This window comes from Psittacula echo, assembly GCF_963264785.1.
Source record: "Psittacula echo genome assembly, chromosome: 1".
In the NCBI taxonomy this organism is placed as follows: domain Eukaryota; kingdom Metazoa; phylum Chordata; class Aves; order Psittaciformes; family Psittacidae; genus Psittacula; species Psittacula echo.
In genome coordinates this window covers 30,624,869-30,913,226 of record NC_137735.1, presented here as the reverse complement: position 1 = coordinate 30,913,226, position 288,358 = coordinate 30,624,869, and the positions used below count along the sequence as shown (strand labels likewise).

Below are 288,358 nucleotides of genomic sequence, written 5' to 3'. Positions count from 1 at the left end.
GGCACAGAGGCTGAATTGTCACAACAGCAACAGAGACATCTGTTGTCCTCAAGCACCCCAAGCACTAGGAAGATGTAGGCATAGCTTAAAGGGTTCAAAAGGTACCTAAGTGAAGACAATGATGAAAAAATAACAGATAAGGAATTAAAAAAAAAAATAGGAAAAAGAGAATTATGTGTATATGATACCATTTGTTTGTGCACAATTAAAAATTTAAAGTGCCCATAATCCCTTAAATCAATCATTGTAATGAGGTTTGCTATGATGATTTGAAGTACTAAGGGTTTGGGGTGGGAGGAGCCCACTTTTATCTTCATCTGTCAGAGGTAGAAGTATGAAAATAGCCTGGAAGTATCAACACAAACAGAGATTTAAGATTAAAAATAAGAAATACATTTTTGTAGTAATCTGAGGTGACACTGCTATATTTGTTGTTTGGCTGTATCTGAATAGAAAAGAGGAGGGATGAAGTGGAGAGTCTGGAAGGAAATGGTCAGAAAGAACTAAAATTGAATTATAAACAGAAATTAAATAAACAGAAACAGTGGAGCCCTTGATTGAGTCAAGCAAAGGGGACAAAAGGGACTGTGCAATCACATTCATCTGAATACAGAATGTTAAATATATTTACTACTACAGTAGCAAATCAAGAGATTTAAGGTTAAAAATTATAAATACATACATATTTGAGGTAATCTGAGGTGACACTGCTATATTTGTTGTGTCTAGTAATCAAGTATCTAGTAGTTCACTCAAGGCAGACTTCAAAATTTATCTAAATATCAAGGATACAGGTACTCTGGTACATTCTCCTACAGTATGCTCATATACATACCTGATGCATCAAAGGGGAGTCTCAGAGCAATCCTTTCATTACTCTGGATAATACACTTTAGTTACTATATACAAATAACAACAGCAATTCATTAGGAGCCATTAACTGCTGAAAATATGCACTTTTTTGTGCCTTAATACTTATTTAATCCCACCATACAACCCTTTCCACATGCAAAGCTTGTACTAGTGAACTATATTGGTAGAAGAGGTAACTACGTAAACCAAACGTAACCTCAGATTGTGGACATAGCTGAGCAAGGTCAAACCAACTACAGCAAATTGAAGCACTAAGCAAGAATAAAGGAATCAAAATGGAAATGCTGCAATGAAGTGATGGAGATATAAAGGAAGGAAAAATTATTATCCCTAATCAATCTTCCTCTAGGCATATGCCTAGCATTGGAAGTGTACAGGAAAGAGTATTGAACTCCAAGGGTGGGGAAAAGGTGCATTCCCTCTGCGCATGAAGTGAGACAACAGGAAGGTATCACTTAGACCCTCCGGACAGTAAAAGCAGTCAAAACAGGGACCTCTGCATACCCTAAGAATATCCAACCGTGCTGACTATGGTTTCTCTGCTATGATTGCTTCCATCTTTGTCATTGCCCTTCATTGCTCTGTATACTTCCTATCTGTGCTCTTTTTCCTTAGTCTTTCTCAATGCTGTATCGGATTTAATTCATTCCTTTCTCATAAAGATGATTCCATATCCCCCTGAGATTACATTTTTGACCACTCTGTTGTCCAGACTGTGCTCATACTGCTTTCCCATAATCTAAATACTATTAGGTTGCATATACCATACTACTGCACATATATTAATACTCATCTTGATAGAGCTTAATTACTACTAGGTCCTTATAATTACAATAAACATATCAGTACAATAAGTGATCACTGTAATTGTACAAACACAATAATCACTGCAAATGTAAAAATACTTTTAGCACAGCATAGATATAACCTCACCAGACAATTGCATAATTCTAATTACATTCTTTTTTCTTTTCTAATTGTTACAGAAATCCCCAAAAAGTGCTTCCATGTTTTCTTACACCACAAAGGTTAATCATGGATAACTGCAAATATATCAGGAGCAGGAAATGTGGCTCTGTAGCAATTAATTCTGCTGACCATCCTGCTTTTCTGTCATCAACAGGGCATAAAGTACTGACATGGTTAAAAACTACATTTCATCACCTTTATTTACCTAATTCAAATAATTGCATTTATGGCTGGGTTGACTGTGGTTGTCTAAAATAAAAACATATTCCCTGGTTTCATAGTAAATCACTATGCTTACCTGCTCTGCACGTGGTCTAACTTACTGAGCAAATAGCAATAACAGTCTTCTCAGGTTTAACATTCATTAAGAAATTCCCAAGACACAGAGTTTCCAGTGGCTAATGTATTTATTAACTAATCTGAAAGCACAGAAGTTCTGTAGGAAATAGTATTTTAGTCCAAGTAGGACTTATCTTCTGTTGGATACTAAAGAATAGGTTCCGTGTATGGACAAAGAATTGATTACAGAGAAGTACCTAAGTATGGTTTTGACCAGCAGACTGGAAGATGAAATCACAGGTAGCTGCTGGAATTAATATACTGTAAAAATAAGAAACACTGAACTCACTAAAGAAATGTACAATTGTATATATTTAACACCGACGTATCTGATTTTCCTGGAGTACTGAAGTAGACACAAATCCTGTCAAAGTGCTGAGAAAGAAAATGGGTAGACCAGTAGATTCAACAGTGTCGGTACTAATACAGCCCAACAGTGATATGAATTCAGTCTGATGGAGACATGACACAGCAGAGAGGACACAGGATCAGAGCCATTATTTCTATTCAGAATCTACCCAGATGGTTCAGTAACAGTATTCTGGTAGACCATACACAGCTTTTCTCTCAACATTTTAAACTCTGCACATAAGTAACCTGTATACAGTTACATACCAGAAAAGAAAAAAGTCTGCTTGAGTATTTATAGCTTCCATTACTCAGCTGTGCTTTTAAAATTCCTACACCATAAGCTTGGAAGAAAGTAAAAAAATGATACATCTGCCTTTCTAATACAAATATTTTCATGTATTAAAAGAAAAAAAGCCAACAAAATCTCATTTATCAAAGACTGCAATTGAACTAGTCCTTTAAGAATAAGTCTGTTCAGTTGTACCCTTTTTATTGCAATTGTCCATTTGGATTACAGTCTGTGATAGTAATACGGCAACAGCTTTTGTTTCGCCAGTTCAGACTGACAATGATACTAGTAAATTAAATTGTAAAAAACCAGGGCATCTTTTTCTTGTGTAATCAAGATTTCCTTGTATGTCACTTAAACCTAGATGAGCAGCTTTGGAGCAATCCCAGCCCACTGCAGTCAGAAGCAGGCTTGTTATCAGCATAACTGAAGTGAGAATATTGCCCACTTGTCAGACAAGAAATAAAAGAACGCATTTGCCTTTTACCTTGTAACAGTCAGATCTTGCAGTCTGGACACTGCTGAGAGTTTGAGCGTGCAAGGACAACTGGGTTTTATTTCCTTATTTATTCATTCATTTACGATAAACTTTTCAATGGTATGAACACTTCTCTGTGCACATTAACTATGTCTATAAGCTATGAAAGACTGGGATCACATGGATTCTTCTGGAAATTACATTTTGTTTAAAATGGGCCTCATCAAACTGAAACCAATCAAGAGAGACATTCACCATGCTCTCAGTGAGGTAAGCTGGCTTCTTATGAGATGATAAAGCTGTTAGAGACCTGCGCAGCCTCCATAAATAGATGGGAGACTGTGTATGGGAATAAAAGCTTGCTGTGCAGACCTCACATTTGTGACCTCAGCTGACTGATCCCCACTCTAGAAAAATTAAGTTACACAGTGGTTATACATCCGAAGAGGAAAACTGAATATTTTTGGGAAAAAAACCAAACACAACCGTTTACCAAACCTCCCCTCACCTTCTCCAAGGAATTTGTAATAATACAATCCAAACTTCTATGTAACATGACTTAATAGCATCAGCTCAAAACAAGAGAAAATCCAATAGAGAAATAAATAATCATGAAAAGCATCCCTGGTCAAGAATTCAGGAATCTCAAACCAAAAAATGCATTGAAAGTCTACAAGCAAAAAAGCTGTTCAAAGTACCAAAGTGGCTTTGAGGTGACACCTCTTACTCATACAGATGACAGAGTAGGAAGTTTTCACTGAAGCCTGAAACATAGACTCAGCCTCTGTTTCAAAGAGCATGGACAACTTTCCTTTCTTAGTTTACCCCAAGTTTCATTAGTATCCTTGACTACACAGTGAATACTTCACAGACAGACTGCAAAAGTACAGGTAACAGAATTATAGATTCATAGAATGGTTCCTTCTCCCACTTAACTGAACCCAGCTGTCAGTTTAGATAAATAATATTTTATAAATATTTTAAGAGATATGCAATACAGTGTCTGCATACTGGGGTTCAGGGGCGAACTTTCAGTATTGGGTATAGGATGGTAATCAACTACATCCTTTCTAAATACAGCCCAAATTCTAGCATCCGTATAGCCAATTGGCCAATATGATGTATGGCCAATTAGCCAATACACCAATTCCACTGCCATATCTAAGTTTCTTAACCTTTCTTGCATATCTAAGCAACTGAGCTTTCTTCTAAAATCCTCAAGCTCTTCCAGAAATTCCCAGCAACTGAGGCAGGCATCACCCGTCCGACACAAGCATGTTGCAGATGAGGTATGGAGCTCCAATATGCCAGCATCAGTATTTTTGCACTATGCTTTTAAAACTGGAGCTTTAGGATGCAGCAGAAGCAGCCCCCTCAGCCATGAGCAGCTGGACCCAGCTAGGCAGAGTATATTGCCAGTTTTCTGAAGTATGGCTTAGACACAGCGTCTGTGAACCACAGCTCCAGGCTGCATTGAATTTTATATTTAGAGCTGAATATTTCATAAGTCTCAGATGCATGGTTCTTTGACCACACTTCTATTTGCAAAAGGCAGTGGGAAGTGCAAGTGGTACAGACCAAGGAAGGATAAAGTACCGGGATCCCAAACTATGAGGAAGACAAAAATGATTGCTCTACAGGCATCACTCCAGTAAATAAATCTATAATAGAATCCATTATCTTGTGGCAATTACTCCTAGGCAGCTACATCTAAAAATAGTCAACATCATCAGGGCTTTCTACTGAAGAACCCCAAATCCATATACTTACACAGCATAGACTGGAAAAGTTTGGAATTCCACTCCTGTTGCTTTGTTTTCAGTTATTTGCTCAATAATAGAGCAGACATCATGTGGGTCTCTAAAAGTGCTGTAGCAAAAGGGTTGATCTCTGAGGTGAATCTATGCAGCTCCATTAAAGTTCATGAAATCACATCAGCTGAAGATGTGCCCTACACTAACCCCACTGACTGTAAATAAAGCCTCAAAATGAAGTAACTCCATGCTAACAAGGCAGTTAGCCTGTTCTAGCCCTGCTTCTGTTGATATAAATGAAAGCTTCGGAATCTTCAGAAGCCAGGTGCACTTTATCAACAGCACGCGTAACTTCACATCCCAAGCCTCCACTGAAAGGGGTGAGATTATGTGAGTGTAAAGAACTTTGTGAGGGCAACTGCTATAATCCTGTACAGCTGGATGATGATGAGGCACCATTTTTAGCAAGATTTATGGTTTTCTCGACAGGGAACGAGAAAGCTTTTTAAGCAATCGATTATCATATTGGTCTCAAAAGATTCATTTAAACTGCAGAAGACAGGAATTTCTATTTTGTATACAAACTTGTACCCTCTTCCTATCTACGTTATTTAACACACTATGTAATATACATTCTTATGTCAGTGAATGAGGAAAGCAAATACGACAGCTGAGCAGATATGCACTGGATTTTTATTAATTTTATCATAGCCTCCCAGCCTTATCAAAAAGATATATATATATATCTCAAATATCTGATCTTCTGTAACCTTTACATAATACTGATACTCTCACAAATCCCTCTTGACTTCTATATATACACATAACCAATGAAAAAACAACAGCAAATGAAATTAAGATAAAGTATTTGTGAGAGCTAACACATAAAACCTAACTTGCACCTGAGAAATTAAATTCTTTTTAAAACAAAAGTCCAAAATACTGTTCAAAATCTGTTCTGTCATTTGCTCCCATATACAAATCTCAGATGACAGAACGTGCAGAGCTTGGTTTTTTCCCATTAACAACTCTACTCCAAGCTAAGTAGCACTGGGACCATGCTTGCTCCCATCTCTGCAGCATGCACTCTAGCAGTATACAGTCAAGTATGTTTTCAAATGTACCTGTGTCTCTATTTACAGGACTTCAAAAACAGGGAGTAATGTGACACATTTTCAGTGTCTGAGGAACAAAGCCTAAACCTTCTACTGAGAGGATACTTCTCATAAAATATGCCCTGATCCTTGTCTTATAAAAAAGGTTTTATTTCTCAGTAGAAAAGTATATTTAAAACCACAATTATTTGCAAAAAGCAATATAAAACTCTCCAGTTTTAACCTCATAAAAGTTTAACAAAACATAAATATTGTTTACCACTTACATTCCTTGCATTAGATAGTTAAACAGGTAGAGAGATCACTTAGAAATGAATGACACATGGCAAGTACATGAGATTCAAAATCCATGTCAGACTGCACGATCACAGAAACACAAGGAGCAGCTTAAAACCCTCAGTCACTGGATTCTGCTTTGTTCCCTTTACAGCTATGTTCCTCTTTTCTCTGCAATAATGCACCAGTTTCCATGGTCATAGCAGGAAGAAAGTATCTGAAGCTCAGGCACACTCTCTTCTACCAGAGAACACAACTCCCCTTCCCGAAAAACATGATAGTAACGCATGAAGGCTTTTGTATCCAACGTGGCATCATTTTGGTCCCCAACAGACACTGCTGAATCCAAAGCAGAGTCAGTGGAGTCAGTTGTTGAAGTTCTCTTGAAAGACTTGCTCGCATTAGACTTACCAGCATCATCTTTATTACAACCACAGCTGTAGTCCCTGTCTTCCACTGGGCCATTTATACATGAAGCTTCTTCACTCTTGATCTGAGCCATACTTTGGTGTCCTCCATTTAAACTTAAGTCGCTCAGTGCACCTGTGGCTGGTGACCACTGTGGTTTTTTGAGAGACAGGCTTTCCACAAACACATCATCATCATCTAAACTTTGTTCTTTTAACAGTGCCCCATGGTGACCTAAATCCAAACTGCAATGTCGCGAATGCTGAGTGGGTACAGTACTGTTTGCCCAATCTCCTTCATTCTTCGGAGGCTTCATTTTGTCAGCTTGCTTTCTCAGGGCTGATTCATCAAGGGATGTAGAGAAAAACCATGAGCGGAAAGATCTTCCTAGAGCACTGTAAAATCTGTTTTCTTCTTCAGAAATTTTCAGGCAGCAGGCTCTGGACAAGCAATGGTTCATATTGTGGGAATGTTTTGAGTCAGTTTCTGGCTGGAGATTGGTTTGGTAGCTGCAATCAGAGATGACTAGTTGTGCAGGATGTATATCTTGGCTCTTTACAGCATGCACAAACTCACCCTTATCTCCAGATTGATTTGATTCTGAAAAATGCCGTGAGCACAAGGCCTTGTTCCATGGAACAAGTACGTCTTGTTTCTCAAAGCGACGATTCTTTTGTTCCATAGCCCAAACGTAGATCATCATCTGGCCTCCGGGTATCAATACCCTTGCCATTTCCTTTATTGCTTTGCTTCTTCTTTGTTTAGTTGAGAAATGATGGATCACTATGAAAAAGGAAAGGCATTATGTACTGAATATTAGTAAGGAGATAGCATTTTTGTCTTCAACCTGTTCTATGTGTTCAGTCATTTTAGTTGCCATATTCCAAAAACCACTCACTGCAAGTCATCAACAGTGCTGAATTCACTGGTACCACAGTGGTACCTCAGAAGGCTCTTTTTTACATTTACGTACAATGGATAAAACCAGGAAAATCCTGAAGGAAATTCATCTAATACCAAAACAGGGATTCAAGAAGCATCACGCATAGATATATATGATGGAGGTTTTGGTTTCTCTGCATTGCCCATAAAATTTCGTAGCATGGCTTGCTTTCATTTAAATGCCTGGCCTTTAGGTGAGTTATGTAATATTCAGTTCGACTTTAGTTTTTGGGACACATTTCAGACTTACCATACTGAAAACAGAAAATCTTTCCACCATGTAACAAATACAGCAAAATGTAGTATCATTAAAAAGATACCTGTATGTTTGTATCAGTGCACTTTCTAAAGAGCTAGTGAGAAAAATGAAACAGAAATATTTTCCACTGCTTTAATTTTATATAAAAGTTATTGCCTTTATAGATTGCTTTGGAGGAAAAAAGAAGTATCTCAGTCTGAGAATGATGATTTTTTGTTACATTATGTTATTATAAATAATTATCAAATTCAAAATAAAACTATTGATCATTATTTTTTAATTTTCTTTCCAGGATATTTTCCATAATTTCCAATTTCACTGCAATGTGAAATGAAGCTACATTTCAATATTTCTACAGTTTCTATCTTACTATTTACCTAAAGGGACCTATTTTAACAGCCAGAGAATAGCTAAGACATCTGTTTTCTCTCAGAAACATTAACTTGTACTCAGGTCACGTTGCTCATATCATTCTATATGTGATTAGTACTATATTTGATTCAATCAATAGCATAAAGAAGACCGATTACATAATTTGTTTCAAGTGGACTTGGAGCCAGCCAATTCCACATGCAAAACATTCAATCTACCCATATAAAAAGATACAATAATGATATGAGTTCTTAGCTGAAGACATCTCCATACCATCAGAAAAATTAGATTATCTTTATATGTGCTGCTTGATAGTAGCCAATTCTACTTGTAGAAATAATGTTATTTCAACACTGCAGTTATGAAAGTGTGTCCAACTAGCCCTGTCTTTATTCAAAACAATGATGAAATTACCAAGGGGAAAAAAAATATATTTTTCACTACAAGCCAAGAAAAGCATTCTTGGCAGTTGATATTAACTAGGCCCTCACAAGCAGCTGAGAACACAAGATAGCAAACTCTGAGAAAAGTTCCCCAGTCTATATGGTCAGTGTTCTTCTCCAGTTACCCATGACTCTTGTTAGTATTTTATTGAACCAGATAGGGAGAAAAGAACTGATATTTTCTCTCATGCGGGAGCTAGGCCATACACCACCATAGAAGCTCCTGGAAAATAACACCAAAACTGACAGAGACAGCATAACCATGTAAGCTTAGTTCACCAGAAAGTAAGTGCCAATCAACCAACAGTATCTGTGCAAGCTCTAAGCAATTAATTTAATGGGTTAAATATTTTTCATGGATAAAATTATATAATCTGGTGGTCCTGCAGAAATTCAAACCCTTTATACAGGATTATAGCAGTAAAGCCAAGAAGAGTATTTGACTATGTACATCAATACTTGCTATTCTCTGGAATGGGATGAAAAACACTCATTTAGAATTAGATAAACACAAGCATACCATGTCTCTATTCAAGAGGAATTAAAATCCACTATTGTTAATGAACAGATATACCATGTGAATTCCTAATTTTGTCAGGCCTATAGCTAGTATAAACACTAGGTAGGTACACTATACTTCAAAGTCAGATGATCTGATAGCACTGAAATTATGTTTGAAGACCTGAAATGTTGACAGGGCTTGCCGGTTAACTAGCCAACATGAAAGCAAAGTACTGTAGATACTGCTTGCACATTAGTCACCCTTGCTTTCACCTTCCATATGTGAAAATACATTTGAAAATACATTTCTATCATATTACAAGTAGTTTGTTTATTGCTACCAGTAACTATCATGCTTTATATTTTTGCTGATACAGTGAAACAGCCTGAAAGAAGTTCAAGCAAGTGTAGAGCTAAAAATGTAGACTGCAACTGGGTACTCTTAACTATTCCTCATAAACTCTTTTCCAGTTTATACTTCTCAAATTACGAGTAGTATTTACAAAAAGAGAGGTCAGAGGAGTTAAGATGCTGAGATGCCTCACTCATTTTAGACAACAGGCACTTGTATATGGCTCTAAGTCTTATTTCAATACTACTCTACGAGAAATTTGAATTCATAGCATAATAGCTAACTTGAGCTTCAAGTTCTGCTATAGAGAAAGCAAGTTTTCATTTCAATGCATTTGCTGGTCAAAATAGATCCTAAGGAGGAACCAAGAGTTCATCTCAACCACCTAATCTGTTTAAACTTTGGCCATGTTTACATAAGTTTTTACTTGTTTAAAATGCATGCTGGAAGGAAATCTTTTCTCAACAGGGTGAACAAGACCACATATAAACAAATAAATGATGCACATACTTCCCTGGTCAACAGCACCTCTGTGCAATGGAACTAATTCTTTTGTTTTTCATGTTTACTACATTCATTTCAGTAATATCTGCTGTGTTTCGAAGGGAATTGTTTCCAAACAAATTTAACCGAACACGTGGAAAGAAAAGGATCCCTAAAAAAATTCTCATTTGCTGTGGGCCAGCATGCGCGTGTGTTTTCTTACCGCCAATGGAAATGACTGCATTGAAGCACTGGTCCCTGAAGGGAAGGTTAAGGTTGTCACACACCAGAACTTCTTCACCTTTCTTCCTTGCAATTTCTACCAATGGCCCACAGTAATCACAGCCGAGATTATACACCTGACTGTTAACACTGAGATACTTTCCAGTTCCACAACCTAAAGAAAAGAATGATAGATCAGAAGTCATATGTTCCAAACATTTGCTATCCCTCCCAAAACAGTGAAAATAATGGGAAGGCTTTCCTAATTCTAAGGTTTCCTGGAAAACAAAATGAGGCCTTGCTCCTACTAGCCTAATTGCTGCAGGGCTCATCTGGACTGTCTGAAACTATATGTTCACATGATAAGGAGCATAACAGTACCAACATCACCAACAAAAATACTCATTACACTGTGTAATGTAGCCCTGTGCATTATCAGGTTACATGTATTCTTTGGGGAATAAGGGTAAGTGTAGGTGGGAGGAGGAAGGAGTGGTGCTTTGCAGCCATTATTGCATGTCTTAGAGCAAAAAACAACCATGCTTGCTTCATACTGAGCCTTTGTATCTCCTGGTATCCTGGAACCCTGACCACACCACCCAAGTCTCGGAAGGCAGATGCAGGGACTGTGAGAATTAAGACCCTGGGCCCACTCTAGGAGAGGATCTGGTTCGAGACCATCTGAAAAACCTGAACGTGCACAAATCCATAGGACCTGACGAAATCCATCCGCGGGTCCTGAAGGAGCTGGAGAATGAAGTTGCTAAGCCACTGGCCATCGTATTTGAAAAATCATGGCAGTCAGGTGAAGTTCCCGACGACTGGAAAAAGGGAAAAATAACCCCCATTTTCTAGAAGGGGAAAATGGATGACCCAGGGAATTACAGACCAGTCAGTCTCACCTCTGTGCCTGGCAAAATCTTGGAGCAGATTCTCCTGCAAGGCATGCTAAGGCACATGAAAAACAAGAAGGTGGTTGGTGACAGCCAGCATGGCTTCACTAAGGGGAAATCCTGCCTGACCAATTTGGTGGCCTTCTATGATGGGGCTACGGAACTGATGGACAGGGGCAGAGCAGTTGACTTCATCTTCCTGGACTTGTGCAAAGCATTCGACACTGTCCCACACAACATCCTTGTCTCTAAATTGGAGAGACATCAATTTGATGGGTGGACCACTCGCTGGATAAAGAACTGGCTGGATGGCCGCACGCAAAGAGTTGTGGTCAATGGCTCAATGTCCGGCTGGAGCCCGGTAACAAGTGGTGTCCCTCAGGGATGGGTGTTGGGACCGGTCTTGTTCAACATCTTTGTTGATGACATGGACAGTGGGATTGAGCGCGCCCTCAGCAAGTTTGCCGATGACACCAAGCTGTGTGGTTCGGTTGATACGCCGGAGGGAAGGGATGCCATCCAGAGGGACCTTGACACGCTTGTGAGGTGGGCTGATGCCAACCTCATGACGTTTAACCATGCCAAGTGCAAGGTCCTACACCTGGGTCGGAGCAATCCCAGGCACAGCTACAGGTTGGGCAGAGAAGAGATTCAGAGCAACCCGGCAGAGAAGGACTTGGGGGTGTTGGTCAATGAGAAAATGAACATGAGCCAGCAGTGTGCGCTCGCAGCCCAGAAAGCCAACCGTATCCTGGGCTGCATCAAGAGGAGCGTGACCAGCAGGTCAAAGGAGGTGATCCTGCCCCTCTACTCTGCTCTCGTGAGACCTCACTTGGAGTATTGTGCGCGGTTCTGGTGTCCTCAACATCAAAAGGACATGGAACTATTGGAACAAGTCCAGAGGAGGGCCACGAGGATGATCAGGGGAGTGGAGCACCTCCCGTACGAAGACAGGCTGAGAAAGTTGGGGCTGCTCAGCCTGGAGAAGAGAAGGCTGCGTGGAGACCTCATAGCAGCCTCCCAGTATCTGAAGTGGGGCTATAGGGATGCTGGGAACAGACTCTTCACTAGGGACTGTAGTGACAGGACAAGGGGTAATGGGTTAAAACTTAAACAGGGGAAGTTTAGACTGGATATAAGGAAGAAATTCTTTACAGAGAGGGTGGTGAGGCACTGGAATGGGTTGCCCAGGGAAGTTGTGAATGCTCCATCCCTGGCGGTGTTCAAGGCCAGGTTGGACGAAGCCTTGGGTGACATGGTTTAGTGTGAGGAGTCCCTGCCCATGGCAGGGGGGTTGGAACTAGATGCTCTTAAGATCCTTTCCAACCCTAACTATTCTATGATTCTATGATCCTGTTTCCAACAACGAGCATAAATGGGCACCCAGGAAGTAGTAAGAGCAGGGTAATAAGCATTATGACCCTTTTCATCAATACCCTTCCAGCTTCCAGCTACTTTCTATTCAGGAAATTTCCTGAAGTGCATTTTGTCCATTTAGTGACCTGCAATAGATCTCTCTTCCAAGTCCTTCTGCAGCCTTTGCTAAACTCCACACAGCACATCTCTAGTGCATCTCATTTCTCCTCAAGTCCTAAATCACAGCTTTCACTGGCACAAGTCAGAGAGGAGAAATTTAACTTCAGATAGAGACTTGAAAATAACTGTGAATCATAAACATTCCTGCCATGTTGCAGGCATGTCCTCTTTCTGTCTTGGTGCCAATGTATTATAATGCATGTAAATGTAATTAACACTTCCAGAATGTCTTCCACCCAAAAGTATGTCTTCTCAAGGACTGTGCTGTACTAAATTGAAATCTTTCAGAGTGTCCTTTAATACCACATGTATAACAGGCGGGTTTCAAAATTAGATTAGGAAACATTCACTGCAGTTATGGGTCAGCAGTGAAGGATAATTTCTGAAGGTTGACAGTCAAGCAACGGGGTAGCAGCTTGGCAAAGAGAACCATCTCAGTACTGGCAATTCAGTTTAAAGGCCTGGAGTTATCTTTAGAAACATCACTGCTTCTTGCAGCACTGCTGCTCTTGCTGATGTTAATGTGCACCATTATCTAGAAAGACAGCACAGGAACTGCTGGAGAACAGCACAACACTTCAGTGGTGAAAAAAGAGCATATTTCTGAAGCATAAAGCAAGCACTACTCTTTGAAGTAACACTTGAGAAAAATGGAATAGATTTTTATTGTTAATGCAGTTCAAGGAATATATGCAATAAAACATGAACCTCTCCACATTAGAAACAGTAAGTTTTTAAGTTAGTATAACGTCTTATTGGTTACTGTGTTTGCAGAAGAAACACATTTAGGCAAATGTACATTAATTTAAAAGACTCAATTGTTTAATACATGGCTTTTGTTGGAGTGTTTTTTAGTCACAGTGAGGTTTTTGGAAGTAAAGGGTTCTCTCTGGAATGAAGCTGAATAGTGACAACACTCCCAGAACTCTAAAAATCTACATTCCCTTTTAAATGAGTCATCAGGAGGGTGGATTCCTTCATGAAGCTGCTAACAATGGCCATGCTATTGTCATTTATTTTGATGAATGAACAATAATAAGGCAATTAGATAAAATGATATTTTAATAAAAGGTGGCATTAAACAGATAATGAAATTATCAATTGAAGATCTCATTTTGAAAAATTTAGTGCCACTAGGCCAAAATATATATCAAAAATACACACAATAGTTAGATTCCTGTATATCTTATTAAACCTCATAAAAAGAGGCACTTTGTGTGCCTTGACGGGAATATTCTTATTGTCAGCTGTAAGCATCTACCCATGCATTTAAATTATTTCAGCTGAAAACGTAACAGAGTGATCTTAAGCTTTCAACAACCACTGTGATACCTGCTGATAAAGCCCCAAAGAACTTCAGCTAAGCTTCAGATGACTTCTGTTGTGATGATAAAAAACTTTGGCTGAGAAATAACCACGTTAAGCTGATTGTTGAATGAGTGTATACCACAGGATATTATTACTGAAAATGGTGCAGACATATAAAAGAAGATAAACATTCAAAATAACAGCAATCAAGTATTTGGAGGGTACTGCTCAACAGCAGCACAGCTATATATTATCTTTTGATTATGGCCTACAACATCTTCAAATAATGTTTTTCTCTTCTAGAATAAGGCAGATGAATAATTTATTGTGTACATCTATTACACGTTGCTGTATAAAAGCGTTTTATTAGTCTAAACAGAGAGGAAAATCTAATGGTGCAAAGGAGCATCTGTTTTGTAATGATGGGCTGTATAGAACTGAAGTCATAACACAAAGCAAACACAATAGAAGCTGGACTCCTCTAAATTTTATGTAGGTGCAACAGAAAATCAAGGTATAAATTGAACATGTAGGGAAGAAACCACCATAGCAAGAAAGTGAGGTTTTGGTGTCTGTACTCAGGGTCATAGGGAGATTCTAAGATCACAGGGTTTTTTTTCAATAGCAATCACATCAGAAGATTTCTCTTAAGATAAAGTCTTGAGAGGAAGAGTTTCAGAACAAATGAAAAGCAATAAATTGCAGACCAGCAGTACTTAAACCAAGAGATCTAAAGAAACCAAAATATGAAATAATTGAGCTATTAACACTGTTTTTTAAAAAGGGCTCCAGGGGAATGACAGAGCACTAAGCCTGTGGCAAAACTGATAGATTAAAGCTTAGCTCAACAAAAATAAGGCAGAAAATGTATTTACTGGCTATCTGGTACACTATCAAAGAAATAAAACAAGTGGTATATGTCATTTAATATGGGCTTATAAACAATACAGAAAAATCTTTAAACCAAATATAAATGAGTTTTAAAAACAGTTGCTCTGAAGGATACATATGGCAAACTGATAAAGCTTATAAAGACTCTTTCACACCACCTCAAAGAAAAGCTTACCTATATCAGCAACGAGACTGCCAGGCTTCTGCTCCAGCAGGAAGTTTCGAACACGAGGCCATGCTTTGCTCTGCAGATCATTAAAGTAGGCGGCTGTATTTTCATACACGCTATGCACGTGCTGCTTTTCTAGTTGAGTAGCCTCATGTTCCATCCTGAAAACATAATGAAGAAAGATTATGTACAACAAAAAGCAAACTGTTGTAGAGTAGCCTTTACATTCAATAGGCATGCATCATTCAGGACATTGTAAGTTTACAATCATAAAATCACAGCCATCATATTTATAAAATGGGCTTTACTCAAAGGATATGATTTTACTTCATGAAAGTCAATAAAAAAATGGAAAGTATCATCTTGCCTGAGGAGCATTATATAACTACATGTCCCTATACAATAATATGCACATACCTAAATAAGTTCACCAATGTGGTAAAAGTTTATGTGGTGCAAAACAGAGACTGTATTCAGCAGAAGTGCAGAACGATTGAAAATAGGACATTAAGAACAGACTTTCCAGTTGTACCTAAGGTAAGTAGGCAAACTATTATTAGCATGTTATGTGAAATACAACCTGGACCCTGAAAACAAAGCCCCTAAATCACGCACAAATCATTTGTGGTTTATGTATCCTCTAGAAGTGATGAGTTGGTTGAAATTTTTCAGCAACAAAACCATGATTTCCCTGCTCCCACTCCACTTCATTTCTTAGTGAAGTATTTTAGTTTAGTGATTCCTTTGAAAAGTGTTACCTTCTTTGACTTTTAATATTACTCACACAGAGCGGATGCAGACACTGAATCCCTTTATACAGAACCTTAGGTCTTCCTTAAGATTTCCATTCATCCAAGAACCAGCCAGGTCAGGCTGATGGAGGTAGATGGAGGCTGACTTAAAGCATTAAGGCATTTTTCAAACTAATTCAAACTGCCTGTTTATTCCTCCCCCTTATTAAACCAGAACGTATTTCATTGTCCAAGTACTCAGTAGATATTAAAGCCTGTTTCCAAACTTCTACCAAGAAACTAAGCAATACATACCAAGATGAAGCTATAAAAGTGACTCCTTTGTCTGCGTTTGAAAATGTCAGAAGCACAGACTTAAACATACAAGTTCTTCTTTTGCTTTCCTTGAGTTTGAAATATACATTTTGGAATCAAAATAAAAAAGTTTCTTTCTGTCATTTTTACTGTTTAAATAAGTTATCATGAGAAAAGTTTTAAAATATTATGCATAGTAACAAATCATCCGAGCTCCTCAAAACACCTGTACCACAACCACAGTCTTTTTAATTTATAAAATGGGAGATACTTTCAGTGACTGAACAAAATTACTGTACTTCAAGTTAAGCGTGTGTGAGTGCTTACAAGAATAGCATGTAAGACTTGATCCATTTCACTGGTTTTATATACTCTGCTATGTAAGAGGTTGGGCCAAATTGTTACAACTGTCACAGTCTACTCTGATTATAGTATCTATGAATATTTCTGTTCAAAACATTTATGTTCAATGTTTTCACAGTCCTTTCTTTTTTTCTTACATGACCCACAATTTTCTTTAATGATGCATTACCTCACCGTGTACTAGCTGAATATATCTATATAAAATTCAGTAGCAGTATAGTAAATTCCTAGTAGGCACATTTTCAGTGTCATCTTGAAGAGTAGAAAACTACAACAGACTGAACTACAGAAGTTGACAGTACTGAAACACAGGCTTGAAATGATATTACATGTGCCAGAAGTTATTCAATCAGAACTTTTTCTCAGAATGCCATTTCAAGTTCTGTTGTCAGAAATAGGATGGGTTACTTCCAATAATTTCAAGCAATGATTCCCATAAGTTAAAAGCCCATTCTTTTTTTCTTATTTGATCCTTACACAAAACAAATTGGGTGTTTCATGTCTCCAGCTATCTTTCTTCTCTGCCTCAAAACATACTCTATTTAGTTGTTCAGCTGCCTAGAAATCCTCTAAGTACAAATTCCAAAGACTAACAATCATTTATTTTGCTTTGTCAACTGATAAACTCTTTGCTTTAGTTTATATTTCATGTTTGGTTACTACGTGGTTCAGTGTTTCCAAGTGTTTTTATCCTTCCACCTGAAGCTCTTTGTTCAATCGTTTTAGTTCTTTAAAAAAAAGAAAAAGAGAATGCTACGGGAATTTCAGTTTATACCAGCTACAGAAGTAGCTGTTTGAAGTGAATGCTAGTTCGAATATTTTAAATAAACACAAAAGCCAACTTGGGCTTGACACAGAACATGGTAAGGATTTTCCCATTGACACAATGTTTTATTAGACTTTCCCTAAAATGTCTTTATTGAGTTCCAACGTAGGCTGAAATTTGGCTTAGTTTCCTACTGAATCTCAAGACCATTAAGTTTCTCCTTGAATTTTCTCATTCACTGGAACTGGTACTGCGTCTTCTGCTATGCAGGACGTGCTGGAGACTCCCATGTATTACAACACTACATTAAAGGTTATTGTTTTTAGAAACACTTAAACATTGTCAAGATGTTTGGTTATACTCTTAGAACAGTATTTTACTAAAATACAAATTATTTAACCTTTCATTAGAACTTCTATTCCAGCTGTTTCTATTTTGTAGACTGATTAAGTCACATGATGAAATTAGATTTGTCAATATGACTTTCCAGTCAAGATCCATAACACCACCAGGTTTTACTTTGCAGCACAGCAGGGAAATGTCCTAGTAACAAATCTTTTCATTTCAATGTTTACAAAAGGCAAGAGACCTGTGGAATCTGACCAGACCTGCAGCTGTACCAGTTTCAGTCAAGTCTAACATCACTGAAAACACAGAATGTCATCAGACACTTAGAACTAGGTAACTTCACAAGCCAAACTCAATACCTCAATTTCTCTTTATCAACAAATATAACCATTACAACTTCTTTGCCTTGAAAGTACCATACAGTGTCTCTGTCGCACACAACTTGTAGAAAACATTCAGTTCATCCAACTTCTGGATTATAACCTCCAGGATAATCACAAAGTCTGTTTTGCAAAGGAGGAAATGAAAATCCAAGATGTCCCACAGCTTCAGCATCTGCTCCAGTTCTCATTACCTGGAAGCTGTCCCATAAGAGCTCCAATAAGCAAAGAGAAGAGCAGAAGACGTTTATTATGGACACGCTCTCCACATGCTCAGTTCTTATTTTTTTGTGTGCTTACGTTCCTGTCAAGAGCTCCTGCAGAGACTAGGAGCAGTGCCGGAAGTGTGCAGCAAATTGGCACCCAGCTGCTCAGTCACTTTGCAGCAAGTCTTGACAAGTCCCCAAAATGTGTGTGCAGCGTAAGAAATGTCAGCCTCCTGCAAACAAGCAGTTTGGATATCAAATGAAGAGCTGGATTCTCTTCCATTTCAGTGCTTCCTGGTCATCTAGGTTTCTATCGTGAGGCTGCAACAGGCTCTTGTTGCAGCTGATACATGAAGTGAGAAAACTGGATGAAAGCTGTGTAGTTTCTGCAGAACTGGCAGGCAAATGGATCACCAGTCCATCACACCTAACTGTGGTATATGAACAAAACTGTTTGAAACCATTGACACTTTCCTACATCATCATTTTTATTCTTTGATTTGCTTTTTGGGGTTTTGACTTTGTTTTTGTTTTAAAGCAAAATTAAAAAAACCCTAAAATATTACAGCTTTCCAGAGGTAAAAGGAATCGTACAAACATAGGATATGTATCTCGCTAAAAATTCCCTGACTTCAAGTTAACCTAGTTTCTTCCTTTTCCATTACCGTTTTGAAACTTTTTAGATAATTAACTTTTCAAGGATACTGCTTTTAAGGAGAGTCGTGTTGCTTGGATGTTTTCTATCACTGCTGAAATAATAACTACATTTAACCATGTGACCTTGAAATGACAACAGCCAAAAATTAATAAACCAACATTTAAAACATTTTAAAAAATCGGAATTATTTTTGGGGGTGTTAAGACTTTTTTGTTTGCTTTTGAAATTGTCTGAATTCTGACTGTGACTGACTGCATTAAATACCTTATGCTCAAGCAGACAAAACAGTCACTGGCTCCCTGACACAAAGTGCACCTTGACACTGAAGGGCAGGAGGTAATGTTCAGTCCAAAGACTCTGCCTCTATGACAGCCTACCTACAGCTTTCCACACCTTCCTGCAGTTCTTCTGAATCCCTTGCAGCCCTCCTTATCTACCACAAGTCACCTTCTCTCATCCATGCAAGACTTTTATGTCTTCTTCTGCTTCCCTTTGCATGTGCTACATCACCACCACTATTTTAATTTCATATACAATACTGTGAAGTCTTGACCTGGCTCAGGTTCAGTTCCTTCTTCCCTCTATTTCCAGCCCAGTCACAATACCTGGAACATACTCAAAGCTTTTTGCTCAATGCCCTCTTCAAGTACCCTGTGATTTTTCACAGTAGTTATCAAATCCTGCATTGCTCCTATTTGTCTTCAAATCATAGAATCATAGAATAGTTAGGGTTGGAAAGGACCTTAAGATCATCTTGTTCCAACCCCCCTGCCATGGGCAGGGACTCCTCACACTAAACCATGTCACCCAAGGCCTCATCCAACCTGGCCTTGAACACCGCCAAGGATGGAGCATTCACAACCTCCCTGGGCAACCCATTCCAGTGCCTCACCACCCTCTCAGTAAAGAATTTCTTCCTTAGATCCAATCTAAACTTCCCCTGTTTAAGTTTGAACCCGTTACCCCTTGTCCTGTCACTACAGTCCCTAGTGAAGAGTCTGTTCCCAGCATCCCTATAGCCTCACTTCAGATACTGGGAGGCTGCTATGAGGTCTCCGTGCAGCCTTCTCTTCTCCAGGCTGAGCAGCCCCAACTTTCTCAGCCTATCTTCATATGGGAGGTGCTCCAGTCCCCTGATCATCCTCGTGGCCCTCCTCTGGACTTGTTCCAACAGTTCCATGTCCTTTTGATGTTGAGGACACCAGAACTGCACACAATACTCCAAGTGAGGTCTCACAAGAGCAGAGTAGAGGGGCAGGATCACCTCCTTCAACCTGCTGGTCACGCTCCTCTTGATGCAGCCCAGGATACGGTTGGTTTCTGGGCTGCAAGCGCACACTGCTGGCTCATGTTCATTTTCTCATCGACCAACACCCCCAAGTCCTTCTCTGCCGGGTTGCTCTGAATCTCTTCTCTGCCCAACCTGTAGCTGTGCCTGGGATTGCTCCGACCCAGTTGTAAGACCTTGCACTTGGCATGGTTAAACGTCATGAGGTTGGCATCAGCCCACTTCACAAGCGTGTCGAGGTTCCTCTGGATGGCATCCCTTCCCTCCTTAGGAAGCTGATTTCATCAATCTCAGATTAACCAGTCTTATAGGCACAGTAGTTTTACCTGTGGGCAACAGGTAAAGTCCCTGGTCTCATGGTATTCTAGTAAATAAATTAGGGACCGCTGGTTTACATGACATTGTAGTAGGAGCTGGTAGCATCTGGAAGAGAGTGTTTAGCGTGTAGTTACCAACAATTCACTATCATACTGTAAGGACACCCCTGGCAAATCTGTTCAGGAGTCTGTTTTGAATGCTCCTCCGTGATTTATTTACGTGATGGATTAAAGTGTAGCATTACATCTGCAGGCAGACCAAACTGACAAGGGTTCAAATGCACTGGATAATGGTATTAGAATTCAAGTGTTTTAACAGATTGAAAAAGACAACAGCAAAGTGTTACATTTAGATATGAATAACTAACTGCACAAATGAAGACTGAAGGAGGCAGGATGGGATGACTGCAAGCAATTCTGAGGAAGTATATCTGGGTGCTGTAACATTTGACAGATTTAACACCATACATGCTATGGTGTTATGGTGCATTTTGCAATATACAGTTGCAAAAAAAGATGAAAACCAGCAAACAGAAATAGGGCAGACACTTGCAAGTTACATAAAATTGTTCTCCCACAGTCAGCACTGCTGATGTATCAGTTTATGTCCAATTTCAAGCAAGAATATTACAGAAGAGAACAAAAATTATCAGAGATCATTGTAAATCTCTAACAGACCAGAAACCAAGTAAACCTCTGGGAAAGATGATGCTGCAAATCATTTGTACAGAACATCATACAAGGAGGGCTGCTGCAAAGTGAGAGGGAGTAATCTTTTACAAAATGAAGGGTAGACAAACAATAGTGGGCTTGAACTACAGCAAGGAAGACACAGGTGAGGTACTTTAAGAACAAGAAGGACAGAAAAGCACTGCAAATGACTGTGAACTGGGTAGGTCATGGAGCCTCCATCAATGAGGTCTTAAAAACATTAGTTCATTAAGCACCTGCAGGAAATATGCTGATGCAGTTAATGCAGCTTCAGGGGAGCGAGATGATGCCTCGACATCTAGCCTTGTGATTGTGTGTGTCTATGAAGTACAAAACTTCAGTTTTTCAAGTTATAAGCAGTACCTGAGTGACCTGCTGTAGCAAAACAAAAATGAAAGGCTGAAAGGCTGCTTCACAATGTTTATTACTCTTTAACACAGGAGCTGTTTCTATAGCTAAATTATTACAGATATTGAACTAATTTCCTCACCACTTTCAGCAGGTTTTTTGTTTCCTAAGAGCCCTGCATCAGTACTGCAAAGTCCCCGGCCATGCTAAGCCACTTATAAGCTTTAAATGTAGCTGTTTTCCCTCCTTGGTCACTGTACCTCTCAAACACTTAGAGTTATCTTGCCTTTTCTCCTTATTTACCAGCAGTTAACCAAGCATTAAATATTTAGCATTTTTCAGCCTCCCTGATGAATCAATCTAGGTGGTGTTTTACATGTATTGTTGTCATTCTCTGTATCCTCTCCATATGTCTGTGTTCGTCATGCCAAACCATATTCATAGGAATATTTGATTCCTTAATGTCATTCTTACAGTTCTGGAATTACAGGTTTCTAAATTCCTTCTGTTTCCTCACACTCTGGATTTGCATTTAGAGTTCTATTTCCAGATGGATTAGTTTTAATTTATGCAGTATAAATCTCTTTTTTTTCCTGCCCATAGAGCTCATCACTGTTGGTACTTTGATTGTACTTGATGCTATATACAGACCTTTCTCAATTAAAACAAGTTACAAAATGACTTAAGTAAGACATTCAATTACTCAAAAATACATCTTCTGCTGAAACTTAATATCTTAGTACCAGAAAGATAAGCAGCACATTATCAAACAGGATCCCAAACTAAGGTTGTCATTGGTTACCTTTGATCCCAAGATTAAGTACAAAATATTGCACAATGAATTACAGCAATTACAGAACTACAAAGTGGATTCTCTTGATACCTTTTATAAACTACTCTTGATTATCACATTTATTATTACTGAACACATAATTTCTATCTTAAAATATTCATATGCAAACATAGTCAGTATTCAGTATACACGTCAAATGCAGTTTGCGAAGAACAGGTCTTGTGACAGACATTATTAGGTATTAAGTTAACCTCAGTAGATGACCATCAGAACGACTGCAAAGACAGTATTACAACTTTATTGTCCTGCATAAGTGAAAAATCTGACTTATTAGCTTTTTTTTTTTTTTTTTTTTGCAACTGTTAGTCATACAAAGTCATGTACTTCTATTTGCTTTCTTGAGAAAGGTGTCTTATGAGTCTCTGAGGTGAGTGTTCAAAGACAAAGGTAGTTTTAAGTACTATCTAATAGTAACTGGATGCTTACACAGCTGACAAAAGCATCTGAATATACAACAATAATCCTATCAGGATTTAGAGTTAGACTTAGACGTAGAAAAATACCATTATGTTGTTACTAAAGGGTTGAGGTGTAACCCTCCATAGAGTGTCTGGCCACTGTCACAGATCCAGGTTCTTCAAGTTGCAGCTGTAGTAAACTGAGTAGTGTGAAGGCTTAGTGTCCCTCTAGTTCAAAATGCCTAGAAGAGATCCTTCATTTCCACAAACCACCAGAGTTTCACTGAAAGATTGTTTCATTTTAAATGCTTTACAGTATGAGCGATACCTCTTCATATAGCTTGATATTTCTAAGCCCTTCATTTTAAGGCAAAGAAAGGCCTTTAAACAAAGCAATTTTTCCCACTCAACATGGAAATGAAAAGCTCCATGAGGGAGCTGAAATTTCACATACACACCACTAAAGCTCTCCATCTGGAAGATATTTTAATACTTTAATGGCCTTCTTACATTTTTTTTTTTTCCCAAATCAGTATTTTTCAGGAAATAATTTTACGATGGGGAAAAAGAGTTGATACCTGCAGAAATCAATACCTAGAGCAAGAACAGAAATACTTCCTTAAAAAAACTTTGGTCCACAAGTAATTAATTTCTCTGAAATTATGACATGCAGATCTGAATATAAAGTTCTCCTCAAAATGGAATATTCTTCAACAGCAAAACACAACCCAGAATATGCAGTACTTCTGGTCCAACTGTGTTATCATTAAACTTTTTTAAGGAGAAAAAATCAGGCAGGACTCTGTGTCACATTGAGTTTTAGTCAATTCCATAAAGCCTGGCTATGACACAAATATTTATCTTATTTTTCAAAAGTTAGAGTTGTTTTTTTTTTCCCCGTGACTCAGTTGATATTTCTGTCTCTGTGATGAAGGTACGCACAGAACTTCTGAGGAACCCGTGACTGCTGTTCTAAACAAAAAGAGTTAATTTTTAATTTTTAAATTATTTCTAAATCACTTCATAAGCATATAAAAGTCCAAAGTATTTTTTCAATCTCTTTAATCTTTACAAATTACGGACATGGGCAGCCCTCAAACCATGATTATCTGCCATACAGGATTATGCTGTATCTATTATTACCTATAAACTTGCCCATGTATATCCTGGTACTGCAAAGACATGGACATCCAAGCACTGTAAATCATCTTACTGACCTCAGGTAGCCTATTAATAATAACTAAAGACAGGAATTTGCACGTAACTTTTTTCAGGATAGAGCCCTATGCTGTTTGTACCATCCCATATTCTGATTCATGCATCCAGAATGGATGGCAGAATACCTGCAAATCTGAGTGTTTGGTTATCCCTTGATGCAAGGCTGATTTCAAATTTGCTTTATAACTTTGGGTGTGGGTTTATCGTTGTTTTACCTTAGAAATGCAGAAAATCATTAAGTTACTTGTATTTTTTCTTCTCACCAAGTTTAGTTTAGCATTATATACATATATGTCTGAAAATGCTTTATGCCTTTGAAGACCTCCTCGCTAGAGGTGATACTAAAATGCACAGCCACAGTTACCTACCTGTATCTAGTTCACTCGAAATGCACATCTCCGTAAGTTAAAAAATATCAGCACCGCTGAAACAGCTCAGCATGCAATTCATTACAAACACACAATGGGAGAAGGCAAGTGGTAAATAAAAATGCAGTGGTTCAAAGACACGCTCTATAAATAGCATATATAACTGAAATAAATACATTGATATACTAAACTGAAAACAAATTACAAAAATGAAAACAAATCCCCGCAGGGTCCATTATGAGGCATTAAGAAGTCCTCAGAGGACCTTTGCTATTGCTCATGGACAGAGCGCTGCATGTTTTCCTTATCCATTTCTCGAGTTGCAGGCTCAAAATCAAAAACTCCAGAAGCATGCTTCACCCGAACAACTATATCAGCAGAGAATGTCATCCTGTGCTCTACATCAACCCAGCACTGCTGCTGAAGTAATTCTGCTCCTTTCCTTGCAAGAGGAAAGGAGCGGGTGACCCCCCTGAGCTTCGCTGCTCCCACAGATGCTCAGTGGGAATGAAAATCCCTTTACAAACACTGATTAAGCAGTGAACACTCTGCAACACTGAGGGCTCTGTGCGGATTTACAAATGCAATTTCGAATCTTACAGGCAAGAAAAAAATAATATATATATATATATATATATATATTATTAACTGCTATGGCTTTGGATTGCTCCAGATCATTGCTTAGGACTGTTTGCCAACGCACAGCACGTGCTTCATCTTGAATTAATCAGGCGACCACAGAGAAACTTATTATTTCTGTCGCAAATTCTCCCCATGCCTCTTAAAAGCTCCCCTCCCCAACCGCTATGCCAAATTCACCGCCAGCATCCCTGATAGCTCCCGGCTCTGCGAGCCGTCGCTCCGTTCAATTAGAACGGGAGAAGGGGAAGGGGGTGGGTAAATATTAGTTAAATCTCGAAATCCTTCCGTCCCGGGGTGGGTCAGGGTCTCCCGGGCTCGGCGGGCAGCGTTTTTAAGAGGATCATCTCAATTTACAACAAACTGCCGCCGTCAGCCCGGTTTTTTCCGGGGGGGGGCGAGGGGGTTATGCCTTTTATTTTCTCTCCCCCATCCCCGTTGCTATTACCCCTGAGGCCAGAGCAGCGATAATGGGTGGGTTATCCTCTTCGCATCCTCCCGTATAGCCCGGGCACCGCCGTTCCCTCCCTGCCCCGGTCCTTACCTGCACCCGCGGGGCGGCGGCGGCGGCTGCATCCCGCCGTGGAGGCGGCGCTTGGCCGCGCCGGGCCGGGCCGGGCTTCGGGGGTGGCCCCCGGCGGACGGGCGCGGGGAGGGCGTCCGCCCTCCCCGCGCCCCTCCGCCGGGGGCCACCCCCCGGGCTGCGGGTCCCGACCCCCGCAGGCAAGAGGAGGAGGCGGGGATAAAGGGCCGGGTGATCGATTCCCCGTTTAACTCTTCTCCTTGAGGTCTCGTCTCAATCCCTTGGGCGCCTTCCGCGAGGAGATGAGAAGGGAGGGTAGTGCTGACGGAGATGGTGTTGGGATGCTCTGTTAAGGGGGAGCAGCAGGGTCCCCGAGGTTCTCTAGACGGAGGTTGATGGGAGCCAGGCTGTCTCTGCCTGTGATAAAAGCGGCCAAGGTGGATTAGCCCTTTTTAATTAGCCCATTTAATTGTTAAACTCAACGCTGACCTTTGTGACTAGGTGCTGTCTGCAAGGCTTCCCATCACGAGAGTGCTGAGAGTGAATTAATTCTCTCCTCTCCCCCCCCCCCCCCCCCCCAAGCATTGATTCCTATTAAAGCAGTGTAAAAATGGCAGATTGATTCTATTACTTTCACATATTCATTTATTATACAGGTACATAGAACCCAGCTATGTGCCAGGATCCAATACTAACAGCACTATAAACACAGGCTAGAGATAGCCATGTCCCAAGGCCTTTTTGAATTATGTATAAAAGATTACAGATAGAGAAGGAAGCAATGAAACATGAGCCAGTATGACAAGCAGTGAACCGGGCACAGCATCGCACAAAGTACTGAACTATGTACTGTTATACATAGTCTTTTGCTAAAATCAGCTTTGAAGGTACCTGGAGACAGCAGTATGGGGAAATAGTGGGAACGTGACTGTGTATTGATGGTATTTTCAAAACTGCCAAATGACTCAGAAACATGCATCCCTTTTATTTTGACAATCCCACCTGAACTAAGCTAATATATATATGTATATATATGTGTGTATATATATATGTATATATATATAAGCCCAATAGCATGACATGGAAAAATCATACGAACAAGCTGAGAAAACCAGCACTGATAACATGAGTCTAATTTTCTATTAAATCTATCAAGTCATGGAGTACTAATGAAGCTCTTTGTCTTCATCATGAAGGTATTTAACAGTCAGGGCTGTTGGCTAAATAATAATTAACCTTCTACACTCCTGCAAAGAGCTTTGACTGATGTACAAGACAGACATACATACTTCCACATATGTCTGCTGATTTAATTCTGTAATGTAGTGTCAGCTGAACTGACTGGTGCAGACAAATCAGTGCCTGTCATTCCCAGATTCTCTCAGATACCTTTTTTGCAAGGTGCCATTGTATTTGCCTCATTCTCCATTCAGGTACCCAGCTGATTTCAGCAAAAGGCTACACATAACTGTTCATAGTTTAGCACCTGCAGTAACTTTGTACCCAAGTACGAAAAATTCCTCAAGTGTGAATACAACTCCATCCATGTTACTTGCTGACATAATTATTGACTTGTTTCAAAAGCTCTTCAGTTTCAAACAACTGCCTCAAATTTAACCTTCTCAGAAAAAGATGCCGATGTAGGCTCCCCTGTGGTCAATTCTAACAGCCTTTCCCTTTACAACCTAATCTTTTCTGGAGGCTCTTTAAAATCATTATCTACCAATCCTATAGATTCTCTGGCAGACTTGCTGCTTCTGATGCATTTGAAACAGATGATAGCCATATAGCTTAATGCATGCTAGGAAATAACCCACAGGTATTGAGGTCTCAGCATGGTATACACATTTGGGCAGAATGAAAATAGAATACGTTTTTCTTCAAAGTACTATGCATCTACAACTACATAATAAACTGCAGTCCATAACAAACCCTCCTCCCTACACAATTAAAAGATCTCATGAAAATGCTGGGGTTTTTAATACATTAAAAAGGATTTAAGTCACTAAATTGAATGACCAAAGGTTGAGAAATCCAGAAGGCTACTCATGAAACCTCAATTCAGACATCTTGTGAATGTGTGCATTGCAACCCTATACTTAATGATGAGCTTGTCTGCAGAACACCAGGCTCCATCTGCAACATTTGAAATTATGTAGTGGCAAGCATATGAGACTGGCTAATTACGTCTTGTCCCATGTTCCTATCCATTTATTCCTCTACTTTCTAGACTCTTTCCTGTTCATTCCTTATCATCTCTCACGTGGAAATTTCTCTTTCCCTGGTCTGTCTGAGACTCTTACCCTTACATAATGACCTTAGCAGGGAATCAGGCAAAGACTTTTACCACAGGAGTGCAGAGATGGCTAATTACTCCTTCAAAGGTTATTTGTGATTTTTCATCGAAGGTGAGCAAAAATGAAGAGAAGGAAAACAAAGACAGGAAGAAAGAGATTGAAAAACAAGGAAACAAAAGTTTCCAGGTTGAAACAGAAGGGAAACAAGGAACTGAGGTCAGTCTTCATGATATCATAGAGCTTCCTTCTTACAAAGGATCAGCTCTCAAATTACAAGCTTTTCAGAGAGAGAGCTGTAGGTGAAAGCAAAAGGAAAGTATTAAGTTGCCTGATGTCTTGGAGGGGAAGGCTCATATGGTATCTATAAGTAATGCTGCACTGTCTCAATAGGCATTCTGGAAAATTGATGATTGTTTTTTAAATTTGTAGCAAAACCTCTACTTCTCTTGGAAGAAGGCCTCACCAGTCAGAGCCATTGTTTCCTCTCTATGCTAGGTATTACAAAGAATAAACACTTTTCAGCAGCTTATTGTCTATGGAGACACTTGAGAGGTACTCATGAGCTAATAACCTACATCTTTGGTTGGTGAATTTGGTCTTCACATAGCATTGTAATGTTACCTCAACCTGTAATGTTGTTTTAAAAAGTCTTCCAGCAGAACTAACAAGAACTGGAACGGGTGGTGGTTGTGGCATTATCAGTAAGTTAGCATTATTATAGTGGACTAAAAGCAGTACCTTCACTTCATGGCAAATTTTAGACCTGAAGGAGGCTAAAGCAATACCTATTCAATTTTATTTTTCTTTTTTCTGGAACATGAAAATCCAAAGAAAATTTGAGCTATAAAAACATACTATTTCCTAAACAAAGTAGGGTCTCAGAAGGTTTAAGTTCCCCTGTGAAATTCAGTATAAGCATATTCTGTTTGCTAGTCAACCTCAGTATCGCAAAACTTGCAGTTTCAAAACAAGTGCCTAAAAATGGCAGTTGCTCTCCTGACTGCTTCAGAGACTGACCCTTTCCCACACACTTTCTTTGCAACCAGTGGCACTAGAAACTTGGTTTCTTAAATAAAACTCAGACTTTCTGCTTCTTATTTGCTTCCAGGAGTTTTAATCAACCAAACTGTGATAATACTGTGTCATGAGCCATGCTGCAGGGTATAATGGATTTGCCTTGAATGAGAAAAGAAAGAAGAACTAATTTATTGAAAGTAAGGCAAGTCACAGTAAAATTAAACACTCATGACGTGGGGGACATAACTGTGCAGATAGTTTTTCACATAGGCTTAGTATGCAGGCAAGCTCATGTCATGGATGATTTTTAATGTGTGGCCTTTATAACCTACCATGTTTAGCTGCTGTGAGGATTAGCTAGTTAAGATTTGTAAAGTGCTTTGAAGATTATAAGGCATTAAGTTGCATAAGTGCTAAGCACTATTATTTAATACTTAAGTATTGTAACCAAGCTTTACAGGACAACTCATGTTCGCCTCACTAGTATGAGTCTTTGTGATTTCAATATAGCTGTTGCAAGAGGTAAAGCAGGCACAACTGACCACAAGAGAGTGGAATTCCTTTCTTGTTTCACTATCAGAGACTAAAGTAGGATATAACTGTAATGGTGTTGCAGAAAATATAACTGAAAAACAATTATTATGAAATGCAATAGTAGATTTAAGAAATCCACATACAAATGTAGGGCTCTTTAAGGTGCCAGCTCTGCCATCCTTACTTAACCTATGTCCCACCTTACCCAAGTAGACCCACTGATGCTTCTCCAAGAGGTACAACTCTAGACCCCAAATCCATAGCTGGACTAAATGCATCCAATGACATCAGCTGAAAATGTTGTCAAGTGACCGTAAGGATAAGTTAAATCTGCACACTTGTAAGTTGTATTTCATACATATTTTAGCTTTGACTTAAGTCAATTAAAGTTATTTAAGTCAAAATTTTGGAATAAAGATGAACACAGAGAGGTTGTTATCTATATTGATCAGATTGGGAACATCTTTTTTTAATGCAGCTGCTTTGACAAGTCCCATTTTGGTATCAACTCTTTTCTCCCTTGTTTTGCAACATCAGTTTTCAGAAGCAGAAGCAGTTGTTGGTTTTGGTTTTTTTTTGTGGTAGTGAAGGGACAGAGCATTTGTTAATAAAGTAACAATGCCACACAGAAACAACACGACATAATTTTGTGCCTACATTAGAAACGGAGGAATACAAGTGATTTGGGACTGCTGACATCCACGCACTGCAAACATTAGGGAGGCGTATTATTGTACCCTGAGCTGCATCCCAGCTTCCTGAAGCCATAAGACCCTATTTGGCATTCAGGGAAGGAGAGGTGGATTTATTTATCTTACAAGGACTAATTATTATTCAATGGCAGTCCCTTTGCAGGACAAAGCACTCAGGTAGTACTAAAATTTCTTGCCTCTGCAATAGTGCTGCAGATATTTCACAAGGACAAGCTGTCCAAGTATATGCATTTCTTCTCTGTGGCTAAGAATAAAGATTATTTTCCTATAGTGTTTTGACATTTTCATCTGAATTGAAACATATAATAAAAATGTACTTCATTGAATAACTCCAGTATGAGCTGAAATTCAGCTTTAGAAACAAGTAAAGGTAAAAAAGGGCAAACAGAGAATGAATAGTGCATTTGTATAATAAACACAGACGCTTGTCCGTTCCTGGGTCAAGGAAGCTGCAGGCCTCTAATGCTCCTAATTCTCTTTGGAAAGCATAAATTTTGCTTCCTTTAACAGATTACTAACCATCATCGTGTCACAAGAAATCATATTATTTGTCTCAAAACACACACAAAGTCCATGAAAAAGCCAGAACTCAACTGCGTTTTCCAGACACTGATCCCTGCCCCAGACTGGCAAATTTGACTCTACACACTCTGTTAACGGAGTCTTACCAGTCTTTGTACAGCTATCCCAGGAGATACGGGAAACTGGAGGTAGAATACTTCATTCCGACTCAGCTGTTTAAGCTCAAAAGTATTCAGGAAGAGATTTAGGGCTTCTTTGTTCTCATCAGGTTTTACAGGTTTTCTAATCATTTATCTGAGGCTCCACTCACCTCCATGGTTGCTCCCCCACCTCAGTGTCACAGCTAAAGCAAGAAAAGCAACTCAGCTGTAACGTTCTTTTCTTTTGTCTTTTCAGGAACCTTTTTCTTGGATTTCCTTACTGCCTTCTGTTTTGTTTTGAGTCTTAAATCATACAATGGCAGCTACTCATTATTCATTTTACATTCAAATTATGGGTTACTTTAGGCTGTTGTTCATACCAACAGTAAACTACCTGACCTGCGTTAGTGTCAATGCTTATTTTGGCAGAAGTGAAATTGTGTTTCTGAAAGGGCAGATATTTACTAGGTGCATTACAAATCTAGTTAGAATTTGAAATAAAAAATACAGCTGGGTCTTCTGATGTTTGAGTTACTGAGCTTGAAAGATACAATGGTGCTATCAATTTTCACGTGCTGTGCAGACCATGACACACACAGTTTGGAAATAGGTGTATGTGGCTCAGTTTTCATGTGATTTTTAGTATTGAGCAGACTGAAACACTAAAGATAGACCCATCAACAAATGTCTTTGAATGTTGCTTAAAACCAATGTCTGGTGTACAGAACAGAAAGAAACACAATAAGTGAGCATCCCATCAGTCCCTCCATGCAATGGATCACACACCACTAAAAGGTACTGCATACATGTCATGCTGGCAGTAGCTGCATACAGCTACACAGTGGATAGTATTAAAATATGGCATGTCCACTGCCTCCCCGTATTCACAGTGGACCAGGATCCATTACAAGAAGACAACCCTCTGTGCATCTTTTTTCACCTTTTTCTTTCTTCAGATGGCAGATGAGTTCAGAATATGCTGGGCCTTAAATACTGCCTTTCTCTGCTGAACTATCTACCAGAAGTATTGTGAGTATGTCAGACTTTTGATGCCCTGAGATCCCAGTAGAAACCATTTTCCTGAGGTTGTAGAGTCCTCCACCTTTTCTCCTTATTCCCTGGGGCTCTTATTCTTCCTGTACATACCCACATCCTGTGACTGTCAGGACAAAATAAACCAAAGTACTCATCTCGATCCAATGCATTGGGCTCTGTTTTCTCATCCATCAACCTATTTTATAGTGGGGAGGGAGGTGCATGGCAGGGAGAATAAGTCTTCTAATCACCAAGGAGCAGAAATCATATGAAATGCACTCTAGTTAGACCCTCTTGTCCAAGCTGCATCAGAGCTAGGAAAAGAGTTTTGTGTTAGCTGCATATGTGTACAGCACAAACGTCTATCTCAAATAGACAAAAAAGATCTGTCTTGGCAAGAAAAGCTGCTAACATCAAGGAGTCTGAATTTGAGTTCTTAATATTTCTAACCTTATTCCCATGGTATTCCTCCTGCACAGCCAATCCAGTGAAATTCTGAAAGTGTTTCTTCTGCTCCTTTGTATTTAAAGAAGGACTGATGGAAGGGAGGTCTTTTGGAAGTGGTTCTTAGAGATGGTTCATAGATTTAGTTATATTCCAGGACCTTTTTTCTGTTCCTTTACCTTTACCTATATTTAAGTTAAAGTAACAGAGTGAAATGTCTCAGGTTTCATTGCAAATATCAAAGTAATTTTCTCTCCTTTCTTTGCACATCTGATTCAGTTTTATGAGAAGATATTGGGGGGCAGAACAAAATAATGAAGAGAATCTTACTAAAAATAAATCTAAGCAAAGAGCATGTGTTGAGGAGTTGCAGAGTCCTCTCAGTCCGGAATAAGAGACTTAGTCAAAAATGTGCCACCACCATAACAATTAATCTAAAATTAAGTAGGAGCTTATAAAGATCTGGGGAAAACTCCTGTTATTGTTATAGGTCCCCCAGGAGGGTGGATGGGATGGGAAAATCCCTATCCGTGTATATCACCTTCTCACCAAAAGCCTCTTCCTCAACTACTTCTGCATCCTCCTACGAGCAAGAAGAAACTCAGATCCAGCAATGCAAAAGGAAACGGAAGTGAGTGTTGAAGAACAATGATGTGATGGTCTAAAGAGCCCACTTAAAGGATCTTTCTCAAAGGCCATCTCTAACTTCAAATAATATGCTGCTCACAAGAGAGGGTCTCCAGCCAATGATGTGATAGCTGTCTGATTAAGAGATCAGAAAGCCTGCAAAATTTGGCTTCAGGGGGTAGAAGAACAGACTGTATATCATGTCATACCCAAAATCTACTCTCCTAAATCCCCATCCCTCCTGTGCTGCATTTCCTCCCTAGCCCACAGAATTGCAGGCGTGCATGTATATGAAAGCACCCTTAGGCTACGCTCTGGATAAGAATTAAGTCAATTATTAGGTCTAAGGAATCTTAATCACTTTTTATATCTGAAACTTACTCCAGGAAGGAGAAAAAATTGGGAGAAAACCCTGACAAGCTGCTGAACTGCTATTCCAGAGCCTTGCAGTTTGAGACTACTCGAGTTTCATGTAGAAAAGCCCCGCTAGGAAATCTCTCTTCTTCATGGCAGGCAACAGCTGCCTCACAGCCTTCCCTCCCAAGAAGACCTATGCTGAACAGGGAGGCTCACTGCATTCACAGGGACAGTAAGTACTGAGTTGTTATCCTGCTGGCTACAGGTTTCTTGGGTGGTGGTTTTAGTACTGGGAAAGGGAGATCTGGAACTGACTGGATTTTGAAGGGAGTTGTCTGTAATTTCCAGCTGGGTCTTAATCACAGGTTTACACTTACTTGGTGACAACACTTTACTTCCTTTTTAGAACAAATCATCCTCATAATTTCATTTTTCATCTTGAAAATACACCTTCTTTACTTTCCTAGAGCTGTAGGTTCCCTTGTATCTCTGTAGTGAGATCCTAATGCCAGTAAGATCACCTAAACCGCACAACAGAACTTTAATAGACTTTAAATAGTTGGTCATTTTAGGCTTACCCATACAGCTCATTTCCCAGAGACTTCCAGATTTCTCCTTTGGAAGCACGCAACACTACCAGTGGGGAGGAGAAGTTAACATGTTTCTCTATTGATGTCAGTTGGAGCTGTTAGACCTTGAAAGAGTGATCACTGGCAGAATGGCAGGAAAAACACTAAAGATGTGGTTAAAATGTAGTCCCCCAAAAATCTTTAAACCAAAAAGATGTGTAAAATCTTCTTCTTGAGCACTAGTACACTTTAAGTTAGCATCTCCACGTTTTGACAGGAATTGCAACAAAGATCTGAAGGGAAATGTCTGACTTGTACCAGGGAAGGACAGAAGTTAGAGGACTGAGGTATGCTATGTACAGTGGGTTGAGCCCAAGCCCCCATTTTTTTAATCCTTGCCAATATAGATGTAGACCTAGGTCCTGTTCACCTGAAAAGAATCCTATGCCCTGCTATCATGGGCAGTGGCTCTGATACAGCTGTAGCTCAGGCACACCCACCCCTCACAACCCAAAGCTGTGTGAGACATGCTATAAAGGAGATTTTTCTTTCCAGACCCAATGGAAGCCACTGAGACAACTGCTAACAGCCTGAACAAGAAGTGACAAGCTCTGAAAGCTGCTCACTCATGAAAAGCAGAGTTAGTTGAAAACCAGGAGGAACAAATGGAGGTGGATTAAAGCTATTGCTATATGCCTAAGAGAACAGAGTGTTGAGAAGAACGTTCCCACTCTACTTTCCTATTTTCGACAGATAGAAAATGTGTTCCTGCTTGTATAACATTATGATAGCGTATCATTCACAACCCTTACAGCTATCTCATGACTATCTTCACACTGCAATGCAGCCTTCACATTCTCTGGATATGCTTACACAGTAAGTTGTTTTGCTTCTATCAGTTCAACCACTATCTATTACACTTGTCACATAGCTGTGCACTACTTCTGTGTCCACAGTGCAGATTTTTAGGGCTTTATAAGCACATCCCTGCACTTACACTTGGACAACACAAACAATTCCCCTAAATCAGACAAATGGGTGCTGCCGAGCCATCTGTTTGAAGATATGTTTAGTTACATAAACTGAGTTACAAGTATTTCTTCATGGACGAAGATATCTCAGTTTAGATGGCTACAGGGAGGGGCCCATGCACTTGAAACATCCCCACAAGGCTGGAAAATACAGTGCATCAACTGTAGAAGACTTGTGCCTTTCTCCAGCAGTTTGTGGAGGCCTGTCAGGATCCCCTAGGTCATCACAAATGGCACTGACGTCTATATGACCACTGAATTGATCCCTAGTATCTTCATTTGAGTGAATATCTAAGATACCTTTAGTCAATATGAGATCTACTAAGACCTATTCAGCTATAGTTCAGACAGGAGTTCAGGACTCTTGTGAGAAAGTGGTTCTTTTGTGGAGGAAAATCATGTGAACAAACCCCTCCAGAACTCTTGCTGGTGTGCATTCAGGACATACAATTGTCAAGGTAAAAGGATCACCCTAAGGTGCATACAAACTGTACGTTCTGCTATGTATAGGCCTAGCTCAAAATGACTGACTGGCTGGTCCCAATGAAGGCAGCGTACATTTCTGAGGTGCCTGTACACAGGGAAACAGGTTTCTGTGTTACACCTCCATGCCCCAGAAGACTGTTTTAACTTCTGTGTTACTTGTGAGGATTCTCAGGGCTCTGCAGAGCAATGGTTATCTGTTCATCTACTCTGAGCAGGAGAGATGGCAAGTTTTGACAGAATTTGCTTCACTTGGAGGAAAGTAATTGGTCAGAAACACAAACTACTTGTTGGACAGTGGCAGGCCTCTTCATGCAACACTCTCCACTCTTAGTGACCATTATCCTGATAGGACATCCCTGATCCTTTGAGAGCAGACTATATTCTCAGTCCAAGGCTGCCACTAGGACAATGAAAGATAAGGAAAGACAAGGACAAGATTTTCAGCCATGAAGAGGCTCTTCTAATCAACACTGCAGCATTAATAACATCTTCATAAGGAAAGCCACAGCTAGCACATTTTGATTTTTGCCGTTGGGAAGTTTTGTCCATCTGGCCCCATTTAGTCAGTAATATGCCACAATTGTGCTGCTTCACTGATTACCCCTGCTTCCACAAAGTAAATGTAAGTGCAAGTGTTCATATCTAGCTAAGCCTCCTGTCAGAGAAAACAAGGCTTCATGGAGAGAAAGGCAGCATCAAAATAGCACAAGGTCATCAGCCAAGAGGAGAACTGTCATTCCTGTGACAACCAGATCACCTTCCCTCAGAACTAAGGTGCAGTATCTGATGCCTTCATCTACCTTCAGCTGCTTCTTAGACAAGCAGCCCTTCCTTAGCAGGAGATGCCTCAAATCAGCATGCGACCAAGGAAAAGCCATGATATAAAACTGTACTACAGAACTGGGTGCATTCCTTTCTACTTATGCATATACTTGTGATGATTATGCTCACTTCTACAACAAGGAGTAACTCTATCATCTGGAGTCAGGTACACAATTTGTTTAAATATCTTTGAATATTTGATATTTCGTACAAAGTCTGTCAAAGAACTTGTGAAATATAAACATTTACATCACACATATCAGTTACTGCTTTCTCTCTCTTGTGTGAGAAGGGTTTATTTGTAAATATTTTTATTTTCCTTTATCTGTGTTCTTTCAAAACTCTAACACCTCTACATTAGAAGACACTCTCCCTAGAATTTAAAATTTAAATACAACAGAGACATTATAACTCTTTGAGTTTTTCTTCAGCCCACACAAATTCTCAAGCCTAATATTTAAAGAACTGTTCCTTCTGGCAACATTGAAGCATTTCAGTTTATTAGCCTTCTCATTCCAAGAATTTCAGAGAAGTGATTTTAGCAAATTAAATCCCATGAGCACACATCAAAAGATATTTGATTTGTCATCTTGGTAAAAGTTTTAAATGATAAACACAGAATTCTGTTTACTTCCATTGTCAATAATTTTAATTTGTTAAGAATTTAAGAGAATATTAGCGGACTCTTTCCTTAGCAATTTATTTGCCAATATTTTGTTGCTAAACAAAAGTAGGACCTTCTCTGATGGATTCATCTCTGTTAACTTAGTACCTAAAGCCACCTATCTAAGCAGGTGTACAGAAGATACTGAGATGGCAGAGTTATTGAATGCCTTCTTTGTCTCAGTCTACTCTGCTGGAGGCAGTCCTGAAGAGCCCTGTACTCCTGAGACCTCAGATGAAGTTAGGTCACTGGAGCGGTTTGCCTTAGTCCATGAGGAATGGGTTAGGGACCAGTTGAGCAATCTGGACATCCATAAATCCATGGGTCCAGATGGGATGCACCCGCGGGTGCTGAGGGAACTGGCGGAAGTCATTGCTAGACCACTCTCCATCATCTTTACCAAGTCTTGGAAAACGGGAGAGGTGCCTGAGGACTGGAGGAAAGCAAATGTCACTCCAGTCTTCAAAAAGGGCAAGAAGGAGGACCCGGGTAACTATAGACCGGTCAGCCTCACCTCCATCCCTGGGAAAGTGATGGAGCACCTTATCCTTGGTGCCATCTTAAGGCATGTCAAGGATAAGAGGGTTATGAGGGGCAGTCAACATGGCTTTACCAAGGGGAAGTCATGCTTGACCAACCTCATAGCCTTTTATGAGGAAATAACATTGTGGATGGATGATGGCAGAGCGGTGGACGTGGTCTACCTTGACTTCAGCAAAGCATTTGACACAGTCTCCCACAGCATCCTCATAGCTAAATTGAGGAAGTGTGGCCTGGATGATCAGGTAGTGAGATGGACTGCGAACTGGCTGAAGGACAGAAGCCAGAGAGTTGCAGTCTATGGGGCGGAGTCCAGTTGGAGGCCTGTATCTAGTGGAGTGCCTCAAGGGTCAGTACTAGGACCAGTATTATTTAATATATTCATCAATGATTTAGATGAGGGAATTGAGTGTACTGTCAGCAAGTTTGCTGATGACACTAAGCTGGGAGGAGTGGCTGACACGCCAGAAGGCTGTGCTGCCATCCAGCGGGACCTGGACAGGCTGGAGAGTGGGGCAGGGAGTAACTTGATGAAATATAACAAGGGGAAGTGTAGAGTCCTGCATCTGGGCAGGAACAACCCCAGGTTCCAATATAGGTTGGGGAACGACCTGTTAGAAAGTAGTGTAGGGGAGAGGGACCTGGGGGTCCTAGTGGATGGCAGGATGACCATGAGCCAACACTGTGCCCTTGTGGCCAAGAAGGCCAATGGCATCCTGGGGTGTATTAGAAGGGGGGTGGTCAGTAGGTCGAGAGAGGTCCTCCTCCCCCTCTACTCTGCCCTGGTGAGACCGCATCTGGAATATTGTGTCCATTTCTGGGCCCCTCAGTTCAAGAAGGACAGGGACCTGCTGGAGAGAGTCCAGCGCAGGGCGACAAAGATGATTAAGGGAGTGGAGCATCTCCCTTATGAGGAAAGGCTGAGGGAGCTGGGTCTCTATAGTTTGGAGGAGACTGCGGGGGGACCTTATTAGTGTATATAAATATATAAAGGGGGAGTGTCATGAGGATGGAGCCAGGCTCTTCTCAATGGCAAACAATGATAAGTCAAGGGGTAATGGGTATAAACTGGAACACAAGAGGTTCCACTTAAACTTGAGAAGAAACTTCTTCTCAGTGAGGGTGACAGAACATTGGAACAGGCTGCCCAGGGAGGTTGTGGAGTCTCCTTCTCTGGAGACATTCAAAACCCGCCTGGACACATTCCTGTGTAACCTTATCTAGGTGTTCCTGCTCTGGCAGGGGGATTGGACTAGATGATCTTTTGAGGTCCCTTCCAATCTCTAACATACTGTGATACTGTGATACTGTGTGATACCTACCTAATAGTCCAGACTCCCATACGTATAGCAGAGATTCAGACAGCTCCACAAAGCAGTTTGTCCCACTCTAACAAAGGTGGGATGACTTGCCTTCCAGGAGTGCCTCATACTGTCTGCTAAAAGGCTAATTCAACAAACTAAATCAGAGCGCATACTTAATGTTTAGATGACTATGGTTAATGAAGAGGTATATAGCCCCAACAAAGCTATGTGATCCGACTAAAAGATGAGTAAGGGCAAGACTAGCATTTTATTCTTCCCAAACCAGAAACATAGCAAAGAGCAAACGCAGAGTCAGATTTCACTATCACCACTCACATTCAGTAGTGCTTTCTTGTTGAGTAAGTTGTTACTGGGCACCAATCCAAACCTGCCTAAAGAAATTTAATGTAAGTTAAGCAAAATCAGGCTGTTTGACACTGAATATATATTACTGACATATTCTGTCTTTGAATGATTAAAGGGAGAGACCAAGGTGTTTACCCAAGAACCAATTAAAATTAGACTCTTTGTCAATGACAATTGGCTGTGTAATGTATCCGATGATCTGGACACAAGTCCCAAGTCTCCCTCGCTCTGTATAGTGCTATATATCTGCCTGATTACAAGCCTGAAGAAGCGCTTCAGCTAGTTCAGATACTTAAATTTTAAATCTAATGTCCACATGAATTTTTAACATGCTAGGAATACCTGGGGTTCATAAATCAGTTCCAATAACGCATGAAGGCACTCTTTGCCATCTCTGCCTGATTTGTCCCTCAGATCAACAAAAATCCTTTCAGAACTTTGAGATCTACTAAAACACATGCTTTTGCAAAATATGCCTCTTTAGAGACCCAGAAGAGGTGGCTCTGATCTATAGGAAAATCTTACATTCTACCCAAAAAAGAAGGTGAAGTGGAACATACGTACTTTTTAAGAAGGACCATCTGAAAAAAGAAAATATAATAACCATAAAGTCTAGACAGAGGTTGTTCTCCTTGACCATAAGAATGCCACTTTCTGGCCTAAAGAACAGGCTTTGCTGTCACTACTTGTTGATGTGGCAAGTTTAGCCTATTTTTCTGTTAGAAAGGAAAGAATGTGGCAAACAAATTTTTCTCTTTGTGAACAACAGAAACATGGGGAAATATCACATTCTTTGGTCATTATTGTTCAAAGCAGTTTAATCAGAAAAATCAGTCACCAACAAAGCTATCTACAGATGCATGAGTAATTTCATTGTAGACAGCTATGTTCACCAAGCATAAAGGCATCAGTGACAAAGAAAGAAACAAGAGAAGCAGTGTGTGAGTTTTCCCATCTTCTAGCTGGTTCCCACATTTCTGTAAGAGTTTTCAGCAATATTTGTGGAAGAAGCAACAACTTCAGTTGTAGCTGCAGGTAAAAATGCCTATTTTTAGGGTCTGACAGAACAGTTCTAACTTCCCCTCCCTCTGATGTTTTCTGAGGGACAACCTTTTGTCCTACAGTTTTAGGCTGCTTTTTCAACCCTTGCTTCCTACCACAAAAGTGCAAGGTTGCATTTTCAGGAATGGCCATTGTTCTTGGAATCCAAGTCATTTGTTTTCGACTTGGCCAGTCAATATAGCTACAAATCCCTAAAGGCCCTGCCATCATTATCTAACCTCTTCGTTCACCATCTTGAGCAGAATTGCGACAGACAGGGTTTAATTTACTTACCACACTCATAGGTAGACTGCATTCAGCCAGCATAAGCTGGCTCACTTAAATCCTCGTCTAGGTAACTTTACAGTGAAGCTCAGGGGACAGTACAGACATAAGCACAAAACTTTCTTTTCAGCACTCTGTGTCAGAGGAGAGCATTGAAAACCAGCTTTACTGAATCCCTGAACATGAAGCTAAACTTTTGAAACAGAGGGATTAGGCTTTTCCAGGAAACTGACTGTGGATAAAGAGCCAAATAGTTCAGATTTGGAAATCTAAATCCTAAGGAAAGGTAGATTTTTTTCCCACACAACCCATTATTCACATCTTCCAGAAGCTAGCTGAGGACAAGAATCATGTGTTATCTTCTATGAATGCCATCCTTATGTGCTTAAATCTCTCCATACAGATGAGCTCTGGCAGATGCCAAACTGCTACTTGTATGAGACAGATGAATGTTTGAAACAGCGGAGCTTTCAATGACGAGCACTACAACACCTACATCTGCCTCAAAGAAGCAACCCCTCTGTATTCTGAGCCAAAGTCCCTTTGTTAAGGGACGCTGCCTTCTCTCTTGATTTCACACTGTTCTCTGCCAGAGTATTAGACTAAATTTCCTGTCTTGCCCCATTATGAAAGCTTCCTCTTAAAGCTAACTTTAGCATCTTAGCAAAAGATACATCTTTTTATAACTGGTATCAAGCAACTAGAGTTTTACACTTCAGTTTCATTTTATTGCTTCTATAAAAGTACCTGAAAGAGTTAATAAGATATAAATATTTTAAATAAAATACGAGACATTAATCATCTGCCTTATTTTATGATAGAAATTATGCAACTAATTACAATGGAAAATTAGCCACCAATGTATCTGAGTCATTCTCCACGATGTTATCAAAGTTAGTAACAGCCTTACTGGGACTGTCCAGGGAATAAGAAATGCTCATTATATTGTCTGGCTCTGACTGGTCTGATAGTACTTTACAAAAATAAAAACCTATTGTATGTAGTCTATTTAAATCTAACATAATTGGGCTGCACGAACAAAAGTTTAGAAAAACGCTAGTGTGGGATTAGCTATTAAAAGAATCTTGGAAGCTAATTCAAACAGAGAATAATCTTTAACAAATATGCACTTGATTTGTTTTTTCAAGCTCTTCTGATTGATTTGGCATGCAGGGGAGTACAGAATTATAACCACTGTAAAGAAGCTGTCTTGAGCAGAAACTGACATTCCTGACAAATTGGTTTGCCTTTTTTTCCTTTTAATGTCCAACAGATTTGAAGATAAATATATAATGAAAGTCCTTAGACCTTTTTATGAGACTAGCCTGGAACTGATGGTCTAATAGGATTCATTTTTTCTTAAACAGAAGAAGAAATCAGATCTTATACGCCATCTGCCATTCAAGCCAATATTTTCTTTGCCCAGACTCAACCAAAGCAGACAGAATTCCTAATCTAATTTTCCTTGATATCTTCCCAGATGCGCACACAGCATTTTTCACAGGAGAGAAGCAGCAAAGAAGATTTTAATTGCAGTATGCTATGGTTTACATGTAAGCAATGAGCAGGACAGCCTTTTTTTAAAATACCCAAAAACTTCTTGATCTAAAGTGTGACAATTACTAGATAGATGCAGCAGCTGTTTCTGAAATTGAGGAAAGGGTCTCAACAGGTCACACCCCTAAAATCCTCTGGAATTGAGACAGTTTGAGAACAAAGAGGTAAAGAAGTTTATAAATACAGGGAGTAATGAGGATGCTGCAGCTAACTCCTGGAAAACTGAATGCTACATGGAGCTAGGTCTCAGTATCTACACCGTACCTCATGTATGAGCTATGTTTCTGTTTCCTGGCAGCTGAGGATCTGCTGGAATCCTTCTAGTGTTGGAGACCACACAGGCTCTTTTAAACATACAATAAGCACCAAATTTACATATTGTATTCAAATTTTTAAAAAAGTCATAGAAAGAAAGGTGTCAGTTCGGCCGTGTCTGCGGCAATAAAGTTCTTGAGAGTATTACAATGCTTTTTACAATATTTCATTCTATTCTCTGTGCACTATTTTAAGAAATTCTATGGTTCTCTCTCATTGGACATTATCTGGGAATTACTATCGGGTTCTTATCAAAGGTTTTTGTAACATATCCTAGAAATTTATTGAAAGCCCTGAAAGAAACTTCAGCAGTGCTCAAACTAAGCAGCAAGGCAAATACATAACAGCAAAATGTTACAGAGCCTCAGTGCTCATCTAGTACTTCATCTGCACCTTCTCTAGTCTCCAAAAATGTAAGCAAACACAATGACAATTGCGTCTCAACAGCATCTAATGCCATTAAATATCACCAACTAAAGCCATGAGAAGAAAAGGTCTCTCACACAACCTCTTACACAGAAGCCAACCGAGCTCTCTCAGACTTAATATATTGTTAAAAAGAACATCGCTTAAAAAGAACAAACACATTTATACTAAAATATTTTACTTACAAAAAACTATCTTCTATCTTGATCCACAACCAATATAACCAGAAAACCCTTTCCCTCAGTTGCTGTAGAATTATTGCCTCCTTAATTATCTTTTGCTTCTGATCTACATAGGAAATTGCCTGGGTAGCTTCAGGAGTTCAGGAGGTAGGAGAGATGTGCACGAGTAATGTACAAAGCCAGTGCTGCAGTCACATGGGCATCACTGCTTTGCAGTTCCCAGCACACTGACTGAGGCCATAAGGCTACTTCAAGCCTATTCTGTGCATTAACACATCACTGTCTAAGCTCAAAAGCGAAGTATACAAAAAATAGTCATCGCCTTTCCTTTCAAGGGTACAAGACCACCACTTTGTTCTCATTCCTCTTTGAGCTTCAGAGTTGTCGCTGTTGAACACTCTTTGGCAGATCTACAAGGGCCAGCACTGAACTCCAGCTGCTTCCATGTTGGAGCTGGGTTGAGCTCATTCAAAGATGCCTGTGAGTCTCTGTGCTACACCTCCCACCTTGAGAATACATTTGACCAGCAAGGAGCCAGCTAGCATCCAGCTGGGCCTCACAGCTCAGGCTCTGCTCCAATGCAAAGCATCTGTTCTGCTCCAGATGAGCGTCCCTCAAAGCAGAACAGCTGTACTCCTGTGACAGTCATCTCAAGTGCTTGCACAGATACACTGCAAATCAACTCACTAGTGAATAACAGAGGCAAACACAACACATCATTTCATCCCAGCTCCCTATTGTCCCATGTTTCTGACGTATACATCCTTTTAAAAACAACTGGCCTCAGGCTAACTTATGGGATTTAGGTCCCAATTCAGGTTGCGTCTAGACTCACTATACACAAATAGTAGAGTCTGTGGCCTCTCTCAGAAATGTGCTTGTCACAAAACGCCTGTTTCCTCCCACAGATCCAAGAAAAGCCTCCCAGCCAAAGTGAAGGAACTCACAAATTAAAATGAAATACTGTATCAGGCTTCAGAATGCCTTCATTGAAGAAGTGGGCAGGAGGCAGCAGATTCCTTCCCTCTGTTTCTCCAACATGTCACACTACATGTGTGGCTTATAAGGATGCTGGGAACAGACTCTTCATTAGGGACTGTAGTGACAGGACAAGGGGTAACGGGTTCAAACTTAAACAGGGGAAGTTTAGATTGGATATAAGGAAGAAATTCTTTACTGAGAGGGTGGTGAGGCACTGGAATGGGTTGCCCAGGGAGGCTGTGAATGTTCCATCCTTGGCGGTGTTCAAGGCCAGGTTGGATGAGGCCTTGGGTGGCATGGTTTAGTGTGGGGTGTCCCTGCCCATGTCAGGGGGGTTGGAACTGGAGGATCTTAAGGTCCTTTCCAACCCTAACTATTCTATGATTCTATGTGGATAAATGTACTGCAATCCTACAGTATGGACACAAGGCCACATTTAGTGATCAGAGGAAAATATTATATTCCAAAGTCAAAACACACCAGTAAATATTCTTGCACATTTTTGTATTTCAAAGCATAAGGAAGGCACAGAACTAAGTTTTGAAAGTCTAGATTTACTCTCTGCTCCTCTTCAAACCCCCTGAAGTCGTAACTACCAACACCGGAGAAATAACTACCAATGTTAAAGGACTAAAAAGTTTCAGTCATGATCTTAGCTACAACTGTTGAATGATAGTCACTCTTCAAGTGAAGCAGTTCATGTGCACAAAGATTTTCATGTGTATACGATTTGCAGTCACAATTTGTTGTGTGAGACATCCTAGTGCACAACCATCTCCTGTTCAAATCCTTTTAGCAGTTGTGTGAACAGCTGTTAGTATGATCAGAGGACAATTACTTCCTGAGTTATTTTCAGTGCTCTGCAAAACAGAAATGCCATTACAAGAAGATAGTAAAGACATTGTGAAAATGAATTATTAGACCTAGAGTTGCAGGTGATACACACTGAGAAACATTTGAATGTATTTCTAGTGTGCATCATGATTACTGCTGCCTTCCTGGGGAAAAATGGTGATTCTTGCAGCATGATTATAACAACAAGACTCTTAAAGTTATTGGCTTTTCCATTACTGTGGTTCTCCCACACAAGTTTTGAAAATACCCAGGGTTCTACTCAGTAATATAAAATTCCCTTTAGATGGCAATCTTCAAGAGATTTCAAGGGAAGATGGGCATTTTTTTGAAGTCTGTGCGTACAGATATGAAAAATGTTTTTCCTCATAGCCTTCCCTTAGCTGTGCTGCTTGATTTCAGGGCTCAGTGCTGTTATTATCAACTAAATTGCACGTTGTATCTACTTTAATAAAAACAACTAAATCTTCTGGAATGGAGATATTCAAACATCTCTAAATTATCTAAGCTCTTTGTTCTCATTATACTCACATGGCTCCCTTAGGCCCCTAAATACTGAGAAGAAATAAGGACTAATATCTAATATTCCCGTGACTTGATCCTGCACATACAGCCCCTGTGTCCCTACCTATCCCTCTGTAAACCAGAGAGAACTGCATTGAGAACTGTGGGGCTAGGATATAACCTCCCACTGCTTCTGTTGCATCTGTGAAGTTAATTAAGGATCTACCTTCTAATAAAGACGTCTATATATCTGATCTACAGACATTTTGCCTTTGTCATAATATCTAATGCAATTTACACAAATACATTTTTTGAGCTGTAGATGAATAAATGTTGGTGTTGTTGACCTGCTGCCACTTTAAAACACCCAGATTTCCATGATAAAAAAATGTCAAGAGAGTTATCCACTGCACACCAGCTTTATATACTGCAGCTGACAGCACATTAATAGTCTTCAGTTCCTCTACTAGCAAAATTATGCAGTTATTTTCATGGATGTACATAAGAATCTTCAATAATCATCATAAATTCTTGATGATATCCATAAATACATAAATCATCAAGTAGAATCCGGAGTAAAGTACAAGGTTCACAAACAGGTTAAAGAATTGAGTTCATTTTTAATGGACTTTCAAGGAGACTTCACAGAAATGTAATAAAAAGAATACTTCCAAACACTGTAAATACAGACAATAAATGCCACTTTAAATTGAAGGATCAGTCATTCCTATTGTAGCTCCTTGGCTGGAATAAAACTGGTAGTTCCATAACCAAGCTGAAATACGGGGATCAGGACTTGCCCAACACTTGTCAGGTTTACAAAAATTCTCTATATCAGCTTACCTTTGGGTCAAATTATTCTGAGATTGCACAAATCTGACAGAGGGTCAACAATATTTCTAAATGTGTTTTGAAAAACAACACTGGAAAGTGTACCAAATATAAATAGGCATTGTAGATTACTTTAGCTTGGAAGTTTGGCATTATCTGGCAAAAGCGAACTGTATCTTCCATGTATCCAGCCCTGCTTATGAGGCAGAGTAAGCAGCCTTCTGTGGAAGCCAAAGACAAGCTGATTTATCTGTTAATTTCTCTACCCGTACTTTGCAAAGACCAAATTATTTTACCCAGATAAACTGTGACTGGTACAAGACTGAAAATCAGCAGGAGAAATGGCTTTAAATACATTGATATGTGAAAAAAATACCCATTATTATTGCTACTTAACACATTAACCATAATGATATACTATGTAATGCTAACAAGTCATTGCACGTTATCTATCATCTTCTTGTTTAATATGCAATTTTTATGTCACACGGATGCAAAGAAATAAACAAGCAGTGATAATCTCTCATTTCATCCTAGCTGAGGAAGACTTGGTTCACTTGTTTAAGACACTGCAGCTAGTGACATTTATTTTCTTCTGACAGGTCAAGATCCAACTAATTCTTCACATTACTGTAAATATATTGGATAATACTTGAACAAAATTGCTGTCAATTGGAAATCTAAATCCAGACAAGTCAAAGAATTAAAAGCCAGCGTATCATAAAGAAATCCCTTCTACAAAGATTCATTACTGTTCTACTGGGAATTTTGGTTGATCAGAAAGTCCTGAAACTATCCTTTTCCGTTTGCAAAACTACTCTCATGCCCCATGCTAAGCTGGGGTGACTCAGATATTACTAATAAAGTTGGTACAAATTCTTGAGTTTCCATATTATTTCGAATAACTTTACATAGCTTTTCATTAGAACTCCACATGCTAACAGTAATTTCTTCTTTTATTTTAGATTATCACGCAGAATTAGAGTGCAGTAGAGAATTATGCACTTCTAAATCCCAGTACCAGCAACTTGTTTTATATTCTGAGCTCATTCTGGCATATACTTTCCATTGCAGGTTTTCTGAGGGGTCCTCTATGCCTAGGGATAAGTAACTTTTAAATATTTAATTTTCAGTACTTAATGAATGAGATCCTGCCTGCACCACAGTAAAATGTAAAATTATTTTGACTTTAAAAGAGACAGATTTTAGCCCAACATAGAAGGCATGGCATATAATTCCTCCCTGGTATAATTAGAAAACAGAAATATAACCTCCAATAATAATTAGGGAACACTTAAAGTTAATTTGGTCTCACTAATATGCTTCTGTATGTGAATTTATCATTTAAAATAAACACCATAAATAATACTAGTTCTGAACATTCCATTTTTTTTTAAGTTCTACTGCAGTTTCCAAAAAAGTGAGTGAGAAAAAGAGAGGAAAAAGGCTCAAAATGACTATGGATGTAACACCCACAAGGGAAGGTAAGACCAAATAACTCTAACGCTTAGATGCCTTAAAGTAATTTCAAAGCGAAGAGAAAATTATGCCCTATTAGGTTTATTTAACATTGTGAAAATGGTATAAAATATACCAAAAAAACCACAGGGAGATTTGCCCTTGGCATCACAACCACAAAACATGTTCAGCCTGTAAGAACTGTAACAGTTGGAAAGATAATGAAGACACAAGAGTGGAAAGGAAAAAGCTGAAAAACTGAGTGGGGGAGGTTTCACTAGTATCTATTTTACATCAGAACATCATGGGTATTTTGTTACAGCATTGCAAGTCCTGGGCTTCCGTTCAAGTCTGACAGTTGACCAGAGCTGAGCTAGCCAAGAGACCACATTGGCAACCTTGGATTAGACCGTTTCAAAAAGAGCACAATTTATAACACCATTTACCATGTGATTTCCCTTTCTCAACTTAAAAGCCCACCCTTCTAAAAACAGACAAGCTCAATTTCAAAACGAAATCATTTGCAAGTTGCCTTTAAGTACACCATTAACTCCTGTTCTAACATAAGAGTTTCACGTCAGCTTAGCTGCTGCTTCTATTAGCTCTCCTACATAAATTATCTCTCTTCTGGAAGAACAAGGACAATAAATGCTTGTATATTCAATGACGATTTTCCTTTAACTTTCATAGTGGGGAGGCTCTGCAACTGAAGTTAGAGAAACTGGGTTTAGTTTGATTTGGGACTCTTAAGTCTTCTAAAAACCTCCTGGACTTCCAACTCTTGTGTAAGCAGTCACACAACATGTCTACCAAGATTAAAACAGAGCTCCCAAGCAATGCTTGTTGGTAGGCGCTGTAACTCTAATACTGCAAACACTCTGGCTGGATGGTTGAGGTAAAACAATACATCTGTCTTGGCCCCAAAGTGGTTATGCTCAGATTCTTCACACCACAAAAAATGTTGGAGAGTAATCACGTTTTATTCTCTGTAAGTTGTAGTCCACCTTCATAATTGGATTTCACACACACACCACCCCCCAAAGAGTATGGACATGTTCAAACAGGAAATAATTCAGGACAGTCCTATGCCCTGTTTCATCCAGCAGATCAAATGACATCATTACAGTAACTTTATTACTATCTATCCAACTCCATCTATTCCAATAAAGCTGTCAGTTCAGCTGCTGTAGCAATCTTTGTCTTGAACTGGTAATTTCTAGGCTAAGAGCCTCAGCTGGAGTAAGGCATTTTAATAACAGAATTCACAAATTTATTCTTTTTCATGTAGGAGTAACAACAGTGGCTACAGTAGTTCGGAAATCAGAAGCTGAAAAATCACAAGTCTTTTTGTCCTGGGTTCAGTTATTTTTCTCCTTCCTCGTAGCTGGTACAGTGCTGTATTTCAGCTTTAGTCTGAGAGCAGAGCTGATAACGCACCAATGTTTTAGTTTTACATTCTCTCCCCTTTTTATTTCCCTTCTCATTATCATTATTAGTAGCAGTTTTATATTATACTTCAGTTACTGGACTGTTCTGATCTCAACCCATGGGATTTATATTCTTTTGATTCTCCTCCTCATCCTACGGGGAGTGGGGAAAGAAGTTGGGGGAGTGAGCGAGCAGCTGTGTGATGCTGTGTTACCTGCTGGGCTTAAACCACAACACTATTAAAAATATAAATTTAATGTTTTCTTATTTATTTTAATGCATTTGAAACACAAGATTCACCTCAGAACAGAAGCTTAAATAACTGCATAGCATTTAATGTCCAAAGTTGCCACGTGGCATAATCTGCAAAGATATGTTAACTATTTATGAAAAATAACATTTTTAAGAGGGAAAATGTATTCAAACTTCAAGATTTTGAAGTTAAATGGATATTTTAGACTATACATGAAAATTATGATATATAGACACAACTGTACTTTCCCACTTTTAATAGAACCTCATATATATGAGGTTTTGAGGTTATGAATATAACCTCACTATGAACTTGCCTTTAGCATCCTGTCAGATAGCTTTCATCCTTTCTGGATGTGTGGATCACTGTAATTTTTCAGCTGAAGCACAAATACCTTTAAAAATCTTCTATGACATAGTGTTCAGAGAACACCTGAAGCAATCTGATCACACCCCTCTGGACATCACAGGCTAAATTCCGTCTTCTTCTCTAACAAGCCCTATTACTTGTGATACACTAAATCTCCTACCTCATAAAGCATCCAGTTTGTTGCAATAGTTTATCATCCACACCAGTAAAAATCTGATATTACATCTGATTGTAGGTTTGCTTGGGTTTCATTCTCAGATATTAGCTTTGTGGTGCTATTTTTTTAGACTGAAAGAGCATATTACTACCTGATGATATTTTCCTGGAACTTCTGTGCCATAATCAAATCACCTTTCAGTTATTTCATAGTCGTTAATGACACCATTGTAAGACATTATCTCTAATTTTTAAATGCTTGTTTCAGTTCTTCTCAGGGGCCTCACTATATTTTCTTTGTAAACACTATAATTCCATTAACAGTTTACAATTATTTTACCAGTCAGGTAGACTTCTTCACTTTACTTGATATTTCTCAGGTACTGCAGGAGTCCCTAGCAATAATAGCAAACATTTGTGGCAAACAAACAAAACAATGTATATGCAGTTGATACTGTTAGGACAGACTTAGGTGATCAAATCCAGGTCTCAGTCACCTAAGTCCACCAAGCGCAGTCCAATTGACGGGACCTTTTTCTCTCGTTTTCCCTCTATTTTCCTACATTTGTTCCTTTCCAGCCCACCTTGTCACTCCTTTCTCTTGCCTTCAGTTCCTCCTCCAGGCAACCCCTAGGAAGTGTGCCAGTCCTGCAACTATCCTAAAACATACATTTTACTCAGTCCCTGAATTCACTCTCCCTATTCCCCACAGCAAGTCCCATACCCTTTTAGGCAATTGCTCTGTTCAATTTAAGTGGCTTTCTAGGAAGAGAGGTTTTGATTGATTCCTCTGCACAGGCTTCAGGCCAGGGTCAATGGGATATCACTTTCCTTTGATGGTCTCTAGGAATAAGCTGATGCAGGATGCTCTTTTCCACTGATCAGTGCAGCAGGATTCCCCCACCCATCATTGTTCCTCCATTCTTTACTGGGTTTTCCTGTTTGATTACCCTTTAGTCAGACATCCTAAAAATTCCTATTAGTAAATGACAGATGCCACAATTATCACTGCATTTTGAGTACTTGTCATGAAGATATTTTTCAAGTTTGCTCCCTTTTGGTCCAATGACTTCCAAGGTCACTGATTTTCTGTCAAATTGGCCCACTCCTTTTGTTGTTTTGGTTGGGTCTTTTTCCACAGAAACTCTACAAAATTTCCCATCAGAAGAACACAGCAACAGCTGGAATTAAAAAAAAAAAAAAAAAAACAGCTTAGAAAATAACATTTTGATTCACAAGTCACAATGGATCCATTTCTGCCCACATAACAGGCTGGAAAGAGAGTATGAAATTATATACTGTGAATAAATTCAAGAAAGCTTTTCTTTTGAACAAAAAAAAAAGGTATCAAGATAGACTAGTAAGACTGGGCAAAATAGCTTTGAATGGACATACTCTGAGAGGTATTTTTTAAAATATACAGTTTTGTCACAATGTAGAAAAGCAGGAATAGCATGAAAGGCAGACTACGCTTTAGCTCTGTTGCCCCACGCTTTCATCAAACTTTAAGAAAATGGGGTAAGGCTGAATTATAAACTGTCTTTTGCTAAGAGCATTACTATGTAAAATTTAAAATATGGAGTGCAGATAAGCATGAGAAGACATTAGTCTCTGTTCTTCTACAAAGATTGTAGGTAATTAAATAATGTCCATTCCAATTCCATTTCAAAAGGTACATTTTCCCCGTTCCACTACTCTTGACATTCCTTGTTTCCTACTCTCTACCTTTTAAACCCTTCTTCAGTTTCTATTTAACATTCTTTTTGCCTTTTTTTTTTTCCCCCAGCACCATCTATTCCCATTATCCTCACATTCTTTCCTTCTCCCATCTCCTTCTCCTACACTGCATAGCTAAATATAGCCAGAGCAAGCAAGGACCTTCCCCTCCCATACATCAAATAATTGTGGCAAGGCTTGATTCCATGAAATGTCATGCAATACATGGCAAGACAACTGTAAAAATAATAAAAAACAATCACTGATACCCATATCCAAGTGCCTGTTGACATGCTCCCATTGCCCTTCCAAATAGTCTCTTCAAAAGTCACTTTCTGAAGCACTTGTATTCTTTGCTTAGAGTTGGGGTTTAGCAGAGCAAAAAGGTTTTCAAGGTTATGCTGAGCGCTGCATGGAAGCTTCTTCAATGATCGACACATTTTCAGTTCAGACCAACCCCTATGATTATTTGTCCCATCTCCACATAGGAAAGCTCAAACTTCCATGATTTTGTGAGTGCTTTCTGTCTCAAACCCTTCTCTTATGTGTATTCCCCACAAGTGAAAACTTTGAGTTTTAATACATAAGGATTCAGTTTTGCAGCTAGTCTGAAGAGAAATGCTTTCTGCATTGCACTAGTTGGCACTGGTGTCAGAGATACAGCTCCTTGTGTTCCTTACTTTTACATTGCTCTGCTGACATTTGCATTCCGAGGTGTCAGCAGTTTTGTTTATAGACTTTAATAGCATCAGTAAATGTTTAGCATCCCAAAAGCCTTTAGCTACCATGTCCCACATGGTGAAATTAATGCCAAAAAGCTGAAGACTTGTCTTGAATTTGTCCTTGTAACATTTCATTGGTCTCCCTCTTGTTTTAAGGCCATGAAAAATACAATTTCGGAAATCTGTCATTTGACATATGTACAAGCACAGTTAGCAGATGGCCTAACCCAGATGAACCTAGGAGTTCATCTGCTGGAGCATTAATTTTAGGCTAAGTATTTAACAGCACCCTAAGATTTTACTGTTCAGGATTTTATTCTGCCAGCAACAGACAATACAGCAGCACACTTTGTTTATTCTCAGTAAGATGGAAAGGTAAATCCTTTTAAAAGGCAAGCTTCTGGCTACAGAGCATTAGATTTTACTCTGATCTAGAATGATGGCATTACTTGCCTGGAGGGCATTACCTTCCAAAATTAACTTATCGTCTCCTGGCAACCAAACTGCTTTCGCTAGAGTGCCAAAAAGCCTTCTGCAGTGACCTGACAGAGTAGGCGATGCTAATATTCTTTATTTCCATCTTGAGTTAAGGCCAGTGGAAATACTGTAATTACTTCCCCTTTTCTTTTTCTCCTTGCAAGAGAAATTGCTAAGTGTTACACAGTTTTTACTGGTTTGTAACAGAGGAAGATCTCTTCCTTCCCTGGCTCTGTATCAAATAATGTGATGTAATATTTCTAATTGTATGTATTCATAACTGTATTAAGCTTGTCATCACCTGCTACAACACAGGATGATCCTTGCCACTTCTGTGCCACTTGCCTTCAAACTTTCAGGTGAAGTTCCCGACGACTGGAAGAAGGGAAATATAACCCCCATTTTCAAGAAGGGGAAAATGGATGACCCAGGGAATTACAGACCAGTCAGTCTCACCTCTGTGCCTGGCAAACTCTTGGAGCAGATTCTCCTGGAAGGCATGCTAAGGCACATGAAAAACAAGGAGGTGCTTGGTGACAGCCAGCATGGCTTCACTAAGGGGAAATCCTGCCTGACCAATTTGGTGGCCTTCTATGGTGGGGCTACGGAACTGATGGACAGGGGCAGAGCAGTTGACGTCATCTACCTGGACTTGTGCAAAGCGTTCAACACTGTCCCACATGACATCCTTGTCTCTAAATTGGAGAGACATCAATTTGATGGGTGGACCACTCGGTGGATAAAGAACTGGCTGGATGGCCGCACGCAAAGAGTTGTGGTCAATGGCTCAATGTCCGGCTGGAGATCGGTAACGAGTGGTGTCCCTCAGGGATGGGTGTTGGGACTGGTCTTGTTCAACATCTTTGTTGGTGACATGGACAGTGGGATTGAGTGCGCCCTCAGCAAGTTTGCTGATGACACCAAGCTGTGTGGTTCGGTTGATACGCCGGAGGGAAGGGATGCCATCCAGAGGGACCTCGACACGCTTGTGAGGTGGGCTGATGCCAACCTCATGAAGTTCAACCAAGCCAAGTGCAAGGTCCTACACCTTGGTCGGAGCAATCCCAGGCACAGCTACAGGTTGGGCAGAGAAGAGATTCAGAGCAGCCCGGCAGAGAAGGACTTGGGGGTGTTGGTCGATGAAAAAATGAACATGAGGCGGCTTCAGTGTGCGCTCGCAGCCCAGAAAGCCAACCGTATCCTGGGCTGCATCAAGAGGAGCGTGACCAGCAGGTCAAAGGAGGTGATCGTGCCCCTCTACTCTGCTCTCGTGAGACCTCACTTGGAGTATTGTGTGCAGTTCTGGTGTCCTCAACATAAAAAGGACATGGAACTGTTGGAACAAGTCCAGAGGAGGGCCACGAGGATGATCAGGGGACTGGAGCACCTCCCGTATGAAGACAGGCTGAGAAAGTTGGGGCTGTTCAGCCTGGAGAAGAGAAGGCTGCGTGGAGACCTCATAGCAGCCTTCCAGTATCTGAAGGGGGCCTACAAGGATGCTGGGGAGGGACTCTTCACTAGGGACTGTAGTGACAGGACAAGGGGTAACGGGTTCAAACTTAAACAGGGGAAGTTTAGATTGGATCTAAGGAAGAAATTCTTTACGGAGAGGGTGGTGAGGCACTGGAATGGGTTGCCCAGGGAGGTTGTGAATGCTCCATCCTTGGAGGAGTTCAAGGCCAGGTTGGATGAGGCCTTGGGTGACATGGTTTAGTGTGGGGTGTCCCTGCCCATGGCAGGGGGTTTGGAACTAGATGCTCTTAAGGTCCTTTCCAACCCTAACGATTCTATGATTCTATACGTGTCCAGGTTTTCTTTATTCAGTAGCCCCAGATGTTGATGTCACCAAACTGTTCCGAATCTTCAATCTACCAGTAAGAAAGTGCATCAGACCTCTCATAGACCTGGAAGGCCAGATAAAGCTAATGATGGTCGCAGGCAGGTGAGCCCAGGGGAGACGGAGGAGGGCAGAAAGAGAGAAGCAGCTTCCATGCTGGTGCTCTTGAGAATGCTTTTGGAACATAGCTGGATTTTTAGTTGGTCATTTGTATAACCCTCTGTGCTGGGTTCTCCTAACCAGTAACAACTGCAGCATTAAGTAGACAAAGGATATCAAAGTCTTTCTGTTGCTGTACAAAGTCTTAGAGAACAGACCAAACTGATGAATATGTCAGTACCGTTTAGTTACATAATTTTGTTTCATTGCCAAGAGTGACTTTTTAATAATCTCAAAGGCCTGCACCTTGAATATTTTTCTTGTGCTAGTAAAAAGGAGAGAATTACAGAAGCTTTTCTACAACAAAAACTTAAAACATGCACACACACAAAATGCACAAAACCCTAACAAGCCAATACATTAATATATCCTCGACAAGAGCCAGATTTTCCGGAGCTGAGCAAGCAGTTACACAATTTTCTGAGACCAGCTCTGTAGAGCTCATACCCTGAGGCTATGCCATATATCACAGCAGCCAGAGATAAGGTGCCACAGATCAGAATAAAATTCTCACCATTAGTATTAAACTTTTCTCTATATGGAAATAGCAGTAGCTCCAAAGGCTGATTTAATAGCTGTTCACACTTTCCAACAATGCTATTAATATAGAAGACATTAAATCCTATTGCTAAGTAACTGTATGTACATCAGCTGAAAACATAACGCCTCTGTATTAGAGAAGATAAACATCAAAATATGTATCAGAATGTGACAGAGCTAAACATAGGATTAACAAATATTTTCCATAAAGGAAAAGCTACTGGCCCAGAAGACCACTATAACTTCTCATCACGAGTTCATTATCAAAATCCAATCTCTATTGCTGAGCTTCCTTTGCTTTCACAGTAAGCAAATGAACTGACAAAACACATGCAGAACCTGAGGATCTTAGAAAGCCCAATTCTTTTCAGGGTCTATATACCGCCTATAAACTTCAGCATCTCTGAAAATATTAGTTTGCAACATGAATAGGAAATTGCAGTCTTGCTAAACTTGATGAATTTCCCAGTACACAAATCCATGGGACCTGACGGAATCCATCCATGGGTCCTGAAGGAGCTGGCGAATGAAGCTGCTAAGCCACTGGCCATTATATTTGAAAAATCATGGCAGTCAGGTGAAGTTCCCGACGACTGGAAGAAGGGAAATATAACCCCCATTTTCAAGAAGGGGAAAATGGATGACCCAGGGAATTACAGACCAGTCAGTCTCACCTCTGTGCCTGGCAAAATCTTGGAGCAGATTCTCCTGCAAGGCATGCTAAGGCACATGAAAAACAAGGAGGTGGTTGGTGACAGCCAGCATGGCTTCACTAAGGGGAAATCCTGCCTGACCAATTTGGTGGCCTTCTATGGTGGGGCTACGGAACTGATGGGCAGGGGCAGAGCAGTTGACGTCATCTACCTGGACTTGTGCAAAGCGTTTGACACTGTCCCACACAACATCCTTGTCTCTAAATTGGAGAGACATCAATTTGATGGGTGGACCACTCGGTGGATAAAGAACTGGCTGGATGGCCGCACGCAAAGAGTTGTGGTCAATGGCTCAATGTCCGGCTGGAGATCAGTAACGAGTGGTGTCCCTCAGGGATTGGTGTTGGGACCGGTCTTGTTCAACATCTTTGTCGGTGACATGGACAGTGGGATTGAGCGCGCCCTCAGCAAGTTTGCCGATGACACCAAGCTGTGTGGTTCAGTTGACACGCCGGAGGGAAGGGATGCCATCCAGAGGGACCTCGACACGCTTGTGAGGTGAGCTGATGCCAACCTGATGAAGTTTAACCATGCCAAGTGCAAGGTCCTACACCTTGGTCGGAGCAATCCCAGGCACAGCTACAGGTTGGGCAGAGAAGAGATTCAGAGCAGCCCGGCAGAGAAGGACTTGGGGGTGTTGGTCGATGAAAAAATGAACATGAGCCAGCAGTGTGCGCTTGCAGCCCAGAAAGCCAACCGTATCCTGGGCTGCATCAAGAGGAGCGTGACCAGCAGGTCAAAGGAGGTGATCGTGCCCCTCTACTCTGCTCTCGTGAGACCTCACTTGGAGTATTGTGTGCAGTTCTGGTGTCCTCAACATAAAAAGGACATGGAACTGTTGGAACAAGTCCAGAGGAGGGCCACAAGGATGATCAGGGGACTGGAGCACCTCCCGTACGAAGACAGGCTGAGAAAGTTGGGGCTGTTCAGCCTGGAGAAGAGAAGGCTGCATGGAGACCTCATAGCAGCCTTCCAGTATCTGAAGGGGGCCTACAAGGATGCTGGGGAGGGACTCTTCACTAGGGACTGTAGTGACAGGACAAGGGGTAACGGGTTCAAACTTAAACAGGGGAAGTTTAGATTGGATCTAAGGAAGAAGTTCTTTACGGAGAGGGTGGTGAGGCACTGGAATGGGTTGCCCAGGGAGGTTGTGAATGCTCCATCCTTGGCGGTGTTCAAGGCCAGGTTGGATGAGGCCTTGGGTGACATGGTTTAGTGTGGGGTGTCCCTGCCCATGTCAGGGGGGTTGGAACTAGATGATCTTAAGGTCCTTTCCAACCCTAACTATTCTATGATTCTATGAATCCAATTTGGAGCACTAAGGGCAGCTTCAAGGATCAGTTCACACATAGAAAATGTGAAGCCTTACTATTATATTTACTTTATCAATGCCATCATTAAGTACAATCAAGAACATTTATAAGGAATGGCCATTCTCTGTCTCCTGTGAGGGAAAGTCAGTAGTTCAGCAGCCAGATCATGCTGACCTAGAAAAGCCAGTAAAAAAAAAAAGTTATTGAGAGAGTTACTGCTGAGTACAACTGAAAATATGGCATACTTCTCGGTGCATTGTTCACCTGACTGTGAACTGTGCTGCAAGATGTAGCTTCTGCTGCACTGCTGCCTGAGGTTGTCTTCTTCCGCCAGGGACACCTGCCAACACGTCATGTACCATTACCATCATGCAGTATGGGGGATACAGTGAAATCCCCCAGGCTGGCATGGCCAGAACGTGTTCATATCACAGAGCCCATCCATGCCAATGAGCTGTCTCAGTCTGCCTGTGCTCAGGTAATACAACATAAGGTGAGTCTGGGCTCAGGCACAGGCTGAGGACCTGCTTTTAAAATACAGTATAGAAACAGCATGTGCTTTATTTCCCACAAAGTTAGATGAGCTCATAAAAAACTGTTTGTCTTTGCTACATGTCAGTTTCCCCAAATTCACTTCAATTTGCAAAACTGCCACTCAGAGAAAGATTAATCACTCGAGCACCAAATCTTTGGAAAGCCACATGAAGCCATTTAAAAGACAAGCTGTTCTAAGTTTTTATTAGTAGTTAAAAGTGAATCTGGAGAGATGAACACTACAACCATTCATTACCTGCAGTTGTCAAGGAAACAGCTGCTTTAGGATTAATGCCCAAACAATAGTTTGTATTTCATCACAAACACTACAAACATTACATGTGTTAGTCAGCTGGCTACTTGCCAGTTCTTTCTCTCTCATTGCTCGTGGTGCTAATAGTTACTCTATTGGCTTTTCAAGAGCAGTACAGTACTAGCCCCAAATCAGGAAGGATTTTTTTAATTGCATCTTTATATAGTATTTAATTCTTTATCCTTCAGCAGGCACATAACTATTGCCAATTCACCTCTTGATTCCTCATCCAGACTGGTTCATTTCTCTTCCAAGAGAAATAAATTACCTCTCCAATTTATTTCTGTGAAAACACATTTGCTTCTCTCTACCTTGAGAAGTTTCAGTGAACTTCTTCTGTATTCCCTAACATGTCATTTTATTTTTTATTATTATTATTTTTTACATTGTATATCCCTAAAAGAGGGCATTAGATCTCTTAAAGCAGGACAGATTTTCCCCAAGAAAGGATTTCTGGCACGAAGAAATTAAACTTGCTTTTAGGATTTTCCAAGCATCCTACAGGCCATAGCCCTGAAGGCTGAACAGAGGTTTAGAGGAAATTGCCTTGGAAACAATGCACTCATTTCTGTATAAATATTAAAAGAACACCTCTGGTTCACAGACTTTGGAGTGCATAATAGAAAATCATTCATCAGACATACTGGCAGTTGGTGTGAACTCTGCTGAAAAAATAGCAGGCTCTAGGGACTTGGGTGCATTTGTTCTAGGCATCTGAAAATATACTGGTTTTCTTCTCTTCATTTTATTTGTCTCCTGCAAGGATCTTCTATTAGTCTTGAACAGCACTGTCATTTTGTGCCTTAAAAATTGTCAGTGCTAATCAGTGATGCAATCCATCATCCCTGTGACCTTGCTTGTTGTTACACTGCCTCAAAAGAACTCACTAGACTTGATCTATATATGTTATCATTCAATATCAGCCCCACAGTAAAGAAACACCATTTTTTTTCTGAGAATACAGGCATGAGAAATACACTAATTTTCTAAGCCAAAACAAAAGGTGTTAAAGGAGTGGTTTTGACAAGAAAATTCCAATCATAGGAAACATCAAACTTGGCACATACAGTATTTCTTCCTCTTCTAGGCAAGTGTCATGCAATAATTGCTCCTTTCAACACCCAGCTGAGAAAAGTATGTGTTCAGGAGATTCAGACATTTACTCGTACTGTCATTCCACACTTGGGCCATCTTGTGTAAGCTGAAATACTGCATTCACCTGGCAGTTACTGGCTCTGGTTTGGAGTAAAAAAATCCTATTACTAATGTCAGGTCTCTAGTGCAAGGCCTTCCATTGAATACTTGAAAATAATTCATGTAATCCCCTAAAACAATCATAGCAAAAGTTCGGCCATCACATGTATACTTAAGATATAAAACAGTGCTCTGAGAGCTCCTTCTGTTTTCCCTCTCTTTTATGAATGGAAACAAAAGCTGAAACTGCAAGAATACCTTTTTTTTTTTAATCTAATTGCTCAGATGAGCTCTAATAGATTGGACAGAGCTCATTTCTCTTTCCGGCTACTCGGGCTTAGCAACCATCCTTTTGACATGAATTTATGTAAGAGAAGGCAACAATTACATTGTCCCTAATATGCATAAAACTAATTAATCTCTTTTATCATTAATCATATTAATGTGATGCCTGAAACATCAGCTTGAAAGGATGATGCTTATCTCTGAGGACATAAACCCTTGTTTGCAAACAGTAAGTAAATCTTAGTGACAAACTGACAATTTCCTCAAAATCACACCAGATTCTTCTGAATTAAACCTGAGGATATGACATCAATACTTCTAATGGTTAGAGCTATTCCAAAAGATAATTAACGATCTTCTCTTCCACATTTTTTACATTTGATGTTAATGAACAAATCTCAAGGAAGCTCATTAGATCAGAAAGCACACTGGATTCATTTCATACAACAGAAAGAATGTGGGACCTTTTAGCTGTCCTAAAGGTCAATCTGCTTGGGAAGTTAACCTTCATAGCCCAGCTCACCATTCTGTTGTACCTCTTCCATGTAAGTTAACTCAGAATACACTGAACAGCCATGGCATTTTTAGTGATTTATTCTCAGAGTTAACACTTTCAATTATTTACTCTCAGAGCTAATATTGTTTCAATAGAACACAAACCGTGAATATAAGAGTATTGCAACATCCAAGCTAGTCTGCTGTGCTGAGGTATGTGCAGGCTTATGATCTTGGCCTCTGAATTTAGCAAGAAACAACTCATTTACTACCTTACAAACCACTATAAGAGGCAGTTTAGATTTTCAAGACAGCCTTCATGGCTAAACAAATATTCAGATACTGCCATTATGAGTCCTGCCTAAACATCTAGTTAAATAATATTTAATTCCTTTTATACTAGCTTACCATGAAGAGAACATTTTTCTTCATTTCTCGCATTAGAAATAACATCCTCATGCTCACAGCTGTGTTATCTGGAGCTCTGAGGAGAAAAAAGCAGCCAATTCCTTATCATCAAATTTACATGACTTCTGAATAGGCCTCTGGGTGATGCATTTAACAAAACAAGGACAAGAAGTTTTATTATAATTCTTCATGGGACATTGCTCATAAAGCTAGTTGAAATGAATCAAGTACTGAGATGAGCTACATTGCACAAGCCAATGCACCTTTAAAACTAGAAAACAGATGCCTAGACATAAATTTGGTCTACACTGTATTAGCTTGCTGTCACTGAACTGGTCTATCTAAGCCTGGAAGTTTCTTCCTATTGAATAAGTACAGTAATTTCACAAGATACAACTATCACAGAAAAGCAGTTATGCTGACACTGAGCACAGTCACATATAATTGAAAGGAAAATAGAGAGTAGATGTGAGGAAACAAGGGCTGTGCAATCATGTCACCTAAAAGTGCTAACAAGTAGCTGATCTTTCTCAGCAATCCAGGCCTGTCTACAGTACCACATATTTACACGGCATTCTTCAACTGATTACATTTTCTCTTTCCAAAAGGAATAGTCAAAGGTTGGGGAAAAAAATGGATTGCTTTGAAAAAAGAAACAGAATAATAGCTACCGAAGACATAATCCCTGGACAAGTGGTGCTCCAAGTGGAATTTGAGAGCAAAGACTGGAGAGCAAAGACTTGGAAAGGAAGTTGGAGAAAAAATCTTATAAGGATTAAAGACAGCATACCAGGAGATATAAACCCAATATCATTAAAAAAGGAGATGGAATAAGCTGACCAGCTGTGAGGAAATTCAGCCCTATGTGATTACTCTGATGAGGGTGGGAATGATGCCTGCACCACAGAACATGCCTTCATCTGACTCCAGCATCTGCCCAGCCTGCTGACAGATTCCCAGTTTAAATCCCTGCACAAATAATTGTAACCTCACTTTTTCTGCACTATAAGGACATCCCACGGTCTTTTGCACTGCAGTGCTTAAGTGTCTTACCTGGTAAGTTAAGTCAGTAATATGTCTGGAAAAAGTGGCAAGAAGATTGTTGGGAGATTTACAGACTTTTAGGTAAGATAAGCATGTTTCAGCCTGAGCTAACAAACTGCTTTGTAAAGCCCAGCTGGAGTCTTTTAAATAATACTGTATTTTAATGTAGACATGATCTTAAAAATGGGGGACACTCACAGAATCAACAGCTTGTGACAGTAAGGACACAGAATAACATGCATATTCAACAATATTTGATTAACTGTTAGTTTTAGACAATCTTTTAACCATTATTATTTATTATCATTAGCTTTTCATAATAGGCATTTGCTTCCTTTTCCTGATCTTTATGAATGCTGTGCTGTTCATCTCAAAATGAATTTTCTATCACAGTGCCTATGATCTTAGAGATTTCCTGTAACTACAGAAGAAGAAACTAAGCACACAGGATGAGATCCTAACAGCACTGTATTTGGTTGCTCGTTTCAGAGGAAGGACAACATTTTGCCTTTGTCTGACAGTTCCTAAAATGCTAGATACAGCCTTAAAGATCAGACAGTGAATGACAACTCTGAATCTACCTGCTATTAAGCCCCCCATGAGTTAGTTGAGTCCATCTTTAGCTGCCAGCTGAATGCTGGACAACGCCTATAGTATGCAAGCAGGGACCTCATGCAAACCTTAAAGAATCTATGTAGGTCAGTCCTGGTAAGCAATCTGAAATTTCTTGCTACATGTATCACCCTGGCCATTCTGAGCTTATGATTCTTTCTCAAAGAACTATGATTACATACTTTTTGCTTATACTGAGAATGATTTTTATATAAAGCCATGTTAAATCTCTAAACTGGAAGAGGAAGTAGTAAGAAAAAATAAATTTTACTTGGTTATTATTATGGAAATCACAGTCTTCTGACTTTCTCTTCCCTATAACCAGAACTAGGCAGACTATTACCATTTCTAACCCCAAGAGAAATTTTACCACTATGACAGCAAAATAATGCTGAAGTGTCTGAAAAAACATTGTGATTCCATACATCAAGGATTACTTCGTTCTGAAATGTGAACCCCCTGAAGGACTGTATGTTTGGAGTTTGCAGGTCACTGGTGATGGAAAAGATGAATAGAAGTGAGGTGATGGAAAAGATGAATAGAAGTGACATTAGACACCAACACAGTTCTACCAAGTTACTATTCAATACATTATCAGAAGAATCCAGACTGTAAACTAGTAACTTGCTGTTGTTAAAACCCTAACCTACAAAAGCAAAACAAATTTTATAAGCTTAATAACATCTTGCTACTGCTGTTTCTAACTTTATAGCAATAATGGCCTTTTGCATGATAAGTAAACACTAACTGACACTAATGACATTTTTAAATGTCCTTGCTGATACTCCTGACAATCTTGTAGGCTATTGCTCCCTAATACATTAGATTACCATAGAAGCGAAAGGGTCCAGTCAAGATCAAGAGCCCTTTTGTGCTGGGCACAGAGCAAATAAGCCTGTTCTGAAGAATGTACAAGCTAAAAATGAGAGATGCTTGATGAGTGTTGACAAAAGAAAGGTATAACCCAATGTTTACAAATTATTACTGCTACATTAAAAGACTGCAAAATACATCTGCTCCTTCAGCCATCATGCGTTAAAACAGAACATTTGAAAATCAGTTTCTTTTTTGTCCTATGTAATATTGGTTCATTTGTTTTTCTTCATTTTGATCAAAAAAGATAAATGGTTTAATCTCATTCTTGGTTTAGCATAATGCTATTCTGTCTAAAGAACTACAGCAGAAAAATGAATTTATTTAAGACATTTTCATCAAAAATAAAGAGCACACTGTGAAAATATTTAAACACACAAAAGTGCAATAAGCCCAAGCTGAGTCAGGCCTCTCTGAGCCAAGACAGGGCTCTGTATAACGCTGCTAATCATCCCAGCAAAGTACAGGGAACTGGTAAGTCAAGATGGGCTTTCATGTAACTTAACTAACCCTGCACAAACATATTTGGCATTGTGGCAAGATAAGGACTAACCAAATGGCTGGTAGCAAGCGTGAGTCCTCAGTATATCTACAAAACCACAGAGCAAATGCTGAACTAATGGTGCAGTTAAGACAGCTGTGCATGAGGGCAGAGGGATGGTGTAATGGAATTAGCACTGCAGGGCAAGTGCTGCAGGAAGAGGACACAGTGATGAGGCATCTTTAGACTGAACTGACTCAAGAGAATTACTGAATAATCTCTCTGACAATATACAGTACAGAAAGCCACAGGTCATGGAACATTGAGGGGCCTTCAAGTTAAGACAACTTACAGACTACCAAGGTAGGATCAGCAGAAGAGGAGCAGAAGATCCCAGCATCTAAGAATCAATGCTTACAGAGATGAAGAGCCACCCAGGCCCTCTCAACATTCCGAGTGGGACTTCCTGGGGACTCGTGTGTCAGGAGTATAGGCTCTGAGGGCCAAGAGAGGGGTATTGAGGACCTCAGTGGACTGGGGCAGCTCAGGAATTTGCTGCCCTAACTGTAACACTGTGCTGCTCATGGCTCAAAGACTAATGCTGCTAGTTTGTTACAGCTACGCACTGCTGTTTTCCTAGTTATTTCATAAATTGTTAGTTATCCAATGTCACTACCATAGTTCTTTCACATTTTTTCTCCCTTAAGTATTGTACAGTTAAGTATTGCTAAAACAGCTGCATCTGCTACTGCCATGCTTGAGTTCTCATAGTTACACATTACAGTCTACATAAGCTGTTAAAAATCATTCAGATATATATAGCACATAGTCACAGCTTCCTTTCTTGCTGGATATCACTGCTGCATGCTCCTGTTCCACTCCAGTAACAAGAAACCACTCAGTGGGTGAAAGAATACGGTGCACTAGTGCATGTAATGAAGTTTTCAACTATACTGTGTGGACCATTGAGATAAGTCTAGAAGAGATGGCGTTCTAGATGGAGGCATTTATGAATGCAGATCATCAATACCACACATGTATGGGTCCTGGAAGGCACATGCATATAGGGATTGGTGCATGGACGGGAAGCTGCCAGGAGGGACAGGAACCAGCTGACCCTAGGGAGGTGCTTGGGCGGCAAATATAAGGAATTGTAACTGCACAATGAATCGTTGATGACCCGCATTCCGTGAATGCTCTATGTCTCAGCCCTAGTTCGGAGGGAACTAGTGCTTCCGTCCCTCACCACACGAGTAGCGAGAAACTACACATGCACATTAAGAATGAGACACACTTGAATGAATACCAGGTGGGTGCTCTCAGGAAAACTGAAGATATTCACGTGACTAATACATTTGGGAAGCTGGGGAACTTGGCCTTAAAAGCATTGAGAAGGCTATATCCCTACAGAACAAGGTAGTTGCACAACTCATTTACCAGAAATAAATTCCATTCCAGTAAGTTTTCACCAGAGCAAACAGTCGTGAAAACCGTTTTGCTAAAAAGAAGTTGTATTTTCATTTTCATGAAGGCCAGTCTTCCCTTATTTTCATGGACTTGCTTGTCCAGCATTCCTATTTTAGCATCAGTTAATTCCCATTTATTATCCTGCCAGTTATCTCAGACAGCTGCTTTTCCCTACACTCTATATGGTATGTGCCAACGCTGATAAAAAGGCAGCACGTGTGCGGAGGAAGGAGCAGAAGAATACAGGAATATTTCTGACGTCTGAAACTGCTAATGAGACTAACAAATAGCGTAGTTTATGTAGGCAGCTTAGTGAAGCAGACTTTTCTATAAACACCTGGTTTGGATCCAACCATGGCTAAGAGCAACTAGAAGTTACTGTCACCCAATGACTTCTGTAATCCAGATATGACAAGGCACTGAGTTCAGATTAATTATTTCCAAAGTGTGAGGATCCCATCCACGCAGAATGCTGCCACACTAGCATCACTGGCCCCTTTTTAATCGCCTTGGAAAAGAGCTAGGAAAAGCATCAGAAATAGGTTCTGAAGTCTATGTTGACTGACACAAGAGAGCTGAGACATGAAAAAGGGGTGAAAAAATTGACAGGATTCTAGCTCCTGGAACTATCATTCTTTCAGGTCATTTCGCTGAATTGAACATGAGCCTTAGTGTCCATTGTGTGTTTCATTTTGCGTGTTAAATACATTTTTCTGTGAAAATTCCTGGTATTCCATTTGTACCGGGCTGACACAAAATCTGTATTCTGCACTCATAAAAAATCTGCTCATTTCTGAGAAAGTCCTATTAAACTCAGAGACAATAACAGTTCAAAATTACTCACAGCTCAAGGCTCTCATGTAGCCTTACTATTTCATAAATATGGAATAGTTGCTTGTTTCTATAACTGATTAAAGAATGTTACATGGATCTCAGGAAGATGGAGAGCTAATATATAAGCTAATCAGGAATTTTCCTTTGGAAGAATTGTCCCATATTATCAAAGGTTACTTGCATCATTGCAAAGAAATTCTGCTTTAGAAACAAAAAGAATTATTCACATTTTCATTGTGGGTTAAATTTTAAAATTTTTAGAACTTTCTAGGTTTGTCCCTCTTCACAATGACAAAATTCTGCAAAGTTCCTACATTTGCCATAATACAGAAAATTTACATTTGGCCTGATAAATAAAAATGAAAATAACTTTGCTGAATTCTTGGTTTCGGTTGGGGGGATCTTGGAGTTTGGGTTTTGGCTTTTTTTAGAAACCGCAGTCTTTGTGGGATACCAGTTCCAGAAAGTGGGAATTGATGAGATTAAATACAAAGCAGATTCTTCTCATCTTTTTCAGTTGAATAACTCCAATAGCTAGTAAGTCTTAATTCAGATACAATTTTCAAAGACACAACTATTGCTTTGAGCACAATCAAAATATGCTACCTTAGTATTACTCAACTTTATTATATAAAAGAAATATTATCTGCATACAGACAGTAATAAACAATGCACCCATAGAGATCTGAACGACTGACATAAGAATTAAGTTTGTGACATTGAAACTATAGAATGATAAAACAAAAATCACCAACGAAGTGGCAAAATTAGTCTCTGTTAATCTAAAATTAGATAATATTACTCTCTGTAGAGCTGCTTTTCTGCCCAAACTCATTTTTGTGAACTCACATGAACAGAGCTGTGCAGCTCATCTAACAATGAAACACGACAAATTCAGCCCTATTTCCCCATTCTGTTTATCCAATCTCTTGTTTATGGACACCCTGAGCCCTGAAACGGGTAGACTGTGGTATTATGTATCCAAGGGAAAAACACATCTGCAGGTCTCAGACCTTGGCTGCATTTTGGTTCTGTTGTAAAGCTACTTCTTTCTTCAGTTATTATGCTTGATACCAGAAATATATTACAAAAGTATATATACCTTTGCAAGAATTTTAACCAAGATAATGATATAGAAGTATGAAAGGGGACTTCTGTCATTGAATGCAGATGACAACTAAGTATAAATGATTATTTGAAAATATGATATCTGGGTAATTAGTTCTGTGCTTTTTATTAAGCCTGAGGAAACTGATCTATCCTGCAGCTTGTCAGAACCAAGGAATACTGATATGAGCATTTCTGCTCACTTAAACAGAGCAAATGAATAAACATGTGAAGGGAAGGAACTGAGCTGAAGAAAATGATGCATTATTCATGCAGCTAACACCACTTATTCACGTGCAGTATAAATTGAAACCTGAGGTGCAAATCTAGGACACTGAGAAGATTTTCAAACATGCTGAGTTATATTTAAATTCAATCTGTGCCAGAAATTCTGAGTTCATTTCATGTTTTCACATCAGCACAGAAGCATTTCACACTGTAAAATTTCCTTTCACTGGCTACACTTTGGGAAGCATAAATTATGAATGTAGCAGGTTTTGTGCATGAATGGTAAAACATGCCAGTTGGGTTTAACTTGAGACATGTAGTAGATGTGAAAGTAAGTGAAATGTATAGCGCTGGTGACTGGTTTAATTCCATCTGACATGCTCCTGCAGAAAAATATTTTAATCAAAACAAAACTAAAAAATGAGCAATTTCTCCAAGTGAGAAAAAAGAAGGTTATATTTGCAATTCTATTTTCTGCAATGACATATTCATGTAACAACATTTCTGATATGGGATGTTAACTCAAAACGGAGAAGAGACGACAATTTCTAGAACATGTTACCTGGGTTTTCGTAATCCATGTTGTTCTAATCTCTCAGCAATTCTTATTTTCAAAATATGGAAATCATGCTGAACTCCTACACTGAGCCTACTGGCATTTGCAAAGTGGAATATTTTCTTTTCTGTTTTCAGACAATCAGGCCTCTATAACAATAATTTCCCAAACATACCTAAAAACTTCATCCCCTAACTTCACTGAGTCTTAATTACACAAGGGAACACATGGCTGGAAAAAATAAAGATAACAGAAGAGTCTTGAAAGAAGTTTCATTCAGTGGCAGAATCTTGAGCTACAAATGAAGGAATTTCACCTCTCTAAATATACCTCTTTCTAGCCCTGTTATATTTTCTTATCTGAACATTAAGACTGTTTACAGGTAGAGGTGAGTTCTTATAGCACATATGACAGTACACCTCTTGTTTCAGCTACTGTCTACTGGCAGAACTACAAAATAATTTTTAAAAATGCAAGCAGTTCAGCCATTTCACCTTATTTCAAGCCTATGGAACAGCAGGACTATGTATGTAAGAAAGAAATCTGAAATATCAATTCTTTTCCTTACTCTAAATGTATCACAGTTTGCAATCAACCTCACAGGCTTTTGCTCATTCCAGGACACGTGTGCATAACACAGTGGAGCAGAGACGCCCAGGTAGTTTAGATGCAGCATGAGGTACTTCAGCATAACACTGTACCTGGGCTGTTTGCTGTTAACACAAACTATCACTATTTCTGTAAGAAGAGGGAGAATATGTATTGTATGGTGTGTTTTTTCCTCTGAACAAGTCAACTGAGCTTTATGTAATTGCCATTAGGAAATGGTCCTGCCTACAAAAAATCTGCAGACAGATCCAAAAGGACTATTATCAGACCATAAACTCTTCTTTAGAGATTTCCCAGTCCTTAGAGAGGAAAGCAGCTATAGCTGAGAAGTTATTTACTAGTACACTGTCCTTCAGACGACTGAACAAGAACTCTGAGAGAGCATGAATGAGACTGGAGCTCCTGAGTCTGGAAAGGATGCAAAACCTGCTCTCCAGAGGACTTGGTACATGGTGTTGGTTACTGTTCGTCTCCCAGAGAGTGTTAGGCAAAAGGTCTGAGTCTGAAAACATGCTCTAGTTCCAGAATAGTGAAGTAGGCAATAGCCATATTTAATTTACAGTGGATTACAGTCACTCACCATTGGAGTGATGTGAATAGGCAATTCTGAATTCCTCTTTTACAGACAATGCTTACACAACTGAGACCCATTTCTGAACCTATTTCAGATATGAAAGGATGTGGTGAAAATATCATGCCATGTTTTACTTTCTAAACAACTCCTTCAACTAATTTAGCCTGGCCAAAGTCCACATCAGCAAATAACATACTAGTTGATCCAAGGCTTAAGGCTTTACAGCTTCCTCACCTCCAAAGAAAAGCACATACTGTGGTAATATGATTACAGAACTTCCAGCAGCTCACACAGCGCTCAGACAAGCACATTATTGGCAGCAGCTGCTCAAACATGTAACTCACCACACTGTGCTCACCATATCCCAGCAACTGGAGGAGTGAGAAATTATGTCAATGAAATCAGCCTTTTCTGAAAACCTGCACAGTCTGCTTCCATATCAGCCCAACTACTCGCTGAGCAATTAAAGTTGCCAGCTTGACAAACTATTTAAAGGTTACTTAAATCTATCAAGGTTATTTGATCATTGAAAAGAAAATATTTTAATAGTCTGGATATTACCAAGTTACTACTTAAACCACTAACCTGCCAAATGACTAGGCATTTCACTAAGTTATCATCCAACCTAAAACAGTTGAAGATTACAGCTGTAAAATGCTAAGATTAGGCTTTTATGATAATTATTCTGATACAATTTAATTATTTATATAGATATAAGTCTACTGAACATACAGTCCAACAAAACTGAAGAGAACAAAATCTAACAATGCAGAGGCCTAGCAGCTTCTCTTGGGGAGTTCTCTCTAAAGCCCTTTGTGTTTGTTTTGCTTGATTTGGTATCTTTCTCACCTTCCTGCCTTAGAAGATATTTATACTTGTTGGCCTGCTGTCCCAGGATTAAAATCTAAAGCATCTCATGATTATATAGATAGATTACACAATAAAAAATAAATGTACTAGAATAGATTAGTAATAATATCAAAACTCATTTGGTAGAGAACCACCTAGAACAAAAAAAAAGGTGGCCATAAAAATGGACCAAGTTACCAGAAAAACTGTGGGTTAAGTTGGTAGGAAAGTATTTTGATTACCACAGCCTTTTAAACAAACAGCTATATGAAAATACTCATTATGAATACACAGATTATTACGTTAGTAAATTCCAGATATAGCACATTAATTTGCCATTTACTACATCAGCTAAGTCTAATCTACATCAGTTGCCTTCTAGTCTGGGCTTTACACATCCCCAAATAAGAGGGAAAATATAAAATCACCATTTGTGCCTTTTTCTTCATAGGTTTCTACCATAGACACAGGGTAGCAAAGCAAATACTTGAAAACTCTCATATTCTTCTACTTTTGCACATTCCTATTTTGTAATCACAATGCATGTATAGCTATATAATTTCTTAATCCTGATTTTCAATTCTACCAGTAAGACACTGGCATATTCCATTGTTATTTGAAATCTTGATCTAAGTTTTGATGCAGCTTCCTTACTAAACTGATTTTCAATTAGAAAAAGCTGTTTATCAGTTATTTCTCAAAAACAGTGATGGAATTTATCCTGTGAGATCTTTATGTAGAACCAATATAGTTCCAAGTAAGTCAACATAGCTGCTCATTAATATCGTCTGAAGATTCGCCCCTTACGTCAGTTGCAAAAGTTCAGTAGATCTCAACTTACACCTATTCATTGCTCATGGCCCTTACATGTCCCAGCTGCCATGATTCTACTGGACCAGCACAGCAAGTTTTCGTGCATAACAATCACCTATGCCATTCCTCAATCAGCTCACCACTACAGAGATGCAAGAATAATGGCTGCAATACAACAGTTGCATTGAGAGTTTCAATGGCTACCAAGCTACATAGCTAGATCTGTCAGATTATTTGGAAACTTCAAACCAGTCTTGAAGGTATTTCTGATGCCAAATGAACCCTCAAATTACAATGGGGTGAAAGATATGAAAGTAAAGGGGGAAAAAAAAAAAATCAAATTAGAAATCTCTCCCTCTTTCCTCTATTTCCAAGTCTAAAAAAAAAGGCAATTAGATTAGTTCAATCAAAATTTTAAACAGAATTTCATCACATCTTCTGAGTCTCAGCTATTTTTCATTATAATTAAAACAAAACACTTTTCAAAACATCAATATTGTAATGAAACTGAAAAACAAGTCAATGAAACAACTCAGCAGAATCATCCTCTTTCAGAAAAAGCCTTTGGTTCTTGTGAATTAATATTATCTGATGATAAAGCATTTGACATAGAATTCTATTCGACAGGAATTTTCTATTAACACAGTTTTGCCACTGGGGATGAAAATCTGGAATGATGGGAATGCAAACAGAAAATCTTCTAAGATGCCTTGTAAGATACCATGGGGATCAGTTGCTTTCTAATTGTCAGGTGATGATATTCCACTTGTTGTTTTAAATGTGGGCACTTACGAACCACTTAAACATTTAGGCCTAAGATCCTCTGTTTATCTAGAAAAAGAACTAGCCACCAGTATTGTACACTGGCTAGATACACTGAGTGCATCCAACATTATCAACACTCTTCTGCTTCAGCAAATTACTTTATTAAATTTTCCTGGCAAGAGTATTCTCTATATGAAAAATGAATGTACTTGATGCACTTCCAAACTGTTAGCTAGCTGACACGTTCTTTGTGTTTCTCTAAAAGATAGACAGTGTGGATCTTGAGGTCGAAAAACTAGCAGAATTTCTCACTAGGCTGTCTTTGTTGAGTAAAACATTTCCACAGATGGTTTCGGAGCCTGAACGCATCACTGGTTTGCCATATGAAGACATGCAGTTGGCCTATGTGGCTTGGAGGAGAGGAAAAGGTACAAGTCCCCTATTGAAAACATATGACAGTTAACGAATCCTCAGCACTATGACATTTTTCATAAAATACTGTGCAAGTATTTCCAAGTTTCAAGTCCATTGGCAGTATTTCACTCAGAGTCTCTCTGGGGGCTCCTGCTTCTCTTTCAGTGTAATAGCAATAAAAAGATTGAGGAGGTGTGCTGATGAACTAATGCAAAAATGCCAAAATGGCCACAAGACATGCCTGTGCTTCACTAGACTGAGGTGCTGCCATCTTCTCATGATATAGGCAAAGGTAAATTCTAACTTGAAATACTAGTTGGAAGTCTGGAGATTTAAATTTCATTTAATCAGAATTTGAAAGCATGTAAACACAAATCTCTCAACTCATTCTGACCGTCTACAACAAGGAAACTGCACAGCAGCAGCTTTAACAATCTTTGTCAATGCGATTATCTAAGTTGAAGCTGAAAGTTCAAACCTTGAAAATTGTGAGCAGGCTAATCAGGTAAATCAGTCAGAACAGAAGGCTTTAGTGGAATAATTTTCAGTTAATCATGTATACTCTTGTACATTACACGGACATCCAAAGTAATTACAGCCTAATGGTTCAGGATTCTGACTTCTCTGAGAACGTCAGTTCTAGCATAGCTCTCCTTTAGAGATGGTAGGTCTAAAAGTAACAAAGAAAGCAATCTTTCTTTTGGTATATCTAATTGGTATATCTATTATTTACAACCGGAGAAAACAGGTAATCAACAAAGACAAATTTATATATGCCTAGATAAATTGACTTAAGAGTAGATTGACTACAAAGATGTACAAACTGTATCACACCTACCGAAACTAATTTCAGGAACCTGAAGTGACAGCTTCCTTTTCTGGATTTTTGAAAACAAGATCTAATAATTAGTCTGAGATCCAATCAGTTACAAAGACCCCCTAAAAACAGAACTGATCAACACTTTAAAGTCAGGGACTTTGGTATTTCAAAGGCATTTCAAAATCTGACCTCATTCAATTCAGAGCAAATCGGAGTACTCTCATTATTTCCTATGAAATACAATTAAAATGCTGTGTTAGAGTTGATTTTTCCATGATTATATTAATTTTATTCTATTCCAGGTGCATGCTATATATGTTATTGGATGTCGTCAAAGCATAACATGATTTACAGAATCAGAATCAATAAGGTTGGAAAAGACCTTAAATATCAAGTCCAACCATTACCCCAGCACTGCCAAGTCCACCACTAAATCATATCCGTGAGGGCCTCATCTACTCATATTTTGAACATTTCCAGGAACTGTGATCCCACCACTTCCCTTGGCAGCCTGTTCCACTGCCTGATCACTCCCTTGGTGAAGAAGTTTTTCCTAATGTCCAATCTAAACCTCCCCTGGTGCGGCTTGAGGCCATTTCCTCTTGTCCTATCGCTTGTTACCTTGGAGAAGAGATCAATACCCACCCCACTACAACTTCCTTTCAGGTAGTTGAAGAGAGCGATAAGGTCCCCCGAGCCTTCTCTTCTCCAAACTGAAACACCGCCAGCTCCCTCAGCTGTTCCTCATCAGACTTGTGCTCCAGACCCTTCACCAGCTCTGCTGCCCTTCTCTGGACCCGCTCCAGCACCTCAATGTCTTTCTTGCTGTGAGAGGCTCAGAACTGAACACAGTATTAGAGGTACAGCCTCACCAGTGCCCAGTGCAGGGGGATGATCACTGCCCTGGGAAGTCAGGGAATTCAGTTTGCCATAGTACATCACGACATAACAAATAGTCCAGTATTCTCTATGTTTTATATATTGTTTTCATATATCTTTTTTATATATATTTTTGCTGCTTTGTTTATAATGGAACATCTCATTTCTAAAATCAGGGCTGCCTTTCCTTTCAAGAACTCTGGCTTGGTATGAGTTTTGGGACTCCTACAAATCAAATTTATCAGTTCCTGGAGTTGAATAAACTCAGCAGCAGTTTGCAGAATTAGATGCTCAGCGTAACTGTATCAAAAGACCGGTGACAAATTCATCCTTCAGGCCAGGCAGTTCACAGGCCAGCAGCTCAGTAACCTTGCTCTAAACCAAACTGGTTTTTATTCATGCTGCAGTGAGGCAGTGTGGTACTTTGATGCAAAAATGTATTGTTTTACATTCAGGGTCTAACAATATTATGAAGAAAACAAGCCTTTGATCTTTCTGACTATTCCCTGGACACATTTTTATTTGAATATTCTAGTCTTCATAAAATTATCTTTCACTTTGTCAGATGTTCTATATTAATCATTCCTTGTATGCACATCTAAAGAAAAGACTAAAGATATTTCTCACAGCTGAAATATATGCATAATGGATAACCAGAGGTACACAGAATTAATTTATGTCCTCAAATGACACAATCTCTCAGCTCTTCCCAAGATCTTGATCCCTGCAATACTCATACTGCACGCATCTGGGTTCTACTTAGGTTCTCTTTTGGAGCAAACCGACCAGTTCCTCTACCTTAGGTGCAGTCCAGAGGTAATTTTTTCCAAGGACTTCAACCTAAATGTAGTACAGACAAGATGACACCAGGGCTGGGTCTTTCCTCCTTTCATAGTCCCCAGTACTATTTCAATAGACTCATGGCTCAGTAGACCAGTACTCTCAAACATGCCTACTATTCTTGCTGCGGTGGGTTGACCCTGGCTGGAGACACGGTGCCCACCAGTGCCAATCTGTCACTCCTCTTCTCAGCTGGACAGGGGAGACAATATAACGAAAGGCCTGTCACTCCAGCAGCCCCAACACAACCCTTATATGACTGCAGACATTTTTCAGCAGGAAAAATACAAACTAAAAACTTATGCTTTAAACTTACAGGACACCAGACATAGCCAGTGACAGCCAGGGTTAAATATTACACATGGATATAGATAGTCCTGTCTAACAGAAACAACCATTAACATACTTCACGATTTTTGGCTTGCAAGACAAGGGGTTTCTTCCAGAGATACTAGCCTTTACTCACCTGTTATCATGCTATCTATTCAAAACCATCTCTGATATGAAGAGGTTGATCTTGCAGGTACAGTTGGAAAGCAGAGACACTACTCTGACAGATCAGAGTTTGAACAGTGGCTACTGGGAAATAGCTCATTTTCTGCAAAAGGCAATGATAATTCTAACATTAACAGAGAGGAATGTGTCTTGTATAGAAGGCAGGTTATATTAAATATTATTAAAATAAGGGGGAATAGGGGGTGTCTGGATATATTTTCAATGAGAGGGAGGTAGAAAAACAAGAACAAAATTCTAGAAATATAAAGAAAATTACTTCAAAATGCATCCAGACTGTAATACCATGCTAAAAGCATTCCTGCCTCGTTTCTGCTGCCCCCAGCTGCTCGTTCCTGTCTGCATTTTTGTTATGTGCACAGCGTGGTTTCAAAAACACACCTGAAGAGGGTGGGCAATTGTACAGAAGGGCAAGAACCTTTGAAAGGGCTTTTCTGCAAACAATTACCCTGTAAAACTGATCTGACAGGATTACCATAAGAAATTACTTTAAGTGTTGACTGTAATTCTTGAAGTCCTAAAAAAAAAAATTATCTTCTTGTAAGGAAAGAGCTATGTTGTGGGGCTTTTTTTTTTGTATTTTTAATTCTTTGTCAATAAATGGGAGGACTGTCCTTAAGACACACGATTTCATGCTCTTCCTGACAGGAAATCTGCCTGGACCTGAATTTTGCTTGAAAATAAGGTAACAACTGATACTGTCTGATGCATAAACTTTATTTTCTTGCTTTTGCAAATCCACATATAATATATAAAGGAACTTCATTTGCCTCACAGCATAGTGTATTTTATGAATTAGAACCTATACCTAAATACACTTCAGCTATAAGAGATGATCTTCAACATGTCATTAGTGCAAAAGCAGTTCTGTATCATCTTTAATGAATAGCTTTGTTGATTACAGTTTTCAGTATACTCTGTAAAATAACTTCATACAGAGCATAATCAGCAAACCTATACATAAAAAAAAATAAATACAAAGGCTTCTTTTATGACTAATTTCAAAGAGAATAAGAGGAGCAGCTCTGTAATTTCTATGTCCATATTACCTACATACATACTCCTGAGCTGGTTCAGTTCTATGTAACCATGCCAAAAATAGAAGCAGACATCTGAGCTGAAGCTATATTTGTAATTCCAGAACTGGAAAAACTATATAACTCTGGTTTAAGTGCAACACAGCAATTATTCACAGCCACAGTATATGTGTGAGCTTGGCTGTCAGCAAGTGCCTAACGAGGAGAAGGTAGATGAAATCCACAAGGTTCCTCCTTCTTTTAGTGCCCCTTGTCACAGATTCCTGACAGGATGGGTAAATATAATGGTAACTTTATTCCTAACAATGCTAGCATTAATAGGCCTTTGTATAAATATCCCAGAAAGAGCTGAATGGAAATGAACAGTAAAGTATATCAAGAAAAGTGTTTAACTAAAAAAAGGATTGTTCCTTGCACTATCAGAAATTGTTTATAATTGGAACAGGAAATAATTGTGTGCTAATAGCATTCGTGTTCCTGTTACAAGAGGTTTTGTATTTCAGTGGAAAACCAATATAATCCACAATAAACAAACATGTTTGCTTTATCGCATACTATATTCCATTGGATATATTTGAGTAGTTGATTGGCTTAAACTCACTGTGCCCCAACCGAACATGTACTTCCAAATAGCCTTCAAGATGGAGAGCTACCTAGTGCCAAATTAGGTTGGTTACAGCACAAGCAGTGGGTAAACAAATTAAGGTAATTACTGATGAAATATCATCTTTGCTAGGAAATCATTCTGCAGAAAGACAGACTGCTCCAGGAGTGTTTTGGTAGTGGTTCTGATCTAGCAGAGAAAACCTTCTTTTGCTCATGTGAATTTCGGTCAATGTTAAAAAGTTGCTGTTGATATTTCTAGTTTTTACGACTCTGAAGGAGAATGTTTGGGATGTCGCATATCCCTTGAATATATACACAAAGATGGGCCACCCACAGTAACTCTGAAATCCTAAAAATGGCCTGCAGCACTGAATTGCTTGCAGTCACTGAAGCTCCGAAATACTGGCTGGATTCCAAAGCAGTTCAAGTGCCAGAAGACCAAGTGGAATTACTTTCAGAGTATATTTAAACTCACAAAGCATTTACAGAATTTCTACTTTTTCACCAACAGCACGTCACCTCCCCTGTAACGCAACAGCTAAAAGTATAGATCTGATGCAGTATGTGACCTAATCGGCTGAAAATCTAATTTACTAAAAAATGCATTTACTGACAAAACAAAACCCAAGCAATAAATGAGAAAAGCCCACAGCAGGTTAGATCCTTTCTACATCTAATATGAAAAAGCTGAAGAATGGCAAAGCATGAAACAAAATATTGTTCTCTGTGACCATCAAAGCAGCCTGAAAATTCTGAAACTGCTGTAGTGGTCAAGCCACTTCCAAACGCTGTGTAGCAGCAACCCGATCAGGAGTTAACCTGTTCCTGTCACGACAACTTTACTGAGCTCTGAAACAACACAGCAAATAAAACATTTAAAGGAGATTTAAGAAAAACAGTAGAAAACAATAAAACTTGCAACTATTGATATGCGGTATTCTGCTGGTTGAGTTCTTCTGAAGTTTATGCTGGATACCAGATGCACCTACAAGTGCATGCTATTTTGGGCAGTAATACATTTGTCAGTGATAGGATGGAGAAGAGTCAGTGTTTTCATGCTATCTTAAAGACCTACATGATTTCATAGCTAAAAAAAGTGGTATAAATCAATCAGAAAGTCAGGAAAACAAAAGAAAAATCCTTGGAAAATTGTAACCTGGTAATATTTCTATCTTATGCAAAGCTCTTAAATAATTTTAGACAAATAACTGTGGATAAACTACGCTTGTAATTTACAATGTACTTAGACTAAACTGTAATGCTACTAATAAAACTGAAATGTGTACTAGCTGAAAGATAATCAATGAGATACATCTCATAAATCAATTGAAGTTTTACCAGAAAGGCACTTGTGTTTTACAGGATCCCGTAATCATATGTGGATTGACCTGTAAATTAATTTAAATTTTCTCAGAAATACTCTGTTGGATTCCCAGAAGCAATATTCCAAGCCTACAACGAGCACGCTCTCAAATGAAAAAAACTAATCTGGATGTGTATGGAGGTTTCTAGAGCCTGTTCAGAATACTGTAATGCCCTGAGGATTTCATGTAAAACAAGGCAAACATTTCAGTTATCCATCAGTGAACATCTGGAAAGTAGGTAGGAAGGACTACAAACAAGTTATAAATTGTTATGTGGACTAGCACTGCTACTACTATTTCCAAGGAAACTTATGAGGCTGGATAAAGGATATTAGAGACAAGGGCAGGACAAGAAGGGAAAGAATATCAGACTACCCCATGCAACTGCTCTTGCTGTATTCTATTTATTTTTACATGCCTTTTGGCAAGCTTATTTTTACCCACTAGAGAAGTTTGATTATGAAATGCCAACATTCCAACTTCAAATTCGGTTTACGCATGCATGGAATGATAAAGCATTATTCCTTACAAAGCTGTGAATAGTAGTCCCTGTAAGTGCTACTGAAATAACAGGGAGAATATAAAACAGCAAATAGATGCATTTCAGAATAAGGACAATGTTTATTCCCTGATTTCAACAGATTGGGCTGTATAAGCATTACCATTATATTTGCTAAATCAAGGATAATTTGATATTCAGGGAAATGTGAAGCTTGTCTTAAGATTCAAATTTCAGGAATCACATGCATCTGAAATTTCAGCTCCAAGTGAATTCCGGCTGCTCTTTTTAATAAAGGGTGTAACAAATAGAAACTCAGTGTCCTACTTTTAAGTACTGGCCAGATATTAAGACAGAAATGACTCTGTGTGGTTTTGTCTAGCTCTGTCTGGAACAGAGCTTGCTCATGCTAGAAGACCAAAAGGTTCACGAAAGCAGCATATCCATTTCAGGTACACAGAGACTGGAAGAAGGAAAAATACATCACATTCCATATTTCAGATATATCTTTATTATTAGATGAGCGCCAACACAAAATAAATTATATAACTGATTTCTGTGGTGTGCAATTCATGGAAAATATACATAGTCTTTATTCATGTTTGTCTCAGGACTTATGGCATGGTCTTCTTAATTCGGAGCTGAAGGAAACCCCTAGTCTTATGAAAAATCAATTTTCAACAACTCAACAGCTCTAATCCGGACGTGTCACAGGTATATACCCAAAATAAAAAGTGACCATTTAGGTATGTGGGAAAGGCATAATTTGAAATCTTGGTTCAACCATACTTTATCTTAAGCATAGTCAGTGTTATTTGGATCAAAACTGCGGAGCAGTACCTTCTTATTCACTGTCATGATACATACTTAATACTGACATGTATATATTTGTCATAAATATGATTTTATAATGATTTCTAACAGAGTTTCAACCAGTGAAAGTACTAATGATACCTCATTGCTCCTGGAAAACAATACTAGTGTATCAGCACTGCAGTGTGGTTAGAAAGGCTGTCTCTTGTCTGCAGACAAAGAAATGATTCAAATACCTAGCCTACGAGGCTTAGAAGATGAGGATAGCAGCACAGTGTCCTGCGTGGATAACAGCTTCTGGCAGTGACCAAATGTAATTTCTGACAGTGAACAAATTCCTGTAAAGAGCTGTAAAGTTCCTTTGCCAAAATTTGGCCTTGAACTAGAACATAATGTTGTTATGGGTCAAAAAAGCTTCCACAGGTAGGGAATACACAAGAAATATATAGGGAATATAAATGTCCATTTGTCTTCTATTACCAATTCATTCTTCAGTCTGCCACTAAAGTTATCACTATCTCAGTTCTGCTCAATAATAACATTTATTTCACCACTCTCTGAAACAGACCTGTGAAATTTTCCTAAATTTAAAAAACAGAAAAGTAGTATAAGGTATGTAGGGTAAAATCCCCATCATAAAATTGATTTTTTTTTTTTCTTATCACAAAACTTTAGCAGACAGAGCAATCAAGTAAACTGCTATTGCAGCAGAATAAACAGCTGGGGTGGTAATTGCCAGCAAGGAGGTGATAATATATACAGCTAGGAGGAGGCCAGGTTGGTATCTGGATCAGCCACCAGGAAAATCATTTGTAAAACTAGAGTCTCAGACTGACAGAAACCAACCAAACAACAAAGACCAGTCATTGAAAAGAAGAATACAAAACAAAAACAGAAAAACAAGATCACAGAGTGACAAAACTGTCAGTATCCCAAAACTCTTAAAAGTCACTCTTGTGAGTCTAGATTTGCTGCTTATACTGAAGTATATTACTAACAAGAAAAAAACAACACACCTATTTCTTGTCCTTGTTGCCACCAGTGTGTTTTTCCCAAGGATGTGTAATGTTATGGAATAATCTACCACTGAGAAGGTAAAGCTCAAGTGAAAGAATGACTTAAGAGTTAATCCATCCACTGTATTAATAGGAAATAATTTTCTCAGTGTCTGATAATACAGTCTATGGATTGGCTAAAGAAAAGAGAATGAAAGAAAGAAGCTGGAAAGGCTCTTCCCTCTCTCTCCCAGTATATGACCGCAGTAAGCATCAAACTGCTCCTCTGTCAGAGGGAGATGATGCCCCTGCTCTTGTTAGCCTGTTCAAGACCTATAACTTCGGCAGGGCCAGAAAGGACATCGCAGCCATCCCCTGGGCCTCTTCTGATTTGCAGCATCATTCAGCACCACACCGTGGGAGAAATGCAACACTGCATCTTTCTACCGGCAAACTAAAGCATACAACTATTAACTCGTATTTCATTCGTTTACAATTCTCTTTTTCTGATTTCCTTGTAAGTGCTTTCTTCCACTGCTCTTTATAAACAACCAACCAAAACATACATACACACACCTATATTTATTCAACATATATTGATTCAAAACACTCTCCTTACCAATCCCTGTCCTCCAACCACAGCTCCTGTTATCTGCACCCTGTGATTTGCAAGAACCCCCATACCCAGAACCATATCCAGAAATATGGGGGGCACTTTCATTGTCTTTTTCCCTCTGTGGGCACAGCCGGGTGTGACACACACTCCAAGGTGCAATAATGAGAGGACCAGGAGGCTGCCAAGCCCTCCCATGCCCCTTCCCATCACCCCTCTACACCAGCTCGATCAGAGTAGGACATGCTGTAAAGCTGTATAAGAAGCTCTACTCATGTCAGTAACACTTGGTGTGCCTATAAAAGAACAAACTTTCATACTGAGATGTAACAGGCTACCACACCCAGAACCTGATTATTTATTTTGGAGAGTAGCAAGTCATCTCTCACCCCACTTCCGTCTTGAATTCTCCTACTCATATGCTGAGAAGATTTTAAACTCTCCTTGTCTGTGACACAGTGAAAATGGCACCAGAAAGATCTTTTCAGTAGAAATAGAAAATGTTATTTCCATTTAATGAAAAAAATCAATAATTTTCCCAGTATCCTTCATCTCTACTTTAGCTAGCTTAGAAATGAAGATAAAATAGGGTAACCTCAAACTTACACTGAGCTCCTTAACGAAAAAAATAGGATTCACTCAAAGATATCTATGCTGGATTCCATTGTCATTTTCCTCCTTATTAGATCAAAGCTTCACAGAAAACAGTCACTCTGCAAGTAATTAGATTTCCCAATCTTTACTTGTATAGAAATATTCCTTCCTGGTTTCCAGAAAAATCTACCATTCATCTTCATGCTTGTCTCCTCCTGCAACAACTCGTATAACAAGAAACTGCTGGATGCTTGTAACATAAGCCCATGTCTGGGGTAGAGCATATGACTGAGAAATTTGAGACAGACACTGAGACTGAAAAATCTGAGACAGTTGAAACATTTACTGCACTAATGAGAAGAAAGCTTAAGGTTGCAAATCAAAGCTTGGCATTAATAATTACAGTATCTAATACGTCATATTGTGTAGTCTGTATCCTAGCTTTTTAAAAAGCAATACCTTAGAATGGGTTAGAATATCAAGCACTAAAGAGCTACAGATCTCACCTACATTCTTAGGTTAATAGATGTGCATCTTAGTACTAAACCACAGACATCCTAATAAAACATTCTAAAGAGCAATTAAGGCCTAAAATGTTTCTAAGTGACACTGTGCTGCAGTGGGGCCAGCGCCCAGTCAAACCTTGCTCTGTCTACAAACAATGGGAGATCCTGCCAGAACACATGATACCAGTGTGGTTTCCCAATACTTTCACTGGAGAGGTTCAAAACACGTTGACCTTCAGAACATGCTTTCAAGCTCACCTGTTTGCTCTGCAGTTTAGAGGGACTGAGGCATCTGGGTAAATTGGAGGGGAGAAGAAGGTCTCTGTAACAGCTCAACCAACCTTCTCAGGTCTCACTGGTATTGTTTTGCTCTGAGGTAGACTAACTGCTGTCTAAACAAATATTAACTGACAGTTTTTCTATACAGACAAGTGGTATTTTATATTTTTACGTAACTAAAACAGACAGATTCCAAAAAGAAGCTTTTTGCAAATGAAGTATCACTAGCCCTAATATATACTACTCTCAAAAATGCAGTTATTGCAGCAACAAAAGGAACAAAACCATAAGAAAATATAAACAGAAAATACCGATCTAAACACTTACAAGAGCTAGATTAATTAGGCAGTTGTCAGACAAGACTGAGGACGTTAAACAGTCCCATCACTCTTCAGACAAATAATACCTATTTCCTGCACAATTCCAGAAAACACCACTTGCATCTTAATCATTTGGGTTTGCCTCAAGTCTTGAAAACACTTATCACAATATCCTGCACCTGGGTTGGAGCAATCCCAGGCACAGCTATAGGTCAGGTGGAGAAGAGATTCAGAGCAGCTCGGCAGAGAAGGACTTGGGGGTGTTGGTTGATGAGAAAATGAACATGAGCTGGCTGCAGTGTGCGCTCGCAGCCCAGAAAGCCAACCGTATCCTGGGCTGCATCAAGAGGAGCGTGACCACCAGGTCGAAGGAGGTGATCCTGCCCCTCTACTCTGCCCTGATGAGACCCCACCTGCAGTACTGCGTTCAGCTCTGGGGCCCCCAACATAAGAGGGACGTGGACCTGTTCAGTGAGTCTAGAAGAGGCCACAAGATGCTCAGAGGGCTGGAGCAACTCTCCTGTGAAAACAGCCTGAGAGAGCTGGGCTTGTTCAGCCTGAGGAAGTAAAGGCTCTGGGGAGACCTCATAACAGTCTTCCAGTACCTTAATAGAGCCTGCATGAAACCTTGAGAGGGACTTCTTACAAGGGCAGGTAGCGACAGGACAAGGGGGAATGGCTTTAAACTGACAGAGGAAGATTTAGATTAGATATTAGAAAGAATTTCTTTACTGTGAGGGTGGTGAGGCACTGGCAGAGGTTGCCCAGAGAAGCTGTGTCTGTCCCACCCTGGCAGTGTTCAAGGCCAAGCTGGACAGGGCTTTGAGCAACCTGGTCTAGTGGAAAGTGTCCCTACCCATGGCGGGGGGTTCAAACTACATGATCTCTAAGGTCATTTCCAACCCAAACTGCTCTGTGCTTCTATGATCACAGTCCACCCCGTTAATCAAAAGCAGACGCTGAGACCGGACCTCCATCCCGACGGTACTGACCAGTGCCTGTGAGCAGCTATGGGCCCCGTGAAGGCGGCGATCGGCCGGGGGGGGCCAGCGAGCGGGTATCCCCATCCCTGCGCCAGAGGGTGGCAGCACCTGCCCGGCCAGCGGGGACAGGCAGCCTCGCGAGCGGCACTGACGGACTGCCGTCCATCCTTAACACCTAGTGAGGTCCATTTGCGGCCTCCCTCCTTCCCTTTGATGATACCCTTTCTTTGCAGTTCCGACAGGAAATGCGTAATATGCGTGAGCGTGCAGACTGATCCACTGAAAGCTTTAATGGTTTTTTCCTCACCTGACAAGACTAACCTTGAAATCATCAGGCACGACCATAAAATACTCATACGTTGGGTACCACTAAGTCACATTTTCAATTTCAAGGCAACACCTTCTGAGAAAAGGACGCAGCTCCACAAAATGTGTTGTAATTTGCTCTGCAAACAAAACACACTGAAATCAGGACTTCACCAGAAATGGAGCTAGAATCACAGAGAGCACAGGCTCCAGGGCAGCTGCAGCGACATACAGAATTCTTAGGAGGTTAAATAAATCCAGGAGCCATTATTTTTAAATCAAAAGGTATTAGTTAAATCCATACTGTATCTTGTTTCAGGATAGATACATAAAAAGCACAAAATTAAGCATTCTGTTGTTCAAATTCCAGAAAGCACCTACATAAAAAATATATATTCACTTTCAATTCATACTGACTTTGAAACAGACACAAAACATGTAATTTGTACACATTTCTAAGCATTTATAAGCCTTTAATCACTGTCAAACTAAACCACCTCAACAGCAACTTTTCTTTTGTCCTTCAAACCTGTCTTGGCCCTTCTTATAAATATCTCAATTGCTGAATCTAAAACTGATGTTATTTTCAATGTGTGATTAAAGCTCTTTTCTTATATATGAACTACAAATTCATTCCAACAGACTAAAAATTTGAGCAATTGTATAAAAAACTTGAATTGTAAGTTAGTTGGACGCCGAATTGTACACTGAAGCCACAGGCAAGACCCCTACTGCCAAGTTCAGCAAAACAATGAAAAGCCCAAAGCCCAAGCTCCCTTCGTCACACGTGGCACATTTATCTCCTTCTGTCTTACCTATTGATCCTCTTCTCAAACACTGCTTTGACTCATTCCCCTAATTCTTAACCAAGCCTTCCCAGTCAAACGAGGCTACAGGTACTCTAGAAAGCAAATCTTAATTGAAGCCCTCAGAACAGAAATGGGGCTCATACACACATATAAAAAAGCCACAAACCTTTACAGACTTACCCTGGCCACAGGGCTAATAGGCAAGCAAAAGAACCAGCCAGGTCCAGGCTTTTTACTTTAAACACAGATAAGGTCCTAAATTCCAGTAGTGAAAGACTATGGGAGCATGATACAGCAGGGTTAGCGGACCAGGCAGGAATTTGACAGCAGATCCAAGTGAATGCAATGAGGATAGAAAAGTTGAACCCAGCACGTTTCTGGGCCTGAAGGCACTCATCTTTTGGAGAAGCCTGAGAAGAAGTAGAGGGCTACTTGCTTTAGCTATCCTTTGGACACTTTGTGTTGGGAGACAAGTGAAGAAATACTCACCCTTCCACCTGCCTGCTGTACATGTCCTGAAGGAGCAGGCTCAATTCCACAGGATGCCATGCTAGGATTGCACGCTTTGATCTCAGGAATCCTAACAACAGAAGCTGCAAAGACACTAGAGACTTCTGGCATAAGAAAATCTGCTGCTTGCAGTCTGTGGGATTTCCTGTGGGACACCTGCATCCCCACCTTTTTCTCAGCTACCAGATGTATAGGGATGTTAAATTAGCTTCTGCTTCTAAACCTGTCTGCAGGCCTCCCCTTGCCTCCTCCATCTCTGTTCCACCAAACTGCTGAGATGAAAACATCCTTCTGTCCCACTGCTTGGTGCTCACCAATGACTATGAAGAGTCTGAAATAAGCTCAGTTGCTAAAAAGAGAGTGAGAACAAAACTGTAATGAAGCACCAAACAGGACTGTGTGTTCTTTCTCCTCCATATTGAACAGTCACTTTCAAATCCAGCATCGCTGGACTGCCAATGGACCCTTGCAACCAGGTGGAGAACTCATCCACAGCTTCCACGGCATCTATGCATGCAGCAGAAGACATGGAGGGAGAGAGACCCAGGTCATAGGGAACATACATTTTAGTGGAGGAAAAACTTCTCTAAAAGAGGAGACCAGAACCACGATAAATAATGACAACAATCACTCACACAGCTTTTAATTTTGGGAAGAAATAAAGGGCTTAAATTTTCATCAGCCTCACTAGAGCAATTTAATGAGAAACTGATTTTAGTTTTGAAGATGGGCCTTTCTTTGCATGCAGCAGAAATATAACACATTGTTATAGTACCATTAAAATAGCACAGAATTTTTTAATATTTCATTGCTAATTGCTATTAAAAATATAATTACTTCCATGCTGTAAAAGCTTAATCTGGCACTGATTTAATGACTTGTTTTCACTGTTTTTCAACGCCTACATAACAAGGAGCTCTGTGATTATGCCAATTTCACCAAATCTTTTGTAGACTATTTTTCCAAATCAAAATCTTAACATCCACTGTTAATAATTTTCTGATTACCTACTATATTCATTTCACAGTAATAAAACTGCCAATTGTTCCAGATATCACATGGAAACAGCTCTGACTTGTAAACAGCTCTGACCTGTAAACAGAGTGTCAGCAGTGGAAAAAAAACCCAAGACTTATTTGCCTATTACACTCTGAACAGAAATTGTTCCATCTTCTCTGTACTTGTTGTCATAGTTTTAATCTGCTGATAACTCTGCAGATTGTCTGTTAACAAAGATAAACCATAAACATGTGTTAAAATGAAAATCAATTCAACTGTTTACATTAGAAAAGTAACCCACTTGATTTGATCCTTTAGTTGCAGTACACCAAATCTGCACAGGGCCTTACAGGTCTACAAATATCTAATTAAACATAGTAACTAATTAAACACTAACAACTGAAAAGGGCGGGGAAACGAACCAGAAATTCCTGAGTGATAGTAATGAGTTCATCTGAAATGTAGTAGTGATGAGAAGGATTTGGCTGGAAGTTAATCATGTCTTTGTTTTTGACACACAAAGAAATGAAAATGCATATGCGACGGAATGGACACTACTGGTCCAAATACGCTGCTCTCGAGAAGATCATAGATGTTGGTGACCATCTATGTAAAATCATTGATGTTCGAAGTCATTTTAATCAAACGGAGTAAAAATTCCAGTTTGGTTGAACTGCAGCCTTTTTAATTATTTTTTAATACAAATTTCTAATTCTTACAGTTCTGGCTTCTATGGATAAAAACAGGACTACCAAATTGTTAATCCACATATCCCTGTACATAATAGTACTGCCAGATGCATTATATTCTCAAAAAAGAATTATCAATGGGGTCGGGGGGGGAGGGAAAGAAGGACACAGCACAGCTGTATATGATATTTAGGATACACAGAAAATCCTCACCTTGGCCTTTTCTATCTCAATCACCGCAAGCGTAACGACAGCTAGCACTATAGCAATTTGGGACTACATTTTGAAACACTCCTGACACTGGGCCACAGCTCATTTTCACATACTCATCCAGTGGTTTTGAGACACACTGTCTAGTATTTGCACGTGAAGAGAAGGACAGCAGGATACAGAGGAAGTGCAAGAGCAGAGGGAAATAATTAACTGGTAAATCTCCTTTCTGGGACAATCTCAAGGAAAGATTTGATGGGGTTTTTTGCCCAGTTTGATGGCAGCTTCTGGGAAACCTTCATTCAAAGGAAACATTTTTAACTGGTTAATAGTAAAGATTTTAATTTTAAAATTTATGTGTTTAAAGATTAAGAATGCCATTTCATAAGATCTATCATACCTCACATTTCTATTGCTTTGTATTTGTGGTATGTAGGTCTTTGTCTCAAAGTTCTTCACTGGGATTCAACAGAGATTCTCCTGCAAATCTCTGTCACAAGTAAGAAGTGTTCTTATTCCCACAGTTAGCATTTCTGTCTTCTCTTCATAAAAGGCTCTCCTTCTCAGGAGTCTCTGATAAATTTCATGGATGACAATCCCTTTCTTCAGGGCACAAACACTAAACAAAGGAGAGCTCAGTCTTCTTGTTTTGACTTCCACCCAAACACATGTCTATAAATGACAGTGGTATGATAACCAAGGATCAAAAAACAGACAGCTCTTGTCATACTTTCCTGTACCATATGAGAGCATCACAGCAGTCTCTGCATCATAACCTTGAAAACATATTCAGATTTTTTGCTAGCAGTGATTTAAAAGGAATATTTAACTATGATTTAATGTATTTTAACAAGTTTTTTTCTTAAATACTACACCATGCATTCTTGAAGGAGTATCTGCTAAACTATGATAGAGAGTAACTATGACAATATGGGAGCATGTGGAGCTTCCAAAAAGATTTGGCAGTCCAAAAAAGTTTGCCAATTTTGAGGGCTCTTCACAATGCTTGGCAGAATACAGGCTTGTAAAATCCATCTGACCTCTTCCTTATGACAAGCATTACGAAAGATTCATGTGGCTTAGGATCGATCCTGTTTGCAATACATTGTGCAGTAGCATCAGATAAAGCAACGCATGACCTTGAAGCAAGCCTCATGATTCACTTCTGCACTGTAGGAGAATATTTAACCTTTCCATGCGATTGGACATAAATGACTGCATAATGGTGGATCATCTCTACCAACCTCTTCAGTTGCTAATACGTAAAACTCCAGGTTCTGCAGACAGCTGTGGACTAAGAGTTTGCAGAAAATCAAATCTATCAAACAGCTTCTTCCATATCTATCAGCAGAACTGAACTCCTAGTCACCTAAGAGTTTATTTTTCTCCTAAGTGCTCTGCCACAGAGACTGACATCCTCTGTCATATCCAAAAAGTGATTTGAACCTTTGGCAGACTTATGAACTTATGGAATCAGTGCTGGAAACTCCTAAACATGGATGAGGTTTGGACTCTGGACAGAAAGACACATCCATCACTGGAAATGTCCTACTAGAGACAAATTTATATCCCTCTGAATGCGTCCTGAGAGCATACCCCCTCCCTGAGGCTTGGCTGCCTGGGCTCACGGCCAGCTGAGAGATAGTGCAGTTGAAGGAGGTCCCTCTCCTATGCACAGAGCCCTTCAGATAGCTCCCCAGCTGTGGGGAGGCCTCTGCCAGGGCTGACTCCCCTTTCCCATGCAAGCTGCTTTTAAACTGAACCACAACCACTTGTCTCCCATGTGAGCTGTGGATCCCGCTGCACCGCAGACATGACTGGCTGACAAACTGATCACAAAGTTATGCAGGATGCCAACTTTCTAAGAAGACCTAAGCCCAGCTATGAAGCCTGGGTTTATAGTTGAGTGAATGATACACGTTCAAGCTGCTCTTCTACAGCAAAAAAAAAAAAAAAGAAAATAGGATGTGTGGTTTCTTGGCTGAAGTGAAACCCAACAGCCAGCTTTTGTGGGACTTGAACTGCAAACAAATATTGGTGAAGTAAGATATTTGTACAAAAACAGTGATTTAGCATTTTGTAACTTGGAACATATTACCAACTCCATAAATAATGCTCTTCTGAGGCTGTAACACTGTGCTGAAGAAAAATTACTATAGCAGTCCACTGTGAATCCAAAATGCTTTTTCAAATCAACATTCAAATCCTTTCCATACCTAGAAAGCACATTTTGGCCAGCCATTTCAGGGCTAGTTGGGTTTTTTGAGGGTTTTGTTTGATTTCTTTGAAGACTTCAAATCTCTCAATACTTTGGCATATCGCAGGTCAGCCACAATCCCCTTCCCTATGCTTACACACACCAGCCCCACTCTCCTTACACACCAGGCTTGTTGCTCCCATCTGAGGAATACCTCCACCCTGAGTCATGGGAAAAGGGAAGAGCCCCAGCAATACAACACAGTCAGAGGAGTACCATTAAGGTCATCATAATTTTCAGTCGCCATCTCATTCTGTGGGGAAAAAAAAGTATCTACAGCTGCACTTTGAGAGAGAATGGAAGCTCCGACAGATTTATTTATTCTGCCTGTGTTGATACCAGGAGAACCTACAAGGTGTCATTCTTTTCTGTCTCAGAGGCTCAGTATGCTTGGGGAAAAGCAACACATCCAGCTTCTTTGATAAATGTTTCTGGGGTTATAAGGGACCAAAGAGGTTCAGAGGAACAGGCAAACAATAAGATGTTTCGTTCTTACCAAGTAACACTCAGAACCAGGTGTCTTGCTTGAGAATACCCAGAAGGTGCAGTTTTCCACAGTTACACTGGTTGGTGGTCTTGAGAAGCAGTTACAAAAATTGCCTATATGGAAAAGACCCTATATCCAATGAACGAAGGAGGCTGACTGGCAGGGGGTGAAGGTTTTTGCCAGAATGCAAGTGTTCCTGGTGTCCTGGGTTCAGCAGTAGCAGTCATTTTTCTCCTTCTTAGTAGCTGGTGCGGTGATGTGGTTTTGACTTTCGGCCTGGGAACAGCACTGATAATACCGATGTTTTTAGTTGCTGCTCAGTAATGTTTACCCTGACCAAGGACTTTCTGAGTCTCATGCTCTGCCAGGGAGGAGGGGGAAGCCGGGAGGAAGCACAGACAGGACACCTGACCCAAATTAACCAAAGAGGTATTCCATACCACAGCACGTCATGTCCACTATATGAACTGGGGGCAGTTACCCGTAAGTGTTAGATCACTGCTCGGGTCGGGCTGGGTATCAGTCGGCGGGTGGTGAGCGGTTGTATTCTCCTCCCTTGTTATTTCCCTTATCATTATTATTATTGGTGGTAGCAGTAGTGGGTTTGTGTTATAACTTGGTTACTGGACTGCTCTTATCTCAACCCATGGGAGTTACATTCTTTCAGTTCTCCTCCCATCCCTCCGGGAGCGGGGGGAGGAAGTGGGGGAAATCAGCGAACAGCTGTGTGGTACTGAATTACCAGCTGGGCTTAAACCAGGACACCTGGTCATATTACTACAGGAAACATCATCTTTTCTTTCATCAGGCGATTTTTTTAATAATTCAACTTATTTTCTCAGCTATTCTTGAAGTTTGATAGTCAAGTGAAACCATGCCCCTGATCTCCTGCATAATGCTTTTCAATTACACACTGATGTGATTTTTCAAATTTGAATTATTTTTAAATAAGAAAGATCATCAAAAGTCTTCAGCGAAATTATTTTCTTTTTTGCATGTGGGAAGGAGCTGCCTGAACTCTGTTAGGAGAATTGCGTCTTCAGTTAATACTGCCAAACTAAATACTATATTATTTGCTATGTTCATATGTAAAACAGATTTTTGAACACGTTAATAGTCACAAGGTTAGCAGGCTAGAAAATGTCTATTTTGATGCAAAATATCTATAAAGCATCTCAGCATCTTAAAAGAAGATTATGCTGGTTTTCGAACCTTCCATCAAGCGGAACATGCGGGGTGTTCAAAACAGCTTTCCAGTACATCCAAGTTTACCTTACTATTGAAGGGTTAATACTTTAGAGCAAGAATTTCATAAGTTTTATTCATGGTAAGACTCTTAATGGCAGGGGGCTGTATAATAAAATTTAAAATGGACCATCCCCATAGCCCTGGTTAACTCTTGAAGAAGCATTGCTGCATTTTTTGTTGTCATAAAGACTAGGAAGAAGCTAGGAAGCAGCTAAGGCAAGGAAGGTGTATGTCCATCTCAGGATGACATTTCTTGTCAGATACAGTGCTTCTGCTTCTGACATTCACAGCTCTTGCCCCATGAGGAACCACACAAAGGCCCAGCACTATTTTGCTTCTGTCCTGACACTGACCATAGTTAAAAGCTTAAAGAAATTCTGTTTCAAGAGCCCCTGCTCGGTAGGTAAACTAAAAATAAGATCCTCAGATTATTATCTTTTGCAGATAAAACTCCTAAAAGGTCATTTTCTATGCCATAAAAGAGGCTATACAGCATAATTTCTCAATGATCCTTGAATTAACATTGTTGCGGTATCTCCAAATGTGCTTCCTGAAGATAAAATTTCCTCTTTTACCAGGTTTATAATCTAAGTTTTATAAAATGTACAACTTCCTATTAAAAACTGATAAAAAGTAGTAATTAAAGCCTATCACCATCCTTTAAAAACATTATCAAGAAAATATGCAGAATATTAATATATACAGCACAAAGCTGGTTAGACAGCAACTCAAAAAATCCCAAAAACCAAAAAAGACCCAAACACTTTTATCCATTAGATAACTATGATCCCTTTTAACCTATATTAAGATTTACCTGTTGTCTCAAGTAACCAGAAACAGCTGAAAGGGTAACTAACGGTGCTATTACTGTGCAAGTTGTCGTATAGCTTGAGTTTAGATATAGAAATATCTTTTTCTCCTCCTCCCAGACTCACTTTATTCTCTGATTCTATTAGCAAGTCAACTTTTGCACTTGTTGGTGTGTGGAAAAGATTATATGCATAAGCCAATTAGAGGATTGGAAGCGCTTTCCTCCTGTAAGCTAGAAAACTAGTTTACTCGTGGTGAATGAGCTAATTGAGTACTAGCAAGGTGGCGAGCTTTTTATATACCAGCAGTGACAGCTAGAATAGTCAGGCAGAGAACCTAATCTATTACATAAGCATTACACAAGGACATTAATTAGCTTTTTCAATGCCAAATTTAATTCAGATATGCTCTAGATTGCATTATATCACATCCTGTGTTAGCAGTTAATATGCAAGACATAACTGACACAGGTTACGTGTTAAGTGCTGATGCGAAAGAAAGCGTATTTCTGAAGAAGCTGTCAAGGTACTAAAACCTAACACTAGTTTGTAAGGAGGTCAAAAAGAGGCTATAAATATTGGACCTCATTAACTCTTTATTGGTGTAAGTATTCACTCAAACATTTCAAAAACAATAAATACTGTGTTAAAAATTGATGAAATCTTGAAAGATCATGAGATCTAGTTGAGATTGGAGCTTACTGTCAGAGATCAGCTGGTGTATCAAGCCCACACTTAGCCCCTGCCTGAAGTGAATCTTCCTCTGATACGTCACTAATATATTAACAAGTAGCTCTTATACAAATGTTCCCCCTTAACCTCTGCTAAATCCTGCTTATCCCTGGAACATGTCCCTGATGACAAGGTTGAGCAGCTGGATAACTTATGCATCTGTTTGCCATTTAAATAGAAATGTTCTCAAAGAAATACTCAAACAGTAAGTCAAACTGCTCTTGCTAGGCATGTTTTTCTGAAGTCTATGGGATAAAATCGTAACTCTATCAAGTGTCAAAGGCAGGGCTCCCCTGACAAAAACCAGCATGGCCATGGCAGATAGGTAGATTGAAAGGCAGATTAAAAAGAGAGAGCAGAAGCAGCCTCCAAACATATCAAACATACTCCAAGCAGTATCAATGAAATGGACACGTTTTCCACCATCTGCACATTGGCTTTGCAAGGTCCTAGTTCCTCCAGAGTTCTACTGAACAAATTGTTTAGTCAGGCATTAGAATAGACCAAAAATCTGGGATGGGAGCGGGAATGGTAACTGGACTCTCTGTTTGCCTTTTTTCCTTTCTGTTATATGTGATTTCATTCCAAGCTGTTCACCAATCAGGATTCCAAAGAAAAAATATATACATTAATTGTAAAGAAGGCATTGCCCAGGGTGAACATTAGAGAGTGTTAATGAGGAAAAAATTCTCTTGTATTCATTCTAACTGCAGTAAATTGAGTCTCTAATCTTCATCTGGTGTTAGAATCAGATCAGATAAAGATCTAAGATCCAAAAGACTTTCTAGCTAAAAGAAATAGGAGAAAAAACCAGGCAAGCCAGAGCTTCCAATTTAGCTATAACAACCCTGGGACTTAAACAATAATAGAAGCACAACAGGCCTAAAAGCAAAGAAAGGTCAAAGAAATAGCACTGTAGTGAGTCAAGGATGCAACCAGCTGTGAACATACGCATGTTGTTAATGCCAGACTCAAAAGTAAGCATCAGTCTGATTCTTTGAAGAGTGACACCACTTCTGCCAAAGGCAGCACCAACAGAAATGGCCACATGTTAGCCAACCTCTCTTGAGTGATTATCACGCTGAATAAGCAGATCCTAGGGATTACATCTGGCTAAGATCAACAGCAAGAGACAAAGGAATACCCTGATATATATAATGGGGTGTGCATGAGAGGGCATAATCTATTACGGAAGTCTTACAGCTGCTTACATAAAATTTCAATAAAAAGGTAATTATCACACCACACCACACTGTTATTTTGGAGAAGGCACGATCTCACTCGCAGAGCAAAATAAAGGTGAATCAGCAAATAATTTTAGAAGAGCCATCCACAGTCTAATCCCGCACTGTGAGGATGGGTAGACGAAAAAAGTATTAACGGAAACAAGACAGCATATGGGGCTGAGATCTAACGAATTATTAGAAAAATTCCCAAACGATCTAGTACACTGGAGATAATTAGTAACATGGTTCTCCAAAGTCACTATATAAAGAAACACTATCTTCCGAGGATGCCCAGATACAAGAGGAAAAGTATTGCCGAACATCTACAAACAGTACCTTCCAAAACCAGTACAAAGACAAAGGCATCCGGAAAGGAGACTGTAACACGAAGAACAGAAATAGAAGAGCAACAAAATAATCCCAATCTTATTTCAAACAGAGACAGCTAATGGTTTTGTCCAGCAAATGACACGCCACGCCAGAAATGCGCTTGAAAAAGCAAGGGTACACCGCAGTGTACTTATGTAAGCATCCCACAGAAGCTGCTTTTCAGGAACAAGTCTCAAAATGTACACTGCATTTTCCTTCAGCCTCAAGGGGTGATCAGCAAGAGCTATGTCTCTTGGGAAAATATAACTAAATGCCAGAACAAAACTGATCGCAGCACTGTGAGATCAGGATCTTTCCACAGGAAAATAAAAGCACCAATACTTCCAAGCCAAAGCAGATAATGAAACTGCTGACTATATCCATTAAGTTTGAAATTGAAAATCTGGATGTTCTACAGTTAGAAGAGAACATTGTATCTCAAGAGATCCACATATACTGTGCTTTACCTGGATGTCAGACAGCCAAAACACTAAGCACTATTACAAGGAGAGAATCATTGGGGATAACTCTTAAACCAGTAGGAAATTTCCAAAAAATTACTCTTTCCAAATTTCCAAAATTACTCTTAGGTTTGCAGGCAACAGAGGAAGAACAGCAGCAACACCTTTTGTCCTGTCAGCACAAAACAATGATTCTTTCTTTTCTCTTTCCTACTGCTAGAATGAAAATAGAAACTAGCCACATGGAACAGACATACTTAAAAGGTAAATTAAATCAGGGGTATGCAAGTGTAGCAGTAGTCACAACAGCAAACTGGTAAATTCTGGATGGTGTTGAATCAAAGATAGCTATGCTATCACATAGGCTTCCAGAAACAGCAATCAATGCCTGCACATTATGCCAGTCCTGAATTTAATAAATATATAAATAATTTAAATAAAGCACAATTTCAGCTGATTCCTCACACTACAAACTTCATGTATTTTCTAGTTAGAAAGTGTTGAGTAGCATATGCCTTAACAACACTCTTCAAAACAGCACAGAGCAGCACTAAGCACAAATAGAAAACGCAGTTAAACCAAACTTATACATGTTTCAGGCATTTTCTGGTAGGCACTGAATTTCATACGGGGATTGACCTTACACTACCAGTCACTCTGCCATATTCAAACACCCAGGTGACTCATAACATGAGATAAACCATTTTCATAACAGATGAGCTTTCAACTCTCAGTTATTTATGTTTCAAAAGAACCTTATTGGTGCTGATAAACTCTCTACATCCATGACTGCAGTCACTTTGCAAGAAGTCAAATACAAATGAGTTGTTCATAGACGGCATAATAAATGCACTAATATTATTTTCATACTACAGGAAAACACTTACAAAAAAATCCCAAAATTAGAACAGAATAAGACATAAACTAGAGCAAAACAAGGCAGGACAAAGGTAATGATCAGAACAGGATAAACAAATTTCAGAATCAGTTCTGAAAATACATGGGCCAGTTCCCTGACCAAATTCTAAACTGCAAGGAGGGACCTAAATACAAGAAAAAAGTGAGAAAGAATTCCTAATTCTCTGACAAGAGTCAGTGTAATGAATTCTTACCAGCATTCTCTCAGGGAGGCCATGGTAAGAAGTAAACATGTATTTTCTATCTGGCTGCAGTAATTGGGCTTTCAACACTACTGACGATGAGGTGTTAATAATGAAACTCATTTTTTTCTAGTCTTCTACTGCAGGAGCAAAATGCTTTTGACAGGCATCTTCAATTTTTCTCTTGGACCTTTGATTTTACACATGCCACATTAAATTACACGACTTCTCTGAGTACATTCAGTAGATACAAACAATAAAACAAACCAGGATTATTTATAAAGCCTCAGATTTTCATTTTGCCAGATTTCATTTCCATATAGATTCCTGTGTGATTTCCCCACATCAAAAAAACAGAAGAAATACTGACATTTGAGGGAAAGACTGAAATAAAAACCCAACAGTGTCCGAATAGTAGCAGTGACTGTCATCCTTGATTAACAAGCAAATTAAAATTAGCTATCAGAATATGCATCGCTTTGAGGCATCTTCAGACAGATTTCCAACTTCTCCCTCTGTGTGTCATGACTAGTTTGATAGGCAACATCTCACCTGCCCACACAAAACCACCAGTATGTCCTCCAGATCCACTCCTGGAAAGGTGATATCCAAGTGAAGGGAATTGGTCTCACACATTCCTGCTGATCTATTCACGATCTTGAAAAGCCAAAATAGAAGTAAATAATTTTGAAGGACAAAGTTTTATGCAATCTACCCAAACCTTGTAAGCCACGGGTTTTGTACTACTCTTCAGGGCTTCATTATGTTTTCATAAAAAACAAACAAACAGGCATTAACTGGGAATGTTTTCCATTTTTTTCCATCAAGTCAATTGTGATATAGCATTGCTTTAATAGGAGAAGACTGCATGAAAACAGGAAATACAGACAATCTTGCATTCATTGCAAACACCATGTTTTGTCCACACATCCCAAACTCTCCCCTCAGTCTCTCCAAGCCTGGTTGTCTGCAATGCTCTACAGGATTTCTACTCACTCCTCTTCCATGCCTCTTCCCATTCACTAGGGGCAAGGTAAACTTCAATTTAACCCCCAGGAGATAACTAAGAGACATTTTGGAAAATCCAGGATCTAGAGATTTCAGATTTAGGTATGAATAGAACATCTTTCCTACCAGATCTAGTATCTGAGCTCTGCATCCACAGGCAAACAACAAAGCAGTAATTTATATCAATGGGAAGGTGATGGCGAAAATCATCCTGAAAACCATTTCCAAACACAGGTGATTTGGATCAGTCAGATGGGCTTGCTATGGGGAAATAATGCTTTACCAACCTGATAACCTTCTACAATGAGGTGACTAGCCTCTTAGATGAGTGGAGAGCAGCTGATGCTGTTTACCTGAACTTCAGTAAGGCTGACTCTAGAACATCCTCACAGAAAAGATGACAAATTAAAGGCTAGATAATTATACAGTGAGATAGACTGAAAATTGACTGAATGGCCATGCTTAGAGGGTGGTGCTCCTGATCACCATCACCTAGCGACAGAGTGCACCTCATCAAGTTCACAAATGATACAAAACTGGGAGGAGCTGCTGAAACACATGGTTGGGCTACCTGTGGATCTTGACAAGCTGGAGAACCGGGTCAAGAAGAATCTAATGAAGTTTAATAAGGGGAAATGCAAAGTCCTGAAAAGGAATTTGGAGAAGAATAAACTCAAGACACCATAAACACTAGGGGCCAACCTGCTGGAAAGTAGCTCTGCAGAGAAGGGCCTTGGGGTCTTGGTGGACAAACTGAACATGGTGCAATGCACCTTTACAGCAAAGAAGGTCAACACCATCTTGGGCTGTATTATGAAGAGCACTGCCCACAGGTTAAAGGAAGTGACACTTCCCCTCTAGTCAGCTCAGCTCTGGTGAGGCCCAAACACGCTGTGGAATCTCCATCCATGAAGATACTCAGGATTTGATGGCCACTGTCCTGGGCAGCTGGTTCTAGCTGACCCTACTTGAGCACAAGGTTTGGTCTACATGATCTCAAGAGTTTCCTTCCAAACTAAATGATTCTGTGATTCTCTTGACATCCATTAAGACTGGAAACAGGTTTTCACAAGTGCAAGGCAATGCACTCCCTAGTACAAGGGGACTGGTTGCCAGAACAGAGACTTTGCAATCTGCACATCTGAAATAGAGACATGAACAAATAAGTAAAGTTGATGAGACAAGGATATCCTAAAAGCAGAATTTGTTCATCAGAAGTATTCAGATAAACTCTAGGGATATTGTCCCCGTTTATATGAAAAGGAGATTGGTAAAGACATGCTTTGGAGAGCTGTATTACAGTCCCTATAGTGGATGATTATGTAAGTTGTATACTGTACTACTGCATTTTTAATAGGGAACAGACTGTCACCACCATCTTTTTAGGCAGCAGTCTACAATCTCCAGGCAAGATAAAATCTGCTGTTTCCACCAAGTTTCTGCAGGCATTATGGAGCAAGCTGACTTGGAAATTGCTGCCTAGTGCCTAGCGGAAGGTAATTCTTACAGCTTGCTTCACAGGTCTGGTAGGAAGACAGTTGAAACTTGGGAGGAGCCAGAAGCTGATAATGCACTGATTGGTGTTATCTTGTCTCTTGGCTTTATGCTTACGCCTAGTCATCAAGGCAGCAGGGTTTAAAATACCCAACTTCTTTTCCAAGCCTTTGAGAACTATGACTTTGATACTGTCATTTTTGCCAAGACTGAAAAAACAGACAAATCTTGATATTTTAACTCCAAAATGCTATTTCTACGTAATCTAGAATATGAATTTCTAAAATGCCAGCCATTATGTGTTGTGCAAGTCTTATCCCATATTTCATAGAATTTAAGGAATTTTGCACCCAGTAAGCAGATAAACTGGTATTTACCTGTACAGGCAAGCTTTACAGCACAGCATCTAATATATGATAAGCTTATACCCTAGATTATCACTTATAATTTAAGTAAACAAATAATTACTTCCAGAATATTGCAATACTTGTCTGATCAGTCTTCATCTGCTGCTTTATCAACAGCGACGAAAAAATTAGCCAACAACCGTCATTACTTGTGGATGTTTAGGAGGAGGTTAATTTCAACCAGTCAAAATGAATTTCATAATTCATGCATTTAGAGATGTGAAGGAATCCTGACACTTCTAAAATGATGTGCATGGGAAAGGTAGGAGATTGCACATGCAAGTGATGAGGTGCTCCCTTCCTACACAAAAATGGAGCTGAAAAGATGAAGATTTTGTAAGTGGATTAGGAAAGCTGTTGATTCCTCTCCCATCTGCTCTGTTTGTAGATTTTACAGTGCCTTGTTGTTACAGCAATAAATCAGGATGACCATTTAGCCTACTTACCTTCTCTCTCAAGGAGACATCCTTGTTAACCATCTCTACACAGGCCAGAACAGAGCAAAAGGACATTATAGCACAGTATCAGCATAAGGGTTGAATGATTTAATACAAACTGTGTAGTCTGGCAGGAACTTCCAGTATCAAGACATATTATTCACTTTCAGCATGGCAGAGAACATACTACTCTGTTCTCAAACACTCATTTAACTTTATCATGGAATGCCTATATCAGAACAAGCTGTCAACCACAGTTTCAAAACCACAGCACCCACAAAGTGATGTAACATGAATTACACTTTGACTTCAGATTCATAATATACAAGAAGTCTCTTTACATTCTCTGCTTTTAAGCAACAAAATATTTTAGGTCATGACAGTTCTCTACATACACAAAACATGCTAGAACAAACAGTATGCCAAGTGCTCTGCAACATGCTACTCCATACTGTGACATGTTACCTACTAAGAAATAGGCTATAATGACAAAATACATGTTGTAAAATGGTGATGAGAGATGACAAGAAAAATGAGGTGAGAGAAGGATTTTATTCATAATTACTTTCACTTGAAAAAGTACAAAGATATCAACAAAGGTTGCAGTGTCACTAACTCCCCCATTTATTATTTAATTCACTCCCAAGTCCATTCATGTTTTACCCCTCAGCCCAAAGGAAACATTAGTAAAAAAGCCATTAGAAGGAAATCAACAATCCCTAAAACCACATGACTGGCTGCTAGGGAAAGAGCATAGTGGCACAAGACAGACAGTGGCACCTTGACAAGTTTTAAATATTGTATTTGGAGGTCATGGTTTTGCTTTCTGATGATTTCTTTACCTTTGCTTTCAAACTAACTTCTTGAGGTTCATCATTAAGAAACTCTGTTCAACATGGAATTCACAATCATAAAACCTCAGGCCTTCCACACACCGGTAAGGTAAGATAAGATGATGCCATTGAGAAATCCTTTACCACACGTAACTGCCACTACACTTAGTGCTTTATATGTAATGTGAAAAAAAAGGAATGTTTATGAATTGAGCAGAAACAGTTCAGCAGAGCTAGGTTATTTCTGGTAGGGTCAATTAAACTTCATGAGCATCTTTGCTGCCACAGCTGGAGCACTTCAGATCATAAACTGCTTCATTTCAAGCTAATTTAGATACTACATACTACATTGCATTCTGGCATAAGTTATAAAGCACATAATAATAAGCCATACACCCTCAGCCTATGCAGAGTACTTAGTGAAAATGCCAGTAATTAGTTACTATAGATACAGAAAGCGAACCATTTCCACATGTGAAAAGTGCTCAAATCACAGCCCACAGCAGTAAGGTTGTAATATGGCTCACCTAAGAGAGATTCTATAGGGGCATGATTAAAATGGTGAAAATCACACTCAGCATTAGCACAGGCTAATCCAACAAAAATATATCCTCCCAGCGGAACCACTGCATTCCATTCCTTCACAGTGTCTGATGGATGTTAGTGTTGCATGAACACTAAGAACTTACCACAACTAAACCCATCCCCACCATTCCTTCTTTTTCTTCTGTTGGTGACTGATTCAGATCAGTCAGCCATCTGCTTGAACTGAATGTTGCATAACGACATAGCACTACCTTGGGTTATTTCTTTGTAAAGGGCATCTACGTCCTTGGCCACTATACAATGGGGTGCTAGAACACTGCCCGGTCAGGACTCCTGTTATGGTTCTGTACAGCCCTGGGTGCTTTTACACTGTGTTTTTACATCACGTCCCCCCTGTATCACATTAGGAAGGATTTCACAGACAGTATCACAAAATACAAAGCTAATTTTACAGCTCTATCACCTCTTGTGGTTTTTGCACCTAATTTCCCTACACTTTTTCTAATGAGGGAAGTGTGTGTCCTACAAACTATGCCAAGGAACTCTTCTTTAGAAAGAGCCCACAGTGTACCCAAACTGTGCTGAATGTTTCTTATGCCCAGGCAAGATAGCTATATTTAAAGAATGTGACAACTGCTTAATGTTGTAAGCATCAGTACAGGCCAACCTTGACTGGAAAGCAAAGGCATTCTATGTCTGTAATATTTAACTCTCTGGTTATGAGCTTAGTCAGCAGGGCCACCAGATTTGAACATTCTAACTTTAAAAAACAAAAAGGAACATCTAATTGCTGCTGAGAAGGCAGCAGGTATCACACCTAAACAGGGCATGCAAATGAAAGCTATTACTATTCCTCACCAATTGTTAAGTTCCAAGTGAACTCAGTATTTCATTGTAAAAGACAGTAATAATGAACTCCCTCAGGTTAAAATGTAAAATAAATGGGAGTATATCAGAGTATATTGTAATTTAGAATTTTTTTTCCCTAAACTACACAGTAACTCCTGATTTTTCATTCATCTTTCCCTCTTTAAAGTTATATAAAGCCTCTTCATAAATTGTTTTGTGATTGCGTTTATTCTGTCTGTTGAAGAAATTGCCTAGTCATTAATAGACGGGTTTTTTGAGGTAACATTGACAAAATTGCATTTGACATTAGACAGCAACTGTAAATCTGAACCACAATATGAAAGCAAAGGGAATTGCAGATATGGGGAGTATGAATAGGGTGGACAAATAATTAGTAATTAGGATAATAAAATTATCTTAAAGGACCCAGATCATTTAACTGTCAGTGAAACTGATTGCATTTATCGTATTATCAGATATCACTATCAATGAAATTAGATGACCATTTCTTATAAACCAGACATAGCATCAACGAACTATTGAATGTGTACATGGATCTTAAAATATATATTAAAAAGTTTTGCTAGATAGATCAGCGTATACTAAAATAATCTGTAAATAGTTCTTAAAATTGATACTAAAAAGTTATGCCAGTGCTGTGCCTGCCAGAGTGTTCTAAGTGTCTTCTGTAATAGGCAAGTTTAATTTATTAGTGTAGCATGCCCTGAGGGGAGAAAAAATATTTCCAACAAAGAGAAAACATCTGCAAAGACACTTACACAGGCATGTGATAAACAGACCCATGTGCTCATCAAGTTAAAAAAGAATAACATTGTTTTCTGATGAATTAACAAAGCTACCATGTATCATAAATTAATCTGAATTTCAAGGTTTCTCTATTTATGTATTTGTTTTGGTTTACTTTTGTATATCAAACTTCTCAGGGCTGTAACGCAATTCACTATTCATGTCTGAAAGTAGTCAGCCACATTTTTAATCTCCAGCACAAGTAAACTCAGCTTCGTTTTAACAGGTAGACTTTCTTCTGTGTAGCACTTCTTAATCAAAGGTCACAGAGGTTATCGTGAGGATAATCTAGGCAGTCAGAGGACTGAAGAGCAACAAATTGCTTTTTTTTTTTAAGAATTTTCTTATGTAAGAAAGATGGCTGAGATCCAGCTCTCCTACTCTGAAAACTCCTCTGAGTCAACAACACGGTAGACATTTTGGAGAACTTACAATGAACTAAAAGCACGTATTCTTACTGCTGCCTTTTCATGCATTACAAAAAGTTTCTGTTTTGAAAAAAATTTTCACCAAAATTTACTTCAGAAAAAGACTTGCAAGACCACAGTAACTAATGAAATATGCTTTTCCCTTTGACTTTCCTTGACATCAACTACGCTGCCAGAAGGCAACTGGCTAAGCAACAACTAGCAGGGTCATACATGCTTGCAGAGATAACATTTTGGATTCCAGGCAGGAAGATAACTAGGAGAATTCAATAAAAATAAGGTAGGTAATTCTTAGTCTGAAGAACAAGAAAAAATGTCATACATGTTTGGACTTCTGCTAAGGAAACCAATTGCAACTCTCATCCTGGGACATTTAAAGCTCAAAAGCTGAACTCCAACTCAATGCAGAGCACAGCCTTGCATGGCAGAGAGAGGGACTGCAGGGCCTGACGAAGACCTGTTCCATCCTCCATGACTGTATAGCAGAGTTACTGGGTGTGAGCTCCCACTCATCTCCCAGGTTTAATGACGAATCAGAATGAACTGTTACAAAATCACTAGTCCTTTTAGATGCATTCCTTCTTCTGCTGTATTTTAGCCTTGGTGAATGCAGATCACTCAACAGGAAAGTAAGATATGGTTTGTGGGACAAGTATCTTCTACAAGATCACCTGATAGAGTTGGGAAAAAAAGACAAATTTAGGGTATGCAATTATTTGTTCAGGTTTGAAAGAATAAATCAAGATTTGTACAAACTGATCCCAGTTTACTTTATTTCTTTTTAAAAACTGGACAATTTGAAAGAAAAATGTGATTCCCTGGTGGCAAGGGAAAGCCAATGAGGTAATTAACAGGGCAAAGAATGACACAAAGAAACACCGGAAAGATTAGTTTCTTGTTAAAGATAAGCAAAGAAATGATATGGAAATGACCAAAGATCTTTAAAAAAATTAAACACATTTAAATAACCATCATGGAATTCAAATGTCACGAGACACAAAAAAAAAAATTATTACCACTTCCAAGAAAATACCAGGAGAAATAATTTTCCTGGTACTTCCATTACAGATGAAAGAGTGATATATTAACACTGAAGAACTGAACAATAACCAAGCCCTAAAACCACTCAGTAAATCATTTAACAGAGTTTGGCAGATAGTATCAGGAAATGCTTAAAAAAAGTCTCTCCCCTTCAAGATGCAAATCACTCCATTATGAGGCTGAGATATCAAAACATTCTTTGTGTTAGCTTTATTTGTTATAAAGGTGAAACATTCCAAATTTTATTAAATTTCAAGTGGTTCAATTTTTTTGTACGTTTTAAATTTACATCTTGTAATCTTGTTTCCTTATTATGAAAGAGTTGAGCACATACCCAACTAAAGGAGCCGGCATGTAAATCTCAGGTGCAGCAGAAAATGACATAAGTAATTCATTATGTAATCTCCAATTCTCTACTCAATCAGTGTGATATTTCTACTGAAATAGTATTTAAAACCTGTATTCTTCAGATGAGCCAGAGATTCTTGTCCTAACAACTTCTGTAAGTTTTAATGAGGTTTTGGAGAGTAGAGATGTTTTTCTATGACTTTTTTCTTTTCCACAGAGCTTCACCCCATTGGTGAAGCCATTGGTCCATTACTAATATTATTCCACTGAAATCACATTATCATGGCATAAACAGGGGCTGTCAGAAATTGTGGAATTGCACAGAGGCTTTGAGAAATCTGTGAGTAGGCTTTATTGTATGGGAAGACAGACTGCACAAAGAAACACCATTCAATGAGCCAAAATTTAAGATCTTAAAGTTGCTACATCTGAGCTAGTGAATGTTTTTTTAGCATACAGATCTCAATGCTTTGCTAATATGAAAACCTTCTCTGAAAAAAAGAAAAAAAAGAAGTTTGGTTTATAAAGATTAGGTATTGATTAAATGAGTTCTTACTACAAGTATAGAATACATATTCATATTACTTAAATAGACTGTAAACCAATAATGTTATTTTCCTTAGTGAAACCAGATTAGATATATTGTTGTGTTTCTAAAAAGCACTAGAGAATACCTCACCATCTCAATTCTTCTCTTTATTCTCTTCCAATTCTGCACTGAAATGCTCTTGCATGCCATCTTCCTATTTGCCATCATTCTTTGTTATACATTTTCAGCTTGTAACTCTCTCTGTAACTGAGTCAACTGTTGTCGATATATACTTACTAATTTGACAGTGATGGACACAGCTGCATTTTATAAGCTCCTGGAAAGCTGTGAAGTTTTGATGACCCTATCATTTCTCACAAGCCTACGCTTATTTTGCCATTAGTTTTCTAACCAGAACTTGCTGGATATCCAAATTTGTGCTTTGTAGTTTGCATGCGATATGTGCTGGAGTAGACAGTATTTGTGTGGTGAAAACAGTTCACTTATTTGGCACAAAAATGTATGATAATGCCAGAAAAAACATACAGATGGCAGTTGGATTGTCTACGCATGGGTTCATGTTCTATAGTCTATCTCTCAAGTAAAGTTTTCTTTTTGGTTTTCCTGATGATTCATTTGATAATGCCTGGTGAACAACTACAGTGCTAAAAGCCTAGTGGGGACAGAGAATACAGCCTGACAGGCATTCCAGGACTTCTCTGATGTCCAGATTTGCACTTTCAATAAAAACTAACGTATTTCCAAATACATTTCTGCCTATTCTGACTTCATTGAGATCTCTGAGACATCTTTCATTCTGTTGTCATCTAGAAACAGTTTAAGCTTCTGTTTGAACATCAAAAATTTCTTTAGAAAGAAGGATCATTCAGAAGACATTTCTTGAGCTTGCTGCATCTACTCTGTTGCTTTGTGTATGTTCAGTATGTGATCACAAAAATCTGCAAGACTGACTGACAGAATGACAAATTCTACCTAATTAGTACTTACCAGATTTTAGCCAGTCATCTTCAGCACTTTAAGCGATGTTCTAGCAACATAAGATCTTGTTTTTCTAAGTCTAAATACATGAAGATTTGCATGAGTCAAAGAGAATTATTCAATGGTATTATGCCTCTCACCAAGTTTAAAGATATTTCAAGCCTGAAGTGAAAAAGTAATGTGATATAAACTGCACGAAAACTAATCAGATAAAAAAGAGTGGATGTGCAAGAAAAATAACAGAATGGAACACAATTTGCATTCTGGGCTCAATCTTGGGGAAAAAAAACCCAACAAAACAACTCAGCTTTTGAAAGATTATTACACATGAAAAAACCTACCAACCACCACAAATAAATGACTTAAGATGGGCTCACTTCAGAAGCAGCTCATTACTGCCTATTGCCATTTAGGCCAAATGGGAGCAAAATTTTAAAAAAACCTCTAACTTAACAATATTTTCTCCCAGTTAGTCCCAACTAGTTTTTCTCCATGAAACAAAACCAGTAAGGAACAAATTATTTCAGTACACTGCCATTCAACAAATAGATAATGCACCTACCACCCCCCCACACTGTTTGAATATCAGATATACACAAAGACAATACATTTGCGATGGTTAAGACAGAAACTGATTAAGATAAATTGAGCCACATACAGTGGCTTGCCGTACACACTACAGCAGATATGCAAGAAAGGCAGGAATAAAATCCAGTTCTTGCAAGCCCCTGTTTTAACCACACATTAGGAATTCCCTGCAGTAAACAAATTTATTTAGATACAGACTTTTTTTCTCAAAAAAAAAAAAAAAAAAAAAAAAAACCAAGAGGAAACGGCCTCAAGTTATGCTGGGGGAAGTTTAGAACGGATATTAGGAAAAAGTTCTTCATTGAGAGGGTGGTCAGGCATTGGAACAGGCTGCCCAGAGAAGTGATGGAATCACTGTCCCTGGAAGTGTACAAAAACCGTGCAGACGAGGCCCTTAGTGACATGGCTTAGCGGTGGTCTTGGCAGTCCTGGACTGGTGTTTGGACTTGGTGATCTTAAAGGTGTTTTCCAACCTAGATGATTCTGTGATTCTGTGAAATGTGAACAGAAGTTTCCTATACAAGTTTTAGAAATACTTGGCTAGACACCAAACGCTGCCCTTACATAAGGCCACATAATCACCTGACACTTGTAACTGCCTCACTGATTTTCCAAGAATTTTAATCCTCTTTTCCTGAAACTATCCCTTTAGTGGGAAAATTTGTTTATTCCATTACTTAAATGCTTGCTTTAGAAAACAATCTCATTTATCAAACAGGAGAATAGTTTCCACTCTAAAACATCAGAAGTCTAAGAGATTTTTTTGCACAGCAAAGCACAAAGTGTGGCTTGTCATATAAAAGGGCCCATTCCTCAACTGTGCACTCCCAGGCTGCTTCTACACATTTAAAAACCTTTCTATAGAAAAAAATAAGCTTCCCAGCTCTTCTTTCCTGTGAGATGATCATGCCAGCAAGTAAAGCTTATAGCTGATGCACAGCAATTATGAGACTGTGCAAAGAGCAAGCTGTTTGATGGTTGGAGGCAGAAGTAACCTGAACTTCCTACTATCACAGATTTTGGTTTTATAGAATATTTGAATATATTAACTGATCAATTCACTCTCATTGCTGTCAGACACGTCAGTTTATACGTCAGATGAAAATGTAATGGATTAAATCCTAGCTCCGTGAAGTCAATGAAAGTTTTAACTACAGACTTCAAAGAAACCAAAATCTATCTCATTATTACTCAAAATGTTTCTCACTAGTGACTATACAACTGGAGCTATTCATTAACAATGATTCTGGTGTCTGGTTTTTTGCATGTGTAATTTACACTTACATTCTTTGTAATAATTAAAGGTCCCTAAAGTGACAACAGAATGTATTAGGAAGTTTCTGAACCACTAATTGTGGGAAGCCAGAACAATACCCCAGGGAATTACCACTTCACTTGAAAAAGGATTACTGCATACTTTCCTTACAACAGAATAACAGAGACTGTATGGGACCACAGGAGGTATTTGGTCTATCCTCAGCTCAAAGGAGGGTAAAGTAGAGCAGGTTGCTCAGGCCATATCCACTCAGGTTTTTTATGTTTCCAAGGATGAAGACTCCACAAATTCTCTGGGCAACCTGCTCCAGAGTTTGACCACCTCGCAGTAAAAATATTTTGTCTTATTTTTAAGTGTTTCAGTTCGTGCCCACTGCCTCTTGCTCTGTCACTTCTTTGCAGTGGTGTCACCTTGTAGTTGTACACATACTGGGGGAACATTTGGAAATACCCACTGTTGCAAAACCACCAGCGTAACTCCACTTCAGCTGTACAAAAGATCACTCAAAACTTCATTCACTGTCAATCACTACTGTGTCAAAGCAAATTTAAATTCCCATCATACTCCTACATAAGCACTTCCTACTATTACTCCTGCAAGCAGTTTTTCCCTAAGAAACAGATCGGTCTTATAACACTTCTATGCTGTTTGAGGTTCCAGAAACCAGAAAGGGCCTGTCGTATAAAAGGGGTGGAGGGTGGGTGATGAAATGAGCCGTGCCTAAAAAGTCAAAGCAAATTCTCAGAAAACAAGTTTTACTTCTGTAGTGCCATGATTCATAAAGTAGGAGGAAAAGGAGAGCATGAAATTAATGGCTGGGAAGAGCCACTGCCAACTCTGTAGGAACTACCATTCTGTGATTTCCAGCTCTTTCCTTCCTTAATGTCAGCAAAACAGCAAGAGGAAGGGACCATAGACTGCATACAGTGCTGCATCTCTGCCAGAAATGGAACAATGACTGCTCCCAGCAGCCTGACACCCTTGGTATCCAACTCCTTTGCCTATGCCCAAAGACAGACTTCAGTGGTAATTTCTGTAGTGCAAAACCAACTGGTAGTTTATGGCTACGCTGGGCATTCACTGATCTAAGCACTTGTGTAGGTACAACTGTTAACGTAAGAAGGGAGCAAAAGAAACAGAACAGCACACAGGGAGCCCAACTGCTACCCTGACCCATTCTGCTGTGGCACAACGCAACTGGTGGCCACCAAAGGATGGAGTATGACAAAAGTCAGTCTCTTAAAAACAAGTATAACTGCAGGAATACTTTTCTGTGTGAACATAAGGGAACCCATATTTTTGCCCAATGCCTGAAACACCCACAATCTCTAATATGAATGAAGCTTTGGTGACCCAGAACTCAGCTGCCTTCTGTGGGGATTATGCAGATCAAGCATGGAAACCGTTCTGTGGTACTCATGAAACTCAAACTCCAACAAAAAAAAACCCAAACAAAAACAACCAACCAAAACCAATAATAATTAAAGTTGCAGTTATTTATTAAAATTCTGTATTGAAACAGTTATGCATAATGGAATTAAAACAGTTTAAAAATGAATCTGTTACTTCCTCTTACTAAAAAATAGTTTATTGTTTTTGTTGTTTCCAATAACTACACTGTTCAGCTGAAAACTGGATCTCTTCAATAAAAAAAGAAGAAGTTTTTAAGACTTTGCTACCAAACTTCTACTTCTAAATAATTATTTGAAAGGTTGGCAACAATCTCTATTTTTGTCTTTATCTTCACTTTCCTAAAAGTGAAGCTCTTTTACATCTATTGCTTCTGAGATGTATTATGTATCACGGAAAGTAATTAGAAAATTGTTTAAAATCTTAGATCATTAGTTTTGTGCAAATAGAGCTGACTTCAGTTTCTTACTTGAAAGATTTTTTGACAAATAAGGCAGTTAACTGCCAATTTTCTAATGGGAAAACAAAACATAATTTCAAACTGGTATTTTGGCTTCTCCATCTCATCTGAAACACTGTTCCCAACTAGTTTATTAAATGCTTAATGTATCCCTCCAACTCAGCACATTTAATAAGTTAAGCAGGAACTGAAATTTCTATTCCTTCCAAAAGCCAAGTCTACAGGAAAACAACATTAGAATCATAGAATTAACTGGGTTGTTTAGAAATGTAGCCTTTCTAAAACAGGACCTGCACAACACACCACACACCAATCTCACACGTGATAAACTACTGAAGATTCTGGAAGGCAGAAAAGCACACTGTACCACTTCTACAGAGAGAAGTACAAGCAGGGGAAATGTACTGTTTCAATTTTATTTTACATTTAATAGCACTTACTACTCTCAATTTAAAACTCTACTTAATTTTTATGTCCTAAAGCACCAAGACTTACAGAAGTTAATGCAAACTGTTTTTAAAAAGCTTGTAAATGCTTTGCTCACAGGTACACACAGATATTTTCATCTATATATTTTAATGACAGGAGAACTATAGAAATGAAGTATGCAGTGGAAACAATAGCCGAATCTAAGGTAAAGCCCAATATTCTGAAAACCGAATTTTTCAAAAAATACAGCTGACTATAACACACAAGACAGTGACATTGCACAAGTGCTTATTTAAAAACAATAACCAATAGGCACTGTTATTTCTTACGTAAAACACCTTAAAATGACTATTTTAAAGCAAGACTTCTTAAAACAGTCATTCTGGGGAGAAACTGTTATTTGCAGTAAGAATGAATAAAAGCATTATGTCTTTCTATTGAGATCTACAGAAAGGTAGTCATTGTCTCAAAATGAGCAGTACCAAGACAGAAGATTTACGTTAGATATACTGACACATTATCTTTCATATTCTTCTGTTTGGGGCAGCAAAGGAAGGATCAGAGGTTCCTTTCAGTTACCACTGTGATCCCAAAACACTGTGGACACAGAGAAATCAGAGCTATAGTACAATCTGAACACAACCTGTATTTTGCTTTAAGTGACAACAGAAAGTAGCTGCATTCATGAATTGCCTGCATTACACCACCTGGAAATAGGCAGGCTCGTGCGAAGAGAGACAGCTCAGTTCCATTAGTGTGAATATAATCAGAGCTTCGCAGTTTGCAGGAAAATATAAATGAACTACCTTCCCTTTTGCTTCCACTTCTTTCCCAATAATTACTGACTCCATCTAAATTTCCCTCTTCAAATACCTGACATTTCTCTTAGAGTGTAAGCCTTTCTCAAAGAGAAAGCCATCTGGATAAATTAGACTACAGGCAGCCACCATCTTTGCTCACATTTCATCATTCTTGACATGTGGACTCCGATCCACTGTAAACGGTCAGCACATAGCTTATTAGGAAACCTTCCATTCTGATGTATTGTTTACTTAACTGTAACAGTTTACTTAGCTACTCTGCCTAAGATATGAATCAGCCCTACAATTGGTATAACCTGCTTTTAAGCCTGGAATCAATTACTGACCATTAGTTTTGTTAATGTTGTTGCAGAACTCCAGAATTATGGAAGTCTGTTACCCGCTGGCATTAGCACTGTAAACAGCAGAGTATGCCATTCACCATTTCTATCAAGGCAATCCAGGTACCAAAAAAAGCACCTTGCAGAGTAATCTGGGGTTTTTTAAATGTTTAAATACAATAAAGAAAAACATGTTGCACTTACTTTCTATTTCTACAATAAATAATAAATATTTACATCTAGTCTACACAGTTAACTTTTGGCTTAGATTTATGGCCAGATATCAGGGTGTTAAAGCAGTACCAACAGGAGGCTGAAGTATTACAGGAATGATGAAACCTGACACAGTGACACCAAACTTCCACAGCTGAGCGCCCCAGGACTCAAACCAAGTAGTCTGTTACAAGAAGCGTCTGCAATGCATCACAAAGGAAAACAAAGACAACAGCTTGCTAGGTTTTCAGCTCTTCAGAGAAGTACAGACACGAACTGTGTGTAAAATGGGGCTGATCTACCAGTACCAGCTCAGCAAAAATGCACGCCAGCACACCCCTGAAAACCAGCAGGATAAGTTGTTCACTTAAAGAATTGTGATTGTATTGATAGAAGGTAGAAATATGAAAATAAATAGAATACATTATGTCATTAAAAAAATACTCTCATAAGCATGAGCTTATCACAGTCTTTGAGCTCTTGTGAAACCCTTCTTGGACAATCAGGAGTTGAGGTACAAAATCATCAAAAAAGATGCTTAAAATGTAATGCTTGTATGTAGTATGAAAAGGACAGAATCCATTTGGGATGGGCTACTTGACACAGAGCCACCTATGAGAAAAGTGTGATGAGCCTAGTCTCATATGACTGAAACTTAGTACCACTGCATGGACAAATTATGCCCAATATATGTTGGAGGCACAAAATAATGTTTTATTGTTTTTTTTTCAAGAACAGAAGTGAAATTAAATGAGGTGGTTTATTGTCTCAATATAGATCGTTAGCGGACAACAGCCAAAGACCAGATACTAATTTATCTTGTATAAATATGGTGAAGGAGAAAGACAGGTAGGAGAAAGACTGAAACACTAAGTGTTCTTTAAGCAATCAGGCTGAAATGAAGAATTTAAGAGCATTCACTTCTCTCCTGCATTCCATGCTCCACTGAAAAAAATACCCCCAAATTCAATCCTGTCACCTGCTGTCTTTTGCCTAAGTGGTACACATTTCCTGCAGTATGCCTTTAAGAAAAGGTTGGAAAGATATGGCTGCGATATCCCAGCCTACAACACACAATGTGATGTTACAAATGTTCAAGAAGGAAACTGGACATAAATAATACCAAACAAGTACGAGCCAAAGTAGAAAGGAGTGGGAACTGTAACATTCACCTTGTTGCCAAGAGATAAATCATTGCCAATTAGGCTATTTAATTAAATAAATGTTTTCTGCCACCTTGGGAAAATTTAAAGTAGTCACTTTTTCCTCAGGTCAGACTTTCTTCACGTAACACTACATTTACACATTCATAATCTTTGAAGAAAATTCATATATTGTCTGTTCTCACTGATGGGAAATAATTGCCTAGCACTCTAAAATCTCTGAAGGATGGATGCTCATTAGATAAGAAACAGATACACATGAAAACTCTATGGAACTCTATGAATGAGAAATACTTAAGACAAGGAGCTGTTGCTCCTCTGATCCTAAAAAGTCAATCTAAGAAGAATAAGTAAAACCAAATTTTTAGCTATTGAATTTTTCAAGACTAGCAACTTTATCACTAACTAGCTGGAAACTCAGTGATTTATCTAGTACTAGTAGCACTGACATAAACTGCCTGGTTATATGCAAAGGTACCTGACAAGCAGTCAACAGCATGATACCCCACTCCAGCCTGAAGTCCAGTCCAGTAGTAATAAATCTTTCTTTTTTCTTCACTTACCACTATAAGCAGGTCGTGAAGTCTTTTCTCATTTCTATGTGTTTCTTAAAATGTATTTTTATTGACTAAAACTCTAAATTTAATTCCACTTTTATTACTGACTACACAGAAAATAAAGTAGGTTTTTTCCAAAAGGCTAGATATTAAGCATAATAAGCTTTGTTTCTTCCCTTCTCCACTGGTATAAGATTTGGGTTTACAACACATGCAGACTTTTAATGCAAATATGATGTAATGACTGTTTCTCCCTTTTCTTAAATTTTATAAGAGTGAACAGCAATAGTTATTACAAATTTTAAAAGAACTCTATATGGCAAAATATATTCAAAACTAAACATCTCAATATAATTTATATCAGAAGATGATCATAAGTAGATGCAAAACATCCAACTTGATAGCAAGTAATATAATAATCAGCAAGCATATTAGAAAATATTAGTGAATATAAAACAGATACCAAAATAAATTGTTCTTTAAACTTCAACCAAGAACAGAGAACACATGTCAATCATTATCTTTTACTTTTGCTATACATTCCTTTAAAAATAGTCAGCTTGTTCTTTAATGTGAATACATTAACACCCAGGAAAAAAAATAATTAGTATATGCAACACAACTGTTAGCCACCAACTTTCAGCTGAAGGAAAATATCCTGATAAACTGAAAAAAACACTGACTGACTTGCCTTTTTTTCCCCTTTTTTAGTGACTAGCTTTCATTGAAAAAAAAAAAAGTCCTCATTTAATTAAAGTCTTTTTAGCACTTCTTTAGCTGCTATTCTGCTTTTTGTTCATTATTCAGTTACAGTTCTGCACTAAAAGTTTTAACTTCAAGAATAAATGATTATTCAGAGCTATCTCTCTACATTTTATATTTCACACTGTAAGTGCATTATTATTTGAATAATTACAACATATATTAATAGGAGCAAATATCCCACTGAATATTTAGCTATTTTTATAAATCTGTAGATTATATGTGACTCTCCTACCAGGCAATAATGGCAGAAGGAAGGAGTCCAATCAGTCCAAAGGTTCTCTTCCTAAAGAAAAGACAAATACGACTCATGTCATATCCAGAGCTAAATTACTTTTTTAAACTGGAGAAATTTAAAATAAAACCTTTTAGAAGGTTGTTTAAAACTTTTTAAGTTTGTTGCTCTGCACACGTAGAAACATTCAGCTGTATCTTTTGGAATGAACAACTACATGTCATCATACATGGGAAAAGAAAAAATACAGTGAACATGAAAACAGGGAAGTAAGTGACTACACTTATTGGTGTTCCCACGATAGTGAAAGTATTTCCACAACTTCAAAGTATAATTGCCAGATTTACCGGACCCCACTTATTAATGGCAGTTGATATCAATATCCATACAAACATACCCATATGTATTCAAACATGCCAATACTGTAAAAACCATGTATCATTTTAGAAGGGAATACATTCAAACCTGGTACAAGCAAACGAACAAGTTAACTGGACACCTAAAATTATGTGACTGCAAACTGGTTTTCAGTTTTCCGTTTTCCTTTCCCAACAAAGAATCCAGAAACCCACATGATATACACACATATGCTATACAGTACGTACGAAGAAGTTTGGTACTGCCCTGAGGCATCATGGTTGCCTAATGCTAGTCTGCAAAAAATGCAGCAGTGTTATTGCCAGCTCCTTAGAAACTTAACTCAGGCCAAGACACAGACAACACAGGTGCTTACAATTCACAGCCCGGAGTTCTTTCTTAACTGTAGGATCCAACTGCCACTCTGTTGCAAAAACATAGAGCAGGGCTTGCCATACTCTGTTAAATCACTGCCAGGATAACAGAAGGTAGCGAGAAAACAAATGCCTCCCATATAGCAGCCCATTGTTGCTGTGTATCCCCATTAAACAAAAAAGATTCAAGTCAACATATGGCAGAAAAGTGATCCTACCCTGCAAGAAACTGGGCTACTGGAAATAATGACAGCTCTGCTCCATTCCTGTTGAAGTTGTACTACCAAAGCAAAGAATTCTGTAGTCTGTAGGAACAGAAGCAACGTGAGATTTATCCCAAGAAATAGGGCATTTAGTAGGGAGTGACACATCCTCATCTCTAATTCATGCTCCCAAGACAATTTAAATTCATGCAGTCATTCTTTAAGATGGATTACTTGGAGGAAGGAGATGCCTTTGAACATTTTTAGAGAGAACAAAACTGAATCTTCCAACTCTTGTATCAGTAACCTAACAGACAGGTTGTTAAATAAAAGGTTACTCAATGCCCTCATCCTTTACATTAAAAGCAAGCAGCCAAATTCAGATTCTCTGAATATGTCTGCTTGCTGTGCCCTTAGAATCCTGAGAGAACAGAGCCCTTCAACACTTAAGCTGAGAATTGTAAATAGCTGAATGGGAAATAGATGCTAAACTGCTCTAGCATAGAACATGCACAGAAAGCACTTCTGAATGTGCACAGAAGTAAAATCCTAGACACTGTATAGATAGAAAGTAAAATCAAGGAAGAGCCTTCTCATTTTAGGCATCTCCTGCATTAGGCAGCAGCTGTACAAGATTTCTTGGATCGCATTTTTTGCCTTAGAGACCTGAATTCTCCCTAAATCCTGCTTTAGGTACTTAAGTCCTTTATTGGATCTAGCCAATAAACTCTCCCTCTCTGTCTTGTCTTTACCTGGTTAAGTATTTTAGATCCTATTATGTTTTGCCTCCCTTTTTATTTTTAATGAGATACTTATCTTTACATGTAGTTAACTGTTTATCCTATGTGTGGTTGTTTGGTGGAGGCTTTTATACTCACCAGTGCATACATAATTACTAAGCGTAATTAAATAACTTACTAAGGAACTTATTTCAAAAGTACTGAAAACCCACTGCTCAAATTTTCTCAAAGGGAATTAAGATTCATTAAAACCCATACTGCTGTGCTGTACAGAAATGCCAGAGAAAGTGGCAGCAGCCTAGCCCTGTTCAGCTCACACTAACCAACTACCAAGCCCAAGCTGCAAATGCAGCTTTGTGGCCTCTTGTCCCTAAAAAAAACTAGTCCTCAAAGCCAACTTCTGCCCAACACTGTTGCACAAAGGTTAGCATTTGTTTTCCTGCAGCAATGCTGAGTGGTTTTCCATTTAAAAGTCTGCCTGCCAGAACTATCTCACTGAAGCCCCAAAAGTCCACTTAGCAACAAAGAACAAACTAAAACAAAACAAAACCAAGTTGGTTCTGAGCATTCATTAATTCCTAGCCAGGGCTGAAGTGACTCAAACATCAGCAGCTAAGGCCTTCAAAAGCCATTGAGGAATTGGGGTTTTTTTAAAGCATGTGACTCTTATTTGCCTAATCTAATGTTTCGGCATTTTATTTTGCCTTTGCTACACATACCTTGGCAAAAAGTGACAACAGCTGGCTAGCTAGCTACCTTTAAAGAAATAAAGGGGAAACAGCCAGAAAGCTATTACCACACTTATCTTAGATTATAACTACCTTTGTTGGGCTAACCACTTTTTCTTGGGATATATACCAAGACCGCAAAAAAGGGGTACACCTCCAGATTTCCAGAACATAGGTATTAATTTTAGGTCCACCACCTGCCGCTGCCTTTGCTTTAGCAGAGGTCAGTTTTGCTTCATTCTGTTTACACTCCTGTCAATTTCTGAAGCCCTTAACTCAGCATAATTGCACATATGGTCAAGTACCAACTTAAACCACTATTTTAAGTGTTCAAGGCCAGACTGGACATGGCTTCAAGTAACCTGGTCTAGGGAAATGCACCCCTGTTTGCGGCAGGAGGGTGGAGTTAGATGATTTACAAGGTCTCTTACAACCCAAACCATTCTATGATTCTATTATTTTATTATCATGTTTAATGGAGTTGCACACTCTACTTGTACAAGGAATTGCTTATAGAAACATCTGAGCAACAGCTTACAAACTGTAAGAAAGCAATGTACTTCTACCTCACTGTACTGAAAGAATAGTACGTTGTAGGTATCTTTCCGAATGAGGATGACCAAGACTTACATCAGCAGTTGTAGGGGAACGGAAAAGACAATCCCTGAAATGTTCTTGGAATGGCCCATGTAAAAAGCACAATGTCATGGTTTAATTTTGGTTTAAAGTATCATTTCTCTTACCCTACACGAGGAAAAAAAACAAACCCAAAACCAAAAATCCCCCAATTTTTGTGTGCATGCTATTTTTAATGGAGTGGTGGTGGAGCCATGTGTGTTATCTAATCTAGTAATAAGTCGCATGTCTCTCTTTTCCTCTCTTACATAACTATCACATCCTATCAGTAACTCAGTGAAAGATTAGAAAATCAAGTTTTTTCTTGTTCAGTTTAATATGCCAAAGGTGAAATAATACAACAAAAGCAAAGCTTTAAGAATCAACTGTAGCTTAAAGATGTAAGAATGACCACACTGGGTAAGACTAAAGTCCAACTCAGTCCACTACCCTGTTTCCAACCGAGACAAAAATGAAAGTGTAGAGAATAAGGATGAGATGAATGATCAGATTTTCCCCAACATAATCTCCTAGATTCCAGAAATCTATGTCTCGGGGATTTAATGACACAAAAGTGATTTTATGTAATGGATTCTTTTCTGAATTCTCTGGAATCTCTGCATTCTCCTCCTGAACCCACCCATAGTATGCCAGGCTCCAAAATTACTTGATATCAAGAGGATTCCCTCTATTCTTGCAGCATACTGCTGACATGCACTTTAAGATGAAATTTGAAGCCTGTTTCTTTAATCTAATTAACTTCAACAACTTTCTACAACCACAAAGAACAAACTTAGGCAAAAATAAATCTTTTTTCTATCTAAACCTGAAAAATTTTCTTTTTCCCTTGTCGCATGGAAGACCTGAGTGTCCAGGAGAGACTTAAGACAATAAGGGTGACTATGAATATAGAGAACAGCATGTATCACAAGCATCAGGAGACAGAGAGGGGTTACTGTGACAGTAAGTACTGCTAGCAGAAAGCGCAAGCTCTGAAGAAATGGACTAAGATTTCTACAACTGGTGGGAGCAGTGTAAGATGTCAGGCTCCCTATTCATCTATTCATCCATCCTACTCCAACTCCCTTTCACTGTTTTCAGTTGTCTTGAAGAGAAAGATGATGGGAAAAAACTCTTCTGATCCAAGCCCCCAAGGTTGGTAATGCCATGAGTACTTTGTTTCCATACATGGGGAATTATGAAAAGTAGCTGACAAAATTGCTGGAATTGTCAGTATAAATGCTAATGTATGAACTTGCAAAGGAATCATTGGAAGTGGCAACAGTGGAAAGAAAGAGGTTTTCATTTCTTCTTGATCTAAATTGCTCCTGCAGAGGACAACCTTAGAATCCTAACTCCAGCGTTTGAACGAAGTTCCACAAGCCCTTGAACTTTGTCCTGTTTTATTTTCCTTCTCTATTTCCATAGGTAATCTAATCTAAAAGGCATAGTAAACTCCCGCTCCCTTTAATGACGGTCCACAGTACTTCTTTCAGTTTTACTTCTATCTAAATTCCCTGCTTATCTCCCTACACTTTGTGAAGGGTCAACTCACACCTGACACGTCTGAAACAAAATTCATAACCCACTAAAACCATTCATAATAATTCAAAGCACTTTACCTCATCCTGCTGCCATTCAAGTTCACACTACAGGCATTTCTTACTTTGATCTTTCCTTAGTCTGTCACTTCTTAACTCACCTCATTTTTCGAAATTAATTACCTTTCCCATCCATGTTTAAAACATACCCATGTTCTCTCACATATTTCAATCATTGTAACACCTTTTTTCTTTGACGTTAGGAACATGAAAGACAACGGAAAGGCAAAAGATGCAGTATAGGGTGACTGAGTTCAGGCAAACCACCTGGACATAAATCCAGACAGCATCTTCAGAATCATCCTCCAGCCTGTTGTATGTGAAATACAGCCGAAGACAAATCCTTCCTTTCATAAGGCCATAAATTAATTTCCCTGACGTGTAAGCTTTGCCTGGAAGGTTTTAGAGGAATATTTAGAGGAACTGGTATATTTACCTGAGATTTCTGGATTTATGACATCTTCTAACTTAAAAAAAAAAAAAAAAAAAAAAAAAACACCAAAAAAAACCACTTATGCAAAAGACTTTACGCTTTCATTTAAGCTGACATACATCTGGAAACCCTAAACGTTTCCCTACCAAAATGCACTGTACTATTTTAGGTCCAATAGGTCTGGTACTTCCCCAGAAGCGCTGGATCTGCTATTTTACACTAGCGGAAAAGTGTTTACTGCACCAACCGGCTGTAACGGCAGATGCACACGGGTTTGCAGAATGAAAACCGGACTCCATCCCACGGGGACGCTACACAAAGTGCTGGAAACGGTAGAGACGAGGAATAAATACACAAATCCTACAGACAACGAGCTTTTGCCTCGTCTTGTAACTTTCACCTTATCGCGTCCTCCATTAAAACTCTTTAACAGAGAAAGACAAGGAGCCAGCCCAAGCGGCCGGAGTGCGAGCACCAGCCGCTGGGAGAGAGAGAACATGCGTCCACGTACGGGCTGCCCCGCAGGACCGGCCAACAGCTCCTCCGGTGCCGCGCAGCTACAGCCCCCCCCCCCCCCCAGTGACCCGCTGGAGACCCGCAACCCCGCCCTGGCGGCTCCACCCCTCCGCGCCCGGCTGCTTCCCCCGCTTCCTGCCCGCCCCCCAGCCCCAGCAGCGCCGCTGACTCCCGACCCTCGCGGCCGCCCTCACCAGAGCGGCGCCGCTCCCGGGAGCCACCCCGGACTCCGCAGGCCCGTCCCTCTGCCCCGCAACCAACCACCCGCCCCCCCCGCCCGCCTTCCCCCGCCGGCCTCGCTGCTCCCTCCCACTCCGCCGAGCCTCGGGGCGGGAACGGCCGCAGTGGGCACGGCACCCCCCAGGCTTCCTAGACTTCCCTTACGGACCCGCCCCTCCTCACCCCACGTGACTCGCTCCCCGGCCGCCCGGCGCCAACCCCGCCCCAGTACGGCGCGCGCGTGGAGCGGTGTTTTGTAACCTCCCTCCATGTTGCGGCCCCGCCTCCCCCCCCGGGGCCGCCGCCCGCAGCCAATGGGCAGCCCGCGCGGCGGTCAGCTGACGCGGCGTTTTATGTAAGCCTAAGGCTGAGGGCGCGCGGCGGAGAGGTTTGAAAGGGGGGCCGCGCGCTGCCGCCTTACTCGCGGGGCGGGGGGACCGTGACTCCGGGACGCGCGCGCGGGGGCGTGCACGTGACCCCCCCACCCCTCTTCCCTCCCCTCACGGGGGTGCTGTGCTTCCTCCTCCTCTTTCCCCCGCCCCGCGCCGTCAGTGCCTCAGCGCGGACCCGAGCCCGGCGGCCGAAGCAGCAGCGCCACACCCCCTCGCCGGAGCCGGCCAGCCGATGGCGTTCTCTCCCGTGGCCGTGGGCTCGGAGATGTCGCCGGAGCCAGCCGGTAGTGGGGCCCCAGGAGAGGAGGCGGATGGAGCGCGAGAGTTGCTGTTGCCGCCGCGACTGGGCGAGAGGCTGGTGCCCGGGAGCCGTCTGAAGGAAGTGGTGGGCGCGTCGCTGGCGCCCCTGTGCCTCGGGCCCCTCGCCGGACCCCAGCGCCTCGGGACCCTCGTGGAGTGCTTGGTGCTGAACTACCGCCTGCGGCAGGGGCTGGGCTGGGGAAGGGGCCACGGGGCCGCAGCGGAGAGCGGGATCGCGGCCGAGGGGCCGCTGCGCTGCTGCGGCTGCGGCAGGTTCCTGAGCGAGCCGGTCACCGTCCCGTGCGGGCACACCTACTGCCGCCGCTGTCTCCGGAGGGAGCTGCGGGCCCGCTGCCGCCGCTGCCGGGACTGGCTGCTGCCGGCGGGGGGCACCAGCACGGCCGCGGCCCCGCTGCGGACCAGCGTCGTCCTCAACCGGCTCGCGGAGAAGTGGTTCCCGGGCGAGTGCGAGAGAGCGAGGACCGGACGCCGGCTGGAGGAGCTGCTGTTCCAGGGCCGCTTCCGAGAGGCCCTGGGCGCCGCCAGTCAGGCCCTACGAGCAGGTAAGGCTTGTGTGGAGCAGGCTCATCCTCTGCCCGTCCCGCGAGCTCCCGTCCCGTTCCCCGCCCCAGCTCCGGCAGGACCGTGGTGAGGCACGGCTGGCTCGGGGGGTCGCAAAGTGTGGTGGGGTTAGGCGGGTGTGTGTTTGCTTCATGCCCTTCAGCCCCTCTCTCCTGCTGAGGCTGTCCGTGATCGAAATGGACTATAAAGAACATCCGAAGTTTCCTCGAGTTTGAGAGGATTTAAGGGACTTCCCTCCGTAGTCTGGCGGAGTGGAGAAGGGACCGATGGTAGGACGCGAGGCTGTTCGGAGTTCAACTGAGCGTCAAGCCTGGTAGTGGGGTATGCTTCAGAGGTGTTGGAGGAACGTGCAACACAGGTTCTTCTTTTTCTAGTATCCCCTCCCGCATGCTTTCGTGAGACTTGTTTTCAGAAGAGTTTGCGGGCTTTGTTTTGTCTTGTGTTTAGTAATCGCTGCGCACAGACAAGAGAAATTCTCTTGCTGTATTTAACCTTGTTTCCTGAGAGAGACCTATTTTCAGTCTTAAGTGTCACCAAGACAATTCCCAGCAGGCCGGGCCCAGTTGCATAAGCAGACAGGCACGGAGGGGGACAGGTTGTGTAATGGCAGTGACATCATGGGTGGGTGTGGTTGGAGTTTTATAATATAGCCTTGAGAGGGTGCAAAGGCGGGAGGTAGAGCCACGCTTTTGGACCGACCTGTATCAGGCGCAAGGCTTATGCCTGGTACCGTGAGCGCTTGAGATACAGCCTGGTTTTCAGAGTTTAGGCTTTGTAGAGGGAATCAAATTTATATGTTTGATACACCTAGGTGGATCCAGTGACACATTCCTTTGTTGTTTGTATTTGACAATGGAATGTAACACCTGGTGACCTGTAAGGCTCCGTTTGCGTTTGTATAATTTTGCTTCTGTTCAGAAACTTGGGAATTAATATTTTCACAGATTAAGTGTATTACTTTTGTGCAGTTTTCTGCAGCGGGGAGAGAAACAAAAGCTTGCATAAGTCTAATCCTTCCGATCTGTTCTGGGGAGATACGTTAGAACTAGTTCCATAATAAACTGGTTTTAGTGTAGGTGGGATTAAATCTTAGATACGTTTTATAAGCCTTTTGGCAACCTATTTTGAAGAGGCTCAGTTGTGGCCTTCAATTCTATGTCGTTTGCCAAGGCGTTTACACAGTGTAGGATATGGGGTGGATGTGACCTGAGAAAGTGGCTGCTCTGTTTCAAACCTGGGAAGTGAAAGAAGCAGTTGTGTGTCCTGAAGTACAGCATTGACTCATACAGGTCACAAAGAAATGGAGTCAAAACTCAGTGGCCTTTAGGGTACAAACTGATGAATCCATTCTTGATCACAGATGTTTGCAGAGGTCCTGTTTCACATTTCAGGATTGCTTTGAAAGAATAAAAGATAAAATTAATTCTTCTGTGGAATTAGCAATACCATTTGGATAGCTATAGAGAAAGGATTTTGATTTTTTTTTTTAAGCTACTTCTGAAATTTTTAAAATTAAATTTGAAATTAAACTTTAAAATGGCTTTAAAATTTGAAAATAGTGACCAGATATGATGTTTATCCAAAATTTTATTACTCAGATTCAGTATATGTGCTAGAATTAAGTGGTAGCAGCTCAGTTTAAGATCCTTTGTACAACTATTTCGTCTGTCTCCAGTCCTGAGAACTATCAATATTCAAAGTATTCTGGTAAAGATACTAAAGAACTTAGTGAATCAGAATGCAGACATACATTAAATGTGAATTTAGAGCTGTAAGCTTACAATTATAAACAACTCACAATCAAGTGATTTCAGACCAGAGGAGCACTAATTAGTACCTGGTGGTATACTTTATATCTTCCTCCAGAACCTGAATCTTGAAAACATTTAGAGGTGGAAAAGCCGTAGCATAAGAAATGTATTCATGTTTAAAATAATTCATGTTCTGTTTCAGTGTTTTCTCAGTGTTCATCTCTGTTTCTTTATAATGCAAATAGTTAACAATGTAAATCTGATGTCCTAAATAAGACATTGGCACGAAGCCTCTACTGAAATGGCATCTTTTTATAACTTGCTTACATTTCTTGAAACATCTGAAAGGGAAGTATTTGTATGGTGCAAAAGTGACTTTTGAAAAGCGTGAGGAATGTTAACATTCATATGGTTAATATATTCCTTCCAGAGGTTGAAATAAAATAGTTCAGTTAAATGAAGTCCATTTGATTAAAATACAAGTGCAGCTTGTCTTTAATCAAGTATCCTGAAACACACAGCTAATACACTTGAGTTTGGTCTGAATCACAGACTCGTTCCTACTGGAGTGGGTCTCTGGAGGTCTGTTGACCAATCAGTCTCCTTGTTGAAGCAGAATAAGCGTTGAATTCAGAGCAGTTTGCCTAAGCTTTTGTGCTGCTGGATTATGAAAACCTATAAGAATGAAGATTCCACAGCCTCTCTGAGCAACCTGCTCAAAGATTAATTATCCTCATAGTGAAAAATTTTCTCCTGATTTCAAGTCTGAGTTACCCTTTATAACACTGTCTCTTCTTGTTCTCCTGTGCACTAGAGTCTTCCAGGTAGCCTCCTCTTGGATTGTGAAAGGCTGTTAGGTTCTCCCAAGGTATTTGGAAATAGTTTTCCACTAAACAAGCCCAGTTCTCGTAGCCTCTTCTCATGGGTTGTGTGTTCCAACCCCTGATTCTTGGGGTGACCCTATAGTACATTATTAGCAAATACTGTGTCCTAAAGTTTCTCTGCATTATGATGTGCATTTATTTTGAAGAATTTGATATTTTATAATCAATCATCTAAAAAGCATGCAGGATCAGAGCAGAGATGGTCCATTTATTGGTATGCTTGTGTTGGCAGTAGCCTGAAGCAGATGGTATTGGAGTAATATAAAAAAGAATGCATATTGAGTGGGGTTTTGTGTGTACACCTTTGTATACTTCCCTATTACTGTGATAATACCTTGTACACACAATTTTGCACTTACAGTACTTGGTGTCTTATTAAAATAATTTGGTTTTGTGTATGCTATAAGTGAGTGATTTCTGTATTTACAATATATTGGGTTACCAAATGTAAAATTTGAGCACAAATTGTGTTCCTGCTCTGCTTAGTCTCTTGTCTAAGGATTTGAAATAGTTTTGCATCTTCCCTTTAGGTGGCAAATATGTGCTGAAACATTGTAAAATTATGTTTACACAATTGTACAGCCTAGAAATTAAATTATGGTTACCAAATTTGACATACAAATTTAGATAGAATCATAGAGTTGTTTAGGTTGGAAAATACCTTTAAGGTCATGGAGTCCAACTGTTAACCTAGCACTGCAAAGCCCACCACTAAACTATGTTCCAGGGTGCCACATATATGTCTCTTAAATACCTCCAGGTGACTCAGCCACTTCCTTGGGCAGCCTGTTCCAATGGTTGACAGCCCTTTCTGGGAAGTTTTTCCTAATATCCAATCTAAACCTCCCCTAGTGCAACTTGAGACCATTTCCACACGTTTTGTGCTTGGGAGAAGAGACCAACCCCCACCTCACTACAACCTGAATTCAGGTAGTTGTAGAGAGCAGTAAGGTCTCTCCTGAGCCTCCTTTTCTTCAGGATAAGCAATCCCAGTCCCCTCAGCTGTTCCGCATCAGACTTGTGCTCCAGACCCTTCACTGTCTTTGTTGCCTTTTTCTGATGTGCTCCAGCACCTCAATGTCTCTTGTAGTGAGGGGCCCAGCGCTGAACACAGGATTCGAGATGTGGCCTCACCAGTCCCTAGTACAGGGGGATGATCACTGCCCTGCCTGCTGGCTAGGCTATTGCTGATACAGGCCAGGATGTTGTTGGCCTTCTTGGCCACCTGGGCACAAGCTGGCTCCTGTTCAGCAGCTGTTGACCAACACCCCCAGGTCTTTTTCTGCTGAGCAGCCTTCCAGCCACTCTTCCCCAAGACTGTAGCATTGCATGGGGTTATTTTAAGCCAAATGTAGGACCCTGCACTTTGCCTTGTTGAACCTGATACAGCTGGCCTTGGACCATATATCCAGCCTGTCCGGATCTGTCTGTAGAGCCTTCCTGTCCTCAAGCAGATCAACTCTCCTGCCCAGCTTGGTGTTGTCTGCAAACTTACTGAGGGTGCATTTGATCCCCTCATCCAGCTCATTCATAAGAATATTAAACAGAGCTGGCCCCCATAATGAGCCCTAGGCAGCACCACTTGTGACTGGCCACCTTTGTCCTTGCAAATATTTAGATCTAATTTGTTACGTGTATTGATCATTGATTGGCAGTGTTTTGTGTGTGTTCAGCAGCAGAGGTGGGGTCCCACCCAACTCCTTGGTTTAGCTGTTTTGTACTAGTTAAATTGGAATCATGCTTTTCTGTTTTAAAAAGAAATAGACAAAATGTCCACCTGCTGTAAAGTTTAACTCACATTTTTATCTTCAAGCTACTTCTCACCTCCCCCCCCCCCAAAAAAAAGAGGCTTGGAGTTCCTCAGGTTATGCTATACACTTGAAAGTCTGAAAAAGAGGAGCTCCCTCTGATAATGTGCAAATAGGTAGCCTATCAGAGAAAAAAAACCCACGCTTAACTGCTACTTCTGAAGGAAAGAATTTGGTTTGATACTAGCTCTGCTGGATGCCAAAGAGTCAAATACAACAGCAAAAATGGTATGAAGCATTTGATCTGAGCTCTCACCTTACCAGGGCACCAGGCTACAGCACTCAGAAAACACAAAGCCACAGGAAAGCAGGCTTCAGCATTGTTCTGCTTGCAGAATTAGTATTTAAGTCAGAGAAAGACAGTTTCCCAGACTTCTGCTAATACATTTTATTATGTCTAAAATAAAGTATAATAAACTGAACAAACTGGGTTTGGGAATATTTGTATTTGAAGGGAAACTGTCGACTCGAAAGACAGACAACCCAAATTGGAAAAGCTTTAGTTTCAGCTGTGAAATCTTCTGTGAGTTTTGATTTTCTTAGGTCTTTCTTTTTCATTAAGGTCTTTTTATAATGTAGCATTGTGGATCTAAATACAAAGCAGTATGTTGGAATATGTGAGAACATTGACCAGCCTGGCTTTTAAATCTAAGACAAGCCGATGTTGAGAATTATGAAAATTTAAACTAGACATTTAGAATAGACTAAGATAGAATATCAAGTGGAAATGATCCCCTCCCAAGAAAACCTTATTGAAACAAACTTAAAGAGCTACTTAATTTTAGTATTGTTTGTAGTAGACCAATGTTTGATTTACTCAGTGAAAAAACACAGGTGTATTTAAAAAAAACTAAATCAAGAACAAATCAGTGTGCTGGTATTTTTTCCAAGCAACAACTACTATTGTGTTATGAGAAGCATAATTTTAGTGGCACGGAGATGGTGTGTTTCGCATTTAGAAGCTGCTTTACTAAAAGTGCAAAATGTTGTATGTTGGACATGAGAATTTTACTTGAACGCATACTAATGTTTTCCCATTGCTAAAGTTCCACTAGTACGCTTACAACAGGGCTGCCAGCTGATGTTAAAGGCTTTCTGATGTTGGCTGTCTCTTCTCATACCACATAGTGATAAAGCCTACTTCTGGTACTTAGCAGAGGGGTACCATTGCACAAGCGGCATCTGTATTTTCAACCATAGTTGAAAGGGTTTGGGCATTATAAAAGCAAATGACAGTCTACAGGAAAACTTGAACTTTTGAAAGCAAACTTTGTAATGTTTTGACTTTTTAATATAAATACAGTGATTTCCCAGATTTCTGTGGCTTTGAACAGGTATAAAGCTAAAGTCTACATAGTCTTCAAATTTTGTTGTCACAGCAGTATTGAGCAGTACTTTATTCTGTCAGCCTCAGTGCTGGATCTTTTAAAATATTTTTCTCGTTGATACAAGATACATTAGAGGGTGTAAAATTCAGTCTTTAGCTTGAAAGACATGACTCCAGAATTACTGCCACCTTTATTACTGAAAGGGGATGGGAAAGAAAGGGGGTGGGAAAGAATGCGCTCCGTTAATTTTGAAGATATTGTACAAAAAAGTGTGATTGTGACATATCAGTATGAAAGCATATCTGATTTAAAATTACAAATTTCTGAATTTAGAGTGTTACTTAATTTTTCTCTTCAGACTCCAGTGACTTGATGTTAAGAATTTACAGAGCTGAGTCATATGTTGGCCTCCAAGAACATAAAACAGCCATAGAAGATCTGAATTTTGTTATTTCTAAAATGCCAAATTGGCCAGAGGTAAGCTGATATGAACTCTTCGTTTATCAGTATCTGGTTTTATCTGTAAAATTAATTAATTCTAAATTATATTTGCATCAGGTTAAGAAGCTAGATCAGCTACCTTAAATGCTATCTTGTAAGACATGCAAAATGCTAACAGGTATCTTAAAATCATTCCATAAATGAGCCATAAACCTGGCTACTGATGAGTACGACAGGTTAGACTCGATGACTATACTTGGAGTTGGAATAGTTTATGGTGTTGTAACCTGTAACTGCTAGGGTTTGGGGTTTGTTTGTTAATTTTTATTAAATAAGTACACTCTGCTGGTGCAGCTTGGAAAGTTTTTCTTCAAAAAGCCCAAAGAAACTCAGTGGGAACTGAACTTTGTAAGTAGTGCAGGCAGCTGGGGAGTCAGTGGCCTTCAGAATTGTGAGGTACTGCATATTGCAGTGCTGTCTGAACTTAGTAGAGCAGGAGCAGCTAGATCTTGCCACACAAGGGGAGATGAATGCTGCTGTCTTGGTATCTCGTGTGTTCTGCATCCTACTTTGTGCCTCTCAGTGTTGGTAGTATTGTCTGCCTTTTTCTTTATGTTTGGAAAGAAACCTCACTTTGCTTAACTGAACTTGGTTTGATGGATTCCTGTAACAGTTCTTAGAGGATAAGGAAAGTTGGAAAACAAACTGTCTGTAAGAGGAATTTGTTTTCTTTCAGAGGAAATAGTATACAGATTTTTTTTTTCCTGGCTGTGTTCAAAAATAAAATCTAATTGGAGGAAGCAATTCCAAAAGTGCTTTTTTCTGTGCTAAGAATATAAATTAAGATATATGTAAGGGATGCATGGTTGTGTAACGTGTGGATTGTTTTGTTTGTAGTCACCCTTCTTCCAAGCTAGAACCATAAAGCTTTTAATGAAACAGAGGGCAAAAAGTGGTATCCTGTAAGATGTTGTAAGAGGTCATGTAATACTTTGCATTTTGTGTCCCTCTTCTTCCCCTCCAAGGGCTCACAGAAGGGGAAAGGTAAGGCCTTTTGTGATTCAGCTGAAACTAGTCGGGATTTTAACCCTTGATGTAAGCCAAAACAAGTTAACTGTAAGAAGACAGAACACCAGCCTATCCCATGACTATTTTCAAGCTCTGTAGGGGATGTATGTTAGGCAAGGCATAGAGATCATCCACACTGTGCACAGCTGAAGTTTGTTGGAAAGCTACATTATTATTGTCATGGAGGATTCTGATTCTACCTGTGTTGTAATGGCTGTAAGATGAATATTGCAGTTCTGCATACTCTTTTGAAATGTCTTCATGGTATGTGTTTTTCAGGTCTACTTCTGGAAAGCAAAAGTGCTGCAAGACTCTGGCTTTGTAGGTGATGCCTTACAGCTGTTTCTACAGTGCTTAGCTCTTGATGAGGACTTTCTTCCAGCCAAGCTAGAAGTGGAAAGGGTAATTTTATTTATGACACTGGATTGCAGTCTCTAACTTGATTCCTTCATAAAGCTCCCATTGTAGTAGACTTTGAGCATCTAAAACTCTTCAGTACATAAAAAGAAGTTTCAAGTGGCAGATAAGTTCCTTTCAAGATATATCATACAACATTGAAGAGATAGTCCTAATGTACACATTTAACATGTCCATCTTAACAGTACGTATGCTTTTGAAATTACTAAATTAAAATCTAGAGAAACTGAAAAGTGGGCAAGTTTAATATTTTAAGTTGAACTTTCATGCCCGAAGCACAACAGTTTTTCTTTGATAATAAAAATTTATGTTGAAAGAGCTGCCTGATACTGAGCTGATAATGTCTAACTCTATTTGAAGAGCTCACTCACTTGTAATCGAAAAGATTTCTAGATAAATTTCTTCTTAGTTGTATAGATATGTAGGCTTCTGCTCATTCTTAGCTTAAATAAAGCTTTATTTATAAAGATACTGTCATGTAAAGTAACTTCTTGTGTATGCAATTTTACAATAAAGCTATATCTAGATCCTTTTTCATTGTTATGAACATTTAGCTGTTTGTTTTCTAGACATTGTGTGATGTCCTGTCACCAGAAAAGTTACGAGAGAGTCTGAAGGAACCTGCTTGGAATTTACCACATATTCGAAATAAACCTTTTATACTTGGTTCTGAGGTGACTGAGTCTTCTGGCAACTTAGAGCTTTGTCCTGAACAGGTAACCAGAACTATAGGATAACTTTTAAGCTGATACACAAACATCAGATGTTCTGATACTCTTTATTTGTTATCCTAAATGCTGACTTTCTGTAACTGGCTAAATTGGAAGAAAGAATTGTGGTCTGGGCATAATGTATTTTTATTTGGAGTATTAGACTCCTTATTCCAGTGAACTACTTATTAGAAAGTACTGAGATTTGATATTAGAGACTTGAAAATCAAAAAAAATACAGGTTTTGTTCTCTTTGAAGCAGATGATTTTTTTTAAATTGTTAATGCTAAGCAATTTTGAGTATTGCGTTGACTTACCAATGTCTTCTAATTAACTAATGAACTAACTGAGGGTATCAGTTTGGCTTCTATATCTTTTCATGTTCACATCTTGCATAGTCAGGTTTGTGTTACTCTCTAAGTACAGTTCAGTTCATCTTTCCATTATAGAGTTTAGGAGGATCAGATGTGCTGGAGCCTGTCAGTGGAAGCTTAAATCGTGCACAGTCTGCCCATGCTCTTAAGGAAGATGGCTTAAAGAGAGTGTCTTCTGAGCCCCTTCTTTCTGGTCAAGAAAAAGGTGCTTTTTTAAAAAGAAAGCTCTCCCTCTCAGAACAGGATACAGTTGTATGTGAAGATGGAAGAAACAAGCACAAAAAGCAAGGAGGTAAACAGTCACTTACTTTGAAATTCAAAGAATTTACTGTGATGTACCCTTCTTTGAAAGAATATTTTATATTGCTTTTCCTTAGAAAGTACAAAAAGGGACTTGACATTGGCTTTTGGAACAATTCCAGAGGATTTGATTGATGTATCAGATTTTGAGTGCTCTCTATGTATGAGGTAAGATTTTCTTCTCTTTTCAGTATTTCTGTGATAGATGCTTGGCCACATACCTATTACTCATATAAACTGAGGTACTCACAAGTTGTGATGAGTTCTGACACCCGTCAATAATTTTCAGTCTCTGTATCCCTGAAGTTAAATGTATATTTAAATGTGTCACTTGCTATAATTCTGTATAATACAGCATGATTTTAATCAAGTTGCCTTTTAAATTAAACTTGGTATTGTTAATTGTTAACCTTAAAAGGGTAGGGGGATTTGCGGTTAAATGGGTTAAGGGTTTTTTTTCAGTCAGTAAAACTATTTAACTTATTTTGGGAAAGCTAATGCTTTAAAGTATTGCATGTGAACCTCATATTTGTCTAGGAGATACAGATACTCCAGAATGTTAGTCTACTTAAATGTAGCTGATGCATTTGAAAGCTCTTATTGAGTTGTCTTGTTTTTCAGAATAAATACCTTAAAACTTCTGGTGTATACTAAACTGTCTATAGTTATGTTACTACTAGGTAATACTGCTAATAAATCAACTTAGCTCCTCAAAGAATCACTTAATTTTACGCATTCTGAATCTCTATGTAGTGAGACCAAAATCTTTGTACAGTGGGATGTTTGGAGTGTTGAAACATGTCCAGATTCATCAGAAAAAAAAAAAAAAGAAGAGTGGTGCAGTGCCAAATGGAAATAAACCGCAGTATAGGGGGAAAAGTAGAATAAGGAGACATGGCGTTAATTTTCCTCTGCTTTGTTCTGATCCATAAGTAGTTGTAAAAATTGAAGAGGTTGATCAGTGACTTTTTAAGCAAAATACACACTTGCCATGGGATTTAACTTATAATACCTTTGTTTCAGGCTATTGTTTGAGCCAGTGACAACCCCTTGTGGACATACTTTTTGCAAAGGTTGCTTGCAGCGGTGTTTAGATCATTCTCCTCAGTGTCCGCTCTGTAAGGAGAGTTTGAAAGAGGTACTGTTTCTGAGTAAAGCTCACAAGTACAAATACTGTATCATTTAAAAGGCTGTTTCACGTAAACCGAAGAACTTGGGTTCACTTGGATTATGGATAGCTACTAACAAGGAAAAACTTGAGACAGACTTTGTCAATAAAAGTTGATTAGGTTTGCACCAGGGTCTTAGATGTGTTGTGTTTCTGTTACCATCCACTTTATTGGTGTAATTAAATCCTGAGTGTTTGTAAACTTTGGTAACTATTCAGCAAAACCTCTCTGTTATTTTTATACACTTTCCTTATTATATGTCTGTATAGCCTAGGAAATCAGTTCTGTCTCCTGAAAAGCATAGAAATACAAACTGGGTTAGACACTTGAGTTGTCAGATGCTAAGAACTAAAATGAAGAATCTCATTTTCAAATATTAGAGGACCATTAGGCGCTAAGTAATAAAATAAAAGAACTTCAGAGCTGTAAGCTTTCACGGGTTTAATTCATGGCATGTTTTATATATCATGGTTTTAAATAAAAGCTTAATTTTCTCAAGCCTTTTAATATATATGAAAAGAAATATTAATATATTTTTTAAATACTTACAGTACCTTGCAAGTAGAAAATACAGCATCACAGAGCTGCTGGAGGAATTAATAATGAAATACTTATCTGATGAATTATATGAGAGAAAAAGAATTCATGCTGAAGAAACCGCTGAACACTCAAAGTAAGCCTTGCTGTCTTTTATCTAGGAAACCTGAGAGATTAGTATGGAAATCCTTTTTAGAAGTGTTTTATCATTTTTGTGGTTATTGATAATGGCATATTATGGATGCAAGAAGTACAAAGACATGCTAATTTTGTGTCTTAAATGTGTGTTTCAGAAAATTAACAGTTTCTTAACTACTGTGGAAATAAAAAGAATATCACACTGATGGTAGCAATGTGAAGCTGTCCACAAAATATGCTTGCCTTTCTGTTTCTTTTCCTTTGTGCACTGTTGTGGAGCTTCAGTTTTAGCTTTGCTGCTGTTAATGGAATTGTCCTCTTCAGTTGGCTACTGAGTCTCAATTTCTTTCAAAGCAGTTTGTGATAGACGTTAGTTGCATAAAGATAGATGAGGTGAAAAGAAATTGTTGGGATTTTTTTGTAATCTTGGTGTTTATCTGTAGCAGGGTTCTTCAGGTATACAAAGCATCAGGTACTGTAGACATGAATATTGGAAAACTATTTAAAACTACAGCTCAGATGCAATTTATGTAGCAGAAAGCATGGATTTAGAATTATGTTTTGTAGTCTGAAAGGTATTGAAATTAAATACTTGCTAATGTTTTAATGGCAGCGTGTTTGTGTCAACTGTACACAGTTGATAAAATAGCATGAAAAATATATTGTGGTTTTCAATTAGGCCTGCTTTGGCATATTGCAAACTAAAAATTATACCCTGGGTTGCATCTTGTGATCTGGAGTCCATTGTTGAATCTAAATGGTGACCTAGCTACTCTTGTAGTAACTGCTACAGCTTTCTAGTTCCAGGAAGACTGAGGGCATAAAGGCTTGTGTGGCTTAAACTAAGACAAAAAGAAAAAAAGTGACTAACACCCCTGTCCCCAAAACAAAGCCCTTCATGTATTGACTAGATACTCACTAACTAAACAACTATGAGGCTGGCTTACTATCCAGTACATACTTTAATCAGTACGTAGCTGTTCAGTCACTTTAGTATGGTCTTCTATTGCTTATGAAAGGTATTACAGTATGCTTATCATGAAATTTGAAAAGAGTGCTTTATGACTTCAAATATTGCAAACATTCTGAAAAAAATGTATTGTTTGGGCATAGTTCTCTGCTTGGGTTTTTAAGACACTCATTTCTTTTGATGTTCTCTTGAAGCTTGACCAAGAATGTTCCAATGTTCGTTTGCACTATGGCATATCCTACTGTGCCTTGCCCTCTGCATGTGTTTGAGCCAAGATACCGACTAATGATTCGTAGAAGTATGGAAACTGGAACTAAACAGTTTGGGATGTGTATAAGTGATTCTCAAAATGGGTAGGTTTATATCCTAATTCTTCTCATCTCTTACTTTTTTTTTTTCTTTTTTAATTATAAAAGTGTCCAGAAGTATGTAAGTGCATTACTGACAAGTTCACTTTTCTAGTTTTGCAGATCATGGATGCATGCTGCAAATCAGGAATGTTCATTTTCTACCTGATGGACGGTCTGTTGTTGATACAGTTGGTGGAAAAAGATTTAGAGTTTTACGGAGAGGGATGAAAGATGGTTATTGCACAGCAGACATCGAATATTTGGAAGATGTTAAGGTACCCAGAATGCTGTCTAAATACTTATTAGTATTAATAACTCTAGATTTTTTGCTATATTTGGTCTTAGGAGCTCTGTTTCATAGTTTTTGGTCTCTAGACCACTGGAAGATTCAGTGGCGACACATTGAAGAAATGGAAGCTAGCTTAATTTTCTGTTATAATAAAGGAACAAAGAAATTGGAGGGGCTTATTTGAGCCATAGTTTGAAGCTGTAACTTTTAAAAATATCATGGGACTTCTTTACTATTAAGTCATTAGCAGTCAAGGTTTAGGAGAATGCAAGAAATGCATGTAAATATAGTTGAAATGGAATGTTTCTTGATTTTAGCTCAAACACCTTAATTGTTTCTTTATCTCTAAGGATATCTTCATAACATTCCTCCTATAGGTTGCTGATGAAGAAGAACTAAAGAAACTGAGAGAGCTTCACAATTTTGTTTACAATCAGGCCTGCAGTTGGTTCCAAAACTTAAGAAACAAATTTCGCACTCAAATTCTTCAGCACTTTGGGCCAATGCCTGACAGGGAGGAAAATATACAGGTGAGACATCATTTAATACCAATTATTAGGTGTTTATTTCTAAAAATAAAAACCCTGTTAAAAACTGCTAAACATTAAAAGAAAACCCCCACTTTATTCCCAACTTCTAAGGCAATAAGGCTTGCATCTTGTTTCTCTTACGATGAACAACAAAAGGCAATTCTGTCACTGTTCAACAGTTTTTTCAGGAAAGGGTGGTATGCTGCTGTGGAGATCTATCTAGTAAACTTGGAACACTGTAAGTTCCAGTAGCATTTTAAACTGTTGGGTTGTGCAAAGATGGTAGAATTCAAATGGAAAAAACCCTTTAGTTTCTTCCCTTTAGTTTCTTTGCAGTATTTGGCAAAGAGGTAATCACAAATAACACCTTCCTCCTTTCTGAGCTAGTGCCATGCAGCTGCTAGCACTCCTGCAGCTGCTAGGATTTGACAAATGTTCCTTAAGAAACTAGCTGCAGCAATATTATTTTAATGGTTACTGTAAACAATTAATGAAAGTTGGTGAGATCCTGAGAGAGTGGAGGCTGGAGAAAAGCAATATTTAAAAATATGTAAAATTTGGCTTTCAAAGTGGAATTGTATATGAAGTGGGATGTTAGCCTGTCCCTCACCCATCTGGTACATACATACATACATTAACCGATCTGGGAGGAGTGTAGATGCTGTGGAGGCCAGTGCATGAATTCAGAAGTGATTTTAAAACAATTTAATTAAAAAAAAGAGATTTAAAATAGCATATCAGGAAAGAGAAATAAGTGCAAAACCAGTGTAACTGGCAGGGCAGCAATACTGTGGGTATGTACTTGAGGTTTATAATAGAACACAAATGTGTCAACTGTGATCCAGATGCAAGAGCGGAAATGTCATCCTGGAGTGTTCCACTACCAGCAGTATTTTTGCAAGTCATTTGAGGTAATTAATCTCTGTAGTGACAGGACCTCTGCTGAGTAGTATTATGTCCAATTCTGGGCATCACATCTAAGGCTTGGTCTAGATAATTGAATAAAGCACAGGAAAGAGTTCCACAGTATGTTTTATTAATTTAGAAGAAACTGATTAAGTAATCCTGCTCTGTCTGGGAACTAATAAGAAGGGAGTGGAACTGGGAGGTGATAGAGGAGTCCTCCAAATGTAACAAAGACAACTGTAATGAAAACATTAGGCTTCAAGAATATGCAAGCCTGAAGAACAACATGACAGGTAGTGGATTTAGTTTTTGTCAGGGAGATTTGTTATTAGGTGACTGTCCTATAGTTAGTCATCTTTTCTCAAGGAAGCTACGAGCTTCCTTTGTTGTCTTAAAAAGAACTGCTTTATCAAACTTAGTTTAGGCATAACTTAATTTAACTTCTCAGATGGGGAGGGATCAGAAGAGATCTCTTCAAAACCCTTCTGATCTCATAGATCTGGAATTCTCTAGTTAATGTCAAACCTTAAACTAGTCTTTGTCATTGATGACTTTGTCTTTTGGTGACTTTGTGTTAGTCAACTTACACTACGTTCGTTATGGGTAACCAACTTATCTTTTATTTTTAGGCAATGCCAAATGGTCCTGCTTGGTGTTGGTGGCTTCTAGCTGTTCTCCCGGTAGATCCCAGATATCAGCTGTCAGTGCTCTCCATGATGTCTTTAAAAGACCGCCTGATCAAAATCCAACATATACTCACGTATTTTTCTAGAGACCAGTCCAAGTGACTAACTGCACGAGTCTTCCTCAAAAGTTACTCCGTTCTGGTTGTAATAGCAGCTGGAATTTTTGCTGCCTTTGCACATCTAGCACTGGTTTGAGAAGTGTAATGGAACTGCTTTTTCTCTCTTCTCCCCACCCTCCCAACTTCCTAAACCATGTGGTTCTTTGAATGCACCCTTTCTTCATCTAAGAGAGAAGACCACTGATGATTGCACAGTCAATCCAGCTAGATACGTTTTTCACATTATCTGCATTAAAATTTGCACTATGTAGAAGAGAACCTTTTTGAAACTTGATAATTTTAGCCACTGACTTTTTCAAGCTGTTGGAAGTGCAGGACTTAAGGCTGACAGTCCAAGTTTACAACATTGAGGAGGTATTAAAGGTTTGCAAATGTTTGCCTCATACAACTGTTCTTTTGCTGTTTGCACAAATATTTGAAATATAGTATTGAATGTCACTGTTGGGTATTACTACTCTTGTTGAATTATCTTGACCATGAATATAATATGGCACAGATTTTTAAGTTATCTGGTAAATGTATGCATCACAAAGCAGGTGACATTATGAACTGTTTGCTGAACTGAGAGCCAATTTTAAGGAACAAATGCAAAAAAAAGAGGTACTTCTGTCTAAAAATTCTTAAACTGTGAATATGGTTTACATACCTAGGCCTGTACATGTTAAAGAGGAAACTGAAAACTAAATGCTAGTACCAGTTACATTTCTACTGGGCTTTTCAGGCTGGCTGTTCTTCCAGAGTATGCACTTAGTTTCTAGAGCTTAGAAGAAGAAATCTTAGAGTGTTCGTGTGTGTGTGTATTGGGGATTGTGCATCCAGGATTTAAAAGCTTAAAGTTTTATTTGAACTTATTAAGTTGGTGCAAATGTGAGTTCTATGCCTTACTCATATCAATAGCAGAGCACACTGCAGTGGCAAGGTTAGCATCATGCTGCCAATAGGTACTTTTGTAATTAAAGGTTTGCATATTTGTGAATATGTCTGATACTGGCTTTCTTGTATGTAAATCATTTGTAAAATATTTCTTAAATCTTGCTTTTGCTAATATATTTAATTTTCAATAAAAGCTAAAGGTTTGTAATATTTTTTACTTTATCAGAAACTAAAAATCACTTTTCCATTTGCTTCTATTCTGGGATGTTAAGTAAATCCAGAAGCAGCTGTTTAACCTACATCAAGGTTGTGAGCACTTCATGACATAACTGGTATGTACATAATCTGTTTCTGATTATAGTACCTGTCTTAGACTGATTATGGGTCAGACAAGGTTTTTTGCTGATGTCCTGCTTTTGTATCTACTTTGTTTAACTTAAGGTGGTTTCAGGTATGAAATCTGCTTTTCTCAAAACTTTGAAGTTACGGGAAACTTGTATGTATTAGCAGGCTTGCTAATCAGATGCTCTAGCCTTGTTCTCTTCTGGAGTTTAAGGTTTGGGGTACTACAGGCAACCCAGAATCTGCTGGATCATTTTTAATGTGGGCTTCTATCTAGGGTAAATTTCCCTTTTATTGTACCAATAAAGTACTAGAAAGCTTTATTTGCATAATAGAAGAAGAAAGGACATCCTATTCCTCCACTTCAGTATGTTGTAACCTTAGAAACTTAAGCTTTGTATCACCATGATCTTCTTAAGAATTCAGGTGACAGGATTTTTTTTTTTCATGACCACAAGAAGTCCCTGTAGCCAGGCTTGAAATACCGAAATAATCTGGTGGTGATTTTCTTTCTAGCCAGGAACTTCAATTTTGAAATTGGGTATTCCGTAGTCTGCTGGAAGATGTGGTTTCTAGGTGGTTTTATACATTACCATGAGTTCTTAATAAGGCAGAAATTCAGGTAAAGTGCCAATTGGCTTGCACTGACGTGTGCACAGGGAAGTTCTACTCCTGGAGTTGTAAACCATGTAAGAGAAAACTTTAGTCAAAAGAAATGGCAACAACAAAAAAAAAAACAAAATTACAAAAAGTGAAGTTACATGCTGCAGTAAGACTGGTCGTAAGCACTACGCTTCAGTAACTCTTCCACACAGATGATCATTGTTGGCATCATAGGGAATGGTATGAAACAGAGAATGGGGAGAAAAGATTTTTAGAAGGATTTTTAAGTTGGAATTTTTTCAAGTGGTTTTGTGGACCAGATTTTGTCACTTTGTGCAGTTAGAAGGGGGCAGAACCCCTTCTAACCCACCTGAATGTTGGCATACACCTTTCAGTAAGTATCTTTGAGTCTTACCTCATGATGAGCAACAGTCAGTAAAACTGTCAACATCTCATGTTTTCTGTCAAGACATAAGGAAATCTGCTTTGCCAGGCACCACCCCTGGACCTGCCAGCAAGGGCTACCCCAAGTTAGTGTTGGGGCACCTTACTTACGGGATCATGCCTTCTGTGTTCATCATATGATTGACAAGCTGATGCAGGCACGTTCTTTACGTAAGCGTGAGAACAAAGCTAAATGTGTCTCAAAAGATAGGTGATCTCAAAATAGCCATACAATAAATGGGATGTGCATGTATGTTAACATGAGAATGGTCATAAATCTCAACAGGAGGGGTTGGAGTTACTGTACTGAGAAGTACCTGCCCAGATCTGATGTGGATTTTTCAAATCTTTCAGGCAAGGACTTCTTCCTAGTTTTGCTAAACTGTGGCCAAATTTCTTAAATTCACCAGAATTCTTAATTCATTGTTAGTATTCAGCTCTAGTCTCTTTACCTTAAGCTACTCTTAGCAAACATCATTTCTTGTAACAGCTTGGTAACTTGAGTGAGAACCAATGAACTTTAGGTTCAGAAACTTCAGTTTTCTCAATGTGAAATGGCAACTTCATGTTTCTCCATCTAGCTTGACACTTCTTTCAGAAATTGGCAAATATACAAACTTCATCACATTCTGTTCTGCAGATTGTTTCTCAGTGGGCCTTTTAGTGTTCCCAAGTTTCTTTGAGAGCAATATACAAAGGTGGATGTAAGATATGTTGGTGGGGGTGGCTATGAAACTTGAAATGATAGTAGTAGGGAGGAATGTTTTCCCTGAATCCTGTGAAAGGCTAGGGCAGATTCAAACATTGCTGAGAGGCTTTATCAGAGTTGGAAGGACAGCGTGCTCCTCCTTCTGTTTGGTAAGCCATCTAACCTGTTCATCTGAGCTCCGTGGGGTGGGATAAAGGCCTGCTAAGTACTGACATTTTACTATGGCTTCATTTGCACTGATTGCGGGTGAGATGGGGTAGAACTGATCTGCACGACTGAGTCATCTGAACAGCAGCACAAGGGAGACTTTCAGGGTGAGGCACTGCTCACTTGACATGATCAGTTGGGGCAGGGACAGTTCCCTGAGGGAATGATTGAAGCTTTGGCTTGGAGCAGGTCTTCAGGAGTAGTAGTAGGCAAACCACAGCTGCATGGCCTGCAGCTGACCAAGTCTGAGACATTGCTCTTTTACTACTGCCTCTGACTGTAGACACCTGGCCATCTACTACTGCATTTCAGATGGGAAGAAAGTTGTTCCAGTTAGTGAGTAGACAGGAGATATTTGTTTAAGGATTATTGCATCCATGTCACCTGAAATCTGTTCACTGCCCTCTCATTTATGTGCCTTTCTACAATTAAAGGGGAGGAGGGGAAAGGCTGTAAAATGTTCAGTACTTAGGATATAAGTTATTCTAAAGCCCTTACCAAAACAAAGCAAAAACAAGAGTCCATTGAGTTTTGAGCTTTGATGTTGGTGAAGTTAAGCTTCTGTGGATGGTCATGACTGCCACGGCTTTACAGGCAAAAGCTAACAGCAAGCTATCGCTGTGGATTTAAAAAACATACTTGCGCTGGTGATAGTACAAGGTTAGGTTATGTGCAGGTAGGTTGCATGCAGTCAGGAATGGCCATGAGAATGTGGCAAGGCTCTCTAGGGCAAAAAGGTTTGAATGTTAGAAGGAGATTGGTGAGCAAGTCTTTGTACTTCTAGTTAAGGGGGTTTTGTTTTGTTTGGTGAGTAAGATGGAAGAATGTCCTATATTGCAAGTGACTTAGAGCAGACTGAGCGTGCGCCTGTACTAGCTAGGAAGCTGCCCATGTGCTAGATGTTTAAGGGTGTCAGAAAAGGGAAATGATGTAATGGGAAACTGGGGACAGGGAGCTGTGCTATATTAAGACAAATACAGTCACTTTCCAATCCAAACAGAAATTCTCTGGAGTTTGGCATCTTAAACTACATAATTATCCCATCTATCCGGTGAGTGCTGGTTCCTTGCGTTCAAGAGCTTCCCGACCTGTCAGATAGGAATGTTTTCCCTTTGATCAGCATGAAGGGCTGTGTGAGGTGCTTGGCAGAGTGGGCGAGCTTCTCCCCGACGCTGCTGTCAGTGGTGGCGGGGTTTGGGGGCTTTACTGCTTCCCTCTCACTGCTTCTTTCATCCTCCCCCCCATGCCCCGGCACCGGACCGCAGCTCGCTCGACGGGCGGCAGAGCTGCCGCAGCGCGCCCCCTGCCGGATTAGCGGCTCCGCTTGCCTGCCCCCTGCTGGATGTCATCGGTACCGCGGCAGCTCCCCTGAAGCGCAACCCCGGAAAACAATGAACCTGATCCTTGATTATTCCCGATCGTCCGCTGAGATTTTGTCAGTTTGTTTGCTGTACTGTTTTGATGTCAAGCTGTCCTCCCACTGGTGGTGACATCTGTCATCGGGAGGGGAGAGAGCGAGAAAAGCTGTTACAGATAATGCTTTTCTCATGTTCCATGACAATACATCTTGATTCCTTCGTTAACAGGTTGTGAGGTTTACCTTCCATAGGGAACAATGCATCCTCTGTGTTCTCCAAGCCTAAGATCATCTCTGCACTCAGAATGTACACTTGAGGGAGTGGGTCTTTCAGAACGCTTCCAGTCTAGTTGAACTGATATTTCACAGTCCTCATTCTTTCTGTACAGAAAGACAAGGGAATCTGCCTCAGGGCTGCTACAGGACTCTGGAGGCAGCTGTAGCATTGCTGACATCCAACCCCTGCTGCAATCGTTTAAGGAAACAAATTGAAAGAGTGGAGGGGAAAAAAGGGGAATGGAGATCTTCCCTTCCTACAACTCTCTGCATGACTATGGTGGTTGCAGCACTCTTCTGAGAAGTTTTGTCCCTTTCCCCTGGTAGAGGGGATTAAATTGATCAAAACCTGGGTAATCGTTCTAACCTGTAGTGAGCACACTATACTCTGAAGTGAGTACATATGCCCCAAGCTCCTGGCTGGAACCCTGACTTTGTGTGTCCCAAATGAAGCTTCCATGAGTAAGAGGCTGTTCTGCCCTGTCAACATCTAAAAGGTCAAGATCCACAAAAGCACAACAGAATATGCTTAAGTGGCTTTGGGTCCCTCTTGTTCATGCAGCCATTGCACAGCAACTCAACTTGGAGTTTTGAATGCACATGCTTAGATCTGGAATGGAACAGGGACTTGGGAACTGGAACTGCAACCCAGTTCCAGGGTACTTAAACTCTACAGAGTGTCCAGGGTTTGTGGGTTGTTTGTTTTGGGTTTTTTTAAATCAGCCCTCTGACACTTCAAAGTTCTCCTCTCATACATAACCTTAAACAAATCTTGACTGTTCAAACAACCTTCACACCTATTTTTGTCTGAACCCAGAAATTGAGTGCTCTCATCTATGAACTTTCAGAAGCTCTGAACAGGGAAATGGGCTCTGACAATGCATAAGACATGCTGACTGCCCTGTGATGCTAACACTGCAACAGGCACCGCTGGTTTTGTTTCAAAGCATGGCTCAAGATTCCAAACACAATTTCACAATTCAGTTGTGTTGCTAAAGAAATCACTGGGGCTGAGTGGAAGTTTTTCTGTGTGTGTGAACTGCTGTCATCGCTTTCAAGAAGGAAGGCTCCAAAAGCAGGGAGCACCTTAATGCCATCTCCAAGAAGTCTCAATTGCAGCCTCTTGAGGCCTTAGATTCACTTCTTACAACTGCCCCCAGGCAGAGGATACTAAAACCATACCTTCAGTGTCCTGGATAGGTGCTTTAACCTATGAACTGTGCATGGAGCACAACTCAGTGAGATCTATGCCTGATCTCCCTCATTTTTTCAGAATGGTATTTTGGGGGTTGGGCTGTTGGGAAACAAAATGATGTTCTAAAGGTTGAACACCTAAAGCAGTTGAACACTGCTTCAGGTACAGTGTACCTAGAGCAGCTGAACACTTCAGATGTTCAGGTACGGTGTACCTGAAGCAGTGTGGGATGTAAAGTGAGTCCTGTTCTCAACCACTTCCTCTGCTTCTTGCTGTTATCTTTAAAGAACATCTACTGTTCAGCAGGTAACACTGCTAATTAGAACAAGGCCTAATGCACGGTTCCAAGTTCCACAGCAGGTGCTTAAAAATTAGATTTTCATTGCAGGTATTCCAATTGAGTTTAAAGAAGTGCAAACGAACTTCAGTAACCCCTCTATGAGACAGTTTCTGTGAAGATAAAAGCACTTTTTATTTGAAAACCTGTTGGGACAGTTTTAACATTGGCCAAAAAACCCTAAGTGCTACAAGAGCAATTTGTGGCTGAAGGAATTCTCAGGTCGTTGTTCCAGAGTAGCAGTTGGAATGCTGAAACAAAGGAAGTATTTTCATTCACAGCAAAAGCTTTGTGAAGAGCTTCCAGCTAAACAAGTCCAACACAGCACTTCAGCCTTTCCGACAACTATGTAATATCCTTGCAGACCTAACAGACTTTGCAGGTTCCATCTGCTCGCTGCAGCAATGCACTGTTGGTAGTACCTGCTGCCTCCTCATACTTCTTTGCATGGCAACCCCCTGAGCAAGGGCTTGCTTCTGAGAGTTCAGTACAGACTCCACAAAAAAACCCTGAACAGCACTCCCCATCCAAAAGCTGAAGAATGACCATCTCTATGGCAACTGGAGCACTCTGCATGCTTGTGCCCAACATAAATTGGCACCGTTTTACAAATGAAGTCAGTGTAATCAGGGTGCAAGTAATTTGAGAAAAGTAACTAGAAGCAGTAGAGTATTACAGATGTAATACTCAAACCCGTGTCTGTTACTAATCTTCATTGCACAGAGAAAGACAGCGCAGACACGGCAATGCATCACAGTGATGTGGGTGGGAAAAGCAACTCAAATGGCTGGCTGCAGTTGTGTCGCACTGTGGCGCTAAAGTTGTCGGGTCTATCACCCATCAAAGCTGCCACTAAGTGTAGTGTTGGATAAGGAGGGGAAGAAAACGAAGTGACACCATCATCTGTTGTGTGACTTCACCCTCACGTTATGTGGTTACCTACAGCTGAACTAGCCAACTGCTGCCACAACAAGAAAGGTGTGCTGCACTGTCCCTCACAGCAGCTGCCTCTGGTTTTTGTCCCAGTACAGGAAAATCAACCTCCCTCAAGACTCAGAGGACAGTTCTACTTATTTTGCTCTAGTGTATACTCTGATTGATTTAACCTCTCTTTATTTAACTCCAGAAGAGAGCACAGCCAGGGCACTTCTATACAACTACATGCAAGATGTGGTCCCTTCCTGCAAAGGCAGCCAGCAGCATTTAATCCAGTTACTCACGTTAAGGGGTAAGCCTGAGCTCCCCCACAATCAAAGCAGTACATTAGGAACAAAGCAACACAGCTTTTCCCTAAACAGCCAGGCACTTTATCAAGTAATAGAGCATCTTCCAGAAGACTGCCACCAAATACAACTGCTGTGTAGGTTTAGTGCATAAACTCTTTACAGGATTACTACCTCACTTATGGCCCCCAAGTTATGTACCACAGTGGATCACTAGTTTTCGAGTGTACTTATTCCATGAAGCAGCTTTGAATTCCATAGTTTATTTATAATTGTAAAAGGATAGATGTTACATCAAGTAATTGCATATTTGTTAGAATCATACTCGGAAGATCAGTGAGTGCAACGACAGTCGTGCTTAGATTCCCCACTTCCGTAAGTTTTCTACAGAAACAGTGCGAGGAAATAAAGATGTTATAGCTAGAGTTACTGAAGTGTACGAAGACAGTCTGACAAGATCACACAGGCGCTTCAGAACTACTGAAGGTAGATATCTGCTTGGTATTGAAAAGGGCAAAGCCTGGACTAGGCAAGAGTTATAGCAGGCAACCACAACAAGCCTGTTTGTTCATTTGTACTTATAGCTTGTTATGAACAAGAGAATTGGTGTCAACTTTATCACATCATTCCAGAAGGTATCAGTGGGGTACATATACACACACATTTTAAAAAACCAACACAGACATGTATGTATATACATTTTTTAAATAAGGCAGGTATTTATTTCAGGCTCTTAAACCACTTTTCCAGCCCCTTTTCCTATTAATATAGCATATGTTGCCATTTTATTGCTAAGGAAAGCATACCATCATTGCAAGCAGAACAGCATCAGCACTGGCTACAGTTAGCAGCCCAGTCAAGTTAATAAGGTTCAAGACATACATTATTATTATGGAAGAATATTACTGTCACAGAAATACAGAGTACTAGTTGAATTCCACTTAGATTGTACCAAGTCATTCTCTTGAAATAGTCTGTAGTTAACAGTTTACACTAAAAAGCCAAACAGTACCATTTTGGAGCAACAGAAAGGGATATCTAAAATACTACTTCCCCATCTTTGACTAAGTTGTTATATCAAAAAAAAAAAAAAAAAATACAGATGGGAAGGATGAGGACTCAGACTTCATCTGCTGCTCTGTCAATGCTTTCTCTGTAAGAAAGGATGCAGAACTTCCGTGCTCACCCAGGTGTAAATCCTAATACAAATGAATACGCACGCCATTCTCTTTGCATAACTAATGGAAGTTACTTGTTGGGATGACTTACAAGGTGCACTCTCGAAGTTTTTTGTCAGCCTGCTTCAAGGAGATCCAGGTGTTTAACATGTTGGATCGCAGTTTGGCCCACACCAAATGGTTGTTTAAGCCAAATATCTGGGCAGCAAACTGGGCAGCTCCTTCAGGTGACAGAGTAGTAGGACAGCCAAGACCTGCAGAGAAGACAGCAATGCTTACCCAAACATACTCTATAGTCAAACAAAAAACACCCCTGAAGCATGATTTAAGACAGTGGTTGGTTCAGCCTCCAGGAACTGCATGATCTAGTTTTAAAAGCTAGTCAGGTGTCATGCGTTCCACTACTACTACTACTAACATGACTGCTTCACAGCATTTTAAACCAGGGAACAGACTTCTGGGCCTCCTAGTTGCCAAGAATCCATTCAAGTCAGTAGCAAAGTTAAAAATCATGTAGGTAGCAATGCACTGATGACAAAGTTAAGCTCTTCCTTACACGGATTGTGGAGAAAGGTATTTTTTGATCTCTGATCATAAGGAAAATGCAGCCCTATAACTCAACAAAATTCAGGTTTTTAAATCGCCGTTAATACTAATTCAAATTTCAAACTGGAACATGTAGCAACAGTAAGACAAGGTTTATGCTTTTCTAAAGATTATCCCTATGTCATCTTTGTACTGTCTATTGTGCTTTTTGCCATCAAAAACTCAAAGACTGCACACAAGGTATTTCTACAGACTTTGTTCATTCAGTACAGATTCAGCTACTTTTCCAGTGTTTTGCTGCATGTGTTTGTATGTAGGTACACTAGAACAACAGCACAGATAGAGCTAGGTCAGAACAAGAGTGCAAGCTGAAGACCATCTTACCGCTGGGTAGCCTGAGAGAAGACCACACATCCTGAGTACCCCAGTCAGCTGAGAGTGGAGGACAGTTGACAACAGGGTAAGCAGTGTTACCAGACATTACTGGCCCCAAACCATTGCTTCTGCCAGCTACTGCAACAAACACTGCTGGGATTCCATCTCCTGGAGGCAGGAAGACATTCAGAAATAAGCAATGCACCTTGTTCTCTGCCACTTGCTTCTGTGGAAACTTCATCCAAGTCCACAACTCTGTTTGCAGTTACTCTGTCAATTCCATCACACAGCATGAGAATTTTGTGTCTGATTTTCCCCTTCACAGAAACATCATCTAAATCTTGCAGCCCGAAATCCCAGCTACTGCCTACCACAACTGGAGTTAGCATGTCTTACTCTGCCTCTGAGGAAAAGTCTCAGTATCAGAGGAACAGGTGTTGCTTAGCTTTGTAGAGAATATAGCCCTTATCTGGCACTGATGAGTGTTCTTCTCCTTAAATCTTACATGCGTCATCTCAAAATAAGTGCTTCTCCACTATGGTTACAGCATCTGTAACTTCACTGAGTAGAAAGTATACTCCCACAAAAATAAAGAGCTCTCTCCTCTCTGCTAGGCTATAAACACTTTTGAAGAGATATCAGGCTTTCATGGTAAAGACAAGAATTTAAATCATGTTTCTCATGGCATCCAAAATAACAACCAGGAGCATTTTCAGGAAACAGGCAGGAGAGTATGAGGGGAGCAACATCTGCCTTGCAAATTACATGTAAGAGTATTCAGAGTCAGATGGAGAATTATCACTCCTCACTGTTTCAGAAGGACTGGCGTCACCAGCAAGATGCCACAATAATTGTATTAACGTGATTATCTATCGGGCAAAGTAGTTCTGATACTGGGATAAAAGCAGACATTAAGACTTTGAGTAATGGAAGTTGTAGTTGGGCAGCAGGACAGCACGTTACTCCATAGTTGCTTAGTGAAGCCTATGACCTGTCATTATGTAATTAGCAAGTGTAGAACAGCATTGTAACAGCTTGGTATAGCGTGTAACAAAAACATGGGAAAATCCCACACAAATGCTCAAGTTGCCAAGTTGTTCTTGAACATAACACCGTTTCACTCCAAAATCGGTAGTTCTGGCATTTACCTTCGTATTCTGCTTTGATCCTCAGGGTTTCATCTGGCCCTTTGTGAGCAGAGGTCACTCTTAACTCACAAGGAATTCCAAAGGTTGCACATGCCTTTTTTATCTTTTCACAGTGAGTGAGGTCAGAAGGAGATCCCATCAGCACCACAACTCTACCTTGGCTCTTTGTTTTCAGAAGCAACTAGGGAAATGAGTGAAGCAGGATAAGGGAAAGAAAAGCCGTCAACAGGACTGAAGATGTGAAGTTATCAAAGTCTCTATATACGGTTCATAAAAATGGGTACCTCCACTCTTTCTGCAACCCATTCAAAGTTTCTCTTAACCATTTGCAGTGCTTCAGGAGTCACTTCTTTCAGGTCACGGTAGGACTGAAAAAGAGATAAAAAAAAAAAACAAACCCAACCCCAAACCTTCAAGTTAATGTGGTTTTGGTACACAAAGCACTCATTTTACTACCAGAGTTGATAAGAATACCCCAGCTGAAGTATTTATGTAGTGTCTAGCAGTTCCACAGGAATGAGAACAGAGAATGCTACAGACATAGGAAAAAACAGATATGGAAGCAAGGAACAGCTATTTAATGAAGAACCATTTTAGTAGGTGTAAACTACCTTCTACATAACAATCCATGGCCATTTGAAACCTGAAAGGTTTTTAGCCACAAGGGTATCAAGGTTTTGGAAGTGTCCTGAAGGGTAAGTTTAAAGAGACATATAGCCCTTTTAAAACTAGATATGTACTGACATGCTTGTCTGCGGTAGCACTGCATTAGGCAGCCCAGGTTCTGCACGATGTTATCATGTACCTTGTTTTAGGGAGAGGAGTGTAGGTATTGTCAGAGCAATTCACTCAAGCATGCTACTACATAATTCAGGTAAAGTAAACAATAGAGCAGTTCTGCTTCCTAATTTAAAAGTAATGCCCCTCCTCCCACACAACATCTCATTTGAAGTCTTCCCCAGTGGCTTACAGCCACTTTCTCTACAGGGCCCCCATTACCAATCTCAACAATTGCTGCAGAAGCAGCAGCATTCACAAACTAGTTCTTTCACCACAACTTATCTGGTAATTCAGAGATAGTTGACAAGTGTAATGGCAACAAGTTTAAATACAGGACAAGTTTTATTTCAAACTTATGTTTGCAGCCTTCTTATGTGGACACAATCTGTTAGTAACGCTCAGAGACACTGAATATTGAATTCAAGCTTAACCAAAATAAATCATGAAGAAAAACTCTCCTGCAGGTCCCTCTGACATATCGCCAGATCTCTACTAGTAGAGGATACCACTCTGGATAAACAAACTTGGAGGCAGAGCTGGGAACTAAAGCTTCTGTTCCTTTTACCAATCTGTTGTCCAACTATTTTATTATCTGCAAAACAGGTCAGAAATTCTTATTACTCCTGGAAACTCCAGGCTTCATTACAATAGCTCAAATCAGTACTGCTGTTGAGCATTCCTACCGAAGATATATAGGCAGAGGGTTTTTTCCTACCATAAGCCACGTAATAAACTATTTAATAAAAACAGGATTGGACAGGAGGTACCCTACCAGCTACTCTGTAACAAGATAAGATTATCTAGAAAAAGCCACCCTGAAAGCAAGTGTTTAACTAGGATTTACTTTTTTCATTCTCCTTCCCAACCAACTTAAAAGATAAAGATTAGCACACTACCTGTTTGTCCTTCTGCTGGCTTCTGTCTCCTGATGGCCACAGCCTCCACGAATCATTATCAATAACATCAGCAAGAACGATTTCTTTTGTCAGAACATTAACACCAAATTCAATCTAAAAAGACAGGAAGAATCCTACTTTAGGAACCATACAATAATATATTTCCTGTCAGAACCAGGATTGTGAGAAATCAGATTCTTGTACCTTCAGGTCTACGAGAGTGCAGTTTTGAGGCTGCCATGATTTTTCCAGGATCTCAAAAATAGCTTGAGTAGAATGAGCCATGATATCCACTTCAGTCTGGCCAATAGTAAGTCCAGCAAAACAGAATTTTGCTTCAATTATCTGCTCCTCAGACCACTGTGGGTCATTAGCAGCATCATCCTATTAAGAAAGCAAACATATACATCATGTAATTTAAGCTGCAATAAGTAGGAAAATTACTATGAGAAGACAAGGCTATGTTTTGTTTTTCAACAACAAAAAATATGCACTTCAAACTAGTGTTTTTTATGATTAGCACTAACACTTGAACATCTTTAAAAGCTCTTTGAGTTTGGACAGTGCCCCAGGAGTGACAGGGTACACTACAAATAACACTTCAGGTCATAGTTCACAAGACACTTCCTTCAGCACATACCTCCAAAGTAGCTCAGCATCCTACATGAGCAGCTAGCTACTTACCCTCACCATGCAAGTACCGTTTAATTTCTTCAAATACATTAACACATCTGTTACAATTGATGTGTTAAGCTTATGCCCAGAAAGTCCTTATACCTTATAAACAAGGCCTTTTTCTATTTTATGTAGTTTGGTTTGTTACTCTTTGATAGGTCTGTAAGCCAGTATTATATTATGCACACTTAAGACAAAACAGCTGTTGGACAAGGATGCAAGAGAACATTGGGATGGCAAAATTACCAATACTAAGAGGATTGGGGAGCCACTAGCACCGCTTGCTTTATTTGTTAGCATCTGAAAAGAGATAATGCAGCGTTCTAGCTCTGTTTTTTATTAACATCACAGTAAAGGAAACTTACCTTGTAAAACATCTCAATTTTGGGTGGGTAAAACTTATACCCTTCTTTTACACCAGGGTTTCGTTTGAGGAAGGAGCCAGTAGCAATTCTTCTGCACACCCATTCAATTGGGATCATTTCACAGTGAGCTGCTACAAATGCTGTGTCACTCTGTTTCCTGACAAAAGCCGTTTTGATTCCTAAATAGAGAGATGCCAGTTTAGTTCCATTACTAGGCACAGTCCACAGTTGTAACAACAGTCACAAACATCTTTATTCCAAGTACCACTCAATCTTGTTCATCTCTGGACTTAAAGGACATACTGTATCTCTTCGGGGTGTTGTAAGCCCAACTCTGGCCTTGTAAAAGTCAATCAATGCAGTTATCTTCCTCAAGTCACTAGTTTCGCCAGTTTTATCCTACAATGCTTGCTTGTGGCTCAGAACCTTGCGCTTTGGCCAGAAATCCTATTCTTGCAAACAATTCCGTTCACAGAGCTTAAAAAAATACAAATACAAAAAACCCACACCAAAACCCAACCACAACACGCCTATTCCTCACAATGGTTTGGTTTTAAACAAAAGTTAGCAGCAACCAAGTACCCAACCATGGCAAGACGACTGCTAAGCCTACTTGGCATCTGCCAGAAACAGAAGACAAAGGAGCTGCATCCAGTCAAACCAAGAAGCTCTATTCCATACCACTTTCAGAGCCATGAAAGAAGAACTGAAAGCCTTAAAATACAGTATTACCATTGACTCCTCAGATTTTGTTGCACTGCAGAAGGATTTAAATTATCAGCTGCACATTAAGACACTGATAAATCCAGGCATTAAGACCCCTGCATGGTTTACTACTACACTTTTCATCAGTGCAAATGCCTGCTTTTGAAGGCCTGACATTAGGTCTACTATAAAGGGAGAGAAACTTTAACAGAACTTTGTAAATCATCATCTTTGAAAGAGTAGGTTAAGAAGAGTTGCGCAAAGCAAACAAACTACTTCCATGATAAGGCATTCACATTATCTGCCTTTTATGCCAGTCAAACAAGCAAACTGGAGAACCACCCAGAAAGTTCTTTTGTTGCCTCAAAATGCAGCAGTTGTTTACTCTGCATGTTTTCCCACAGCACATGAAATTACCAAGCATAAGCCATTTAAGGATCTTTGAGAGGTCTACAAGTATGGTTTCTTGACACTGAAATTCCTGTCTGTAGGATATTAGCTATTTTGAATTGTTACCTTCTCTATTGCTGTATAATACTTAGGCAAAACATCTCATTAACCATTCCTAAATGAAAAGTGGTAGTTACAGTCAACTGCAAATATAATCAGAAATGCCTTGGAGGCTTCTCTATGCTGTATGCACAACAGGCTTCCCAAGAAAGCCAGTGACTGAGGATTATACTGAATGACTTGATGTATCTTTGTCTCGGCCCATATTTTAAGAACTAATTGCACAAAAATACAGGTAGATACAACCTCACAAAAATCATCTCTCTTTGCCACATATTACACATGCTAGGACTTTACTGTTTGCCTGTCTGAGAACCATTACTACACCTTACAATAGACAAGACAAATTTTAAAGTAACTCATCTGGTACTCACACAATGCTTGTGCAAATGCTTTAGAGTGCACTGAGCACGCAGCTGTAAGCATCTTAGCCAAGTTTACTGGTTCCTGTATTACAGTACTGTTTGCAGCTCAAGGTAGCGCAAATTCCTCTTTGCAACTTGCAAAGTTCTCAAAGACACTTCAAGATGCTTTCTCAAAGCAAAGACACTGGCTCCATTTTTGGAAGTGCAGTGCAAAACTTGAGTGACTCAAGCTAGTTACATACTCCCTGAAAGCTCACTTCTAGCACCAGAAACGTTTTGAGTCTTTAAATGGAAACATTACATTCTCCATAACATTCAATACAGACCAATAAATGCAGACCACATTGCAAATACGTGTTTAAGTACAAAGTGTGCAGAACCTTTATATTGATACAACATAAACAACTGAGAGGAGAAAGAAAAAAGTTATAAAAAGATACTTAATTTTAACATTCATACACAAGTTTCACACAGCTTAATACATGGTCTACTAGTGCCACTAGCTAGCAGTGACTTGTGGGCAGATGTAGTCAAGGTGAGATGCACCCAGACAAGGGCACACGGGAGAAGGGAATAACTGTCAGAAGTAGAGGGGAGCATGAGGCGTGTGTTCAAACAAGCAGAAGCTGTTGCAGTGTTATCTGTTACTGGAAGATTACTTCGGATACCCTCATGTTATAAATGAACAAGTCACCCATCCAGCTCTGCCGTCCAGAAGGAAAAGTGTAACTAAAAACGAATAGAAGAGACACTAACCCCCTTTCCCCCTCCCCCCCCCCCCCAAACATCAGAGCTCCAGGGCATGATACACTGAAAAAACGCTGTTTTCTAACAAGATCTGTAATACACAGGCATATATTCTACTTTTGAAATACTTACCAGATTCTTGCAGCAACTGAAACACACAGCTAGTTGTTGTATTGGAAATGGCAGCCTTCCCTTCCATTCGGTCCTTCCTGGCCGCATTTCCCGCTGTTATTTGGTCTTTTGACTGCATGAGAACACATCCCGGCATATCTGGCAGCTCGAACACTTCTTTTGTTTTACCTTCATTAACCTTTTTACCAAGTTTCAGGTCTAAAGAAATAAGTAATGGATGAGTGAATAAAGTTTCAGTCTGAAATAAATGCTTTACTTCTGCAAGTAAGCCTACCAAGTTCTCATACTTCATACTTTGCAAAGCGAGACACAGCAGGACCATGTGCTGCAGCCCGTGAGCCACCGCCAAGCCCGCATCTGCTGGCAATGTGATGAGGCTCCCTCCCGTCCCCGGGCAGCAAGGGCGAAACAATCGCCCAACACTTCTGCCCGCAGGAATCTGGCGCCACGAGGGATGCGCAGGGAACGTCGAGGCAGTTTCCCGCTTGGAGCAGGGAGCTCTCCTCCTCCGGCTGCACTCTCCTCCACACTGGCACCGGTTTTCGCTCGCCGCCGGCGGTCGGGAGGTGCCGTCTGAGGTGAGGCGGTGCCGGCAGAAGCCGCGCCGCTTTTACCCGGTATTTTGATGTGGTTTAGCTTCCGAACAAACACGAGGCTCGGTAAGCCAAACGGCAGAGGCCCCAAGCACCCTCCGCCCGAAATGTTCGTCTCGAAGGGCGCGCTCGCCCCTCCCGCGGGACGGGGGCAGCCGGTGCCCCTCGGGCCGGGTCGCGGTCACCCACGAGAAGGAAACAACCCAAAGCAAAGCTCTGCGGAGGAAAAAAGCTCGCTCCCAAGGAGCTACACGCGAGCCCGGCTGAGCGGGCACCTGCCCCCGGCAGCAGTGCCCGCCGACCCACCTCCCGACCGCTACCGGCTCCCCTCGCTCGCGGTGTGCCCTGCTGGGGAGCAGGCAGTTACCTGATGCTGCAGGGGCCATGGCTACGGCGGCAGGAGCGGCAGCAGACACCTAGGGCAGACAACAGACACTCAGAACAAGCCGCCGGCCCCCGTCGCCGGGGTAAGAAGCGGCCGGCGGAAGGGGCGGGCAGGCGGGGCAGCAGCACCGCCCGCCAATCACCGCCCAACGCGCCCCTCTCCGCCCCGCCGAGTTCCGCGGGCAAGCCCCGGCCGGGCCCCCTCCTCCTCGTGCAAACACGGCCCCGGCCCCACTTCGCGGCCAGTGCCGGCCCCGCGCCCCCCGCCCCGAGGGCGAACCCCCGCCTTCCGGCGTGCGGAGGGCGCGGGGCCAGAGGCGGGGAGGGCCCCCCCATATGTAAATGAGGGAGCCCGCCCCGCCGGGCTACTGGCGGCCCCGCGCGGCGCGGCGCTGTTGGCTGCGCTCAGCGCAGGCAGGAGCGCGCGGGAGCCGCCACAGCGGGAGTGGGACCGGGGCCGTCGAGCGGGGCCGCGCCGCCACGTGCCGGCCGCGCCATGGAGCTGGAGGAGCTGGGCATCCGGGAGGAGTGCGGCGTGTTCGGCTGCATCGCCTCCGGCGTGTGGCCCACCGAGCTGGACGTGCCCCATGTGATCACGCTGGGGCTGGTGGGGCTGCAGCACAGGTAAGGGAGTGGGGGGGTACGGGAGTCGGGACCGGGATGGATGGGGTCACCGTCCTAAAACGGCGGCTCCGCAGTGGGCCGGGCCGCGGCGGCTGCCCCGCCGTGGTCGGGATTCCGCTTCGGCATGTGCAACCGGCGTAGGCAGGAGTGGGGTGGGAGGCGAGCGGCGTGGCCGGGAGCCTGCCCGTGCCGGAGTGTCCCGTCCCTTCCTCCGGCTCCGCGCTGGGGGGGAGACCCGGCAGCATCCCTTTGGCGGAGCGCAAGGGATGCCCCGCCGCGTCCCGGGCCGGCCCCGCCAACGGAGCAGCTCTCGGACGTGCCTTAGACCTCAGCTGCATCTCACTTTAAGCGGCATCCGCTCCTGCCGCCTCCCGGCCGTGCGCGCTGCCCCCGGCGTGGCGGCGGGGATGCGCCCATCGCCCCGTCCCAGCCCCGCCGCAGCGGTGAAGGCAGGCGCTGACCTCCCGCTGGCGGCGCGGCAAGCGCGGCCGTCATTCCCGGCATCACTCGGGATGCTCGTGTGAAATGTAATTCACACACGTCGGGACTGCCTTGACGCAGTGGTTCTTAAGGCTCCTACTAGCCATAGTTATGAATCTTCATCACCATGATACAACGAAACTTTCTTCTACCTGCCATGTCTATGGCGATATCAAACAGACTAGGATCACTGTGATCCATGGGAATGCAGAGCTGCAAAATGAAGTTTGGGTTCTGCTTCCCTTTGGTATTCAAAGTAATAATGGTATGCACTGACATATGCTGATCGTTTTCCCAGGGGTGCCAGAAGGGGGTTATGCTCCTTGTGGGAACACATGCAAGGCCAAGCGCGCACACAGAAGCTCTGTCGAACATGCACTGCAAAAACCTATACACTGTGCTTAACTTCCCACTTGTAATCATATTGCCGATAGCCTGGGGAGGCGAGCTTCTCCTGATGAGTACCCATGCAATGAATAGATAATATGATAGGTGCTTTGTATTTCTGATGTCACAGACATGCTTTGAAATGGCTTTGGGCCAACAACAGAAAATAGTTTACATTGAGATTTTCTGTTTATTACAACCGGCTTTCATATACTTTTACTGGTAAAATCCTGCATCCCTACATGACTCTCGTATACTAAGACTGGTCTTCGGGTTGCAGGTGTATCAATCATAAAACAATATATATTTGCCAGTGTCCATCAAAAATGTTTTTATTGGGAGAGACAGAGCTGCAGAATCCAAGGAAAAAAGCCTAATGAGACTAATTAAAAGTCTCATTTTAGGTTACACCATTTTTCTGGAAAAAAAAATCTTACCTCACTTGTGCTTATGCAGTTACATTGGTGGGCCAAGAAAATAAAATGATTGATGTATTTTCGTTACTCTGCATCTTGTTATCTCAATTTTTATTGCAACCCTATTTCATGATATTTTTATTGATGGGCACTTGACAAGTATATTTGATTTCCATGAGCTGTTTAATATCAAATATCCCCTATGGAAACACAACTGTAGACAGTAATGCTACTGTTGTGATTGAAACTGTAAGCAGTTCACGAGTTCTATGGCAAGATGCACACCTAAAAGCATGCACACGCTACCTCCAATTCTGATCTTATAACTCAGTAACTGACAAAACTTATGAGGGCTGCTTTCTTAGAGGCATAAACATGATTGCATCTGTGGAGTGACAGTCTGTTCAATTAGGTATACCTTTGCAAGCTCTCTTTAGAACTCTATTAAATAGCAGAGATGTTAATGTTCCCATTTCCTTCTTTAATGTTTCTCTCTAAACTTTTTGCATTTTCCCTGCTGTGAGGTGTAGAAGGGGTGGCATTGCTCTCAGGCAGTGATAGGATTTAGCGTTAACTGTACCTGTAAATTGCATTAAGCCCATTTTTTTAAACTTAAAACCCAAGAAGTGTCTCTTAACCTTATTCTTTTAAAAGTAAGGAAATATGTAAGAGAGGAATGGTAAATATAATGGTCAGTTCCAATCAGGCTTAAGAGACTAACAGAAGTTTGATTGGCCATGACAAACACAGTCCTCAGACCTCACTTTTAAATTAGTAAGGATGTTTAGGTAATGATTACTGGCCTTACATACTCACAGCATGTTCTTTTATATGCAAATTAGTCCTGTGCAATAAAATCGACTTATAGAATTCGGCCCTCAATTCATCTTAGATTTAAAAAATTGGGATGCTCAAGCATGGCATTGTGTCAACCTGCATTTTTTAGATGACTGGTCTACAAAGAAGAGGCAGCTGTGGGGAACATGTTATAGTTTCTAATCTTTGAAAGCTTGTCTGGATAAGTGAAGATCCCAGGGTATTTGTTACATGGCACAAAAACATGCTGGATAAATTTATTGTGCTTTATGTTCTGATATAGCTGGTAGCAGCACCGTGAAGGACTTTGCTGTTTCTGATAAATGGCCTAAAATGAGTTGATGCTTTGTATTACAATGTGTAAAAGATAATATGGCACTGGAGAGATGTACTCCAGTGAGGATGCTTTTAACTGAAAACTTGAAACTCTCTGTGCTGGGTCAAGCCACCAAAATACTGAAAAGGCGTATTCAGTGGCATGTGTTTGAGCGGTGCTCATTGTTTCACCAAATCTATTCTGCATGAAAAATCGGGGTGTATTTGTAAGCAAGGTTCTGGAGTGGGCCCACAAGTAGGTACATTGTGAAAAATAAGAGACAGACTTGGAATATCACTATCCTGACATAAACAACAACTTTAAAATGTGTGTAGGGGTGTAGTTTTGGTTGGTTGGTTGGTTTTTAAGCGGCTGCTAGATTGTTGAGGCTTAAATTCAAATTCCTTTGTAGCAGAAGTTAAAATGTGGCTTTTCATTGGCTTTAACTCTATAATGGTGAGCTATGAATTAAAATGAAAACCGATATATTCCTACTCACAGGCTAATTAAGGCCTTCCACACACTAATAACATTGTACCAATTTAACTTGACACCATTTCAAAGTGATTCTCATCTGATTTTAACACATTTTACAGCTATGTTAGCAGTGAATTTCTTATTATGACTGAAACCTATAGCTAGCGCTAAAGCTAATGCTGCTACTCTGGTGTCAACATTAACAAGGCTTAAAGGTGGATGTTCTAAACCATCTTTACAATTTGGAAGCTAGGGAAGAAAGCCACTGTAAATCCACTGACCGCATGCCAAAATAAAGTCAGGATATTGGTAAGGAGACAACTTTCTTGGGGGTGGTGAAGGAGGAGGAGTTCTTTGAGTTACAAATCTATTAAACGTCATCTGAGTCCTTGACCAGGCCAAATTTGTGAAGTTTATCTTGGAACAAATGTGATTTTTGTTAACTTTTTGCAAAATTCCCTGGAAAATATGTTTGGCAGTAATACTATGTCCTGAAACCCGAGTGTGTCCAGCTTTGTACTGCTTCTTAAAAAAAACCTGTCTAAGTTCTCTTCTGTGCAGGTGGAAGTCCTGTCAAGTGAGGGAATTCTCCTTGTCCCAACTCTGCTGAGTGTCTGTATGGAGTTTATTATGAGAATCAATGTAAACTGAGGGGGGAGGTTGGCCAGCATGCTTCCTTGATGGCTTCCCTATAGCTGTCCACTATTAAAACCCACACAATAGAACCCAAATAATCAGCAATGTAAGTTAAGAATTTTTACTTTTCTTTCAATCTAGTAGAATCACTGGTTGCTTCCCATTAGCCATTCTTCCAAATAGCTACCCTCAGTGTAGCATAATGAAAGTGTTTAGCTACATTTTATGCAACCTCTTGGCTACAAAATAGATATTTAAAAAGGCCATTTAGCAAGCTATTGGTAATCGTGTCTTACACCATGAATCTTGCACACAAAAAGTTTGAAACTGGAATAGTAGTTGGATGGGAATTTTCTGAGGGACATGGATATGCTACAGGTAATGTTCCTGTAATTTGGTATGTGACATATTTACTTCTTCATTCATTTCATCTCAAGAACCCATTATGAGTTTAGCAGATCCCCAGTCCTTAGATGCAAGAACTGCAATGTTAAATGTTTTTATTATCTAAATGCCAAATTTTGTAAGTAACCATATTTCTATGTGAATTCTCTGTGGAATATACTGGCTAAGATGTATGTATAGCTAGTGATTGAGTTTGTGTGCTGTTTTACCAGAACATTCATGCTGTATGTACTGTTAAAATGTAAATGAAAGTGCCACTTTCAGGGGCACTTACTGAACACACTATCTTTTAGTTCTATCTTGGTCTACATTTATAGGCCATTCTGTGCTGCTAGGTGCTGACAACCCAGTTTAATTACATGCCACAAAGCTCACTCCTGCAGGAAGAGAGGAGGAGGGGAAAACCTTTTTGTTGTTATGTTGGCTCAGTTGTTTTACATAGCTTCCTGCAGGGCTCAGGTTCCTGCATGCGCGTTCTCGGAAAGCCAGATTTCTGTTCTACCCAAGCTCAGATCTCTTAGATGCACATATCACAAAATGCAGTTTGGTATCAGCTCTTATCTCGGGATGTAGAGAAACCAACGGGAATGAGATAACGTAAGGACTGGAAAAAACAGGAGGGAAGTGGTGCCAAAATGTTTGTGCAAGAGGACATTTCGGAGACAGCCATTATGTTTATTGTGGCCAGCAGACACCTCATTACATTAACCTAGCCACAGAATTGGGGTGAGACTGTTCGCTCCTCTTTACATTGACTATAGTTGTTATCCAAAATGGCATGATACAGGTCTCCAGTAATTTTCACAAGCTGTTAGCTTGTCTGCCCATACCTTAAATGTGAGCCTGTTGCCTGGAGGGAGGGTTGTACACAGTGTGGGAAGTTCATGCTGGGTAGTTCAGTTCAAATAAACTGTCCTGGCTGCTCTTTGCTGTCTTACATTACTTTCCTCAAACTTTAAAAAAAAAAAAAAAGGTAAGGATTGTTTAGAGGGGCTTTTCGTTAGGCTAGTTTTAATTTAAATCAGTTCTGCCAGTTGATTAACCACTTGTCTATGTAAGCTCTTGTGCCAACACAAAGGAGACCTTGCTGCTGGAGGAGGAACAAAGGGTGGGTCTGGAGGGAGAGTCTTGTAAGCTGACAATGATGCTGATGGTGCTTGTGGATCCACCAACAATGCAGGCATTTCTCCTCCCTGGAGCTCATTCTCCATGCATTTGGCCCAAATATAGTTTGGTCTACCAGGAAATAATCTTAAGTGGGGCATTCAGAGGACTTTCCAGGGTAACAGCCCTATGAAGGACATGTAAAGTGACCCATTCATCTCAGTGAATGTCTGCTTTCAAGAAGAATGGAACTTTTTAGTATAGGTAAGTGTGGTGATTGCTTTATTTATCTGCCATACCTCAAAAAAATCAGTATTGTCATTTGCAAATGGGAGAGGAGACACACTTGCCCTCAGTAATCTGAACCCCTCCCTAGTAATAATGCAGATATTTGAGGAGAGAGATAAGAGCAAAGATATGGTTTTTAAAGGATTGCTTATCTTGACATCATTGCTTGGTGTTGGTTTTGATTTTTAGGCTGCACCATTTTCATGACGTAATTCATGTTAACATTTCCAGGAGCAGTTACATAGAAACAACTTGGTCTGGCCTTTCTTCTGAGAAGGAATCATATTTGTGGATCTAAGAAGGCCTCTCCTCCCAAGTCCTTTCATCCTATGTAATGCTCTCAGCATAACCATTTAGCATGGTTTAGATGGTGCCCCAAGTTCCATTTAACTTGCCCCTAAGTGGGCCTAAACTATTGTGTGACTGTAATGGATGTAAAGCTATGATCAGAGCAGAGACACAGCACAAGCTCAAGTGGATATAAAAAATACCCTTGAAAGAAGAGTTGGATTAACTACTGCTGGTTTTGAAGGGACTTTTTTTTATAAATCCTTCACTCTAGCAATCCCATAGATGCTGTCAAAAGCAGAAAGACCATACCTGTAGACAGTCGGTATTCTAAATGTGTAATATCCATGCTATTTTTATAGCAAAAAGTAATGTGGAATGGTCACTAAAACTGCAGTGAAGAAAGGTTGTCTTGATGCCACTTCATCTATCTCAGTGTCCTACATATTCAAGTAGATAATTGTTGTCTGTATAAATGGGAGTAGCACATAAATATTGGATGGTACCAAATGCCAGTGCACTTGACACCTCTTGCCATCTTTGTCTGAAAATAAATGTGAACAGAAAGAAAGAAGAGTTGAAGTGGAATCTCACACAAAGGGAAGTCCACTTTTTTTGGGTATTTGTCAAGTAACTTCCACTCTGTAAAGTTTTCTGAGAAAAAATGCTTCCCTTGGAAAGCCACTTGTGTTCTTTATTTTCTGTCAGTTCTTGCTTCACATCTATGTTGATAGGAACAGTTTCCAAACAGAGAGTGCAGATGTGCTCTGCAGTTCTCTGCTCTGACTTACTAAGAATTTAGGCAGTCCTTTTGACTCAGTGCTTTTGTGCAGTTTCCACCTGAACAACATTATTTAAAACCAGATACATATTTCTTGCAAGATCTGCTTATTCTAATGAATAAAATAAGTATTTTTTATTTTCTGGAAGAAGACAAAGCTTTTGGGGGGATGTTTGTACTGAATGACAGAAAAGTTTTGGAAAGATGTGGATTCTTGTGCATCAGTCAGAATGTTAAGTGCAGGTTGTCTTCTTTGCAGTGCTAACTGCCTCCTCTAGGTTAGCTTTTTCTTCTGTGAGGACAGCCATACTGCAACAAAAGCAGCCTTTTAGGTGCTCAAAGTTAGGCCTAGCACAGCCAAGAACATGTGGGGCTGCTACAACCTACACAGAAAACCATTTGCTTTTTTTTTAGCCCAGCTGGACTAGTCTTGTGTCAGGTTAGTGAGCTGAACTGGTTTATAGAGGATCCAGCAAGCTTTGGATTGCTCAGAGTAGCATGGAGAAAAGGGGATCTTCTTGTTGCAATGAGTTATCAAATCAGTTTCAGTCTTGCACTCATGGAACTGAACAGGTAAAGCAGAACATGTAAGTGATCCATATTATTTTCAGTACCGTTATTTTAAGAACTTAATTAAATCTAAATTAAACTAAACTGTTTAAATGTACTACAATGAATTAGGGTAGGATCACTCACTTTCATATGCGAAAGGAGTATCCTGTGGTTTTACTACTGGTAGGAATGGTAGTACGCATTCAGCTGGCTCTGCATGTTTAGAAGGATACCTGACTGCCATGATGGCAGGGACAGATCCCTTGTCCTCCTACCAAAGGCAGTAGTTCTGTATGCAAGTAATACAATGCAAATTCAGGGATGCATCTTTGAACCAATCCATTGCAAAGAGAGAATAGTATTACAAGTCAAAGGCTTAAAGTGAGTAACCAATGTGAACTGTGAAAAGCGGTAGATAAGCATACACTGAAACTGTATGTGCAAGTCACTGTACAAATGAACATGATTAAAACCCTGTAAATTTCTAGGGATCTTTCTCTGACTTCTCTGCATTGTTTTATGAATGCTAGTTAAGTGGCAGGTAAAATCTACCTTGGTGGAAGTTATTTACCTTCATAATATCGCTTATAAAAAATTGACAAGAAAATAATTACCCTTCCAGCAGGAAACAAAGCACTATGTCAGTAATATTTTTGTGTAACAATTTGTGAAGAGCGACTTGGATGAAATTTAGGCCTCTGTGTATAAAGAGATCTGTCGGCTGTTGCTGCTGCAGTAAGGACTTGACAATTTGACTTCAGTTGTGCCCTTGTGCATGCCCAGAACTGGCCTAGCTTTGGCAGGGCTGTGTAGATATATGCCCAGACATGGCAGAGTTCCAGAAATGAGTTGTTCTGCTTGAACACACTAAAAGGAAACCCCTGGAAATGCATGCCTTGCAGGCAGTACAGGCTATAGAATACTTAGACAATCACAAAATGAAGTAGCTGCTAGTAGGATTTTGCCGAGTAATAGCTATGGCATTGCATTTGTCACTTACTACATCGTTGTTCCCATGTTTTCTATACTTTGGTTACTGGGCAAGGCAGACCCCTTGCCCAACACAGAACAGGGACCAGAACTCATGCCTGCTCATTCTGAGTGGGCATCAACACTGTATACTTTCTGACTTACTGAATTCTCCAATTCACTGCTGCACAGCACCATGCCTTCAAGTGGGGAGCTGGGGATGGTCCCCCACCCCAGCATACACAGAAGGAGCAGCGAGGAGTGTAAATGCTGATAAAGGAATTAAGTGTTGCATTTTCCCCACCAGCCTTGCCTAACCAAAAAGAAGTTCTCATTACTTCAACTCTTTGGTTAATTGCAGAGGGCTTACTTTCTAGGAAGGTCATAGAGATGGTAATTGGAAATGATGAGATGAAATTTGAATTGTACATGTTTTCTTTATCAAAGTGTTAGTTTCTTTCCATTAAACCTGTTAATTGTGCCAGTAGGTGAGCTAAGGCATGTAGGTAGAGGTTATATCTTTTATTTGACTGATGTCATTGCTAAAAGATCGTAGTTAAGGATTACTATGGGAACTCATATATTGTTTCAGTTTATATGACAGAAGGTGAATATATTAAATGAGAGCAAGCATATACTCATGTGGGTGACCTTCACTCATAAATATGTCTGTCTAATTTTCTACTATCTGAGAGAATCTCTTTGCATGCTAATTTAGTAGAAACTTCATTAAACCAACCTGTTGTATGGCTGATGGATCAGCATACCGCTGTGTTCTGTTGAGGTCTTGTATTTCCTCCTGCTTACAAAGCCTTTCTAACAGTAACTTTTTGCCTTCTGTTACTGTGTGCACTCTCTCTGTTAATAGCTTTTGGAAGTGGAGTATGGCGTTTTCAGAAGTACTTTTCTTAAGTGGAACAGGTGACACCTCTGTTGACAAAAGCAAAGCATGTAGTTAGAGTGTGCAAGTCAATGAACTGCTGACACTGACATCTAGCTAGATTATACTAATGCTGTCCTTCTGTAACGCGTTTTTGGCAGGCGTTGCCTGGTGTTGTGTAAGGGGTCACTGTATAACGTCAAGGAGGAATGAAGCAGACCTTGTCAAAATTACTCATTTGAAACCTTCAGCTTTGCCTTGATACTGACTTCTGCCAGACTTGTTTGCCTAATAGGCAATAACTGAAAGTATGTTTAATCACATAGAAGTTAGTCCTGTTAGTACAGTTTGGGATGGTGAACTGAGCAGGTTGAATTCAGAAATGTTGTGTTTGGATCTGTTTGCCTTCAGCTGTCTGTAGACAAGAGAACAGTTTAGTATTAGATATAGGGCAAGCCTCCTAAAACTAAGATTGTCATCCCTAAGTGTTGGACTTTTTCATTATTTAAGGCCTGACAGTTCTGCCAGGAAAAAAACTAACAAGCTCCTGACCTTTCCTGTGTCAGATTGCACACCATGTATTTCTACCCATCCTTTCATTTTTCTCTCTCAGTGATTCTATACCATATCTTGTCTTTGGAATAGCTGCATTAACATGTTTTCTCTTGTACAACATGTTAGACATTGCATGTTAGACTTTATACATCTAAATACATGTATTTTTTCCTCTCATTTACTGATTCATGGTATATGAGGAAACCATAACTGTGATATATTGTCCCTGTTTTCCTCTGAGCAACACAAGTAATTAAGACATTTTCTTCTAAAAAATTTTTATCTTTTCCTTGCACTTGATTCTTATAAATGATGTTTGCTTCATTCATATCAGGGATGGGGATTAAAATAAATAAATTGCAGCTTTCCTTAGACCCACATTTTTATCAGGACTCTTCTTTTGCAGGTTGCTGAGGGCAAGAGAACCTTGACTTGGAGCTTGGTGTTAAATTCTAGGACTTCTTTATTTTTAAACAGTTTTAGTACTGGAAATCCAATTCAACAGCAGTGTATAGATGCTTTAAAACATCAGGAGCTCTTACCATCATTCCATGTTTTTCTCTTGATACTCAAGGATCCTGTGTTTACTGTTACATCTCCCACTGAAACTTGGAAAAGAAAACCAAAGTGACTATTTTGCAGAGATTCTTAAATACAGTCAGTCACACACCAAAAAAACCTTATACTACAAAAGCAAATGCATTGGAATGGGTGGCCTGGAGCAGTAAGAAACTTCTAGAAAAGTTAGGTACTGGGCTGGCACACAAAATCAGGGTGGAGACACATTTATTTGGCAGATGCCTCAAAAAGCTTAATAGCTTAAGCTGCTTTTCTGAAAGGTTATTGTTTTACTGTCTCCTGCATCAGCATTTACAGCACAGTCCTTTTCCAGCATCCTAAATGTAAAACAGCCAGGTTGGCTCAAATATTCTTGGTGTTGACAAATTCCATTCACAGACAGCAATAAGCAGTAATAATCTTCAGTTTCTGTATTTGGAAGAAAATGCTTGCCTTAAGAACGTGATTGAGCACAAGAATGAGATAGGTAAGAAGTAGTGGCATCATCCTATGGTTATGTGGATGTCATTCCAGCCTCAACTAATGGCATGACCATATGGGGCTCTTGGACAGTGCTTTAGGGCTCTGATTCATGACAGCTGGCTTAAAGATGGCTGGCTCCAGCAGTTTCTGCTTAAGCTATCTATCTGCCCTCTTCTGCAGAAATGGTTCAAGTCTTCAACTAACATCTGTGACATTGCAAATAGCAATTTTACTACTATTCTACTACCATTATTCTACTTAGCATTTTGATAAAAATCAGAGTTAGTTCTGGTTTACCATAACTCACTTGAGCTCTAAGCTGCAGTGGTTAAGTTGCTTCTACAAGAGCATCTGATTTGCCTGTAGCAGGGACAAATGCCCCTGAGAGCTGGAGCAGTCATGAGAACCCTTACAGCAGACAAAAGGTTAGCAGTGGGGTTCCTAGATCAGAGGTCTTTTAATACTAAAACAAAGGCAAATTCTGTTTAGAAAGCTGATTATGCATTGGCAAAATTAATAGAATAATTAACAATGCTCAAATAAGCATCACTGCCCTGGATTTTTCTCTCTTGACTGTGGTGTGAATTGTATTAATGAAGTTTACTTTTTTTGAGTCCCTTCACTTGGCTTGATTGTTACAGATTTCTGCAGTTCTAAATGGTATGAGCTTGCAGTTCTCTATCCATTAAGACTTTACATGCCTTGCTAGATCACCTCTAAAACCTGCCACATTTTATACCACCATTTCACTGTGTCTCACTTAAGCTTCCAAAAGCACAAAGATTCGCCAGTAACATTAAACGCTTCAGGTGCTTTCACTTAAATGTTCTCACTTCTAAACTACTCCAAAGACCATTTCCTTCTGCTAAGTTTTGCCTATGTGACCATGCAGATACAGGCTTAGTACTTTCCCTCACCATTCTGGCCACATATTTCACCCTAACGCGTGTCAACAGACTTTAAGCTTTGTTTTAAATGTTTTATCTCATCATTGAAGTTTTTAGTACCTGATAGGAGACCTGAACTTTCACATCCCCAGCCTGAGGGACCCAGCGGCTGCCTTCTTAAAATACAGTCAACTTCATCGTAAAATCTCATTTTTCTCCTGGGATTACCGAGGTGCTCGTTTTCCTTCTGCAGTGCACGGTATTCATATTTTAGGTTCTTGTACTTTGTGCGGCACTGTTTCCAATCTCTGTCAATGCCACGTTTCATTAACCTTCGGGCTATTTCCTCAAATATTTCTTTATTTCTTGTGGCCCCTTCAAGCATTTGTTGTATCTTTTCATCCGACCATATATTTATCAGAGCTCTGACTTCGTTATCACTCCAGTGTTTTCCTGCTCCAGTATCGTTAACTGTAATAACTTTAAAGTGATTTTGTGCTTGTTCCAAGGGAACGTGACTGTCTGAAAATATAAATAAAACAACAACTTAGTATTCCTGAATATACATACATTAAAGTGTAATTGTAGCTAATGGCTTGGTAAGCAGCTGAAGGATTAATTCATATTTATAATAATCTCTTATTAGGAAACTTTTAGTTTTACATTGTTAATATACATACATGATTACCCTGCTGTTAAGTATGCAAAATACATAGCAAGTAAAATCTCGTTTCTCCAAGGCATCTAAAATTGCACATTTGTCAGTGTAATTTTGTTGCTATTGTTGGTTAAAGACAGATGTATCCAAGTGCTACATGCAGGAAAGCAATAGACCTTAAGCTTTAAAGTGACAAGATATCAGCATTGATAAGAAAATGGGTTTCCAGTATAGTTTCAAGGCAAAGTGTCATGCAAATGGAAGTGCTACTGGGGATTCAATAGGAAAAAAATAATCTTCAGATTCACAAATATTCAGAAGTAGGCAGGTGCTGCTCATCAGATAAGCATAGAATGTGAAGTCAAACAACAGTATTAATGCAACTTTTGCTCATGACAGGGAACAGAACTACAAAACTAATTTGTAAGTTTAGTGATAAAGCTAATTGGAGTCAGAGTAGAAAAGTACAGCTTTGTTTACAGAAGAGATGTGGTTGCTCCAGCTTTGGTATTGTAGTTAACAACGAGATTCTGTTTCAGAATAAATGCATGGAAATTAATGCTCACCTGTCCCAACCATCCGTTTTGCTACTGGTGTACAAGATCTGTCTTCTGAGGTAGTGCTTATAGAATCATCATCTGTAGAAATACACACTCTTAAATAAAATAGACTTAGACAAATAAGCTGCTAATATTATTGCAATCTTCTGCATGTCACACCTATCTTCACTTAAAAATGTTATAACCCATTAATTACAGAATGGCAGAACCATAGAGCCATTTAGGTTGGAAAATACCTTTAATATCATGGAATCCAACTGTTAACCTAGCACTGGCAAGCCCACCACTAAACCATGTTCCAGGGTGCCACATCTATGTCTCTCAAATACCTTGAGGGATGGCGACTCAAGCACTGCCCTCGGAGGCCCGTTCCAGTGCTTGACAACTCCTTCAGTGAAGAAATTTTTCCTAACATCCAGTCCAAGCCTCTCCTGTCACAACTTGAGGCCATTTCCTCCTGTCATATCACTTGTTACTTGGGTGGAGAGGCTGACCCCACCTGATTACAACCTCTTTCAGGTGGTTTGTAGAGATTGATAAGGTCCCCCCTAAGCCTCCTTTTCTCCAGACTAAACACCCCCAGTTCCCTCAGCTGTTCCTCATCAGACTTGTGCTCCAGACCCTCCATCAGCTTTGTTGCCCTTCTCTGGACCCGCTCCAGCACCTCAATGTCTTTCTTGAAGTGAGGAGCCCAGAACTGAGCACAGGATTCAAGGTGCAGCCTCACCAGTGCCCAGGACAGGGGGATGATCACTGCCCTGGCCCTGCTGACTATGCTATTGCTGATACAGGCCAGGATGCTGTTGGCCTTCTCTGCTGCCTGGGCACAAGCTGGATCATGTTCAGCACCCGTCAGTCAGCACCCCCAGGTCCTTTTCCTCCAAGCAGCTTTCCAGCCACTTTTCCCCAGGCCTGTAGTGTTGTGTGGGGTTGTTGTGGCCCCAGCGCAGCACCCGGCCCTTTGCCTTGTTGAACCTCATACAGTTGGCCTCAGTCCGTCAATCCAGACTGTCCAGATCCCTCTGCAGAGCCTTCCTGTCCTTCAGCAGATTAACACTCCCACCCAACTTGGAGTTCCCTGTAAAGTTACAGTGGGTGCACTTGATTCCCTCACCCAGACCATTGATAAAGATATTAAACAGAACTGGTTCCATGGTGAACACCACTTGTGCCTGGCTGCCAGCTGGATTTAACTCCATTCACCACAACTCTTTGGGCCCAGCCGTTCAGCCAGTTTTTAACTCAGTGAAGAGTACACCCATCCAAACCATGAGCTGCAGGTTTCTCTGGGAGAATGCTGTGGGAATTGGTGTCAAAAGCTTTACTAAAGTCTAGGTAGACAACAAATGCCTTTCCATTATCCATTAAGCAGGTCACCTTGTTATACGAGATCAGGTTAGTCAAGCAGTACTTGCGTTTCACAAACCCATGATGACTGACTGGGCCTTATTACCTGGTTGTCTTGTACGTGCCGTGTGATAGCACTCAAGATGATCTGCTCCATAACCTTCCCTGGCACTGAGGTCAGGCTGTTGTTACCCAGATCCCCTTTTTGGCCCTTGTAGATGGGTATCACATTTACTAACCTCAGTCAGCTGGGACCTCCCCAGTTAGCCAGGGCTGCTGATAAATGATTGAAAGTGGCTCTATAAGCACTTCCATCATCTCCCTTGGCACCACTGGGTGGATCCCATCTGGCCACATAGACTTCTGTGTATCCAAGTGGTGTAGTAGGTCCCTGACTATTTCCCCTTGGATTAGGGGGGCTTCATTCTGCTTCCCATGCCTGTCTTCCGTCCCCTACCTCCACTAAGACAGCAGACCAAAAGACCTCACTACCACACCATCCTTTGAACATTGGCTGCTGGGAGCTTATCTCTAGTGAGCCTGGTTTTTCCCCTTTCCCTACCTGAAACTATTCTATGTGGCTTAAATGACAAAACAGGGAAGGCAGAAGAACTATTTTTTATTCTACCAGCATCTGAATTCTCTTCAAAATTCCACCTCTAGCAGGATAGAAAATCATTATATTCTTATTCTGCATGCCTACACATCAGATTTCCTCCCTCTGCAGAGGGGAGGCTATAATAGCTTTGCATTCTTTCTCAGCATAAAACCTATTCCATTCAGAAGTAAAATGCAGGAGCCCTCAAAATTCTTGAAATCACCTATGGACATCAAAACCCAGTTCTGCTGACTGGGCTCATTTCCTCATGCTTGGACTTCTCTGAGGCTGGAAGTTCACCTTTGTGTGGAATTGCTTTTTGGGTTGGGGGAAAGAGGAAGGTTAGTTCTTATCATTTTGTATGGAAAACTTAGAATCAGAAATACTGTCATGAGCATGTGTGTGTGATTTTCTGGGGATACTAGGAAAAAAGTGGTTTTCATAAATAGGCTACCCCACAACTCTTAAGAAAATTCTCACATCTTCCTTTAACACTTGCAGCTATTGGAAATACAACCTTGGGCCAGAATGGAGCAGTAGGTCTCCTGCTCCTGGGCTCTTCAAGGGTTTATGTTTTGTTTTTACTATTATAAAAACTCCCATGACTTTCATTTATGTGCCTATTCTCTCAACCATTCTGCTCTCTAATCTCTTTCTGCCTTCGGCAGTGCTACTTGTGTACTTCTGACTTGCGTGTTTACTATCCTCAATAGGATATTACGTGACAGGAGCAGGGAATTCGTGTGTATAAGGCAGTCAGTTGATTTGCATGATGTTTTATTCTGCGTCACTGTATATGAACTCTGCTCTTTGTGTTAGTGTGACCCCACTATGTCTCTGAACTTTCAGGGACACAGCTTTACTTAATCCTCAGTGTAACTTGTGTTTCTGTGTGTCATTGCTGTGATGGTATTACTCTGATGTTGTCCTCTGTGTCATACTTGTCACAGTTGTCTTTCATAATCAAGATCAGCCTGTCTAAACAGTCATAAAAGCTGTGTTGGATAGGGTGTCTGAACACCCAAACCTCAGGTAACACAATTGCCAAGAAGGGAGCTGTTGTCTGGATCACAGAAATACTGATGCATACAATAGCAATACTACAGTAGAAAGTTTCAACGTAAAAGGCCAAAGAATTGTTGTTCACAGAATCACATACTGTGAAATATATTTTCATCCAGGATATTAGGTAAATATGTTTCAATGTCATTATTTCCTCTGATGCCTCTTTTTCATGACCTTCCATGGTTTATATGCTCATTTATTCCACAAAATTAATATGTACTCTAATGTTAAATTTTAGAATTTTTAATAAATCTTTTTCTGATTACTTGTCATTGAACGTGTGACTTCTACATATTGCCGAGGCTCTGGTTTCAGTTCAACTTGTAAAATAATTTAGCATATTTATGGCAATTGTTTGATAGTAAATAGTCTGAAATCAAATGCACTCCCATGAAGTAGTTTGGAAACACAGACATGGTATAAAATGTTCAGGTATCTGAGACAGCCATTTGGCTCTCCAGTTTATCTTCTCTAGCACAACTGCATATGAAAAAGAACAGTATTTGTGTCACGATCAAATACAGTCTTATCACATCTAGCAAAATAAGGAGTATGTTGTCTGGGAAAATAAGATTGTTTTACTAATTGGGGGAAGGAGAAAAAAGAGTTTATACATGTTTGCACTATGAAATCAAACAAAACCTAGATTTTATCATAATCTAGAAGTAGAACAAGTATAATGTGCAGGAATAACTTACGAACCTTAGAAACCTGCAGTTCCCACAAAGGTAGAATGTGCTCTTAGAACCATCAAGACACAGTCTTGACCTACCTATGTCAATCGTCTCCTTCTTTATTTGTGTAGCTTCCAGAGCTGCTGGAGTGGAATTGGCAAAGTCCCCCTCATCTTCAAGGATTTCTGTAAAAAATACATTTATACAGTTAAAGTTAATTAAACAGGTCTTGAGTTATGGCTTGAGAATCCCCAGCTTCAGAATGCCATTAATGATAACTACTGTTAATACATCAAAGCTGCCATTTCTCTGCAGCAGTGGGCTTAGGAGCAGAGTGTATGCACTTATATATTAAAACAAATCCAGAACCCCATGTAACAGCTGCATAAGTTTATGGGTTCAATATGCAAATTTAGGTTATTTAAACCTGGATCAGAATTTGGTGAATGGTTTGCTGGTCTTGGTTGTAAGATGTGTAGTGACTGGTAAACCTCTACACAGCAGAACATGCCAGATGGTGACTTTCATAAGGAGTGCTTCAATACAGACTGAAATTATTGAAAGACTCTCAAGTGACTGATGCCAAGAGTCACTGAATCATCCCCAAAACGGACAAGGGTCTTGATGTTGCATCAGGGTGCTGTGTCTGAACGACTGATCAGCAAGGCTGCCTGCCTGCCTGCCTGATAAAGTACTAAAGGCCTGTCCTGACAGCTTGTGAGGGCTTTACATCACACAGCTGGGCCTCTCTTGACAGAGGTGTCCCTGGGCTCCCCTCCACGGGGAGGAGAGCTCTGCTCCTCTGCCATTGGCCTCTGGTGTTTAAGGGAGAACTCCACCCCTCTGTCCTGGGATGGAGGGATGGGCAGGCGGATGATGCAAGTGGTCTTTCCAGTCCTGGTTACCAGGTGAGGACACTGCTGTACAGAGATTAAGTGGTGAAGGACACACCATGGATCGATGACAGCATTTTCCGGCTCCCAGCCCATTCTCAGTCCATTCAAGAATATTGCCCTTAAACATTGAGTAATGAAGCATAATCTAGAGCCATTTTATTAAAAATTACTCCCCAAATCAATATGACCTTGTTTGCATCAGATGTTCTTTACTATGTGACCTGCATCATGTGCCTTTTATTTTTATTTCTTAGTGAGACAAGAATGTGGATAGGGAGCTTGGCTTTTTTTAAGCCACTGCTCAGAGCTTTTGGAGGGAAGGCAAGAGGAGAGCAAAGACTGAGCCAAACAGAACAAACCATTGCCAGTTTCTGGCATGGATAAAACACGGTGGCTCCATTCACTGTGAAGTTTTAGTGAAACTATAGACATTTGCCAGTAAATATGTTTAAATCTGTACTTTGTATTTGAAGCATTGCTCACAAGGCCACCAGAGCAATGCTGTTGCAGTCTTTCCTTTTACCCACTCAGACTGATAAAAGCTCTCTTCTCTCTTGGCACTCTGTCACTATCACTATTTATCCTGTTTTCTGGCTCATGAGGCAAGATCAGTAATTTGTCTCCTAATCTTTCCTCTCGTGTGTCTTGTATAGTATAGAAAGGGAGTGAGAAATGTCAGAGGTAGGGAGAATTTTCAGTGTGTGGCCTATGTTTATGCTCCACCAGGTTGCAAAGTTTCTGCCATTTCTGTCCTGCAGACTGAGACTGGATACAGGCAACTTGCATGCAGTCAGGAGTTTGTGTCAGCAGCCCAATTGTGCCCTGAGCTAAGCCGGTGAATAATCAAGAACTTTTGGTTTCATGCTTCACTGAGACACTCTATCTACTTCACACCAGCCTGGGGCATACGTATTAAAACATTATCATCTTTTGACTATATCTAAACGTTTTAAAATTCCAAGCACACAGCACTAAGTGTTTGAGCCAGTAAGTTCCTGAGTATGTACTGACTTAAGATCTTAACTTTAAACAATAGATTTTTAAAAGCCCTTGCTTAGGAATGCATCTTGGCAGTGTCATGACTTATTCCAGATTTGTTCTGAGAAAGACACATAGTAAAGCATTCAGGGCACTAAAAATCCTTAAAAAATAATTGCAATAAAAGTAATTTGTTTGAAGCAAAATACTTGCTGTAGATACTTTTTAAGAACTATCAGGCTACCGGCGTTCCTTAGAATCCTGTTTGCATGTTCACTGTTTTTCCCTGGCACTTCAGATTAATCGAACACCTATACACAGTCTGTGGTTCTACTGTGAAGTTGACACATGTGCAATGTACACGTACATGGGCTTTGAATTGATGAGTCGCTACTGCCTGTGTAAATTTGCTCTTCTAAGTAGATTTCTGGAATTAACTGCCCTTAAAAGTGATTCCGTGAAATAGAAAACATCAGTAAAAGTGTCCAAATAAGTTTTTTTATTTCCAGATTGATCTAATATGAACATCTTTTACCAGAAAAGAGAAAAATTCAGTGGCCCCAGCCTTTCCTAGGCTGCTTTGCTGAAAAAGCCATGGGCTTGCGACTGCTGTGATGCTCTTGCACCCTCTGCTGGCTAGTCTGTTGAAAATGTAGAACATGTAAGGATTGATTTACCTCTGTCTTTTCCTTCTCAGGTGCGCATTTGCTGCTCTTTGAGTAGCAAATACGTGGGGGGAGAGGTTGTGAAAAGCAATGAAACATCAAATAACCAGGTATTTCCCTGAAACTGGTGTATTTGTCTTTTGACTAATACCATCTTATTTTTTTTTGCTTACTAGATTATGGCAAACCTGACTAGACTGTTCTATGAAGACTGGCGGTTGTGACAGTGTTACTGTGGCTAATAACTCAGATTCACGTGTAAGATGGTGAGAAGCACGTGCATTTCTGAGGCAGCTTGTGCACTTCTACGCATGTATGCAGCTGCGGTTGCCAGAAAGCAGATGTCTGCCCAGGCTAGCTAGTGTATTATCTAGGGAAGCGTATGTATAACTCTGACTGCAAAGTACATTAACTCCATGTATTAATTAGGAAGATACAGTGACACACGGTCAACAGAATTTCTAAATTCCTATTTATGTCAAATTGGGTGGTTTTACAATTTTTTTTTAAAGGCACACGAGTATGTATAATTTATAATTACATGCTTGTTGAGAAACAGTTTTCTATGTAAGTTCTGTTGAACATGGAGTAGGCCTTAGGAAGTCAAAGCCTAAAGGCTATTGATTGTCAGACATCTGCTGATACCAGATAACCAGTGTGATGTATCACTGCCTGATTGCCTTTTGCACTGCTTGTCAGCAAGTATACTGATGAATACAGAGGTACATACAATCTCTGTACTTACCAGTTTCTCATTTTAAAAGTAAGTGAACTGTCTAGGAAAGGCGTGTATCACAACTGGAGAATAAAGGGGCTCCATGATACTGTTACGTAAAAAAAGTGCGTCTTTTTCTGCTTTATGTAATACCTAATTATGTTACCATTATGACTTACTTGTCATAGCTGTTTCTTTTGTTATATGCAGAGCTGCCGGATTCTCTGGAGTAGTATTTACAGTAACATCATCTGTCAGAAGATTTTTAATTTGCTATTAAAATCTTTCAGGTTCATGTTAGACCATTTAAAATTCTGTAAAACTACTCCTTAATGCCTAATTTAGACCATATTCTGCCTCATGCTACTGAAAGAGATCATGAGGTCCTCCTGTGGAAAGTCAGGTCTTCATGTGTCTCTAGCTGAATGTTAGATAACCCTAACCCTAATCCTTGGGAAGACATAGCTTAAGTAAATGCAGTAATACTTTGCATTTAACTTGCTTAAACTAATAGCTTCTTCTTTACATCTTGGGTCTTGAATCTTTGAAAAGATTACTTGCTAGACTGTGTTTTATTTAATTTAGCAGTGCTGTAAATGTGCATGTATGCCTGTACTGAAAGTATGGTTAGCAGTATGACCTTATCTCCTGCTTATAAGATTTTTAGGCCTCTGCATTTTCTAACGGTAATTACAATGTCAGCTTATCTATCTTAATTTGCTAAGTTTAGAGATTTATGTAAAATACAAGACTTTTCAGTTTACCTGAGTCAGAAAATTTCTTTATATCTGCAACCCGTAGGTCTTCTGACATGTTACTAACAGAGTCCTCTTCACCTGTATCTCCAGGCATTTCTGCATAAACAGTGCTATGTTAATTAGGGCAGTGCATTTGGGTACTACATAAGAACAGTTGTGCTTTTTCAAATCAAAACATCCATCCAACTTAGGATGCTCTTTATGCCAGCAGGCTGTAGTAGATGCATTAGCAAAAAGCCTAGAAACAGCAACTGAAGAGTAAATCTCCCAAAATGTTTTCATAGTTTTCAACCAGAGACTGTTATATTTTTCTTGACTTCTTCCATTACTTTACGAACTTCTAGTCTTATATTTGGCCACTGTAATATCATCTCCTGTGTAGGATTCTTACTGTGTTTAATTCTGTTCTGAACAACAGGCATGTTTCTGGTTATACATGCCAATAAAAAATGTTTTAGCTCCTGGGTAGTGTAGGTTCATGAGTCTACTCGAGTTCTGCATGAATCCATCCATTACCAAGTTATTCATTAATAACCACAGAAAAAGAAAAGGCAAGCTCAGCCAGCATTCTTGGTGCTATTCCTTTGCTATTTTCACAATAGTTGTCTCAGTAGTTTGGGAGTCTTGCTCCAAAGGCCTGTAAAACTGGGCTACAGGGGACCATAACAGATTGACAGATTGAATGTTAGTCTTCTAACCAAAGTCTATAACTACAGACTTTGTGGCTCAGTGTCTTAATTTTTCCAGTAACACAGTCTGACCATCACTCTGATCCATTTTTTCATCTAAGCTGGAAACAGTTTCTTCTGCCATGATTTTCACTGGAATTGGTCCCTCTGTATCACTTTATTTTATCCTACGTATTCATCTTTTTCCCCTCCTTTTGTTTCTCTGTTCTATTTAAAATATTTGGGGCAATTGCTCAGTCTGAAAGATTACGTTATGAAGTAAGACAAAACTACTAGACAAAATAGTTTCCATTCAATGTTCTTCTCCCCCCCCCCCCCCCCCCCCCCAGCAAATCGGTTAATCTACTTGGTTGCTTGGGGTAGGGAGGATTAAATGATATATGGGTAGCTGAAGTACTTACCTATGGAGTTCTTTTCTGATTTTGCTTCTGTCCATTCTGGACGCCTCTCACTTTCGTCATTATGTGATTTACTTGCTTGTTCCATGGTGCTGTGCCCCAGAATAGCATCCAGTTCTTTAAAAAATTTCATACTTTTTCTTGCACTCCCTGAGTCTTGGGCACCTTTTACACTCTTGTATTCATGTTTCAGATTTTTGTATTTAGTCCTGCACTGCTTCCAGTCCCTGTCAATCCCGAACTTTTGAAGTCTAGCAGCAACCTGTTCAAATATTCTTTTATTTCTCACTGTCCCCTCCAGTTGTTGCTGGATATTTTTGTCTGACCATATGCGTATCAAAGCTCTGACTTCATTAACAGTCCAGTGTTTTCCTCCTTCATTTGCTACTGTTGGGATAAAAGTCGATGTTTTGGAAGCCTCTATTGCTGACGCTGGATTACCTGCATTGTGTGGGGTAAGGGGAGACACAGATACGGGTTACCTGCATTGGGTGGTTGGGGAAGGACAGAGAGAATGAGAATGAAGTATGCAATTTCCTCATGACTTGTCTCTCCAGAGAAAGATGGAGCGGAGGTGACATTAAAATAAAGCTGTTGGGTATTAATATGTCAGAATTTTTGTTAGTTCCGACATTATTTCTGCCTTCTGAAAACCAGTATTAAGATAGCATATGTACCCTTAATCTAAGAGGATTGTTTCTTTCTGGTGTGACCTAATACACTGAACTTTTACTTGTAACACATTTGAAAATAAAGGATGAGCTGTTTTGTTGTTCAGACATTAGTGCTGCATTAGCACAATAACAAATTGTGCCTTGAGTCACTGACACTAGCTCAAGACTTTCTGCATTCATGCCATGCTTTTGGTCTTACACACATGCAGAGATTTAAACTAGGTAAGGATCTGAAGAATCTGATCCTAACTCTTTAACAAAGCACCCTGTTTGTGGGGTGCTGAGGAATGAAAACTTTTGTCTTAAATCACACAGGGACTGGTGTAATAATGAACCTGCTTCTTATTATGCTATAGAACCTTCACTTTTCTCACTGCAGGCCAATCAGAATTATTTGGGTCTTTTTATTAGTAGAAATTAAAGTTTGAATTATCTTACTCTGCAGAACAAAGATAATTATAAATTTTCTCCAGTTTTCAACTTTATTTTTTAAGAGGTAATGGATGCCCTGCAATTACTTAAAACACCGAAATATGATCTCTTACAGTTTTTTAATGTTTCCTTGTTTCTAATTATGAATTATATTGAAGTGATAAATGCATTTGCCAGTGTCTTATTCTAAAAGGGCAAGCCAGGTTATGAGGGTTTGGTACCTTACAGTCACCGAACTATATAGTGTGATGGCAAAAATATCTGACCTTTGCTTGTACATACAGCCCCAGTGAAGCATACTTGTGCATAACTACCTGTCTGGGGACAAACTTGTGCTAGATAGAGGCATTCTTTGCTAGTGTCTGTAATTCATTCTACTTGGGAAAAAGCTGTACTAACAGGTGTCAGTTTTTTCCCAGTTATTTCTGTGTTAATCGGGACTCTGCAGCAGCCAGCCCACTGATACGCTGTAGAGGAGGATAGTTTTCAGGTGACATATCTATTATGCTTTCTTCATTTCTTCCTGAGGAAGTCAAAGAAAATGCTCATTTACAGGTGAATGCAACCATAGGAACTGCCACGCTTGACAACTGCCAACGTCAGATAGGCTGGGTGTAGTCTCTGCTCGGTCTTACTGGGAGTATTTCAACTATCTGCATTTCCACAATGGTTCATTCTTCATTGCCAGATAGAGACCATAGAGAAAAGGCACAGGGGAAGAAAAGAGGAAGAAGAACACAGGTGTTTCCTGCATTTCCCAGGCAAAATGTGGGGGAATCTGGGAGGCATAAGGTTTCTTTAGTTCTTATGTAGACCACTATTTCTCACTAGTAAGTTCATTTGCAACTGAGCTTACATTCAGTTGTGGATATTAGCTCAAATAATTTCTAGTGACTCAGTGTATTGCTCATTTGTTCTGCTGTATTCAGAGTGGAAAACAGTGGCCCTCTTTGCTTCTCTCCCTTTAAAAAACAGTGATTCAAAATACCTTACCCACAAGCACCACTTTGAAAGGAAGTTATGATCACTGAAAATTTTCCTCGGGTCTCAAATGTAATTTAGCTCTAATTTGTTTAAAAAAATTGTTATACAGGGTATACATTATTTTTTTACCTGAAAGATGTGTTTATGCCATGTTGGATTTTTTTCTAAGCTTCCTCAAAATGAGAAATCTGACGAAATGAAACCAAAATATTCAGCAATATAGATACAAAGGCCTCAAAGTTCTCTTTCAGCAGTGTCTGAAATAGTGCCTGAAATCTAAAGACTAAGAGAGGCACTAGGTTAAGACATTTTAGTATCAATACGTACTTGAGAGCCCATGCAAACTGAAGTTAATTTGCTGGTTTCATAGAAAGCAGCTTTCTGAGGACTGAACATATTTTAGCAGACAAAATGAATCTGCTTGGCGGTGTGTTGCAAGAGCGCTGGGTAACACAGACATACCTCCTGTGAAATTTGACTCAGATTTTTAGTGCCAGAAAAGTTTTGTTTATATATATGTGCATATAATCCCATGAGAGATTCTTGTCTCTTCCTTCGTTTCTTGTTATGCCAGGCAGGAGGCATATAGTGTGTAACATAAAAACCATAGGTTTAGGTGGGGCCTTGTTTTCTCCCTGAATATGGATGGCACCTTGGAGAGTACTGAAGTTGTAACTGGACTGGGAAGTATGCTGGGGTTTAGAGGGTATATAAAAAATGGAAAGCACAAGTAGGAAATTCAGGACAGTGCTGCTCTTCATCCAGGCAAGGAATCAGCTCATTAGTTGCCTGATTCTGCCTAAAATGTGTTCTAGTTTCTCCGTTCCCTTTAGCAGCCCCCTGAAGGGGCTCACACCTAGGATCTTTTTCCTCCTTATGGCCTGTCAGATTTGTGCCTTTGCTCTGTAATGACTTTCCTGAGCAAAACTACCATAGTAGGATGGTTTCCAGATGAGTTGTTGTATGTGGTTGGACTTAAGCATTGCTGACCACCCTTTGCTTCAGAGCATTGCAAATCTGCATTATTCAGTGGGATGGGTCTGACCTCTGCATCTTTCCTGGCTCAGGCCATTCACTCATGCTGCTTTAAGCAGAAATTACATGAGTTAGAGAAAATCCGCAAGTTGACATGGGTATTACACACTACCATTTGGCATACTTTCCAGTAGCATTTAACAAAATTAATGTGATTAATATGATTAAGCTATAGCATGGGATGTATTTTGAATGTGAACGGTGGTGGTGCAAGTGTTGCATCATGTACAGTGGTCAGTACCTAGTGATGCATTGGACTGCAAGTGGTAAAACTGGAGATGGTGCAAAAAGTGTGGCTGTTTTAAAGTTATGTTGATCAGAAACGGAATGACGACGTATTCAAGCTATCAGAAGGTGCTGCTTTTTAAGTTTTGATCTCTGCACCATCATACTATACCTAGTTGAACTGGTCTGACATGAGACATAAAAAGTAGTGGATCTCCTGGAGCATCCTCATCATCTTCTAAAGAAATTGATATTTCACCTGGGAAGGAAAGAGGTTTTAGATGAAAAGTAGGTATGGACTAAATTAACTTGAATTAGTTTAAGTGAAAATGTCCACACACATTTGGAAGATAATAATAAGATTATTAACTTGGTAATCTCCACACTTAATTTGTATTTAAATTTAAAATTAATTTGGCTTGTCCCTATAAGGAGACAAAAGCTACAGGAGGTACATGAAATTATTTTATATCTTGCAGATGAAGCCTGTTTGGAATGTATTTCAATATTCTTGTAGAAACTGACTTGATTCTAGTGACTTGTATGCTTTCCTGACTCAGTATGTGGGTCGGGTAACACATTAAAAGGAGTTTTAAAGTAGATAATGAAAAGTAACAGACATACAAATAAAAATGGGCTTTGCACAAAGATTCAGTTAACCACAAACCCGTCTCTACAACCAAAAAAGAAAAAGAAAAATCTGAGAAGCATATGAAGATAACAAGAATGTTCTGCAAAGAATTCTGGGAATCTATGAAATTCATTAATAGCATAGGGAAAGCATGAAAGCGTTGCGACTAGAGAACTGCTTTTTAAACAAATGTAAGAATGCTGACAGGATTCAGTCTAGCTTTTTACAGTATAGCATTCCTACACTTGTTTAAAAAGTAGTATCATATCAAGTTTCTGTGTAAGTGTACAAAGCAGCATATAAGTCAGCTTCTGAAACAGCTTAATTTTCACAGAGGACAGACTTTTAAGTTGTTCTGTGGCAATACATTGTATTCAACGTTCCATGCTGTCAGGAGATTTGAAATGGTGATTCACTGTACAAGAGTTGAGCTACTGTCAGCTCCAGCCAGGCAGGTCACAGAGATCAGAACTGCCTTGTTCAAAGGTGCTGCAGTAGCTCGTCACAAGAACCGTGCCGAGGTGCGGTTGGGATGCAGCCTGGCATCCTGACGTAGGTGAAACTGAAAACTGCGTTTGCAAACACTATCCTAAATCCTCCTGACTTTCAGCAGGGCTCAGAATGACTCATGGATGCAGTGGCCTCATCTCCAACTGCTCCCAGCTGTCTGCTGGCTTCCCTGGGAGGAGCTGCTACCCCCTGCAGCCAGCTGAGGAGGGAAAGGCGTGCCTTCACCTCTAGCGCCTGGACTGGAGTTTGACCTGCTGAAGTGCTGCAAAGCAGATTATGGAAGGGCGAAATAAACTCTCTGTTGGAAGGCTGCTGAGTGTGACCTGGGTACTAGGATGAGCAGGTTTAATTACATTGTAATATCAAACAGAAACAAGTTACTATCTTAAGAAATAAGAACTGTCAACACAAAAAAAAAAAAGATGTTAAAATGTTTGATGGGAAAAAACAAGCATCTAATGAGCAAAAAAGTTACTTGATAACAGTACTGCACACTCTTAGTAAAAAATAAGTATATAAAATACTTATCAATGGCATCTTTACTGTTAAAAGTCGTCATGGAAAATTATGCATGAGTGACATTTTCAAGTCAGCATTTCTGAAGGATCTTTTTGGATTTCTAGTAGCTATCTGAGTTTTGTACATATGATAATATTGTCACTGCTAATGCATTTTTGCCCAGACTTGGTAATGTTTCTGCAATATTGGTAATATTTCTGTAATATTTTTTGCTATGGTAAAGTGAAAGTCAAGGAAAGTGACCAGTGAATTAATATTTAAACATAAAGAGAGAAATATCAAAGAGTAAGTCACTTAACATGAATTACTAGGTGAGCTTAAGTTTTGTAAATCATGTACTTGATTTAGTAATACTTGATCTAACTTGGGACAGTCAAAACTGGTTAAGGAAATGGAAAGGTCATTCATTTGAACTCTAATGAAAGATACCATTTTTCATAGTTCATCATCACTCCACATGCATTTTCTTTGTTGTTGATTACTGGGATAATACACAGATTTTAAGACAGGTGAAAATGTTGACTTTTACCTGTTTTAATTAGTATTTAAGCTACAACTGCTTCTGAAAACGTGTTTTGGGAGGAGAATGTGAACACCTCTGGCTTGCCCTGCTGACTCTGCTTATGCAGAAAGTGTCATCTTCCATGAACGAGCTGGGAATTAGTGTGTGTATTGCTACCACATTTGTGCTGAGACACCTCTCTCTTAGATTTGATTGTGATTTTCAGTATTAATTTATTCAATTACACTTTCAAAAGAAAACTCATTTTACCAGATATGAAGATATGACTCAGGTAAACACTATAGAAATACCATTCAGCCCCATAAAAGTAGCCTATTTTTAAGTCTCTTCCCTTTCCTCTCCCTCCCCAGCAATCTTAGCTTTACATTAAGGATGGATATGAGTATTTCACCGAGGCTAAGCAGAATGGTAAAAATACAGTCATTTCTTTGGGAGCATGCCCTGTCCCTTGTCATGCTTTTTAAGCAAAACAAATTAGTATAGCTACCGGGTTCTTCAAACAAAACGATACATGCATGGTGGACAGTATTGTTCAGCACAGGTTTTAGTTTGATGACAGCGCTTTGTTCTTGCTACCCAAGTCCCAAGCCTAGACATCCCTGATTCCTCCAGCTCTGTCAAAATGAGGAGACTCGGCCTCCCTTTAAAGAGGAGAGGGACGATTTTTCCCTCCTCTCCTGTAAGGCTCTGTGGTTGAAAGGGAGGAGCCCAGGAGGGAACCTGCAGGGACAGTAATGTACTTTGGTGTGTCTGCCGTAGGGATGATGATACCCACATTAAAGCAGCCCCCTTCCTCCTGAAGATCTGAGGGGGAGCAGCCAGGTCTGGAGCAGTGGCAGCGGGCAGCCTTTGCCAGGAACCACATTCCTCTCTGTGAGAGCAACGTAGGGAATTATGTTCCCTTCTGTGGGAGCAACACTGTCAGATCTGCCCCCACGAAAGAACTTGTGAGCATCAGCTGCAAAGCCACAGATACCATGTTAGCCATACAAGTGCCCTTCAAAGTGCTGGGCTGGGCAGACACTGCAACTCTGACTGCAGTCAAAGGACTGGGCCTCTAGTACTGCAGTTATTTGCCTGACCTGTATTCTTAAATGAAGAAAGTTGATGTTCTCACAGCTCTTCTCTCTGCCCCTTGTTATGGTTGTATGCATCCTGCATAGCTGCATGACACATTCCTATCTTAGTGTATTTTCTTTGTGGCTGAATTAGGGTTGTTGTGAAAATCTTTGCATTTAAATTCTTGCCATTAGTGTTGCATTATTACAGTTAGTTGCATTTACATTTTTGCTTATTGTTTCATTTTGGGTTTTGCTTTGGTTTGTTTTTTAAGGGAGGAACAGAAATGCTTATGCATTTAAGAGAGATATTTAATTATACCACTTTTAGACCCAGACTGTCCTAATATTTCAAAATTAGGTGTGTCTCAGCCAGGAGTAATTTTTTTTTAATGCATATTATAGTGTGGGATTCACAACTGAAATTTACCTTTTCTGATTTAAATTTGCTAGAGATCTAAGGCAGATGCGAATTGGGATTAACACTTGGTGCAAACTACATTGAAACACAGATGGTACTCTAAGGGCAGATCCTCAGATGAAGGACACTATCTTAGTTTCATGTAACAGCCCGTATTGGCCTCGGTTCTGCAAGTTTAAAAATAAAAATGGATTGCAGTACACTGTGCAGAGAGCACATGGTAAAAAACTGTAAAATTGCCATTTTAATTTCAAGTGGCTTTGACAGATTAGAGGCTTTCTGCTGGCGATGACAGATTAAGGTCAAGCTTTTCATTAAGGTAAACAATGACAAGAAAAATGGCAATTTATTTTATTCAGACCTGTAAAACAGTATTGTAGAGGGAGACGTGGAAAGGTACTAGAGCCAGTCAGATGTCCAGCTCCTGTCTGTCCCTTTGGCAGTCTCCCCTGATACTAATGTTGAGGTTTTTGTTTTCCTAAAAAAGATTCACAATCTTAATTAATGTAAATTGCCACGTACTGTGGGAACAAACAGCTAAGCTTTTCGTTTCTCTTTTTAGCCACGTTATTTTAGTACTTACAACTATTATTGGGGCTTATGCTTCAGTGACATTTAGAATGCGACAAGGAGATCTGAGTGATGTCAAATAGCAGATTGACCCTAATGAAATGTTAAGCACAGCTTAAATGCATAGGTAGGAAGGGCTGAATAAAACAAGAGATGCAAATAGTTTGGTAAAAGCTCCTTCAGAAGAAAAGCAGTTGTATTCATTTGATTTGCCTCAAAATAGTGTGATAAACATGATGATTTTTACTTCCCTCACTATATTACAATTTTTAATGAGACATTATTAAACATCCTTCTGTTTCTCAGATATTTAAGTTGAATTGCTTACAAAATAATTTAATTTGCTTTTAGTCATCATACGTAAATTTTCAGTTACAGAGAAATAAGAATAAAAATCCTAAATTTCACTTGTAACACAAATAACAATTTAAAAACCCCTCATGACAGTTTCAACCTTGACTTTAAGTTTACACCTGAATTGCAGCTCTACAAAACCCACTTCCAAAGTACTGCAAACGGAAAGAAAACGGCTTTTCTTAATTCAATGTTTCAACGGGGTGCAGGAGCCTTGACAGGAGCCGGCACTCTCCGAGGCTGCAATACAAGCCGTTAGCATAATTTTGCCAGAATTACGGTGTATTTACAGACTTCAACACTGGTGGGTGCTAACATTTTATTCCCCTGCGTGAGGAGCGCATCAAGTCAGTTCAAACCGTGCTGTTGGGGCTGCGCAGCCTCCGCTTCGGCTCCAGCAGCAAACTCAGGCTTCGGTTTTGTTCCCTTTGGGTGTTTAGCAAAGAGAGAGAAATAGAAGCAAAAAACCAGGTTTTTACCTTGCATGCTCTCGGCTGTGGGGCTCGTGTTCAGCTGCGCCTCAGTCACAGAACACATGCCGTTCTCTTCTGCCGCTAATTGTGTGACAGGTTCATATCGCAATATGGCATCCAGGTCATGGAAAAACTTCATGGTTTTAGTGACATCCCCAGAGTTGTGGGCATATTTAACCGTTCTGTATTCATACTTGAGGTTTTTGTACTTTGCACGGCACTGTTTCCAATCCCTGCAAACTCCTAACTCCTGCAGCCGTTTAGCAATGTAGATAAATATCCCTTTATTCCTCAGGGTGCCATGGAGTTGCTTTCTGATGTTTTTTTCTGACCAGACGCTTAACAAGGCTTTAACCTCCTCCTCAGTCCAATGCTTCCCTGCTCCACTCTCCATGTTGAAAGTGACCTGGAAATGATTCACTATTTCTAGCCAAGATTTTGTTTCCTAGGAAACCAGGCGGCTGGTTGTCAGTAAGCTCCACCGAGATGAAAGGATCTAGTTCTACTGGCTCAAGCTGCCTAAGGGGAGTAACTTGAGAAACTGCCAAATAAGCAAGCTGGATCCTGGAAAAGCCGCTGGGGCGGTGTGGTGGCATTAACCCTTCTGTGGGAAGGGGCTGCCCTGCCAGCGCTCTCCTCTATATGCCCAGGACACAGGGAATACAGAGGGTCACGCTATCTTGTGCCTTAAAATAAACACACACACACATGAAAAGAGCCCCATAAAACCCATTCGTGCCTGCCCTTGGTGGGGTGGGTCCTGCGGCAGCTCCCGCCTCCCGCAGGATAACAGCTGGGAACCATGGGGCACAGCTGCCAAACAAGCTGCAATGGTTGATACAACACTAATGTGGATGGGGTCATCCTGCTTTGTGTTTATTCTCAGCTGGTTTTGAATTGGTGGTCATACGTGCACATTTTAAACTCTTAATATTCGCTGGTTATTACTGATGCTTAATACAAAGCTTGCATACTTCAAAATCTGGCTGGATTGATAAAATTGTGTGAACTTTGTGGTAATGATAGTGAGTTTCCTTCTGTTTCATTAGCACTACATGAAAGGCATAACCCAATGACTTGACAAGGAGGGCCTTTGACTTGTGTGGGCCTTTGCTGGGATGGTTGCTTCCCTCCTTCTTGCTACTGATTTTGTTGATGTTTAAAGGGACAGTGCCAGTATTTAAATGGAAATTAACATTGGAATTCAAAGTTGCTGAATGCTGTGTGTCAGCCTTTAAAGTTTACCACCCATCTTTGTATTTATAGACTAGACATCTTCCTGAGTTAAAATAAATGGGTTCAAGAATGTCCTCCATTTCTGATTTTCTCTTGAAGGTCTGTGTCAATAACAGGGTAAATTCATTCAGTTAGTTTTGTTTTGCTTTCTGCAAGCAAATGTTCTTTAAAATTTTGCTTTATGTACAGCTGGGGCTAGTGACCAATTTTAAGTCTGTTAGTGACCAATTGTAGGCTCCGGAGATGATTCTTAGTGAGCATGGCGATTCTGTAGATTTTTTTTGCACCAAATTTTATTGTTGCTTGTACTAAATAATTCCAGTGACTTTGGTTGAGTTAAACCAGTCTAATGCACAAGCAGCATCTTCGTCTAATACGCTAAAAATATCCTGTTTCCTTTTTTAAGGAAAGCATCTTCGGTTTTCAGTCATTATTACATATGGGAATGGATGGGAGCTTACCAGTCCCCCAGCATCCTTAGGAGAGTTACGGGCACAGTGGGCACATGGCAGCAGTTTTGTCAGAGGTAACACTGCCTTTCTCCAGGAAGCCTTTTAACAGGGGATGGAGTGGCCTGCACTGTTACCCATTAACAATCCAGTCTGCAAAGCATACCCTCCCAATGGATAGGGACTGAAATGCAAGCCTTGGGCAGCCGTGCAGTACTCTGTCTTGCTCCGGCAGCACAGCTTTGGGGGACCCAGGCATGCCTGGGGAGGGCTGGGAGCAAGCTGGGAAAAACACTGTCATCCCAGCTGATACAGCTCTTGTGAGCAGCAAAGCACAGCTGCCAGCCTGAGGGTGATCTGTAAGAGAAGTATTTCCATTTGCAGTGACACTGTACACCAGACTTGTTTTGCTTGAGTTCAGAAGCTGTGATGCCCGATACTAGGTTTATGTGCTCAAATGCTTTTATCGGAGTATGCATATAGCTTTTAGAGGTATAAACGCTAGCTTGTCTTCTTAAAGGCAAGAATGCAAAAGCTTCTGCAAAGGTGATCAGTGGAAGACACAATGCACTCCCTAGGCAAAGCCATCAGTTTCTTAATACCTCCCCCACCACCACCCAAAGCAGAAATAGAGTAGCACTGTTGAGCCTACTACTACAGCCTAGACTACTATCACTGCAAAGTGGCTTTTCAGATTAAGCATCTGCTGTTATTTTATGCCCACACTGAAATAGGACTGCAGGAAGAGCCTGAGCCAGTGCTTATTAGTGGAAGGAGTCCTGCTGAATTCAGTGGGCTTAGGCACAAACCTTATGTGACTGTTTTGAAATGAAGCATAACATGGGCAAAAAAACAGTTGTAATTACAAGCCTGTAAAATCAAGCAACAAACAGGCCTACATTAAAAATTTCATGTTGTAAAGAGTAGACGAGAAAACACCAATCCACTGTATGTTAAAGCATTTTGTTCTCAGCATTTCAGCACTTTATGTTGACTTTATTTTGTCCATAGGGGCCAGGAGAGTGCTGGAATTGTGACAAGTGATGGAGAGTCATCCCAGGCATTCAAAGTACACAAGGTAAAATATAAATTAATGTTTTGTAGATGTCAAGCCAAGATGCATGAAGGTTTATTTCAGCTAGGAAACAGAATAATTAGGAAGTAACATGTTATGATGGGCTGTTTTGTTTTGTATTTAGTTGTTTTTTGTGCAATTTCTGTCATAAGCGATGTTTGTTTAGTGATGTAATGTTTAAAACAAATACGCCACCATTATCCTGTATCAACATTACCTTCATGTCACAAAAGCTACTTACCAAAGTCACCCTGCACCTAAGGTGTTAACTCTGGCGTTCTGGAATAGCAGCAATGCAACTTGAGATGAAGAGGAAAGAAATACAGTTACAGGCTATGCACAGGCAAATGGAGAACTAATTCTTGCATTAGTGAGACTCAAGGAAGTGGCAGCTTTACCCATAGATAAAAATAAGCAGAATAAAAGATAGCCTCCATTCATTCTTGAGCTGAGAGAATTCCAGGGAATGTTAAAAGACATAAAATGGCCATAGCCTCAAAATTATTATGCATGCTCAGGGGATATTTCTGCTCATTCTGTATTGAATAGTGATCAGGAAGAAAATAATAATCACCCTATTCCATCCTGGAAGAGGAGAAGATTGGAAATAAAACTATATCACAGAATAACCATGTGGCAATTCTTGATATGTGCCCTCTAACTACAGTCAAAAAGCAGTTCATCTTCACAACCAGAGGTCTCTGGGGAAGATTAAGATTCAAATCAGCCCAAGACTAAGAACTGCTTTGCTGCATCAGCATGTGTATGTATGAATGTCTGCTCAATACGTCATGCAAAATCTTGTCTCTTCAGGCAACATGTTTCTCACCTCTTCGGGCATTTCCCCCCTGCTATCTGTTACAGTCTGAGTCACACACGCACATACACACCCTTTTGAATGCAGCTTTTCTCAACTTCAGCACCATGTTATGTGTTCTTCATTCCTGCTTCTGCTTGGGTTTCAGCTTTCCATAAGGTTTCCAGGAATTTCAGCTTCCTTTAAAGGGGGCTGCTTTATAAATCCTGTAGTAGAAAGTATTTCTTAGAATGAACTTCCAGCAGTGTTTCCATGTTACTGAGCTGCAATGCTTAGCTGTCACGCTAAGAATTTAATTGACTATATCATCATATTAGCTTTGATATTTTAAGAGTTGCAAAGCATGTGATGGTTTCTTTTATCCTTGCAATATGCTCGTCAGCTACAGCTCTTTTAAAAACTGTAATAACCACAGTGTAACAAAGAGCTTGTGGAATACAATTTGCGTGACTTGTTTAATCCTGGAAGTGGTGCTAATGTAACAAACATTTGGGTCTGTTACACTGGTGAAAGTATATTTAGGACTCTGACATGTAAACTAGTCCATAAAAATGTCAGCAGTTAAGATGCTGCTGTACCCGTTTGCCTTCCAAACTCCGTTTGACTCTTCTTCATAGCAGAGACAACAGAATGGAAAAGGTGCCTGCTTCTCACTGCATCAATTTACTCACTTTTGTCAACAGCTTAAGGCAGTACATATATCAGAGTATGAACTGGAATGCCCAAGGCATGGATATGTGTTCCCTTCTTATTTTTGCCAGCCTTTGACCACAGATTGATAGCCCTTTACAAAGGACATTAATCTGTTGTTTTAGAATCTCCCAGAAGGACTCATCCAGGTTTGTCTCTCAGAGACTTTCAGCTAGATTTGTGTAACAGAACATTATTGTCATACTGTATTAACTAGCTCATGATGTGGAAAAATTTACATCTCTTGTACAGACATAGCAATGTGAGAAGAAGAAAGACTGTTTCACACTTGGATATGCAGAATAATAAAGCAGCTTTGTATAATACAGACATAAAATTGTCTTCATTGGGAATTTTTTATACTGGTGTAATTCGCATTCACCATCCCACCCCAGCACAGTCTAAATCTGAGGAATATTTCAAATGGCAATTAAAAGATTATGTACCTGTGTAACCAAATCTGGTTTAAAACAACATTGCTTGTTTAAGCTATTGCAGTGCTTAACTTGGCTACATCCATTAAGACTGGACCTGTCAGATCTCCTGTCAAGATAAAGTTGACCTAAGTAAAATAGGAGTGCATGATTGCATTTTTGTACATATATGAGAACAAATCACAGACTTTAGACCACCCTTTATTTCATCTGTGAGACAAGAGATTATAATTTATTTGGCATAAAGTTCGTTGACTCATTAAAGCAAACTTATACCAGTTCAACTGTTGAGGCATTGATTACATTTTAATGTAATAGTAAGTATCCTAAAACCACATGTGTAACCACAGCTGCTTGGTATTCCAACGCTATAGCAGTCACAGCAGAAAATACCCTAAAGCTGAGCTTTCTTTAAGCTTTTTTGGTTGAGCTCTGAAAACAGTTCATCCAATTTCTTTCCTTCCTGTTCTGTCCCACTCTCTTGTTGTTGTACCTGCAACACAAGTTATGGACCATTCACAGCTTTGGACCTTTCCTATGTATCTCTGAAGGTCCTAGAGGAGTGTTATGTGTACTACTGTGTATATCACAATTTTACCACGCACAACAGGGAAACCAAACACTAGAAGGATGTAAGTATTCCCCACAGGCAGTGGCAGAAGCAGGAGTTTGTAGGAGGGCCTGGAATCCAGTCTTTAATTTCTACTCTCTGTGTAGGGTTTTTCAGACTATTCTTGCTACTGAATTACCTCCACATAGTGCTTGTTGCCAAAAGATGCTCCTGGCGTTTGACTAGAAAGTTTTCATGCGTTTTTGCTTCACATAGAAGGCAACCTGGCTATATGAAAAATCTGTTTTAAGTAAACAGTGACATCTCTTGAGAAAGCTTTACTTCTGACATTGTTAGATCCCACTGTCATTCTTGCCAAACATTACCGTGGACCCAGTATAAAAGTAAATCCAATATACTGTGATCTTGTAAAAGGTATTCTCTACATAGAATTTTTCTTCTGGCAGTCTTTTTGTCTGGTGTTTTTAAGCAACATGTTTGTTTTGGTAGTGTTTTTTGGAAGATGTAAGAGAATAGATTGCTCCATGAAAATCCGCAGCACAAAGATGTATATTGCTTTATTTAAAAACAGAGTAATGGCATCTGGTATATCACTGTGACACCTACTCAGCTTCTTTCTTTCCCATGTCTTCCTGGTTATTTGCCTTTTCACTTAAATCTGCTTGCTTTAAAAACAAACATGAGGGGAAATTAGAAAGTTGCCAGGAAAACAAAACCAAACAGAACTTTTATTTTTTCCCCCAAAGGGAATGGGTCTTATAAATCACATCTTCAATGCAGACAGCCTGAAGAAGCTGTACGTTTCCAACCTCGGTATTGGGCACACAAGGTACTCCACCTCAGGAATTTCTGAGCTACAGAACTGCCAGCCTTTTGTTGTAGAGACTCTTCATGGGAAAATCGCTGTGGCGCACAATGGGGAGCTAACAAACGCTATACAACTCAGGAGGAAGGTTGGTATCCCCAGTAAACTTGCTATGACTTTTCCTTAATGTTATACTGCTTGGGATAGTGAGACAGCACCATAATCAAAATAGGTCATTTTGGGGGGAACAAGTCCCGGAGAGGGGAGGCATTTGTAACTGTCTTAGGGGATAATTTACCAGTCCTCTAGACTGACGGTCACATTCCTATTGATCGAGTGTTGATAGTGTGTTTGGCTAGAATGGTATGTGCTAAAAAGGCAAATAAAATTTAGCAGATGTTTCATTATGAAATAACACCTATGATATATTCCATCCAAAAGAGTTCATATTCCTGCACTGAAGCAAATGTATGGAATGCCCGAAGGAACCTAGCCCATTGTTAATCAGAGCCGTAAGGGTATAAATGGATAGGAGAAAACAACAGCGATGAGGAAATGTAGACAGTGGTGAATCTTTTCCATGATTGTAAATGATTTAAGATAAAAGTTAAGAACTGTAATACATACAGCATTAAATGGGTTGTAATAATTAGCTAGATACACTGAAGATTCTTTTCTCTCTTAGAAGCATAAATACACCTAGACAGAACAATTAGACTGACCAGATTCAGCAAACTTTTAAGTTGTGGGATTTTCATTTTTTAATCCCACTCTGTTTCCGTTCTGTTTTTGTTGTTGTTGCTGCTCTGTTCCTAAACCACCATTCTGCCTTGTTATCTCTTTCTGTATCTGCTATAGGTAATTACATATTTTCCCTTGTATATTTTTACCTCTCTTCGCAAAGCAAGCAGGAGCACAAGGCTAAGTAAATAACCAAAGCATGAGTTTATGCCCTGAATATTGGTGATATTATTTTTGGTTGCATGCAGGGCAAAGGAATGAGATGCGAAGGGAGAAATGTAGTACCAGTCATAGATGATTGTATCTGCTCTTTTTACATATTTGGTTTGTTGGAAGAAGTTTGATGTTACTGTGATCTGATCCGCTGAAGCAGGGATATGTTTAAAAACATTAGTTCATTGCACAAGGGTGTTGTTCAGTTAAAATCTGAGCAGTATTATGTGGGATTTTTCTTTTTAATGTTGTTAACACTTTTGCTTTGTGTCCTAAAAGCTTATGAGGCACGGTGTAGGGCTGTCAACCAGTTCTGACAGTGAGCTGATCACCCAGCTGCTGGCTTTCACACCTCCTCTAGAAAATGACGATACAGCCGACTGGGTGGCAAGGTGAGGAGGATGGGTTTCAGAACCAAGAACAGCATCTCAGCATGATATGTATGCAGCTGTAAATGCACACAGCTGTTTGTGTGACACACGATTATGTTCACCTTTGTCTCATTTCAGAATAAAAAATTTAATGAATGAAACTCCAACTTCATATTCATTGCTAATTATGCATAAAGACATAATCTATGCAGTACGTGATCCATATGGGAATCGCCCACTCTGCATTGGTCGCCTTATTCCAGTAGGGGACATGAATGGAAAAGGTAAACCATACATTCATATTCATAATCATATTCATATTCATATAGTTTATGCCTGAAATCACTGATTTAAGGAATTAAAGCTACATTTATAGAGGAGTAACCAGGAATATGTGGATGCAAAGGTCAGTTTTGAAAATTCAAAACAACAAAAAAATGTTGGTAAGGAAAAAAAATAAATTTAGGAAGCCTGCAAATATCTTTCATGTTCTCAGCAAAGGGCAATTCTAGTTGCCTGATGTCAGTGTCAGAATTAGGCAGCACAGCTTAACAGAGTATTTGTGAAAATGTAGTTAATATCTCATCAGCCAAACAGGAAAGCAGGGATGAACAGAATCACAGAAGGGTAGAGGCCAGAAGAGACCTCTGGAGGTCCTCTGGTACAAATTCTGTGCTCAGGCAGGGCTACTTAGAGCCAGTTGCTTGGGCCACTGTACAGTCCAGAAACAAGTCTGGTTTCTTCCTTTCTTCTGTAGTAAGGTGGCTGAAAAGTGCTGGATTATTGGCAATATATTTCTGAATTCCAAGCACTCCTGGTCACAGGTGGTATGGCAACAGAACACTATGCAGTCAGTTTATAGGGAAAATTATTTGTGTTCCTGTTTAGCCTGCAAATCAACATTTTCCATGAAGTGAGATTAGAATCTGTTAGTTTGTATAAAGTAATTTAAAGGCAAAGTAGTAAATGGTCCCATATCTTCACAAAACTTGGTAATTTTAACCACAGGAAAAATTACCAAGACTTTTTTAAAGCATACAAACATTCCTGCTCTGTAGGAATTCAGTATGTTATTATTTTTCTTTTAATAATATTACAGAAACTTTGGAATTTTCTACCTTTTAGTTTTAAATTATAAGTCTTGTGCACTTGGCAACCTAAACAAGGCAGATACTGCAGTGGAAATGCAATGGTGTGTGGGGTAACAGTAACAAGAATTGTGGGCTGACTCCAACTGAAATCTTTTATTTCAGGAAAAGATAACAGTGAAACAGAAGGATGGGTAGTCTCTTCTGAATCCTGTAGCTTTTTGTCCATTGGTGCAGAGTAAGTGCCATAGTTCTCACTTTATCTGAAATCTCTCCTCAGGCAGCAATTAAACATTAAACCTCAAATTGCCAAATATCATAAGTAAAGATGACTTTACTGTGTAAAGTCTTTTCCTTTTTAGACTTTACTTTTTAATTTTAGGCATGTTTGCAGCAGAATAGCAAAATAATTCTTGAATCACAGAAAGGTTACACTGGTAGCTCACAGGCTAACCTGAGCTGTAGCATATGCTGTCTAACAAAATAAGCTTGTTTGTTTGAAAAAAATGATGGGCACTTGAAACTATTTCCATATGTGCCAACATCCATCAGAGCCAAAACATGAGATGACATTCACATTACCGCTCGAGCTAAGATTCTCTGAAAAGAAAGGTGTGATACTTTTTCTGGACAAAAAGAGATGGGTAAGAGGCTCTTTAAGAGACCACAGATTTCGAGTGGAAGGCAACTGTGAACTAGAACATGATTAAAGTAAGAAAGATTATGAGGATGCATATTTAATTTTCTAATCAGGCAATATAACAATGTGCATTTTGGGACTAAACTAATAAGGAAAGTTGGATCCTTTTAAAATAAAACTGTGAAAAATTGTATTAAGAACACAACTACCAAATAAAAAGATACATCAAGCAAAATCAGGCAGCTACGTGACGGCACTTTAGTCTTCATTCCATTCCACAGTGTTTTATTGTAGGTGTGGTGTTCTGTGTTCCCTTGATGTAACTTCTACCTTGTCTCTGTAGGAACTTTAAGCTGTTGGTAACAGGGGCTTTCTTGAGACAATTTATTCTACGTATGGATAAAAATAACAATTTTCTGAAACTTCTTTAAAATCTCTGTTAAGAAAAGCTTATCGTGTAGGACCATCAGCTGAAGCCTGTGGGCTTTCAAAAGAAGCAGCCAGTGCTGCTGCTAATGCTAGTATTTTACCAGTCAATAATCACAGATTTGCTCACCTCTGATTTATATCTCCAGAACATTTCAATGCTTTGGGAGAGATTCAGATTGAAATTACTAGAACAGCCATCCAAAGATCTAGAAAAATAAGGTTAAACATTGTAACATAATAAACATAACACTGTTCCATATTTCTTCAGATAGGAGAATGGGAATGTAATTTCCAGTTAGCTTTACGGTTATTCTGTTTTTTTATATTGCATTTTAATGTTAATTAGCTTTCACAGAAAAGTCCTCTAGTATTGATCCAGGACTAAATTATTAAAATATATTTTATCTCAATGAAGCCTGTACTAGACTTGAGTATTGTACATCTCACATATAGGAAGAATACCATAACTCTCAGGTGCTGAGAACTCATTTATTGCTTTTGGGTATCAATTCATACTGTTTTAGTAAGGTTCACTTGTCTTAGTGTGTTGGTCTTAAAAAACTTCAGGTCACATCCTAAGACAGAAGCAAATTATTGTGCTAGATGTTCCTGTCAGTTGAATTTTTTTAATATTTCAAAGCTATCTTCCAGGTTCAGGATATTTCTAAATGCTGTGTATTTCTCTTTCAAGGTACTATCGTGAGATCCTTCCTGGAGAGATTGTGAAAATATCCAGATACGATGTCCAGACACTGGATGTTGTACCAAGACCTGAAGGAGATCCGTCAGCATTCTGCATCTTTGAATATGTTTATTTTGCAAGACCAGACAGTATTTTTGAAGGTAAGAAGATAACAATGTGCAGAGCTCCTTCCTGAATAGTGGGAGATGTTGCCATGGAAAACAATGACTCTGGAAAGGATCTGGGATCATAGATGCAGGGTACCACTGACTATGAGCTTGATTCACCTTCCTGTTCCTGGCTGTGCATATAGCCTCAGTCAGGCTGCCTGTCTAGTCCTATGGAAGGGATGAAGAACCAGAAACATGATGTAGAGGAAATACTCCTTAAAAGTGAGAGACTAAAGAGAGGAACTTTATTGGTTCTTGGAATAGTTTTTAAAATTAGACTTCTGAAATAGGATCTGAAAAAAAAAACAACAACAACAACAAAAAAAAAAAAAAAAAAAAAAACAAAAAAAAAAAAAAAAAAAACCACAAAAAACCAAAACCCTAAACCCGAAAAACAACCTATTTCAGGATTTTCTTTGTGAGAAAGGGTTATTTCAGGAAGATGCTCTTAATATAACTTGTAAATCTATGCATTATCTAAGTACTTGGGGTTGTGAGTCTAATGCTTTTATTATTTCAGTAGAAGCTATCAAAAATTATCTGAAAAAGATATAAGGCAGGACTCATACCTATCAAAGAACCTATCTTCTTGGCTTTCTATGGACATGCCGTCTGTTGATCCAATACAGTTCCCCATCCTCATAAAGCCAGTTTCACCCCACACCCCTTTTTCTCATGATCCTCTTGCCTTTCAAATATCCTCATTTCTCACATTCCTCAATACTGCTGCTGGACCCTTGGCTGTCCCTCATCACAATCCCTCCAGTTCCCTCTCATGCTTCAAATTCTTTAGGACCTTAAAAGCTTCTGAGGCCTCTTATCCCCTTACTAAGTTTGGGGTAAATTTTGCCAACTGATTCAAAGTTAGTAAGTGGGCAGAGGCAGGCAGCAGGATTACACAAACCTGATCTGCTGGAAAAAGGAGCCTAAAAATAGAATATGCATGTCATAAACAGGCAGGCATAATTTCTATTCTTTTCCTTCTTTAAATACATTTTGTATCATCCACACGACCTTTAGTTACCCGATTAGGGCAAACTGGATTCTAATTCTCTGTGTAGTGATATGAATATGAATGTAAGAATACGGCATTATGGAAGGAAATAAAAAATGACCTTATGTGAGTGACTGTGTGTTAGTTGTGGAGCTTTTCTCACTGACTTCTATGCCTGAACTCGCCAGATAAATTTGTACAGCAAACTGAAAGGAAATATGAATTATGCATACCAGGAAAAAAACACTTCTTGCTGTTCTTAGGTCAGATGGTGTACTCAGTCAGGAGAAGGTGTGGGCAGCAGCTTGCTATTGAAGCACCTGTGGAAGCAGACCTGGTCAGCACTGTCCCAGAGTCTGCAACCCCAGCAGCTCTTGGTTATGCTCAAAAGGTATATGGTAACCTGTCTTTTCCTCCCTCAAGCATATTTACAACGATCTCTGTTTGTAATGGAATATAATGGTATGACCTGTTAGTTTTGTATTGATAAAGCTTTATACCTTGAATATGCCCAGTACTCCTATTGAGTCATCTGCACTTGCATTTTTCTGTCACTATTCCACTAAATTAAGGTATTTCAAAGTTTTTTTGTTACTGTGAAGTCATACTAAGTCCTAAGGTTGCTTTAAGAAAACAATAACTGAGAATAACCAGCTCTTTAGATTTTAATTCTGTTTAACTCTCCTGTTTACAGTGTGGACTACCATATGTTGAAGTACTCTGTAAAAATCGATATGTAGGAAGAACATTTATCCAGCCAAATATGAGGTTACGGCAACTTGGTGTTGCAAAGAAGTTCGGCGTTCTGTCTGATAATTTTAAAGGCAAGCGAGTTGTTATCATTGATGATTCAATTGTGAGGGGCAATACCATTTCACCCATAATAAAACTACTGAGAGAATCAGGAGCCAAAGAGGTAAGTTAATTTTCAGTTAGCACAATACAGATGTAAACTGAAGACTGATAAGAGGGTAAAGCACCTGTCTTCATTTGTACTACACATTGTTTCCTTATTTAAAAGGGCAGGTGTGCAAAAAAGATAATGGCTAGTGCATGTTTATTCTGAATCATAGAATGATTTGGGTTGGAAAGGACCTAATTCCAACCTCCCTGCCATGGACAGGGACGCCCATGACAGGTGAAAGCATTTCTTTTGTACGAATGTGAAATTTGGGTGATTAAGGGGAGAAGAACATTTACGAAGCACTATCTGGCAAATAAAGAGAGAATGGAAAGCAAATTAGTTAAGATCAGAAAATCAAGTACTGGTGAGGTATTCCTGACATGTGTGACCTGTGGTACTGCATTAAGTACAACCACATACTTACATAGCACATGCCTAAGTCACCAGAGCACACTGGGTTTAAGTCATTAGGATTTTTTAATTGAAATGGAGTGTGCAAGTCTGTCACTGGAGAAAAAATGTGTATATTTGATTTTGTAAACCAAAACATGTGCGTCAAGGACTGAACACCACAGAAGAAAAGCAAAATCAGGATGAGAACCTTTTACTATCATTAGGAAATACTGTAACATGAATTCTGAAAGTGTCTTTCTCTCCTGCTGTGTTGGCATCTGAAAAAAACCTTTATCTTATTTTTAACTCTTCTGTGACTTCCGCGCAGTGCTGTGTTCTGTTCTTCATTATTATTTGCCTAACTGGGACTTTGCTGTTCTGTTATGGACTACTGACCTTCACCACAGCAGTCTTGTTTGAAACTGTATTTTTATTCAGGTGCACATTCGCGTGGCTTCACCTCCCATAAGATTTCCTTGTTACATGGGTATAAATATTCCAACTAAAGAAGAACTCATTGCCAACAGACCTGAATTTCACGATCTTGCAAACTATATAGGTAAGTGCTACTCTTTTCTTTTTTAAGAGGGAGTTTTCACCTGTAGGTATTTTATTGTCCACATCAAAATAAAGCACAGCACACCAAGGCAACAGTGACAAAACTGACTGAAAACTCACCAGGCTGATACACTGAATTCTGCATTGCGAGTACCCTACAGATCAAACCAGTTTAGCTACACACTTTTTTTAACACAGTGAATTATATTTCTCCAAAGAATAGAAAACATTAGAATAATTGCGTAATCATAAGTTACAAATAAGGCGTGACAGCAAAGCCTTCCATACTTAAAGCTCCTTCTGGGAAACTTTACAACAGTAGGCAAAACACCAGGAAGAAAAGTAAGTGGTGAAAATCTGTCCTTTGATGAAAAGCTAATGTAGTTCTCACTTTCATGAGATGTTGATAAAAATATGTTTGGAATTTGTGAACACCCACTGATTTTTCTACAAATTTAAATTTATGTAAATAATTTAACTGCATTATATATTTCACTTTGAAAGAAATGACATTTAAAACTCATCAAAGAATGTTAAAAACATTCTCAAATTCTAAAATGAGTCGTGTTTGCAGGAGAACAAAAGAACCAGCAGCTTTTGTTCTTTGTGATGAGGTAAATAATATGCTCTTCGTAGGGTATCAGCAACAGAAGTCATGTGAAGGCTTGTGAGTGAGGAGATCTATACAGGCATGGCCTACTGGGCTGCAAAATACTTTTTTAAATGGTTTAAGAACATAGTTGTGGTTACAGTTAGAACACTGTAAACTGAGTTCGTGTGTTAAATACTCTCATAGTCTAGTATTGCAATGAGTTCTTTTGCCCACAATTACTGTGAAGGCACACTGAAGTATTTCAAGTCTTTAAGTATTATTCACAAAATAATGAGTGAAATGATAGAAAACTAATGATGTGAAAAGGCCATCAAACTTTCCTACTGCTAGAACATTCCTATGAACTGTGTTGTTTTTTAACATGATGGTCTTCCCCTCACCCAAGTCCCCGTAAGAGTTTGTAGTTCCAGGTGCTCAGTCTGGGATGCACATTTGCTTCTACCTAGACCTGAACTACAGGGCAACTATGGGAAACTATGCAGAGTTCAGGGAGTCTTAATACACCCTCTGCACTTTATTTCTGTTTTGGCAGTATGTGTGACATATTTGTTCCCATCTCAGAACCTTCAGTCTCTATTTCAGTGAGTTGCTCCTTGCACAAAGAATTTGAGAAGGGCAAGGCTTACTATGGCCTGGTAATTTTTCATGCCCATTCTCTTTAGGTAAGGTGATCCACCTGGCATCATAGTCCATTCCATAATGCAACTATGTTTCCAAAGAGCACTGCATCTGGTACAATACTGCAGCTTTAACTGATTCTTTATTTCCTCTAGGAGCAGACAGTGTTGTCTACCTTTCTGTGGAAGGGCTGGTATCATCCGTGCAGGAAAGCATCAAAGCGAGGCAAGAGAATGAGAACAGCCTTAAAACCCAGAAGTGGCGCGTTGGAAAGATTGGTCACTGCACTGCGTGTCTCACTGGAGAGTATCCCGTAGAGCTAGAATGGTGAAGTGTTAGTGGATGGACATGAGCCCATCTGTTGCTGAATGTACCTTTTTCAAAGATTCCTTCTTGCCAATAGTCTTTTTACATTTTGGGTACTATGGAAAGCTTATTACAGCTAACCCATTACTGTTACTAAACCACATCTTTACAGTAAAGACTTACAGAAAGTCTGATATGCTGATGAAAATAATGTAAGCAGATTAAAATACAAAATCATCGTTTTGATGCACAGTTGTGCCTTCTATTTTTTCATAAAATATTATAAAAGCCAACATTTTTTTAATTATATAGCAGTCCCAGAGGGGTTTTTTTGTTTCAGTCTTGCCCTGAAAGATATCCCTGTTAGAATTGTTCACAATGTTGGTGTAATTTCAGTTTATCAAATTCTTAATACAGAAGAATGTGAAGTTTGCTTTTCTCCTTTGGAAAAATACCAGTTTCTGAAGATTTAAATTGCTTCCTCAGCAGTTCTTGCTTAAGCTTTTTAAGAATAGAAGTGCCTAACTTTTGCCAATGTAGCTCAACAGCCTTTATTAATCCCCAGCCTTTGTAACTGACTATGAACATAATGTCTAGTATATAATTTTAAAAAAATAAAGACTCAGGGAAACGCTCTGCCAAAAGCTCTCTAGTTTCATAGCTTTAAAATTCTCTTTTTGAACTCCAGTGTAATTACATTATCTTCATGTGCTTTCATCAGTTGCCAATAGGATGTGGAAGGAGAAAAAAATACTTGGTGCTGCCATTTTTTTTCCTGTTCTACATCTTGTTTTCTCGAGGACGAGTCCTGACAATTTCTGAAGTGTGAGCTCACACTCAGTGTGCTTTTCACATGTCAACATCCAAAGTAAACCTAAAAATAAAGTCAGTCTTCATTTTCAATAGTAAAAACAATGTACCAACTGAAGATTACAAGTTGTTTTGGGTATAGTCTTATTTTACTACATTACTGCTGTTAAAATAGATGTAATGTTTCAAAAGAAAAAAGTTCTGAAGAACCATTAGCTCTTGAATGCATTGTGTTTTTTAACTGGTTACTGTATACATGAAGATCACTTGGACAACTAACCAGTTGCTGAAAATGGAAAAGCACCTTTTGAAAACTACTGTGAATTTACACACAATTGTAAAACTATTTTGTATGCCTCAGTTTTGTTCACTGAATACTAGCAACTTAATTTTAGATTTTATATTTAATATTGTGTATTTTGGCCTTATAATTGTTTGTGACACTGTTTAAAAAAAAAATAGGTAAGAGCTTCTTCCGTCCCCATCATCTTCCATATAGTTGAGAATTACAGCACTGGTGATTAAATTCAAAAGCGAGCTTTCTTACATGGGGGTTTGCAGCAGTGGTGCTTGACAATCACAACACAGAAGTCCCAGTTCAAGAAAGCATGTACAAGAAGGGATAAGTCGAGCTCTTAGGTTATAGATACATATGAGAAGCCCTTTCTATCAGAGATAAAACCTTAGATGTATGGTTTAACAAGGCTGCAAGCAGAAGTCTACTGACTTATCTGAAAAATTGTCTCTAGAACAGACTGAAAATGAAACTTGTGCAAATACTCTTTTAATAGGTTTTTAACAAAACTGGTATTTTTGAAGTCTGGCAATAATTGCTGAAATGGGATTTGAGCATTAGGTGGCATAATTCCTATTTAATGAGTCCTAATGCCCTTTTCCCCCTCCAAGTATGAATGTGAAGTTTCAAGGTCTGCTGCCATAAGCACTGTAACTTTTAGATACACTACATGCCTAATCTTTAGGGCATATTTTTCAAAACCTTAAGTTAAAAAGGAGGTATTTTCCATATATCACTGTATTCTCTGCCAGCTGGGTTTATGTTTTGGGTTACCCGGCCTTTTTTTTTTTATCGCCAGGACATACACCTGCAATGTTGAGGGAGAAAACTCTGATTTTGGGTGTTGCTATCTGTATTATGTGAATGTTTTATTGTGAAACTGTTCCTGCTGTATTACCAACGTGCAAGTGTGCCAATTATAATTTACAGAATGTGACAAAGCAGTAGAAAGCTGATGTCTAACCTCTCCCATAGCTAATATTAAACATGGTTATGAACTGGTCTTCCCGGTCTCTCTCCCTTCACTGGCCAGCAGTACGCATCGAAAGTTTCTTTTAATAAAGTCACTGTGAAAGCGTCTCAAAGCTGGAGCAAAATCGTTTCGTGTCCCGCATTAAACAGCCCTCTCCCGCACCACACCCCAGCCCGTACTGCTTTACCGGTGCCGGCTCCCACCGGCGCTTCTCAAACCCAGCCGACAGCCCCTTCACTCCACCGAGCTCCCGGCAGCAAAGCGTTACAACCCTCCAAACAGGCTGCGGCAACGCCTGACCCGGCCGGGCTTCCGTCCCAGCGGCGATCGCACCCGCAGGAAGGCCTGTACCACCTCCTGAGTTGGGGGGGGGGGGAAGGGAGAGAGCGACTACATGGATACAGATATAACTGAACTCCTGAGTGTGGCGAGCAAACCGTGCCCCTTCACCCCGTCCACCTGCGGGTTTTTTAGCCCCCTTCTCATGTCTGGAGGAAAAGCTGCCGGAAGGCCCTGGCGTCCTCCCTGTTCCTCTCACCCTCAGGAAAAAAATGGCACCGCCCCACGCAGGCCACTGGCGGACTGGGTGCGGCTTGTGGACGCCCCAACAGTGCGACTGTTACTGGGCAATGAGACGCCGTGTTACTGCAGAGTTGGGCACGACGAGCGCTGTGCTGCCAATCGGAAGCGCTGACGTTCTGTTGCTAGGTGGTGGAGGAGCAAAGGAGGGTGGTGGGGTGTTGCTCGGCGCTGCCTCAGGTGGGGGACCCGCGGCCACAGTGGTCAGCGGCAACGGTCAGTGGGGCCGCGCTGGTGGCGTCAGCCCCGGAGAGGTACCGCGGTGCCCCGGGAGCGGCCAGGTCGTGCTCGTCGCGGGTGGAAACGGGGGCTCTGAGCGCGGCGGGGTGTGCGGGCATCGCCAGTTCAACTCGGGAACGCTGTTGAGTCCCGACCCTACAGCGGGGGAGGCGGGAGGGGCCTCGGCCTGGAGCCTTCCGATCCGCAACTGGGTCACCGCTGCGGGCGTGACGGGAGAGGCCGCAGGGCTGAGGCGTGCAGCAGGCAGAAGCGTTAGTATCCCAATAGCCTTGGCAATCCATGCGTTGGGTTTCCTGCTTGCAAAAGAAGGATTCGTATTTCACAGTTCTAGTAAAGACAGCGTTATTAATTAACTGCTGCTAATAAAGTTACTAATCTAGTGCTGCTTAGCTTTACAAATAAAGGTGTAATGGTGAGGAACAAACTACCTCTGTACAATGAAATAATGGTGAATTACTGTATCCTGGGCCTTAGCATAAGACCCTTGGCAAACAATAGAAGTAAAAAGCATTATGCTTCTGCAGTATGAAGTGTGGTGAGGCTGAGTTTCCTGCCGCGGATCTTTCTTCCTTCTTGGTAGTGCTTTGTGTGCTTATATAATTTGACTGAAGCATTAAAAGTGAGGCGATCACAATGCAGTCTGGTTTGTTAATCTTCCAGGGGGACTGAAGATATGCATCTGAGATGACGCTTCAGGAACTGGTGAATCAGGCAGCAAGCCTCTACTCTGATAGAAAAGCAGTTTGGTTTGATGAGTGCAGTGGCAAGCCTCCAACTTTCTACACGTATGCGACGGTGGTTAAGCTTGCCGTGGAATTAACAGCTTTCCTTCAAAAGTTCTGTGACCAGCGAGGAAAATGTGAAATAGGCCTTTACTGCTACCCAGGAATAAACTTACCGTCTTGGATCTTAGGGTAATGGTTTGAATGCTTGCAATCTGTGTTGAGTTCCTATGGATCATCTCTAAAAGAAAATTTTCAGTTTGCTTATATTTTAATAACAAAAATGCAGCAATACTGTAGTAATACAGGCAAGAGGCACTGGAGTCTGGCATTCTTTAAGGAAAAATATGGCAGTATTATAATCTTTTGGAAAACCACTGCTAAAGTTGTTTTGAGTCTTAAATTCATTCATCTAAAGTGTAACTGTTCCCTTTTTTAAAGCGATTAAGCATATTTATAGAAATATAAATAAATTAATGACAAGTATCTGTTGTGCTTGCTTAAAAATGGAGGTGATCCAACAGAATAAATGTATCTATACAAGAAAAGGAGTATGCAGGTTTTTTAATGTATTCTTGTCTTGCTAGAAAAAAAATGATGCATTGAAAACAAGTTTCATGCTTTAAGCTAAATGACCACACAGTTCAAGTTCCATTACAAACATTGTAGGATATAGTAATGAGCAATGCAGCACTAAAGTGACATTGAATACTTAGTGACCAGGAGATTGCAATGTTTGTGATCTCAGTATTCAAGCTAATTCATCAATTTTTGAGATCCTACTTCTGCTGATGAATTCTAGTGTTTATATCCTTTATGTATGTATCTTTTATATCCACTGCATGTGTGATGTAATGTATAATTGCAGCATCACAAGCATATTGTCTTCAGCTGATGTATACAGCAGCAGCTGTGCTTCCTAGAGGGATGGTCTGCATCAGTAGTTTATTATTGTCACACTGCACACAAGAGGATGTATCACAGTTGTGTATGGAGATTTGAGTGAAGTGAGAGAGCACTGCAATCATAAACCTCCCAGAAGCACTGAAGAGCATTCTCTTTGGTCAGGAAACACTTTTGCCCCCAGTCCAGCAGTGGAGCAGGTTGTCCAGAGATATGCAGGTCCCATTCATGGAGGTTTTCAAGACCTGATTGGATAAAGTCCCAAAACAACCTCGTCTGGTGTCGCAGCTGGCGCTGGTTGAGCAGGAGGTTGGATGAGGCATGCTGGGGTCTCTTGCCACCTGGTTTAAAGATTAAAGAGCCTATATCCCACTGAACAGAGCAGCAACACTGTTTTCTTTTGCTATGTAACTGGGCAATACTGGGGCGTTTTAATCCTTACAGCTGTTGTTGCTGAGTCGTTAAGTGCTGTATATGATGCAGAGCAGGCTTAGGTGATACCAGTGGCTATTCTAGTATGCAGAATGCTGCAGTTTCCAAGTCTGCCTTCTGGATCTCATCATTACTGCAGTGATAAATCACTTGCACAGAGAGGAGATATAATGAATTATACGTGGGAACCCAGCCTTAATAAAAATGTGAAGATTTATGGAAACTGTTCGTATTTTGGTTGCCACTTCTCTCTTGGCTTTTTGTGGTATTAATTCAAGTGCTTGTCTTTATCAAGTGGAGCCACTAGAGGGGGGGATTGTAGCGAGCAACTGTTGAGGAAGAACTACTGTGTAAAGCGCAGTGAGAGCAGAATGATATATTTCTCTGCTCGTTTATTTGGGGAGAAATTCGAGTACGTGCTTAGATTTTTGTGATGCTAGATTCGTTAGACTACTGAGAACAGAAAATGTTTTCAGTGTGCTGACTTCAAGTGGGTTTTTTAAAATATGTTTATAAATCTATATACATGAACAAAATGCTTGTATTTCATTTCCCAGTCAATAGCAGAAACTTTTCAAATGTGCTGTTGCTGTCAGTGATACCTTTGTCATCAACAGCCTGGTTGGCCTTAAATAATGTTGAATGTTTTCATCTAGCTTTAATCTTTTTCCTTGCTGTAAAATACCAAAAGACAACACTGATTATTTCTCCTACTTTTTTTTCCAACAAAATGTTTAAAAGTCATGTTATGGATAAATTTTCTAGTTCTGAGAACTATAAAAGTATAAAAGAAATATTAGTGATATTTAAGAGGATTTTCTTAATTTTTTTTAATAAGTTAAAAACATTTGTGCCTTGTTAGAATCCTTCAAGTTCCAGCTGCCTATTCTCCTATTGATCCAGATGCACCACCAATGTTATCCACTTACTTCATGAAGAAAAGCAATCTTCAGTATGTCCTCGTTGAGAATGACAAACTAAATGTAAGTGTTCAGGCTTCTACAGGAAGCATTAAAGGGCAATTTAGAAATGTGTAGTTATTCAGATTGTGTTCTGGTTTAATAAGCTTGGATGGGGTTATTTTATTTCTTCATATCAAGAGATTGTCTTTTTCATTTGGAAAAGAACATTAAAATTAGCAGTACAAAGTACTTTTCTTCCTCTTCAAAAAAATTGCCTACTTTCCTATTACAGTGTTGTGAGGCAAGCTTGTTTGGCACTAGCATTGGAAGACTTTTCCAGATTTGTTTCTCCGTATGTCAAGGATGAGAGTTGGAAATCCTTGTAATAGTTGAAAAAACTCCTGCATTTAATTCTGTTGTTTCCTTTTGTCCAGCTCCTCTCAGATCTTATACCCTCACTCACTGCAAAAGGAATAGACAAATTTGAACCATCTAGTTATAATTCAGAGTTCTTTGTTTTCTGCTGAATTCTGTATTTTCCCTTTTCATTAGTCGCTTACAGAATCATTTATTTCACATTTATAAAATTTGTGTTCACTCATGTTTAATATATAAAAATGCACAAGCTTAAAATTGTCTGATGCGTGTCCTCAAAAAGTAGAGGCATGAAAAATCAGTGTATTTGTATGAAACGCTGTTTCGTATTTCATTGCATAAAATGGAACAATAACAGCACGTCCTGAATTCTGCTGTTTAAATTGTTTTTTTCTCTACAGAAATTCCGGATGTCCCATGTTGGTTATTTTAACCACAATTCTTCCACAATAGAACATATTGGTTTAACTCTCTTCCAAATGAGCTCGAGCAACACGGATTTAAATTTGCAAGTAAAGAATGTGACAAGTAAATATGAACCTTCCAAAGCTATGGCTAGCTCACAGCCAGGATATACTATTCGCCCAGATCAAACAGAAGTGAAAACATCAGAAGGAGCATACATGGCTGTTGGCCAGAAATGCTCTTTAGCATATGTCTTGCATACATCAGGAACTACAGGAATCCCCAAAATAGTCAGAGTGCCTCATAAATGTATAGTGCCAAATATTCAACATCTTAAGTAAGTGTGGTTTCCAGTTTTCTTTTAAATACTTTTACAAATTTGACACGTAGGGTATTCTGGCTTGCAGCTTAAAAGAAATGCATAACAAAGTTAACTATTGATTATATTTACTATGTTCTGTAATTTTAAAGCCTAATTCCTTTTTAGACTATCTGGGCTTCTTTCTGCTTCATTTAATACCCTTTAAAAACCCCCAGAAATTATGGAAAATGCCATATTTGTTTTTTAATGGGCATCCATTAGTTGAAGTGCGTCCTCCAACATACTGCATTTGTGTGTGATGTGGTAGATACCTTAGTAAAGGACCTCATTAATTTAATCAGTAGTTACAGGCTTGATGCAGGAACTTGTGCTCAAATTGTCTGGCCTGCCTATGCCTGTATATCACACACAGTATCACACAGTATGTTAGAGATTGGAAGGGACCTCAAAAGATCATCTAGTCCAATCCCCCTGCCAGAGGAGGAACACCTAGATAAGGTTACATAGGAATGTGTCCAGGCGGGTTTTGAATGTCTCCAGAGAAGGAGACTCCACAACCTCCCTGGGCAGCCTGTTCCAGTGTTCTGTCACCCTCACTGAGAAGAAGTTTCTTCTCAAGTTTAAGTGGAACCTCTTGTGTTCCAGTTTATACCCATTACCCCTTGTCCTATCATTGTTTGCCACTGAGAAGAGCCTGGCTCCATCCTCATGACACTCCCCCTTTATATATTTATATACACTAATAAGGTCCCCCTGCAGTCTCCTCTTCTCCAAACTATAGAGACCCAGCTCCCTCAGCCTTTCCTCATAAGGGAGATGCTCCACTCCCTTAATCATCTTAGTTGCCCTGTGCTGGACTCTCTCCAGCAGGTCCCTGTCCTTCTTGAACTGAGGGGCCCAGAACTGGACACAATATTCCAGATGCGGTCTCACCAGGGCAGAGTAGAGGGGAAGGAGGACCTCTCTCGACCTACTGACCACCCCCCTTCTAATACACCCCAGGATGCCATTGGCCTTCTTGGCCACAAGGGCACAGTGTTGGCTCATGGTCATCCTGCCATCCACTAGGACCCCCAGGTCCCTCTCCCCTACACTACTCTCTAACAGGTCGTTCCCCAACCTATATTGGAACCTGGGGTTGTTCCTGCCCAGATGCAGGACTCTACACTTTCCCTTGTTATATTTCATCAAGTTTCTCCCTGCCCAACTCTCCAGCCTGTCCAGGTCTCGCTGGATGGCAGCACAGCCTTCTGGCGTGTCAGCCACTCCTCCCAGCTTAGTGTCATCAGCAAACTTGCTGACAGTACACTCAATTCCCTCATCTAAATCATTGATGAATATATTAAATAATACTGGTCCCAATACTGACCCTTGAGGCACTCCACTAGATACAGGCCTCCAACTGGACTCCGCTCCATAGACTACAACTCTGTGGCTTCTGTCCTTCAGCCAGTTCGCAGTCCACCTCACTACCTGATCATCCAGACCACACTTCCTCAATTTAGCTATGAGCAGTCCTTAGGACCTTAGCTTTGCTGAAGCACGTTTCTTTCATGCTGCTCTTCTGCTTTGAAAATGTTTTTTAATAACATGCGTCACATTGTAATTCCTAGCTTTCTTATTTTAGATCCATATTTGAGATCACACGGGATGATTTGCTATTCCTGGCTTCTCCACTGACATTTGACCCATCTGTGGTTGAATTGTTTATTGCTCTGACAAGTGGAGCCTCTATTCTTATAGTACCAAACACTATTAAAATGATACCTGTGGAGCTGTCTGCTGCTCTATTTCACCATCACCATGTGACAGTGTTGCAGGTAGGCAACACCTAAGATAAGTGTCTTCAGTGTCTTGTTTCTCACCATTCCTAATGTGTACTGCTTTTTCATCAGTCTAGATGCTAATGAGAACAGAACAGATGCGTTCTTCCTTGAGGGTGCAGCTCACGCTATGCTTTTTGCTGTAGCGTTAGCTGATCAGAAAATTGCCATTTGATCAAAACCTCAAACATTTTGTGACAGAAAGCAAGGAACAAAAGATAAAACCAGTGTTAATCTGAAGAAACCATTAATTCTTAAGAATTAATTATTCTGTTAATTAAGCAATTAGTTCTGAAGAATCTGGTAATGGAGTAACCTGTTACAGACATTTTTAGCACTTTTTGATAGGCTTGATCTTGGAGTATTTGCACTCAGAAATTCTGAGATTTCCTTTTTTCTTGGAGGAATGGTAGTAGTTGAGATTATAAGGTGTAAATTTAAGATTAATAAGTAGTTAACTGAAGATTCCACAGCAGAGAAAAATCCACTAGTTGCAAATACTTCGTAACTTTATTATCTGCTCTTATTTTTAGTTATTATGATTGCTACAGATCTCAGTAGTGTAGATTTTCCTATCATATACAAGTTTCTTGATCAGTTTAGCAAAATCTTTAAAATATGGATTGTAAGACTTTTTAAGATACATGGGGCTTTAAGCATGTTAAGCATTAATAGAGAAAGGTGAAATTTGGTGAATGGAGGCATTTGAGATGTCTTTCTAAGAAATGTTTGATTTTGTGATTTTTTTTGATCATTTTCTAAATCAGTGAAGGAAGTGTTCCCAGCTGAATTAATGACAAAAATGTTTTCCTTAGAGCTTAACTGATGATGAATAATTTTATGATGTTTCTTAAATTATAGCAAGACATTACATTCCCCTCTTGACTTGGTTGAGTAGACTTGAGAAATCCGAAAGGATATTATGAGGAAGGGAAGGAGTAATTTTTCCCCTCTTTCTTCCCTATAATTCACCAAAGTTAAAATGATCTATTGAAAAGTGATGGTCTTCATCTATTACTAGAAGAAAATAACCTGGTAAGAAATAATTCCTTTAATTTTCCAGTCCTTTTACTAGAAAAAGTAGGCAAGAATGATAGTGAAATGTGTTTGTTAAAATGATTTGTTGTTTTTCCCTTCAGTGAAAGGGCTCTACATTACCAGTAATTTGACAGAAGTTGTATTTAAGGAAGTTGGGTTTTTTCCTTTTAATTCCCCTCTTTCCCCCTTCCCCCTTGCTCATTTTAGAGTGAGATGAGAAGGCTTTCAGAACAACTAATCTTCTGCTATATTTACAAAAATCAGGAATAACCCAGAATCTGGCATCCTCGGAATTTTTAGTCCAATAGAGAGGTCTTCAAATGTTCTGTGTTCAGGTTAATCACTTGTGTAGGTTGTTGTTGAAGTAACGTTCTGGAATGAAGGGAAGAAAAGCTCAAATAGTAGCATCAAGAGAATACTGTGTTTGCTGCTTTCTGTTTCAAAGTAATTAACATGAGAGAGCTAACTTACACACACTGTAGGTAATAGCTGTGGCACAGTAGGGAACCCATAACACATCTAAGTAAAGAAGGAACTGCAGAAGAACATAGATTGGTACTGATAGTACTCATTAAGGCTTCACATAAAAAACAATCTCACAAAACACCACTGAGATACATATACATATAAATTTACTGTACCATATCTGATGGTTGATGTCATCTGCTCTAGGTAGATGGTTGTTAAGTACATCCACAATATAGCTATACAGTGGATATGGTAAAGCAGGAAGATGGCTACAGACATACTGAAAATTTTAACAGGTCTTTCTCTAATATCTGTCATTCAGGCAACACCAACTCTTCTCAGAAGGTTTGGAGCTCACATTATTAAATCTACAGTGTTGTCTGCAAATACTTCTCTGCGTGTCTTAGCCCTTGGTGGTGAAGCATTTCCCATATTGAATCTCTTGAAAAGTTGGAAGCACAAGGAGAACAAAACAACTATTTTTAATTTGTATGGTATTACTGAAGTGTCAAGCTGGGCCACTTGCTACAAGATTCCTGAAGAGGTTTTTACTGATGATTTTAGGTAGGAAAAGTCACTGTTTTCATGGCTTGTGAATGCATGTGAATGATGAAAATTACTAGAAATAGAACTTTGGTCTCCTGTTTCCAGGGCTACTGAGTCCTCATGAGTGTTTATGCTGATAGAAGTTACAATTGTTTTCAATGTAGAAATAGACTAATCCAGTCTATTTCTCTATTAGTCTCTCTAATCCAAGAGAGACTAATCCAGTCTCTCTTGCTCTAATACATCCCCCTCAGGGAAAAGTTGTTGATGACTGATTCTTGAATAACAGAAACGCAGTCTGAAATTCTGTGTACTGTTGACCTGTTAAGTTTCGCATAATACGTCATGATGGTTTTAGTCATCTCTATATCTAGACCTCTTCCTTATTCCAGCCTGTGATTCCACATGTTGGACGTGGACTTGCTGTCTCGCTACATGGTGCTATTGAATCAGTGTTGCACTTCTGCAGACAAGTGGCTTCTACCCAATTTGCTAGTAGCTTCAGTTAGCCACACTCTTGGTCATCATGAGGTTTTTCCAGTAAGATCGTGCATGGTCAAAGAGAAGAAACTTAACACCGCTGTCAGTGAGAGTAAAGAAATGGGTATCTCTAACTTTTAATCATAGCCCTGGAGCAAAGATAGAGTCATAGCTTAGTGCTGTCAAGTTCAGAATGTTACTTCTGAGATTTACTCATGTTAAGCAAAAATGCTTAAGTTTCTTTTCAAATGTAATCAGTATGTATACATGTGTTTCCTACTGCTACTGTGCTTTTGCCTAGGGTTTTTAAACCTCCACAAATAATCACTTAAGTAGAGACGGGGTACTGGGTTTTTTCAAGTATTGCCTAATATACTATTCGGCAAAGGATTCTACTGATATTACTTGACCAGGATGCTTGGCAGAAATTTGTCCAAAGTGACCAATGGTCTCACAGTAATTTTACTTGGATTTCCAGAATACTTCATTTTCATCATTTAACACTCTGCCTTTTCTCACTCAATTTCTGACTTCTCCTTGTTGTTGTTCATTGTATTTTATAAAGAGAGTTACAGGAGAGTGAAGGTCATGATAGGTACTTCCAGCTACATCAGTGTTTCATTTGCTCTCTGAAATGTGTGATTATTCCCTGGCATGATAACTATACATGCAACTTGAGTTATATTTGTTGTATGAAATGGGATATTTTGGACAAATTATACGATACTTTAACCTGGCACTTCAACCCTTGAAGAGTGGTTGGTCATAAAGGGTTATTAAATTCTCATGTAAAACTCATTTTCGTTCTGATTTCTCTGAGTTCAAACATAAAATATAATACTTTATGACAGAAATTGAACTGGAATCCATGACTAATTTAATATATTACCAAAGTTATTTAAAGTTACTTTGCTTTATAAATTTTGTTATACTAAGGAAAATATATTATTCTCTACTCCCACTCAGAAGTAGTGTCTATATTCAATAAATGAAGTACTGCAAGTGCTTGAAGAGGTTAGAGAATGAAGAGAAAGTAAGAAGTTGGTCTGCAGTCAACAGAAGTCTATAATAGATTAGATACATACTTAGCATTGAAATTACAGTTTCTTTTATTTCAGTCTTTAGTGAAAGAGTCAACTCTACTTGTTGCCACAACATCAGTAATAAAATAGGACAAAAGCTCAAAGGACAGGGAAAGAATTAATTAGAAAGCAGCTACATATGTTTAAATTGGTTAATTTGATGGAAGTTTCAACTTGAAAACTGGCTGAAACTCTCAGGGTTCTTTTGTTTTTTTTCAGGGTCTGCTCAAACCTTATTTTCTGTAATTCTGTGGGGTTTTGGTATATGAAATGAAACCCCTGCACACTGACATTTCTAATTTTGAACAGATTTATGTGTTTTTAAAGAAGGAGCATTTGTAGAAAGAAGTCCCAAGCATCTACCTTTGTTCTAATACCAAACCTTTAAAAGACTGTATGCAAACTCATTTCTGGAACAGTTGTTTTGCGTTCAGAAGATTTTTTCTATTTCTCTCTTTTCATATGTTTAGAACTGATTTCCCTATTCATTTGGGATCACCACTCCTTGGAACAAAAGTTGAGGTCAGAGATGCCAATGGTTCTGCAGTTCTGGAAGGCGAGGGACAAATATTTATAGGTTACTTTATATTTCTTATTCATCTAAGATACTTTTCTTAGTTGACTGAGTTTTAATAATATGTTGATATCTGATATACTTGATGTCTGCCTCTGATTTACAGATTAATATAGAATTTAAGTTCCTACTGGGCTGGGAACCTTCTGGTGGTATTTTAAGTTGTTGAAATGATGACCAGGAAATTACTATAATTTTATCTGCAGACTGTTCTTTCATTATATTGATTCTTTTTCCTGTTTGCATTTTGATAGTTGAAGTGAGTTTTGTGTATTAACTGAATTTAAGTGCATAGCCCAGTTTGTACATTGCAGAAGTTTAGATATTGATGATAATCTTTTAGTACTTCTTACAATGCTTGTTAGAGTATAAGAGAATTTGGCCAAATATTCTTTATAATTTTCATTTACAGTTAACCATTTAATATATAGGACGACAATCTTTTCTTGTGTAGGTGGTGTAGAACGAATCTGCTTTCTGGATGATGAAGTAACTGTACCCATGGGCACAATGAGAGAAACAGGGGATTTTGTAAGAGTGCAGAATGCGAAGTTTTTCTTCTTGGGCCGGAAAGACAATCAGATTAAACGTCACGGCAAACGTTTTAATATTGAATGGTTGCAGCAGGTAATGTAACATTTAGTAAGTATTGTATGCCAGTATAGAAGAGCAGGGATAAGGAATGCATCATTATCATCAGACATGGGTACTTACTCATTTTCAGATGACTTTTAGGAGTCTTAAAAAAATTGGGATGGTGTATTATCAAAAATGTAGTCATATAATTTAGAGAGGAGTTTGGTTCTTGGAAATCTGTTTTATTGTATGGTTTCTTCCAGGATTATTGAGAACTATATAAACACCCTGAAAGATACTGAACGTTGTACTGCAATGCGTGTATAGTGATTGTTCTACAAGATTGTCAGACTCATGGAATATATCTCATTGGTGGCAATTAGGCAAATAAGACATTTTTCTCTGAGTTCATTTTTATGGGAAGAAGTACAAACTTCAGCTGCAAGAGAAACTATTTCGTAGGATACGATGTGGGAATGTGAGGCAAATACTTTTTTTAAATGTGTATTTTTTTAATTGTGGTTTTTACTCCTTTCACTCTATTGATAAACTGCATTTCAAAGCAAGACTAATATTTTTTGATTACAGGCTGCTGAAGGTCTTTGTCAGGTAGAAGCTTGTGCAGTGACCTGGTATCAGCAGGAAAAACTTATTCTGTTTGTTGTACCCAAAGATGATTTAAAAGAGAAAGAAGTAGTTAAAGAACTCCAGAAACGTCTACCAGCTTACGCAGTCCCTGATGAGCTTGTCCTGGTTAAAGCTTTGCCTTTAACATCACATGGTAAATGACATTATTAAGTACCCTTGCCACTTATTTTAATCAACTTTATTCTTATGCTTTTTTTTTTTTTGTGATTTATCTTTTTATTAACCAAAACTCAGTACCTGATTCAGGCTTTTAAAATCTGTAGATTAGATAACTTAACTCGTAGTAGAAAATCATGGCCGCTATAATGTTTTCTTGATAGTGTTTCGTTTGAGAGTCAAAGAGTAGTGGTAAAATCAGTTTAGTTTGAACACTGCATATTTCTTTCTCAGTCTTTCCTGTTGCAGTCCGCAACAGAACCCTGACTTCAGCTGGGGAAAAATCAGGCCTTGAAGGTGGGGTTATGTGGGAGGCTAGGCAAAAACATTACTGGATTCTGTATTGTTGATTGGGTAAAAAAAATGCAGGTGCACTGAATACGAATAAGGAAGTGTGTACAAGAATAAAGTCACTTTTTAGGCAGAGCAGGTTTTGGAATTATGAATGCTAAAAGAGCAATAAAAAAATCGTACTTTATTTTCTACAAAGGCAAAGTTGATATATCTGAACTGAACAAGATTTACCAGAACCGTCTAAACTCCAGAAGGCGTGACAGTAAGCTGAGTGGCGCAGAGGAATTGTGGGAAAGATTGCAGTATTTATGGAAGGTAGTATTTTGGGCTGCTTTTTATCTTTGCAAGTGGATCATTATACATGTGTCAGGAATTAAACAGTTTTAAGAAGTATGACTAATGCAACCCGAACATTCTAGCTGCCTATAGATTTAAGCAGTACAACTCTTTCTGTTCAGTGAATGCTTAAATATAGTCACTCTGCAGTGGCCAAGAGGGAGTCATTTATATTTCTCTATCAAATAAAACTGCAGGCAATGAGGTGTAAGTAATTGGCATAGGAAGGACATAACCTGTCAGTAGCTTTTTGAGTACTGCTTCACATGCCAAAGAGGATATTCCTAAGGGAAACAAGGAACTGAGACATGGGAACTTTGTACAAAATAGCTACTGGGTTAGTAGAGTTTCTTATTTGTCAATATAATTATGAAGAGTCTTTTTTTGAATAGATGGCAAATTTGCATAATTGTCTCTTGGAATGTCTGTGTTGTTTCTAAACTCCTGTGTTAAAGATGCATTTTTCAATGTATTAAAATGTGATGCCAAACAGTATTAGTGGTTTGGTTTCTTTTCAAAGGTAGACTTCCAAGTTTTACCTGGAAGTTGAATTTGCTGTGGCTAGCACCTGAACAAGTAAATGTAGTGAAATTAGTAACCCAGTTTGCCTGTGCTGATACTTACAGTATTGGTGGCTATAGAAATGATAACCTAAAGGGATGGGATGTGCCTTAGACCCATTATGGACAGCAGGAAGGTGGCTTCCAAAACCAGATGATTTGTACTTCACACCCAGACTTAACTAAGTAGGGAGTGCAGTGAGAGGAAACATAGTAATTGCTGTTTGTTGTAGTAACAATCCCAAATCCAAAATCCTTCCTTAATTGAAGGTGTTATATCTTCCAAAGTAGGTAGATAAATTGATTACTTAAGTAATTTGGAAGTGAAAGATACCAGTTTATGTAAGTGTTATTAATAAAATAAAGCACCTAAGCCAATTTTATCAAAAGGCATCAATGTTTTATCTGCAAAGTTGTCATTAATAGTATTGTGATTGAAAACAGCCAACTGAAATACACCGCAGTTTAATTCCTTAAACTGCACAATTTGAATGAGCAAAGTGTTCTGTAGTACAGAATTAGTATCTCTCTGTTTCCCCATTTCTCCCCAGCTCTTGTTCCATCACTACCTCAATTGGCACTATCATGTGTCGTGTGATTTTTTGCAGAGTATGGAGTTTCCTCAGTTGTTGATTTTTAGTGGGACTTCTGGGTGTTCAGGTGGATTTTGCCCAACTTGAGTTTTTATGTGTGTGACAATTGTGTAACACCCATGGACTGTTACCTCTTTCTTTCTTCTTTTCTCTAGTCTGCTCTGGGTCTCCTAGGTGATTCAGCTGGCATTTCTAAAGATGCGGTATTTCTGCACAGTGGTGGAGACTCCTTACAGGCTGTACGATTTTATGATGAAATTGAGATGCTCGTAGGCAAAGCTGTGCCTGGACTCCTTGAAGTTATTCTCAGCCACTCGATTGAAGAGGTTTATAGACATATTCTTAAAATTCTGTTCCCAGATGAAGACCAATTAATGACATATGACAGTGTTATGAAAAGAAAATTAAGTGGGAACAGTGGAGAGGAGTTCCATGGAAAATATATTAAACTCAAATCCGAAAGAGGTCTTGAGGTTGCTTCAGGGTTAATTTCATTTATTGCACTAAGCAGAGGAAATAATTTTTTTCCTATGAATTTCACCAAGACTTTTATGCAACCCAATAATACAGTACAGGTGGGAATGGAACTGATACAGCAACCATCCTTTCCACATTTAGTTGCTCCAGGTATAATGAAAAGCCATGCACAAGGGTATGAAATGGAAAACAGAGTCTTAACAGTTACAAACAAGGCAAATAAAACTGACTATGGCTCTGTACAGGAGATCCATGTGGAATGTAGTCATGTAACAACTGCAGAGTTGGCATTATGCATAAGATGGAAGTCAAATACAAGGAAATGTGTTGATGCATCACCACTGGTTATAATACCATCTAACGAAGTATCTGCATCTGTATATGTTGGCTCTCACTCTCATGCAATACAGGCAATTGATCTAGATTTGGGAGAAGTAAAATGGGAGAAGAACCTTGGAGATCGTATTGAATCATCTGCCTGCATATCTAAGTGTGGAAATTTCATAGTTGTTGGTATGTCTTTTGTTTTAGCCTTCGTTTTTAATAATGTTTTTTCTAAATACAAGATAATGACAGAGAATCTTATTTCTTACCTCTGAATGTCCTCCATCTATGCTTTCCAGAAACTTCCATATCTGTGTTAGAATTAATTCATTATAAAATAAAAACAGAAGGAAGAAGTAATTTAGGTTTCATGATAACCACTGATGGAGCTTATCTAACATATACACTTGTCCTTTATTATATGCCAATTTATTAATAAAGCCTTATTAAGGAATAGTCAGTGAGTACCATTTCTTTTTAATGGTTGATTAAGGTGTGACCTTTAAACTGTTTTGTTTTGTTGTTTGTTGTTTTTTTTTTTAAGTATGGAAACATGATACAGTCATAAAATATCTTTAAAAATTGATAGAGGTAGAAATTAATACATAGTGTCTCAGATTATTTTTCACAGAGTTTAATTATCTCGTTTGACTCTTCTTTAGGGAGATGTAGAGAACATGTTTCAACAGGGTTTTGGGGGTTTTGTCCTTTTCATTGTAAACAGAGTTGCCATTACTCATCATAGTGTTATCTTTTTAGCTAATATGGATACATCACTGGTTAGCGCACACGTCCAGGTCATGAGGTTTTTTTCACGCAAAGCTAATGTTACCATCTTTTTGCTATATTTTGGTTGTTATTTACTCTCAGAAAAAATTGAATATTCCATTAAAACTTGACAAGTTTCTAGAATTCGTTCAGTATTCATTAGAAAACATACACACTTTATTCTTTCAGCATCTTTGTTTTCAAGGAAAACTAGGGAAAGAGGTAATTTAAAATAACATTCTTATACTCCATTTTCAGCAGCTCTTCATGTCTTTTGGTACTGTAGAATTTGATAGAAATGCAGTGAAATGTAAGCTGCAAAGAACACACAAAAAGTCAACTTTGAATGTATGAACTATCAGCAAAGACTTTGAGATAAAAGGGGAAACTTTAGGAAATGTTTTGAAACTGTATCTCATGAGTCATCTTACTTCTTTCCAGCAATGATGCAGCTAGTAGCGTAAATAAAAATAATCATTATTTCCCTCCTGCCTGTTGTGTTTTATTTCACACAGGTTGTTACGATGGCTTAGTGTATGTGCTTCAAAGCAGTGATGGAGAAATACACTGGACTTTTGTCACAGAAGATACTGTGAAAAGCTCTGCAGTTGTAGACCCTTCCAGTGGACTAGTCTACATAGGATCGCATGACCAACATGTGTATTCTTTGGATATTTACGTAAGAATACTAACTAACCTTTATGTATGGAAGAAAAAATATCTAACTTGGACCTTATTTATAGTACATAAGATGAAGTTCCACTGGTGTTAGTATTATCAGGAGTCTACAATTGCAGTTTTGAAATAGGTAGGCCAGCTTCAAGTGGGGTTAGGATTACGTGGTGTTAAATAGTGGTGGTCTCAGCTGTGGTTCTTGAGCTCCTAGTCCCGGTTCAAACCAAATCTCGTTTCTTAGTTACTGAATTCTTTGCAGGTGTTTCAGGATAGGGTGCCCTGCTAGAAATAAAACTTAATAATATTAATATTAGATATAAAGCTTAATAGTGGAGATCTAAAAGACTGGACATTCTAAAAGAGAGATAAAAGAAGATGGAAAGTAAGAGGGGCAGATACTGCCTCTTCATCAGCTGAATTTCTTTTAGTCATTGAAAAAGAAAGTAGCCAATGGCATATGTGCTGCTATAATAGCATGTAGATTATATCTTTGCCTTTTAATTAGTGTTTGCTGACTAAAGGCAGTGTTTGATAAACTTTGACATTTGAAGGACTTTGTAAATATGATGAACTTTAACTGTTGTAGAAAAATAATTTCTGTTTTTTCTTGTGCTTACAGAAAAAGGAATGTATGTGGAAGTTACACTGTGAAGGTGGAGCTGTGTTTTCATCTCCTTGTTTAAGTTCTTTACCACATCATCTTTATGTTGCTACACTAGGAGGACTGCTGTTGGCTGTAAACCCAGTATGCACCTTTGCTTGTCTTTGATCCCAGTCTCAAATTTAAATGAAACCAAAATGCATTTCTGAAGTTAAGATCACCTTTCTGATGAAAGGAACCAGATGATGTTACCATAAGATATTTTTCACTTGGGGGCCTTATTATTATGCACAAGGTTACCATAATAATCTGGTGATAAAGAGACCTGAAGTGACTTGCTTGAATTTGCATGCTGATTATAGACCAAAGTTGGAATCAATGTCTTCTCATTCCTGTAGACTACCTTATCAGTTTAACTAGTGAGTGAGATTATGTGTAGATTTGTTTTTTCCCTCCCTCCCTTTGACAGTAGGGTTAGAAAAAACTGCACAAACTTTCTGAGGCCAGAAAAAAAATAAAGAAGCCCCTTCATTCCTCTTACTGTTTCCCTACCTGTAGTCATTTAAAGAGCTGTTCTCCTTAATTTTGGATTCCTATTCTGTTCTCTGCACTTGGGGAATGTCATTCGTGATATATATTGATAGATATTTCATGGGTTTCCTAGGCATTGTTGACTTGCGGCTGGTTCTGCTGGATTAAAGGAACAGTCACTTGGAACAGCTGTTCATGTTGTACTCGCACAACCCAGATCAACAGTCCTAACCCATCTTTCCTCCCGCCCACTACAAGTTTCTTCAGTAACACCCAACCTAGAGTTAGAAAACTAGTTTATGGTTTTGCAGCTTTACTGGGCTGTGGTTAAGAAAAAGCAGATTTCCCCCCTCACCCCTCTGTAATCCTGAGTAACAGGTAGCTGAGAAACCCAGCTGTAACACCAAGTGACTTTTTATTAAAATAGGAATGTGCAGGCTACCTCAGGAGCCTGTTGTGACAGTCATAGATTGCGGGTTGTAGCATTTCCTACCGTGTTTATAGTTAATGTCAAATTATTATTTTTCTTGCTTTCAAGAGACCCTATTTTTCCTTGGTCCTTGTCATAGACTGAAGAACTGGGAATGGAATGAAAAAGTATCTGTCATTTATTAAAACTACTACGCTATTATAACTCTAATTTTGCATAGGGAAAGGAAGAGAAGGGTGAAACAGGAGTATTGAGTATCCCATGGAGAACAGTAAACATTTTGCTAGATTAATATTTGAAGAGTAGTTTCGCTTCTGGTAGGCATTCTGGATGGGAGAAGTCTGTTTTTCGTTGCCTCTCCCTCCCCTCAATTCTTAAGGGCTTAATCAGGCTGTGAAGAAAGGGTTGTTTTGTGCAGCTTCTTACAGTTATGTTAATTACAGTTATTCCATGCTGCCATTTACAGATGACAGGGAGTAAGATTTGGAAAAGCTTCCTGAGAAAACCACTCTTCTCCTCTCCTCACTGCAATGAGAAGTACGTTTGCATTGGATGTGTGGATGGAAACTTATATTGTTACACTCATTCTGGAGAAAAGGTAGAAGTGTTGTCATTAGTTTTTTATGTACATCAAAAAACCCTTAATAAGGTGCTTTATTAATACTGGTTTCTGAGGTTTAATGATTAATGCATACCTTTTTGTGAACCAAATAAAGTGTCTATTGTTACAGAGAGGAGAAAGTAGAAAAGCTGTTTGCCTAGGGTAATCTATCCAGTTCATGGCAAAACCACAAACTCTCAAGTTGCTTGATGCAGTAACAGGATTTCTAGTCCAGAGCTTACACCCAAAATAAATGGTCGAGAGTAGTATGGGCAAATGAAATGGCATGGATTTGGTGCTGGAGTTTTTCAAGTGTGTTTAAAGCCATCTGTACTGTAGGATGCTGGCTACTTAGAAGTAAAGGTTTCTTAGAATGTTTATGCATTTATCAAAAAATGCCAAATCATAATTTGGGCAAAATATGTGCCAGCCTTCATGTTTAATTAAAGGAGAATATTTTTTAGTTTGTCAGAGATGAATGTGGTTTGCATCTGGTGTTAAAACGATCCCTACTGTTTCTGTTTGTTTGCTGAGATGCAGTATGCATGGTAATTCCTAAGCCTTTTCTAATTGTAAAGTATGCTTTCACCCGTACTCTGCTCTCTGTCTGCTTGTAGCAGTGTTACAGAACTGATACTCTCTTGAGGGGGGATCTGCACATCATTAGCATGAACAAAGGAAATATACATTGCAAAAGGAATATTTGCCTTTTTGGCTAAGCATGGCATGGTAACAGAATTCTCAAGGTTCATTACTCATCCTGGTACAACAGCCCAAGGATATTATTTTTCAAAGTTGGCCATCTTTATGTGGGCCTCACAGAAGGTAGTAACTCTTGCACGTCTATTTTATGAGTCTTTTATCATTTACTCTGTGTGTAAAATTTAACTTGTAATTCGACAAGTAGTTTACAAGCCCTTACTGAAATCTAGCATGCTCTTGAAATAAAATGCTTTCCTGTCAACAACTAGCCTATTAAAAAATTACAGTTGCTGTCAAACTGATAATGTGGACAACCTTTGATAATGGGTGGTTATATTCTTCCTGTAGGTTTGGCAGTTTTCCACTAATGGACCGGTGTTCTCATCTCCATGCATCTCAAGTTTAACTAAGCAAGAAATATTTTTTGGCTCCCATGATTGCTTTATCTACTGTTGTAACATGGAGGGTAATTTACTGTGGAAATTTAAAGCCTCTTCAAGTGTATATGGAACACCATTCGTTTTCCAAAGTGATGACTTAAAGAACAAAATTCTTTTGGCAGCAATATCTACAGATGGCAAAGTGTGGATCCTGAATGCCAAGAGTGGAACAGCAGAAGGAGTAGATAAGCTTCCAGGAGAGGTTTTCTCTTCCCCTGTAGTGTGGGGAACAAAGCTGGTTGTTGGCTGTAGAAATGATTATGTTTATTGCCTAGATTTGTATATACAGGAAAAAAAGAACAGCTAAGATGTTAGGCTGCTTCGTTTTTATTGTTTACATTGTAAACTAAAAACTCTCAGGTCCTCTCTACCTTTCTGTCTATTTTACTGTAGGCAAGAAGTGCTCTTTGCAGACTTCCCAGGTGGCATTTTGCAGAAGGCAGTGTCCAGCATATGTAGCGTTCTACTGATTGAACAAGGATGGCTGCTCAGCACTAAGCCAGAAGTTTCACTGTCCCTCCCTCATTTTCCAGCTACAATTAATGAAATAACATGTTTCAGATGGTTTGAATTTGAATGTTGTGCTTTGGCCCATGTTATGAGAAAAAGTCAGTCAGTAGTTTGGCTCAGCTTGCAGGGTTGGGAGAAACTGTGGTAAGGTGCCATACTCTGCAGCTTGGAATAACATGCTTGTCTCCCCGAGGGAGGAAGGTATTCCTCCCTCTGAGTCCAGCCTAGCCTGTGCCCTGAGGTTCTTTCCTAGCCTGTGCCAGGCTCTTCCATGCATCAGACTGGTGTTTGTCTAGTCTGATGAGGTTTCTGTGCTGTGGCAAGGTACCTCAAGTCCTTTTTTGAATCTTAACTTTCAACTTGATTTCTGAAGACATAGCCTGCATTGCATATGCCTGGTAGTAGCGACCTGGTTGCTACAGTATGTTTAAACTGAATAGTTCATCTCCTGTGAGCCTAGGCCCTCCTTGGCTTCTATTCAGTCAAGCATATACCGAAACTCCATTGAAGTCAGCAGGAGTTTCTTCTTGTATTCTAATGTACAGAATATATCTACATGTGTATATTTATTAAATTTCAATGATGGGTACAGTCTGGTTTCCAAGATAAAGTGTGCATTGCTCAAATCAACGATTGTCAGTTTTTTAGGATCTGAATAAATGCTCACTACAGTGTCTTTGCAGAGAACTATTAATAAAAAGCTATGCAAATTGGTTTGGTTGTCTTTAACACCTTAAATTAATTACCTGGTATTAGTAATGCAAATCAAGTATTTGCAGTGACAAAAGTACACTTCACTGGGAGCATCCATCTAACTATAAGTCTTCTAAAAGAACTGTAGTAGAAACTATTACCTCACTCTCTGATGAGCCATCTATTTTGAATTCCAGTTCCTTGGCAGAAATGTGTAGGCAAGACACTTGTAGCACTGTAAAAAGTTGTCTTTATAAAGCAAACCTGAACTACGTGATTCGCAAAAGGAGACACAGAATACATCCATCGATTAGATAATTTTGACTGGGTTATAGTTTAATAAGAATTAAAATGACATTAGTATAATAAACAATTGCACTTTAAAACATTTGAAAAATTAAAAAAGTACACAACAAATACCCCACAATTATACATCTTATAGTTTTTATACATTACTATATGAACATAGAGGTTAATCATATATAACCTTGTCAGAAGAAATGGTATTTTGTGTGTATAAGTTACAAAAATTGAGACAATATACTACATAGTGGTCTGTTCGGTTCTTAAAACAATTTTGCTGTTTTAAACTCTGTAGTAATGTTTTGGTTTTATTTTTACAGATTTCCAACACTTTATCAGAAATGGTTGCAACAAAGCCAAAGCAAAGTAACACTTCATTGGTATTTAGTGCAAAATTTTGTTAATTTAACATGAAATGTCACTGTTGAACATGTACACTTTAGAAATGTTTCCATCAAGTACTGTACGTAATACAGTTTCCATTATTACACTAGATACCGTTATGGTTGAAAAAAACTCTGCTTTGAAACTTTAGATTCAGACAACCCTCAATGAAAGCTCTATTCTATGTGCTATAAATGTATTGTATTGGAAAATTGCATTCTTATGTCATGCACGATAGCACCTAATTTTGCTATGCTTTTCAGAATACCAGTATCTTTAATCCTTTAATCCTGATTTACTTCACCTTCTCTATATTTCTGCCTGTCTCCTTCTCCCAAGAAATAATTACAAAGATGAATTTCAGGCAGTTTATTTCTTGTGACTACAAATACATACTGCAGGCTTATAAACTCAGAAAAAGTGTAAATTTAATTCAAGATGCGCTAATTCATGGTGCTAGCAGAGCAAAAATAATTATGATCAAAATTAATTCTTCAGATAAGCTTGCAGAGATTTGACTTTGAAGGTGGCATTTTGGGTTTTTTGCCCCCCAAGTATCTGAGAGCAGCATCGAATCATCTCTGTATAAAATGTTTTATATACTTTATACTATGGATAAAAGGTTACTTCAGAGATTTTGATTTTAAATTTGAATCTGAGCAAAACTGATGGCTGAAGAGACCCAAGAAAACCCATAGAATGACAATGGTTTGGGTTGGAAGGGACCTTAAAGATCATCTAGTTCCAACCCCCCTGACATAGCCAGGGACACCTTCCACTAGACATGGTTGCTCAAAACCCCATCTAAGCTGGCCTTGAACACTTTCAGTTCCATCTTGCCTGCTGCACATCTGCTTGATCTGACACGTCCATTGTGTTGTGCTATTGTAACCACGATACTGAGCCATGGGAAGTAGTGTATTCAATAATTACTTTTGCTGACAAGTCCTTTTTGATTCTTGGAACAGGAGGATATGGCAGGTTTCATTCTGTTTTCTGCATAATTTAAAGTGCTGTTTACTCCTTGTGCTGCATACAGCAGTTTGGCTAAAATACTTCCATGAAATACATCATGATACAGTTTCTTCCCATACAAATGTCTCCCTTTCTGATGTTGTAGGCTTAAAGGTTCCTTTGAGCCTTACGGTTATAAGAGAGACTTGCAACTTTCTTTAAGACTTCCTTGTTCAAAAAACTCAGGTGTGTTACTGATTTATTTACTAGGGTGACTTTTTAAAATGTAGACTTAGCTATTTCTGTGGGATATTGAGGACAGTAAAATTTTTATTACATTGTGGACTTTATCCTTTTTTGTAAGATGGAGGGGGTAAACATTTCTATTTTAGTTCCAAGAAGTAATAAAGTGTTTAATTGCCACAGCAGATATTTGAGATGGGCTAAGTAAACTTCTTTCCAAAGTGTTCTGGCTGTATTGGTCAAAGTACAGGAAGATATCTAACTACCTGAAGTTGCACGTGCAGTAAATTCAGGAAGAATGCAGAGTTAAAACTCCTGAGACTCTCACCAACTTACCTTTCCATTCTCAGTTAACTTCAGTTCAGCAAGTCTTACTCCTGTGGGAACTTACTGAGACAAATTCTACAGCTACAAGAGCATAGGATTAGTTTTCCTTATTTTAGTTCCAGTAGATTTTAAAGTTGTAATCTGCAATCACTGTCTTTATGCATCTTAAATATGGCACAAACAGTGATGCTCTTAAATGACATAGAAGAAACACCGACTCTCCGGCTTCTTTCTGAAAACTTTCTGATTTTTTTTTTAAATAATGTTTTAATTTAATTTTTTTTTTTTTTTTTTTTAATAGGATGAATTGTTTTCGTCCTAGGACTGAGGGAATATAGACATAGTGTATTAATCCTATGAGGAAAGAAATTATCTCAGCACTTGGATAGTACCATCTTTCTACTTATCATTTGCAGGTGGAATAATAGCTCCCAAAGTTCGTCATTAGGGAAGAAACTTTCAAATTGCAGATAGAACTGACAGTTCATACAGTTTAACACTTGAAAGAAAAAAAATTAGGAGTAAGAGAAGGGAACATGCATCTTGCCTTATCTTCAGCAATGGAGTGTCGAAAAAGATTTCTGAGATCAACACTTAGAGTTCTAAAATTCCAGAACCAAATACCCACAGAATTTAAGGAGCTTCTGAACTGAAGTTCTGGCCCTTATTATGATACTAAAATTTACATCCAATATCTGAGCATTCGTAAGTTTTTGAGAGAGTCTGGCTCTGAACTTTTTGCCACGACCTTATTTAGCTATTTGTCAAAGCAATGGAATACATGACTTGAATAGACTTTACAGAGAGCTAGAGCAAAACGGTAATCAGTTCAGTTTTCAGTCTTTCAATACATGCATTTTCAGTTTTGTCATGTAAAAAGCTGAATAAATAGAAAGCAATTAATAGTCAGCAACAGAGATGTAATTTTACAGTTTACTTTATGATCTGTGGACAGTCACTCCAGGCTTTTGCTTTCCTCTTGGCTAACGCAAGCCAGGCTGGTTCTGTTGACACAGGGTTAGCATCAGGTGTAGAGAATCTCTTGGCCACCTCCTTTGCTAGTGGGATTGACGGAACAGAATCTGAAATTTCCACTGTTTTTGATGGGATGGGAAGATAAAAAAGCATTAGTTGAACCCTGTGCTTTGTTGCAGAATACTAGAGATTTCACTTCTTTCCTATGCAGATGTTCTAATCTAACACTTCATATTTATTTCCAAGCCTTTTAATTTAAATCTTACTTTTCATTATAGTTGCAAAATAATCAGGTTAGGAGGAGCCGAGTTTCCTTTTTTCAGAGTAGACTCCAAATAAGGTAACTCACAAAAATAGGAGCAAAATTTTCAGTCTCTGTGAGATTCAAAGAAAACATTTCCAGTTTGCCAGTCGTTGTCTTTACATAAACTATTTTAATTACATCTGCAATGTAATGAACAATGGGAAATAAGGATGGATTTTTTTCCTTTTGGTAATGCCGCTACTGAACATGTTGTACTGAATACAGTAAACCAACTGTGTTCAGGAGGATTTAGATTTCCTCTTCAGATTAGGGTTCTTAAATAAGCACAGAGAAGAAAGCAGGCTCCCTGCCTCAGTTAACCACGCCTGTGAGACTATCCTGAAGAAGAAACAACCCAGGTTTTTCCCACAGCTGTTTGTCACATTTGCTTGAAAATACTGTATTTACAGCAAACAGCTGACTCAGCAAGAAAATGTGTTGAATAAGCAACTGATTTCTAACAAGCAACTTAACAGAGCAGAACTGTAGGAGTATATTGTAGAAGTCAGGTGGGAAAGATTGTTTAATTCTGAGACAGTGAATACCCTTGAAGGTAACCTGGCTAGATATGAGCCCTATCTGAAACCTATAGTGTAACTTTAAAAACCTAAAGTTACTTTGTAACTCCTCACTAATTTCCCCCCACACACACACTTTTCCTTTTTATAAGCCAAAAACTTTTCTTGTTTAATGTGCAGATTCAGTCCAAATGACTTTTGGTTGCATTTCTTTTTCAGGTTTTGAATGTTTAAAAAACCTTTAAAATTGCAGGGATGGCAAAAAACATTTTCTTTTTAGTCTATCTTTAATCATGTATTTTTAGCTACTAGTAAATGAGCAGTAGCAGCAACTATTGCTGTAGACAGACACTTTGAAACGCTGATTATTTTAAATGTTATGGTAATTTATGCTATTTTAAAGGTTATACCCTCTTATCAGTTCCTGTTGTACAGACTCAAGTGCAAGTCTGAAATATACCAACTTCTTCAAGTTTTGGGTGTGTTTTTTTGATGTCCTTAGAGGAAGACTCTGCAAACTTTAAACATGTCCTAGCCTGGTCTTCTGCCTTAAATGCTCTCCTAACTGTGGAAAACCCACCTTGGTGTCATCATCTGTAATAAAAAAGTGCTTGTATATGTGCGTAGCTGATAATGGCTACCTGGCTCTAAATGTAGAATCATAGAGTCATAGAATAGCTAGGGTTGGAAAGGACCTTAGGATCATCTAGTTCCAACCCCCCTGCCATGGGCAGGGACACCTCACACTAAACCATGTCACCCAAGGCCTCATCCAACCTGGCCTTGAACACTGCCAGGGATGGAGCATTCAGAACTTCCCTGGGCAACCAATTCCAGTGCCTCACCACCCTAACAGTAAAGAATTTCTTCCTTATATCCAATCTAAACTTCCCCTGTTTAAGTTTGAACCCATTACCCCTTGTCCTATCACTACAGTCCCTAGTGTCTAGAGTCCCTAGAGTCCCTCTCCAGCATCCTTGTAGGCCCCCTTCAGAACTGGAAGGCTGCTATGAGGTCTGTAGCCAGTAAATACACAGATATCCAATCACTATTTCCTTTAGGGCCAACGCAGTTCCATGCTTTCACTTCAGGTAATTCAAAATCAGTCATTCCTCCTGAAGCTCTCACTCCAGTGCAGACAGACCAACCAAGGATAATGAGGGTTTAGAACCTTTTAAGATCTACCTTTAGTATACGTAGGATCTAGCTTTTAGTATTATAGATCAGATAGATAAATAACCTCGTTGGTTTCAGTAGTTGCATTCCACAGTTCTTGGCTCGGAGTGATACTGAATAGATTCTGCTGATATGTATCAGCTTCAATTCACTTTCAAAGAAGCCTACACTGTGCAACTCTGAAAAAGGTTTCTTCAACACCTATCTGTAGTCTTCTCCAAAACATTCTGCCTAGGACTAACATTGGCTAGAGAAATATTAGACAAGTCTTTATTTCAACAATCATCTTATACCATCCCAAATATTACGTCTTTTGGGGAAGTATTTTATTGTGTGTGCCTTTTGAATATGGAGTTGTTTCAGCTTAACTGAAGTGACAGATAAAATAGTAGGTTCTGGTTCCAACCTTCCATGCCAAGTCCTTGACTGGGATGGGGAAATCTAAATTCAAAGTGACAGACTACCTTTGCTTTTGATTAGGTAATTGATTAGGTTTTGTATTTTTGAGTTAAACAAGAGTACTTGTTCCAAATATTCTGGGGTATTTCTTCTTGGCAAACAGGGAGGTGTAGGAACACACTATGCATCATTTCCTACAAAATACACTTTGTAGCAGTTAAGTATCATTCCCCCTCTGTGCTAAACGCCTACCTAAAGGCAAAACAATACTGCAACTGCAATTTACAGTAAATAAAATCCCTCTAATGTGCATTGGTCATGTTCCAAAAATACTGTTGGATATGGCTTGGGGAGACTGCCTAATTTTTTTAACCTGCATTGGGGCAATTCTAAGGAAATGCAGTAATGCAGCCTTAATAATATGTGGAGCCTTGTAAAAACCTGTTAAAATTACATTCTTCTTGCATAATGGCGAGCACCTGAGACAGGGACAAGTTGTATTGTTCTGGGCTGAAAGCAAATGCGTTTGTACTTTTAGGGATAATATATGAGTGGGGGAAAATATCATTCATTCACTTTCTCAGAAACATGCAATCCCATTTCTGTAACACATTATTCCCAGAGTAAATGTGAATCTGTTACTGTACCTGTCACAGAAGTTGGAAGGGTGTTTGACTTTTTTAGCTGCTCCCTTCTTTCTAGCCTTGACACAGCAGTCTCAATTTTCTTCTCCCCTTCTTGAGTTGTAGATTTCTGCAGTGTGCTTGTTTTGCTGTTGCTGCTTTTATTATCTGACTGATTACTTAGAGCAGCCTAGAAAAGAAAAGAAAGGAAAAACTGCTAAATGAGAAACTCTCATGTAATGGCTACAAGTAAGAGATGTCATACTTGGTGCTTTTATTCACCACCTGTCCTTTCCTTAACCTTCTTTTTCAGCAAAGGATCAAAAGACTCTGATACTGCTAAAAATAACAGTTATTAGACAGTGTAAAAAACCCCAACCCACAATTATATTTGTCATGTTGTCATTTCAGTCAAAATATTGAACAGTTTGAGCCAGCCGTACCTGTTAAAGACAACACTGAAACACAATGTGCACCTGTGGGCAACTTCACACCCACTGCTGTTTTATTCCACCAGTTATCTGTGTCTGCAATGCTGCACGTGTCCGTCAGAACTTTGGATCTCATAAAAACATCAAAATATACGTAGTTATCAACATAATCTCCCTTTTTACTATCTCTGGTATCTATACACAGCATCACTATTTGTGTAGCATCACTTCTGTACTGTAAGTGGAAGTGTTTTTCTTACTAATAGAAAACCATGGATTGTAAATAGCTATTTGGAGAACAGGAAGACGTGATACTTGAATTCAATGCCTGCTTTAGGCATTTGGATGTGTCACATGATGGCTCATTTCATTCATCTGCATTTTATCCAAATAATAGGTTACAATAAAAATAAACTCAAGCTTACTAATATTCACCTATAAATGAGTAATCTAGCTGTTATTACCAAGCATTAAGGCTTAACATCTTATTTACTCAGGCTTTGAAAAAAACGTGTTGCATATAGTTCTTCTGTTCCATCACCTGCACAGTGGTTATGCTTCTGACTGCCATTAACTAAAACCTGATATTAAGGCATCAGAATTTATGTTAAAATTGTCACACTATTGCACACTATTTTCTCCCAGAGGGCCCAGTTTTGAAGGGAACTCCAAACTTTCAGACTCCTTTTTTTTCCTCACTGTCATTTTAGCTTTTATGAAATATTACAAACCAAACATTAAAAATAAAAACAACCCCCTTTTGCATAATAAAACTAGCTAACAGTTATAATTATGGTATCAGTGTTTCTAATGGGCAGGTTTCTAAAGACTGTTTACATTTTCTTTAGCCAGCTTCTCTGCTTGCTTCGCCTCTCTGGCTTGTCTCCTCTCTTCCCTTGTAGCTTGCTGCTCACGAAATCCCTTTTGCTTCTGCAGTGCTAATGTAATCCAAAGCGGTTGTGAAGTTTCAACTTTTTCCACCAACTTAGAGCCATCTAAAGAGTGCCTGCTCTGGAGGACGGGCTTTTCTGAAAGAAAACATGATAAGAATCAGTTGATCAATGCAGATCTCTTGTCTCAAGCAAACCCATACAGCTTCTCTACCTTATGAAAACACTGGAGCTAAGCCTATAGAATGCCATGCCATTCACAGACTCCCGTGGACCCCAAGTCAAATCCCAAAACAGTTTTTATGCCCCAAGAACAACTCCTAATTCAACACACTCATACAGTTGTCCAGATTTATTTTCCTTTGTGTGTGAAAAAGCCTACCTCAGACACTTAGACTTACAGCCTTATTTACTATAAATGTTTGCACAGTGTGAGATACTTAAGTGAAATGGATATATATGCACTGCTTGTTTATAACTCTGATGAAAGGGATCCAGTCACTATATAGGCACTTCAGTTCCCTGGTTTTCCAGCCATAATTAAGGGAAGAAGAGTATCTGAACTTCAGCCAAAAGAAGGGGGCTGAAATTATGTACTCCTGTGCAGGGGCTCTTGAAAAAATGTTGGGGGGGTGTGTTTAAATTGTCACATGAGCATTTGACTTTCTGTACCCTGCATGGAATTGGGGCTAGAACACAGTATAGATCTGTGAGTGGCAGGGAGCAGCACCGCGGTGCAAAGGTGCGCAGTGAGCACTGAAACCCTCAACTTCAGTTGTTCTCCCAGGCCAGCAGCTGTGCCTTCAACTACTTTCCATAAATCCTCATTTAGAAATGGAAGTGAAAGGAAAACATGTAGAAATTGTAAAATAAAAAGCAGCAGTTCCACTGAGATATGGTTTTAGAAGCATCTTGATGCTTGCAAAATTCAAGAATGGGAAATAATTGGGATTTCCCAATTAAATGCAGAATTCCTGCCTTGCTCTTTTGAGTGTCCTTACACTGAAAGGGTAATTTTCCCTCTTTTTCCTCTTCTTCCTATTCTATTTTTTCCTCCAGTACGGAATACTGTTTCAGAACAAAAAGGCTTTCAACCTGCCTCTGAAGAGCCACTATGGCTACTGTAATTGTTGCTATTACTGAAGAGTGCCTATGAAACACAGACTCTTGTGCTCAGCTATATTGGGTTAGATAGACAATTTGCCCAGAATAGGCATTATAAGGGGACCTAGATCTTGATATTTTCCACATTAGATAATATTCCCCTAAAAAATAGAAACAATATAATGTAAGTTATAAAACTTACTACCTCTGCTCTGATGACACCATTACACATCATAGAATCCTAGGGTTCCAGGTTGGACGGAACGTCAAGGATCACCTGGTCCAACCTTTCTTGGCAAAAGCACTGTCTAGACAAGGGGGCCCAGCACCCTGTCCAGCTGAATCTTAAATGTCCAATACTGAGGACTTCACCACTTCCCTGGGGAGATTATTCCAATGGCCAATTGTTCTCACTGTGGAAGCCCACAGAGTCTATCCTCTCACTAACCAGCTATAATATCCTTACCAAGGAAAACACACACACTTCAGATACCTCCTTGAAATTAATTCTCTTAAGCAGGTTGCACTGGCCACACTTGAGTTTGTGTGTTTCTGAATGTGGGAATGGGGAGTCCCATTCATTCAGACAAGCCTCATCAAAGTAGTGGTATTCCACAAATAACATGCCAGGTAAAAATTATAGCTTAAGACCAAATGCCTTCCTGTGAATCTCCAGGATCTCATTTTGGAAATGCAGACAATAGCTAAATGACCTTTAAAAAATACATACCTTTCTTCAGTGGCTCAGGCTTTTTGTCATTTTTTTCTCTCCATGGAATACTTATAGATGGGAAAAATGACTTCTTTTCTCTGATTTCTTCCTCTTCATTTTTGTTCTCATTGGATGGTGTGGGATGCACTGCATTTGCTCTGTCTTCTTTTCTCCAGCCACCATCTGATTCAGCTTTAACCAGCCTTTGCCCTAGTGTATCAGCTAGGTTTGATCTGTTCATTTTAGAGAGAGGAGATGATGGTGGTGTCTGGCTGGTGGGCTTTGGAGCTAAAGCGGGTTTCTGTGGGACCGGTGACTTGCATGCTGGTTTGTCATGATGGGATAAAGCACTCTGGCTGGTGGCTGGTAGGACCACTGGTGTGCCTGCTGGATGTGAAATCTCCACCACAGTAACTGAAGAGTCTTTTGAGTCTTTTATATTAGCAGGGACATTTGCTCTCCCCATGCCAGGGGATGTACTCTCCTGCGGAGCAAAAACAGAGGATTCTTTCTCATCTTCTGTCATAACTAAGGGGTCAGGCACACCATCAAAACTATCGCCTGCACTGTATCTTTTCTTTTTCCTCTGCTCTGCCTGTTGATCATAATGGAAACGTAAAGAGTAGTTTGTCCTTCGTAACTTTATCCCAAAAGGAGAAACATTTTCTTCTCCATTTGGTGCTGGTTTATCTGCTTTTTTGGTGCTGTTACTCTGCTGATTTTCCAGAGGACCCTGAACTTCTGGCTGGGATACTTCTTTACCTGGAGAATGAGGAAAACTTGGAACAAGGAAAGATGGAAGATCTTTCGCAAATTTACAGCCTTCTGTGTTGTCTGCCATTTCTCTATGGGATTCCATTTTCTCCTTAGCTTTTTCGGCTAAGTTATCTGTAAAAGTGGGAGCCACATCCTCCTTCGAATCAGTGGATGAGCCAGTGATTCTTCCCACAGCCACTGTGTCGTTGCCTTTTGCTGCAGTCACATTCTCAACCTCTGAATTGGCTTTTGAAGCTTCTGAAAACTTCTGCCATGCAGGTGTTATGGAGAACTTTGCATTAGCAGAGAGGGTCTTCCTCAAGTTGCCATGGGAAGCGCCACGTCCTCGGGGTGTCCAGTCGTCACTGTGCCTGCAGACACTCACTCGGTCCCTCTCATTGTATTTGCTGTTTTCTACGTTCTTTAGGATTCTGGAGCGGATGGAGGCCCACTCAGCCAGCACAGCCTGGTTGTTCAGTGTCTCTTGTGCATATTTCAATTTGCTGCTGCTGGGTTTGGGATCCTGTTTTTTTTTCTGGGCCTTCTCTGGTGAAGGAATATCCACATTTTTTCTCTCTTCTGTTAAGCCAAGTAATGATTTACAAGCCGTGTCCTTTATCTGGTTCAAGTTAACTGCTGTGCCACACAGCTGTGCTCCAGTAACCAAAATAGCCGTATGGGGCACACACACAGATGACGGGAGCATATGAGAGCCCTTGCTGACAGTGTGCACCCTGCAGTCTTTGACGGATGGAGAAGAGAGTCCTGCTCCTTTGACAGGCATGACTGGACTCAGATTTACTTTCTGAAATATGATCTGTTTATCTCCAGAAGACACTTGAAACGTGAAGGATCTGGATGCAGTTTGTCGCTCATCTACCTCTTGCCACCTAAGTTCTTCCCCTATTCGCTTCTGTTCCTGAGCCTCAACTTCTCTCTTCAGTTTCTGGGCTAGGACTTCTTCTGCTGTTTTGTTCCCTTTTTCTGACTGCTTGAGTTTTGGGGATCTTGAGCTTTCGTGGAGCTTCTCCTCTACCGGATGCCTGTCAACCCCTCCAGAACACAACTGATCTTTGTCCTGTTGCTGTTCCAAGGATTTTTCATGTTGGTGTTGCTGAAGATTTTGTCCATCTGTGTCTACCTTCTGCTTTTCCACCTTGTTCCATTCCTGTTCATTTTGTTCCTTTTGCTGCGTCAGCTCATCTTGTTGCATACCCTCTGCACTTTCCATATGCATTTGTTTTGTGAGTCTGTGTTTTCTATGTTCTTCCTGTTTCTTTTTCTTACCCGTTACTTGCTGGGGTTGTTCCTTCTCTGTCTTTTCTCCTTTATCCGTCAAGTGTTGCCTTTGTTCCTCTTGTTCCATCTGTTGTTTGAGGCTCTCTGCTTCTTTCTCCTGCTTCAATTTTATTTCAGATTCTCTTTCTTCTAGCTCTCGTCTCTGGTTTTCTTCCTTATTTTGTTCCTTGAATCCTTTTTGTTGCTGTAGCCAATTTCTTTCTTCTTCCTCTTGGCGCTGTTTTTCAATCTCATGTTGCCTTAATTCTTCTAGCTCTAGCCTCTTCTGCTCCTCCAGCTCTCTTCTCTTCTTCTCCTCCAGCTCCTTGCATCTCTGTTCTTCCTGTTCCTGGTGCTTCTGCTCCTCCAGCTCTTGTCTCTGTTGCTCATCTCTGTCCTGGTGTTTCTGCTCCTCCAGCTGTTGCGTCTTTTTCTCCTCCAGCTCTCTTGGTTTCTCCTCCAGCTCTCTTGGTTTCTCCTCCAGCTCTCTTGGTTTCTCCTCCAGCTCTCGTCTCTGTTGCTCATCCTGTTCCCAGCACTTCTGTTCCTCCAGCTCCCGTCTTTGTTGCTCCTCCAGCTCCCACCTCTGTTGCTCCTCCAGCTCCTTCTGCCTCTCCTTGTCCAGTTCCTGGCACTTCCGTTCCTCCAGCTCTCGTCTCTGTTGCTCCTCCAGCTCCTTTTTCCTCTGCTTCTCCAGTTCCTGGCACCTTTGCTCCTCCAGCTCTTGTCTCTGTTCCTCCTCCCATTCCCGGTGCTTCTTCTCCTCCAAATCTCCTCCCTGATGCTCTTCCAACTCCTTCTGCCCTTGCTTCTCCAGTTCCTGTTGCCTCTGCCCCTCTAGCTCTTGCCTCTTTTCAGCCTCCAGCAGTCTTGTCTCCTCTTTGTGACTTGTTTGCTCTTCTGCTTTCAAAGATGTCTCTCCTTTGAGGACATACTGCCTCCTCTCTTCTTTACACCTTCTCTCCTGCTCTTTCTGCATCTGCTCAAGTTCTTGGCACCTTTGTTCTTCCATCTCTCTTTGTTCCTCCATTTCTACAATCTGCCTTATCCTTTCAGCCTCAAAGATCCCCCAGTGATCTTCAATTCTGTTCTCCTCTGCCAGCTGAAGCTGCTTCTGTTCATCTCTGTTCTGAATTAGCTTGTCTGCTATGATGTGTCCATTATAACCTGGGTATCTGTCTCCATACAGTGGCATGTCTAGGTCATCTGGTTCAAATTCTGTTATTGTTAAACTTTGTGATCCCTAAAATTGGAAGACAAGTTTGGAGTTACTGAATATTGCCTGTTGATTATTCTCTACAGTGAACAAAATCAGTTGCAAATGTGAAACAACTTTTGGAGTTTGTTTGGGAGTTTTGTTTGTTTTGTTTAAACAATGATTCAGATCCAGAGCCAACACACCCACCCAAATTCATGGATCATAGATTCAAAGGCTCTCACCTATTCAGATGATAGCCTTTAAAAGAAAGAAAACATTCCAGCAGTGATAATAGTATAACACTAAATACTGAATCACCATTTGGTGTACCCGAGCTAATCCAGATTGAGACCCGACATTTGAAACTTACGGGAGCCCAAGGAATAGAGCACAAGCTTCATATGCCTGTTCTGCTACTTAGAACTGCATCCTTTAAGCCTGAAATAATTAGCAGTGCTTAAGGACATTGTTTTGCCAGTTCTTTCATGGCAAATCTAGCTGCTACTTGCAGAGACAGAAGCTGTTGCCTGCAGAAAAGAGCTCTGTGATGCTAGCCAGGAAAAAACACTGCTCAGGGAAACACAATTTGGTTGCTTTTCACAAATCCTGAGCCAGTTTCTCTTCCTCATTAGATGTGCTGAGGCTCCAGTTCTATTGGATGAACCATGAGACCATGCATGGGCAGAGAACCCAGAGCTCACTGGCAATACTGTGCTCCACTAAGGCACATGCTAGCTGCTGACTGATTCTCTGTGCTTGCCCCACAGCCCTGGCTTGTGGGTGCAATAATTGCGATAAACTGAATGCCAGCTACCTTTATAGGTTACTCCTTGTCTCTGTAGTGACATGTAAGTCACTCTGTAAGATGATCTGCACCTGAGGAGTCCTTCCCAGCACTTTCCTTGAGGGAAACATACCAGCTAATGCTCTGTCTGGCTATCATTCGTTGAGCCATCATTTGGCTCCAGTTAAATATTCTGTATGAACGAGAGGCTTTAATTTAATTTCTTCATTGCAAGAATGATACATGCAAGTACAATGGTGTGGAAGAAAGGACAGTGGCCTCTCTTGAACCCTGTATCAGTTGAATAGTCTTGTCCCATTTACAAGCACTAGTAAGACGTCAGGATAAAACCCAAAATATCTATGCAGTAAGTATTCAAAGCTAGAATCTGGTAACTCACTCTAAAGCTGTAGCAAGAGCTGTGTTACTCAAGTCTTACTCTTTCTTACAAGACAATGATATTATCACTGTCAGAACCCATGCCAGTTTTAGAGAACCTAAGTTTTTCCTCAAACAAATTTTTCACTCTCTGTTTTCCTGTACCCAAGGAGAATTAGCAGTGGCAGATATCCTTCAGACCTTTATGCCCTTAAGGTTTTACTATAAAAACTAGAACCATAAAGTTTTCCAAGTGTAAAATCCTAGTGGAAGTACTTCAGTTGTAAATAGTATTTGTCTCAACTGGCTATATTAAAACTTCTTGGCATCTTTTCTAACGGTGTTAATCACATTTTAGGACAGTCCTCTGCCTATAGCTACTCCTGGTGCACTCAGTTATGGTTATATGGTACACAGCTTCAAAAGTAACTCCCCTTCTCTCCCTGTTTGACCAGTGGTTCAATACCTTTGTTAATCTCTTGTGCTTCCTTGATATCCTCTGCTTTTTTGGCTTTACTGACAGCTTGTGTTTAGCTGCACTGTTGTCTAGACGAGCAACAGCCTGGGGAACTGCATCCAAATTGATTGTTTCAATTGTGCCAGAACAGGAAAATTGTCTTTTTGGCCGAGATGATTTGACTGGAGTGACCTGTTTGTACCATAAACACACAAAGCTATTATTAAGCTATCTGTTCCATTTAAAGTAAATAAAAAAATAACACACACACACACACAAAAAGCCTTTGCCATTTTGAACTCAAAGGAGTTATTAGCAGAAAAGTTTTCAAACCCCATTTTTCCATTTTATGAATCATGAACTTTGGACATGAAAGTCACAGCTGTAATATTTTAGATTCCAAGGACCATACATTTTAATACTTTCCACTTAAAAATTACTTAGACCATTCTAAGTGAAGGTTTTTTCACAGTTTAGCTCCACTCTGAAGTTGTTGGGAATGGGAAGGATAGAGGCAGAGTTTTAAGCAACATCAGACACTGGGACATTTTGAAGTTTGCTTACTGTGGAAAAAATATCTCTGTCTTTAAATAATTTAGATTATGCACTTTAGGCAACAGCAAATCAGATTGACTTATCCAAGCATTATAATAGAACAGCTACAGAGCTGTACTATCTGCATGGGAGATGACTACAGTACTGAATCTCAGACTGGCACAGTGTCTGCAGAAAACCTTCCCTCCACAGTCATACGGAGTTGTCCAAGCTAGTACCAAAGGACAGCAAAAACTAAACTAAGACAATCCTGGCTTTGACTGGTTATTTTTTTTCTCTTGGCTTTCAAATATTTGGGTTTAGAAAGTGCAAATACAATGTGATTTAGTGAGACTCCTCTCATGAATAATACACTGGAACTGTACGTCTAGACATGTAAGTGAGCCTGTCATCAGTCTCTCCCGTAAGTCACCCAGCTATCATCCTGAGACTTGTATTTGGCAGAGTGCAAGTGGAAAAAGAAGACAGAAAAAAAAAAAAAAAAAAAGAAGAAAACATCTTCTGTAAGGAAAGAAAATCACATACATTGTTTTCTAGACAGCTCTGTAATCTTCTGAGGTTAAACATATGCTAATTGGGAAGCCAATTACTTAAAAGTTGATGGAACATTTTGAATATGCTTATTGAATTACATGTAGGCATAACAAAATAGTAGAAGTACTTATGAAAATTATGGCTGTATGATTAATACATCAAATACAAGAATGCTGCAAGACTGGCAGAGACTGCTGTTTCCTGCAATCAACTCTAACAGATTTCTCAATCTTAGTTATTGCTTATTATGAGCCCCCAAAGTGTGTAACCTTCACAAAACCTTGGGTGAGAAAGAATGAAACATGTATTAAAGCAACAACTGACTGTCAGGCTTTTAATAACTAACATTAGAAAGTAACTCAGTGCAAACCAAGTGTAAACATTTTTTTTTACCTTTTCTTCCAGTTCATACGCAGTTGCAGGCAAAGTCATTGTTCTCAAAAAAGCCGGAGTGTCATGAGACTAGAAAACAAGATTACCACAGACAGATATTAAAACGTAAAAGATCTAATAAAACATGCTCCAAAGGACTTATGAAAGCACGTATGTTAGGGTAGGATTTTTACCCTGTCTCTTGTATTGAGATTGACGGATACACAATTCTTATTCCTAAATGCTGTGAGCTTGTCTTTGCTGCTCCTTGAATCACTACTTTCTATACAGAAGCAGTTGCTACTACAAGACACTACAAAGGGCGTTAAACTCACGTTTCCTTAACACTACAACCAGGTTCCAATTGAAAAGAAAGAGCACAGCTTTGTAGGATTTCAATCAGCTCTTACTAAGCATATTTTTTCCTGACCTGCACCTAAAGAAAAACCATAGGGACCTCATCAGGCACTACCTCTGCTACAAATTTTAACTCCAGGTTCTTGATGACTCCTCTTCTTACAAAGCAAACCAGCCCCCCTCCATCAATTGAAGCCTGTCATTCACTGTGACTCCTTAGCTACCCTCCCTCTCCAAGCCATCTCACAGAAGGCGATTTTTAAGGCGCAGGGGTCAAAGCAGCGTTCATCACTCCCAGGAACACTGTTTCTAATCATTATATCACAGTATTAGGTCATAATTTAGTGAAGGTTGTGATCCAATTACACCAGGTGTACATGATTGTTGGTATAAAGCCTAAAAAACCAGCTTTACAAATACAGGTTAGGTGAAACCCAGAGCTCTTGCCATTGATCAAAGTTACTCAGGAAAATTCTAAGTCACAAAGCAACACAATAAACCTGTTTGAAGCAAGGCAGTGCTAACAGAAGCTACCCCATCCTCTCAGGACCTATGCAGATAAACACACAGAGGAGTTACAAGGCCAATAGCAGAGACAGGAGCAGAAACCAAGGAAGCTGATGTGCACCAAATATCTCTGATAAAGCAGGTAATGAGTAGTGCATGGAAAGAGAAAAGAAAGTACTGAGTGCTCCGGCTGACCCCATACATGTAGTGTTGGTTTGTCTGTGTCTGCAGCCTCCTCTGAGTAGGGTTGTTTGCTCCTTCAGTATTTGGAAAAAGAATTATGCAAAAGAACATTCATTTTGTTTTTAAAACCTAATATTTAAAAGACTAGGTGGTAAGGACTGCCTCCTTTCTTATTACACAAAGATACTCCAGTGGATTTTTAGTGCTTGAATGAGTTTCTCCTTCGAGCTGGAGGTCAGTAGGTGATTGGTCTCCTGCAGAACCCAGCAAGAAGTCTGTCTGCAGAGAATCTGTGTTAGTGTCAAACACAGTACCCTGGCCTAGTACTAGGGTACATAGCCAAAACCTGTCTGCAGCCCCACTGCACTCTGTTCTCTGAGATGCAGAGGATGCTGTTGATACACCTTAACTGATTGTTTCAGAAGGGAGTAGCTGTGAAACAGAAAATGTATATCTTACTTTGGCTTCATTTTTGTCCTTTCAGGCTGCTGAAAGGTGCGAGTGTGCAGGTCCAGCCCAAATGCCTGGCTCCCTGACATGTCTGACCACAGCCATGAAGGAAGTGGTCACAGGGGAGCTATGCTTCCCCTCAAAGAGGGATGAAGAATTTGAGCCATCTCAGCCATAAGTCTCCCTTTTGTGTGTATAGGCATGAGCTGCAGAGGATAGTTACTGCCTCTGCCTTTCACACAGTTAGCACTAGCGTTAGTGAACTGGAGTGGAGGCTCATGTCCCAGTATATCCCTCCAGGATCTCAAGGGCTTCATGTGCATTGTGAATTGCTGTGTGCCTTTCCTAGGGGTTCCCAGGCACAAAGGCAGCCTCCTCCAGGCAGGGAAGGATGTCCCTCTGTGCCCTGCGCTTCTGTCAGCCATTACAGTGACACACAGAACCAGTTTTGCTTGGAAGATTTCCAAAGCGCTTCCGCCGCTTATAATGTATCTTTGCTGTCTGAACGAGACCTTTCTGGACATCTGAATGTCCATAGTTCCAGGTATCAAAACCCTCATGGATAATTCAAATAGTTATTTGAATTACACTGGACATTGGGATTTAGGGAGCATTCTCAAAATGTTTCTCCCCCTTCCTTGTCTTTGGTTCCTCTTCATGAGAAATACGGATATTTACCCTAAGGCCCAGGATCTTATAGGTTTAAGCTCCAGACCCCTCCGTTTTTGGAATGATTTCCCTTTTTGCCGTTTGATGCTGTGCACAACTTTCCATGCTGGGAAATCCATATTTCAGGACATTTTCTGTCTCAAAATTCTCCCATCTTATAGCTACACTGCGAAAGGTGTGATACACTGCATTGCTGACAGTTCAGAGCAGACATTCAAACCAGCAATCGTCAGACCCAGCTCAGGATGCCAAGAGCACACGCTCCCAACCAGTCCGAGAAGCACAAGCTGAAAGACTCTACCCACATAAAACTGCCTGCTGAGTTCAGCTATGCTTTGCTGAAGACATCTGCTACGCCCCAATGATCTTTACTGTTTAAGTGCTGCTATAATGCCATAAGCATATCGATTTAAAATGCTTACTTTTTTACCACTCTCTGAGATCACTGTGTTCTGCTGAGTCTCAAGCTCCATAGGGCTACCAAGCAACACATCCTCTTCCATACTAGCATTTGCTTCCCCCATTGTCCTCACAGAAACTGTCATTTGTGGAGGCTGCCCAAATTTTATATTCTTGGCCAACTGTTGCTGAAAAACAAGAAAAGAAAAAACGACATAAAAAGGCATCTATATTATGAACAAAACAAGCCAAGTCAAACACACTCCTCCACCTGAAAGCTTTCAGACTCTGGACAAAGAAATCAACTTAAGGTTTATATTGCTGCAACATGATGGGCACCCCGAGTTCTTCCTCCCTGCAAAGTGACCAGGGTCAAGAATTTACTGCATAATTTCCAATTTTGGATGATCAAATTCAGTTCTTGTCAGTGTTGCCAACTTTGGCAAACTTCCCGTCAATTTTGAAACTTACCTTCTCTTCTTTTAAATCTATGCCCTAGGTTAAGACTTTGTTTATAAAAGCTAATTATGAAAGCTTACCATTAAAGAGAAATAAGATTATGAGCCAAGTGTACACTGAGAAACTACAACTGTCCCTAAAAGCCACCTTTCTCTTCTTCACCCCCTCACCCTTGCACCTCATGCAACTGTAGTTCCTAAAGATATCCTTATTGTAATGTTTAGTTTTAAATGTTAAGGGTTTGGTCTAACCCTGCCTTAGAGGAGGCAAATTCTCAAGGGAGGGGAAACCCAGCTTCTTTTAGATGCCTGATTTCACAGGAACACAGAAATTCATGTCTGCTCATGCGCATGTGCACTGCCACACCACTGCTTTTGCACAAAGAAGTTGATGGAGGGGACATGCTGTAGATGAATGGATTAAAGAGCTTTTCCACCATTTATTTTCCTTGTTGAAGTAATCTTCTCTTAAGGGTCACACGAAAGTACTCTCAAATTATATCAAGCCTAAGAAGAGTAAAATAAGTAGCATATAATATCTGTCCTCTGATGGGGTAAATGAGAGAAATTACAGCCCTGGCTACTGCAGAGACATATCACAGTCTTTGAAAGTGAACTTTTTGCAAAAGGATTAGAAGAAATTCTCTAGAAGAAGCAAATGGAGTAAGGAACATTTACTGATAGATTATCTTCCTGAAATACTTCAGGGAATCATTCTCAGTTAGGGAGGCAGTCACTGTGGAGTTATTTTCCTGATTTACTCTCTTTCAAACACAGAAAATTCTCCAAATGAGATCTCCTATTTCTGTCTTGTATTACTATGAACATCTACAGCTCAGCGATACTCCATTCAACTGTGCAGCTTCTATTCGGTGGAAATGTCAGGTACACACACAGACCCCTGACATGAGTTTGCCACTGAGAGCTGCGGAACACTGGAGTAGAAAGCATGTAAAACAAAGATTATATTTTTTCCTATAGCACTGAATCAATAGCATGGCTTAGGTGAGCTATTGGCAAGGGAAATAAGCTTTAGTAGCAGCGGACGGACTTCTAAAAGGATTCAGGTCAGATCAGTCTCACTTGCCATCATCGCTCAGTGGACTAGACTCTTACATAAAGTTTATCCATATTACCCCAAAATATTACCAGATTTCTGTATTGAGACAGATTTCTGTATTTAGAACTATTAAGACAAAAAGTACATGTAAAGACTCCTTAGATCAGGTTATTAAATTAGAGTAGTTTTTCTCAGTCCTCTCATTGAGTTGCACATTACTTATGCCCATTTGGATTTTAGCAGAAGGTAATGAAATTCATATAGTACCTAATTTTTGCATAATGGGCAGTTGTGAATGGTAAAAATTTATTCCTGCCTAGATTACTGGCAGTGAACTCATAGTCTAAAGGCAAGGGTTTCACCAAGTCTTCCTAGGCTTTCATGTTAGCAGTGCACCTCTCTGACTTGAAATCTTATGTTTCCATTGTGTAAATGGGAGCTGGAGAGAGCAATAGATCTGTATTAGATAGTGTGATGGCTGTAATCGTGCTCTATTACTGCAGGTCCTCTGATAGTAGAAAATTATTTCAGAAAAGCTTCATTTGATAACATGTAAGTAATGGGCCATCTTGTCTAGACCATGCTTTTGCCAAGAAAGGTTGGACCAGATGATCCTTGAGGTCTCTTCCAACCTGTGATTCTATGATTCTATGTTTTCTAAGTTGAGGCTGCTCCTTTCTTCTTCTTCAAATCATATTCCTAGTTCTCCTAGACAAAAAAACTGGAACTGTCTGCATTTCTTGAGCCACTACCCAAGAGACTGAGGATTCATGCATCTGTTCCAAAATGAGAACATGCACACATGTACATATTGCTTGCAATGTGTTTTGGAAGAAGAGATGGTGTGTTATTCTCTTGATCTTCTGATCAAGTTCTTGATCTAGTGCATGTGCAATGCATGGTGGGAGCAATGTGGTGATGGAGCTATTGTGAAGAGTGGTTTGTGCTTGAAAAAGAATGGCCATTTTAATTGTCATCAAGGATGCTTAATTGCTATCAAGAGGACTTTGCTGTAAAATTGCATATTTGTGTACACAAAAGTTTAAAATGTTATTTTGCTGATCTTTCCAGGAAATAGACCATCCTCAATATTTATGGACTGTACACAGCTGTTTGTGTGCTTTTGCTTCATTTTTAAATTGCTTCAAAGTTTTAAAAATTTATTTGCTCAAACTCGAATAAATTAGCTTGAAGACTGAAGAAGAAGCTTCGGTAGCCCTCACATTCCTTCCAGGACAGAAGGCTGTTCTCTGCATGATTTATTTTTGGCCTTTTTTGAAGAAATTTATCTTACAGAAAGCTCCACTAATAGTTCTCTACTGACCAATTTCTTTCAGTGCATTCTAATCCCTAAAGCTGATGCTGAATAAGAGATATTAGAATCTCAAATAGCAGAGAAAATTTGTTCTCATTGCTTTCAAAGAGCAATGTTAAACCTGCTCCTTGTTCTTTTGAAAAATGTTCTTGTACTGTAACTACAGTGCAATTATCCTCTCTCAGAAAAATTTATACAGAAGCATTCTCTACCTGGTCAATCATGAAAATCTTAAAAAAGGAAATCCCCTCCAGCTTTTACTTGGAAGAGCACACACAGACATTTGAACCCAAGAGATGGAGAGATACATCAATATAGGCTGCAAGACCACTGAGAGGAGGCCGTATTCCCCAAAAAGGAGCACCTGCTTTAAACTTCTCAAAAGTTTCAGACAAACACAGACTTCTGAACGCAAAACTAGAAACCCTGTGTACCTGAGAATTCCCTGTGCTGACAGCACGTGGATGACAGCTGCCTAAGGAGGATTATTTGCTATGCATAGCTACCACATATGACAATTATACCATGAAACAGCAGCTGGAGGAAGAGCACACAGGGGAGCTCCAGAATGGGATCATCAGGCTGTGCTCCAGACCAGGTTTACCTCATCCCCGTTTTTTTTTCTATAAGATTCAGGAGGTGCATAAGAGTTTCTCTATACACACCCCATTCGTGCGGCTATCAGTGCAATGCCATTCAGTGTGAAGTGAGGGGCAGGGCTGCACATCTAATAAAGGCAAAGGAATACTGGGAATTCAGGAAAAAAAACCCGAAGTTTGCACTCATCCAATTTTCAGAATCTCCCTCAGTAACTGGATCATGACATGGGCCCACTTTTATTCCATGCAAAATAATTTGCTAAAATGTGATACAAGCTTACCATTAATAATTTCAGAAATCAGACTCCTAGGTTAAATCACTCTGCATTGGTTGGCACCTGCAGCAAATTAAAAAGCTTAGACTTTCAAAGCACTCTTTGTGTTTGCATAGGAAATGCCACAGAACAAACTTTCCGTATTTACCGGCAGAGAGCCCAGATCAGGCTGTACATCTCCTGTTTCACTCCAATTTGGCTCCTTTTCTGTGTACATGCCTGCTTGCATGCATGTTGGATTCGGCCCCCTGAAACCACATCATTCTTATGGTTCTGTGCCTGGAGTGAATCCAAAACCGGATCCACCGAGCTGTTTGCTCTGTTCAGTTAATAATTGTTAAAACAGGGTGTACTATTTCAGCTGATTCCATTCAAACAAGTCTTACAAGAATTGCTGGTTGTATTGTGCTTTCAACTCAAATACACATTTTTTATGTCTGTTTGCAATGCCCAGATATAAAAATAAACGAAATTATGTTTTCTAGTCATGTATAATTGTGAAATCATGACATATCAGTAATAGTTGTCCTAAGAACCATATTGTTGAAATTCCACTTCGCCCTGTACAGTCCCTCACAGTGACCCAAAAATCAAATTCCTTGGGAATGCACAAGAAAAAGGCAAGTGCGTACTGAGATTTGCCTTATAAACACTCCAGTGACTTGTGGCCTCTCAGGACTTTCGGAGTCAATAGCCAGTTGGGAACTTTTCTTTCATTGCTCTTTGAACTTTTATAATTGTTTCATGAATAACAGTGCTGTATGATCATGGGTTCTGCAGTCCAACTATGCAGAAAGAAATGTTTGTTTTCGTTTAAAAGTGTTACTAGTTTCAACTTATGCTCACATTTCTCATGCTGTGAAAGACTGAATGATTGTCCTCTATTCATTTTCTCAATTCCACTTGTGATTTCAGGCATCTCTATCATATTTTCTCTCTTACAATTCTCTTGGCTGAAAAGACAGCTTACCTAATTGTTCTTTCTATGGAAGTGAGTCCATTTCTTTATCCAAATAGGAAAATCTCTAGCATATTGAAATGAGCAAAACACCCCTCATAAGCTTTTTTTTTTTCCTGTTGCGATCAAAGAGAGAGAATAAACTGGAAAGTATCATGTAATGTTAGAAGTTATACTGGAATAGCTAGAGGCTTTAGAAAGTGAACTAGAAGTAAAATTAATGTGTAAAATTACTGAAAAGAAGGAAAATAAGAAAGTATTACCACAGATGTTTTGGATATAAGATGCAGGAAGGGAACTATTCCACTTTCCACTGCTGAAGCAGTATGTGTTTTGTGGTGTTACACTTCAAGAAAGATTTTGGGAGTATCCAAAATAGAAGAATGGTGAAGAAGTGACCTGTAAATGGCTCTCCAGAGGTATGTGCTTGTAGCAAATCCAGATGCAAATGGAGATTTTGGTATACAGTGGCAATGGGCCACTTACAGTTGTTCATTTGTTAAGAGCAAGACTTTCTGGAGAAGCCTGAAGGTATTTATAGTATCTGTAGTATTTGTCACCTGAGTCTCTCCTTACAGATTTCCAAAAGCAAAGAAGATGCAAGTAAGAAAAATGGAAGCTCATTTACAGGCCTTACTGTATCATGGGGAAAAGGGACTCTGACCCAGAAATGCTATAATGATTAAGGAAAAAAAAATAATGATAAATTCAGTTTATAAACTTAAAACAATTGTCAAATATGAAGAAAATAGGCTGCAGTGCCACTAGCAGGTATTCGCAACAAAGAAATTAACTGCAAGAAATACAAAGTTGAGCAATCATACATTGAAAATTCACTCCCAATTCCATAAAATGCAGAGCATGGAGTTAAGAGATAATAGCTTTGACGTTTAGTAAATGATTTTGTAGCCTTGTTGAAATGTGAGCAACATCAAACAGAAGCAGGAGGAATGGCTGGTAGAATACAGATGTGCAATGGACAGTAGGGGAAGCACCAGCTTGGTCATAAGCTAAGATACGTTAATGTCTACATGAAATGGCATACAAAACTAAACAGCAATTAGGTCTGACAGGAAGAAAATGACTGGGGACATTCATTAGTTCAAAGCCAGGGAACTGGGAATTTAAAAAGTGGTCTTTTATAATTTGACCAAGAAGTCCGGATTCCCAAGACATGTTTTACCGCAATTAATATCTGTGTAAGAAGTGGGTGTTTTACAGACTTACAGAGCAGAGTGCTTGCTTGTTTTAAACCGTGTGGCCACACAAAACAGAGGAGATGTAGCCCAGTAGTTGCTAATGCAATATGCTATATGCCATAGTCAACATTTAATGTTTCTTGCAGCTCACTGCCACAGCCTCATGGATACCAGGTGACCCAACATACTTTTAATGAAGGCAAAAGGCAGAGAACAAGCTGTCCTCGGGCCTCAAGAGGCAGCAGCAGTGCCACACCACGGCATTGTCACAGCAAAAGGGAGATAATGGCTTAGACGCATCAAGACGCCAACGCTCAAACAAGTTTCCATTTTACATACTACATACTTCTGGGTCTGTAACAGCAACTCTTCTGTTAATTTGCTGACAATGTCTGGCAACTATCATTAGTAGGAAGAAGAGTCACAGCTGCAAAGTGCGAGGAAGAGATTCTAACACACTTTGATGAAGTAAAAAAACCAACCCACTAACCTAAGAAAGGGAAGTATGTAAGAACATGCTCCCAGAGTTTCTTTCAGGTTTGCTCTTACACACTGCTACATTTGCATTTTAAACATTCCTTGTGTATTATTCACAGTTCTGTATCCAGATCTCAAGCACCAGATCCCAAGAAAGAAAATTACTTCAGTGTTAAGAGTACCAATGCCTGGGTACCATCCCTTAACATATTCAGGCTGGCTTTCTACACCAGATCTTAAAAACTAGTTATATCTCAGCAGATCCAAAGAACAAGGAAAAGGCTGCTTTTACCAAGGCAGATGGCTTCAGGCAGCACAAAATAACTTCAGGATACACAAAAGTTACTGGATGTTAACAAGAAGTAAGGCTTTTCTCAGCAGAAAGTAAGTGGGCTTTGTATCCAAAGGACACTGAAGCATTCTGCAAGACAGGTCCAACTACCTCTCATCTTTGCCCAGAGTCAGCAGCCATTTAAAATACAATGGTTTCTAGCCTGGAAACCAGCATGCATCAAATCCACCTGACCCAGGGAAACTTAAGCTGAAAAACCAACACAGAGAAATTGGAGCTGTCCTAGTGTGATTTCTGCTTCAAAGTATATCCACAGTCAGCACAGACAACACTGTTCAGGTGCTCTCTCTGCTGATAGCATTGGGCAAGAAGAAAGAACAATTTAATCCTCAAGGTTGATCTGTCTACCGTGCATGATCTCTCTCTCATCAGAAAAGATGGACCATCAGTAGACTTTGGAGGTAAAAGAAATCAGTGGTATTTTACTAGTTGGCTACAGGGTAACAGCGCTTGCACAGCATTAAAAATTTATCAGCATTTTGACAGGACATGCCAGCATCCTGAGCAATAAACTGAAACGCACTTCTGAAGGACAGCTCTTTCAAGGTCTAGAAAGGCAAAAAAAGCATAGTGCTGGGCATCTTACAGATGTACGAGAAGTAAAGCAAAAATTAGAACACTAATGGGACAGAGCTCTGGAAAAGAAGGGGAAAGAGGTCATATAAAAGCTCTTTAGAAGCAAATACCTGTATGTATGTATGTATTTGCTCTGGAAAGATACACATACACATCTTTCATGACAACCGTTGAGAGGACAGGGAGAAAAAGATAAGAACTACGATTCTATGATAACTATAACAGTTCTGCAAAGTTGTCTTACTCTGCGTGCCATTCCCTGCCACCAACAATACCCTCATTTTTTCACTCAGTACATCTGTAGGTCTCAGGCATATAGATCAGGACATGTCAAAACCATGAGTTCAATTCAGATGAGTTCCACAAGATGCAGCCATTTCTGCAGATTTGCTTGCAACATCCCTGACGTACCTTTCAAGACCAAAACCTAGCTCTTCTACAGTTTATCCAACTTATCTCCATGGTTTTTGGCCAGAAAACTTAAATGGCTGAAAAATTGACCCACGGCTATTCTAAAAGCAACTCCCCTTTATCCACATTTAACACTTTCTGGAGACCATTTTCCACCACATTTTAAACATTTCTCCCACTTAAAATTTCTTACCTGAAGAGTTTTGACTTTTCCTAAAACGTTCTCCTGTGACATTGCTTGGATGGCCTGTTCGCTCTCTGTTCTCCCATCAGGTATAAAAACACTGTCATGGGAAAAAGCTCGACTGCCCATAGAATAGTGGGAGGACCTGGAAAAAATAGTTAAAAAGTAAATAAGCTCAGTGATTAATTTATGAGAGTGACTCTTGATATCATAGCTGCCCTGCTGTGTAGATTTTCCCTTCCCCTTGCCTTCTACATAAAAGCTTTGAACATTCTCAGAAAAGAGATATCCAAACACTTTCTATGGGGGTTGGAACTAGATGATCTTAAGGTCCTTTCCAACCCTAACTATTCTATGATTCTATGATAATCAGAAGCTTAACGGAGATACACAATGCCTTCACACGCAGTTTTCCTCCTTGGAAAGCCATAGAGTGGGGAGTGGTTTTAGCAGGTGTGTTGAGAAGTTCAATTAATTTTCTTTAGAAGTCTCAAAACTATATGTTACTTTTAGGATACGGAGTAGATGGGGATGCATACATTACCAGACTGCATATTTAAGAAAGCCTGCATTCATGCTTAGTCCCAATGCTTGGGACCTGCTGTCATTCTTAGTTCAAAAATGACAGCATGTTCCAAGGAAAGGTAGCTCTGTAACACAAGAAGAGGTAATACACTCTAATAACCTACTTCTAAACCTCATTTAGCTGATTATTTACCTGTTCTGATCACCATGAGTATGATCACACTGACAATTATATGTTATCATCAAACCCCCAAACTGATAAGAAGCTTATTACATTCGCCTATGTGTGTTTGATTACAAACAAAGAGCAAGAGATGCCTATGTTTCACTGTTAAACTAAAGGCAGATGCCAAGGAGAAGAGTGCGTCACGAGTGACCTAGTTATATGGCTCTGCTTTAAATCCACAGGCAAAGGGGTAAAACAGAAAGTGTGTTCGTTTACTGGAAATTTTGAAGGCTCATCAATAAAACTGAGAATTAAAAACAAAAAAAAAACAACTTTGAGGGCTGTTACTTTGGGATTTGAGGCCATTCTGGGGAAAAAATTTCGAGTTTGAAAGTCATTTTTTGTCTTGCCTAGAATATTTCACAATGAGTGGAAAGGCAGAGAAATACAGACATGATTAAAGACACAGTAGAAGGAAACTGAAAAACTGAGAGGTCTTAAATCTCTCATTTTAATAACCTATTGGCAACTCTATGGAACCCATTTATAGCTTCATTAAACAAACAATCTGGAGAAAAAAAATAGATACTTTTTATAGTGATCTAATCATCACAACCTTCTACATGTGATAAAAGCAATATAAACAATGCTTCAGCAAAAGCAAGGAAGAAGATACTTCCAGACTGATGGGGAAGTAAAATAACAAGAAAAATTAAAGCCTCACATACGTAAGAAACTCAGTATATTATCTTTCTCTCCCTATTAAAACATACTAACTGTTTATAAAGTGTTCAAGAGATTTCTATTCTTACTTTGGAAAAAAAAAAATGTTTGGAATGTATTAATTACATTTTTGACTCATTTTTTTCCTGGGATATGAACATAATCTTTTTAAGTAAAACCAATAATCTTTTCTTACCAAGGAAGAAAACTACATAGGGTTACATCAACCTTTTATAACTGAGAGGCTGCTTTTGACTTTTATAACAAAATTTCCTACAGTAACCTGAAAATAATAGGAAAAAACCCCAAACCCCACAACCTCTCCCTCTCTCTAGTTTACAGATGTAAACTACACTTGCACTCAGAAAATAATCAATCCAACCTTTGGTGGAGAACATGCTCAGCTCTCCGTATCATTTCATCCTTGATGCAATCACAGACTAACTGAAGAAATATTTTTTACCCAGAGTTAGCATTAGAGCAACATGCTTCATTTGAAACTGTGATGGTGTTGGCTGGGGTAGAGTTAAGTATCTTCATGTTAGCTGATATGGGGCTATGTTTTGGATTTGTGCTGGAAACAGTGTTGATAACATAGGGATGTTTTAGTTATTGCTGAGGAGTGCTTACAGAGTCAAAGCCTCTTCTGCTCCTCACACCACCTCACAGCGAGCAGGCTGTGGGTGTACAAAGAGCTGGGAAAGAACACATCCAGGACAGCTGAACCCAGCCGATCAAAGGCAAACCCCATATCATATGGCATCATGCTCAGCATATAAAGCTGAGGGCAGAAGGAGGAAGGGGGAGGGGATGTTCAGAGTGATGGTGTTTGTCTTTCCAAATAACCATTACGAGTGATGGAGCCCTGCTGTCCTGGAGATGGCTGAACACTTGCCTGTGTTGGGAAGTGGTGAATTAATTCCTTGTTTTGCTGTGCCTCTGAGCAGCTTTCCCTTTCCCGATTAAACTGTCTTTATCTCAAACCATGAGTTTTCTTCTACTCTTCTGATCCTCTCCCCATCCCACCAGGGGGGTGGTGAGCAAGCTGCTGCATGGGGCTTAGTTGCTGGCTGGGGTTAAACCATGAAACAAACCAACCAGCACACAATCAAAGAAAGAGTTGGTCAATAATTCACAGTGGCTTTAGTCATCAAAGAGGAGGAACATTTAACTGATGCTATATTCTATTTTAGTGGTTTGGAGTTTGGGGTTTTTTTTTAATAAAAAACAGCTTAATTGCCTTTGGCTGCTAAAGGTACTACAGCTTCTTTTAGAAACCTTTTATTAGAGGAACCATAAAAGCATAATTTTAAATTCTCTTCTTAAAAAGGTTACTATTCAAAATGATTCAGCCTGTACACAGAGCTGTGGTAAAATTACATGGCATTGGAATATATCTACCTTATTCAGCCATCCAGGAATCTGACCGTGAACCACAGTTTGAGAAATTCCCCTTAAATAGAGACAAATTCCTAGCAGGCCTGACTTGCAAGACGAGCAGTTTGACGTGAAGCTGACTGAAAGCTGGTTTTTAACACGTAACCATGTAGGTCTGTTAGAACTGAAAGCTCCAGCACTGCATGCAACAAAGGGGAAAAAGTCTGTTTTCACAGCCAGAACTGAGGGAAAGAGGCAAAATTTGACAAACAAGCTTATGCCAATCCCTTCTGCTTTTGCATAGTTCAATGTGTTAAATTGCTGCAGGTGCAGAAGGCAAGGCCAGTGAGAATTTATTGTTTACTATTTACCTTCGAGCTGAGAAATCTGCTGAGGATGCACAACCCAAGTCATATTGTGCTCCAGAGAGGATCCTTTCGCAAAGGTTTTTTCAGCAGTACTGTGCCTCAGATACTTGTGGCTTTGTTTCACAACTATTCACCGTGCATATGACTCCATCCTCCCCTTTTACTGTCCAGGGGGTTGGTGTTCTCATACTCAAAACTGGGTAGCTCATGTTTATTCTTATTATTTGTCACAAATAATTAGTAGGTGAGGATTGTAATTCAGACACTAAAGAGTTTGGTGACTTGTTTACAAGTCAGTTTTGACCTTACTAATGAATCTGTTAATATTTAAGTCAGGAACAGCCAACCTGCAGCTTTTGAGCTGAACAGGGCTTGCTAGCAGTTGAAACCCCAAAACTTCAGCTGACCAGCAGCAGGGGTGCTCTGGCAGTAGAAACTGCCTCATAATCTGAGTCCCTGAAATGGAAGAAAAGAGCAAGTGCTGAAGTCAGTGCTGGGACATGGCTGCGGATGACCTCACCCATCCTGCTATAGAGCTGAGGATCCCTTTAGTGATTTAGTCTTACCTCCTGCCTGTGAACTAATCCAATGAATCTCCTGGCAGTCTGAGATACACAGTACACTGACTTTTGGCTATGTGCAGATTTGAGTTTATGGTGAAGTGTGATGAGACTTGTTAAAATATCATTTAAAGCTTCCTTTGGGACACCAGGTTATATGAAACAGCTTGGGAGCTTCATATGACCTGCAATTAGAAGTACATCACCGCTGAAAGTCCAACCCTATTTTGAGAAGTGCCCACAATGGTATTGATGGCAGGTTAGGACCATGCTAAGCACATAAAGCATTTCTCTTTGATGTTCTCCGATATGCAAACTGATTTCAGTTTAGGCACTTCCACGTTACGTGGTATCACACCTTTTTGTTTTCATAGAGCTGAAGCAAAAAATATTTGAAAGCTTTTGTCCAGTTTTGTTTTCTTATTGACTTGCTTCCAAAACAAACATACTCCAAATTGTCAGAACACATGAAACATTCACAAGAAACCCTGCAATTAATTAACCCAAGACCTCTCTCTACCATATCCACTTAAAATGCTTTGCAGATAAACTGGATATTTCAGAACTAGGTGACTGAGCATTCTTGCTAGCTACATATCCAGTAACCTGTTTTAAGAATTTTGCTTAACTGTCTATGTAGGCGAAACTACATTGGAAAAACATGTTCACAAATTGTAGTAACCTAGTTTCTTTAACAGGTGAGTTTAAATACAGTTTAAGGTGATTTCCAGGCTACTTGAACATTCTGAAACGTCTCTTATTTTGCTTACCTGGAGCCCACAATCCTTTCAAATCTTCCCAGCGTTGAGTTTGACAGATAACATCACAAAGGTCTTTTTTCCACCTCTTTTTTCACTCTCCCCATGCTCTACTTCCAGATAGACTGAATTTCTTTAAAGTCATGATACAGAATGAATAATTGAGTTTCCTTCACTGCTACCACCACTTCTACCTCCAAAGTTTTTCTCAGAAGCCTTTATACAGTAACGTTCTCACAGTCCGCATCTACAGACCGTGCTTCAAAAATCCTCCCTTCAATTAAAAGTCACGTTGACATCAAGTATGGCTTTTAATAGATCATGGTATGTCAGAGACCTGAGCTACAGACATAGCTGTGGTTAAAGGTATTCCAGTTTCAAACTGCCATATCACTTCCAGGAGATGTGGGAAAACAGGGGCACCAGCTTATAAGCACTTCTGTTGATAATACCGATGATGACACTTCAGAAGCTGTTTGTGCTGAAAATAATTGAATCATCATCTGACTCACTTCCAGAAACCTGACTAAATTAAATGAATTATGGATGTGCTATACCAAAATACAAAGCACTTTAGAAAATCCTTAAGGATGTTCTCTCTGAAGACATGTTGCAACCCAAGTATCACATTCCAGTTTCAGTTTTAGTACACAAATGTTCAAAACTAATTTTCTCATACTCAAAGCAAAGTTAAATTCCATCTGCTCTGAGTTTTCTTTGCCACACCTGTGTCCCTATTCAGATTCCTGAAGACAGGTCAAAATACTTGGTTTCTCAGAGAAACTAAGAACATACTTTTCACATTCTTTCATTAGGATGAAATTCTGAAGAACTACTACATTTTTGAGAACGTAAGAGGGGTTCTTTGATACACATGGGCTTTGGGACAAAAAGAGTGCACCAGAATATGTTTTTGTCTTGAGGGCACCCCAAGAGCATAAAAGTATAGCATAGCCAGCCATTCCACAGGATTTTATAAATAACAAAGGTGGGAAATACAGCAAGACGTTGGGTATGAGGACCACAATGCATCTTGACCATGGACATGACGTGGACTTTTAGCCCAGATTTAATTGCATTTAGCTGCAAAAAGACTTGTCTCATATACATCTCATCCCTAACTGGCTTTCTTCTGCACAAAATAAATATGTTTCTCAGACGCTATGTTTAACTCAGTGCTGATATATCCATTTCCCTGGAAAGGGAGAACACCTTCTGTTCTATTTCAGACTTCTGGAAGAAGTCAAGAAAAACACAGATAATACAGATTACATAAATATTGGAAGTGTCGTAACTCTAAGGTATCTACGTATGAATCTGGCTTGCAAAATACCTATATGCAGTAACCCCTCTTTCCATTACTCACTCTTGCTGAGGTGTCTGTGCACGCTAAGAAACTAGGAAAAGTGAATCAAATCCCTCACAGCAGAATGGGACTGCTCTGAGCCTACAAGAAAACTCCTACTCCTCTCCCATGAAGACCAGGAAACAGAGAGATTGCTTTTTGGACCCCCATCAGACATTCACTGCTATGCACTGTTTTCTGTTCAGGATGTGATTTACTGACAGCTCTAGATACTCCACATAAGGCCTGGCTGAGGTACCACCCTTTCTCCCTTTATCCTCCTCCCTGTGTGTTCCTATCAAGTCTTTCATGCCTGCTTAGTGCTCATGGTTCACATGAAGCAATGCAGAGAGCTCTGCTATCTGAATAGCTGACTACTGAAAAAAAAACCAAAGCAGACGCAATAAACCTCAAAAACCCACACAACTTCCTGGTCTGACTGAGCAGACACTGACACACATGCCAGCTGCATGTCCAAAGAGCTGCTGGCAACAGTTGGACAACTGCAGTCCAGACTTCAATCAGCATTTACTGCTGTGGAACTGCACCCTTAAGCACATCAGAGTACGTTCAAGGGTAATACCGCACAGAGTACAAGGCTAAGGACATTACGGTTCAGACCCCATTTTTCTCCAGAGCTCACTCACTCCTCTCAAAAACAAATATGGAGTCCTTAAAAAGGGGAAGTTTTGTCAGCAGGGAGCACCTGGGTCTCAGCTCTTGCATAATCCCATATCCATGCATTGCTGTAGTACAGAAAACTCGCACCACCACTTGCCTCTTTGGTGTGTCATAAGTGTTCCTCCCACTCTGATATTAAAGAGTTAGAAATAGAAACTGAAAAATAAAGGGAAAGAATGATTTGTTCTGTTCTTTCATATTTGTAGACACCGACTGAAAAAAACCCAGTCTCATGACTTTTACTCTTTTAGATTTCCATTAGAAACCGATTCTGTAATAATTAGAGATCAGAGTCAACTTTTTAACATAAAGCCATTTTTAACACTAAAAAATAACAAATGATGCAAAGCAAGCATGAATTTATTTTAGCCAGGTATTGATCCTTAGCATAATCCCTTCAAAGACATCTGAAAGTCCCCTCCCAGAATAGTCACCCCCAGGGAAATGACAAGTGCAGTGATAAGTTGCCTTTACTTAATGTTTCATTTTAAAAGAGAAACCTGATTCCAGCTCTTCGCATCTCCCATGAATGTTCCCAGGGCGGCTAACAATGAAAAACATAAATTGCATTTTCTAGTCATTCCAGAGATGCATTAATATTGTAATAGGGGAAAATGGATTGTAATTATGAGCTGTATGTTTTAGCATCCTCTCTTTCATCTGTCATACTGGAATATGAATTTTGGTTCTAACTCACACCTGGATGGAGAATATTGTCTATGCTGCAACATAACTCTGAGTTACAACTGTGCTCAGACAGCACATTGCTTCATTGCATTAAAAACCCAAAAACATGGTCCTTAGAAGCTGAAGAGGCAAAAGGGAGAAAAGGGAGATATTTTCAGCAGGGTAGTTGGATTCCTTTTCACAAAGTAAACCAAGAGATCGTTTCTGTGTTCTGATGTATCCATATCACCTTCAGAAACTGGTGAATCTCAGGGCATTAACTCTAGGAAAACTGCACTTCCCCATTGTTATGACCCACTAGAGTTCCACTGATGCCAGTGACCTGTTTTGCAGCCTCTGTGTTAGTAACCCTGCTCATTTCAAAGACATCATGCAACATTATCTTACACAAAGCTCCAGTCTGGTGTCATCAGGGATGTGTAACCTGTGACCTTACCATAATGTTTATTTATTTTTTAAAGCAGACATCAACTCTAGCTTTATGTAGCTGATATATCTTTAATACTTGTTAATAATCTAACTAAAATCATCACAATTAAGGACATAAAAACTAATAATGGGAAGTATCAACGGCCTGAGTGCACTAATAAGGTTTAATGTCCCTGGTCAGCCTCCTCTGGTGCCTCCGCACACATGGGTCCAGGAGCCTTATTTAAGACTACGACTGAGGCTTCAGTCCTTGCCTGAGCTCTGCTGGAGGGGTGCTGGTTTCCAGCTCAGCCACAACTGTGCCTTTCCAGGAAGATCTTTGATCCAGACCTCACTTTGCAGACTGACTCCATGGCTTGGCCCTGCCTTCTCAGCTGTGGACTTGCAGCATGATCAATGGATCTGATCCTGACCTACAGACTGTCGTCCTGGCTCAGCCTCAGACCTGCCTTGTCATCCACATATTGCCTTACCTGTACTCCTGGTTGGACCTGGCCACCATCCCAGCATCAATCCTGGTTGCCTTGCTTAGACACTGTGGGACTGGGCCCTGGGAAACAAAGCCGCTATCATGCAGTGGGATGCACCCTGGTGCCCTTCCCTGAGGGAGCAGCCATGCCCTTGCTGCTGTCTGACAAGAAGGGAATGAGGTGGGACTAGACTGTTCTTGACACATGAATTTTATGTAATTACTCCCCAGATTGTCTATCTCAGAAAATCTCAGTATGCAGAGTGAAGAAAGGCATCACTCTGGTTTTCAGTAATTCTGCAAGTGAATCTCTAACGCAGCTTGAGGACTGTGGGTAATTCACCAGTTATCATAGAAATATGCAGGCTAGTGGAAGGAACAGGGCTTGAAATGGTCCAATTTTCACACTTGACCTGGCAATCCACTGCGTGTGACACTATTCTATCAAACGGCAACATATGTTTATGCAAAATTTGCTCTAAAATATGGCAAAATGTACAGAAAAGGAAGTGAAAAGTCTAAGTTAGTCTTGGCAGAAATAAGTGCTAAATAGTGACTGCATTTAGCCATAAGGAAGGGAAGGGAGGGAGCTGACACAAGTGAGGAAAATCCAAGCGTGCTTTGTTTCTAAAAGCCATACAATGTCCATATGCTCTGTTTGTGCTTGAAGAGATACTTGCTGAAATCAGAGTGCTGCCAAGGGGAGGTCTCCAGTGCACTCAAAATGGGGCACTTACAAAGAAAATAAGGAAACTGACAAAAGCCAGCTGCAGAAACCAGGCTAATAAGCAAAAGAAAAAGAAATCCCAGTGTATGGAAATCAGATGTGACAGAGGAACGTATCTTGGGAGGTCTTTGAAGCTGCAAACAGGTAGACAGATCACTTTTTACTGTTGGTCTACATTGCTTCATCCAGAACTGCCCAATGCTGCAAATAGAGGGGTCCCATTTCATGGACAGGCACATTCAAAAACTGAAGTTTGCTGAGAGACTTTTCCCTGTAAGAACATCAGTATTGTCACACTTCAGCCTTGAAGACCTGACAGGTCTAATTGCAGGTCCTTTGAAATACTGCATTCAGCCTAAGTAAAGGCTCTCTATTGTACCCTGTGTAACAGAAATTTAACTCTCTGCTGCCTCTGCACATCAACTCAGAATGACAAACATTCTGTAGGGCACCACCCTGCTGCCCTTTCAGGTATGTCCTCACAATGCTTGGTTAGTGTCAACTGGCAAATAAGACAAATATAACATCTTATAAAGTGCCAAATTGTAGCCTCAGAACAAAAGCTTTTGGAGACTTCAGTGAAGCTCCACAACCATGACTTAATTAGTCTGGTAATAAGCATTTCTATCTCCCAGCTCATACGGTTAGGACAGAAAGTTACTGAATACAGATTTTAACTTTGCAAACTCAGTAAAGGCAATAAAAATGCGGGAAAAGGAATTCCAGTCTTTCACAAAGCAGGGCAAGACAAAGTGCAGTAGGAAACCTCCCACCTGAGAATTGCAAAACAGCAAGAATGAATAAATAGGTTGATGTATGCATGTATCAGGATACTAAGCAAGTTATTTACATCTGATGAGTCCAGGAAGTATCTGTAAGAAAGGATGGACAAGCAGATGTCTCAGGCTGCTTCCAACTCAGCTAGTCAATCTACACCATATGCAGATTACCTAAATTGCTCCTGGTAAGTTTGCATCACCCAGTCGGCGCAGTCTCCATTAGAGATTCGTTCATTAGCTCTGGGCAGGCTTGTAAGCCAATACAGTATGGAGTGAAATACTAGCTTAGGTCTTGGAAGCAATACAGATGTCTTATTTAGTTTATGCTCATTTGTTTGCTTGTCTCTACCTTCTTGAAGCAGCTTCCTCCCTTAATATCTTTTCAAAATAACTTTGTCTCCCTAAAACAAAGCTAAGAGTCCATGTGAAACACCTGCAGGTAATAAATAAATGTACTTTACAGGTTGATGAAGTAACATAGCCCTGTTGAGGGAATGGGAGCACCCCTGAACTTCTATTGCAGAACTGGAACTTCATTAAATATAAGGTTGTTGTACATTCTTAAAGTTTGAAGCAAATGGTTTATGAAACTACTCAGGATTTTGGTTATATAAATATACTAGTAGTTATTTATATTCCTTCTGGTCTATATGAATAGTGGAAGGTATGGCTATGTATTTACTGTCAGACAACTTGTAAAAATCTACGTATATTATTTTACTTAGCCTATTTCTGCATTCAATTCATAAACATTTGGAATTATAGCAAAGGCAAAAAAAATATAGTGGGAGGAAGCCATGCTGGAAACAGAAAGGGGTGGCAAACTAAGCACCTCAAAAGCAATCTAATGCACTCGACTGAAGACTATGCTTGTTTTAGGATGAATAATGTGGCAAACACTACCTGCAAACTGAAAATTAATATCAAATCCCACCCACATCTGCACCACGAAGCCTGATAGGGAAAAGAAATTTTTGACTGAGTATTCTAGCCGGCTAAAACAGAAATCACAGGCACAGAATCAAACGTTCCACTTGAGATGAGGCGTGGGACCCTTCACATGCGCTAATCCCCTGTGGTTTAAATTGTGTGGTCGGATTTATTCCACCAGAGGCTTACATTTAGTGCCTTTATCAATTAGAAAAAATAATACGTTTAACAATGCAAGCATTTAACAGTCTCACAAGGGTCTGCCACACCTTCACTTCACTGTTGAGGAATGGTACAAGTTCCCATATCATTGTTTGTTTCTGGGCATGGCACTGCATTTTCAGTTACACTGAATGGGAAATCCCTGATAGCAAGATGATGCCCTTGAATTTGCTCTTGTTCACTGGTTTGCCCTTGAGGCAAAAGGTGCTGGAACTTCCCACCGTCACTCAGCATCATGCACACAGGTAGTGCAATGCAATAATGCAATAACAGTCAGTCACATCTGCATCTACAGTGTGGCTATGCTCAGTCTTGATTTTCTGAAAAGTTGGGTCAGGCAAAAGAGGTGTACAAGATTGCACTGCAGAAAGCAAAAGGGAAACCTAGAACTTACAGAATTTCACAGAATGGAGCAAAAAACCCAGAAGCTGTAAAAAATTTATAATAATAGTAATTAAAAAACTTTCACGACTATGATTTTGCACCACTGAAAATACCATGCAGAGTGATGTTCCTGATGCACATTTCTTTCTTGAGCAGAGGAATTTGGTATGGATTTTTGGTCCTCTTGGATTATTTGTTACTTTCAGATACTCACAGTCCCCAGTGGAAGCAGCTTCTTCTTTTCCAAAGAAGCAGGCTATAATCTGGAGTTAACTAACCTCTCTGAGAACTTTCAATTGGAAAGTGAAGTAAGTATTAATGACTCAATCAGTTTTTGCATCTGGTCTTAGTTTTCTGTTGTGGTTGGGGTGGTTTTTCTTTTGGTTTGTTTTTCGGTGGCGGGTTGGTTTTTTTTGGGGGGGAGGAGTTGTTTTGTTTTGTTTTTCTTTCTGTTCTGTTCCTAGTTAGAGATTGTTGACGAATTAACTCTGCAGTTTCTTTCTCCCACCATTTCTGTAGAAAAGTCTCATGCTGTCCTTCTGTCGTCCTCTCTTGCCACTGGAATATGATCTGATTTCCAAGTGCCTCTCTGCTCTCCCTTCCTTCTACTCTACATTCAAATCGTGTAGGAATAAAAGCAGCCTATCTGTTAATCCCAACTACAATGCAAAACCTATACGGGATAGACTGAAAGAGGATGTGTCTGTCCTGAGCCAGAGATACCACCTTGCATGGAGAAGTGCATAATAAAGTGTCTGTACTTTAAAACACGGATGCCATTAATACCTCTGCTGAGGTGCTCACTATGTAGTTCAGTTAAATCACGGAGCCAGACTCAAATTCATTTCTGCTTCACCCTGGGATTTCCTTTTTGCAGACTGGCACAGGTACCCAATAAGTAACACATGCAAGAAGCGAGACCTCAGGTTCTACAGCAGCAGGTGTCATGCTGAGAGGAGGCGCTGAGATGCACACACAAAGTGAAGTGGTGTACAGCTCACTACCTCTCAGCAGAAGTGGAATTGAGTTTCATTAAAAGCAGGGAGAGCAAGCCTTGTATTTGCACGGCTGGTAGCAGCCCTGCGTGCTTACCTCAGACCACCGTTTGCCTCTTCATCGGAGGAGAAGGTGCCGTTGCAGATGCTGCCAAAGGAGTGGCTGGGCTTCAGTTTGGCTTCCTCGCAGTCTGGCACAGGCTCTCTTTTCTTCCTCTTGCCAAAGAGCTTCTTGAAAGGCTGGAATTTGCCTGCTTTTTTCTTGTCTGAGGATTACAAGACAGACAGGCGCAGGGCTGAGGGACGCAGCTCGCAAGCTTGAACCGTGGCAGCAGGTTCAAAGGAAGAATGAGGTCAAAGAGCAAGTCACCAGCCCAAAGCAGCCTGGCGCTTGCAATGTAAATGCAGGGCTGCAGCTTGCTGTTGACGCATCAGACTGACAAAGCAAAGGTAAGGGCACCAAAACATCGGCTCTTGGTTTAAGGATCTGCTTGGAGGTATCAAAGCAGCTCAACATTTGGATGAAGAGAGAAGGTTATTTTGCAGGGGCATAAAATTACAATGAGGGTCATTTTTAGGTCTTACACCACATTTCTGACCTTTTCTCCTAAAGACAAGCACTGCTTTGATCACCTCGCTTTGGCAGGTACTTGATGCTCTGCTTTGAATTAGAAGCCATTGAAAATAGCCAGCTGTATTTTACTTATGTAGCCTCATAACCAGACAAGTCAATTTACAAATGAACAAGAACAGGATAAAATTCTGTTGGTCAATGGGTTACTTTCATAAACATCCAGCTTTATATCAGCAAGTCAATACATTTTTCTGACCGCTTTTCCCCAAGTAACTGAGGACAGAATTTGACCCAGCATTTCTTCCCTGAGACACTTACATTTTGAGAGCTCCACCAAAAAAAGCACAGCAAAAGACAAAATGACATGAGGACATGAACAAGGAATGAAAAAGTTAACCAGAATAAAACAAACCAAAACTTCTTTTTTCCCCACCAAAAACTGAAGAAAATAAAGGCGGCTTCAAAGTACTTTCCCCACATCCACACATCCATTGAAAAGAAGTACCAAGAGTTTCTTGTTAAGCACTGCCAAGAAAGGGTTAATTTTTTGGAGCTGGGATGCACCAAAGATTTTCTAAACATCATAACTGTCAAAGAGCTTATTTTTTTTCCTGACTTTTCTTAATTTTGCATTGAATCTACTTAAAACAAGCTACTTTGTTGAGTCATTTGGGGTTTTTTTAAACCAACTTTTAGCCTCCTGTCATAATCCAGCTTGAGAAGCATCATGTTATACTGGTGACAAATATTTTCATAAGGTCTTTAAATCCTTAGAGTGCTTTTCTCCCAGGCTGCACGCATACACACTGCCTCGTCATGCTCTATTCTTCATATAAGCTGTTGCTCAGCAGAAAGCAGTGGTTTGGTTGCAAAATACAGAGGCTCCCACAGGAACACTTGACCAGGAAATATGAAACATCTTCTGTAGGGCAATAGTACTCTTCAATACCACATCAGGTTTTTCATTCCACTCGCTATGCCCGTGTACAGCAAAGCCACATCTGGGCAACACCCCTTTGTGGTTGCTGGAGGCATAACTACAAGGTATTCAGAGAGAGAAAATGTGCCCAAACGTATCTGGCTACTTCCAGTGACAAGTGGTTCCCAAACTGATGCCAGCGAGCCCGAGCTGAATAAGGTGTGGGATCAAACTTATACGAAGAGCAAAAAAGCCACTCTGTTAATCTATCTGTACCCAATTATGGATGAAGTAGGAAATCTAGATTGAAATATAACCACAGAAGCAACAGATAGTAATTCTGCATTTCCTTTACAGATCCTCAAGAAGTTTACACAGGTATCATTCTTCTCATTGAGCAGTCAAGATAGAACATTTGTACAACTTCACTAAGACAAGAAGGCATCCCAGGAGCAACATGAATAAAAAGTTGAATTATGAACCTCAAATTCACGCCCAGCATTAGAATTTTTCCATCCAGAATCGCTGACCCACAACGAGCAGATGAGAAAAACAACTGAAGCAACAGTTTTACCAGGGTAGAAGAGAAAGAGGTTCAGATAGAAGTTTATTCTCCCTGTCCCCTAGCTCTGTCTTCCATAAGCTGACCAACTGACATCTCCAGCCAGGCCAACTGCTTGATCTTCAATTCTGACTTTAGAGAAACCTATTCTTACACAAACCCCTTAACAGACAGGCAGGCAGCCATGCAGAGAAAGAGATAAATTATTGCTCTAGGCCACCGCTACTCTAACCCCTCACATGCCTCAGAGACTGCCTGCAAAAACTCATCAATCAAATGGTAGCACATACAGAGGAGAGCATCAGTACCAGACACAAGACTCGGTGAAAGAGCTGGTTTTCCACAGTTCCCACCTTGCCTCCTTCCTTGGCCTTCTTTGAAAGGGAAGGCTGTGTGATGCATTTCTGTTGGTTAATGTAATCCACCGCATATATCAATTCAACTACAGTATTTTTAAAGGAGGTTTTTCCTGTGTCATTCATCCACACTACCCTTATCCCCTCCTCTTTTGAAGGTTTTCAGATATAACTGTGAATTACCTCATCAGCTCTAAATCTACTGTACTGATTCACTAACTATGAATCTAGGTGTTGAACACATGAGACAGGTCAACACAGCTTTCATTTCATCAAACTGGGTGAAAGCCAACACGGTTGTCTCCAGCCAAGATTTGTTTTTCTCCATGTGATTTAACATGTCCCTTAGCTGTTTCTCCACTCCATACCCCATCATCACAGTTGTCACATTACTAAGTGTGAATTCTTTAAATTAGGCTTCATGACTCATTGCAAAACCAACAAACACCCTTCTCTGCACAGGCTGCACACACTATTCCTCATCCTGCCGGAGCAGAGATAAGGAGCAGCCTTCCCTTCCAGGTTTCTAAGGAGGCAACGATTGACCGCTAAGACAAAGTCTATTTATGTAAATTTTTCACAAGGTATTATGGAGGAAGGTGTGGAATGCTATCACCTACAGGGTAAAATGCTTTCTGTAACAGTAAAACAAGTACAAAAAGGAATCTAAACATTGGCAATGCAACAGACAATGCCCTGCACAAAAACCTTTTCAGTCTCTAATGTGAGAGCTCATACATGACTCATCCTTCCTGTCTATCTGAAAGCAAAAATGGGATAGGAAAGGCTGAAGCTTGGGACATCCTATGCTGTCGATTTGTGTCAAGGATGACTGCTGAGATAGCCAGGAAACAAGTCTGCTTACATGGGCCATTTGGTTTTCTCCTTAATCACTGGAATGGGAATCCTGCAGATCCAGCCCCAGGAGAACAGGGGAAATCAGCAATTAGATCTTTTTTCCTGTCTGTTTGACAAGCCTCTCTTGTTCAAATCACTGTAAACAGTTAACAGCAAATCAGTTTTAAATCACAAAAAACATGAGGTGTGAAGGCGACAGATAAACAAGGTTGGATAGCTAGCTAGAATAACACAGCACATATGGTAAATGCTCCCTTCTCAGCTTATTCCAGAAGAGTAGCAGAGCAGATTAGAATAATCTTTAACCTGTCATATAATTTGTCAGCTGCATGAAGACATGAAGTGCCTGACACAGAGCCAGTTAAAGTGGAGAGCACTGGCATCATGGAGGCTGCACGTGGTCCCTCCACTCCCAATGACAGTGGAGAGACTGATAGGAGTACCTACCCCTCTATCACACTCTATTTCACTCTAGGGTGCTCTCCAAGTAAGATGAAGGCAGGTGCAATGGGCTTTATTGCTGGTAAATCAGACACAGCCTCTGGCAGTCTTAGCAACACACCAGCTAACAAGCCCCCATCAGATAGCTTGTAGTTAAACTGCTAAAATGTCACCCAAATCCATTGGGACTCCTAGGCTGTGACGCCTTTCAAAAACTGCACAAGGTCCTCAGCACAAGTGCAGGTCAAAGATTTAACTACCTCTCTGGCAGAAGGAGGAGATTTAAATAATTGTAAAGAGCAAGTCGTGTATCCCGAACAAGCACAATGCAAGGGTGAAGCTGCAATACCGGATGGGGCAGAGGAGATGTCAATACTACTGGAATCACCTGAAAAGTAATTTTCAAGCCAAGCGAGCTTCACATGAAAAATAAAGTCTCACACAGTCATAGAAGAGACACCTAAATCTGTAACACGGTGTCGGTTCCTTGCAGCTTTACCTCTTGGCTGCAATGCTGGGGGCACTCACAGTAGGATGGGTGAAAAAACCTGCAGGAAGAGATCTCTCCAAGCAGGGCTGGCCAAGTAAATGCATCAACTGGTGAGTAGAAAGGTTATCGTTAAGGGGAAAAATAAACAAAAGCAGGATTTACAGTGGCTTTTAAAAGTTGAAGCCATTGCTGCCAAGATTTTTCAAACCTCAGGTTCGCAATGAGATTTGCAGAGATTTCACAGACATTTGTTCATTATGCGAAATGCAGCGCTTGTCTGCAATACCTGTCTGTAGTATGAGATATTGCACAGAAGCTGTCTCCAAAATAATGTGTTCCTTGTTAGTGAATATGATGGCCATACAATATGGTGTAATAGGCTAAATTAATGAGAATATGAATTATTAAAATGAATAGGTGTTTCTATAAAGAATTTAGAGAATGGAAATCCACGTGCATGCACATTAAACACTGCATGGCAGGGAGAGGGCAGGTGAGTTACTGGGCTGTGGGCACAGTACAGCAGCCAAAGCAAAAAGGGAACTGAAAAATACTCTTAAGAGGGTAACTTGAGTGACAACTAATCACCTCTCTAAAGCAGAAAAAGGTTGTTATGCTCTACATTGCCAGTATCAGTAATAGAAAATTCCACCTTGATTTTAAGCTAATGGTATGCATGCCTGTTTTTAAAATAACTTGGAACAGCCACTACAACAAGGGCCCTGTTGAGCCCTGGGTTGGCCATGCATCTACACAAACTTCTTCATTTTCATGGTCCCCACTGAAAAAGCCTCCCTGCCTCCCCCCTGCCCACTCTGTTCTCATAGGGCACCAAGCTTCCTTGTGCAAAACAGCATTGGCACTTGCCTCCAGCTTTCCCACCCACTCCACATCTCAGTGCCTCCATTTCTGTGAGTCCCCAGAGCTGCTCGTTATCACCGGTACACTGGCATTCAGAGCTGGGAGCAGCACTCCCCAGAGAGGTGTCTCCACTCCTCCAGGAAACACAAACAAATTGGGAGCAATGAGGAGGAGGGCAGGCTCTGCTCTGCTTAGCAATGTTCCCATGGTTTAAAATAGGCGTGAGCTCCTGTACCTATCGAAGCTCATTAGATTTCCCAGGGAAAGTTGGTTTCTGGACATCTTCTGCCTCCATGACCTGCCCTCAGTCCATTGCCTTCTCTTCTATATGTAGCTAAAAAGAAAGCTGAGGTTGACAGATGGACACAGGCCAGATATACAAAACAGTCACAACACTAAGGACCCTGAGGAAATATTAAAGACAATACAAAGCGAATAAAGATCAACATAAAAAAAAAGACAAATTATCACATTCAATATCGTAACTTCCCAGCAATGAGTTCAACTGTGTGAGACATTTAGTGATAGCACATAACAATTGTAAAGCTGACAGTACGCAATAGCCCCATACTGGCAGAGATAAGGTAATATAATATGAACAAAGATTAAATCAAATACTTGAGAAACATTAAATGAAAACAAGATCGAGAGGGGTCAAAGGCAACAAATTGGTGCAGCTACAACAGTCTCATGAAACACCTAGGGAAAGCAAAGGAAAAATAGCATGCCAATGCTTGTCTGTTTTTCCAAGAGTATCAAATGATCTTATAAGAGATACTATTTCTTGCAAACCTGGTCCCACAGAGCAGATGAGGTATTCTTGGATTACCTGATATAAACGAGTAATACTACCTAAAGTATCCATAACACTGCAAGTACCAACCTTACTTTCCAGAAACATCTATTTTCCCTTTCCACCTGCAGAAGCAAAAACATTTCCATAAAAACCAGCCCTTTTTGTGACTTTCTTCTTCCCAAGGACTGTATCTTCTAAAGAAACCATATGTAGCAGAGCTACTCAGCTGTTAGGAAACATGTATGAATCAGCATAACAGAGTCTATTAATGTTCAAACACCATATAATATATTTTTATCATCCAGAGTAAGGAAAGAGCTGTTTCAACATTCCTCTTGACATAGGGAAAGCAAAAGCTTATTTTACACACTTCAAGGCAAAAGTACTTAACCTCTGTTGCCTGAGGGCTGGCACATTGGTCTTTAATGGCAAGGAAGATATATTAATGAAGAGAAGGAGTAAAGAGGAGTTTTAAAACGTATAGATTACATTAAACAGCAAAACTAGAGATAAGTAAATACTGCTCCTATCCACTTCCTCCATCTCATTTGCTCTGGCAAGAGTCTCACCTCCCTTTCTTTTCGAGCTCCTGTTTTCCTCTTTTTCCCATCTATAAATTAAAGCCTTCCCAGCCACCTTTTGTATTTCTGTGCCTGCTATTTTTATTAATTATCACAATTAGTGGCCCTAGAGGTCAGAAAGCCTCATGTTCCTCACCCAACTCTTTATTTTGGCACCAACATCCCTAATCCATCCTACCGCCAGCCTTTTGGATGGGGAAGACACCGCTTTCTGAAAAAACCAGCAAAATCTAGAGCAGGCAAGTCACTTTGGGAATGCGTGGGATAGGCTGGGGATACTGGGGACTCCCAGCAGGGAAGACAGTATGAGAAAGTCTGTAGAAACTTCAGCAGCAAACCTTATTGTGGCATGGAAGTTTCCTTCTTCTTTCCCAGCTTCCAGGAGGAAGCTCCAAGTACAGGTTACAAACTAGTGGCCAGGGGGGTTAAAACAACTTGGGATACACATCCTGAGCATGGTGACAGCATCTAGTGGAGTTCATACATATAAGGACATTTACAAAAGGGTTAAGTAAATGCAGTAGATGTTACTGAGGTGCTGGGCTGCATTGCAGAACATATGGGATAAGATAAAACCTGCTTATAATAGCTCCGGGCTCAGTGATGCATGTGAGACTTTTAGAAAGGAAGAGACCGCAATAGCTTCTGATTCACCAATTAAACATTCAGCCATTATGTAACAGAAGAGAGAAAGTTTATTTTAGTAGGGAAAGACTTATTAACTCAAGTTATTCATGATAGAAGACCCTTTTGGTATGCTGGGTTTTATATGAGGTTTCCAGATCTGCATTAGACTCTAAGGTCAATGCAGCAGAGAGATGTTGGCTCATTATTTCCTTCTCAAGAGAAAAACAAAACAAAACATGGGATTCCCTTAGCAGATTCATCTCTTACGTGAGACAATTCCTGTGTGAAAGCATTTAAAACCTGAACTACTTGCCAAGCTGCAGGTGGAAGGATAAACTCCCAAAGGCAAAACAACCTGCCTGAGGCCCTGCCGCAGAGCAGTCCGAAGTCCAAGGCGTACAACCCAAACCAGCCAAACGCCTCCCCACTGCCCCTCCTCAGCTGCTGGCAGTCATTTGTACCTCCTCAATGCTGGCACAAGCTGCTGGCAGGTGAGGATTATACACTCAATCACTATTACTAAGACCATTCTTGGTACATCTTGCAGGGGACTTTGTTATGTGAATTGTTTTTTCTGCCATGCCAGCTCCTAGAACAAGTCCTGTATTGCACTGGTCAACACTTTTGGAGCATGCCACTTCCCACTTTTTCCCCAGTGAGAGAAGGAGCATTTCATCCTCATAGAAACTACTGGCTTACCATAGAAAATGTGAATTTGCATGAAGGGAGCGTGAAACTTGTAGACCAAACCTCTTCAGTGATAAGGCACAAGCAGTAACAGCATGCTACTGACATCTATCGATTAGACAAAGTTGAGAAACATCCTGAACTCAATGGAGAGTCAGACTACCATGCCAGAAAGACTGGATGGCTGGAGGACTGGGATAATAGAAATAAGAGACAATGGTGAAGTATCATGTACAAACTCACTTGTTTAGGGCATATTGCTGAGGCATTCTTTCAATAGTGCAGCCTCAATCAGCTAGAAATGGGTGAGAAGGCAGACCTGGCCACATCAGATGTTCACAGGGTAATTATGTGCCAGCACTGTGGTGCAGCTACAAAAAAATTAAATATCCTATGGGCAGGGCTACTGGAACTGATAGGGGTTACCACCTGAGCAAAGGGGTGGAGAGCCAAGTGGCTAATAAATCACTGAGTGCTAATAAATCAAGGCTGAAAACAAGCAGGTACATCCAATATATTTTGGATTTTTTCCCATCTTTTATACGGGAAAGAACAAACTAATACATTGCTGGTGTGTTTTGACACAAGAAATTCTTTCCTGAATGTCACATGAATAGCAGTCTTATTGGATAAAAATTTCTTGTCATGGTGCAAGACCAAATACAGTATTTCTGCTTTTGCTGCCTAACACAAACTGAAAACAATAAAGACATGCTGTGACACACAGCAGCTGTGAACACTAAAACTAGTAATTTATGGGGCACTTTCAAGCATTGTCACTACTCAAAACAATAATAACCAATTAATAAAGAAAAACAGCAGATAAAAATTGGGTGAGTTTTATACATTAGGACTGGTAAGTGTTAAAGAATGGCTTGAAGTGATTTTCTTTCAGTTTTGTACAGTTTCAGTCTAATATACTTTATATACAACATAAATATCCTTATACAATATATATATACTTAATATACAACAACAAACATGAATGTTACCCTTGAGATGCAGATGGACTGATAACATATTTTAAATAGGTCAGATGAAATGAAGAGAGTCAAATTTTCATTTTGTCTTATGACCCGTAAGGGATGTCTGATTGCAAGAGAGGGATTGGAAGCTATTCATATGCCTTCTGAGCAGCTCCATGTATCACAAGCAAAATTATCAGGTTGTATGAACTAAAAATATATCAAAAAAAAGTTCAGGCATACTTGTACATGTAACATAAAACAGGGTGAATAAACCAAAAATGATCACTGTATGCCTGTGTGTGTCTTTTGAAGTTCTGAGAATTAAGTGATATAAAACCCCCTAGACTAAAAGGGGTCTTATTCCAAGCAGATTACCAACCACTGAAGTAGAAATATTATTTTAATAATTTCCTCATTCAATTTTATTGAGGTACAGCTGAACAGAAGGCAGTAAATCCATCTCCCCTCCCCAGATTTAGAGGGTTGGAATCTCAAAACCATCTCTAAATTTTGCAATGAGTCATAAAAACCCCATATTTGAGTGACCTGAAAGCCAAGTCAAATCTGAACTCAGGCTGAAGAACTAAACACTTGTGACCATCTCTGATTTCACAGAATCAGAACCATGCTGCCATGGTTTACAGCTGGGTAGAAAAGTAAAGAAAATAAACTATTTCTTAAGAAAAAAGCTGCATAAATCATGGCATTCACAAATTGTCCAGCCAATTTTGGTAAAAAAAGCACAGACGAAAGTGAGTATTTGCGTGATGCAAACCACACGGGACAGAAGTAGAGATCAGGGAAGGTTTTTCAGTTTGTATAGATTTTTTTTTCCTGAAGAAAACCAAACCACAACCACCTTATTCTGCTGGGCAAGGTGATCAGAAGGGATCCGATTGTCATATCACCAAAACATCATGGGAGATAACATTAGTCGGCAGCACAAGTGGAGAACCTGCTCTGTGTTCCCCTGAAAGCCTGGAAAACGCCGTGCTCCTGCAAGGAACCACTTCTTCTCCTGGAGCTCTGCAGAGCCAGGCAAGGAGGACACCTTCACATTCTCACTATTCCTCCTCTGCCCTTTCCCAACAACTCTACCAGGCTCACTTACTTCTGATAAACAAATGCTCTGCACAAACTGACATTAACTGTGGCCAGATTGAAAGCTGGGACAGCTGGCCTAAATCTATGAGATTGCCTATAGATCCAACATCTGTTTTTTCACTGTCTGTGCAGCTTTCACTACATACACAGGCCCAGATTATCCCCCTCAGGAACAGCAGGCATTAAAAACTGAGATGTCCTCTATTCTGTTCAGGGACAAGATTTGCCCGCTGAGCATGCAAGCAGGAGACTCAGCCACAGATCCTCAGAATACCGAAATATGCCAGACCTGGCTAGACCTTCACTGCAAGTCAGAAAAGCTTTTCCTCTACTCAGTTTACAGCTCCTCCTGCTTCTCCCCATCTTCAGCATCACAGCGTCACCTCCGTGCTGCACAGAGAACAGAATAATACTGCACTTTTACCTCTCCTGCTGACACAATGTTATTCCAGTCCTCAGTGGATCTCTCTTCTGAGTGCCACAGACGGGTGGCCATCTCCACCTTTTCTTGAAATTGCCAATTTTTGCAACATACGTTACTATCAGCTTAAGGATGAAATTGGTGTCTCGGTATTGACTTGAATGTGATCAAGAGAAAAGCTTCACTTGAGCCATCACTTAACCAACACTGTTACCAGCAATTTCAGTAATAATATTTTAGGTGATTAAAAAGACCACGGAGACAAAACCAGTATTAATCACTAATTATACTAGTATTGTGTTTCAAAGCATTTTACAAACCTTGACTAGTTGCTCCTTATTCATCACCTGTCCCTATATGGCAAGCAAGCAACAACATGCTGAGCCACAAAAGCAAATCTCAAACAACTTCTTCACACATCAGAGTCAAAGACAGGAGGGGGAACTCATAGGTGCTCTCCCACATCCGCACCGAAGCCACTTGTGTTGCCTTCAGCACCCAGGCCAAGCACTGACACAAGATGCGCACAAGATATTTTTGTTACAGGAAGAGGACTCAAAGTCTTTGGGTTGAAGTTCTGGCCAGTTTCTCAGACACTAGATCTGCTTTAGAAAAAGAGCTTGAAACAGACTTGGTTCCTCATCTTGTCATCAATGTAATAAAACACACAGAATAAGAAGATATTTCCTTGTGGCTATTTATTAAGAAAGATAAAGTCTGAACACACATAAAAACCATTATGATTTGTATGTTTTCAGTGGAGCTCTTGCTGTTTGGAGACAGCTGAAGAATTGAGGTGATCATGGTTTGCCTTTATTTTTCAGAATTGAAATAGAGAAACAGGACATCACTTGAAACACTGACTGGAAGACTCAGAGAAATCTGAGGAAATCTTACACCTTAGACTTCCCTATAGATATCTAAGAGACAAACTCTTACTGAATATTTTTCTTCTGATCTTTGCAAAACTAATAATATTCACTTCATAGAATACTCAAGTAGATGCATTTTGTCATCAAATTTATTTGGGTAACATTGAGTATATTTATTAACATAAAATACTAATATGTAGAAGCAGTGTTATTTAAATGTCAGCCAAGTAAGATATCTGCGTGAACACTCAAATCAAAAATATTAAGAGAGTGTTCTTTATAAGATTTGTACCATCAAAATGGAAAAAACCCAAGCTACTGTGATGCTAAGTGAAATCTCCCCCTACCCATTCTATTTTATGATAGAACAAAACTAATTACTCATGAACAGGCAAATTTGAAGAGGAGGAGAAGCAGCCATAAAGAGATGATACGCAAGCACTTATAAACCTGACCATTTTAAAAATGTCTAAAATAATTAAAACATAAAAAGACCTTTGCAAAAATGAACTCTTTCTATCCCTGAACTAGGCCAACCAGACATTTCCTTATAAAACATCTTCTTCCCTCTAGACAGTGGGAATAAAGAGATAAAACTATTTCCTATTTTCATGCTGTTTCAGTTCCAGGCAACAATTTGCCAGACCAGGATGTGAGTGATCATGCTAATCACACACCATTTCACTGTGCTGAGATTACAAAGTATTATCAGCACTGAACTGGTGAAATACATCACATTTAGCCAGACATGACGGACATGATTAAACTTCACTGAGAAAGGAGACAGCGTTTTCTCTCCAACATCACCTGCCCACACTGTAATTTATTTACCATTCACAATGTCCCAGAACAAAACACAATGGAGGAGACTCAGGTGGCCAGGCGCAGCCTGAGATTTCCTGTGCTATGGTTAAACACAACTACTGCCAAGGGAAATGAATGCATTGTAGGTTCTAGAATTCGTCATCAACATGGACCCTCAATGAAAAACATCCAAGTATGTAGTCTATAAGCCTTGGAAGGACACTGGGAGTGCAGGTTGTGTCTGTTGTACTCTGAGGGACTACAGCAGCCATGAAATCCCAGAAGACCAGCCAAGCACAAAGTCTCCTGATGCAGCATCATTCTGGAAAATGTCACTTGTAGGGGGTGCCTTCTGGCAGATCAGGTACCCTCCAGCTGTTCCATACAGCGACAAGAGCAAGAAACAGAAATACTGCTCACAGTACTGATTAATGTCAGGGACTGACTGTCAAGCATGGATGGAAGCAGGAACCCATGTCAGCAGCTCTGAACACTTGTTTCGCAGGTGCTGAAGCGTATTTTGGATCCCCTCGCAAGCAACTTGGTACAGGAATTGGTACCCTGCCCATCCAGTTAAGGGAAGTTCACAGTGAGATTCTAGGGAACCCCATGCTGATGAAACTGTATTCAGCTCCCTTCCCTTTTTCCTTTCCTGCCACCCTGCATAAACACACTTTCACCCAATTTCTCTGCTCCACTTGTAAATCTCAAGGCTCAAAAGCAATCACTGTAAAAGAATTTGCAGAAAACAAAGGTGGGAAGGGGGGGGTGAAAGGAGAGAGGTGAGTACTCATCTAGCTTTAAATCAAGAATAGATGTGAGACAAGTAAAAAAGGTTATCTAGATTACAAGTGTTCAGTAGCTGAAACAGTATTATTTCATTTCTATAAATATCACTCGGGGTTACAGCAGCACAGGCAATTTTGAAAGAATTGTAGCAGTACAAACATAACAAACAAGCCAAAAGAAGAGCTTATAAAAGCAATCAGTTTCCATTATGTGACCAGCTAGCCACAAGGGATGCTCACATCTCTCTCCTTGATGCATTTTGAAGCTGACACTGAAAGCATCTCAAAGCAAACCCAGGTTGCACTTTTTGAAGTTTTCTTCATATGATCACTTCTGAAAGGTCTGTCAAGGTTATGGAAACCACAGTAGTTGCTTTGTGTCTGGACAGTCTTTTTAATTATGGCATACAGAAAGAGAAAATTAACATCTATAGCCAAAAGTCCAAGGTGAAGAGAACAGCCACTCCAGTGGCTGTGTTGGCCCTCTGTGAGATCCCCAGGTCCCCATACCAGGTTTTCTACTGCATTAAAAAAAGACAAACCCTAAATGACTGCTAATCTTGATGCTTCTTTAAACAGCAGAGCTAAAGCCCAAAAGCCATATGCACAGTAACACCCACCCAGGACAGTCAGAGGAAAGAACCATTTAATTTAGGTATACAAAGTGACAGCGCTGCCAGTTATGTCAAGGTAACTTTACACAACGTGCAAATTAAGCTTCAGCTTCTCCCACCCCTTTGCCCCTTCTTCTTCACTTTTTAAGACCGTGTCTTCCATATTAGATGGAAGAAAGAAAAATGCCAGTCTCAGGGCAGGAACACATTGCAATGCCAATGCAGAGCAACATTCTCTCCAAGATTTTTCTACCAGAGGGTATGCCTCAATTGCAAGAGAAACAGCACTCTCTCCTTTTCCTTTTCCTGTTTTTCTGCTGTAAATCATTTGGAACCAAACTGTAAAATGCATAACTGCACCACATCACGACAAAATAAGAGACTCAAAGAAAAAAGATCCTGGAAAGCATACATACAGCTACCTATTATATATCCATATTCTTTAATAGAAGGGAAGCTGCTACTCATTTTGCAGGTGCCAGTTTGGAAACCACAGTCAGACATGAGACTAAAAGGTGTTCAAATACACTTACTTGATTTTGGTAAACAGACTCCTACAGAGGTATCACCTACATTATATCTTAAAGCTGCAGCTGTAAGGCAATACGGATAGCATTTGGATAACCACTTAATCAAGCAATAGAAAATAAGAAAAGGGTGACATTTCACTACTTTGCAGCAAAAATTATTTGAGTAATTTAACCATGACTGAGGAAAAGGGCAGACAGGATGACTGTGAAAATGTACGCAAGACCTTACATCTTAGGAAGAACAAGAAGTAGGCAATCTGTGTTACTTCCTTCTAACATCAAATGACCGTTTATTTATGCCATCTGCCACAAAAAACCTGCCTGTAGAAGAGTCCTCAGACCGCCCAATGAAACAAACTTTCCAAAAGACAGCATCACCTTTGCAGCCATGGTAGAAAGACACACAGAGCACAACAGCACAACAGGAACCCGAGCAGCAGCTCCAGAGACCTCGGTCCTGGGTAATTTATGCAGAGTCATCACCAGCATTACTTGGCATCCAGCAGAACAAGCCCAAATTGAAGGGGAAGGGAGTTTACTTTGTTTTTTTCCTGAAAACATCTTAGTTTCTGTTCCAAGATTCACAATGGGGAAAAGCAAAGCCCCAGGAGCTGATGGGTAGAGTGCACAGCCACTGAGGCATCCTGCTCTCTTCTGTTGGAGCGGGCTCTGTGCCAGAGCTAGAAAGTTTTGAGGACCTAACCTCACTGTGAGTAGCTGTTCTTCTCTGCCCTGCCCTCCTGGACCATGCCATCAGACTGGTAAGATTTGTCTCTACCTGTTCTTCAGGATAGCTCAAGCACCACCTGCAGAGTCAATTTCTCATTACCCTCCAGCACCTGAGTAGTCAGCTGGGGCAAATGTAGCCACAGAGCAGCTGGTCATCCCTGCTTAAGGCTATATTGTGAAATGGGACAAGCACTCTGCTCTGTAAGCTAAAGAGGACATGTCATTTAGTGAAACAGCATTCCAGAATAAGAATTAATGTAGTCTGCCATGGGAGAACAACATGAAAAGACTGCATCTTTGGAGTAAGGAGACAAGATTTTAATCTTACTATTTAATAACAAATCAGTAAACTAAAGGACAGAAGTCTCCCAACCACACCGTGTCAAGATCTCTAACTAGTTCATGAAGCATTTTACTGGAGGTATAATTTTATATGTGTAGCAAAGCAAAAGGTACGGATTAATTGCAGCTCATTAAGTGTAAGTTGTTTAGTAATTAGGAAAAATTAATGCAGGCATGGCAAGGATGATGCAGACAAGAATTCCACCTAGATGAGTGTTGCATTTCCAATAGCAGCCAGTCTGCCTGAGCAGCAGAAGAGTAATTTGAAATTCACTCCTAACCAGTGAAGAGAGTCAGTCAGACCATGCATCCCAACATTTCTGAAAGAAATCTTATAAAACAAAGATAACAAATGCCTTCATTATAAATGACCAAGTTAGGCAATTAGTGGCTGTCTCCAAACATGAGCTATTAAAACTTCATGTTCCATGTATAACAAGCATTGATACCCTATTTAGAGTACTTGTGGATGTATACCTCACCTGTGTTCATGTTATCATTTTTTAGAGTTCAGCTAATGCTTATATAGAAGTAAGGTAAGTCATAATTATCTCTTAAATAAATTGTATGCATCTTAAGAAATCACAAACAAACAAATATCCCAAGTAAGATATTGCCAACAAGATTTTAATAGCATAATACATTCAAAATTTGCTCTTTACCCATTTTGGTAGAGAAAGTTTGATGTGGGTGTCAGATATCAGAAAACATTGCACATACTAGGATGGAAAAGGAACCGAAAACAAAGGCAAAATAAAGCCCTAGCACAGAAGCACATTCTATGAACAAAACCACCAAGGCATGCAAAATTGTCATCACTCACCTCAGCTAGATGGCTGCAAACTATAGATATTCTTTACCTTTCTAGTTTTAATCCTATCCATGAAACACAAGTACCCTTATAGAAACCAGATATATTTTAGCCAGTTCTTTTTCACTGAAAGAAGGCAGTGGCCATGGACACAGGTTTCCTAGAACAGCAACTTTCAGAGAAGACTCACATGAGATTGAATCACTCTTCCCCCACAGCTGGCTGCCAGGGATTTTTGTCTTTACAGAAGTGCTATACCATAATCGACCACAAAACCCAGTGTAAGACAAGACAGCAATACACCGTTTTATTTGATGCAATTGTCCAGCAAATGGTTTTCTACAATAGCAGGCACCAGATTCTGGGAAACCCTGGGTCTGGAGTTTGCAGCTCGGTTGTGACTTAACTAATAACAGCTAACACAAGTGTTAAAGCCACATGAGAAACAGTTTCATTCCCACAAGGCCACTGGTGAAGTTGGCTGCATAAAGAATACTAAAAAAGTCTGAAAACTTCACACAAGTAAATTCTTTTCTTTGTACTGAATGGACAAGCTGTACTCCCACTCCTTCACAAAAGAAGTTAAGAGCTTCTTTATATTTCAAGCCTACTCTGTTTTTCTCAACAAAATACAAATGAAAGGGCCGTGTGAATTATTACCAGATGACAACAGAGAGCTGGCCAGGTATTTCAAACACTTGTGTCTCTTCTTCCTACATGAATTCCTCAATAGTGCATGCAAAGTAAATCTTCTTACTGCTCCCATCCTTTAAATCCATAATTAAAGCCAATTCAATTACATTTTGAGAAGCGAGGGGTTTTTTTTACATTCCTTCCTCTCTCCTTTCCCTGGGAGAGCATTTGACCTGAGCATCAGTGACAGGGGGACTTCACGCCTTGTTCTGAAGGGCAGTTAGTGAATCAAGCCAGAGACTTTTCCCCTCTCAATACCTTTTCAGTAGCACAAGCTCATGCGGAACTTCATGCAGTCCGGTGAAAAGAGATACTATTAACTTCTGAACTGGAATGGGCATATAATCAGGAAACCTGAAAACAGACTAAAGCTTTTATCATGTTAAGATGTTAGACAACATGTCATGCTGAAATCGAGTCCTGTTTATTATAAACACTTTGGTCAACCCCTTCTCACCCATCCCTATCCCATTCCCCCCTCAAGCCCCAAAACCCTGCCAACAAAGAGGTGAACAGAAGGACAACACATGAATCCAGCACCATTGCTTGATAGCATGCTTGGCATTTATACATAAGTACAAGTTGATACTGCTTCAGTCCATTCACATCATTTAACTCAAGTAAATTCTGAATTCGTCAAATAAGTTCTGCAAATCCAATGCAAGAAATAGAAGTGAAATAATGTTAGTATCAGTGCAACTGAAAGATATTTGACAAGTAACACAGAAAAAGCTATTGAAATTAGAACCATAGTAGTAAGCTTTAAAAATAGCAAACTTTTTGACAACTTTGAAAAATAATCCAGATGATCCTAAATGGGAACATACTTTTCTATTTACTTCAAAATTTAAATCCATAAATTCTAAGCTTTCATCAGTTAAAAGGACCGTTTCAAAAGGTATGGTAAAGCACAACATCTGACATAACACAAACTGGGGAAGCCAAGTTTCCCACAGTGGTGCAAAAAGCTCCCAGTGATGCCACAGGGAATTACCTGCAAAAACATAAACCAGAATAACCTCTTTGTTTTGGATTTGACTCCGCTTCACACATACGCTATTTATTACGACTGCTATAAAAATGGACAAAAGCAGCACATACATTAGCAGCAGCCCCTGCTTAAAAACAATAAGCACAGCACATTCCCCCCCTCAGCCAGCTTCCCGCTGAAAGTATTCCAGACTGAGCCACAAAAACTTAACAGTGAGCTTTTGAATGACAGGACATCATGTGCTCCATAATCTACAGAATCAGTCAAGTACTTACAAGGTTTCTTAAACAAATTGATCATGCCTACAATTTCAGATGAAGTCAGAGAGCTCCAGACTTGATCTTCTCTGAGGAAGAAACAAAAGCCGTGAAATCACCAAAGAGAAGGGTTTGTTTGGATTTTTCTGTTGATGTTTTTAAGAGAACTCTGAAGGACATATTGTAACATGATAGGAAGCTTGTAGGAACAGCCTTACAAATCAAGCTGAGCATGAATTCCATCACTCTGCTTTTATTTAGCACTCTCCCTGTGGAAAATGCTAAGGGAGGTTTTAACTAGCAAGAGCCAAGGTGATTTCAGATTGATAGCTAAGACCTCCCGGCTGATCTTTCATGTGATATTCATTTGGTACATTAGTTTACATAACTACTTTTGCTCAGTCTTCCTCAACTACAAAGCCAAAAATAGCTTACCTTTTCCACAAGAGCAGCAAGGTATACCTGGAATGCTAGGCAACTCTTTATACATGCTATGAATAACAGCAGCAGTTTTTCAAAAGTCAGAAAACTCTTGTTATTGTATTATCGTCCATGTTTTTACCTTTACAAGATGAGTTTAATGGCAATAACTACCAAGAGGCTGGATTTTTCCAAGATAAATTGTGCCAGACACTAATATTTTCTGAAGCATCCTATAGTACCATGAAATAGAGACAAGCAATAAGCAGTCTATGTTGCTATAAAAGAAGAAACAATGATGCAAATTCTTCTTAGAAAGCAATAAAGTTTTGAATATAAAACCTAAAAAAGACTTCATTATGCAGTTCTCAATCAACTTAGGCTGAGCTAAAGCAAGCCTGTTACATACTCTTCTGTGCTTTGGATGAAAATTCTCATGGCTCCAATAGCTCCTTTAGCAGAGGTGTCACTCTTCCACAAACAGCTCTTTGCAACCAGGATTTAAGGGAAAATATACCCAGTAAAGCAAGGCTCCCAGATCTGTAGTTTGGCATAAAAATGTATGGTCTAATTTTCAGTCTCCTGGGAACCAAGTAGCTTATAATGCAGTTAAATCCTCTATGGGAAATTCATGTTTTAATGCTGTCTTTTAAATTCTGGTGTGGTGTTTGCTCAAAATCATGTTTTACAAGTTTTACCCAAAGACCAGCAACAAGTGGCTAAGCTTAGGCCTCCACATCCGAAAGATGTGAGGTTTAGATGTGTGTTTAGACCAAAAAGTGCTTCTCATAAAACTCAAGATGTAGAGAAAGGCTGTACTTTCTTAATGTGAAATCAAAGTTTATGGTTATCATCTAGTTTAAACAGAGGTCCTTAGCACTTGCATACCAATCACAGAGGCTCTTGAAGTAAGACAGACAAAAACTTTAACAGAGGAAAATTTTAGTTAACCTATTGTACATAGTACATTTAATAATATCTGAGTTTTTGTATCTCCTTCTGTCAAGTCAATTAAAAAACAGTGCGTTTGTAGAAACACTGAAGAATCACAGGCTGCTTAGTGGCCTCATTTTGCTAAGCACTGGAAATATAGACAGAATCATTTCCCCAAAACACAGGCAAATACTATTGAACAGAAAATGAGAGAAGATAAAATAAAAAGCTTGACAGTAATATTCTCCTGTCACTCTTTCCTCTGAGGTATCTCACACTGATTTTTTTGGTTGATATGTTAAGACTTAAGTGTAATAATGAGTTTAGAAACTTCTTTCTTTAGGGGCACATTTTATTTCATTAATGAAACATTCTCAGGAGTCTAGAGAATGACTTTCACCCAATTTAATTTTTAATTAAAAAGAGCTAAAAAAAAAAAAGAAGATTAGAAAGATGAAACTACTCTGGTCTGACAGAAACGCATGGCTTTTTGACCCATCTAAAAGGGCTGCTTCCTCCACTCCAGCAGCTGACAGACGAAGACTCCCTGCAGCAAAAAAATCACTTCACCCAGCTTCCTCAAGCCTTTCTCTCTCATCTAGATCTCACACTAGATCTACCATCCCTCCTAACAGCCAGCAAGCCAGGATTAATTCAGGCAACAGGGCTCAGGACCATCAGAAACACTGCATGACTAGCCAAGCAAACACTGTGGATCAGAGCTGTGGTCATTCCCCTGGGCATGTTCTGCAGCTATTCAAGTCCTTTGCAGTTTTACCACTTCAAATCGCATGACTGAGATCCACCTTGGAGATGAACATTACAATATTGAAAAGCATGGATGTCAAGAGGTACCTCTTAGATGGACCAACCTCATCTAGCATCAAAGCTAGATGCACGAATGGCCATGAAACAATCTCCTAACTGAGGACAATTAGCAGTGTTTAATCATCACACAAGGTTATCAAAGGACTTTTTATAACAGCAGCTGAGAAGCAGCATCACTCAGACAACAGGCATGAAAACAACTGGTAAACAATCGTGTAATGAAGAGGTAGAAAACACTCTCCTTGTAACTTCCTAATATCAGCTTTATCTCAGTCACACCCAAACTGCCTGCCACAGCTTTTCTCTGATTAAGCAGGGATGAAAATTGAAACACAAAGTTTTCTTATGCATGAAGACACTAAATGAAAGAGGATTAAAAGGTGAAGTGACGAAATCCAACTCTGTGCAGTCAAGGTTTAAAGAGAAAATTACTTCTTTTTCAATTAACTTACAAGAAAATAGGTTTTGATAGTTGAAGAGTGTAATGTAGTAGACATTTAAAAGATCCCAGTTATTCCCCAACCAACTCCAGTTCATGTAAAATAATAATAATAATAAACAAAATTTAGGTACATGAGTGGTTTGCTTTTGCAGTTTTTCTGTGGAGAGTAATTAAATAACACATTGTTGAATTGGCAACGATGCTGTCCACTGACGCCAAACTGAATTTTTGCCTCGTCTCAACAGCTTTGCTGACTTTATGTTTCATCTTTACCTATTTCGGATGTGACAGTGGGATTACTAAAACCTTGTCATATTTACTTGTAGATACTGGAGGTTATTACGCAACCTTAGTTTGGCATAGGCACTAGATCTTTAACTCAGGAAACACAGTTGGTCAGAAAACTTATCTGCTGGTTAAGAACCCCACAGATAACCAACTCACTAAAGTGCTCCAAGCTACATGCAGTCAGTGGGGGATACTGAAGCTAGTAAGAGAAGTCAAAAGAGAGTGGCAGATAATGAATCAGGCAAAAACCACTTCACTAGAAACCAGGAAGCTTCTGAAAGGTGCTTAACGATACAAGAGATGGGATACATTATTTAGACAAAACATGCCCCATAAGAACTATGAGGGAGACAATAAAGAGGACTCTCAACCAACATAGTTGGACTTTTGTTTCTCATTTGTCCTTTAAATGCTGGAGGTCCAAATGGAAGAACTCTCAAGTTAGCAGAAGAAATTTGGCAGCATATGGCCTTTGCAATGGTATATACAGTTATCCATCCCTAATCTGCTTCTTCAAAGAAACTCTACTAGGTAATGACCAGGAAGGCTGCTGGTGCCCACTGAGTAAACATTGAGCAATAATTGTTTTCATTTCCTTGTGAATGGACAGGTGCCCCATTTCCAGATCAACAGTCCCAACAGCACAGTCCTCAGCACCAGCAGAAACACAAAGCGTCAAAGGGAGCAGTACCTCCCCAAGGATGTGCACCTCTGCCCTAGAGACAGCACTGATTGCAGACTGCTTGTAAGTGCTCCCCATGACACACTCATCTGAAGGCACACGGGGAACCAAGTGTTTACCAGAGTTTTCAACACAGCATCTCTGAAGCCCTGATTTTGTGCAAGCAGAACCAAAATGATAAATCTTAATATCTTTACCAGAGCTCTCAGTTCAAAAGAAGCATCTCTTTTATTAATCAATCATTATCCTTGCATCAAAGTAAAGCCTTGCAAGTGTTGCTTCTTATTAAGCTACAAACTCTGCTTAATCTTTCTCCATTATTGTCTTATCTATGAGCAGCTGAATTTCTATCAGGTTGGCTCAACTAACCAACTTATGTTGCTGTGATTGTGACATTTCAAAAAAATTCTGTTACACAACCACAGCAGAAATAAAAACCACTCGAGCAGCTGAAAGAGTAGAGCTGATTAAAAAGTGCTACAAAACAGGAACAGATTTAGGAATAATGAGGTCATCTCACACCTCAACACACACGAAGTTATTCTGTTCACTCAAATAACTTCACGTTCAGTAGCAGTCACAGCACAAAATACCACACCATTTTAAAGAGACAGAAGCATTTTCGATACTTTGGCCAATTCAAAATAACGAACACAGAACAATACCATCACGTTTTACCTTTGGTAACATCTGTGCAGCCAAGAGCTGGGTTGGTTTTTTGGTTTGTGCTTTAAAAAGACTGCAGACACCATGCTTTTCTGAACCAGAGAGGAGTGCAGCAGTCAACAGCTAGTAAAAGAATGTTCTAGATGTCAAAATCACTCAAAAAGCATGACTGCCTACTGAGCTAAAGCATGGTATTGCTATCCCTAAATGGGAGTTGGTATCTAAGCTGGTACAGATTGGAACCATTGAGTCATCCACCCTGGGCCTTTAAGGCAAACAGATGAAGAATAAAGGGCTGGCAGAAGGAAAAGAGCAGGGAGGAAGTTAAGCAGGTAGAGGGGATATAAACAAGATTAGCTACATGTGAATCCCAAATAAAGATTAAAATCACTGCCTTCTCGATTTGGGGATTTTGAAGTCAATGTCATGAAATTAGAAGAAAATTGGCAGTTCATGAGCTTGAATGATGACTGTCCTGGGTTCAGCAGTAGCAGTCATTTTTTTCTCCTTAGTAGCTGTTGCAGCACTGTGTTTTTGACTTTCGGCCTGGGAACAGAGCAGATAACACCGGTGTTTAGACTGACCAAGGACTTTGTGAGTCTCATGCTCTGCCAGGGAGGAGAAGAAGCTGGGAGGAAGCAGGGACAGGACACCTGACCCAAACTAACCAAAGAGGTATTCCATACCACAGCACGTCATGCCCAGGAGGTAGAACTGAGAGTTCCTGGAAGGGCTGGATCACTGCTGGGTGGGGGCGAGGTACCGGTTGGTGAGCGGTTGTATTCTCTTCCTTGTTATTTCCTTTATCATTATTATGGATGGTAGCAGTAGTGATTTGTGTTATACCTTAGTTATTAAACTGTTCTTATCTCAACCCGTGGGAGTTGCATTCTTTTGATTCTCCTCCCCATTCCTCCAGGAGCGGAGGGAAGAAAGGTGTGGGGGGGGGAAGTGGACTGCGTGGTTCTAATTTACGGCCTGGGCTTAAACCACAACAATGACTTTTCTGGGGACAACTTTCAGCAGTATTTTAACTCTTAAGAGCTACAATTGCACAGTTCTTCCAAGCTTCTTTAAATCATAAGGAGAAACTGGCATTTAGTGCAGGCATCTAAAATTCCTCGCTCCAATTTTATAGTTAGATCAACCATCTATTTTAACACAAACAACAAAGTCTTTCCCACAAATGTCTTTCTACTGTTTATACTCCCTTCTGCCACCAACATAGTCAAGCCCTTACATGGTGGATAGCCTGGGTCTGTTCTGTTACACTGATATGATAAACGCCATGGGTGGAATGATCTTGCTCAGCTAACTTTTAGTTAGTTGGTATAGATTATAAATCTTTAAAGCCAAATAAAGTCCTGCTAACTTCTAATACTGTAACTAGTGCTCTATATAGGTCAGCTATCTTTGCAAATTAAAAGGCATTTCAATCATTTTAGGAAATGCTTTACGCTTTCTAGAATGAAGATTTCCATAAAGAAGTTCTGTATCTTTTCATTTATACATATTCATACTCTTTTTCAACTTGGCTGATTGTTCATTTATAACTCTGTACAGACATCACAAAGGTGATATAAATTTCCCTTATGTACTTAACATGAATTACAAGTTCTTGAGGTATAGTGACGACGGGTGCCCTTCTTTTTCATGCGACAGTCTTTTAAAATGTATTATCTGATCTGTTAATTCTAAAATTGCTGAGCCGGCTTCCTTGGAAAGGTGCTGGTTTCCATAAGGGCAGCTGGAAAAATGAGTATGGAAAATAAGAAAGATGTCTTCACCCTATTTAATAACACTTCAGCAGAAGTAAAATATACAGATGGTATTGTTTCCACTAACGATGTATGCAACTAAGACACCAAAATCACAACTGAGGAAATCAGTTTAATTTCTCCTCAGGCAACTTTCTGAACTGGAACCTAAAAGAATTGTTTTATTTATGATCTAGTTTTCCATACCAAAATTCCTTCCTATGCTTCCATCACTGGAGATTTTCTTACGGCAGCTTTCTTTTTATAGCTTAGGAGAGGAAATCCCATAAGTTTGGGAATAGCAAAATTATATTTTGACTCCTTAAAGACAATTGTGTCTTTCAGTACTAAACTTTGATTTTTGCTGTGAGACTACGGAAGAGTGAGCAGAGTAGGGTTGTTCAGGCATCTCCAAGTGTTTTCTAGGGTAAAACATTGCCAGAGAAAGTTGAGGTTCAGTATCAGGAAAGTTTCTTGGTAAAGTATATTAAGCAACTGGACACATACTTGAAGAGCAAGAACATTCACCTTGACAAGGTACTCAGAAATATAATGAAATTAACAGTCCTACACTTAAAAGAGGAAAGACAAAATAAACTGAATAGAGTACTGATTCTTACAGCAATTCTTGTTCACAGAATACTAAAATTAAGCTGAACATTACTGCAGCTTGAAATGATGTGGAAAAAGCAAAAAAAAAAAAAAAAAAAAGGAAGCAAGGAAGAAAACACTAAATCAAATCCTACTGTAAAAATCTGTAACTTAGACTTTCTACACAAATACTTGGATCTTGCTAGCCCAGGTGATCAAATACTCTCCAGACCATCCAATAAAGACACTGGGAGAGCCATCCATGGTGAGAAGGAACTGAAAGACACAGGCATAAGCAGATTCTGTGCAGTAATTTATGAAGAAGAGGCTTCCTCTGTAAATAAACTGAAAATGTGTTCTGTCTCTTTAACTTACAACCAAAAACCAGGTTATTATTTACAGTACCTGACTCATCAGTACCCAGTATGTCAGAGTGAACATTTTGGTTAGTATCTCTTTCAGTTGCAGCCATGTTTTTTTCTGGGTGCTTTTGTTTTGGTTTGTTTGGGTTTTTTTCAAATGTTACTGAAACAAGAAGTATAGCACAACATATTTACGTAACCACTCAGAATCTGAAATCAAACAAGAGCTTCAGCTTCCCTTATTTTTAAATCACCGTTCATGAGTAAAATGCCCTACATTTTAGGCTGCTTTGGAACTATGCAGTAGCAGTATTGTGAGGGTACAATAGTCATTACTTTATGAAATACTTAGTATGTGAAAATTATAGCTGTGCTTCATAACAAAATGCAGCAGCACCAGTAAGTCACGCTGCCAAGGAATCGCAGAGCCATGTAATAAGAAAATCACATTGTGCAGAACACGTTTTCCATCTTACTGTCTGAATTCCTTCCTCTAATCGCTAATGGAAACAACTAATAGCGTTATATATTTATGTAACAAATACTTTATATAATATTTGCAGCACTTCTATTTAACACAATAAGCAAATAGTGCCATACGTGAACTCTGTATTTAACAGTTTAATAGTGTTAAACAATATTACAGTATAAAGCACTGCATTAGCTACCAGAATGCTGTAGAAGTACAAGGAAATCCTTTTTACAGAAAATTATTTTCTTCAAATTACATTATCTACCTGTATGTTTTCCATACTTTAAGTTTCACCAAGGGGTAAAAAACTACATTAACAGGCTCAATAAAAGATACTTTTACTGCCTTCATTACACAGGAGTATTATAATGGCACATTATATCTTCCAGACATAAAAATGTGATAGCCATTAAAAATTATGGCATTCATCCTTCCGTAAAACATATATCCAAATTAAAATAACAGTTTAAAAGGCCTCGAGGAGCTTTCCTAGTGAAACTTGCCTATGGGTTACATATTTTTCGTACTCTTGCTTCTTCTCCAGAACCATTCTTTTTGGGGAAGAAGTCTTGCTTTTAGACAATAACAGATGCAATACGGAAAAAGAGCAAGATATAAACCAGCACTCTATGACGTTTTCTTATCCTGAGTTATATCAACAAAAATTAGCAACCTCAGCAGGACCCTGCAGGGGGAAACATTATCCAATCAGAATAGGGTAGTTCAGCTCCCCTTTCTACTTAATGATAAAGATGATGGAGCTGAAGAAGGACCTCATCTTGAAGATATCACTTCCTACTGCCAGATGAGGACATTGCACACCTCCATGACGTTCAACGAGTGCAGTGCAACGTGAAGGAAAAATAACAGTAGCACGTGAAGCTTTTACAGGCTGTGTAAGTCTCTGAGCTGCATTCCAGCTGAGAGAGTCATTCAGATGGAGTGGAGGAAGGCCACTGGGAGTTTTAAGTCTTTGAATACAAACAAGATAGTCAGTCTATTGCCTGTACTGAATTTAACATGCTGTATCATATTAAGTTCTGATACCTACATAGGTGTCTTTCCCTTTTAGAATTTGCTGAAGAGCTTTACTGCTCTCCTTCCTAGTTAGCCACTAAAGCCCAGTGAGTTTCCAGCTCAAGGAAGCACTAAATTATATTCAAATTAAGTATGTGATTCTCTTTTCCTGAATTAGGGCTTATAAAAATATTTAGCCACTGCTGGATGCTTAAGGCAGGACATCACAAACACAAATACCACGTTACCAAAGTCAGATCGGGATTTGTGTCAGTTTTTGCCTGTCCCAAACCTACAAACCTGAATTCCGAGTACTCTTAAGATCCTAATTTGAACTTTTAAAACTCTAGTGGAGGGGCAGCCATACAAAAAAATAACTTCTGGGAATCCTTTAATTGACCCAGTTCTAAAAGTACTAGAGGAAGCATAAATCACCTTTTGACCTCAGATAATTTTGCTATACACTGATATTCTCTCAGAATTCAGCATAGAAGAAATCAAAAGAATGCAGCCCACAGCCTAACTAAAGCTAAGTAAATAGCATAAGCTCCTGACATTGGTAGGACCACAAAAATAAAACTCCAAACAGAAATGAACCTAAATTGTGCAAACAAGACTTCTGGCCATGTGAAAAAATTTACTTGACACAAGAAATTTTGAAAACGTTATAAAAACCAGTCAAGCTTCACAGTTTGAGCCCTGTTTAGAAATATAAATTGCTCAAAAATACTCCTGGTGAGCATGGAAATCCTGCTTGGAAGTATTGAATCTAACTAGGAATAAAAACTTTAATTCCAATTATACTTGGTAATTAAAATAAAGAAACATTTAATTAGAACTAAGCAACTCTACTGCAATCTAATAATTCCACAAAAATTAGCTCTGCCTTAGAAGCTCTTATATTCCTTTTACCAAAACTCTTACTCTATATTACAAAGTTTCAATGACATAGAGGCATCTAGAGGCTGAATATAAAGTATAAATACTGTAGTATAAATACTGCTCTGATTTTAACATAGTTATGCCATCCATCTTGTCTGAGGGAAGTAAAAGCAGAAAAAACTATTCTTGCAAAGTTATCAAGACAAGCTTTTGCACCCTGGGCAGCTTCCTGGGGAAACAGAGCAGATACAAAAGTTAACTAGCTAAGTTTGATATTGAGAGGCTTACGGAACATGAAAAATGTGACATGGCAACTTGTTTTGTTCATTTGTTGTTTTACTCGTATTTGTCGTAACGTTGTTTCAAAGCAAGTTGATCAAGAATAACTCTTCTTCAGCATGACAGCGCTGGCTTTCAGAAGAAATTTCTGTGGAGGAAATTCACCCTCTCTAGGCTCTCTTGAGATCCCAAAACTGTCAGGTGTAGCTAGCTCATTGTAACAAATCTACCTACTGCCTTCACGCTTCCCTGTCAGTAATAATTAAAAAAACCCCAACCCTCTCAACTTTCAGAAGCTTACAGGTTGCCAACGTGATAAATAGTAGGCATGAATCTCACACCTCTTAGAACGAGAAGGATTAAACACCTAGACTCAGAAACTGGTAGCCTCCAATGTTGGTCACAGAGAGAAATACACAAAACCAGGAGGTTTTCTGAATGATAGAAGAAACAATATTTGAAATTTACAGCATAGTTTTCACATCATAAAAATATTTGATTAAATCTTTTAGATGTTTTATTGTAATTATCTCACCACAACAGTTAGCAGATGGATTTAGCCACATGAGTTTCCTGCCGCAATGTTCTGTCCGGTTCTGCAGATACTGTGATATTCTGAACTAATTAGTCAACTGCTTATCAGAAAATACTTTCCATGGAAGTGTGAACATCATTTCAGATTGTTGCAATTCTCAGGTCATCTTTTTGATTGTTCTTCTTTGGTCACGGAGGAGACAAGGAAATTGGTTCCTTGTAAACAAGACACAAGCTGGGGAGGACCACTCAGTGGGCAGAAATAGCTCTAGTAAGTGCAGATGAGAGTTTTAGAGGAGTTTTTCACATGGTGCAAGCATGGTGCTACCCAGCTGAGTTCTACAGCTCACCAACTCAGGTCCCAGCCCTGCACAGTCAGAGGTAGCAACAGGGCAAACCACCATGAGCACCTTTTTCTGGTGTGTGAATTCACCCCTGCACTGGGCTAGCAGGAGGACATGACATTGCTCTGCACAAAACCAAGCTAAGGCTGAGCTGCAGAAGAGCATGAAATCAGAGTCTTTTCAGAGTGAAAGACTTCCTGGCTGTTTTTGTGACAGCATATTTGAGAAGACAACCAGTTCATTCACGTTAACAATAGGTAGAGAGTTCACAAATCAAGGTACTTTTCACACTGAGACTTATTCTAATTATCAGGAAAATTCATTACAAGTGTAGCATAAAAAATGTCTAGAAATCTAGAAAATTAACCATGAACAAATGCTACAACATTATGTTGACTAATTCAACTGTATCTTCTTGGCAGGGCCTCTTCTTCATTAAAATAAGGAAATAGAGTATTTGCATAGCTAATTATAGCACAGTGACTCATTTCATAAATTCTTTGTTTGTGCTTCCACTAAAGTTACTGATACAATCAAATGTATCCATAATCATCAGTTATTGTAAGAAACAAACCAGAATCAGGTAAACAGAAAGAACAAATGAAGCAAAAAGGAAGAAGAAGAAAGTATTCTGAAATTATTTACAACAGGGAGAATCTTATGGATAAAACAAAACCTCTACTCCTGGTATGAATTATTTCCCATTAAGGCTTTGGCACTATTATCTGCTGTAAAAAGCAGAATATTTTAACAACAGGATACAGGGGTGGGTTACAAAAGAACACTGGGTACACTGTCAAAAAGAAAACGAGCTTTAATTCTCTTGGAAGAAAAATTATGTGCAAATTTTATGCAGAAATTTATGTCTTGCATACTTTATTTATGAAATTTGTATTAGACAACCTGGAGATGATATTGCAACTGACCACACTCATAGACTGCTCTTTGAATATTTGTATTATAAGCCAACAGGTATTGCATGTTACTGGGCAAAGTATAAAATGTGTTATTTGAAAACTGCCACATTGTATGCAAAAAAATGAAGTCTATTAAAAGGAAACAGAAGATAGCTCAGAATCTGTAATCCTTACACACAAGTGCTATGGAAATATGAAGTCAAAAAGAGCAAGTAAGAAGCATGCTACATTCACAGACCACTGTCCATTGGTGGTGGCACACTCTCTATCTTTCTTCTTTGAAAAAATAACGTATCCTACCCATAATACTGTAACAGACAACGTCTTACAAACTGGTATTTCAAAAACAGCTGTGTAACATCTGCTGAGGTGTAGTAGGTTTTTACAATAGAAAAATGGCGTCATGACTATGACCATCTCAAGAAAACAGAACCTTTTTTTCTTAACAAGCCAATGTATTCCAGCTGATAATTTCAGAAGAGTTGTCAATGATATCTGCTTATCATTCATTCTCTTGCCACATAACATACCAGTCAAATGTACATTTTGGGAAGCAGGAGGGTTGGAACTAGGTGATCTTTAAGGTCCCTTCCAACACAAACCATTCTATGAAGACAGTCACAAGTAAGGCAAGACTTTCAGTTAACAAATAGCTTTTGTTAATTTACAGGGTAATGGTGGTTAGACAGGATAGATTCTCTAAAATACATAAATAAGTTTGAATAACAGAACCATACTGTTT

The 288,358-nt window shown here is 39.8% G+C and overlaps 6 protein-coding genes across 11 annotated transcripts; 3 read left to right on the top strand and 3 right to left on the bottom strand.

Annotated features, from left to right (window-relative positions):
• Positions 1-6,598: 6,598 nt before the first annotated feature.
• TRMT9B (tRNA methyltransferase 9B (putative)) lies at positions 6,599-25,706 on the bottom strand (the record flags this gene model as incomplete). Its single annotated transcript, XM_080626387.1, has 4 exons — positions 6,599-7,635; positions 10,428-10,601; positions 15,230-15,384; positions 25,675-25,706. 4 exons carry the CDS (start codon positions 25,704-25,706, stop codon positions 6,599-6,601), a joined length of 1,398 nt encoding a protein of 465 aa, XP_080482513.1.
• Positions 25,707-119,681: 93,975 nt separating this feature from the next.
• Positions 119,682-136,541, top strand: LONRF1 (LON peptidase N-terminal domain and ring finger 1). Its single transcript, XM_080638930.1, has 12 exons — positions 119,682-120,565; positions 126,714-126,832; positions 128,144-128,266; positions 128,851-128,997; positions 129,441-129,657; positions 129,743-129,833; positions 130,689-130,803; positions 131,386-131,507; positions 132,674-132,832; positions 132,942-133,104; positions 133,496-133,648; positions 135,184-136,541. The coding sequence occupies exons 1-12, from the start codon at positions 119,935-119,937 to the stop codon at positions 135,340-135,342; spliced, it is 2,199 nt and encodes a 732-aa protein (XP_080495056.1). The 5' UTR covers positions 119,682-119,934; the 3' UTR covers positions 135,343-136,541.
• A 6,904-nt stretch (positions 136,542-143,445) lies between these two features.
• On the bottom strand, positions 143,446-183,030 carry PAICS (phosphoribosylaminoimidazole carboxylase and phosphoribosylaminoimidazolesuccinocarboxamide synthase; the record flags this gene model as incomplete). The annotated part of the gene is made up of 21 exons (XM_080631175.1): positions 143,446-144,357; positions 145,034-145,192; positions 146,173-146,353; positions 146,457-146,540; positions 147,849-147,962; positions 148,053-148,232; positions 148,889-149,067; positions 151,348-151,545; positions 152,308-152,356; positions 152,476-152,937; positions 153,292-153,463; positions 153,529-153,641; positions 161,603-161,793; positions 162,841-162,906; positions 164,347-164,748; positions 165,451-165,522; positions 169,227-169,313; positions 173,147-173,236; positions 174,231-174,668; positions 177,750-177,836; positions 182,643-183,030. The coding sequence occupies 21 exons, from the start codon at positions 183,028-183,030 to the stop codon at positions 144,191-144,193; spliced, it is 3,879 nt and encodes a 1,292-aa protein (XP_080487301.1). The 3' UTR covers positions 143,446-144,190.
• Positions 183,031-188,657: 5,627 nt separating this feature from the next.
• PPAT (phosphoribosyl pyrophosphate amidotransferase) lies at positions 188,658-199,872 on the top strand (the record flags this gene model as incomplete). Its single annotated transcript, XM_080631039.1, has 9 exons — positions 188,658-188,861; positions 189,947-190,059; positions 190,177-190,322; positions 191,292-191,364; positions 192,887-193,038; positions 194,305-194,432; positions 194,736-194,957; positions 195,777-195,897; positions 199,661-199,872. 9 exons carry the CDS (start codon positions 188,658-188,660, stop codon positions 199,870-199,872), a joined length of 1,371 nt encoding a protein of 456 aa, XP_080487165.1.
• A 328-nt stretch (positions 199,873-200,200) lies between these two features.
• On the top strand, positions 200,201-221,682 carry AASDH (aminoadipate-semialdehyde dehydrogenase). 6 transcript variants are annotated; one of them, XM_080621615.1, is made up of 16 exons: positions 200,201-200,581; positions 200,991-201,244; positions 203,250-203,370; positions 204,066-204,406; positions 206,019-206,211; positions 208,043-208,284; positions 210,299-210,405; positions 210,857-211,029; positions 211,567-211,759; positions 212,273-212,391; positions 213,721-213,804; positions 214,453-214,555; positions 215,650-215,813; positions 216,429-216,554; positions 217,838-217,969; positions 219,023-221,682. In XM_080621615.1, exons 2-16 carry the CDS (start codon positions 201,015-201,017, stop codon positions 219,419-219,421), a joined length of 2,727 nt encoding a protein of 908 aa, XP_080477741.1. In that variant the 5' UTR covers positions 200,201-200,581; positions 200,991-201,014; the 3' UTR covers positions 219,422-221,682. The 6 variants fall into 6 exon arrangements, with proteins under 6 accessions (XP_080477741.1, XP_080477740.1, XP_080477738.1 ...); XM_080621614.1 differs by having other exon boundaries at positions 213,721-213,891; XM_080621612.1 differs by having other exon boundaries at positions 213,721-214,555; positions 219,508-221,682.
• A 1,663-nt stretch (positions 221,683-223,345) lies between these two features.
• CRACD (capping protein inhibiting regulator of actin dynamics) lies at positions 223,346-246,545 on the bottom strand. The gene is made up of 8 exons (XM_080621592.1): positions 246,411-246,545; positions 238,561-238,725; positions 235,994-236,062; positions 234,521-234,703; positions 229,679-232,937; positions 227,792-227,982; positions 226,548-226,713; positions 223,346-223,622 (listed from the first exon to the last, which is right to left on the bottom strand). Exons 1-8 carry the CDS (start codon positions 246,528-246,530, stop codon positions 223,462-223,464), a joined length of 4,314 nt encoding a protein of 1,437 aa, XP_080477718.1. The 5' UTR covers positions 246,531-246,545; the 3' UTR covers positions 223,346-223,461.
• Between the last annotated feature and the right edge of the window lie 41,813 nt (positions 246,546-288,358).

Bases quoted from the DNA above. Each gene is read 5' to 3' on its own strand.
- LONRF1 (XM_080638930.1), top strand. From the start codon at position 119,935: ATGGCGTTCTCTCCCGTGGCCGTGGGCTCGGAGATGTCGCCGGAGCCA. The intron at 126,833-128,143 runs GTAAGCTGATAT...TGTGTTTTTCAG, and splicing joins AAATGCCAAATTGGCCAGAG to GTCTACTTCTGGAAAGCAAA. The intron at 130,804-131,385 runs GTACTGTTTCTG...AAATACTTACAG, and splicing joins GTAAGGAGAGTTTGAAAGAG to TACCTTGCAAGTAGAAAATA.
- AASDH (XM_080621611.1), top strand. From the start codon at position 201,015: ATGACGCTTCAGGAACTGGTGAATCAGGCAGCAAGCCTCTACTCTGAT. The intron at 212,392-213,720 runs GTAGTATTTTGG...TCTTTTCTCTAG, and splicing joins GATTGCAGTATTTATGGAAG to TCTGCTCTGGGTCTCCTAGG. The intron at 214,556-215,649 runs GTATGTCTTTTG...TATTTCACACAG, and splicing joins TGGAAATTTCATAGTTGTTG to GTTGTTACGATGGCTTAGTG.
- CRACD (XM_080621592.1), bottom strand. From the start codon at position 246,530: ATGGGCAGTCGAGCTTTTTCCCATGACAGTGTTTTTATACCTGATGGG. The intron at 236,063-238,560 runs GTAAGCATTTTA...CTTGTTTTCTAG, and splicing joins TCTCAGAGAGTGGTAAAAAA to TCTCATGACACTCCGGCTTT. The intron at 226,714-227,791 runs GTAAACAGTCTT...TTTCTTTTCTAG, and splicing joins AGAAGCTGGCTAAAGAAAAT to GCTGCTCTAAGTAATCAGTC.